This window comes from Buteo buteo, chromosome 8 (assembly GCF_964188355.1).
Source record: "Buteo buteo chromosome 8, bButBut1.hap1.1, whole genome shotgun sequence".
NCBI classification, from domain to species: Eukaryota; Metazoa; Chordata; class Aves; order Accipitriformes; family Accipitridae; genus Buteo; species Buteo buteo.
The window spans coordinates 2,764,592-3,036,424 of record NC_134178.1 but is presented as its reverse complement, the minus strand read 5'-3'; the positions used below and the strand labels follow the sequence as shown (position 1 = coordinate 3,036,424).

Sequence of the window (271,833 nt, the reverse complement as noted above, 5' to 3'; positions counted from 1 at the left end):
GGGAATCCCTTAAATTTAATATTTTTAGCATTTGTTAATTCCTGAATTTGACTTTTAAGATGACAGTATTTCTTTACTTTTTTTCAGCCACTGCATCCGCCAATGATGACAGTTTCTTTCATATCGAATCGTTACATCGATAACCTCGCCTGGTCTTCTTCCACAAATACAAGATCAGGCTTGTATATTTAATTTCGTTCATCCTTTAGTATAGGCTCTTGGAATGCAATCCAATCCTTCTTTTTAACTTCAGTTATAATTAAATCACACGGTTGTGTCTCTTAATTCTGGCCGCTTGCACCGTGGGCTCCATGGGTGGGAAGGAGGGAGAGTCAGGCTAAACGATAAGGAACAGGGCCTTGTCCCCACACGGCGGAGTGCCCTCGGCCTCCTCTCGGCACAGGCTGTTTCCGCCCTGTGACTTTCATTCAGCTGAGGGCGTTGGGCTAGCATTGAGAATCAGTTAATCGGTCCAGCCGGCCCATAAAATGGTGTACGCGCGACCGGCTTCAGCCTGAAATTCAGCCTTCACTGTATCAGTATTCAGGTGGCGGCAGGAGAAAGGCCGCCTTCATTTTATGTGATGAAGCAAGTTTTGAGGAATGGAGAGAAAAAGGTTTAAAGGTGGAAGGCTCCACTGTATCGTAAGACAAGGCCTGCCGTGGCTGTAGGGGGGGCCCAACGGAATCTCTTCCAACCCTCTACTCCCTGTCTGTGTCCAGTGTCTGTCAAGGTTCAACTCTTGATGATACTTAACATCTCCTGAAAAGTCCCATCTTTATCTGAGAAAGCACCTGAATACAATTAAAATCAATTTTGATTGCTAAAATCAAAAGTGAAGCCAGGTATTTGAGAGCTAAAATGTGCCACTGAATGAAATCAGTGTCTTTACTTTTTCCTGCATTGCTATGCCGTGGCTTAGGTACATTTATGACAAATGCATCTGATGACAAATAACTGGTCACAAATTCCTTTATTTTTTCTCCAATGAATTCAATATAAACTCAGCACGTACAAGATACTTTTATAACTGACTCACAAAAGAAACAGGTACTCTTCAGTTACTGAAAGTCTCTCTTCATCCTTCCTGTCATGATTGTCATAGAATTTGAGATTGAGAAATTCTGACCTAATGTACAAAATGACTTCTAATAGCTGGAAAACATTTTAAAATCACTTCAATTGCAGGTTATAGAAATGACCACCTTGAAGAGGCATGTCATGTAATCAAGGCTGACAACAGGAAACACCTCCTGTAATTCTGAAGCTTTTTTGGAAGATGAGGAAAAGTGTTTTAAAACTTTTGTTATATACTTTTCAGGATTTGATTTTGATTTATCTGTAGCATAACTCTGAAATGAGTTGCAGAATTATCTGGCAGAAAATAATACCATTTTGTCTTAAAGACAGAACAATCCTTCCCCAAATTAAGATGAAATTATCAACTTCAAAAGATGATACATTGTCAAAATTTAAGCCACTTGATTTTATATACCTTTCAGATTTTTAAATAGTCCTAGCGTGATTTCACTTCAGCCTCAAAAAAGAGCAAGACAATGGTTAACTACTGAGTTTTCTTTCTAAACACAAAGCCTTTTTTGCAGTATAAACAGCATCACAGCATCGCTTTGTTGGGAATTTTTTAAACCTATATTGACCAGCCCATGTGAAAACTGGAATTGTTTTGTCTGTGCTGATACAGACTAAAACCATAATGAAGATTGGGCAAAGTCACTGGAAAACAGACTTGTGCTCTTCTCATCAAGTGGACTCTTGATAGTTTCTCTTGACACTGGAGAAGCTGATTATGTAATCAATAGGTAGAATTCTCTGAAAACTGTTCATACACACACTTAAGACAAATACGAATCCCAGACTCACCCAACAACCCTGCCTAACCTTGTGCATAAGAAGACTGCCAGACTTGCTTGAGAGAACATAAAGTGCACATAGGTATATCTATGGTCATTTTACCAATGCAAGGCAGCAAAAAAGCACACGTGTAAACCTAGTTCTTAAACAATCTGCCTAAATAAAGAGAAGTTATAAACAATGCTAAATAGAAAATGTCACTGGGATCAATAAACTTAAAGCATAAGCTCAGTTTTGCTAAGAGCTGGTTTTTTGGGCCATTTGGATTTCTCGTACCTCATACCTGCCTCCTTTATGTATTTCAGCACACATCTGGTGCAGAAATGCTTCCTGCAGCCCATCCTGAGTGCCTCCCTGAATTTTTGTTTACATGATAAAGAGCCTCTACAGGTGTGAGGGGAAGAAAAGATTTTCCTCTTAGGAAAAGTTAATTTTAACATCAATAACACAGCTGACGCTGCTGAATTTCTTGGGTGCTTAGCATCTCCCTTTTATCAAGGCTATTATTTTCGTATTTTCCAGTTGAATTCAAAGCCAGAATAACTAAAAGTAGGCTAGGCGTCAAAGATGCCCCAGTTTTACATGGCCCTTTAGTAGACAGAATACCTTAGTCCCCGTTCAGTGAAAGATGCTGGGGGTCCAGGCAATCGGAAACCTCGGCACCTGTAAGCGAATTGGGGTCTTGGTATGGACACTTGCCAGAACCCTATGCTGAGGACGAGATGTCCTGGCCCCATGGACACCACCCGGCCCCATGCCCCTGCCTGCCCCCTCCCCGGGGAGCCCCAGCCTTTGCAGCACCCTGACACATCAAATCAGTTTTTCTTGGGTCATCACTGTGACAAGGGAGATGGATAATTTAATCTTGAGTAGCCAATCTTGCCTTAATTGTTTTTCCTGGTTTTCTGTATTGGAGTTGTTGTAAAATCAATGCTTCTGACTCACAAACCGCAGAAACTTTGAGAGGGAAAAGTATCAATATCAGGTTTTGCTGCAGAGTGATTCCCTAAAACAGGGGAAGTGATCTAGAGCACATTTACATAAGCAAAAGCTTTTTGGTGTTTCCTACCCTCAGAAATTTTAAGTGCTGACTGCTTCCCACTGAATTCAGTGCCAGTGTTTAAAAACAGCCCTCCCCTAGTTTAGTGTTTTGGCGGGGGGGAGGGGGGCATGTACCCTAATGGCAGAGTGTACATGGAAGAGCCTTTGCTGCCCTATGTATGGAACTGGTCTTTAGGCATTAATTTAGTGGAGCCACAGGGATAAACAAACACCTATATAACTAGTAGGCAGAAAATTAAGTTACTGGAAAAGAAAGGTCTCTGTAAGTTTGAGTTTTCTTAGCACTTAGTTACAATTAGGGATTGACTCTTGTCTGGACAATTTAAAAGACACATTTTTGTTACATTTTTAGACCTTGTTCTTTCTGGACCTTTCTATTACATGCACTTCTGCTTTCAGAGATCAAAACCTTTGCATTAAATGTTTCGACCAATTAAGATTTATTCACAGCGAAAATTTCAGATTGTTAAAACACCAGAGACATAATCTCCTTAACAAAGCTTGTTTTTCTTCACTGCAGAATACTTGGTAGGTCTATAAACTAGCTGCAGGGGATTCAGCATAATGAACTTCTTTGTATGGATGTCAGAGGAGGGGAAAAGGAATGTTAAACCGTAAACCAAGAAAACATGGTTATTAGTGTTTTCTAGACACATTGACTTTGTGGAATTCATAGTAATTTTTTTAACCAAAAAACCCTTATATTGAAGTTATTGTAACGCCTGTATCTTAAAGTTCAGAAGCACTCGCTGAGAATGGGTATAATACAATTGAAACACTAACAATAACAGCAACCAATAACAGTTATTTGGGGGAAATTCACACAGTGAATTATAGTCTGAAGTACCTTTTACAAGATGACAGAAAAAAACAGCACAGAACAGGAAAAACTAGTATAGGGTGGTGTGATGTTTCATATAAATTCCTTCTGTTCATAGCACTAATTTTTCTCAATAACACCACTGTATTTTCCCACCTGCCGTTATATGCTTTCAAGGCCAGATTCAAGTAGTGGATCGTGTAAAGCCACCCTGGGAACACATGGAGTTAGAGAGGGATAAGGTTTCTTAATGAAGCTTTCCTAAACTTCAAAAAAGATCTGGGTTTATTTTTAATAATTTATCTCATCCTAGTGTTTATGCACTCAGGTGGGCAAGTTTGGATGGGTTGTTACCCATAATGGTCAGAAGATCGATAGCACTCGAAGGCATGAGTTTAAAGTAAATATAGTCATTACATTTGGGAATGCACATGTAGGATGAGATTCTGTTACTATCATAGTCTACATTTTCAGCCATTCTTGTCTACTACCCAAGAAAACAAAGCTTCTTTACCAAGTTTTTTTGCCAGCAAAAGCTGGTAGTCATTGCATTTAGTGTTCCTCATCCTAGTTAGCTGACCAGCAAAGTTCAGCAGTCTTTCTCAAGGAACCATCAGGGACTATCAAAAACTATGTTCAGCAAATCTAAGAGTTAGGAAGCTAAAGAAATTCTTGACTCTCTTTGTAAATTAAAATACCATGGCTTGTCAAAGTGTTTATAATTAGCTGGCTTAGATATGTTAGGGTTTTTTAGAGTATGCACTCCACGACTCCTTCAATTACATAGCTATCCTCAGTAACTGGCTTTAGAGTAAGTAGAGCTGGTGCCACCATGGTGGTGATGTCATCTCTCTATCAGATGACACCACCTGTATGTCCAATATTACTGGACAGAGCTACGTTATTCTTTAACAGCCCATAAAAATTTCATCTCTAAGGAAAAACGAATAGGTGATTTTCTTTTGAAATTGTTAAGGCATGCAGGAAAGAAAATCCTTGCCACTGAGATAACTGAGAGTAAATGCAGAGAAAAAGAGTTTACCCACTTCTTTCGGCAGTGAGGAAAACTCACTTCAGGTTTATGAGTTTGCCCACTCTTATTTAACACCACACCATTAGCCACGCTTTTTCTTTTTATTCCGTGAGTGTTCCTCTTTCTTTCCCCAACAGAATTTCACATCTGCCCCTTCCTCAAATGCACTTTAGTCTTTGTGGCCCCTGAGCAGGAGCCAGTCTTTGTGGTTGTCCAAGTGCCCTGCCAGCGCCCCAAAGGCATGAGCAGAGTTCTGAACCCAACGCTCCTCTGGCAGGAGGACTTTTACCAGGAGCAACTTTTACCATTCAAATGTACAAAAACCCCACAGCCAGGTCCTAACTCGCATCTAAAATGTGCAAAACTGAATCTAACCAGCAGTCAGTACACTTATGCCAAGGATTTACTTTTAATCTTCTCTTCCAGAAACAGCTTGCAAGAACACCATCTGAGGAAGAGTCACTAGATATCTGTAAGAAATACATCTTTGGGTTTTGTACTAGATCCTTTAAAATGGGATTGTCAGCCTACTTCGAGGAGGAGGAGGATAGCACTAGTTTGGCACTAGTAGCAGGAGAGTGCCCCTGAAAGAAATTCCTTCTCTTGAATTTTTTTTCTTCCCTTGCTAGGCAGTCTCCTAGGGGAAAACTCAAAACTTTATTTCAGTTTCAGTTGCTGTAGCCACATGCTGGCATATCTTTATCTTTGGGGAAAATAATCTCAGCACATTTTTGTTTGCAGAATTGAAGCCTGCAGGGGCCTTGTGAGGAAGAAGCTGAAAAGGAGTTAGATCTTGCTACATAGAATTTACCATGCAGCAGGAGAAGTTCTCGTATCCTCAGATAAATGGAATAAAATCTGCCATTTAGGGGAGTAGATTTGAGTCATCTTGGCTCTGAAAGTTCTCACCTGGAGAGAAATGCACTTTTCGTTCATTTTGTGTAGAACATTTGTTTTCCATGCACTCAAATCTTCCAGAAGAAACTGCCAGTTTTGTCTGAAAATCACCATAATGTCACAGGAAGTTGTTCCCATCTATGCTGGTACTTGACACCCTATCGAGCAGGCTGGAGAAGCACGTTTCCCAAGGCTTTCATGCCCCAGCCTCCACAGCTTTGCTGTACGGACTGTCCCGAAACTGCGGATTTTGGGTTTCACTGCAAGCCACGAGGTGAGAACTAAAGATTCCAGGAAACTTCATAGTTTTTTATAGAAACATCAAAACATTCTTTGAGAATCCACCCATTTCATGGGATTCTTTAAACAAAATAGTATAGAAGTTCAACTCCAGAAACAACTGGGAAGAAGAGCTGTCATGCTTGTCATTGTGGAGCTTTCTGAATGTTAAAAATCTTTCAGAGAAGAATTCCTGCTCCTGAGCTGCACTTTCCAGAGGTATCTGTGTGCCAAGAGACAAACAAACTAATAAAAAATTATGAGTCCAAATACACCCTTTGTAATGAATTCTCAGCCATTTTCCTCTCTCAAACAAAAGACGACATTTTAGGGAAGCACAAATGCATTTTCTGATTGCCTTCTCTCCCAGATCTTGGCAGTAGAAAGTGAGATGAGAGAACAGCCTCTGTTCCAATAGCAGCTCTGCCCTCTGAGGATGCAGTGATAAAACACTTTGTCCCTCCACATCGATCAGTCTCCTTTTCACCCCATTATGATATTTCCTTGTATCTCATGCACCAAATGCTAAAAGTTTTATAATTCAGTATCATATCAAGTGCTTTTCTGAAATCAATAAGCATTACATGCACCAGAATGCCTTTATATAACACACATGCAATTACAGTGGGTTTGGGTATCAAGTTTATCTGACCTGATATGTTTTATTAACCCGTGGTTCTTACTGTTCATTGGGCTTTTTCACTCTATGAATTTACACATGAATTGATGGGGTTTTGAATCTTAACTTGACCCCACGGAAAGTTTAAACTAATGATTGTATTTTCTCCAGTTTCTCTGTTAAAAACACTTTTCTTCATTTATTCAACCAATAAGCTTTTATTGTTCCCATTTTCATATATTTACTCAGTTTATTACAGATTTGGAAATGCACAGTAAAGAAACTGAACTGGTTTACATAGCACAAGTTAAACATCATCTTTAACCTTTTTGTGACATCCTGGACTTCAAATATACTTTTTCACCTTTTGCTGATACTGCTTTTTGCCAGATTCTGGAGTTCCTCTTCACTGTAAACAGCAAGACATGTTTTGCTTGATTTTCTGCAATAGTTTGCAAACTGTAGCTTGTAGACTGGTCTAGATGAGAAACTAGGCAAACACAGTGGTGACGTCTATGTACAGTCACTTAACAAATTAGCCCTAAGCATAACTTCCAGCAGATAAAGTTCTGCAAGGAGAAAGAAAAGAACTACTAAAGAAAGATTGTGTCACCTCACTAATACAAGAAACCTTTGTCGGGGTTATAATAGCACTAGTTTTTGGTTAGAGATAAGCTTTTCTGGTAGGTATTGTACAGCCCTTCTTGCATCATGATCTTAGGTTCCAGTTCCTCTTAATAGTGGGGAGTCTCATCGGGATGCAAGTGTGGTTGCTCAGATCCATGCCTATAACGGGGCTCAAGACCAATGCCAAATAAGAATCCCACAACATTTTGATTTGTCTTTATATACATAGTCCAAGGAGAAGTCAATGCATCACGTTCATTTGGCATATCCATGCATATTATCCTGGTAAATATAGTAGGCCTCAATTCAGGCTTGAAGGCCTGCTGCCAACAGCTGGTGGCTTTTCCAGGAGTAACATCTGGCAAAATATCCTGGGCTCTATACAGAGCCTCCTGGAAGAAGATGACTGGAAAATACTGTAATTTAGCAAGAGAAACAAACAAATGTTTTTTGAACTGTTCTACCTACTAAACATAATATGCAGCTTGTTTTGCAAATTATTCTGATGATCAGTGGGAAAGCATAGCCCAGGAGCTTCATAGGTGGGGAGAAAACTTCTGCTTCAGTGTTTGCTTGTAGATGTGCGCTTTGAGATAACAGAAGTAATAAAAATGCCATTCTTCAGGTGAAAAATGGATTCTGTGCAGAGACCTGACTACCTGGAAGTCTTACTTTCTCCATGTTGCACCATTACTCATGTCTACAGGTTTGTTGTAGGATGGATTAGCTTCAAAAGATTAGATATGGATGTGGACATGGATAAGAATGGAATTACTGATGGTCCAAAGTTATCTTTGGACTTCATTAAGCAACTGAATACTAAACATGAGGGTGTCACACTCAAATGATTAACAAAGTTTCCCCATCTGTGTAGTTCTAATGCTTTTCTTTTCAGCTGAAGCCAGGAGTGGTGTGTGATAGGCACACCGAAAAGCAGAATGAGGAGCACAGACCCTTTTTATTATTATGGTTGCTGAATGCTTGCTTTTAGAAGCCATTTTCAGTTATGTTCAGCAGATATTCACCAACCATTAACAACAGCGTGAGATCTGTTCAGCCATGTTATAGTATCTCATCTTTAAGCACAGCCTGACTGTAACTATAGCAGTACCTTTCTGATTCTCTGATGCAGGCATCAGGTGGGAGTTCATTGAAATCAGCAAACTGTAAAGCAGATTTAGGAACATGATGCCAGTTACTGCTTTCGAAGGACAATCAGGGTGACTTGAACCAAAAAATGGCTTGTTCTCTCCCACCAGCTACCACCTAAATTGCCTTCTCTTGAGAAGATTACAGGTGTCTTATGATAAATCCTTTTGGGAGACAGTACATCTCATTACAAGGCAGCACCAACACCGGTCCTGTACCGATCAAGATTTTCACTGAACTGATTAGTAAACTTTTATTGCCCAGCAGGGCAATCAAGACAAGTACACATCCATTTTAAAAACAAACAAAAACAAACCACCTTTGTATTCTTACGATGGTAAACACTTGTTTTACTGAGTGACTTACATTCTCCTTATGAAGCAAAGCAGCTATTGCATCAAAGAGTCAGTCAATTTGTCAGAAAGGCAAACATTGGCATTGCCAGGAGAAAGAAGAGCTTTATAACCTTTAAAGCAGCATAATATAACTGCACCTCCTGCTACCTTTCCAACTGGCAGTGCAGCAGAAGTCGATTTTAGCCACCGCTCTCTGGTATTGCAGTGGGAACATCCAGTTGCTACAGAGCTCAGACTAGTGTTACTTCATAAGAAGACTACTGCAATTACCCCGAACGATTAAGAGGACTAAAACTGAAAAAATCCCCATGTTATTGTCAAATAAAACGTTGTTTTCAAAACCACGTGAATGTATTTGCAGATAAAAAGCAGGCTGCACGGGGCAGAGAGCATCAAGTCGTATTTGCGGGACTCAGCTCGAGGGCAGCCCAGAGCGGCCCAGCTCTGATGCTGGCAGAGACAGGAGTAGTCGTGCCACTACAGCAGACTTATCGCAAGCTCCATTCTCTGCTAAAGCAGGCACTTAAAAACAGCTACAGCAGTTTTGTTTTGCTTTAGTCATTAATCAAAGGCAAATAAAATACAATGAAGGAAAGCAAACACGCACGTCATTGCAGAAATGCAAGCGTTTGAAACGCAGGGCAGGTTACCATGGCTAATTCGGGGGAATGGAGGTGGGGGAGAGGGAGGATTGCAGCTCGGAAGGCAAAAATTTGCTTTCATTGGGGAATTGCATTCATAGCAGAGATTCCTGAGTTTTTACTTCACGTGAGCAAAGAACGTCATAGTCTCTGCTGAAGGGGGCTTCACACGTTACAGTATGGGACGAGGTTGTTTGAGCTGTGCGGTTTTAGGTATGTGGATGGCCGCTTGTGCTGGAAACATTCCTGAAACTACATCCACAAGTCTTTTCCCTTCAGTAGGCACTAATTCTCCTGTGTCACTGCAATCTAGCTTACTCAGCAACATACTGCTGCAAGCTTGTTTTGTTTGCAAGGAATACATCAGCACTGAAGGCAGAGCTCTCTGGCGAGGCTGACAATGCAGTCCTCTGAAAAAAAGAGGATTTGACAAGGAAGGAGGGAGTCCAGGCTGGTCTCCCAGTCAGATTCTTACTTTGCAAGTATTTTTGTAACCATCAGTCCTGAAAACCAAAACTGAGATCCAAAAGAAGAATTGGGAAGGAGGAGAGAAAACAGGTTGGTTCATTGATCATTAGATCTGCAGATTATGGCTATTAGTTAAAATGACAGCAGCTGTAGCCTGATGGGGTACAGGCTCAAAGGCTGTTAATGCACTAGAAGTAACATGATCTGGGGATATGAAAGGAGAAGAATCAGAGTGTGAGATTTAAATCCTAGTTTCTACTTTGAAAGCTGCCTTTTCAAGAGGGAGAAGTCCAATACTCCCCATTCACATGCTAATTCCCTTGTTTCAACAAACTGGTATTCTCCTTCACCTATTCACATTAGCATAAAACAAGGAGCATGAATCTGCATTTTTCATAGGCTTCAAAACACAACTAGGTTTCAAAATTTCCAAAATGCAACTATTCAGGGATGGTTCATACATGCTAAATGCCAAAGTATTGTAAATGCAATACTCATTTGCCTCCTGCATCCAGAATGCAATTTCCATTTTTATTTTAATCACTAGTGATCCATTGTTCCAAATTTCTTTAAATAAATGTACCCCACTGCTGCCCATAGCTTCTGCAGAAAAAATTTTGAATATTTTGCAGGCAAAAATAGCAGGAGTGTTGAAATTCATGCCATTCCTCTCCAGAGTAGCTGACTGATGAAATGCATATTTCTAAGCCTGTGAAAATATGAGCCAGAAATAAATAGCAAATGAGATTATCCTTATATTGATTTCTCTGCAGTACATTCTGATTAACCAGCAAATCAAAGAAGTTTTTTCCAGCTGCCCCACCAAGATCACATTCTTCATTCTCCATATGTGTGGCTTCTGATAAGTGCGTGCTTCTTTCAGTTATCAGATACCTGGGGGCTTTTCTGCTCTGCTACCCCAAAAGCTTGGTCTTCTTCCTGTATGTCTGAGCTCTCAGAAGTGGATTCTAATATTCTCTTTATTCTTTACAAAAGACTCCACCACCAAATTTGTTGTTCAGATCTTTTACAGCCTCTTTCAAAACCAGCATGTCTTGCTGAAAACATTCTGGTGCACTTGGTCCTTCCTAAGGTGTTACAGCAACCACCAGGACAATCTATCTGAGCCTGTGGGACATTTTCTATCACAAGAAGATTTTTTCAGAAATAGAAACCAGTGTGTTTATCTGAAAGACTTTCTGTGATATAATCAATGGTTAGTTCAGGGACTCTGTTGCTGATGTTAGGAGGAGCTGTCTGGTCTGAACTTCATGATGGTACCAAAATATCCAAAGAGCTAGTAGTCTAACCTGCCCTAATCATAATTTAAAAACCCCAGTGTTAATGATCAGTATGGCACCACAGAGAGCAATATTACACCTTTACCCTTGTTCTGGTGGGAATGTGCAGCTAACTTTCAAACACTAAACAGCAGCCCACATGTTCAGCTGCCTGTGACCCAAGGCTTGCTTTTGTGGTGGCACAGCTGTGACACCTTGGCTGAGTTTTGCTTAGAAAGTTGTTGTCCAGCTGGAAGAAAGAATGTAAGCTAAAAGCCACATGGAAGTAAGTACACAGGCAGAAGTGAAATTGTGGAGGCAGTAACGGTTGGCTGGAAAATACTGGGGAGGGGGCAAAAGACACAACACCCTCAGGAATAAGGCAGAGACTCAGCAGACAGAAACTTGGCCAACACCCTCAGAAAGAAGGCAGAGACTCAGCAGACAGCAACTTGGCTGGACGAGGGATCACGATCCTCTCCAAAGAGCCATGGAAATGAAAACTTCCCCTCCAGACCAACAGCTGCCTGCCTGCCCGGTAATACTTGTAATACTTACATGAGTAGCCTGTTAGTTGTACCTATGTACTCTATGCATTAATCGATACAAAAAGTTGCTGTATGTTTTTAAACCTTGCAGTCTTTTGGCATAGTAGAATGTGCCCAAGGAAAAATGACCCATTGAGAAAAGGTTGCAGGTGTGAACGCTAGTCCTGGCTCTCTTCCTCCTCTCCCTCTGTCCCTGCTTCATTTCTTCTTGCCACACAGTAAGAATTCAAGGCGTGAAGTTACCAGATACCACCAACTAAAATGGAGATGGATAACATGCATCGCTAGATAGTATTGCTGTCTAACAGAAGGGGTTGCTGTGAAGAATTTTTTTCCGCTGGCAAGTGGTATCAGCAGGCTTTCCCTAGCCATATTTAAGCAGAGAATAAACTAGGACATAAAATTCTGACAGTGCCTCTTTAACCAGAAGAAGGAAGGAATAAGCTCTCACTAGAGGGCACATTGAGCTTGGATTTTATACAGCCTGTTCCAAACCAGAACGAGAAGGTGAAAACCAGCAAGGCTGAAAACAGCCACCCCGTATGACCTCCTAGATGGCAAATCGCAGCATGCCTTTAAAATGCTCCGACCCCCAGGCACCACAGACTGTGGGGTAGGGCAGTGGGTTATGTTACTTCTCTGTATGAAATAGAATTGTTCCTGTGTCAACAATGACAAAGAACAAATCCTGCGGGTAGTCACGACTGGTACTTCATACAGGGGCAAGGAGAAAGGAGGAAAGAAAAACATCACACAGTAGGCACGTTCTCACTAATTGTTCTCACTAATTGATGGTAAAATTCTCTAAAAGCTTTAATTTGAAGGAAACAACATAAAGTATAGAGACTGATGATGGACAAATTCAAGGATTGCTCCCAAATGAAGTCTGGGGAAACTTCACATAAGTGTCAGGAACAGTATCTCTGCGTATATTTGGCAGGTAGTGTGGCACCACAGGGCTATATTTGTACAGTGCAATGGTTTGTTCTAAGGACTTGATATCTCCATTATTCATATTTTGGCCTAGCTCGGGGCTGGTCCTGTGGGCTGAAAGCCCGCTGGCAGCTGAGGAACACTCGTGCACTCCTGAAGCACATCTCCCCCCTTGAGCTTTCCCCAAAAACATTTCCCCCCCCCCCCAAGAGCTCAGAGATCAGCCCCATGGGCAGCCCAAGGCATCCTTTGAAACACGATGAGGAGATTTGCTTCACAAATGCTAATCCAATTTAAAACCTTACTGTAGACACATCCAGTCTGGCAAGCTGTAAAAATGCATCCCTGAGGAGTTGTTTGCTTTGTACCAGGCAGGGGGTGGACTTCGACACAAGCTGGAGAACCAGCCCAAGGTCCCCGCACCGGTGCCTCCACTTGGAGGGCAGGGTTCAAGAGCTACAGGTGTATATAGCTTCTTGTCTCATAAACGGTCTTGTGTTGGCAAGGCTGAAGGTCAGAGCAAAAGGTGCGATAGGAGTAACTTCACTGCATTTGTGATTTTTGCAACACAAAGGCGTACTGTGCAGTAAAGAAGTAATGCCCGCCTGGCAGGACTAAGACAGTAGGATCTGAGCAAGAACGACTGAAACTGCCGTCCATCCCTGGTTTGATTTACGTTTTTCATCTACAGGGATGGTTAGAAGGTAAACCAGTTTTGATTCTTACTGCTTATACTATCGGTAGCAGTGATAACAGTAACTCCTAGTAAATATTTTGGGGAGTGTAAGTAAAAGGATGGAAGGGATACAAATACTCTGTAAACATTGTGCTTTCAAAACAGTATCCAGGAGGGGCTGCACCACACATTATTTCCCCCCAGATAAATCACAGATCCCCCTAATCTTGCAGCTGTGCGACAAGCCAGGTTTATATCACTTTTTGCAGACACCCCTCAAAGCAGCTGAAATGAGCCGTCCTCCCAAATTAAAGACTGCAAGACTAACTTTATAACTGAAGGCAAAGAAACAGACCTTTGCATGCTAATAATACACTGTAAGCTTACCGATGAAGGCAGGAAACAGCAATAAAAATACAATATCCACAGAACGGGACTGCACATCAAAGAATCCCTTGTCTCCCGTGGGAAAAGCTCTCTGCTACACCCCAGCACCTGTAGAGCAAGGTAAGAAAGAGCACTGAGTTGTTTAAGTGTGCCATCTAGTGACTATCATATGCTTGGCTGAGGGCTGCCTATGGATAAGTCACGACTTGCAGCAGCTACACATAGGAATTCCTCGCGTTTCTGTTTTTCAGAACATCTGTATGTCCCAGATGTTACGCTGAATGCTTCAAACTGCAGTTGCTGATAATCTGGTTACTGGAGGAGGTGAGAGGGAGTGGGTTCAGGCTTTAGAGGCTACTTATTCTTAGCTGTAGTCACTGAGCATTTGACAGAAATAGTCGCTCTGTAATCAGGGAAATAACTGCCTTACCCTGTGGGCACTACATTCAGTTCCTCATCTGTGAAGAAATGTGGAAATGGGAAGGGGAGGAGGGGGGGTGACACACAATTATCTTATCATATTCCTTTTTTTTTCTTCCTTTCTAACCAGAGCGGGGAATTCTCTCAAATACAGTGACTTTTGACGTCGTGAGCAGAATGAAGTTCCTTCTCAAGGTGTAGTACTAAAGCCCCTGGAGAGACTGTAGAATAAAAATAAATTAAATGGGGTTGAATTGTATTTCCCATCATGGCACAAATATAAAGTCCAGCCTCTTTTGCTATCCCAGTGATGGTGGGCTGCAACCTCTGAGACTGAGGCTGCTGGGGAATTACAGCTGTTATCCATGGTGACTGGCCCTCCTTCACCAACACTTCTCTGGTAGCTCCCCTTCTCACGCTCTGTTAGCCACTTTGGCACATGCCAGCTGAAAAGCTAAACATGTTAGCTGCAAAAAATTATCCAGTTAACTTGATTTAGCTCTTAGTGATGTATAGAACCACCAAAGACTGGACCAAACAGGCTTTTCTTGGGGACATGCACAATGCTGATGTTATGCATCTGGAAAAAAAACAAATGAGGCATTTTGCTCATTGAGAGCATCATGGGGGATGCTTAACATTTTTTTGCATGAGAAACATTTTACTTTTCTGATAATTATTTTCACAGTTTAAAAAATTCACATCTGTCATAATAATGTCCTTTGGTGTGTCTTAGAAAAGCAAAGTGGGTATTGGTTCTCTGCTGAAACATGTTTGAAAGACAAGACAGTGTAGAATACAAACCCAGGTGTTCTACCTGCAATACAGGACAATCAGAAAGAGATGCAAGAGGCAGGGGGAACACCACATTGCACATGCTTGCCATTTTCAACCATTACAAATAGCTGGGAAAGAGAGAAAACCCTGCAAAAGTGCCTCAGAGATTGCTTACTCATGTGGAGGGAAAGCACCGGTAGCAAGTCTCGTCTCAGGCAGCTACAACTCTTTACAGAGAGGCTTTGCCTTAGTGTCAGGGAAATCTGTTTAGACTATCGGTGGAAATCCAGCTTGAGGATGGGATAAGGTCAGTAATATTAGCAAAATCCTATTAAACTAATAAAGGATTCAGATTGCTTCTTCAAAAAGAGCCATTTAAAGGGTGGGTTTAAGTCTAGAAAATTGAGAATGATAAATCCAAATTAAATCCTTTTAATCTCTCTCCTTTATCAGCATTCTTTTCTTTGAGGGAGAGACAGGCTAAAAATGACGACGAGGGTGTTGATATGATACTAGCATTGTCTCTGCTTTAACATTACAAAAGCAATTCAAAATCCCATTACAATCATTACAAGAAAAAATTTAATTCATTCCTTTGCAAGGGATTCGCGAACACAGTTTTACCAAAGAAGCCATAGCGAGGGCACCATATGGCAGAAGCAAGGCTAACCTGAGGCCAATTGTACGAGGTTCAACAAGGCCAAGTGCCGGGTCCTGCACTTGGGTCACAAGAACCCCATGCAATGCTACGGGCTTGGGGAAGAGCGGCTGGAAAGCTGCCCGGTGGGAAAGGACCTGGGGGTGCTGGTCGACAGCTGGCTGAACATGAGCCCGCAGTGTGCCCAGGTGGCCAAGAAGGCCAACGACATCCTGGCCTGTATCAGAAATAGCGTGGCCAGCAGGAGCAGGGCAGTGACCATCCCCTTGTACTCGGCAGTGGTGAGGCTGCACCTCGAGTCCTGTGTTCAGTTTTGGGCCCCTCATGACAAGACAGACCTTGAGGTGCTGGAGCGTGTCCAGAGAAGAGCAATGAAGCTGGTGAAGGGTCTAGAGTACAAGTCTGATGAGGAACGGCTGAGGGAACTGGCGTTGTTTAGTCTGGAGAAAAGGAGGCTGAGGGGAGACCTTATTGCTCTCTGCAACTACCTGAAAGGAGGTTGTAGCCAGGTGGGGGTCGGTCTCTTCTCCCAAGTAACAAGCGATAGGACAAGAAGAAATGGCCTCAAGTTGTGCCAGGGGAGATTTAGATTGGATGTTAGGAATAATTTCTTCACCGAAAGGGTTGTCAAGCACTGGAACAGGCTGCCCAGGGAAGTGGTTGAGTCACCATCCCTGGAGGTATTTAAAAGCCATGTAGACATGGCACTCAGGGACGTGGTTTAGTGGTGGACTTGACAGTGTTAGGCTTACGGTTGGACTCGATCTTAAAGGTCTTTTCCAACCTAAATGATTCGATGATTCTTACAGCACGCAGCGGCTGCTGGTTGCTGCCTTGTAACATGATGAGCTGCGGTGGCTCTTCAGAAGTTGGAGGAGCTGAACAAAGCAGGTACCTGCCTGCTCCCTTCGAAGGGATGCTGTCTGGTGGGCCAAAGCTTAACAGGTCAATTTACATTAAAAACAGAGAATGGCTTGATGGTCCTGATGGTGATTTGGAAATAAAAAGGTGTAAGAATTATAGTCAAATAGTTTTTATGTTGGATCAGACATAAATAACTGCCAAAAGCCTTCATTTGGCACGCTCAGCTTAGCGTACATACGCTACTTCGTGTGGCTTTGATACCAGTTTTGCATGTTACTCAGTTAAATCTGTGCAAGTGGTTAAAAATAGAGAAATTATAGGAGGGATTTGTGTGTGTGTGCACACACTGGGAGAATCACCAAGAGTTAATCCCCCCCAGTACTCCTGGGTAGCAAAGTAATTTACATTTGACATCACAATTTGCTGGTAAGAGACCAACTAACATTTAACTCATTACTATTTTTAAAAGACTACCATTAGCTTCCAGAAGCTGGCTGGAATTTTCTGACGCATAATTATACTGACAGCAAAGACCATGCTAACCTCACAGCTGCTTACCTGAGGGCTCAGAGCTGCCTGGGGTCCTCAGCAGGCAGCCAAACAAGGCAGGATCTCACCAGGGGACTCCGTCAGACATCTCCCATTTCAGTGGTAGGGGCCCTTCTCCCCAGGTGGTCTGCGGGTGGGAGGCTGCGATCTTTAGGCCTCCAAGAAGAGAATTTCAAAGGGAGGAGAGAGCATGAAAGAAGAGGTTGCCTAGCAGAAAGCAGCGCATAACCGAAAGGATAAGAGAGGAAGAAAGAAACAGCTGGTTGAGCTTTATCTCCTTAACGTTATCCACAGGCAGACAACAGGCAGGGCTCGGTCTGGCAGATGACCCGACGGCTTCGATCTTCCTTGCTCATGCAGTGTGGGTTCTTCAGCAACTCCCACGGCAGCTGGCACTGCAGAAAAAATTATCCCCAAGTTGCCAGGTGTGTCTTTTGTAACACGATAGCTGCTCAGTAAGAACTGGAGTGAAATGGCCAATGTATTTTTTGTGAAATAAGGGTTATTTGACCAGAGCTTGATATACGATCCTTTTGGGAAGTACAAGATAAGGTACATAGGGAAAATAAAATAGCTTCAGAAAAACAAGCAATCACCTCCAATCAAAACCATGAATTTTAATGTATTAGCCCTTCAGACTCACTTGCTCATGCTCTCTTTTTCACATTACATATGAGCTGTGAGGAGGGATGCTCCATATAGGAGAGAGAAAAGAAGATGCTCTCCCAGCTCAGGGGATTTGACGTGGGAAATATTGCCTATAACCAAACCAGCCAGTTCAGATGTGAACAATTTCTCCTGAAGCACAGAAGCAGCAGCAGCTGATGTCATGAACAAGAGTAGGCAGGTGAACAGAAACAGAGCAACAGAAAAATGGATATGACAATCGCAGTCCAGAATTTCAGAAGCAACAGTAATCCATAAGCAACGAGCTATAAAAAGCAAAGCTGACCGAGAAAGAGAGTCGTCGTCAGCTTGCATGAATATGCAAATCCCTACCACCTGTATGTAGCATTTCTGGCAGCGTGAATGCTACTTGATGGGCATGGACACAAATCACAAATGCTTCTTCTGTGAGAGAAGAAAGGCAAGCTCTATTTACATTCATCCAAAAATGCACTGAGAAGAGAAAGCTCCGAACAATTAAGAAACTGGAAGTGTTCAAAACAGGTTACCTAAGTCAGAGATATTAATCCAGTAATAGAATTCCCCAGCGCTGACTCATGTGTACCCAAAACACAATTTCTACTGCAATGCAAACAGTTGCCAGAGATATCCGTGGACATGGGAGAAGACAGGGCCATGCAGAAAAAGCCCCGTGTCCCTCCCAGGGCTTCACGGGGTAGCCTTTCTGCATACGGGATGCTGCTTGACAAAGCCTTGGTAGGTGAGAAGCTGTTTAAAGCTGCCCTACCCTTGCCAGCTTGCTTTTTTGTGGGAGGCTCTTCTCAGAAGTCTTAGGGGTTTAAAGGCAATGTGGTGACAAAAGGCAATGAAAAGCCCCACGTGCTAATCACGGGCAAGCAGAACTCGCGGACCGTGCTCTGTATCACTGCACCAAAACTGGACTGCTTCTAGACTAGACATTAGTCCAGAGACTACACCTGTGCTAAGCAGCATGCTCACGTGGAACCAGCTCTTTTGTCTGTAGCTGTCAAGTCACACCCTTCTTGTCAATAAACCGCAGTATACTTACACCAGCGGGACTAACGACACCCTTGGGTGGAGTTGACTCAGTTGCTGGAGATCAAATTGCTTCTCTCCCTTGCAAGCTTTGTGGTGAGAGGTCACTAATGCACCGAGTGGTACCAGTGCCACACTCTAAGGGTAGCATCATTTACCAGAAGTAATATCTGATTCAGACCAGCTAATATTATCTGATGATACATAGAAATGGTGATCAGGGTTGTATCAATAGCTGAAACTTCAAGGTAGAAAATCCATTTGTGTTTTCCAACTACATCTGTTTCTCCCATGTACCCACCTGCTTTCCTAATTAATTGTCCTACCTGGACATCCTTTCTAAATACTACAGGGCATTCACATTCTTAGGAATGCCCTTAAGGATCAGAACATGGCTCTCCTGGGAGCATGCATTTTAAAGGTTGCAGAACTCAGGCCAAAACCCTAGTCTAAAATGACAGTTTATGATCTCCTTTTAGAGATGATAGAAACCAGTAATTCTGGAAAAGTCTGTATTAACAGGAACAAGAAGAAACCAATACAGCACCTTTCAAAATAAAAAAAAAAAAAATTACTCATAGCCCTGGAAAGTAATGGTTCAATTTTTCAAAATTAACATTAAAAAGTACAAGTCTACAGAGAATCAACCTCAATAAATACTAGAACACCCTCCACAGCAGATACCGATACTGAAAGGACAGTAATAGAGCTCTGGGGAAACCAAGCACACCATTTTCATGCCAAGGAAATTAGTCCTTCTACCATTAGCCTTTACATAGGTTTTGATGTTATACCATGTGTTAATTATTTCCAAATCACAAGTGCAAACACTCACCCTGATTGGAAAATTAGCAGATTTTAAACTCAGGTAATTTCCCCCTAATGAGGAACTTGTTGAACTGAATTTAACAATTAGCTCACACCCTTTGCTGGCTGGGTATGGCAAGGCTACAAGGAGACACAGAAACTCACTTTTTTCAGTAATTTGGAATAAAGAATGTATATAAATTCAGAAGTTGTTTTCATGTTATTTCTAACTTCTCCTTTGGTTGTTAAGGCAGTGATTCCCAAAGGGTGATAGAGGAGGAGGTGCTGCCTGTACTGAATAGTTCTCCCTTGTTTTGTAACCTTCCCCCTCTGGGTCTGTTCATTTGGGTGCCTTTTGCTACGTACCAAGCCTCTGAAAAAAGGATTTCACAGCTTAAGAGAGTAAAACTTATGATTTATTGGTCAATATACGCAATGTAAAGGTAGAGCTAACAAGCTAACGTGCTCACCAGCCCTGATAAGGCACCCAAGGAGTCACTGCTGGCTGGGCAGCCTTCAGTCAAGAAGGGAAAGGTTGGCTTCTGCTGCCGCTTGGAACAGGCTGATCATTGACATTGCTAAACTGCCATCCTCGGGCTACTTGGCTTTGTTTCTGTAGGATTTTGTACGGTTTTTCATGTTGTTCTTCCTCTTCGAGAACCCTTAAGCTGCTGATTTATCCCTGTGTCAACACTCTCACCTTTGCCAGCAACGTTACCTCTCTTCTCACGGCTCTGCTCTGCGCAATGTCTTGCAGCACTTTCTCACAGCTTAGCGCAGTTCTCCAAGACGTCTGAACCAATTTCAGCCTGTACCAAAACTACGCCTTAGATCCCAGAAGGCATCTGTGATCCGATGCCTGAATCTCTGGAGGGGAAACTGACACTTGTCAGCTGCTAAATTGCATTAAAGAAAACAAAAGTCATTTTATCCTACCATTAGTTTTCTACATATGCTGTGACCCTATCTGCATAATGGACGCTAGGCAGTCAGGTCTTAAAGAAGGTGGCCTATCTGTAGTTGTGAAGGGAAGAGACATCCACAAATGAAAGGGAAATTGCCTTTGAACAATTCTTCTCTCTTCCTAGAACTGACCAAAAACATCCAAAATATTGCCAAAACGTAAGTCTGATTTCTCACACAAAAATGTAAAAGTTATTCAATAAAATCTTCTTCCTGTTTTTTCAATGCACTTTCTGCAGTAGGATCTTCTTTGCCTTGTTTGAAGAACAATAAAGAATATTCTGAGACTTCAAGCTGCCTTAGGTATGTTATAAGGCACCTGTGCCTTGAAGTGCTATGCTGGCACACCAACTGCTTGGTTATTTGGCAGTAAGTGGCATCGCTACAGGTGTAACAAGCTTTTTTTGAATGTAAAGAAAGGGTAACGAATTGAGAAATGGCAGAAGAAGAATATTCTGCAAAAATAGAGGTCTGAGCTCTTTAAATGTGCTGCTTTCTCTTTATGTAGAGACATTTTAATAGGAACTAGGATTCTGGGAAGTAAAGAATGAAGTTTGTGGATATCTACTAATAAAGCTGCAGAATGATTTGTGGGGAGTTACACTAAGGTGTGACTTAGCAGAGAAAAATAGCCTAAGATATTCTGCCTATCTTCTCTTGCAAGCCAACAATACAAAGGTCTGCTCTTCACACCAATTCCACAACCGACAAAGAGATGCTCTGACCTGTAGCTCTTACTGGAGTGAGGTTATGGAAACTGAGAGCAACACATTTTATTGTTCTGGTGGACACCTTATCTAACCATGATCTAACTCACCTAACCATTACTTAACTCAGAAACTCTTAGCTGAATTTGTGATCTTACCACATTTAAGAAGCAGTATTTTCGGAGCAGGGAGGTGAGACTGGGTCACTTCTGCAGCCTGATCCTAGCTGATGCAAAATTCCCCTGTGGGGCTTTGGGCAAGTTCTCTAGATTTCTCTGCCTCAGTTCCCCTTTGCTAAATCAATGATCATGCTGAGTTCAGACAACTGTTAGAATCACCTAGTTAACACTTTTAAAGGGATCGAAAGCAGTAAAAAGGTCAGTATGTTATCTAGCCCCACCCCAAGTTGTGTCTTAAAAATAGTGATCCATTTTACCTGGGAGCTCGGGAGGTGCGAGCAGATTCAGGAACTGTCCTGAGGGAACACGTGAATGGCTGTCAGTAAAAGCATTCGCATTCCAGCTGTCAGCAGCAGTCAGACCTTGGTTAAAAGGGTAAGGAAGCCAAGTGACAATGTATTGAATAGGTATTGAATATTCTACCATTTTCATTAGCTGTGTAGCAAATGGCTGCTATCTCCCTGTTATCCATGAGTCTTCTTCTGGGCTTCTCTACTGTTTACACTTAATCTACCTATTCCCTAACTTGTTCAATTTACCACTGTTTGTATCCTTATTGTGTTACCTAACTTCTTCTCCTACTTCAGCTCTGGGAATCATGGGATCACAACCAGCTCTTGTACTGTTTCTTTTTTTTTTTTCTCTTGGCCTTTCTTTGGAAACAGACGCTGCATAGAAAGTAGGCTCTGTCGTCTGGCTGCCCTGCGTCTGGAGGAGTGAGCCTACACCCTTGGCACTCCTCCCTGAGGAGCACTCCATGGTTCTTTTTTCCCTTGGGCAGGGAGAATGAGGCAGGGGAAAGTGCAAGGCTGGGGAACAGGACAATTGGAGGGGGGATGTAGGGCTAGAAAGGCCTATAATCAGCAGAGCACCCTCTTAACGCCTGAAACAAATCCTTTGGGTATCAAGTCATGAGGCCTTTGCTGCCGAGAGAGATGAAACACAAAGGCGTCCACTTAAATACACTCTTCGCTGTCCCCGTAGCTAGCCCTGCCTGGGGAATGTCAGCTTGCCACTGCAAGGCTCGGGGGGACAGACCTCATCAAGGTGCCAGCACTGCCTGTGCCGCAGCCAACAGGAGCCCACGCCATGGTCTTGTGGAACAGGAGGCACTCAGTTAGTATTGTTTTAAAAATAATACCTTGAATGACAGACGGAAAAGAAGAGCACTGAGCAGCTTTTGTTTGCCAACCTGCTCCTGCAACACGACAAGGTGCTCGCGTTCGTTCTCCCCGCCTCGTGTGTGTGTTGTTCACGCTGCGTACCCCTGTGTGACACTGCAGGAGGCTTCATGGTCAGGGCCCACCTTCACACCTGCATCTTTAGCGCACGGCCACCCAAAATACATAGTGCATCTTTTCCCCTGTGCTCTCATGAATTGCTTCCAAATGCCTAAACTCTCTTAACCTTCGACCACACGTCTCTGTGTATGCTTACCTTTCTATTTAATGGTGTTGGTGCCATTTATCATCACAAAAGACACCGATAAAATTACCTTTACCCTTCCTCACACGATAATCCCAGGCAAACATAACATAAAGATTATGCGCTCACCTTAACACTTATTACTTTACAGCAGCTGTATAAAATGAGTTGTGAAATTTGTCTGCTAGCTTTCGTCAAATGTTTTCAAATGCTTTAATCACAAACATGTAATTGAAAGGGAATTTTTTTTCACCGACCTGAAAGGGATCCTTATCAGAACTGAGACTGGAGGAATTTCCGGCTTTCTGATTTGTGTTTTCATACTCAGATTGCCTAAAGTCCAACTGGGAGGTTGTGATTTGCAATGTTTTAATTTCAAGAGTGCCTGAATGAACACATTGCAATGCAGGGACCTGCTGCCCCTGGCTGCTAGCTCCCAGGCACCTACCTGGACACTGCACCTAGATTAGGCAGGCTACAGCTATTGGTCTGAGGCAGAGGTGGGGAAGAAATTCTTAATTTAAAAAGCTAAAAAAAAAAAAAAAGACATTTGTAACAATAAGACCCATACCTTCTGCTGCCTTCACATAAGCTGTAACTCAGGAAAGCTCTTACGCACATATTTAAGTATGTCCAATTTTGCTCTGAAAAGGGTTCTGTGTAAGCAAGTGGTTTTTGGAATGAGACCTCCATGACTGTATCTAGTAAAAAGAAATGTCTTCACTCCCAAATCTGAAGTCTGCTTGACAATCACCACAGTACATTTTATTGCTGAAAGGTGTCAGATGAAGATCACAACAAATATTAAATATCTATCCAAAAGCATAACAGCTAGCAATACCTGTGGCTAAATCAGGCCCACACTGATGTTTACAAGATATATTTAACAGGCGCTTCAGAGACACAACAGATACCAGACCAACAGCGATAGGTGAAGACTGTTGCTGTGCCCCAGCAGCTGCCTTCACTGGACGTATAGAAACCACCACTTCTCTATACACTCCATCTGTTTTTGAACGCACGTCCATGCATCTGCTCTTCCATGCCACAGATCCCACCCACCAAGGCATGCCCCTCGCAGAACCACTACAGAAAACATTTTCCAGTAATGCTCATTTGTCTCATTTGCTCTAGTAATTAAAGTCTTTTCCACAGCAATTCACAAGATTCCTTACCAACTTAAAATATTTTCTTTTCCAACTCTGAAGCTGCTTGAACTCACAGCCAACCATTCCCAATGCCATTATGGAATAAGTACTGCTCTGCAAGTCTACATATGTATGTGTGGCCTCGACTACACTGACATAAAGCAACATTAAGAATATGCTAATAGCCATAATGTTAAAATACATTAAGACGATTTCTCATGTTAAGAATACGTTAGCTGATCCCAGTTAATTCTACTGACACACTCCAATGCAGAGCGAAAATTTTCACCTAAATTATTTTTCAAGGAAAAAGTGCAGATTATCTCACATTAATGCAGCTCATGAATCTGTATTAATTTCCCAGACTGCCTGCTTAGAAAAAAAGATGAAAAATAAAATTTGTTTCAACCACTTCAAAAGAAAAATAATTCCATTTTTCTACCATAATGGAATCCTTCTATTGTTAAAGAAAATATTATCTCTGATCTCAATCAGAAAGAAGAAAACATTTTGTTTAATTCAGCCTCCTCTTCTACTTCCAGATGGCTCACTAGCTGTTTTCAGAATATTTCATTTTCCATGAACACCCAAACTGAAAGCATTTTTTAATTCAAGGTATACTAAAAATAAAGCCCTGGTACTGCTGGAGCGGGTCCAGAGAAGAGCCACAAAAATGATCAGAGGGCAGGAGCACCTCTCCTATGAAGACAGGCTGAGAGAGTTGGGTTTGTTCAGCCTGGAGAAGAGAAGGCTCCGGGAAGACCTTGCAGCAGCCTGCCAGTACTTAAAGGGGGCTTATAAGAAAGATGGGGACAAACTTTTTAGCAGGGCCTGTTGCGATAGGACAAGGGGTAATGGTTTTAAACTAAAAGAGGGAAGATTCAGACTAGATCTAAGGAAGAAATTTTTTACGCTGAGCATGGTGAAACCCTGGCCCAGGTTCCCCAGAGAGGTGGTTGATGCCCCATCCCTGGAAACATTCAAGGTCAGGCTGGACGGGGCTCTGAGCAACCTGGTCTGGTTGAAGATGTCCTTGCTCGTGACAGGGGGTTGGACTAGATGACCTTTAAAGGTCCCTTCCTTTAAAGGGTCGTATAATCCAAACTATTCTATGATTCTACCTGCCTGGCTTTGCTCTGATGATAAGTTATATTTGACACAATATAGGTAAAAGATGTTACTAACATCTCTTCCAACATGAAACATTTTCCCAACCTACATATGGAATAAGAATTCTTGCTGTGCGATTTGGGTGTTTACTTCTAGGGATCAGACTAGATGAGGATAGACAAGTGCTGCACCTCCGGTCCCAGCAGAATATCCAAATGGTTACTAAACACAGTATCATTTAATAAATTATAGTGAGCTAAACCAAAGCAATTAGGTTCATCCAAGAACATCAGGATCATTTGCAAAAAGCAAAAAAAAGTTTTATGCAAAATGGACAGGACAATGGGTGTGAATTGAAAAGATTCTGTAATACTTGAAGCCCTACTGGACACCTGGACAGGTCAGATTTGGGGTGAAGAAGCTGGGGAGGTAAGAATTTTTTGAAAGAGATTCCACAGAATCATAGAATCATTTAGGTTGGAAAAGACCTTTAAGATCATCGAGTCCAACCGTAAGCCCAGCACTGCCAAGTCCACCACTAAACCATGTCCCTAACTGTCACATCTACACGTCTTTTAAATACCTCCAGGGATGGTGACTCAACCACTTCCCTGGGCAGCCTGTTCCAATGCCTGACAACCCTTTCAGTGAAGAAATTGTTCCTAACATCCAATCTAAACCTCCCCTGGTGCAACTTGAGGCCATTTCCTCTTGTCCTATCACTAGTTACTTGGGGGAAGAGACCGATCCCCACCTCACTACACCCTCCTTTCAGGTAGTTGTAGAGAGCGATAAGGTCTCCCCTCAGCCTCCTTTTCTCCAGGCTGAACAACCCCAGTTCCCTCAGCCGCTCCTCATCAGACTTGTGCTCCAGGCCCCTCACCAGCTTGGTTGCCCTTCTCTGGACATGCTCCAGCACCTCAAGGTCTTTCTTGTCATGAGGGGCCCAAAACTGAACACAGGACTCGAGGTGCAGCCTCACCACTGCCAAGTACAGGGGGACGGTCACTGCCCGGCTCCTGCTGGCCACGCTATTTCTGGTACAGGCCAGGATGCCGTTGGCCTTCTTGGCCACCTGGGCACACTGCGGGCTCATGTTCAGCCAGCTGTTGACCAACACCCCCAATATTCCTTTCAATTGCTCTTATCCCCACAGACACCATTAGCGCAAGGATCCTGAGTGTCATTATTCCCATTTTCCAAGCAGAGAACCGAAGCACCACGTAACGTCACAGACCAGTGGCAGAAGACACCTCAGACTCTAACTCCTACTTTCTTTTTCCAGGACAGAGGATCTGCTGTCCCTAGGAAGAACATCCGCCAGTGCCATATTTACAAACAGCAACTGTGTATTTACCAAGTTAGCAGGTGAATTGCCAAGGAATGTAAAAAGTCTTGCCCTAAAGAGATCATAATTTCTGTAGGTGGAGAGCCCAGACAGGTTTGGGGATTTCAGAACAAAGATATGCAAATGTATTTACTGATCAGAATTAGCTACGGTGAGCTCATGGCACAGAATGAGAGCTGATAAAGTTTAATGGAGGAAGGATGGGAAGATGCTGTGTTGGACATATAACAGCAATCCAGGGAGAAATAAGATTTTTAAAAGTCAAAAGAGATGAACAAGAATGACTCTGCATTAACTCTAAACCATAGCCATTCTAATAGCTAAAAAATAAAAATAAAATAAAATCACATTGTGAGAGAGCTTGGCTACCATCAAGTGCTCAGTAACAGCAGAAAAGTACATGGTATGAAATCTTACTAAATTACATGGTATGAAAACACTCACACCATGTATATATCACTGGAGAATAAACAGGGTTATCGTTCCACTAGTGGTCCTTTCAGTACTACAGCTCACAGGCATTTATGTCAGAAATTGTTCTGACATGGACAGTGGCTATTTACGGTGCAAGAATATACATGCTCCTGAAGCTTCCAGCTCCGGCAGAACAGGAGCACAGAGGGCTTCTAAAACCTTGGCAATCCATCTTCATTAACTGTGCCGTTCAGGATAATCTTAGGAGTTTGCTTGTTGGCCTCAGATTCTTCAGCCATACACTCTGGAGGCTCTAGCTCACAGGACCTTCTCCGATAGACAACCCTTGAGATTAGGGTTATCAAAAACATTTCCATGATGAGGAGCTGCTGGGTCATATCTGCCAAAAAAACCCGGGAGGCAAAGAAAAGCCCCCAAAAGGGGGAAATGACTATCAGACACAAAATGAATACCTGGGTTATCAATTTTCATCTGCGCAAAAGGAACAAGCTTTACCATCCTGTCCCCATAACGGAGCGTCTCTCACACTTGGCAATAAAATCAGTCACAGAATTACAGTATTGCCCATCAATAAGCATGCAATAAGTTATGCATCCAAAACGCAAGAGATTTAACAGTAACTATGCACATTGGTTTATTTTCTTCTCATTTCTGATTCCAACTCTTCTCATTATCAAGTTTTTCTCTGCAGCTACGACAGCTATGAAACTCTTGTTATTGTTTGTTAAGTAAAAGCTGAGATTCTGCAAAAGCTACATGATCCCAGGAAATTAGTATTTTGGGAAAACACCAGATACTGCAGTTAGCAACACTGAGCTGGCACCTTTGTAAGTAAATGATGAAGATCTTTCCCGGAAGAACTTACATGCTCCTCTTGCTGAAGAGGAGAGTGGTGGAGCACAGGGAATGATTCTTTGCATGGCCAAGATGTTGATAATAGCTGCCTGCAAGTGGTTCAGGATGAGAATAAACTGCACCAGAAAGAGAAAACAGACGCCTCAGCTACCAGAAAAAGGTTTATAGTTCACACAACAATTCTGCTTTCGTAATGGACCCTCTTTTGCCTCATTCCTCCTTTCTTGCCCTCCCTGTCCTCCCATCTACAAGCAGGCTGCCTGCCATTCTGCAGAATTCATCTTTAGCTCAGGATGATACTCAGGATGAGTATCATATCAAACCTCTGCTTGGAAAGTCTTTCTTCTCTGCCCTTCATTTGGTAGGTGCAATATACGCGGACCTCCCAGCTGCGATTTTAAACAGTACTGAGCTCTGAATAATAGGTAATGATGTTTTAAAAACTTCCTGTTAATTTGACCTATGAGCTTACATTCTCCCTTAGTGGAGGAAGGACTCACAAAGAACGTTTTTTCTGTTGTCTCCTCTTTTTGCCACAGCAGGGAGATGTGGTGCTCCTCAAGTTATATGAGACTGGTTTCTTTGGCAGAAGGGATGAAGGACTCTTCGCAGCTTGGGTTCAGCAGCAATCACTTACGCATGATATTACCTGCTATTCGCTGAACTAGGCCTTTGCTGCCTCAGAGATATCAAAAGTGTCTCTCTAGCTGCTGGTGCAACTGTTTGAGTATAAACCCTCGCATTAACAGAGTTTGCCATCCTAAACCTGGACTCACCCTAATGCAGCTCTGCAGGTGTGACTATCCTGTTTATTGCATTTATAAGTGCTTAATAATTTATTTAATAGAAACCTTAGCGCACCAGCCTTTCTACAGGTCCTGTTCAAGATGGATGCATATCCAAGGGTTCTGCTGTACTCTCTTCAGGTTGATGTGGAAGAGGGTGGCCCGGTCCCTGGGCTTTTTCAGTCTAACCTATCTGGTTCTGTTCCTTACTATTTAATGATTCCCAGTCAGTATTTTCATTATTACCTAACTATGAAGTGCAGAATGGCCAAGAAAAATGTTGTCAAAGCAGAACATTGCGATATGCTGAAACAGTTTGAACAACAGCCACCCACACAATGCTCCACATCCTCTCCTAGTCTGTAAAAGTACACACCAGCATTTTAAGATTGTGTTTCAGGATACTGCATCTACAAAGCTTCCTTCAGGCCCTGCAGAAGGTGCTGTTTTGATTTCAATTGCCTAAAGATAAATGGATTTTACGCAGCTTTCACATCTCCAGCGCTCCTGAGAGACCAGAGGTAAATTGGCTCAAGCTGAAACTGAACAGCAGCCAAGAAGAGTGCTTCAAAGGGATGCAGCTTTAATCAGGTAAAAATATGCCTTTGCACAGGGAAAAAAAAAATACTGTAACTTTTCAACAAAGAACCAAGAACCAGAGAGACGGTGTTATATTAGCCTTTAAGAGCAATTCTTATCAGAAATATTAAACTTCTCACCTGATAAAGAGCAAACTTTGGGATGATCTTCTTACAGTTAAGGAGAGTCCTAACTTGTTGAAACATGATTGCAACTGGCCACAGAGCAATAATGGTGAGGACACCAACAAAGCAGTTAATCCATATTGCAGCTCCTTTGGGAGATAACTAAGAAGCAGATCAAACAAGTGTACCTACAAAACTTTACACTGCATTTTACTATTTCCAGGAAGAAGTTGTGAACTGGATGATGCACATGTTAAAATGCTTGTTTTTATCTCCGTGAAAGCTGATGGCAGCAGCAGCTGCTGGGGTTTGCATGGGGAAACTGCACAGTACCAACTGGAGTGTTAGCACAGTGCTCTCACCCGGCAGGCAGGGACATGTAAATCTGTTCATCCTGGGAAGGTAACAAGTGACACGACCCCTCAGTCTGACCCCAGCAGCACCTGGGAACGCTCAGCAGCTCATGAGAGCATATTCAGCATGACATCTCAGAGGTGTCATTTATTTTATACCGTAAAACAACAGAAAAATGTATTACTTTCAATCTGAGTTATCCAAGAGGTGCAAAATTATTAGCAGATACAGACTTCTCCATCATCTTGCAGCTTACATGGTACAAAGCAGAAGTACGGTGCTATCTTTTCTACTTTGCACAGATATAAAAATCACAGTGATTTGCAGAAAAAAACATAGAATTAGGCTTCTTGTTTAGATGCCAGTACATACACTTGTTTCTTAAGGCTGTACCTTACAAAACACAGGACCAGTACATCCCACAGGGCAACTTGCAGTCCCGCTATATTCTAATCATACAAGCTGGGAAACATATTGGAGCATAATCTGATGCCCAACCCACCCTGATGCCCAGTTTCTTTCCAATGGAAGCCAGAAAATGGAGGGTCTGGGGGAAGGCAGAAATTCTATGCTTCAGGGTCTCAAAAGAATACAGTAAGGACTTGGAAGTGCTCCCACATTTCACAGTTTGTAGGCTAAAATACTAACATCAACCCTAAAACCTATGGATTTTGTGGACCAGGTCTGATTAAAATATTTACTTACATTGTAAAGGGTGTAATTGCCATTAGTCCAAAGCACTATTGATAAAAACATGAGCACGGGTCGAAGGAAAGCAAACTGAAAGGTGCCCAGCTTGAGCCAAAAGAGAGTTCGTCTGGAAAAAAAAATAACAAAAAAATCACATAGGCCAAAATCTTATTAGCAACCTCAATAACAATTTTTGGATACCGTCAGCTGCAAAACTTTCCCACTCCTATAGCATGCAGCTAAAATCCGGGGAGGAACAGCTTCAAGATAAGAAAATCCTTCCAAGAATTACCTAGTGTTTATTTAGTAAAGTCTCTACAAAGATAGTACTTTTCTTGTTCTGCAGCAATTGCATGCTAACCAAAGCTGGGCAAAACGTGATGTCTTTCTCTGCCCTGAAGCTAACCAGAGAGCCAGTAGCAGCATAACCGGTTTCTGAACAATAATGCCACTTTCTCTTGCCTTGTTCCCTTACTATTTCAGTTCTCCGATGAAATTGGACAATTCGGCCTTTCTGTTCAGACACTTCCTAGTCCTGTGGCAGATCAAGAAAGGGAATCATACAGACCTAGGTGAAAAGACTGACAGTTTTTCAGTGCATCATGAATGCTACCACATAAGCATCTGGTTTTGCTCCTCTGTACTCTAACAGAAGAAAGGAACTATCTTTCATTTGGCAAACTCCACGAGGCCAGCAGGACAGCTCAAGATTTCCTCACTTCTGTCAGTATAAACTGGATCCAGAACACAGCCCATACACAGTAACCTGGCCAGCCAGCATTAAAGGCCACCAGGAAAGGGGCAGATGCGCTTTCTAACAGAGGGCATGAAAGCTGACTGACTTGAACTCTCCTTCAGCCTTCACAGGACAAACTCTCACTGCTACGGCTGGCTCACATTTTAGTCTATTAATGTGTATTATTTTCCATACTGTCAATGTTGTCTTCACTGTAGTTCCTAGGACCCTTGAGACTGCCATCAGAGATGCCTCAGCAGACAACAGGCTGCCATTTAGTATGCTACAGGATGTAGCCATGAACAAGTAATTATAGGAATTGCTCAATTAATATAACTAATAACCACAGGATTATGAGTGGCACAAACACATGTGGAAAGGCCTGCAACTGGCCAGACATTTAGTGTGTGTGCCTTTTCATAGATTTATTATTCCCAAAGGGCTTTAAAGAATAATATGACAACCAGCGCAGTCACTGCAACACCCCAAGTTGTTTCCCTTGCCAATGCAGGTCTATCCTTCTTGACCGTCAGACCTCTTCTGTCACACCTCTCCCCACTGTATGGCTTGTTACTTTGCCTCATCTGTCTACTGTACCTTGTTAGTTTTCTCAGGAATTCTCAACAGTATATGGTTTTTGAAAAGAATGAATCCCTCCCTTGGAGTAGCTCCCTGTTTCCCCATAAGATACCTATGGGAGGAATATGAGACTGACCTTTCTCTGGTATAGCTTGCTCATATTTCAAAAAAATTGTACCCTGTAATGGGAAAAGGCTAGAAGTCAGAAGCAGAGACAGCAGATGGGATTCCCAGTGCTACAGACACCAGAGAAGGAGCCCTAAGCCCTCTGTAAAGCAAAAAGCCTTTTTTTTTTGAACAGGCAGCTGTCCTTCCCCCCAGCAGTAGTAGGCAATATCTAGCTCCTGAAAGGAGTTAATATTAGCTAATATCATTCTGCGTAAGCTGTCACCGGACTGACCAACAGGACCGCATAGTAGAGGATCCTCTCCCAAGCTCCCAGCCACCACAACCTATACAGAGGGTGACAGAGACGGAAAGAAAAACAAATATACTGCTGACACGTTAGATCTATAGCTCAGCTCTGTCCCACGGCATTTCTTCAGCTCTGACTGCTGAAATGAGCCTGAACCAATGCCCATGAAAATTAGTCAGAGTCATTATCGGTAGTTGCTGATTTTACATCATTGTATTACATCCATTTTTGGAGGTACATTTTTTGGTTGGTTTACTACCTATTCTTCTCGGTGCCCCCTCCATGTAAATAACTAGTGTTATTCCATTAAAATAAAATGATGGAAACAAGACTTTAAATTCCAATACCGAATGAGGCAGTTTAAGGAAGAATTATTACAATAAAAAATAAGAATGTTTTTGCAAATGCATCACAAACCGCTATGCTGCGTTCTGCTTGCCGCTTTCGTTTAACCAGACCATAAAGTCCCTAAGGACCCTCTGACACCGATGTCCGGGCCCTCATAGAAAACTCTCTGTCTTGCACATTCAATCCGTCAGCTTTTGCTCTTACTGAGAGAAACATTCTCATACTCTGTGCCAGTATGAAAGCCCTGAGAAATATATGAGGCTTCCAGGCTGTGGAGCAGCGTGTAAATGACAGGGTGACACTAGCCAGAAGAGGAGCCCCACCAGACAGTGCTCAAAGGAGGCAGAGTTTATGTTACAGTGTACAGCCTCCCATCAGTGCAGCTCTCCATCCTCACCCCGCTTCTCAAAGATGCATTAATACTAAGTTTAGCAGAAGAAAATATTTGCTTCTGCCTCACCAGACAATGCCATTTCATTGAGATCAAAGCTTTCCAGGAATTACAGCTATTTTTTGTTCTAAAAATTCTTTTAATCTGAAGTAGTTTTAAAGTCAAAATTAGAATGAAACATTTCAATTTCATCGAAGTAAGAGCAATTTTCTTTCAAGACAGCCTCAATTTGACAATTCTGCTTGTGAAAAGTACCCAATTTGGAGACATTTGTTCCCTTCTGGAACAAAAAGAAACTGAAATCTCAATTACTAGGTTTTCTACGGTAGAAATTCCTCCTCCCACACACCACTGCTTACTACAGAAATGGTTTCTTGGAAGAGAATGGGATTAGTTGGGGAGATGCCGCAGCGCACAACATTACTATGAGTGGGAACACTGCACTGGGTTAAACTGAGAGAGCTCATACTCTTGACTCTTATGCAAAATTCTGCACTATAAAAATGAAATAAATCAGTGGTGGTGTACAGCCCCGAAGCGATGGCACTGTTTAAGAGAGACAGCTTGAGACTGACTTTCGGGAAGCAGGGAGGGCCTTTGCTGTAAGCTTGGCCTTGCCAAGTTGGCTGAATCCCAGCAGCCGTTTTGCAGCTGGGAAAACTTAAAGGACAACTCACCTAGTGATGCGCACACGAGGGAGGCAAAGGCAGCAGCAGCAGCAGGGACCGGTGCTGATCTTGAAGTGACCATTTTCAAAACGCTTGAGGAGCAGCTTTTGACCTCCGCACTCTTTAATCATCATCATCAGGAACTTGTGGATAACTATGGCAAAAAATCTGGGAGAGGAAGAAAATGCCAGCTTGAACGTGCCTGCGCAGGCCAGTGCCACCTTCTGTCCAGGGTTTTTACAGCTTGCGCTTCGCAATCAACAAAAATTCTAGCACTAGCTGTAAAAAGACTTCTGCTTTCCATCACCTTGGAGGACCAGAACTGCCCTAACTCACCAAAAGAGGAATAAACTGAGGCACAGAGCAGCTGTGGAATTTCCCAAAGCTGCACTGGTGGCTCGTTGGCAGAGTCAGTATTAAAGCACAGGTTTTTCTGGCCCAAGTCATTACAGCCATATTTTTCCATCAGTTATCTAGTCCTGACTGGTCTAAACTCTTTAGAACAAGTCCTCTTCCTCCTCTAAAATAAAAAACAACCCAGCAAACATGGTGAGGTTCATGTATATATATATATATATATAGCTATTATCAAATGTGTGGTGCAGTCAGGGTGCGGTTCCTCTGCAGCCAAAGCTGATCCCCACCTCTCCCTCCTTCACCGCCTGCACATTCTCAACCCTTCCCAGGAACTACAGATCATGCAACCGCCCTTTCCTCCCTGTCCCTAACCAATTTAGGGAATGGCTTCACTGAAATCCAACCTCACCAAATAAAAGAGGTCCTCTTCAGCTGCACTGCCTCCTTGAAGGAGCTTGCTGTGCAGCTGGAGACTGAGTGGTAGTAGATGCAAGTGAGGGGACAGGAACCTGCAGCTTGGGCAAGGGAGGAGGGGGGCGGGATTCAGACAGGCTTGAAGTGCCACAGGACTGGATTCTTGGAAGTTGCTGGCAATCTGCACTCCCTGCACAAATTGCTGCATGCTCCCTGCTACTGTGTTTTCCCTCCTTTTTTTACTCTACTCTCTTAGTAAACGCAGTGTGACGTGGGGTGAGGCTATTCATGGGAGTCTGTGACACTGTCCTGCAGTGGGTTCCAAAATCATCCCAAAATCAACTGCGGAGTGCCTAAGGCCACGGCATTCCCCCACCTGGCTCTGCCGACCAGGGCTGTGCCATCACCTCCAGAAAGCAAGGACCACATTTCTCCCTTCTTCTCTGTGCATGTCAGAGCTGTCATGCTCGTACAGAAAGTGCTTTTATCAGGAGAACTGTGGAACATTTTTACATTGATATACTCATCGGAGGTTCACTTGCCACCATTAATAATAGACCTCCACGGCTCATCATTAGTAAAAGCACAGCGAAGTCACAGGTCAGAATCTCATTCCACATGACGCGCAGAGAGAGGAAAGAAAGAGTACTGCTTCAAAGCTACTGTCAATCCGAGGGATCAATTACATGCGAGTCACAGATCTTTCATACTGAGGTTCCCACACTAGGGGACTGTAGCACTGGGAACTGCTTCAGCATTTTCCACCTCCCAGAAAAGAGCTGCCAAGAGATTTCAACTCAAACCAAAAATTACTAAATTGTTAAATTTACAAAATGACTGTGTTTACCAAGAGCAGCAGATGTTTAAAGGGAAGAAATTCAGGGTTTGGGGCAACGTCTAGAAACAAGCAGGATACTCACACTGCTGCTGTGAAATCTGTAAACATTGTCGAGCGAGGAATCCACATGCCAATGCATGAAGTAGTAGCAATCACCTACAGAGAAAGGGAAGAGGGTTGTACCGAGGGCAGAGATAAAGCCGGTTCATGTGGATTTTCAGCGAAACCCTACTTTCAGTTTCATCACTTTTCCATGGTAACTTACTGGAGCTGCAGCATTAATCCAAATTATGACTGATCTTTTGAAGGAGGGAATTCTCCTGTAGATGTAGACTGCTTCCTCTATAAACACCAGATTGGCAATTAGTGTCATCAGAGTCAAGACTGCAAAGAGAAATCTCCCTGGTAGGTCAAGGCCTGCAGAGAGAGAAAAGAAAACGGACAGTTCTGATTTATTTCGTAAGCATTCCAAACATTTAATGTAAAGACACCATCTCTGAGGGGCTCCTTAGCTCTATTTCTGCAATGACTTGCACTCATCCTTAGCTACATAGACAGACCACTGACTTCACAGGATGATTCAAATACTTAAACTTAAGTTCATGACTACATCTTTCCAGGATCCACAGACAGCATACAGGAAGAATATGCCTCCGTGTTCTCAAAGCATTATGCAAAAGTCCCCTTCAGAAAGGTGGAGTTCCAGGACAAATGTCCTTAGATGGATGTAAATATGTAACAGAATATAAATAAATACATAATATAAATAAATGAACACATATTCTGGGAAATTTTTCCAGGCAGACAACAAGCAAAAATGTATTTACTCAGTATTAGTACTTTGCTTCCACTGTATGTTCATAGGCATGTTTGTGCTTAACTTCCTTGGGCACACAAACTTTTCAGAGGCTCGGTGGAAGTTTCTGAGGCACAGGAACAATGCGAGGATAAGCCCCTGATGTATCTAGCCTGAAATGACACTTGACGCCTTCGCCAAATTCTTTTTTACTTCTCCCTTAATGCTGGGTGCGGGTATCAACATTCACCCACGGCTGATGGGTTTCACTCTCCGTTGACACCGGGTGTGGGTATCAACTTTTACCCACGGCTGATGGCTGAGGTGTATCTTCCCCCAAGAAAGGTGCTTCTGGGGACAGAGGAGAGCACTGCTGTGGAGCCACGCTTAATTTAGGACAAGTTCACACTCACCTCTGGTACCAACTCCAGCCTATCTAAAGGCACACCGAGCAGCGCCTTGCAAAGCTCAGCCTTTGCCTCAGCCTCTTGAAGCCGCTTCAGAAGACCCCAGCCCTTCCAGACCACCTCTCCGGCGCCATCTCCCCATCTTAGATCTCCTCACGGCGGGGGGGGAAGCCCTGAGACCCGGCCGGCGAGCAGCCGGGCTGGCGGGCAGCCCCCCTTCCTCCCCGCCGCCATATCCCTCACGCCTCCCTCCCTCGCCTCAGCCCTGCCGCGCTGCCGCACTTACTCTGGAGAAGCTCCCGCGAGTAGGGCGGCTGGCCGGAGCCGCAGGACTCCGGGTGGAGGGTCCCGTTCGCCTCACCCTCCATGGCGGCCAGACCGCCGGCTTCCCGCCGCGGTGTGGCCGGTAGCACCGAGGCGGCGGCGGCGGCGGCGGGACGGGGGAGACGGGGAGGGGTGGGGGGGTCGGTGCCCGCCCGCTGGTCCCTAAGGAGGGCGGGAGCCCGCGGTGCGGGGTCCGGCTGCTCGGGGCTCGGCTGAGGGGACGGTTTAATAATTAGCCCGGGAACCAGGGCCGGGCGGGCGGCGGGCAGGGCCCGCTCTCTGCGCTGTCCTGCCTCTCGGCGCCCAGCGGGGCCCGGGCACCGGCGGGTCGGTCTCTGTGGAAGTGCTCGGGTGGAAAGCAGCGAGCCCTCCCCTCGTCCCCCCAGCCCCGTCCCCTTCTTTCACAGGCCCGGGGTGTGAGGGAACCTGCGGTCGGGTCTCCACAGGAGCGCGGGCTGCCAGCCGAGGAGGGGGGGGCTGGATTCCCCGGCGCCATGTCAGCCCTCACCCCGACCTGGTTAGAGCACTGTGTGAGGGGCTCTGCGGGGGAGGAAGGTTGCGGAGGAGGAAGGTTGAGGAGGAGGAAGGAAGGTTGCTTGGTCAGTGTAGGAGACATTTCAAAGGACTTTCTGTGGAGTCCGCCGCCAAAGACTCGCTGACCATCTTGGCTGCCATGAGGTGAAAAGCTGCACGGTCTTCTGCCAGCGGCTGAAGGGGAGCACCTCGAGGGGAGGAACGCACTGAGGGACTCTCCGCTTTCCCGCCTGTTTCACCTGCTGTGGAAGGATCCTTTGGGCAGCCTGAGCCTTTCCAGGAAAAGGGAATGAGTAACGGAATCGTAGAACTGTTTAGGTTGGAAAAGACCTTTAAGAGCATCAAGTCCAACCGTCAACCCAACGCCACCATGCCCACTAATCGTGTCCTGAAGTGCCACATCTACGCATTTTTTGAACGCCTCCAGGGATGATGACTCCACCACTTCCCTGGGCAGCCTGTTCCAATGCCTGACAACCCCTTCAGTAAAGAACTTGTTCCTAATATCCAATCTAAACCTCCCCTGGTGCAACTGGAGGCCGTTTCCTCTCATCCTAAATGATGGAGTTTGGTGACCCACCAAGTTTTTCTGGGTGGTCAGACTGAAAGCTGGCTGCGAGAAGCAGCAGAGGGATGGTTACAGCAGGTGACAGGCTGTATCAATAAATGCAGTGTTCAGGGGGAGGGGGACAGCCCAAACTACCTATGCGATGATAAGCTATTGCCACTCAGGAAAAAGATCTTGGGGCCACAGTGGATAGTCCTCAGAAATGCCAGGTGAGGAATCAGCATGGGAGAAAAATGCAAAGGTATGCCAGGAATGAGTGGATAAAGAAGGGAAGACACAGAACAGCTGAAATACATAGGGAGGCCTCCCTTCATCAAGGTTTACTCATCCAGAAGAAACGGTTGCTAGTAGAGGGGGAAATAGCCCTAACACACCATGGAGTTTCTACCCAGTTTGCTTGACTTTTTATCAAACTGTTTGAAGGTGATCTATATTCCAAAATGTGACTGAAAGCTCAAGTTAAGGATTTGCTGAGATGGAAAGATGGCCCAAGGCCTTTGAAGGTTCTTCCTGTGCAGAGACAACAGGATTCCCATCTGCTGCTATTTTGGTTGCCAGCTCCTTGTATTCCCTGAAAGCTGAAAATAAAAATCCCTTTCCTGTGAATCCCTTTTTTGAATGAGGCAGGTTTGACAATTGCTTTTGTTGAAGAAATTCACAAGTTAGGTATAGGAGTGAAGAAATTCTCAGGTTAGGTATAGGAGGTATATCCGTTTCTTCCAGATGAGTAAACAGACTTCCAAATAGAAAACAAGCTGGAATGACATTTCAGGAATTTTGCCTGTATCTTTCTGCAGCTGGGCAGCAGAAGACGAGCTGGATGGAGGATGCTCTGGGCAGCCTGTGAAGACTGGGCAGATACCGCTATTCTAACAGCCAGTCACTGCCGCATTCCTCCTGGTGAAACTGTAAAGCTCTTCTCTTCACCTTCATGGTGAATTCATGGCAATTTTACCATATTTAAAAGAAACACAGAGTCTGCTTTGACTTAAGAATTCCTTGAAGAACCCACAGAGTAACAACTTTGGAATTGACAGTCTTTTTTCAGTCATTCAGCAATACCAGCTTGGAGAAAACACTGCAGCACACACTGGAAATGGCGTTAGAGAATTTCCTGTCTCAAACCCATAGAAAATTAACATGAAAATTGACATGAAGAAGAATATCTGGTGTGCCAGAAGCTTTACATCAGTGCTTTTAGGAGGAAAGCTTAGACAAAGACTCTTATCAGTAGAGAAGCAATAAAAGAGAAAAGCGAGAGGCTTTCATTAAATCTGAAGCTAACAAGTTTGATTTTTTCTCACTCCCAAAGTAGCAAATCAGTTCCTGGCAGTCAATATAGGGGAGAAATACAAAGAGGCAGAATCAAACTATTATTTTTGTAATATATTGTTACACTTTCATCCAGATGCAAGTAATTATTTGCCTTGTCTTACCTTTTTAAAGTAACTTACGAGCAATTGGATGTGGCAGTAGAACAACAGAAAGGAAATTCACAGTACTTCATAGTAGAACAAAGAGCTGAAAGAACCTTATAAAATTAGGACCCCAAATTGGTGGTAAGGGGGGGTAGCCAACAATCAGCATCCTGAGGGAGAATAGGGGCAGGTAGTGCATTTTCTCTGCCATTGCTGTGATAAAGTACACATGTGATTGCAGAGCTTTTCAGCAATGGAAGAAGTTTTTCCCCAAAGGAGTGTTGATGAGCAGTAAGACAAATATGTCTTAAGGACCAAGTAAATGCCACTTTGTGAGCATCTCATATGTGTCCAAGGGCACTGATGGGAAAAGACAAACCTCACAGATCTTCAGCATCAAAAAGAATAAGTTAGGATTAAGAAGTTCTTTGCCTAGGGTGAATTTCTGTAGATTTTTGCTTCCCAGTCTTGATTCATAATCCCCAACTTCTAGAGGAGGGCTGTCAAGAATTTTGAGAAGTTTTTGTGTCAAAAATGCCAGTTCATCTGAACTGATGCTTCTGCTAAGAGGGGTGATTTTTAAAAGGTTTACTGAAAGGAAACAATTTTTAAAATTTGGTTTATGTGGAAACATTTCAATTTGACATTTCCTGCATGAACTGTTGTTGTGCATCTGCTGTTCAAAGCAAATTTTGAAATCTGAAACATTTTGAAACTAAAAAATTTAAAAATAAAGGTGATAGAAATCAAAATGCGATGTTTCAAAATGAGGAAATTATGAACAGAATTGATTTGTTTATTGTTTGTATATAGAAGTTTCTGCTTTTCAGCTTAATTCAGGGCACCAGACCTTAAGAAAAGCTAAGGACCTCTTTATGGAAAAGGATAAAAAAAAGCTAAGGACCGCTTTATGGAATAGGGTATGTAGAGTCAAGACAACTAGCTATGCTTGAGGTCATGTTTTACAGCTGTTTCCTGGAGGGGAAAGCAGGAATCTCTTTAGAAGTTACTGATGTTATTCTGACTGGGAGACGGCATCTCAGGCACACTGCCATTAGTGTCTAAGTCTGCTTTTTCCACAACAGTCAGGTGCTGGGCAAGACAGATCATGCATTTCTTCCCACAGGTTGTAACATGACAAAAATGGTTTTTGCTCCTTCTATATTGTTATTACAGGGAAGGTTAAAAAAAACCCAAACCAGAACATGCACACACAACAGTAAAACTGTAATATAATAATGTAGTAATATAGTAAAAAAATAAATCAGAACACCCTCCAAAACTAGAGGTATGTTGTTTTGTGTAGCAAGCAGACCACCCGCTAGCAAGCAAGCAGAAAAGAGGATACATGTATGAATGCAAAAAGTTGTCAGCGTGGGTTTTAGTCACCATAGCAGTGAGACTGCCTGTGCCAATAGCCTGGGCACAGGCGAAATCCTGGACTGTCTACCTACAAAATCAGTGCTACAGCCTGAAACTGTACTTTTTGCCTTTATACAGACACAGCTTGTGAAATTCTGAAGCTCAGCTTGCAAGCAGCATTACAAGTAAAGGCTGGGGAGCTTAGGTTGTGCGTTTATATTATCTGTTTCTTCTTCCTCCAAAATGAACCTTATTTCTGCCTGGACATGCACTCCTGAGGTTTTTTTTCCTTTAACTGTTTAATAGAAATTAGATTAAGAAAGTAACAGTCAGAAAAAAAAATGTTGTTTTCATTTTGGTGTTATTTGAAAGCGACTTCAATTCTACAGCTCTCCCTACATGCATGGGAAATCCATGGTTTTAAAAACATATTGAAAAGCCATAGGCAATGTCTGAGTTTGCAATGAGCTGTGAAGATGAAGGAAGAGCACAAACATCCTGCAAAGGACATTCAATTACTTATTTTTGTTCTGCAGTTCATACACAAACAGAGCCAACAGGAGCAGTGAAGAGATTTCGGTAGAAAAGCAAGGCTGCAGCACAGTTTGGCTGGAAAGGCAAAGCAAAACCCTTCAAATGAACATTAGGCACTCATTTGCAATAGCTGAAAGATACATCTTCTGCGGGTGAAAGCTGGAAGTTAGGCTTCAGACAAATACCAAAACAGGGCAGGAATAGCTGGATGGTACGAGATGTTATGAAATAATACACAGGGAACAGTAAACCAGAAGAAAAAAACAAAAACAATGAAACTGTTAGCAGGAGTCAGAGACTGCGTGGCTGTCTCTAGCACATCTCCCTTTCTTTGTGCAAATGGGGTTGGTACCCCAGATCCGTGTGTGTGTTGGACAAATGTGCTCCAGACATAAAACTGCTAAGCCAGGCGCAGCTCTTCTTCGGAGACCGGGGGTGTCCATCCCTTCCAGGACATACAAACCTTGCTAAAATATTTGTGGTTCTGCAGAACAGAAAAAAATAACCCGAAACGCTCAGGCTGCCAGAGGGAAGGGGACATCGGAGAAAGCTGTAAGGTCCTTCCCAAGGGGATGGCCACGTTTTGTGTTTTCCAGTACATAACAGCTAAATATTCATTCACATCGTGTTAGTAGTGCCTTGATAATGAATAACCTGTACCATTCTTGGGTTTTATGGTATTGTTCCCTTAAAAGTCCCAATGTTTTATTTCCATCATATCTGCATTTGGACAGAAATAGGGATCTTGTGACTACAGTGAAGGAGAGTCACAGTAGCTGTGGTATCTTTTTGGTTTTGGCAAGGATTTCTTCCATCCTACTGTAGAAGTCAAGCAGCCTGTCTGAGTCTCAGCTTTTCCGTCCGTGCAATGGCAAAACTGCCCTTGCCGGCAGAGCAGAGTGGCAGAAGCGTCCCTCCGGTGATGGTTGCAGAAGGACAAGAAACAGGAAAGTGCTTCTTGATCACCTGCGGCGGTGCATTTCTTTTCCCCTCTCGAGGCTGATTTACGAATTCGGCAAGGCTCATTAGGCCTTCGCATAAGTGTAATGAGTCGGGCAGTGAAGTGACCCTTGGCTGTGCCAAGAACTCTTACGCAGCTAGGACAGGGAGATACGCTCTGCGTCTCAAGGACTCCTGCTGCCCGGCGGAGGCGGGGGGACGGGAGTAGAGATAGCCAGTTCTCATAACAACCTGCAGCCTGTTCTTTCTCATAACAACCTTGAGACACGACAATCCTCCCCTGACAATCTTGGAGCACCCCGTATCTATGTTTTGAGTTATTCTCCAACCGTCGCGGAATTTTCCAGCGCAGCTGGGATTCTAGCAGTTCGTTAATGATGAAAGCCAATCATCTCCTGAACCTATCAACAGCAGTACTGAGTGAGGCCCTTTGAGCTCTCCCGGACCGCAGCGGGCTGTGACCAGCATCTCCCTCTGCGTGGGACGCCTCTCAGAGCTCACAAACTGGACGGTTTGCAAAAATCGGAGCTCTGTCGCCGAAAGCCAACACGACCCGGGCTGATTCTCTCCACTTCTTGAGGCTCGACCCTTCGCCCACTGAGACAAATGCCGAAGCATTCAACGTGAATATTTTCACTGACCTTGAGGGGAATTTTTAACAGGTATACCTCTTCTCCTCTCTCTTTGCTCTCTTCTATTCTCTTTTACTCTCTTTTATATATTTCTCTTAGGGCCTTTATGCATGTGTGTGGGTGTACTAACCTGAATAATCTATAGTAAGTAAGTTATAGTAAGTATATTATAAGTTAGTATGTTATAGCAAGTATATTATAAGATATAAGTTAATACTTTCAAATTTTTACTTAAAGTACTGTTGTGATTTTTATTCAACTGTGAATGAATTTTAGGCCACTGTTGTACTCATAATCCCTTTAGATATAAACCGTTGACCAAGTCTGGGACTAGGAGTCGATCCAGCCGCACCTAGACTCCGACAGGAGTTTAGAAAGCAAGGGGGTCTTCTCTGAACCTCGTGACTCAACGGGAGGGTCTTCCTTACCCTGTGCCATATTTCCTTTTACCCTATTACATTTCGGTCCCTGTATACATAAGTTTAGTTTGATTCTGATTTAATTTTCCTGTGTGCATTTTATCTGTGTACTAAGTAATAGAGTGAACCTTGTCGACAAATTCTGTGAAGTCACACTTTTACACAAATTTCTGTTACATCATTTTTCTGTTGCTAATACAGTTCGAGGTGATTCTTGAAGCAATCTGAACCCCTCTCTCTCATTTTTTTAATTCTCGCCCGCGACATCACCATACAAGTAGACAAGTGAATTCTTCTGATACTTTTCATATTTGGGAACGTATCATCTTTCAGTGATTCTGTAAAAAGTCATCACTTAATTCAATTGTTTAGTTTTGCAGGGCAGAACTGTTGTGATTTATTCCAAAGGCCTCATTTCCAGAGAGAGAGAGAGACACTGCGTAATTGTATTAGCTGGTATTTGTATTAGCCAAAATGCAGGTTCAGATCAGCTTACCCCTTGAGCATAATGAACCATGAATGACTATAAATAATCACATGCTATCAGCAGCTGTCCACATCATCTTAGCAGCCGTCAGGGGGTACAGCTAGAAATCTGTGGCCGTCCAAAAAAGCAAAATGGAGTCTGAAGTAGCATAAAAAATCATCACCAAATAATTCAAAGAACAGGTTCATACCAGCCTTAAAAAGTGAACAGCATCACTGTAGTGAGCGTATGTTTATATTTAGAAGTTCCATTTTCTGTGCACTTCTGCCCTCTCAAGCCTTTGAATGGAATCTGATAGCCATGATTTAATTTCTGGTGCTTTAAACAAATGTGCTACAAAAATGCCACCTTCTCCTAATGCAGCTCTGCCTAAGCAACACCGACATACTCCTGACAGCTTTAACTCTTGTGATCCACCGATATGGAAGATTATGCATTAAGCAAATTTGCAAAGACCTGCCAGAAATGAAAAGCGATTTGAAGTGGAATAGGTGTAATGAGTGTTGTCATCTGCTATGTACATATCTGGATTTTATCTGAATGCAGTTTTCTTCCACTCCTCGCACACATTCATCCTACTTAGTTCAAAGTGTTAATTTGTCATCCTCTGCCATCTGGAGTAAATGCACACATAGGATGTAGGCGCACACCATAGTCATCCTGAACTGAGACACAGGCTTCTGAGTGATTGTGAATGAGAGCTCTGGTTTGTGGAGCCAGAAGACTGCAGAGCAGGACTTTCAGGATATCGTACCTGGCTTAACTCAGGAGGGCTTGCTCTGGCAAAGGGTCAGTACCTGTTTTCATTAGGTGAAACTCAGAGTCTGTCTTTCCACAGGGAAGCAAAAGTAGCATCTGCCAGAAGACAGCTTGGAAGTTCCTGATTGTCTCTTTCAAGCTAAGGTAGAAATTCCTGCTCCATATGTCAGAGTTTTCCGCATTTCCAGAAGGTCCGCCTCTGACCTGGTGGCACAAAACGTACACTGAGGCGACTCACCTTTGGGTAGGGTACACCTTGCACGTTCCACTTCAGCAGCTTGCGTACGGGTGGGCAGATCCTCCCCAGACACAGCCCAGCCTGGTCCCACCGCCCCTGCTACGTGCGGCAGCCGGGACAGCAAAGCGGCATCGGCTGGCTGCCGGCGGGCTCGTAACCCGAGGGGAGGGTGTCACCCCCACGCAACGCAGCACCCCGTGCTTAGAATCGCGTGAACGGTTACTCTGGCACTTTGGCAGCAAACTCCGGAGGGATGGGAAGGCCGGGGCTGAAGAGCAGAAGGAGAGATGTGTGCGATGTTTTTGGTGAGGGCTGGGACCTTGAGGGTGCGGGACTTGCTTTGGGCTCTCACCTAACAGCCAGCAGCTGAGATTTAGTAGAAGACTAGCCAGATCTCTCCACAGTTTCCCTGCCGTCAGGCTGCTCTGAAGTTAGCAAGCTGTTTTCCGTGGCATTTCTGCGTGACCAAGGGTAGCTGCAGCCGCGTAGCCCAGATGTCCACCTTGTTTTAGTATCAGCAAAGCCTCTTTTAATGCCTGTCCTGGGACACTATTCTCCCAGACAAACCTGTCAATGTAAATGCACATACTTTATCAAGGTGAATTTCATCAGCATCTGTTTCAGGAAGGAAGGAGATGCTTTAGAGCAACTAGGAACTGTACGGCTGGCCGCTTCCTTTTTATTTCTTGAAGCATTTTCAAAACAGCTGTTAAATATTCCTCTCCCATTTCATCATCTCATCTCAGGACATGCGATAGATATATTCCAGAGTTCCTGAGGGGACAGAGATCATTATAAAGAGATTGTAAAAGAAAAAAAATCATAGGAAAGAGAAAGAAAACCAGATGTTTTGCATGCTAGTGAGGCAGATCTGTGGGAAGAGATAATTTTATTAGCCCGACGTGAGTAAGCTGGGAAAAAACAGGACAACTTTCAGATGTGAGCAATCATCAGAGACAGCAGTGTGTCAGTGACATTTTAAAAGATATATTTGCTTCCCAAGAAAATTTGTGGCTCAAATACAGTCACCTCAGGCAGCTTTTTGACTGCAACTATGCTCAAAAGGCAGAAGCAATTTTAACATACTATGAGCTAGCCCCTAGAGAGACCTTTTCGGCACAGCTTTCTCTTGGGTTGATGAATTCACTAAATATTTTCAGATACTGCTTACATTCCTGATAGCCTCCTTCTCTCTTCCGCTCATCTTTTTGTTATTTTGTTAGAACAGCTTTTTGTTTTACAGGATAAATTGTTCGTGTTAATGTGTAAGTTGCAGGGCGTGTGGTCTATCTTTGACCCAAGCAAGCTTTCCTACTCTTTCTTGGCAGTTCCCATGGCAGCATCTGTTAGCTCTCCCTTAGTCTAACATCTTTCTGATTTACCTCCACTTGCCTCTTCTATTATCTCCTCTTGCCACCAATTTCCTCTTTCCTAGCATCTGACAAGTTGACTAGCACCTTCATATAGCAACTATCACAGCTCCCCCAGCATCTTTCAGCCCTTGCTGACAGCTGAATAATATGGTATCTATCTGTCCTGTTTCAGAACTGTCGTTCCCACATAATAATTTTCAGAGAATAATTTCTCTGATGCCCTTTGTTTCTTTTTCCTGTGTCTCCCAATTCTACATAGTCAGTTTACGGTTTCTCCAATATTTACTCCCCAGCAATTCATTCTGACTTTGTAAGCAGAAGCAAGAAGCTGAATAAGTTCCACCTGGAACGCTGAGCTGTGTATTTTGGGGAGGAGGAGGTGTTCAAGTCTCACGATAGAAAATTATTATCTTCTCTCACTGACAGGTAATACTTAGGGTCCAGTTTCTGCAGTGCAAACATTTGCATGGCCTGAAAGTAATTTATGTAAACATTTGACAAACATTGCTTGGAATTTACTATGGCTGAAAATATTCATGTCAGTAAAACTAATTCAGTGAAATGCTTGCAAAAAGCCACATTTTTATCTCTCTAGAAAGAATGGGAACTTCATAATACTTTTTTTTTTCTTGAAGTCTCATTTTCTGCAAGAATCTCAGCTTTTGCTCAAAATAAAAGTCCATTTTTTGGAAGGTATTTTTGTCAGAAAAAAATATTGGAAATGTGATTTATATCCTAAAGTTTAAAAAAAAAGCCAACAAAACCCAAACCCAAAACCCCCCAACAGAATACAATAACAGGTATATATCTCTTTAAATCTCATCATTCTGTGAACCAGGCTTGTAGCAGCTTAGTCCAATAAGCTAGAATACTGAAGAAAATGTATTCAAACCAAAAGCATACTTTTAGTGATTCTTGGGCTATTTTTGCAACACTTGACAAACCTGTTCCCTTTTTAAAAGTCACGTATAATGCCTCTGGTGTTTAAAAATAGATAGACATAAAGCACAGCATTATTATATACTCAGTATGGTTCCCAAATGCATTCATGTGCTTCTGGTTCTTGCAGTTTTGGAAGAAGGGGTGTTTCCTTGCCTTTACTTGCTTTCTGCCTGCACTTCCCAGTGCCTGTAGTAGCCTTTGTGGAAGCTGTTTCTAGCCCACTGGAAAGCTGCTGACGTGTATAGAATTGTGCAGAGCTGAGAGTGTCCCTGAGAAGCCATGGTGAAGTAAAATCAGTAACCATTGCAGGAAATTAAAGATATGCCCATGCCCAAGCAACTCACTGCTTTCGTGTGCCAGTGGAGAGCATCTCTATCAGCTCTGTTGGGGTACCAGCTCCCCATCCACCCCTCTCCCCTGTGTGCAGGACACCCAGAGATCATCTATTCTGCCCCTCTGTTCAGGGCAGGGTCAGTGAAAGCAGGTTGCTCCAGGCTGTGTCCAGCTGGATTTTTAATATCTCCAAGGACAGAGGTTCCACAACCTCTCTGGGCATCCTGTGCCAGGGCTTGGTCAGCCTTGCAGTAAAAAAGTGTCTTGTTATGTTCAGTGGGATCTCCCGTGTTTCAGTTTGCGCCTGTTGCCTCTCGTCCTGTCACTGGGAACCACTGAGAAGGGTCTGACTCCATAACCTTTACTCCTCTATAAATATCACCAGCTATTTTTATATATATATATATATATATATATATATACACACACACACGCCACCACCACCATACATAAAGACTATCAGGTATTTTTATACACAGAGAAGATGCCACTGAGTCTTCTCCAGGCTGAACAGTCCCAGCTCTCTCAGGCTCTCTGTGTATATGTGCTTTAATGTGTGCTCGCTAACCATTTTATGTGCTCAGCTGCATCCCTGAAATATTCTGGTTTCTAGATGCTTGTTTATAGAATGTGGGTACTTCTGTGATTTATGAATGTACCTGTGTATGTTCCGTATGCTCAAATAATTTTATAATGCCATTACATTCTTACCTCTGCATCTGTAGCAGATACATACTAGTCAGCAAGAAGTAAACTACACTAGCAGGGTCTTCCCATATACCTGAAAAAGTCAGGAAAAACAACTCACCTTATATTTTGTGTATTTGATACAACATCAGTGGCAAAGCTGTAAAGCAAAAGTGAACCCTTACCCCTCCCCGTTCCCTGCAAGGGTTTCAGAGGGGAAGGAAAGCCTAAAAAAGGAGGGAAAACCCTATTGATATCTCATGGGAAAGAGGGGAGGTTGGAAGAAAAGACCGGTGAGCAGGCCTGAAATGTGTGAGTGTGGCTGATGCTGCTTCATTAGATCTGAGAAGTTTCTGTTAAGAGTCATCCCTTAAAGTAAAGCAAAGCTTTTAATGGCAGCAGAACCCAGGAGGTGGGGCTGCTCTGGAGGGCACGGCGACGGTTGCCCCACCAGAGGCCGGAAGAGGATAAAAAAGCTGTAGATAAACTTGGCTATCTTATGTTGTCCTTTATGTTGACCTCGCAAACGTTTTCTTTTTTTATCCTCAGCTAAAATAATGTTGTGAAGGCAATTGATTTATTTCTGAGAATGAGTTGGGAAGATGAACTCCCTGAGCATGAGGATGGTTAGGTGTCATTTTCTCACGGGGGATGAGAAGCGGAGGAAGGGAGCCAAATGATCCCATTTAAATACGGCCCTTCGTCCTCCCAGCCAAGCCCTGGCAGAAAGGCTAGGCGGGGAAAAGAGGCACCTTTAGATTGCCTATTTGCAGCTATTGACTTGGTTTAATTTTGGCAGGTTCCTTAGGTATTACAGGACAGAACCACTCCCTGCAGTCAGGGTTGTTCTGACAAAAATCATCGCAAAACCATTAATTGTACAATCCTGTCTAGCTGCTTCTTTGGGAGTGTTATTCCACTGCACTAAGAGCCCATGAACAAATATTTCCTCTCGCTTGTGTAACCTGGGTCAAGTCCCAAAATGAAAGGTGCTCCGTAAAGGGCGGAGAGCCTCAAAACTGGAGCGAGCTCCTTGCCAGGAACCTTTGCCTGCCCCAGTGGGATTAAACCTGGGCGAGGGAGAGTTTGGCACCCTGCCGTTCCTGGCTCGTGGCGTGCACACACGTGAACTGCCAGGAAGCCCCTTCTCCTCCTCTCCTTCCTCTTCTAACCTTCGGCATTCGGCTCCGAGGGGTCGATTTCGGGGACCTCGCTGACTTTTCACCAATGGAAAGGTCCCCAGGGGCTCTTCTGAGGAGCAGAAATGCAGAGGGAGGAGGCTTCTTGCTCCACCTAACCTCAGAGAAGCCCAAGAAATAGCCCCACGTGACTCGTCACTAGAAGATCTCCTTGGGAAACCCGGGTCCAGTTTTCACGTTTCCTACCACGTCTGTGAAAACGGGAGCACCCTTCAACCCGCCCCGGGCTCGGGTGAAGCCGTGCTCCCCACTAAAGGGGTAACGCCTGGGGCTGTTGAGGTGCTATCAAAGGTAGCAGCATCCTGCTTTACCATGCAGTGTGATCACACGCTGCCTCCGAGTTTCAGAACCCGTGTGGGTATTTGCAGAACAAAGAGGGTAGCTTATTTATTTGCAAATTTCTTTCATTTTCCCTCACCTGCTTTGACTAGCATTTGAGAGTGTTGGCATCTCGCATCCCCATAGCCGTCCTGCATAGACTATTTGTCCTCGAAGAGTGCTTCTGTCTGATCACATTTCCCAGATCTCTTTCTTTTCTAATCCAGAATCAGACTTGGACAGTAAATGATTTCTTCTACCTCATAAAAATCTTTTGATATTAAAAAGAAAGAAGTGGGGTTTTTTTAAGCTTTGGGAAATGGAGGTCTTTGAAAGTAAGGTTGAAAACAGAAAAACTAGCTAGAAGACAAATGTTGGGGAGAGGCAGCATGCAGGCTATGCACACAGCAAAAGTTCCACTGAAACTGGAAAACAGGGCTGTTCTCATGAAAAGTTTTCACTGTAACAAATATGACACTTTTATGATGACAAAATTATTAAGTAAAAAGTCCTAACCACATGTACCCCCAATTCCCTTCTTCTACAACTATGCGATACCTTTCTTTCATTTCTCCTGAGAATGCCTGTATATTTTTCATCTTGTTCTCCCTTTCTTATAAAGAAATGAAGCAGAATAATATTCATAATTCTGTAAAGAAAATTACTTTCAATCCTATTCCCTTGCATATTATTTTTGTAAAGGTTAGCCATAAATCGATCTCTCTTGCTGCATTTTTTCTTTGCAGTGAAGTGGTAAAATGTGGAGTGCTCTGTAGCTAGAAATGTAATTGTGTAGACATAAAAATCATATCCATAACTGTCTTATGGATACTTATCTCAAGATGTGTCTCTGTGTCCTTCAGAGCAATAACTGTAGCAACTGAGAATGGGACAGGGAGAGCTTAAATATTATGACTCATTTATTTCTAGCAGATGTAATATACTTCAGAGAAACCATAGTGGTCATAACATAAGGGACACTCTCATGTACTGGAGAAGCTTTAAAGCCATTAAAATAAAATACGAACCATTAAAGCTGTTCAGGTATTTTTCAACTTCTTATTTGAGGCACAGACACCGAAGATTGCAGTTGTGTTATTCTGTCTGATGTCTAGTAACAGTTTTAAAAAACTAAAAAGGCCATGCTGTCAGGCTGCCTCTTCCATAGGAATAAGGAAAATCAACCCAAGTTGAGCAAACATATTTTTGTGATGCTGTGATTTATAATATTCGTGCTAGGTAATTCAGGTAGGATGTTAAACGCTTTCTACATGTGAAACAGCAGCACATTCTTCCCTCTTGGAGCAAAAGGATTTGTGTTTGATGCCAAAAGATAAACAGCATAAGGTGCGGGGTAGAGTTGAAGTTTGGGAGCCCGGAGGTGTTTGCTAAAGGAGGACCAGCCTGCGCCTGGTGCAGAAGGAAAGGGCCAGACCGAGAGGGAAGGCGACGTTGAGGCAGAGCAGGTGGGGAAGGAGGAGTTGGCCAGCCAGCCTGGCACAGGCACTCCAGCTGCTGCACAGAGCTTGCAAAAAAGTGGTGGGTTTTTTTGAGGAAATGGATGTGATTTTTACAGGTGAGCTACAATGCAGATGGGGTCTTTTTTCCCACAGAATAATACGGTTTATAAATGACTTAAGAGCCGTAGATAAAAGGAACGTGAGATATGCAAAGTGCGCCATATGTGGTACGTTTCTGAAAGATAACCAGTATAGCTAGAGACAAAGAATGAGATGGATGCCCAGTGAAGCGATTTGTTCTTACAAACTATTTGGAGGAAAGCAAGACTGTAAATCAGAGTCCTTTAGGACCATGGTGAATATCTTTTCATGGGTGTCTGCTGAGAAATGATGGCTTTTGCTTATGAAGCGCTGCCTGTGTTTATCGTGAAGAGAAGAGGTTTTCAAAGGCTGCTGGACTCCTTTGGCACATCACTCCTTCAAGTGTCTTACAATGACAATGAAAACTGTCACACAGCATGGAAAAAATCCCTGCATCAGGTATTATTCTTCGCTAGAAAGCTATACTGTAGTTTAAATTAGCAAGGTGCTTCTGAACCCTTATTTAAAATGTGTTTGCGCTGACATCCCAAGAAAAGAGTTTCTTTATTTAATTGCACTGTCAGTGCCGATGCTTTCAGCTAAAACCATTTGGAGTTAGACCTTTTAATAGAAAGTGACAATTTAAATTGCCACGATAGCAGCATAAATGGTGCTTAAAGTCATTACTAACCTGATGCTGCAGTTGGCTCCAGACCAGTTTATTAAAGCAAAAGAAAGGTGGAGAGAGTAGGGGAAGAGGAAATTAAGTGGTGAATCACTAATTCCTTTTGTACTTGCTGGAACAACAATAGCTGCGATGAACGTATTTGCCTGTATGACGGAGACAGCGTATAATCCCATCCTCGCTTTGCATTAAGCAACATCGCTCACTGGTGAATCGGCGGCACTGATTTGAACTTGCTTTCCCACAGGACAGGGTCCTGCTCTCCTCGCTCCCTGCCGTGGCCCATAGGGTGGGCATCTTTGTTTCGTCCCGCTCGTGGGGGCTCGGCAGGGCACCTTTTGCCTGAGCAAGAGGTTTGGGGTAAGGTCCACCTCCCTTCATTGCCAGCGCAGAGTCACATGTTTGTTTAACTTCTTCCTGGGACTAAAGCAGCTGATGCCCATAGGGGCCGATGCTCCTATGCCCCGCGGGGCGATATCTCTGCAGGGAGGTCTCTCTCATCCACCGAGATGCCCTCGGGTCTGACACACCTGGGAAAAAACAACTTTGCTGATAGGGTTCTCCAAGCGATGAAATCGGATTTAACAACCCCCCTTGCAGCATTCTCCTTGTCCCCCGCGGGGCCGAGAGGGCTCCTGGAGCGGAGCGAGGGCAGGGAGCGTGGCACTGGGCTGAAAGCCGAGGTGGGAAGACTTCGGGACCTCGAGACCCAGCACTGCGACCACAGCGCATCCCAGTGAGACTGCCCTCGTCCCTGGCAATGCAAATGGCCGCTCGTCACGCCCGGGTGCAACAGTCCCTCTGCAGATCGTTTTGGCATTGGCAAGCTGGTGACTGTGGGGCTTTCGCCATGGAAAAATGGTGCTATTGCAGAGGGGCTGCTGCCTGTAAGTCGGTGAGAGGTGCAGAAGTTAGGGCAAGCTTTCCAGCTCCACCAGAGAAATTCCCGCTTCTCACCCCTTCTGCCTCTTGCTCGTAATGGGTCCAAACAGAAAAGCTCCCAGCAGTGGGAGCCTGGCAGGTCAGAAGCAGCACAAGCTCCCACGGGAAAGCTGAAAGTTTGGAGACACCCCTCACCACCTCTCCCCAAAGCTCTCAAAGTGTTCGGTTTGCTTTGGTTGTTCAAACCCAATATCTGCAGACGGGAGCATCACGCGCTGATGGAACCTCCTCTGTGGTGACGGAGGAAAAGTTGTGCTCTCCTGAACCATCATTTGGTCGGTCAGCAGGGTTTAATTTGATCTTGGCCAAGCCAACTGAAAACTAAAAAAAGCCCCCTGTGATTTCTGTCCCTTGGACTGGGCAGCCCCAAGAGGGAACAGGACTCCTGCAGGTTCCGATCGCTGGTCCCACTAACAGGATCACTGATTTAAGGCTCACAAGCCTCTTAGGGCTAACGAGCTAAGCACCAGCAGGTCTGATGAGGCTTTGGATACAAGAATTTACTTAATCCTGTGATGGGGAAGAAAAACCCGCCTGTGGGGAAGCAAGGTGCCGGCACTGGGCACACCATGCTGCTCGGGGGTTGAAATGGTGTCCCCAGCACTGCAGGGGTGATCTTGCAGCCCAGGAGCAGCCCTGGGCATCCAAACCATACAAACCCCACTGAGATGACTAAAGGATGGACGTGGTGCCCTCAAAATTGACCCTTTACAGGTCCTCTTCGAGCAATCCAGCCTGCTGGTTAATGTAGGCAGAGCCTTCGGGACTAGTTGTGTGTTATCTGCCATTTGCATTACAGCTTGTTGTATGTTCTTCCAAAAAATACAAATAATTAAATAGAAAGGTGGGGGGAAAATGCTATTTTTAGGCACTTGAAGCTCAATTCTAAGAGGCTCCTCTGTAATCTGGAATTGCTTTCAAGTTTCAGAGTCAAGATCAAGTTACTTCAGTTTTCTTTTAAATAAGACCTGTGACAGTGAACAGCCATCACTTGCCAAATATTTTTACCTCTCGAGCACTGATGTATTTCACGGGGGGGTGTATGTTCTGGGGGGCATCTCTTACCTTCTCCCACTTGTATTTAGTTGAACAGAGATGGTAAATCAAGTCCTTCCCCCCCGCCCCGAGAAGCCGGGGATGTTCCTTCAAGTACAGGGGGGGTTCTCTTTGCTGGGAATGGGTCTTCTGCACCAGGAAACTGCTGGTGCCCCCTTCTCAGCCTCCTTGTCTCCCTGCAGCAGGAAAGAAATCTCTTTTTAGCCAGTCCTTTCTGTAACCGACCCAGCACAAGTGATTTGGACTCCTGGGAAGGTGGCCAAACAGGGATCGCCAGAGCGGGTGCTTTGCACCGACGTTACGGGGCAGGTTTTGGTCTGCGTTTGTTGGTAAAAGCTACCTGGCCTCAAGCGGTACGGCTCCATCATCCCTCCTGCGGCGGGCAGGAGCCGATCCTGCCCTCCTCTGGTGGTTCTCTTTAGGCTTGCCTGGAAATCCTGGCACAGGGCCCTTGGAGCACAGGCTGTTTGCCTTTCTGCAGCGGCCAGCTTTTCCTGATGCTTCCCAGGCTGTGTGCCTGCACGAAGGGGTGAGAATTTGTGGTAACAGCCCCAGAACTGCTCTAAAAAGAGGAGGGACGGGGCTCCCCTTGCTCTGCAGCTACCACGAGGCAGTATCACCATCCTTGCTTGCTAGTGTCTTTTTGCAAGCTGTATGTTGTACTATAGAAAGGTCTGCCATATGGCAATATAGGGTTGTGGGGTTGGTTTTTTTTTTTTTCCCTGCATCCATGTTAGGTTTATTGTGATACCGGTCGACTGTCCGGTGAGGTGCCAGCTTTGGGTACTGCTGCAAAGGAGCTCCGTGGGTCTGGTCAGCTGTCAGCATCGCTCTGGCTGCCCACAGAGAATTCACACTGCTCCTTGGCAGAGGCTTCCTAGCAAAACCGCTGCGTCGAAAGTCTAACAAGTAAGGAAACTAAAGTGGTCTCTTAGTAGGTCTGTGATCGATAGGCAAAATGATATTAATGATATCATAATTACATTAAAAAATATAGTAAATATAAAAAGTATGTATTAATTTTCTCAGTTTCAAGTACTTTATTCTTAGCGTGCTCTGCTTCTGCCAGTCGTTTGCCCTGCTGTAACATCCCAGCTCCCGTACCTGTGAGTGCTTGTTAGCTGTGATTCATCCTTTCAAATGGATGCAATCCTGGCATTCCTTGTTTTCCTGGGCTGTGTCAGACAAAACATGTCCTAGTCTTAAAGCTGACTTTACAGTATCGGCCTTAACAAGACTCTTGATTCATGCCAGTGCAAGAGAAAACTCAGGTCTGTGTTATCGCCTTTTTTGCACGTCACAAAAGTGTCTTTTCATCCCTGTTTGTTTCAAAGAACTCATCCTGTCCATTAGATGCGAGTAGGAAGCGTCCCTGGAGGATGTCGCTACCCGCTCCATGGGCTCCAAGCGCCGCAGGAGATGCTCTGGGCACCAGCCCACGGGGTGCGGGTCCCCCCCCCGGCGCCTGCCCAGCTCCTGGCAATCCCAAAATGATCACAAGTGACTTTTAATGCCTACATGTGAGCAACTGAGCCGAGATCAAGAAGTCTAAATAGGATGAGGCAGGACTTCTGGACCCGTGCTGCTGTACTTGTAGGTTGTTCTCCGAGCTTCTAGCCAACCTGCTAGATTTGGGTTTAAAAAAAATCTCAAAACGAGCAGTTTGTGTGGCTTTCTGTTTCCTAAGGCATGAACATCTCTGTGGTCCCTCTTGGAAATGCCCTCATCAGGGCCGGTGCTCTCTGGTGACCCGTTTTGGGCTTCAATTATGGAGTGTAAGTTTTCCAATCAAAAACCTGATTTCAAGCACTTGGCTCCTCAAAAATGACTCCAGAATGCTCGGTCAGGCGCCTTAGCCCCCGGCCAGCACGAGGGCATTGGCATCTCGGGGCGGTGGGACGGACAGACATCCCTTGGGCACGGCAAGGGGGTTGCGCTTTCATGCCAGGGACAGCTCAGCATACAGGCTCTGTGCTACCAAGGTGTTGAACGAGCTTGTTCAAAGCTAGGGCATATATACGTGCCCTGCATCTATAGCATAGGATGCCTTCGTCGTGTTTACCTCTTTTTCTGTTCCCTTCAGGTTCTTTATACTTGGTTCCAATGGCAGCAATTCTTTACCCCGGTATTTTGCCTGGGCTCATGCCGTTATGACCCGCTAAGTGTTGTCTTCAATAGAAAAGTAATATTTTTGCAGATTTGCGGAGTTTGGGTAAATATTACAGAAGTCTGTATGCTACATGGCTTCTGAACCACCTGTGCTTGCACTTTTTAAAGTGCTCATTGCGTATAGAAATCAATAGCATTCTTGATTGCCACAAGTCCGGAAAAAAACATCCCCAGTCTCGTTTGTTAGTTCTGCTCCTTTTAGAAAAGAAAAAAATACCGAAATGCTTGCCTTTTCTGCATCAGCGTTTCAAGGAACCGAAACAACTTCAAACTTCTCCACCTAGTGAAAGGTTTTTGGCGTGCCTGCCTTTTATCTACATCGACAACTATGTCTTTGCTCCTGAGCACTCCACTGACCTGCTTATTGGTTCCAGTCAGCCACTCCTTGGTCGCTTTTCTACCTGTCACAATTGTTAACATACTAGTTATGTTTCCTATTAATGATATATTCTTTACTTACTACCTTTAATAAGCCAGCGAACCACAGCGAGCCGTTAGCCAGCTGCTTCTTTCCCTAATTAGCGACACAGCCTTTCGGCTCGCAAATAAGGCTGTTGGAGAACTCTTAGGTGGGCATCCAGGCTCTGGGTGCCTTTGCTGCCGTGCCATGTCCCAGCGAGGGGGACGTCACCGGCGCGGGCTGCCAGCACCTGGGCGAGCCGGGGAGCCTTCGGCAGAGCCCGGCAGCGAAGCAGGGCGGCTTTTCCATAAGGAAATCTGGGAGGAAGGGGGGGTAGATCCAAGGGGAGGGTGGGATTTGCTAGTCTGCATGAGGTAGAGCTGGTTAACTGCTCCTGGCTCCTCCTCGCAGCAGCCAGAAACGGGCTTATTTATTCTCCAGCGCCCTCCACGGCGCTGGAACTCAGCGTACGGTTTCACGATGAGCGGTTGAGGAACATCGGGTAGATGGAGGAAAACAAGAAAACAAATCAAATCAAAAGCAGACTGCCGGCAACTCGGCGCGGCAGCTCCTGGCCATGAAGAGTTGCCCAGTGCCAGCCCAGCTGTGCAATGAACCAAGGTGAGGAGCGAGTGAGTCAGCATTTCCTAAAGGTATCCAGCAAGAGTAAACTAATTGGACTAAATTCCCTGATGATACCTGGGCCAGCAGACAAGCCACCTCCACGTTTCACCTCCTCCCTTCTCGGGCAGGGACAGAGGGCAGCAACAATTCTGTCCCGAGGGCAGCGGTGGCAGCGGGTTGGCATCAGGTCACACGCACCGTTAAAAGCGGGTATAAAATATATAATATAAAATACTTCCCGCATGTGCCGTTTAATTTAACAGGGACAGCGTCGTAGCGCTTAGTAGGTGACCACCTTGCCAAAAAACGTGAAGGCATTGTAAGAAGTTTAACAGACGTGAATCCTTTAATAGAAAAACAGGCATTAAAATGGATTTCAAAGACCCGCCGTCCCTGCCTTTCACTTTTGCGGCCTTTCTCGTAAAGGTACTTTTCAACCCAATGAGGGATTGAATCCCCCGCACCCCAGTACTACACAAAATGAGCTGCAAAGCGGGGAGCAGAAAAATAAGCACCAGAGCTGCAGATGACCGTGTCCCTCAGAACAATGCCTGATCCCAGTACTGGCATCAAATAGACTAAACGTTCATTAACAGGAAAATATTTTGAATTTTATTTTTTCACGTTATTATCAAGTACACAATTACAATAATGTCACACATCCCTATATGATTCTATGTATTTTGTTTTTTTCTTTTGTCTTTTTTACAAAGTGTACAGAGGGAAGGACGTATACAATATTTAACAGGGTATTTTCTACAGAACAATAATTTATATTATGTCCTTGTAAAAATCTGTACCTTTTTTAAACATTAAACTGAAACATCCATTTTATAGCATTTGCTAAGCAAATTATTTAAGAATTAAAACTAACCTGTAACTAATGTCAGTACATTAACAATAACTATAATTTCATTTTCTCTTTATACAGACAAATACATTTTACAAAATCCACTTGACCAAACCTTTAATTATTAAAAAAAAAAAAAAATCCAACATTGTGCTTTAAAAAAAAAAAGTGTGTATGATTCCAGGCTACGTAAGAGAAAGCAAATGTGTAAAATTGTGTTCTTTGTCTTTCAGCTTATTTAAAAAAATAAAGTTCAAAATGGCTAAAATCCTCGGCAATGCTATGGGAATTTACGCAGATTTTGTACACTTTTCAGGTTTCCAGTTAGAAAACTCTTGAACGTAAGAGGGGGGAAAAAAAAAGTCACAGGAGGGCACTCTGCGAGATGCAAATGGAAAATCTCTACTGGGTTTTACTGCGTCTGATTTGGCAATCAGTAGGCAACAGACAGAGCTACGGCCATGTAGAAAATCCACTGACTTCACCGGGGATTTCAACGAAGGCACAGTGCAGCACATCTGGGTATTACACACTAAAGGTTCACGGCCCGTTAGTAGCAATATTATACAAGAGCACGTCGGACAAGTCTGGGGGCACCGTCACGCAGGCATCAAAAGAAAAAAACATTATACAATAAAGGTAGTGACATGGCATTCGACTCTCCTGAACTGCAAACTAAACACAAGTATTTCAGCTTACAGTGAAACAGGAGGGCTGAGAAGTAGGAGCGGGGCTCGGTAACAAAACAAAATACAAAAGGCTTAGCAGATGCATATCTGAAAGGAAACCTTTGTCCCTTTATCACCCCAAACCTGAAATCATTCCTAACTTTACCTGCCTAGAAACAAGAGTCAACACTGGGCCAGGCTCTGAACCTTTTCCGCTAGCGAATTGCTGGTTACAAATCTATCCTAATCCGGCAGGCAGCCGGGTCGGAATTCTGCAATCCATCGTCGACCAGCGGCTTTGGCGGGAATTTGAGCAAGGGCAGCGGGGCCGGGTCCTAAAATCTGGCATGTAATTAAATGGTTTGGGTTTTTTCCTCCACAGTTGTTGTTAAGGTACATGACTTCGTGCTTGTTACATTTATGCTGTAATTAGCAAATGCTATGGCGCTATTTTATAATAGTCTTCAGGTGGCAAAATTGCATATAATAATTGTAATGTTCTCCCAGCTGTTTATAAACAGATTAAAAGAACTGGGTTAATTCTGGATACTGCACTAATTAATAAACAGCAGCTTAATGCAGCTGCTAATGGCTCAGGAAAAACATTCAATTTAGAAACAGTTCTATCGTAAGTTACTTTTCTTATTGAGGATATCTACATTAGAACATCTCTACTCCTTATGACGCATCTGCTCCACTCCATCCCCCTCTGAAGCCCTCACTGTAAATATCTCCGTTTCCAAAATGGAGGCACCTCTTGGTCTTAAATTTTATTCTAAAACAACTCACAATAAAAATGTGACTTGAACCACAAACTGTTCTTTCAAAGAAATACCAATATACATAAAAGCATTACGTTTGAGGTACTTTTACCGGCACATACAGACAGTTGTGATCTATTAACTCTGCAAATGGAACAACAGTATTTTACGTTTCCAACATTAAGACAGCTGTAAATTGAAAAAAAACCCAACTCATTTGTAACACGCAAAACCTTTCAAAGACAAAGAAGCACAGAACAATAAACATGTTTGAGCATACTTTTAAATTCGCCAAAGAAAGGTAACAAATGCCCCAAACCAGTTTTTTAAATATTTTTCTCTCTGAAACCTGAATTGAAAAGCAGAATATCTTTCCGCAATAAAGTTAGATGTGTAACTCCTCAAATGGAAAATAGTTAACCTGCCACAAAGTCTGTATAGTCAAAACAAGACAATCAGATGGGCCCTAGTGACTTTATCTTCAACATCACAATTCCCCATTTTATACACACCCCTGACAATTTTAATCAAGAGAAATTTCCTATTTTTAAAATTCACGACAAAACTGCATTAACATGGACACTGTGAGTATCAACGAGGTCAGTAAGATAAATATACTTAAATAAACTATTACGGTTGAAAAATTCAGTAAGAGACAGGGTTTACTTTATTAAATGCAACTTTATTGTTGCCATCTTTTCTTCATTTATTAAACAAACTGAATAGAATTCAGAACACGCTATTGAACAAAAGGTATAAAAGTCAACTAGAAGCAATAATCCTATTTTTATACAGCAACAAATCAAATGCACAGTATGTTTTTTTTGTTGTTTTTTTGTGTGTGATCGCAGGTGATTGGCTTTAAAATAAGCTAACTGCCTGAAAGGCAAAATTCCTTTCTAATTCCAGCCGTAAGTCTGTGAAAGAGACTTTAAGGCAGCCCAACATCTTTATGATGCCGCATAATGTGCTGGTTCTTCTCTGAAGGCCTTCGGAAACCTTTCTTGCAGTACTCACAACGGTGAGGGTAGTCTTTTGTATGAATGGAAATAACATGCCGTTTGAAGCCTGAGGCGTCTGTAGTGCTATACTCACAGTACTCACATTGATAAACTTTCCTGCCACTGTGTGTTTTCATGTGCTTTTTCAGCTCGTTTTGTTGCCTAAAGCCCTTTCTACATCTCTTGCACCTGAATGGAAGATCCTTTGTGTGAACTGAGAGTATGTGGCGACTCAGAATGAACGGATCTGCAATCTTAAAGTCACAATGTCTGCATTGGTGCAATTTTTTACCCTTGTGAGCCGCCACGTGTTTTTTCAGTTCCGAAGGCCTGTGAAAGCCTTTATCACACATATCACACTTATGAGGATAGTCTTTTGTGTGGACTGAAATTATGTGTCGTTTCAGATCACTCGAGTTTGAGCTCTTATGGTCACAATGCAAACACTGATGTGTTTTACTTTCTTGATGCATAAGCGTATGCTGCTGTAGCTCTTTGGTATCTGAAAAAGTCTGGAAACAAATATCACACTTGAATGGTGTTTCCTTACTGTGTTTAGTCTTTACGTGAGTTTTCAAGTTAGAAGAGTCGGCAGATCGGTATTCACAATATTGGCACTGGTATGGTTTTTCACCAGTGTGGATTCGCATGTGCTTCTTGAGCTCTGACGGATGGCGAAATCCTTTGCCACACTCCACGCAAATATGAGGAAAGTTCTTGCTGTGGACAGCTAAGAGGTGATGATTCAGTAATCCTTGTTCTGCTGTCTCATAGTCGCAGAATTTGCACTTGTGCATTTTATTAACTCCTTTGTCCCTGTGCACCATCTTGTGAGTAAATAAAGTTCCTGCATGAGAGAAGCTTTTCCCACACTCATCGCACTCAATAAGCTTTTCTGTTTTGTTGGTCAGCTTATGACTCTCCAAGTGGTTATGTAAACTTATTTTTTTATTCGTAGTGTAATCACAGTCTGTGCATCTGTATTTCTTCTTAGTAAGAAGGTGCTCTGGGTGGTTTTTCATGTGCCTTTTCAAAAAACCTCTAGATTTAAATTTCTTTCCACAAATCATGCAGGGGTAGACTGTCAACGGATGACCATCAGGGCCAATGATTATTGCTGAAAAACAAAAACCCCTTCATTAATATTATACGACGATATTACACTTCCATAAATGTCCTATTTCAACCTTAACAATAAGATGAATTGTTAAATAAGACCACACACACACTTTACTATATAACAAGCAAGCTTGTTACTGGGCTAGGTAGAAGAAATTGAGGGAATTACTACTTTCATTCATTTTTATTATCAGGAGAAAGGAAATACTGTTTTATGATGGAGACAACCAAAGCATCACCCGGCTGTTCTTCACCTCAAATAATTCTACTTTGAAGAACTCTGACCGAGTTCACACGTTAAATACACGCAGAAACCGACGCTGGTGCAAAGAACAGCAGCCAACTTGTTAAACTGAGTATCGCATAGTAAGCGTAGCACACGATCTTCTTTGACTTTCCACGCATCTGTAGATAAAGTTTAATCCGGCAGTTTAATCACCTACCGCTGACTCCCATTCACATGTCCCCAAACTAACACCTCCTTCTTGTGCCATCTGTCACAGTTACTATCTGAAGAGGTATCAAGCAGGAATCAGCGAGAACACATTTCACATACAGACACACCTCAAAGCTTTGGAACTTATTTGGACTCATCCATCAGGCTGATTTGTTTACCCTGAATTTGTCTAGGCATGCTAAAAAGCTCTCTTTTCCAAAAATGTTTTAGAAGGAGAACTGACTAGGTAGCTGGAAATAGAAAAAGCAAACTTTAAGATTAAAATTTGCCTGGTTTACTGATTCAGTGCTAGACAAACCAGAACTCCTACAGTTAAGTCACAATTTGGCAAGAAACTTTTAGTATCATTTAAGGCAAAGCTACTAAAGAAAAGAGTTGTGTGCTTTTTCAAATTTATCAGACCAAATAGATCATTCAGACCATAACACAGCAACAGCAGAAACCAAACAATGCCAAAGCAGTACATCTGTTCTTAGAGATGCAAGTAAGAACATTGGCGTGAACTTCAAGGCAATTTATTTCACAATTAAAACAGAAAAGGGTATAGAAGTATATATTACATTTGGTAGTGTAAATGTTCAGATTTTCCAGTTACTTATTGAGCAGATACAATGAAATTTATTGTTCAATACATTTTCAATAAAGACAAAAAGGGGTTTTAAAAAGCACTATTGCAGAACACTGTTTATCTAACATCACCTTTTAAAAAGTTACATTAAACATTAAAAATGGTGTGGCAAGTTAAGTATATAAGTATTTAACCTTTTACTATGATACTGATTTTCTTCTGTGTCAGAGACGGTTTCCTTTAAAACAACCCCCACAATCGAAACCAACTATGTATTTAAATTTAAAGTAAAATACGCACTCATTTATGATGTAGAAGTGTTGTCAACAAAATAATTCCCAAAATAATCACTGTTTTTTACAAGACATTGCACATGCTATCAGCAAAGTACATCTGTTCATGGATAAGTGCCTACAGGAATGAGAGTACAGCCAGCCAGCAGATACTCACTCACCTGTTTGATACTGCCTAGACTCAGGTCTCCTTTTTTTCTTTGGTTTTTGCTTAGCCAGTCTCCCAAGTCCAGCTGACTCATCTATGTGCAAAAGAGCACTTGCAGTGCCATTCCGACTTTCAATGCCATCGTTGTTATTACCTAACGAGATAAGTTAAAAAGTTGCCTACCGTCATCACTCTACAGATTATTCGAGCAACAAACTCTACAATGGTAATAAAAGAAATGATAAACTATTATCTGGACATTTAATCAAACCATAATAATGTACAGGATGAGCTGCAAAACTTCTCCGTATGTAAATTACGAATTATGTTTGGCATTATGAACCTGGAAGCATTGGCTTTGTTAACCTAATTTTACAGGAGTACACAATTTACAGGAATTAATGGTTTTCCATTTTGCAAAGAGTTCTCCTTTAACTGCAATTTTTGTTGCTAATTATGCCCCAAATGCTTAACATCAGTAAACAATAGCATGTCACAACATTTACTGTGCCCAATTTTCTTCTCAGTCCCAAAATAAATTCACGTGTGAGCTCCCATTCACTTCTGGGCATCTGAATTCACCTGACTGAAGTTTCTCACATACCGAGTTTCAGAACTGGAACTGCAATCAAAGAATCGTTCTGAACAGCCCATAAACTTGCACACAAAGTACATTTCTTACTATCTGCACACCTGATGCTTTAACACTTACACATTCTTTCTACTGGCAACAAAGAGCATGTTCAGTATTGTAAAATAGAAAGAAGAAAACAATCTTTGCCTCACAGAGCCTCCTGTTTAATACAGAAATGGTATCACTGGATGTAAAACAAACATGAAAATTTCAAGTAAATATATCTATATATTCGGGAAGGTATTTATTGGCAATCAGTTTAACCTTGGTGATTTAAGGGCGTAAGTAAATTTTAATAACAAATTTTGTGGTTAAGTAGTTACTTGATCAATAGAAGGCAACAGTTCCTAGTGAAAGTAAAGCACACAAATAAGACAGGAAGACTGAAGTGGAAGAAAGTGCAAGATGCTCAATAGCTCTTCCCTTTGTAGAGTGCCGAGAATGAATATTCGTGGTTAATGTGAGAAGACTCAGAGCCAGGAACAGGCATGTGCGGAGCCTGAAGATTCTGATATATATGCTAGCTCAAGTGTTGAAGAGCAAATATGGTAAGTGACAAAAGTTGAAAGCAAAAACCCATTTCACATCTTACATGTAGAAAGTACAGTTTGCAACAGGTGCATGATGACTCCTTCTAGAGTAAAACACAAACCAGGCCTCAAACATTTTCTAATACTAGAATAAAATTGCAAAAACTTGCTGTAATATAAAGCACAGTGGGACTGGGCTTTGCTACAGTACAGCAGCAAACCAAATTTAACATTTTAAAATGCCACTGTTATCAGCTCTTAAACCCTCTTTCAGTGGAGAAGAGTTCCGAGAAGCGCAGATAACAAACTTCTGCAATTTTCATGCCTGCATGCTTCATTATTTCTTCCCTTTCCCCCCACTTCTCACCTTGCATGCTAGGTTGCTTACTGCTGACAATGCAATCACTCCACTGTTTCCCACATCCTCAAATTCTCCTTTCAATTCTGTCTCTCTGTTCTTAACACACTCTGCTCCGCTTTCTCCTCCTCCAAAATCACTGAATGTTCATTCAGTCTACAACTGTTGTTTCAAGTTAACTTAATTTCACTTTTAATTCCCAGTCAACCTGGCTTCTGTCCTTCCCTCTCCACTGAAACTGTGCTCACCAGTATATGGCCAAAGATAAGACTCTGGGTGCACTGCCATCCATCTCCTAAACAACTTTTAACACACACTGCTCCCTGAAATCTTGTCCTCCCTTGACTTACGTCCGTGATTCTAGCCCCCATTGCATTCTCAGCACTTCCCCACCATTTGTCTGCTGGCACCATCACCACAATCCACATCATGCAGACATATAACCTAAGTTCTGTCCTCTACACCACTATTTCTTCTGCTTCATTTAGAAGAAGAAAGGGACAATATGGAAACATTTCTAAGATGAGATTTTGGTCTACCAGTTTACGTAAGTTGTGGATACCAGTTTGTGCACCAGTTGGTGCTCAGATACTAACGATCAAGAAAAATGGTTCTGCATGCTGGAAATATTCTCAAGGTTCTGCTATAATTTTAAGATGTCTCCCTCCAGATTCTTTTTTGTTAATCAATTAATTATTTCCATTAGTGAAATAACATATTTATATGTTCCTTCTAGAAAGCACTTAAATCAAGCTAGAGGTCAGTGTTGCTTTTCACTGTTACACTGAATCTTAAATATTCCCATCTGCTTCCTTCCTTCCCGCACCCCCCCCCCCCCAAAATACTCAGTTCTATTCCCAAGCCAGCTCTTAACTGTGTCCTAAAACTGTGAAGGACAGATGTACACAAGATGCAATTTTTCAGCTGAAAGCTCGTGTACTTCCCCTTCTACTACATCATGAAAATACGAAGGAAAATGCCTGTTAAAATAGGAGTAAGAAGCCTGCCTTACAGCTTCTCTCTTCTTCTCTTTTTAAGGCTCATTATGCCAAGAAACCATTCTTAAACTAAAACTTTAAAAACAAATACAAAAGCACAAATACTCCACTACCCTCCAAAAAACAATCCCTGACATTTTGCTATAGACAGTGTCACCAGGAAGAATTGAGTATTACCTACCATAAGCTGCTGCCCAAGCTATGGGCATGAAAGTTTTAATTTCAGTGTCATCAATTTGCTGTTCATGGGCCACTGCTGCATCCTCCTCTCCTACAATCACTTCCATGTAAACCTCATCAGCTATTTCTGCAACATCTAAGAGAAAAAGAAGTCAAGAAAAAATTAATAGGAACACTGCACTGCTGAAAGTGAAAATCCCTGTTCCCAAATGAAAGCCACCTACTTACTTAAGTCTTCATCTTCATGCTGAGAATCATTTACAGTCATGTAAACCATTTTCTCCCTTGGAATACGAATACTGCTATTTTGATCAAGTAGTCCAACTGCGTGGTCATTCTCTGGCTCGCTCTCCACAATGTCTACTGTGCCCCCTAATTAGGAAGACCAGAACAAAATATTTTAAATACGCTTTGTTCAAATTCTACGCTAAACTGCAGAAAATTGAGTTTGTCACTCTTTTAACATCAGACCCACAGCTCTTTACAGATGACTTGAGAGAAACCACAGCCTCTAATTATGCAAAATTTCAAATGTCAGGTTGGAGTATTCTAAAACGAGCATATTTTACCTAAGTCATCTTCTCCAGGATCTGCTTTGAATATATAGACCTTGATGACTTCTGGACAAATGCCATCCACTTTACAAGAGCCACTTTCTGACTCTGCTTCCATGGTAATTTCAGCAGAACCTTCGTGTTCTATCTTACCAGCATCATCCACTACAAAAACAAGTTATTACAATTACCCAGTCATATACAGACAGACATACATGAAAGACTTTATTACTTTATTACTCAAATTTGGAAGCAGTTTAAAATTAAAAAGTTGTGATAAAGAACATACCCATAAATATTTTTTTCATATCCTCGAAAACAATGACAATAAACACCAAAATAAATTCAAGCCGTATCTTCTACTTAAGGGGGAAGTGCAAAAGTGCTGCAGTGATATGACTAGAAGCATGAACACCACACCAGGCAATGCTAATAGGGAAACAGTGATCTGCAGCAAGATGGTGGTAGGAAGAAACTGCACATTAGTACTTACTCTGCGGCATAGTTTCACTTATTCTCAGTTTTAATTGCTTTCTCCCTCACAACTAATAACCCATTAACTGTTTTTTTTCAAAAGCATTATCTGTGCTCAACCCTGCCTCTAATGCAAGTGGTACTACTGCTGCCAGTCAGACGTGGTTCCTTGCAAAGCGGTGTTATTGATGCTTCTTCAGCTAACTAGAGAGGAAACCTAAATGAAAACTACAGGTAGAAAACCCTCCACTTTTCTCATCCACTCAATAGCCAAGGGATCAAGCACAGTGTCAAAGTGCTGTCCTGACACCACAGCACCGGTGAACCTATTCAACTGATTGTTCATGGTGCCCTTACTACAAGGGACTTGCACTGGATTTTATGCTGTAGCCCTATATATTCTCCTCACTATCATCTCAAATTTTGTTCTCTTGCTTTCAGAACTGTACCAACACCACGCTTCAGTTTGAATTGCCGTAACTTCCGACGCCTCCCACATAAACATGGCTAACAGCCAGCTTTATGAGGAACACATTTCTGATTCTTAAGACATACTCTACACAGGCACGCACGCACGCACACACACCATCTACTTTACCCAGCACGGGTTTTAAAGAAAAAAATACTAAATATGTGTTCACAAAAATCAAACCCAGCATCTCAAGATCTTCAGAGAATCTCCCAATTTCAGAAGCCCCAGAAGTTTGAGGGTTGAGATTATTTAAGAATTCCTAACATGACGGCATACTTTTGTAATTTGTGTCTTTATTGTTCATAAAGTCACTTTTGGAGGCTAATATGGCTCCCTCAGAGCCATGCATAACTTCAATTCATGACAAGATGACATGAAAGTTATACTAAAGGAAGTGTAAGAACCGTCCCATAAATGCTGTAGAATTTTTAACTACCATGCCTAGCACATACAAAGTACTTAATGAAGTATGCTCATTTTACTGGCACTCATTAAACTACCCTCATAACTAAGTCATAGCTTTACTACTCAGTAACTGCAACTCTTCCATTTCATTTAAGACTTAACAAAAAAGAAAAAAGCTCAAAATGTCATGACTATATTTTCCTGCCATGAAGTCAATAAATTAGCCTTTAAATTAGATAAACTAGCATGTGTTCTGCCTCATGTATCAAACACAACTGTATTTAAGTACAGTTTCTCAATCAGGCAATGTTATTCACACAAAAAAATGAATAACATTAAATTAGGAAGCACTAAAATAAATTAGTCTATCTCCCTCCTCACCAAAAAAGCAGCAGAAGAACATTAAATAGTCTTATGCCACGTTCATGATCAATGGCCACCACACAGAATACTTCAAGCAGTAAGATGCATAAAAAATGACTTCGTGTCACGGGACAACATAACATCCTGTAGCTGAAACCCCAAAGCATTTCAGAAGTAAAAACCTTAAGATGTTCTTTTGAATCATGTTAACAACGTAGCTCCACAGCACGTATATTCAGTTATTGAGCAGACTTTCATAAATTCTTTGGCATATGCATGAAACACCAAAGGTCACTGGAACTCAAAAAAAAAACTTGCTTTCGTTCCTACACTAGATTTATGTAGTTGTTCTCCTTTAACTTGGCTGTTTCCAGTGTCATGCACGTGTACTTGGAAGGCTTTCAAATCAGCGTAGACCAATTTTACACCGCTGAAGCCAAAGGGGGAAGTCTGCCACCAAGCCCAACTGATGCTGGAACATACTCAAGGAAGGAAAATTATGTCTGAAGCAATCAGAGAGAAAACAAACCTACATGCACCATGTGAAACAGGCTGGTTTCTTTTAACCAAAACAGAGTTTTTTACTTCCATACATATATGGAAGTATCCATTGATAACATTCACACAACAGAAGAATCCTAGATCTTAAAAATATTCTCCATTTACTCTTCAAAATAAGTTCTCCAAGGTTCAAAGTCATCTTTTAAACAATATGATTAAAAAAAATCATTCCACCGTTTAGAGTTTGTTTGTTTATCCCTGATTTCCCTCTATATTCAACAACGTTTTAAAAATGTAACAACTGGTTTAAATATTTTTTTAACAGTGCCAGTAAACTGTAAGGAATTTGACGTGTAGGAATATTAGGCCAACTTTTCTCAACCAAAAGGAAAAAATGTCACTCTTGATAGATGGTAATACTTGAAAAACTAAAGTCCCTAAAGGCCTTCAAAAGTAATAGCATTTGCAGTATAGTAGCAAACAGGTAACAGGAAAAGTAGGGTGGAAAGAAGAAGGTTGAAAAAAAGATAAAAATCAGAAGAGACAAACAAGATGAAAGAGAATGGGTATCTATCACACAAAGTACCATTTCCATGGTATTTTGTCCTATGGCTACATAAGCATTTATCTACACTTGATTCATTGATGCTCTGGCAGCATTTATGAAATTTGATTTCTATTTAACACTTTCCCTATGTTTCTGCATTCTCCACATATCTCAGTCTCACAATCAGAGAAAATGATATTCATAAATACTTGACTGATCAATGTTTGAAGTTGGAACTCTGATGATGTTTGAATTTTTCATTTGAATTCACAGCCCATCAAGGGATCCCACAAATACCGTGCATGACTGATCTTCTCTCACACTGTTCCTCTTTGAAATTACAAAAAAATCCCAACCCCAAAGGACTTAAAAGTATTAGTTAAGCTTATAAGAGACCACTTCCTTTCCAGTAGAGATGCTGGGCAGTTACTACACTCATCAGAAGTCACATGCTAGAAAAAATGCTGTCGTTCCTTGTGCCTCCATTTAATTACATATTAACTGAACACTAAAAACCTTAAATGTATGATTTTTTTTTTTATTTCTACTAGCTGGTAGCTTTCTTTCAGTAAGCAAGTAGATTCAGACTAATTCTCCAAGTTAAAAAAAAAGAAAAAAGGATAAATTATTAGACACAACATTATTTTACATAAATTGCAAGAACGCATTCTATGGTTAGTTTCCTGACATTCTTCACAGACTTCACTGATTAGAGCAGACTGCTTTTTGCATACTATGAGCTGCAAGAAACAACTAAAAAACCTATGCGCTTCTCCAATGTTGCAATAATTGCTTCCATACAAAGATAATGCTTGAATTTTTATTAAAAGCACAAACAGATGAGAAAGGTGTCACACAACATGAAAGACGTGGCATATTCAAAGCCTATCTAGTTATCACAGGAAAACAACAAAAGGAGAGCAACAGATTAAAAGAAGGAATAGAGACTAAAACAAAGAAATAAAAGATGCAGGCAACATTAACAACAGACTGATTGTTTAATGTGTGTTCTATCACGATGACAGCATTGGTCTCCTAGAAAACATTATATCTAATAAAAAAATCATATAATGTCATAAACTATAATGTCCAATGAATAATTATCTCCTATATCTTTACCCTCCTATTAAAATATATCCAATGGCATTTTTGGGACAGAAACGAGCTCCTGTGTATTGATAATAAAAACAATATTTAAAACCCAGCTGAAGCCAGTTTCCCCATATAGTAGCATAAATGCTAGCCCAAGATCCTGCATACTGCATTTGCTTAAATGGTATCTCTTTTGTTTAACCATGACACATAGACTTTCCCCAAGAAGTTGGTTTCAGTTTCTTATATCCAGTATTTACCGGATCAGCAGATACAGACTTTGTAGCCTTGCAGTCTTTTACTCCTAACTAGAAAAATGCAAATATCTGTAACTGTCTTTATTTTTTTAATAGTTTCCATAAGCTTTTACATTTATTCCTTCCTACCATTTCTCCTCTATATGGGATTAATGAGGAAAATAAAGGGATTGTAAAAGATAAAATACACTCAAGCACTAAGAAACCTTCCATCTTTTTCAAGTACACGCTGCTCATTGCTAAATAATACACCAAAACAATTCTTACAAACATTCTAAGAAAAAGTCTGTCTCTGCACCAGTTTAACAGATCTTGAAATCTGTCTATGGAGCAATTAGACAAGAATCACCTACTTTGTGAGGCTTTATGTTCCCAAATGATTCTCTTTGCTGCTAAAAAAATGCGTATCATGGGATATTTGCCTGCTTACAAAATAAACAACCCTATTTAACCATCCTTAATGAAAAAGGCTACTGCTAACTATTCTGTTTTCTCTAAAATAGATTAAAAGCATGCTGTATTCCCCAGACAGGCTTTGTTCAGTTATCTGTGATAGAAACATTTTACTTGTACTTCACTTGATAGCACTGAAGAAGTTATTTTTACTGTCCAGTCATTTCTTAAATGGTAAAGCAGGTTTCCTAACCTGTGACAAAACAGAAATCTGTTCTATTTTGATTTTAATGCCATTGCCATTACACAGGAGCAACAGTATACCCTACGCATCTGAAGCTCCCCGCAGGGCAGCGCTGTAGCAGAGGAGAACTTCCTGAGCTCCAAACTGGTATCTAACACTTGTCCTTCTCATCCTGCTCTCCCCAGCACACAAATCAGACTAAGCTCCGAGGCATCACTCAGCCTGAAGGAACTGTCATCTCCGTCACCTCTCACGGTGACCTCCTGAGCAGCAACAACTGTTGGTGCATTCCGGTGGTCAGGCAGAAGCATGGCGCCAAGTTCCATCTCACAGAAAGAAAAACGTGATTCCCTGCATCTTTAAGAACCTCCGGGGAAAAAGAGGTAGGTATTTATTTATGCAGTCATTATTCTCTCTCTTTCAGTACCCTGGGTTCTGACTCCTGTAACGAAAAGTGTAAATTGAGATACAACAAAAAAAAGACACATCTAACTCAGAGCAAAGTAAGGCTATGGATGGACATAACATAGCCCCTGTATTTGCAAACATCATGTAACTTCCTAAAACTGAAGCTTAAACTTTGTGAGGCTACCCTTCACTCCCTCCAGACTCCCCTTGTCAAACCTCCTTTGTGCCTCACCATTTTTACTGCAATTAAATATGACTATATCGGAATACAACTTTTTGTCTTATGGAACTGGTTCATGCCAGAGGATGTATCTTACTTTGCCAAGCTGAGTAAAATCAGACAAGCAAAAATCTTCATTTCTATCTTATGGCCAGCTATAAGGCACTACTTTCCTTGGGTAGTAAACGGGGGGGGGGGGGTGTGTTGTTGTTTTGACAAACACTAGCTAATCTCACCATTATTATTTAACTTATGGAGAAATGATTTTCCAAGCCTTAAGAGTTGCTACCAAATAATTAGTACCAGTGTGAGCCAACACACAATTTATCCGTTTCTGACCACACTCATGAACTGGCATGTTATGGCATACATGAAAGAAAAACTGATTTATCAAACCTTCTTGAATCCTTTTCAAGCTACTAACTAGTAGCAGTTTGCATTCTTTGTTGAATGAATATCTGATTCTGCTCTGCTGTAAGAGCCCTGAATCTACCATGGACCAAAAATAAAGCTTGAGGGCAAAGGCAAAGTATCCAAGAAAAAAGGTGAGTACATCAAAAGTTAAGTGATAATATAAGCTGTGCCAAGAAGCATTATCTTGGAAATGAAAAAAGCAAAGGCATATCAATGCAGAAGCTAAATTAAATCTAAATGGGAAAAGAAATATTAAAATACTGAGCTTATTGAAGCAAAGTCACAGAATGCAACCCACAGGGACTGTACTCTTTGAAAAGACAAACCAGTTTGAAACGAGGAAAGAAGCTAAAAGCACAACATTAAAAAAAGTACACATAGATTAGTCATTTCAAAACAGGTATTTTCAGGATAAAGCTAAGAAAATTATCTTATTTTAAGAAAATCTATGTAGACTCAGTTCTTTAGGAACAAAAATGGAAACGCTTAAAGAGAGCCACAAGATAGGAGGAAGATAGCAAAAAGATTTTGCCAATAACTTCCACTGACTGAGAAACGACAGAAAGAACACAAAGTGTCACCCCCTGCTTTGCAAGTGATTAGCTAAAAGAAGACAGGCAAAAGCATCCTGAAGAACACAGTCTAGCTCCCAGATCTGGGAAGCAGCTACGTTTGGCTACTGTAATGGCAGACAAAATTACATTCCAACATCTGCCCCAGCAGTTCAGGAAAGTTTGCCAGAATCAAGCTCGAATTTACAGGTTAGGATGAAAAAAAACCAGAAACTAGGCTGATGTTACTACCTTTTAAAAACCACCTAATACTAAGTTCAACTAAAGCACTGAGACAGTCAAACAGATCAATAAACACATATACTGCCAAGGCAAAAAAAAAAAAGGAAATTAATTCAAATAATGTTTTCCATACAACGAAGAGACTATTTGGCAAGATAGTCTTTACTTGAAGGAAAAGCACTAGACTCTGACTTCACAACCAGAAAAACTTGTTATGCAGGCTTTAAACACAGTAGGTGGTAATAGGGAACTTCCCTTTAAAATGAACTGTAGAACATACTTAACGTTTTAAAGACAAACAGAAAGGATGCATGTTTTGTAGCATAACGATTGTTTTAAATGCTGGCTTTTTTAATGTTCTGAATCTAAACGAAGTATATTGCAAGACTATCAAGAGGCATTTAATGTTAAATAAAGTATGAAACTGCAGAAATAGATGACTGAAAAAGGAGAATATCCCAGCAAAACCAAACAATTAAATTCCTTTGTTTTCTGCCAGTTACCACCCACTGACGACTGGTACATCTAAGATGACTTCCTAGCTGGGTGGGTATTTTAGGGATCATGCAATATGGCATCTACCAAGGCATTCTGTCCTCATTCAGCCACTGGCAGTGGTTGAATGGGACACGTATCTACCCACCCCTCTCACGTGAATTTACACAGACACAGTTTGCAAAGTGTTCCTGCGACAGCAGCCCCAGAGGCCTCACTCTGCTGCTCATGCTGCAGGATGACAACCTGCAGGGGAAGGGTGAGCAGACAGACAGGAGCAACCGCATCTCAAGAGCTACAGTCAGGGATAAGAAACAGGTGAGGATCACCACCAGAGTCTTGACACAGTCAGGCCTCAATTACCCGTAGGTGGGTTGTCCACTTTGTTGCCTAACTATGCTGCAGGTGCAGAAACATTTGAGCTGCTTTCATGTGATCTAATTCAGGTCCAGAATCAGAAAGTTTTATCTGTACCATACTGTACAGACTGCATTTTTATTAGTTTGGATAAATACTATTTCAGAGAGCAGCATCCCTGGCCTATTTCACCTCAGTATGATCTTGCAGCTTAATTTTACAATATTTTGTGTTATCCATATTTTGCGTTATCCATATTTTGCATTATCCCATTTCATTGTTTTCCCAGATAATAGAGAATTAACTGTACCTCATATAAACTCAAAACATGGCTGCACAAGGTTACTCAAGGAACTCAAGAGATGATAAATTAAGAAATGCAGTGATCCTAGGTAAGGAGAAGCAACATTAAAATCCATAAGTACAGAATATAAAATTAAAACAAGTTATTATACATTTCAAAAAAGTGTCCAAAGGTAAAAAAAAAAAAAAGGAAAAAAAAAAAGAAAAAAAAGGAAAAGGGAAAAAAAGGTAACTGAAGCAGAGCATGAAGTATACCTCATCAATGGAGTCATTTAATGCTAGACAAAATTGAAGTGCCTGAAATGGGAATTAAACAAAGCAGCCTAACACAGCTTTTCTATTTCTATGACACTCGGTCGACACTCTGAAGTTCCTAGGTGCTGCATTGAGCAATCATTATAATAAGTAACATACTTAGAGCAAGCTCTAGTTCACACAAATGGATATCCTCAGTAGAAAAAGTATTGATGATATGCTTTGTTTTTCTCCACCCTTTACTTTAAGTCTTTTGAAACACTATTCAAATGGATTGTGCCACTGTTCCTAAGGGAGATTAAGATATTCACAGTTGCTTCTCAGCTACCAGCAGCAATAGCTACTCTTTCTGTTGGCAGCATACCTCTGTCCTTTGCTTCATCAAGAGAAGAAAACACATCCCAACAGCAAAGAAAACCACAGTCACCTGTATCTAACTATAAATGGGGTGGAAAGGGTGGGGGCTGAGCAAAAAACAAGACAAGGATAACAAATTGTCATTTGGACTTCTGAAAAATAGGGGGGGGTGTGTGTTATTTTCCCTTTTCCATGAAATAATTTTGTTTTCTTAATGTCTTGGCAGTAATCTTAATAACCTGCACATACATGCGTTTTCAAACAAGGTCACATTTCTTTTCGTTCTGTTCTCACCAAGTATATGGCATTAGTTTACTGGAATTCTTACTCTTTGTTCATATGCTATAAAATGCTACAGAAATAATTTATAATCAGACATGCATTTGCCAGTATTTCTCTCCATTAGCTTCACCAGAATTTTTAGCTGGTACACGTTCCTAAAAATACCCCTATTTGAGTACATTTGCGTGATCTGCGTTTCATTAAATAATACAGAAAATCTGGTTTTGGTACTGTCGTAAGCCCTCCCTCAGATATTTCAAGTACCACCCAAGCCCGTATCATAAGAATTTCGATGGCTTTACTCAGACACTTACAGGAAATCATAAGGTAATCTTCACAGTTGCCCTTTTCATCTTGATGTTCCACAGGGATTCCATTGGCATCGATGACTGCCTCTGATGCACAGTCTGCCACGAAGACTTCCTCAGAAACAACATCTGTTCCCAGAGTATCAGTGACAATATCTGCTTCTTCAACATTATCATGAACTACATGTTCTACATGTCCAACTTCAGGTACATGCATTGACTCACTTGTCAGTACATGTTCTGGTATAGACATTGCTTCTGCTGTTATGTCAGAAGCTAAAACGTCATCTGGGACGGTGCAATGAGCCAAAGAAACCTCTTCGGCTACGTCTGTGTCCAGCACTTGTTCAGGAATAATGACAGTTTCAGATACATCTGGCTCCTCCATGATATCTGGGCACTGAACATCCTCGATAACAACATCTTCAATGACATCTTGGATTACTACAGAATCTGGATCATCAGGAACAAAATTATGCACGGTTATATCTGAGTCGACTACATCTGAAACAAACACTGTTTCCTGTACTTCCACAACAATCTGATCTCCATCCATATGTGCTGCATCAGCTCCTGAAAAACATAATTATAACAGCAGTTAAATTGTAAAACTAACTCAGATGAGGTGGTTAATAATTGAAATTACTTCTATTTTACTTCAACTTCTACACTATGCTGCAATTTAGTAAAACAGGCATTAACAGCCTATGAGCAATAAAGATAGGCAGATATACGGGGAGCAAGTCCTCCGTAAATGCTAACATAACTAAGATGAACAACACTTTCTCTCCTGGAAAAGATTACCAATTTTTAGACTCTCCCCCAACATTCAAACAACTATTACTTGACAGAACAGTAGCTCATTCATATTGCTCTGAGTAATAAAACCAAACAAAAATCGAAAGCAATTACTCTATACAAAAGCAATGATGCAGCACACCACTTTTAAGCAAAGACAAAATAAATGACAGTCAGTTGCATCTAATGCAAACACTCTTATCTACATACTACCTCCTGACAGACCTGTTGGATCAAAAAATGCATTTGGCTCATGTGGCTGCAATTCAAGCCCATCTTCATCCATGGCCTTTAACTCTCATCAGTCACAGTGTCTGTAGAAGGTAAAGAAGAAAGGTTATTTAACTTGTATTAGGCTATGAAGGTTGTCTCTGCCTGTGCACTGAAAAGCAGAAATTTTGGGTGCATGGAAGTTAACAGGAAGTTAACACCTCTTGACTTTGAGATGGACCAGATTTCACTCAGGGTACCTCTGTTTGGGATTCCAGAAATACTACTCTAGAACACCTAACACCCAGGGTCTGAGTAAGAGCAGTATGAGCCCAAACACTCCTGGTCCATTTCTCAAAACCCCACAGCTCCACAAACATGGAAGCAGCTGATAAAGGGATATGAAAACATAATTTCCTTATAATCTTACAAAGAAAAAAAAAATGAAGGCAAAGCCTAGACAAGTTCACACTTGAGTCTTTTTTGGACGGTGGGCAATACAGTGTTGTCAAATCAATAAAGCTCTAAGGTACGTTAAAGGTAGACAGCCAGTAATCTGAAACGCACGCTGCTTTTGATGCCCCCTGTGTTCATACTTGGGTAGTCAGGAGGAAGTGACTCTTATGTCACTTCAGGAATTGAAACTGCTTCCAGAACATAACATCGTATGTTTTCAAACCTCAGATGCATGATTATTTTAAAAAATCCTGCCCCGAGACAAAGTACCGATTTGCTTTTGTATTAAAAAATATCACCAGTTCTCAAAAATTACCAAATGTCATATCCTACTAAACTTCTTTGCACAGAATGTCAACATTTCTTCAATGCATAATAACAACTTAAGACGTCAATCTTCTTAACAAAATAACCAAACAAGATCACATAGTTAAAATACTTAGTAAAATCTGAAACGGCAATCTAAATTTTGCTGCTTACATATGTGCATTATAATTAGGATCAGGCAAACCTAGTTGGGTAAAATGTGATCTAACATAAACTTGTACTACTCCCTTGCACTTAATCCAACTAATTTCCTCAATGCAGAACCAGCAAGAGGCAACAGAGTGTTGCTATATGTTTCTGCTGGTGTTTCTGTACAAATGGAAGATGCGATTCTCCTTCCTCCAAACATTTTTCACAGTAACAGGCAGAAATCTCTCCATTCCTGTGATACTTTCACAAAAGACCTGGAGAAAACATTAAGATTCTGGCCAAGGTTTCCGTAAGAATCATAACCTTTCCGAATTACGTCAACTAACATTTACATTAATTAAGTCTTCATGGGGGAAACTGCTATACAAAAGAAAAAATTTAACCACCACTCCAAAACACAAACCTACAACCATAATCTGTAGCAAGCATTTTCTAGAATTCACCATTTTTCTAGCTCAACTTTTCTCAAATCTTTGCAGCTAACCACCTGATTTATATATCAGAAAATGTATTTTTACAGGCTGAGGGAGAAATACAGCCAGAAGGAGGAAAAGCAGCGGCAGTCTAATAAAGTTTTCCTAAGGGGTCCCGTATTTGTGTGATGTTCAGTTGGAAGGCCCCTATATTTTAAAGACAGCTGCGCTAACAAATCATTGTAGTGTCCAGCTGGACATAAATCACCTCACAATTATTCTGACTGTCAAGTATTTCTGTCAGAAGCACCCACTATTAACAGAACAGCTCTTCACACAGATACTTTTTTCAGAATCGAGAGCAGAAGAAAAGCATTTCTCAGCCTCAGATACAAGACACAGCTTGAGTGACAGCAATCAGCTCCGGCCATGCCACAGAAACAAGAACAGAACAACAAGGTTTCATAGTCATTTAAGCAAGAATTACTCATACCCAAATTGGTTTACTTCCATCTGTTCAGTATATACCTAGCCAGTCTATTACAAATGTCTTTCCTATTCATCTTGTCATCTTTTCTGTGTTGTCTCCACCGTTTAGCTTCTTCTTTTCTGTTGCTTCTTCTCCAACTTCTTGTGTGCCTGTACCCATATTACGTTCCTCACCTCCTCACCCGCTCACTTCATCTCTCCAGCTTACAACTACAGCACACTCCCATCGTTCACACAAAACCATGCTACTCATCAATTTGTAGCAAAGACTGTATCAGCAATTCACAGATATTTTTTTTTATTTTTTTTTTCTGGAGGAGGCAGGGGGGATTAAGGGTTGGCAGAAATAAACTGCCTCTCTCCTCTGGCAACACAAACGTAAGAAGATAGCACTCGCTGTCCAGCTGTCTGGGAAAAGTCAAGATGCTGTTTCTGCCTGCGCTTTTGAGGATTGTATTATCATACATATTAGCCTCTGATCGGCTGGGACCCAGCCAGCTTGAAGTGTCAGTTCACCACTAGCTACTGGAAGAACTGGCATTCGTTTTCTCCACTTCCTGCTTTCATCACTCAACCATCACGCCACCACAAATTCCTACCTCTTATGATTCATGCATGTACTTTCTCTATCCTATCCTCTCCCCAAATTCCTCACTGTCTCTAGGAGCGAGGGTCTCCATCGTCCTTCCGTCTATCCTCTTCACCCACGTGACCCGGAGGCTGCCGCCACTACTTCTCCTCTTCCAAAACACACCCGCTGACGCCATCTCTTCACTGCTCCTCTCACTGCTGCCCAGATTCCAGGTGACAGACGCTAAAACCAATGAGTCTCAGTGATGTTCACGACAGTGCAGTTTCAAAAAGACACTGCCACCAGCAGTGACAGCCCAGCAGACCTTCAACTGCACTCTCTGCGTAACAGCGTGGCCTCTTGTGTATCGGCAAGGTCGTTTCACCTACAGGGGCATACTATGCTGCAAAACAAAGGCTCAGGTTCTACACAAACTGAAGAAGTTTCCGGGGCACATGGGTTTTCAAGACCGAGTCTTAAAAAAGCCACAGATTTATGCTTTGGTACTTGTTCCAAAGAAGAAGAAAAAAACCCCAACCCTTTCACTGAATGAGTTTCTTTCTAGATAAGGTTTCCCATAACGTGCTTTTGCACCCGGACCCAGCCAACAAATTCACGTACACAAATTCCTACCCCTGTGCAGGACCAGGAAGACTTTAGAAGTGTTCCACGAGGGCACAGACCCCACCTCCACAGAAAGCTGCTGCAGAAAGAGGACCAGAAGATGTGGGCATTTAAGACAGGATTTAACTGAACTAGTTAAAATGATAAAGGTGCCTAAATCAAAATCTGCAGTCCAAAAAGGCATCCAGGCATTTGTCGGTGGATGGGGAAAAAAAAAAACAAACAAAACCAACCCTAAAAATTTCCTGAAATAATTTCAGGGTTTGAGCATTCTAACCAGTAGATGTGAAAATACTGTGTTTCTTCCCGCTTGCTCCTCTTTTAAGCAGTAGGCCAGCACAGGGGCCCAAGATTCAGCCACACAAAGGAAAGTATGCCACATGGTTCTGTACCAACCGGCGGCTCCGTGATGAAGGCACTGTTCTGCAACACGAGAAATACCAGAGCTTCTTGTTGGGAGCACTGCACCGAACACCTTCAAATTCCCTGGCAAGCTCCCTAAGCTCTGTGGTACCACAAGGCTAAGAAGCAATTCCAGTAGTTCATTTTCCTGCTAGATTTCAAGACGGGCAGAAACTTCTCTCCTTTTTTTTTGCAAAATATTCCAGCCAACACTTACCTCGGGAGCAGGTTCTGGCACCGAAGCAGACAGAATCAATTTTCAGTTCAAGTCTGGGAACCTAAACTGTCAAGGAGAAGCAGGTGCCCAGCCATGTCCCTACACTTACTCCTTCTCAACGCCCAAATCTACGTGGCTCTTTATTCAAATCTCAGTAATTCGGGAACTGCTCTTCTACCACTACGACAGAAAAGGCCTAGGCACCTAAAACCAGGTTTTATACCTCCGAAAAGAGCTAAACATCTACATCTTTCACTTGGCTTGGGTCTGTGCCAGCTTCACATGGATTGAGAGTTAATACAACTCTAAAATACACCTAATTCCACGTGTAAAGTTAGTTCTTACAAATTGATTTTAAACTATTTATTCAGAGAGTTGGCTGGTTTTGGTTTTATGAAAGTCAAGGCAGTATTTTCAAGCGGAAGGACAGATAGAAAATGATATATTAATGGAAGAAATGGTATTAAGCTATTAGCAACAAAATAACCTCCCAAAATAAAAATGGATATTTTCTGTAAAGCTGATCTTGAGTACCATCAGTCAAGAGAAGCAACGCAGAGAGCGCACTAGTCTTGCCACATTACAAATCCTTGACTCAATAGGCCTTGCAAGGTAATCAAGATGAAATAAAAAGAAATAGACGAGCTGTCACGCTTTAAAGAGAGAACAACTTTAAAAATAGAGTTCCTTAGAAGGAAGAGCTTTAATATGCACAGAAACTGTCAGTTCCTCTGCTCTCATCAAAGAAAGGGAAAATAGGAAAAAGAGAAAAAGGAGAAACTTCAGAAAAGCCATCTTTATGAAAAAGAAATATGTCAGACAGTCCTCTGCTTGCTCCTAACGAAAGAACAGTACTTCTGCTTATTTGTGGTAAGGGCATAAACCAAATACCCACGCAGCAAAACTCTGACCCTTCCCAGAAAAATCAAGGCATAACCGGCAAGAATTCCAAGCCCTGGCCCCTACCTATGCCGAGACGACTTAAGCGTACAACCGTAACCAGGTTCCCGTCGTGCCTTGCTACACCACATTAAAAATTGCAGCACGCCTTGCATGTCCCAATTGGGTTAGAGCCCCGAGCTACCCGAAGCTTCGCTGTGGTTATGAGACGACTGTGGGTTCGGTCTACACTATTGCTGCAGTGTCACAACTCTCCCTACGTGACCCACTTACGGGGAATGCGATGTACACACAAACTCTCCATCACACGCACATGAAAGGTAGAAAAAAATTATACTCCTATGGCATCCAATTCTTATCTTGGAAATAACCCCCGTTATTACTAGGTGAATAAATGGAAGAATAAAAACGATGTTACAAACGTGACGGTGTAATCATTTAGTTGTTTATTTCTTGATGCATCTCCCTCAGTTTTGGCAGGAGAATCAGGACTGCTGCTTCCACTGCGATTTCGTAAGATATCTCAAGTCTTTTCCTCTTTGTTGCAGTTCGGCATTTGCAAAAACTGGTTAAAGAAACGGGTTTTGTCCAGATTTCACGGGGATGTTGCGAGCCGGGAGACACCCAAGCTAATTGTTTAACGAAACCTAAATTAGGGAAATAACCAGTACCGGGTGCCCTTTTGAAACTACTTTCCACTCAGCTGGGGGGCCTCTGCAGGAGAGGGGATAGCCAGAGGGGAGGAGAACCCAGCACCAAGGCGAAGGGGGGGCGGCTCCGCGCCTCCACAGCCGGCTCCCCTGCGGGGCGGCTGGGCGAAGGAGACCGGGGACGAACCTCTCACCGCCGCCCGAATTCCCGGCCGGGAGGAGAGGAGAGGAGGCCGTGGCAGGAGTGTGTGTGTGTGTGGGGGGGGGGCACGGCTGGCAGCCCTGGCGCGGCCGCACAGGAAGCCGCCATGGGCCGGAAAGCGCCGAGCTCCCCTGCGACTCGCTGGCTGGCAGGCGGGGAGGAGGGAGAAGCGGCGGGGAGGGGGTGTGGGGAGGCTACGGGCTCTCCCTCCTTCGGAGCTTGCGGCCCGCAGCTGCGATGAGCGGGGCCAGGGGCTCCCCCCTCCGGCCCGGCCTGCGCGGAGGTACGGGCTCTGGCGAGCGATTAATTCAAGATGGCGCCCGGCGCCCTCCGCCTCCCTCCCTCCCTCCCTCTCCTCCCCCCCCCCCCCGCACGCCGCCATTTTGTCTCCTCCTCCAGACGCTCTCCGAACCCCCCCCCCCCTTACACCCTCGGCCGGGCCCGGGGCCTGGCACCGACCTCGCCCGCCTTCCCCCTCCCCGGGTCCGCAACCTCCCCGCTTCCGCTCCCCTCACGCCGCCGCCCCCGTCGCCCAAGGCCGCGCCGAACCCGCCGTCCCGGTCCCCGCGGCCCGCTCTTTTGCCGGAGCCCTGGCGCGGCCTAGCTGCGGCCTCCTCGGGGCCTGCGCCGCGGCCTGGTGCGGGCAAGGGGAAGGCCCGGGCCGGGCCGAGTAAAGGCGGGACCCAGCCCCGGGGCTGCTTACCGTGCGGGTGGCGGGCGGCGGCGCTCGCCTCGGCGCGGCCTCGTTCTCAGCGCGACTGGGCCGAGCGCGGCGGTGGTGGCGGCGGCGGCGGCGGCGGCTGCGGCGGCGGCGGGGCGGGCGGGCGGGAGGGGAGGGAGGGGCCGAGCTCGGAGCTGAGTGGAAGCGGCCAAGCTCCCCGGGCCGGGCCCGCCGTCAGCACGTCACGTCACTGCCCGAGAGAGACCCAGGAAAAAAGGGCGGAAGGGAGCAGCGCCGCCGCCGCCGCTGCCGCCGTTGCCCGGTCGCTTCGGGCCAGCCGCCCGCCGCCGGGGCCTGTGGTGGGGAGGTGGAAGGGGGGGGGGGGGGAAAGCCGCTGCCCGGGCGAGGCCGAGGCCGAGGCGGCGCGGGTAGGGGAGGGAGGATGGCGGCAGGGGAGGCGCGGCGGCGGCGCTCGGCTCGTCGCGGCTCCTCCTGCCGCCGCCGCCTCCGCCGCAGCTCCGGCCGTGAAGCGCCCGGTGTGCGCCCCCCGAAACGGAGCGGCTGCCCCGGGGACCCCCCCCACTTCACCGCCACCCTCCTCCTTCTCCTCCTCCTCCTCCTCTCCCGGCCCCTCCATGCTGGCGCCGCCCGGGCGAGCCTCCCCCGCCCTCCGCTCTCCCGCGGTCGCCATCCCCCCCCCCCCCCCGCCCCGGGCCCGGTCCACGGTTGTGTGTGGGTCGGCGGGCTCCGCGCTCCCGCCGGTGTGTTTTAAGTCGCGTCTGCGCGCCGGGGGACCCGGGCGGGGGGGTCTGTGTGGTGTTGGGTGAGGGGGGGTTGTGTCTGTGTGGATTTTTAGGGTGCGCGAACTCCGCGCTGGGCCTTGGGCCGCGGGTTGGGTGGCCTGGTGTCACCCCGGCGCGGGGGGGCGGCCGCCAGTGGGAGTTATTGCCAATAATAACAATAATAATAATAGTTAACGACAACAGGGCTCGGTGCCGCGGGTTGGGGGGGCAGCGGGCACAGCCAGAGCCCCGGCTTTCCAGGGGGAAGGCGGCTGCTGGCGCTCGTGTGAGGGGCTGGGGGAACAGCGTTTTCTTCTCCTGAAAGTGAATCAGGATTTTTGTTGTTTTTTTTTTTTAAAGTAAAGAGTTGCCGTTGATCCACGAAAGACGCGCGCTAAAGTTTTCGAGGCGTCAGAAATGACGTGCCATGAGTGACCTCGTGGAGGCGAGGAGGTACGCTCAATTTGGCTGGAGTTCTTGCGTAACTGGCGGGCTGGGGCTTGAGGAGGCTACTCCGTGTTCTTACCGATTAAGTAAACTGGAAGGAAATTGGCTGTTGCGCTTATCAAATGATGCAAACGTGACTTATCTGGCCATGAACAGCCTACGTGCAGTGTTTACGTTGCAAATGAGCCTTTGGGTTTGGCTTTAATTTCATACACTAGTCTTTTCTATTTTAACACGCAGGTTTAAAAAGTAATTTGGACGGTGCTGGTAGTTTATTTCAGTATAGCCTATGGTAAACATGTACCCTGCACCATGCAAATTTTAACCATGACACTGAGAACGGAAGAGGAACCACAGCACTTCAAAAATTAATTCCTTTTATTTAATTTCATGAAGGTCGTAGTTAAACTTTTTTGTAGAACCAGCCCCGGCCTGTATTCAGGAGAGGGTCCTAAAATACTTACCTTAAAAAGAATTGCCGAGCTTGACCATACGTGTGATAGTAATGTACAACAGACTTAAGTAAATGTTCTTGTCAGAACGGAAAAGGCCAAAAGAACAAGAGAACAGAGAAGGATGATGGTAGATTCATAATCAACAGCAAGGTGGATCTAATGTAGAAAAGTAAAACACCGTCAACCTATTCGTTGGTTTTATTTACACATTGGGAAGATTCTTGGTTGGAACATGTCTGTAATAGCTTGTATTATACAATGCTTTCATGGGAGCTGGGCCATTAAAATGATTAAGGGTCTGGAACATCTGACATATGAGGAGAGGCTAAGGGAGCTGGGACTGCTCAGCCTGGAGAAGAGAAGTCTCGGGGCGGATCTTACCCACGTATGTAAATACCTGATGGGGCAAGTAAAGATGGCAGAGCCAGGTTCTCCTCAGCGGTGTTGAGTGAAAGGACAAGAGGTGATGGCACAAACACAGGCAATTCAATTTAAACGTAAGGAAAAAAAAAAAAAAAATCCTATGAATTCATTCAAAGAGCAGAACAGGTTTCCCAGAGAGACTGAGAAGTCTCCATCTTTGGAGATGCTCAAAACCCAACTGGACGCAGCCTTGAGCAACCTGCTGTAGCTGACCCTGCTCTGAGCAGGAGGGTTGGACTAGACAATCTTCAGAGGTGCTTTCCAACTTGAATGATTCTACAATTTCTACGCTAGTTTTTTCAACAAACGTAAAGTGCATAGAAAATTATAATGAACAGCAGGATTTCCTGTAAGGTCTTTGGTTCCAAGGACATTTTAATCGATCTGTCATTCATGTAGGGAATTGAAGTCTGGAATACAGGGCTCATTACCCTCAAAGTGTCAGTGTATCCAAATGTTGGGTCATTGCAGGGGGAGGCCTCAGAAAAGATGGGATGCCATTGAAGGGCAAATGGCAAGATGTTTTGTGAAGACCTGAATTTTAAGTTCTTGACTAGTTGGCTATTCACCCTGTCTGTGTGTAACCGTTCCACCTTTATCCCCTTGTTCTTTACTACTTGGGAGCCAGAGAGCAGCAGCTTTTGAGTCATTGGAGGGACATTTTTGTCCTGATGCAGCCATCACCTAAATGTTGTCCCCAGCCACCATGGTTTCCAGTAGGCCACAAACACCCTGGTTTGATCAGGAACAGGGTAACTCCCATCAGGGGAGCTGCCAGAAAGGAAGCCATGTTTACAACTGATATTCACAGCCGTTCCTGCTCTCACCGCTAACGGAGGAGTCCAAGAGCAGAACGCACTTGAAAACTGCAGATACGACAAGTATGCTTGCGCCTCCTTGGAACAGCATAGGTTAACTTATTTGCACAAATGTTTTTGTAACCTGCTTTTTGGAGTGGAACAGGCAAATGATAAAAATACATTGTAAGCAATAGGATTTCAGACCTTAATTAATGGTTAGGCTGGGTCAGATTTGATACACCAGAGACAGAATATAACTTGTATATGAAAGTTTGTAGCGCTCAGTTGTTCACAGTCCTCTGAACAGAGCCCTTACCTTCCAACTCTAATTTTGCCTGTGATCCTGTGTTTCTTTATATTTTTCCCTAGAGCTTGTTTTAGTGTCGCTCAGCAGTAGGTACCATGCTGTATCTGACTTTGCCCTCACAAAAGCAAATGAGGCTGATGGCTTTTGCTGAATGTCCTCTTAAAATTATACTCGTACTTAGCAGTCACAGAGTTAGTTCTGAAGGTACATGCTGGTAATTTCTTACTTGGACACTTAATGGTCATGTTGGCTGTTAAAGATGTTACGATCAGGTTCTATCTAGGCAATCTTAAAAAGAGTTAGCGTGTCCTTCAAGTCATGAAAAATTGGTACAGCTGTAAGTCAGTATGGCCTGTAATGTTTGCATACATCTCACTGCTGATAATTTACTTGTGAATAAATTGTAAAAATCAGTAAAGAGCCATTTTCAGTCACAGTGCTTTCCTGTTTATCTTGTGTCTTATTTAGGTCCCTTTCCAGCTATTGGCAACATGCTTGGCAAACACCAGTGTGCTGAGTAGCACTGCTAGATTTCTCAAGCTCTGGCTCCTCAATTAATAACAACCCTAGGTTATAAGATGCTAAATTGAGGGTCGTCAGCTTTGTGTTGACTGGTTTGAAGGCCTTTAGGTAAAGATGTGTTTGCTTCCTGATCTACAATGAAATTGAGTTATTTTATCATCCAGTTACATTATCGTGTTTCCTTTAACAGTAGCAATTTTTTCAACCTTGATGAACCCATCAGCTGGTGATGAGTGGTCATCTTGAGTTGAATCAAGGTCACTTCAATGCACGGTAAACATACTGCACCTGCTGAAGTGATCCGTTCGTGGTTCTCCTATGCAGCCGCAGTGATGGAGGGAAATTAGAGGCTGGGTAGGAAAGAAAGTGTGTGTGGGGGTTGTTCCCATTTCTCCCAGAATAGTCTGTTAATATATTTTAATGGAAATTCTACCAATAATTTTTCTGTCTTCCAGCTTCTGTTTGAAACTTGTCTATAAAAAAGAATTACCGTCATCTTATCCAAGGATATGAAGTCCTCCATAACTTTTTCTGGTTTAGTTGTTAATAATACTACGCATGCACCAATATTTACCTGCAATCATTTGATTAAAAAGGAATGGCTAAGGAGGATTGAGGTTGTTAGTAACAGTGGTAAAAAGGTTTACTTCGTAACTGTAGTAGCTGCTGACTTACTGTAAGGAAAAGTTGGAAAAACATCTTTTCGTTTTAGCTGTCTGTGGTCCACCTTTGAAACTAACTACACGAGAAACGGAAGTTTGATGTAGTTAAATACAAAAACTTGCGCATGTGATTCGTAGGCAGTGCTTGTAATACTATTGTCCACTAAACCATTTGTGATGTCCAGGAAAAATGAATTACCTCTACTAGTAACATCTCAGCTATTCATCCAAGCAACCCATGATACGTATCAAAGGCTGCATGCATTTGAAACAAATGAGGATTTCAAAAGAACCCAAACACCTGAGTATTTAGTATTCTTGTTTTCATACAGCTTGTATCATTGCCACTAAAACTGCCCCTGACAAGGACTGTCGAGGACAAGGAGCTTTTTAGTGTTTTAGCAAATGCATATTTCCATCGGTAGATGGAAAAAGGGTGGTGGAGTATGTGTTTCTGCTTTCCGTGTGACAAAACCAGCAAAATGGGTTCATAGTTCATGAAGGTTAAACAAAGCGGTTTTCAGTCTACAAGCAACTCTGCAAGGTTTAAATTGTGAACTTTTGCTGGGATAGGTTTGCCAGCAAGGTCAGTTCCTTTATTAGAATTAATTTACTCCGGAAGAAAGGAGTGTCGCATAGAGCATCTCAACTAAAGTGGTGGTTTGTAGTATAAGCTACAACTGTACTAGGAGCCTTTTTTCATGCATAGTGTATTTGGGGCAGTTAAACTGAAAAGGAAACCTTGTAAAAATACGTTCCAAAGTGAAGGAAGTACGAGGGATAAGCGGTCATTCTATTATTACTATTTAATCTGCAAGTCCAGATAACCCTGGAGTCTTAAAAGTAAACATAGCAAAGGAAAGGCTGTCAGACCGAAAGTCTGCTAGACCTCATAAGCTGTTTCTCGACAGCAATCGGTAGAAAAAGCCTAGTGAGAAGTACAAGTATAGGGAGAAGGTAGAGTGGTACGTGCCTCAAAACACACTCCTGCCTGCCTTTGTCAGCAGAGGAGGTGGCTTGTCCATTTACAATAATAAATCTGAAAAGGTTTGAGCCATTTCAGAAAGAGTGGTATCATCAGGGCCAGTTCCCATTTGTCTGAGCAGGATGAGTCAGGTACTAGTAAACCAGCCCATCATGTCAGTCCTCAGCAAAATAATGGAAAAGAAAACATAAGATTTCTTTGATAAAGAATAAAAGGAAAAGAATATAACTAATACCAGTAAGTGTGGCTCAAGAAGAAAAAGATCTTGGCAAACACACCGAGCCTCGTTACTTGAGTAGGTGAGAAGCTTCAGCACAAAATTAATGGTGTAGGTGGAGTAGACTTTGGTAATGTGCTTCATACTACACAGCAGTGAGTCTCACTTTAATACGCTAAATGGCTTAAAAGCTGATGGACTGACGGATCCGAAGAAATAAGTAACATTACAAAAATAACCAAACAGTTGGATTGTTCACAGAGGTGGAGCCTTAGTTATGGCTCAACACTTCCATCACGGTGTAGAAGTCATCATAGTATTGCCACTGATTTTATTTGTGGCTGTGACAAAGATGCGGGGGTGAGTAAGTACAGATGATGAGGAAAAGACAATAACGCAGAACAGTCACACAGACTGGATTACTCTGTAAATGAAACCACTTCAATTGAAGTTCTGTCTTAATGTGTCCAAAACGCAGGATTATGTATCTAGGATTAACGAATGCAAATCATGTACCTAGAAGATATTACTGGTTCCTGGAAAGCAGAGGCTTTAGAAAAGATTAAAGGGACACAATCACAAGACAGCTCAAAAAGAGTCTGCTATACACGTGGGACAAAAAAAGGCTAGTGCTCTCTAGGGATGCTAACAGCGGAGTAGATGATAGAAATAAGGTGAATTTATATCTTCTGGATCCGCTTTTTTAAATAGACCAAAACTGGAGAGGCCACAAAGAATCATAAAAGGATTTAGAGGCTTAAAAGGTCTTTAGCTGTTTAATAACAATAGGAACAAGAAAATAGAGATACATGAATTACATAGTGCTTTCCTGGTAATGGGAAGTCACTTTAGTCTAGAGAAAGACGTAACTGAAGTGGATAGCCAGAAGTTTAAACAAGATGCATTCAATTTAAAAACTTAGACTTGACTTTCTAAATGGTCAAAGGTGATCAACCACCAACGAAACATACGGGACAGGATGAGTTCTCCCCAACTTGATGCCTTCAGCTCAAAACTGGATGGCTTTCTGGCATTTTTGCCCGAGTCAAAGGAGTGAGTGAAATTTAACGGCTTATACCATAGAGAGATTCATATTAGGCCATCTGTGGCAATTCAGAAGGGGAAGTAAGTACAGGTAGCTAGAAGAACGTAATTTCTTGAAGTCATATTTTTTAGTATGCTGATGTTTTCTATTTAAGAATAGTTTCAAATCATTCCTTTTGCTCTGTCAAGACTTGCCCAGGCCTAGTTGCTGTGTAGTAGACAGTAAAATCTTCTTGTCCCTTTTTGTAGTCTCCATAGGGCTGATCAGAATTACTAAAGAATTGTCCAGACGTTAATTTGCATTTGTAAGTTAAACTAATGTAATTATCTAATACAAACCCGTGGAGACACTTAATTCTGTAGAGTCCTCCAGTGTCCATGCTTGGGTGCTTGCACTAAGCCAGCAGTGCCTGTTTCTCCCCTCTCTCTGGTCTCAGATATTAGAGGATTGATATTTCTAAATATTGCCAAGCCTTTTACTGGCAGACTGAGGCCCTATTCCTGTTTTTCTTTGCTGACTGCTTTAGGAAAGGAACCAACATCATCAAATTCAGTGAAATCACAGCATAGGGCAGGTGCAGTCAGACAAAACGGACACAAGGTTCTCCAAGGCACGAAGCGATGTTAGGGCTCGGCATTCCTGCTGGACAGGGGAATGAGAGGTGTATATGATTAATCTTTTTTGTGGGTAGGAGATCACAAGCCTGTAAAATGCCCAGATCTCACTACGCATATGTGATCCATAGGTACCAAAGGACAAGTGCTTTGTAACCGAGCATTCCTCTCCCAAGGCACGGTTCAAATGGTTTAACTTTGTCGGGCACTAAATTGGTCACAAGCTGCTCACAAGTAGAGGCTTTCCTGTTCTCCAGGTGGCTCTGTTAGTTACCTGCCTCATTAAAGACAGGATAAAACCAGCACAGATAAAATCCAGGACAGCTACCTGCCATATTCCCTAGCTTCAGCAACTAGCAATCCTCCTGGATTTTGCTGCATGAGCTGCTCCCACGAGGCAGGATCCTCACCACGGAGCTCGAGCAGCAGCTGAACGCTGCGGCTTGGTGTGCTGCCCATCGCCCTCCCCTGGGAGGCTGCGAAATCCTTTGACCCATCCATCTGCACTTTCCCAATCGCCGCTGATTTTCGGGATGCTCCCCAAGAGACTTGAGAGAACTGGCTTGGTGTTAGCGGGGAAGCTTCACATAGTTTCTGGGAAACGAGGCTTGGAAAGCCCAAACTGGGCTGAAAAAGGTGCCCAGGCTGCTGCAGTGCCTGGGTTTCGGGTACATCTGGGCTGATGTTTGTCAGAACAAATGGCTGGGCCACCGAGATGGGCACGTGGCGGCTCATACCAACACTTGCAGCGCAAGCCACAAACTCGCTTCAACCCGCGAAGCAAAAGTGCCATACGCGCTCAGGGATACTGAGCCACCCCGTGGTACAGCTCAATAATCGCCCAGAAATACCCTCCTGTTTTGTTTAGCAGTGTGGTTGAATTTGACTGTCTTATCAGTCTCCAAATTTAGGACAAATTCAGAAAACCAAAGTGGCGATGCTTAGTGAACTGCCTGTGCGTACAAAATGCTTGGGAGCCAAAGGCTTGAGTGCTAAGGAAGATGAACGAAGCTGTAAGAAATACTTTCTTTTGATGATGAAACTAGTTGCAATGAGTGAAGTAATGAAACAAAGATTGACCTGAACAGTCATGTATTGGAACACAAAATAGGCTCGTGTTTGGTCTGTCTGTGCTGTGCTACCCAAGATAGTTGTAGAGAAAGATCCAAAGAGAGTCCAGGTATATACGGTCTTATGGTGGTGGTATACAAAGTCCATAGGTTTGAACTGACCTAATAAGTTTAAATTGGTGAAAGTGTTGTAAGGCCAATATGAAATCTCTACAGCTGTGTATCTCTCTCGGATGACCTCTCTATTTAGGATTATAGAATGGTTTGGGTTGGAAGGGACCTCTAAAGGTCATCTAGTCCACCCCCCCTGCCACAAGCAGGGGCATTTTCAACCAGACCAGGTTGCTCAGAGCCCCGTCCAGCCTGACCGGGAATGTTTCCAGCGATGGGGCATCAACCACCTCTCTGGGGAACCTGGGCCAGGGTTTCACCACCCTCAGCATAAAAAATTTCTTCCTTGTATCTAGTCTGAATCTGCCCTCTTTTAGTTTAAAACCATTACCCCTTGTTCTATCATAACAGGCTCTAGTAAAAAGTCTGTCCCCATCTTTCTTATAAGCCCCCTTTGGGTACTGGCAGGCTGCTGTAAGGTCTCCCCGGAGCCTTCTCTTCTCCAGGCTGAACAACCCCAACTCTCTCAGCCTGTCCTCACAGCAGAGGTGCTCCAGCCCTCTGATCGTTTTCATGTCCCTCCTCTGGATTTGCTCCAACAGGTCCATGTCTCTCCTGTGCTGAGGACCCCAGAGCTGGACACAGAACTGCCGGTGGGGTCTCACTTGATCAGAACAGAGGGGCAGAACCGCCTGACCCGTATCCCTTAGGACTGCGAACTGCACCAGTGCGTGATCACTGCTGCCTCCAGTCTTGACATCACCGATCAGCTCACTCGCGTTGGTGACCATCAGGTCCAGTATCACATCCCCTCTGGTAGGGCTGTCTGTTACCTGGCTTACGAAGTTATCCTCCACACGCTCCGGGAGTCTCCTGGATAGCCTACAGTTTGCCGTGCTGCTTTTGCAGGAGATGTCGGGGGGGTTGAAGTCCCCCAGCAGGACGAGAGCCGGCGAGCACGATGCCTCCTGTCGCTGGGGTAAGAAGGATTCGTCAGCGGGCTCCCCTCGATCGGGCGACCTGTAGTGGGCACCAACCACAAGGTTGGTTGGTTCCCCTTTTTGAGATTTTTATATTAGCAATGCGCAGTGTAGTGTCACTTATTTTGAAGCTGACATTTTGCATTATACAGGTTTTTAGTTGCTCAAAACTTTTGCCAGCTTGCACGAGTCTGAAATTTTCCATAAGGGGTGTTGGCCTCAAACTGAATTTTTTTGGGAAGATTCCAGACACAGTTTTTTCAGCTGCCTGAGATCAAAATGCAGATTATTTGCCCTTGCTAAAAAACCAAAACCAAACCAAAACCAAAACGAAGGGGTTTTTAAATTGAAAAGTTAAAGAAAAAAAATTTACATTTAAACAGCAGGATGGTCCTTGTGTTGAGCAGGGGTCCCTGGCATCCTCTGGAGAACTGCCAAGTTATTTGGCTGCATAAAAGTCTTTGAAATATCTTGGTTTACAAATATTCAGTAGACTTCTAAATACTTAGTTGTTAAAGGTAGGGTTTCACAGGCAATTTTATTTCTAGTGCTTCCTCATTAAGTGCTGTGCAAGCTTAAAGGAATTTTTAATTGGGTAGGGAGGTTAATTATTTATTCTATCATTTCAAATAACATCCTCTTAGTTTAAACTCTCATTGGCTTAGGGGAAGAAAGGTAAAAAAAAAAATAATCCAAGATTTACCTTATAACTCTCTAAGCTCACATTTCATTTGCCTTATTTGTCCATGAATCAAAGATATCGCCTCCAGAGTTGTTGGCAAGTACATGTAATAAAGGTAAAAGGACTAGTAAATATTCAACCTGATACATTGCTGGAAGTCAGCACTGACAGATCTTGAAAAAGAAAGGCTAGAGAGGATTCAAAGAGTTAAAAGGTATTTCTCTTTTCGGCTAATAAAGTTGTAGATGGCCCTGAGGGCTATCTACTTCAGTGACTACATAAGCATTGCATTTTGAAATAGGACTGCACCAGCCCCTCCCTGTTTCTCCAATAAATAGTTTAACAAGACAGTAGGGCATTACAAAACAAACCATTACACACAAACCCTCTTTTCAGTGAGACTTTAATAGAAACAAAATTTGCTGCCAGAGTAGCAGTAAAGACAACACTGATTTTCAGGGTTGTATTTTTCGATTCAAAGCTGTGTTATTTGCCCTCTCTCCAGCAAAACTCTTCTGTAGCTACATTAATGATGCTTTGGGTAAGCCACAAGGCTACTTTGAAACCCTTTGGTGAAAGATCCTGTGTAAAACTGAAAATTGAGTTCCTCTGGCACAGATATGAGCAGGTTCTTTTCTCATCTTTACATAAAAACACATCATATAGGATTGGATCAACAGGACTCCAGTTGAATGGAGCAAAAGGAAGAAGCAAAGCACAAATTAAACTTCTAAAAGTCAAGGGTTCTCTGAAGAAGCCCCTCGTCTCTCCCTGTCCTCACCTGACTTGAGGTGCAGAATCTGCACTCTAATTGATAGGAGCTTGTGATCTGCTTATACGTGAAGCAGCTTTGCAGCACTCCGTAAGCTGCCAGGTTGCACAGGTACGTACTGAGAATCCACTTTTCTGTGACATGACATGTAAAAAGAGACCTTTCAATAAAGCTCAAAATCCTTTCAAAGACAAATGTGAAGTTTTAACTGCAAAAGTAGATTCCCAGCATGAACTACAAATCGGTAGAACTGCAACAGCGTGAAGTAGCCAGTAATGTAAAGGAAGAATTAGGCCTTCAGGAAAATGGAAATCATTTCAGATCACAGTTTCCAAAACACTTAAAGCACAAGCTTACCTTTAAGTGCATAATGGTCCCACTGGTGTTAACAGGACAATTTGTGTGCCTAAAGCGTACAGGTACACGGTTTGCAGGGCTGTCCTGGCGTTCGCTGGCTCAGCACGTTTAACACGCATGTTGCCAGACAACTAGGCAAGAAACCAAAACCATATGGAGAATACAGGAATGCTTGCGATCGCTGCGGAAGGACTAATTATACTCTCATAGCTTTTTTTTTGGGGGGGTGGGGTGAAAAGTGTGGCTCCACGTCAGATTTATAAAGGATTAAGTTGTATACAGTTACTGCCAAAGGAATAAATGGGACACAATTTAAAGAAAAATACTTATTGCTAAACTTTATGTTATCAACAGCATTTTGGTTGTAGCCAGGAAAAAGTACAAAAGAAAAAGCATCCTTCTGTACACCCAGTGCTAAGTCACTGAGGTAAAAAAAACTTCTTTACTGAAAACCTGCAAAGCTGCAACTTAATTCTGTATGTATAATAGTTAGGACTATGTTGCAAATGAAATATTTTGAGATTCATAATAGGTTACATAGTCAAATAGATGATAAGCAAAAACAGAAAGAAAAATGAATCGGAGAACCTTAAGGCACATTTGCAGGAGAAAATGCTTTTCGGATCTTCATCATAAACTAAATAAACTGAAATAACTAAACATAGAATTGTGTAATGTTTGGCAGGGGAAGAGGCTTTCTAAATAACATAATGAATCCTGTCTAGTACATTAGATTTCTTTACAAATGTCCACAGAGAGGCAACAAAGAAGAGCTGGTGCCCTGATTTGTTAGAATCCTTAGGATTGTGGTACATGAGACTTAATTTGTGAATCTTTTTTTTGCAATTGTAATGAAATATTAAAAAAAGGTATACTAGGCTTTAGAAAGCAACTGCTTGAACTGAAAAGTTGGTGTTTTATAAATGCATACCCTGCAATTTCTTAATGAAGCCTTCCTCAATGCAAGTAAATATCATATAAACATTATTTCAGCAGTTTTCATCCATGCTTGAACATGGTGTTCTGGTTCCTTGTATTTATAAAAGACATTGAAGAATATGTATTTATTTGAATATTTGAGGCAATTCCTTCAGCAAGATGCCTGTTCCTTGGCACCAAAAGTCTCTTGCCTGTTCCTTCTTCATTGCACAGTACCCATGTTAGGAGACTTGTTTGTTTGTTTGGGTTGTAATCCTTTCAAGGTAAGAAAGGAGGAGAACTTATTTATGTACTTTTAACACTTACGTGCAGTTTTTGACTGTCACAGCTGGTATGTTATTCACCACATACCAAAGCCTCTGTAAAGATGTTTATTCTACCCGGGTTTAGTCTGGAAAGGCATGAAACAAGCACGTCTGCTATGCCAGTAGGATGGACTGGAGTCGTACTAGAAATTACACATGCATGTATAGATGTAGCTTTACAGAAACAAGAGCAGCAACACAAAGCCAGAGCGCATTCGTCATTTTAGCATCATGGTAAATGAACATCAGATATTAAGCCAACTGTGCCAAAAGAATTATGGCAATGGAAGAACTGATGAATGACAAGTAGCATACGCAGAGAGTGGGGACTGCAGTAAAAAGGCAACTGAACATGTCGTGCGTGCACAAGCACCATCGTATGGTCAGGAGGTGACAGGGTCTGGAAACCAGCAGTTTGTGCAATGCTGCTGTTGTTATTATTAAAGGCAGGGCAGCTGTTTGAAGCTTTGTCAATGTTTAGCCCCGGCCTTGCAGCAAGAAGTGACCCAGAACGGCTCATGGAAAAACAGCAGAAACTCCTTTTCCAGCAGCGAGCTAGAAGGAACTTTTGAAAGGGCTACAAAACTAGTGCAACAAAAACATAATTTTAAAATGCTTTTGGATTTTGTATATACTAGAACAAAATCAGCAAAGATGTTAATTGAAAATTCATGCTTCACCCCTCCAGAACAAAATCTGAGATTTGGCTGGAAATGGCATTTCCCAAATGCATAGTGAAGTCTCAGAAATAATTTCCAACACAGCACCTTAACTGTGCACCATTGCACAAGATATCTACTTATTTGTATTGAAGAAGCATGATGTATTACATCATGCTGCCTTCTTAAATATTGAAGTAATGCAGCCTGGCACAGCAATGTCTTCAGTCAGCATTGTATCCTTTAACAATGCTTTAGTTCAACTTGAGCCAATACAAAATACTGTATGAGAGGTCAAACCTCCTCCCTGTTACACTGTTCAAAACCACTCAGTGCCTCAACCAGGAAAACAGAGCGAGACAGAAGCTAACGTAACGACTGTTGAACTAGCAGAACCACTATCACCCTCGTTTCCCCCCCCCACATACACATTTTATTTTGGCTAGTTTAAGGGAGTTCCCTGTGAGACACTGGGAGAGCACTCTGAAAAATTATCTATAAAACTGTTTTGTCACCTGAATAGTTACCTGCTCCATCATTACGTATATTTAACTCCTGCAACAACAAACTTTATACATCAGTATATAACCACAGGGCTCTGGTGATTATGTAGAGCTTAAACTTTTACTTTTAGGAACTAGGCCTTCATGTTGGAGCCAAGGTGGTTAAAGAAGCAATGTCTTTTTGCCTTTATAGGTATGAATACAAATCAACTTTTCCTAAAACCTCTTCTTTTTAAGATCTACAATGCAACAAAATAAAACATCATCCTACATTTTTGCCGAGTCCAAGCCTACCCATGCTTTGGAGACTTTCTCTTTTTCTCAGTGTTCTATAGCTGTTTCTTCATACAACGAACCTCAATAAGCATCATGCAGAAGTACAAGCTCTTAGCTTTATTTCTTTCCTGCATCACAGATTTACTCTAGTTTCTGCACAGCCATTCACTGATCTTTTTCTAGAGAGGTAGTGTTATTTATATGCAACAGTGTAAGTAGCACAAGTATATATGTACTAATGCCTTAGAGAAAACTTCACTATGAGATTAAGATAATGACTCTTTCTCTCCACATTTTCGTGAAACCAGGGCTTTGAAAGCCAACCTAAGGTGTTAACAGCAGCAGCACCACAACTCTGGGAAATGCTCTCTTCATATAACCCTCCTCCTTATACACCCAACCAAAATGCAGATACTCCACCCGTACTCTCAGCTGTGCCTCCTTTCTTTAATCAGCTCAGAATAACTCCTAAAAATAATGAAGCAGGGGAAACTGCCAGAATTTGGGGGAAGGAAAACCAGAGATGTTTTGGGTTTATTTCATCCATCATTCACTTGCATTTTTACTGCTTGGAATTGCAATATTACAGTTACAATATCCTGGCTTGAACTGCGTTATCAGCGTGAATTAATAGATCTATAGAACTGATAAATGCACACAGGCTGGGATATAGTATTAGTTTAATGGAGATAGAGTGCAAAGTCATACATATAAAGTCTTAAGTTACATTAGGTATCTGAGAAAACATGAAGGTTATTTTCTACCTGGGGAAAGCAAAATAGAATTTCCCATATTCCCCGTCACCTGAAACCTTATGACAGAAATTTCATTTTAAATCCAAGCTGCCAACAGAAAAGACTGTCTCTCATCTACATCTCTCCTTTCATTTCAAAAAAAAAAAAAAAAAAAATCAAGTTTTTCAAACCTGTTCCCTCATCCAATTCACTGCACATCTGTACAAGCATTAGAGCTGAAACAACCTGTATGGGCAGCAAGCACCCAGGAGCAGGATAGGTCTAAGCTTCAACAGCAACCCAGACTTCTGCTCCTTTAAAGCAGCTGTATAACCACCACTGTCATTAATCTGACATTTCCCTATTTTAGCAGGTTCATGCTTCTACAGAAGTTACGAAGGTGACTGACCTTCATTTTAAAGATTCCGGTAAATGCATTCTTCCTAAATTTTTCTTTATAGCAAATTTAAGGTAGCAGGTGATTTTCTTGCCTGTTACACAGCAAGATCTGAATGGAAGAGAACTTGGAACAGGGCACTGGGGAGACACTTCTATGTCTTTTGTCACTGTTAGTAACTCAATGCTAGTCTATAGACAATGAAATCTTCTGTACAAATAGGGATGGGCAGTAAAGGGATCACTTTTATCTTTCATTTTCACAGAGAGAACTGGTGGGAGAAAGGAAGGTTAGGGAGAAAAGAGGAATAAACCAAACAAGCTCTCCTGTGGGTGTTATTCCACTTTGGAGCAAGTCGAGTTTCCACCTGGAGTTAACTACAGTCACAGTTCTGAACACTGGTCCTCCAAATCCCCGTAGTATCCCGACAGTTGTTGCAAGTCTCGTGCCGTGAGGAGCGTACATAGAGCGGATTCAAATCCACCCGTGGCACCCCGAGTGATGAGGACTTCAGCATTCTACGCTGATGTGGAAGAGGTGCGAGTCCTCACTGTGAATGAGGTATATGACCCTTGATAGCGGGAATAGGGCGTTTCTGCTCTCTTAAAAAATGTTTTGCTCCATTAATAAGGTTTTCACACTTACCTGGATGGGAAGCAGAAACACTACAAAAAAAAAAAAAAAACCAAAACCAAACCAAAACAGAACCCCAGAGGACTGTTCAAAAGCAGTTTTTCCACTGAAGATAATCTCTAGCCACAAAGGCTCAGATATACAGCGTAGTGCTGGAGAGCTGCTCTAGGTCAGGGGTTGCACACACACCTTGGAGAGCAACCACTCCTTCCTCCTCTAGTTTCTGTTCAGTTTTAAACTTGACTTCAGTTCCATCAGAAACAACAGGAAACTAGCATCCACTTTTCTTAAAAATAACCTCATTTCCATGCATAAAATCAAGTGAAGCAGCAGTCACCCCACTGGCATTTACAAAAAGCTGAAGTGAAGAACTACTTGCAGTTTTGTCCACCTTTGCTTCCTTAAAATGCAATTCCTTAAACTAGGTAACCAATCTAACAGGGCAATACAGTATTTGTGATACAGATAAACATAATGGAGAACTCTGTTTCTTAAGTAGCTTGTTTAATTTGAGTGAACCAGCAAAAACTCCCCTCCCTGGAATGACAGTCAGCCAGCATCTCTTGCTAGTTTTAATACAAAAACAATCACAGGTCAATCAAAACAAACCAAACCCAAACCAGGTAGTAGTTAACTTACACTGGTCTGGTAGGTTTCTTAGATACCAGAAGTCTTTTGCAAAGTATTTGTTGAGGTAATACACTCTCCTCCCCACAGTGAAGAGGTACCACTACACTAGCGCCCTCCTAAAACCAATTACCAAGATCAGACAGATGACTGGAAGCGAGTCAGTTACCTCGGTGTCAGTACTGGTGCCATGTGAGATGCCCTGCTCTATCCAGCTACCACTCCAGAATGCGGCAAGCGTTGACAGCTGCCCATTCCACACATGTGCCCTGGCTAGCAAAGCCCTTTGAAATGCAACTGCACACCTACGTTCAGGGAGCTAAATCTGACCAAGGGTTAAAAAAAAAAAATAAAAAAATCACTCTGAAACAAATCAGAGCGCTCACAACTCATCTGTTACTATTTTCATCCTGGCCAAGAAAACTGAAGTAATTTTCAACTTCCTTAGTTTTACATGGTATTTTTTTCTCTCGTCATTCATCTGAATCTCAGCATCACAATTCAGTGAATGCAGAGTGGGTGGACACAGACACATCAGCACATAATTTATTTACACTTACACTGTTCATACTTGGCTCTCCGATGCTGCAGAGTCATGTGCTTCACGTGTTCATCGAAGTCTCAAAATGTTCCCATTATTCTTCACTCACGCCAGCAGAGTCAAAGCTTTCCAGTTAGAGGAAATGTAACATCTTGGCAGTAAAAAAGAACTTGGCATGTTATCTGTCCCCCAGCCCCTACCCTGGTGTGATAGGATATGTAGCACACTGTTGATGTCATACCTAAATCATAGCTGACACCTCAGACTACCAATAAATGCTCCTAACCTCCCTTCTTCTCTTGGGAAGGATCAGGAATAGACTTTGGGGCAGACACACTATTCCGTAACAACTGTCCCACTCTTAAGCGACTCTTTTCTGCACGACACAGCACACGTGCACAAATAACGAACCTAAGTCCACCATCAGAAAAAAGTGCAGAACAGTTCAAAATACAAGAAACTGCCTTGGGAGAGGGCTGCAGCTGCTAAAAAACCCTAGCCCAGCCTGGAAGAGCCACCGTGAAAGCAGGCTGATACAAGAATGGGCCAGAAGCAAAATTTGCTACCCTGGCACTTCATTGCCTCTATTCTCTCTCTAGTTCCCACCAGTTCCTGTGTGCACTATCAGAGAAACAAAACATGACTTAACATTTCAGAGGGAACAAGACATTCATAAAGCATTTCTTAATGTTACTGATAACATACACCTACCTAATAAATCTGGTATCAACTACAGCAGTATCAAATCATGCTTTAGACCTAAATTAAGTAACAACCTATGGCTACTAATCCTAGCACTAAGAAGATACTAGTACTTCGCATTTATTACCTACCCAAGTGAAGGAGTACATGACATATTTTGGAATGATTATGGCACTTATTTTTTAAATTGCAGATCAAGAGATTAAGCCCCAATCTCCAAAATATCTGGATGCCTAAAAAAAGCCTATGGGTGCTTAACCAATTTCTCAGAAGCATTTCAGCATTTCTTTATCATTAAAGCCACACATTCAGTGCATTTCAAAAGAACTCTTTGGACTAGATTTCACCCTGGTGGTGGTGTCATTCTAGCACTCTGCAGTAGCTTACTTTCTCTTCTGTGCTCACCCTCATGATCCCAAACTAGGCAAGACGCAAGTTTATCCAAGTTCATAAAATTACAAAAATGAGCTTCCAAAGCACGGAAGATGCAGTCTTTGAAACACACATTGAAGACTATACTGGTGAAGTGCTAGGAGAATCAGGAAGAACTACAGCTGACTCCCTTTCTTTTAAGAAGGAGAAGCAGTATACAAAAATTAACGTATTTACTCTCAACACCACGCGAGGTAGTAGTACTTTACAAATGGAGAAACTGAGTACAGGAATGTAGATGGAATAAGGGAACACAAAATACAATGCAGAATCAAGAACAAAACTCAAGCTGCTTCACCAAGGTCCATTTTGATGAGTGAAACGGTATTTACCTTTAGAATGCCCTTGAAGATATGAAATACAACAGAAACCAGGCTTTGAAAATAAACACAGTACTTTGTATAAAAAGTATGGAAAGTAGCATGACTTGCTAGTCTAGTATCTAAAATACCTAGAACTATGTACATTAGTACAAATGAAGAAGTAAAACCTAAATGGATTCAGGTATTAGCACCCTACAGTAAGTTTATTACATTATGTTTTCTCCTAAGGAGTGTGATTCAGCTAGCTAAGCAAAGATGGTTTTACACCTTTTTCCTCATCTCATTCCAAATCCCCCCCCTTCCCCATCATTACCTTCTATAGCCTTTTCCAGATACTTTATAGTTCAAGATCATAGCTAATATTTGCTCAATATAACTTTGAAATAAACAGTTTACTCCTACTGTATAAAGAGCTCCCAGGTCATCCACAGAGTTCCATGATGGCAAACAGCTATGTTTCAAATTAAATCACATTCTTTTCATAAATCCATTCTAAAATAAGGTCAGAAACAGTACTGCCAGTTCAGATGCAGTTTACTTGTAAGTTTTCCTTTGGGGGATTAACCAAAACTTGTTGTTATATTGGAAGTGACAAATTTAAGTCAGTCAACATTGCCATCCTAATTACAAAGTGTAATACAGCTAGAATCCTAAAGTCGGAACCATACAAACTAAGGAATAAAGTTTTTGCTGTCAACAGCTATCTAAACAAAACAAGATGTTGTCAGAAAGGGTACTAGTCTTCAAGAAGAGCTTGGTTTTTTGCTTTTAATTCTTGTACTGCTTGAACAATCACTGCAGTCTTTTGTTACTCAGAAAAATTGTATGAATTAATGAAAATAAGCAATATTTTATTTCAATACCAGATTTATGGTTTGTGTGTTACACTGGGGCTGGCTTGACTGATATTAAACAGGTATGTCTGAAACACAAAATGACATAAATTAGACATGCCATGAGACATGTACAATTAATTTCTACTAAAATGTGGATAATTAAACCCACTTCTACACCAATTCTTTTACACTTTTAATGGCGAGAGTGACTAGTATTTTAGTAAGAGGGTAAAATTCAATAACATGTACAAGGACAGCCATACAACTCAAAGATACTGTTTGCACAGCTTCCAATTCCACTGTGAAAATATACCCCCTCCAAAATAGAAATAGGCACTTCATCCTTAAAAATGAAGCACTCTCTTTTGTTCTTCAGTCATCATCAACAGTTGGCTTGATTGTCACTCCTCTTCTGATTTGACCCCAACCAATTAAACTGCAAAAAGAAAAAAGTTTAATGTTACTTTTAATAGTAGACAGAAATATCCTGGATAAATCAACAACCTCTTGTCATTCTTACGCCTTCAGTTCTCACAATTTGAATTTTCTCCACTTGTCTCCTACCCAAAACATCCTACAAGATCTAAGACTGGTTAGCAGAAACACAGAATAAATAAATAAAAAAGGATGAGGGACAAAGAGCATTTGTACATTTGTAATCAGCTAAGGATGTACCTTTGAACAGTAAACTAAAAATCTGAAAATGTTGTAACTTACGTTGTACTGGTAGACTGTAAGTCTATTCACAGCTTGATCTCTTTCACTTATGCCTCAAGTGCTGCATTACTTTCAAATAGAAATGAAAATGTGAAAATTCAGACAAGATGATACTAAGATTATAAAGAGAGCTGTTACTCTCACTGAACATGTAACCTATAAAGGTAATGTTTGAGTTATGGCCTAACTGTGGTGATACTGCTCAATTTAGGGTTAAACACAATGCATTGTCCTTTAAGGATGACCATTACTCTATAGTTTCACTCTGTAGGCCTCCTTACTTTATATAAACAATGCAGACTTTGCCAACTATACCCTTGAAAAAGGGACTAAAGACTGATCAAAAGGAAACATCCTGCTCCAGAAGGCACCGGCTGATTGCCAAAGAAACATGAACTAGGGGCGAAGTAAAGGCAGCAGGGGAGATGGTGACCACCAACTCAATTAGAGACCTAAACAACTCACCCTCCACATGCTCCTTGAGCATGCACTGTAGAATAAAAGAACACTGCACTTCTAACTCAAAGCGGAGAAAACCTTAGCCCAGTAGAAATGGTAGCAGATAAGCGACTACCAATAAAGATTTTGGGGAAGGACTTTGGAAACTAAGTAGGTGAATCTAAAACTGTATAAATTGCTTGCTTGCTTAACTGCAGGGTGTGCCAGCTTTGTGGAACTACCACCTAGCGCCCATCTTTGCGCAAAAATGAAATAATGTCTCTCCCGAGTGTGTGATTATTGGCTTGTTGCACACCGGGTAATGAATCCAATTCCCAGACAACTCAACTCTCAGGTAAGCTCTACTATTTATATTCAGTAAAATTAAGGCCCCTTTTACAGGCCACTGTTGCCTCAGAAAAATAAGCTTTTGTAAAGAAATTAAGATTATGTCCGTTTCCACAGTCAGCAGGCAGTCCATGTCATTAATACAGCCTTTAAAACGTTCCCAATTTCTGGCAAGGAGATACACAGAAACCACATGTGCATCTCGATTTAATTTGCTAAGCAGTAGAGCCTGTCTCTGCACACCAGAAAAGGAACTGAAGCATATAAGCCCAGCACTTCCCGCTTTTTAGGACCACATCCATAGCTTACAACTAGTCCACTTTTGAATTCACCATTCCCTGGAATCACTAGTGTATCCTGTTTGCTTGGCCATTTGCTGTTTAATCTCTATGTGTCTATGTATTTACTTTCTATACCTCCTTTTCATCTCTTGCGTTCTCACTTTCTTCCATCTTTTCAGTACCCCATTGCCTCAGGCTACAAGTTCCTTTTCACAGTACCAACCGTACATTATCTTTACTCCTACTGGATTTTATTATGCTGCTCTTCCCAGTTTGCCTCCTTTCCCTTTTCTCAACTTTGTCTCCTTATGTTGTCTCTCTATCCTTTTAATACAGCATAGAAGGCAACTTTTTAATAACAGGATCTCTATAGCAGGCTGCCACTACTCGCCCACCCCATAATCCAGAGTCAAGCAGGCTTTCCAGCAAAATTTGCTCATGTTTTTCAAGTGGGAAGTAATCTACAGAAGCAACAAAACTCACATTAAAATTTACATTGGCTAGCAGTCTATAGCTGAAAAAAAAAAAAAAGCATCATTTCCAATATAAATAGTTTCTCCTCTTCCTTCTGCTTTCCCTGACTTGATTTGGGTCCTGCCTTTTTTTTTTTCCCCCCTCCTACTGTTCAAGGCATGTTATCTTTTTCCTTGTTATTTGTTGGTTGTTGTTTTTTTTTTTTTTTCAGGGAGTAATCTCTTCCATAATTTGTCAGCTAGCTCTGAGACAGCAGGCACTAAATTCCCATCTATGCTTTCTTGTTGATCTGAAAAAGAAACATGCATCCATGGATATTTAAAGCTTAGTTCTTTTTCATACAGTAGAGACTTCTTGTAGTATAAGGGAACACGGCCATTTTTACAAGAGCTGTGCAGGGTCAACACATCTAAATACCCTTAAGTTCTTATGATGCTCATATAGTCTTATGGAACACGTAACATGTACAGTATGCATAATCATCTAAAAAGAAGTATGGCACTAAGATTAAAATAAATCATCAACCAATTCTGCTCATCATTTTCAGCCTCCAGACACTTCTGTGCAGTCAGACATTTTGTATTTGTAATATGAATGGGTCAATCCAGTTGATACCTTTTTCTTTCCTCTCTGCTCATAGTACATAAACTACTCGAACCTTAGAATGTCCCTCCTCCATTCCCCTGCTATTACTTCATGGTTGCAGTAGGAATCATATACAGCTCCACAGGGAGAACACCATTGATTTAGGTGTGTATAAAGACAAGCTTTGACTTAACATTACCAGAATTTCCAAACTGCTCTGCCAAGATTGCCTGCTGTTAGCTCAATTTACAGCATGGCAGTTTTGGCAACAAAACGTGAACCTCAGATGTTTCTTGGTCTGTTAACTAATAGGTATCTACCCAATTATAGCGCTTCTCTGAAAAAATAGGCTAGTAATGAAATGAAACATTCCACAATAATGGTGTCAATGTGTTAGAGAATCCAGAAGAATTTTTAAAACAGACATACACTTACCTATTCTAAGACAAAATCTGATCCATGTATTTTTTTGTTAACATGTAACAACCAGGTACTCTACCAATTTAGCACCAACTTACCGCCAGTGTTTCTCAACTCTTCGACTCAGGGCAATTTTTTCTCCCACTTCTGTGCATACTGGGTTAGTTAGCACAATCTTCCCCAAGTCAGCCTTTACTGCACTGACTCTCCCTCCAGTAGATAAGGATCCTATGTTTACCATCAAAACTTCATTCTTCGATAATTTTTGCACCTGAAGACAGACATACAAAACTCTGAAACATAAGCTTTAGTATTTAAAAAAAACAAACCAAAACACAGACAATATCAATATCTTCTGTTACCACATGCCACAAAAAAAGATATAGCTGAGAAATGCAAAAACTATAAATATCCCCACACACAAACCATGCACAGTAGTGTCAGTGGATAAAGTTTGTATGTGAAAGGACAAATACATAAATATGTTGTGCATGTAGTACTGTAGGTTCTTGGTATGATATACTTTCTTGGGATTTCTCTACATTTTCTATAAAACATACTGATGATTGCACATACTGTATTAAAAGTGTAAACCAGTCTCAGATATTGCTACAAACTGGAATGTTATACCACTCTAAGATAATCTGGATATTCTCCTTTCCCTTATGCCTACATACATAAAAAAGATTTTTCAAAATATAATTCATTTCACAGGATAAAGAGAGCACTGAAGCACTTAACATACTGTTGCATGAAGCACTTTATAGATTTTAATGCTAACGGGGAAAACTATGATCTTCTAGTTTGATTTGTGTAAAATGGACTATGGAACACACAACTGTGCCATGCATCAAGTTCCGTTTCTTTTCAACTACAGTCTTTCAAAAATACTTAGCTTTAAAAAGTTCTTCAGAGAGATAATCTACAAAACATATGGAAGTAGGAAGTAGATCAGTATGTGTATAAAACTAATTATTGTACAAAGGAATAGGCTGACAACAAAGGAAAACAACTACCAATGCGTTTGGAAGAATACCTAGCTTCAGGACACAAATCCTTTACGCTACTTTAAACTACTCCGATACGAATTCCTACTCCTCTGAAAGCATTATTCTGTAATATTAAATAAGCAGGTAAGTTTAGTGACAAGCATATATGAACAGGGAGACAAAATTACTACACAAGATCAAAAAAATGTATATACTAATGAAACTTAGCACAAGAAGAGAAATCAGGAAAACCAAAAAAGGGGTACAGACCTTAGCAGCTTTCTTGTCTCCTTCAGTGCGCACACCTAATAGTCGTCTCAGCAAGAAATAGGAAATTTCTAGCTCTGTAAATATTTCTGGCAGTGCTCCAACTGCACCAAGAACTTGGCCTACCATTCGGTCAGCCCGACACAAAGTTGGATCAATCTTAGTTCCAACACCTACAACACAACAAGGAAAGTCACAAAGAGTAACTGAAAGGTAGCTGTCACATTTACATATTAAAATATTTGAAGGAGATTTAAAAACAGCAAACTGAGAATGTACTGGTGATTCCCTATTACCTGGGCAGCACTTGACTATGAGCTCTGTCTAAACAGGTAAAGAAATATTCTACTGTTAAAGCTGGTACAATTAACAATGCAAGTTGATCTGTATTGGCCAGTGACATTCAGGAAAATTATTTATTTATTAAATATCTGATTTTCACACCCATGTTGTCTCTCTACATGTAAGAATTATTTGAAATCGCTCATAGCCTTTTTGTTTACTACACTGAAATGCACTGTTGAATGATAACAAGTGTTTTCAGTAAGCATAAAGAAATCTTTTCATAAGAGAATATTCTTACCTATAAGACCTCCTGGAGCAGCATATTGTAGATCATTGTGTTCGGCAAAGAGTGACACAATTTTGGAAAAGATTGGCTTGCACATGAGTTTTCCTTCACTGTCCTTGGACACAATACCAGGCCGGACCTCAATTTCCTGGCCCACCTAATTACAGAAGTGAAAAAGTGATTAACTGCTTGTTTCTCAGGAACATAAAGCTAACTCCTAGTCACAGATAAGACCTACTTATCCCAAGATCTACTATTTATAAAAGTCCTTAGTTCTTGGCTACTGTAGAACTTCTAGAACTTCTGTTGCACTGTTTATTGCTAACTGAACAATACTGAAAGCTCTGTATCTTATAGCTAATGTAAGAATTGATTTTCTTTTCAATAAAATTCTTAAAACTGCTTTAGCAAAGGATCTTTATCAGCAATAGTTCCAACATTTAAATTTTCGTTTAGTTTTTAAAAATGACATTTCATTTAGAAATGTTACAGCACTGAGAAAAATTGAGCTAATTTGATCTGTGTAACTGATCAGCATCAATAAACCACAAGACAAAGAAAATACAAGCTGTATAAATGTTCAGAGATGTAGTTTGCTTTCCAGTCTAGCAGAGCAACTTTTAAAGTTTCCACCTATTGACAGTATCCCACAAGCAAAATAAAAAATAAAAATATACAGAATACTTAAATGAGGAAGTGGCACCTGTGGGAACCCACACCCATTTCCGATGTACTTTTAAAGTTCTTTTGCTCCCCTCTTCCCCCCAATAATTCAGCAAGTAAAAGTGGTAAGACAGAAAAAAATAGCTCCCTCAGTTTTTGTAAGCAATGAAATCAGTATGATAGTTAGCAAAAGTTAAGACTACAGTAACAAAAATATATTTAAAAAATAAAAATCAGTGTTTCTTGTTCTGGTATTTTAAAACAGGAAGTAAAAACAAGACACAGACAGAAAGGGTAAGTGCCACCTGACTGTATTCTAGTTTAAAAAGAAATTGATTATATAGGTTCATTTTGTGCTAAGCATGGAAAAACTCTACTCAATATTGTCATTACAAACCTCCAGACAAGAAAGGGGAAAGGTTACCTTTAAAACACCCTTTAGAATACTGCCACCAGCTACACCTCCCTTAAGGTCATCAACTTCACAGCCAGGCTTGTTGACATCAAAAGATCTAATTACTGAAAAGAATAGACCATAATCAGGTTTATATTTAAGATCAGGTTTTTAAAGAATTAGTGTCTTTCTTCAGCAACTTTGACTCCTTCCCTATACTTATGAAGGTATACACATATTTATAAATATTATAAAAACGTAATTCAGGAAGAACACTAAAACATGATGAATATTTTATTCTGAATTTATAACTATATAGCTGATTTTGTTCTCAAAACCATTTAAGCTGCTCATATACCTGAGTGTTTTTTAAAACTGTTTCTGAATAGCAGAAATTAAGTTATCAAGTTCAGTATTTGAAAAAGAACACAATGATCAACTATATTACAAAACCCTTTCAATATTCACAACGTCAATTGTGAAGACTGGAACCTTGTTTTAATGTGGTCAATTTTTATGCATTCTGAACATGTTTTGTAGGTCTCCCATGTTTTATGTGGAAAAAAGGGCGAACAAATGGATTCATCACAGTGGAAGTGAATTTTGTAATATGCTGGACAAGAACTGAGACTTTGACAATTATATCCAGGAGACAGGAGACTAACACAGAAAATCTAACCAGGCTACCTATAACAGTTTCATGGAAATAATTTAATTTTCAAATTCAACAGTTTGTCAGTACTTTGTTAAATCAAATTTAAATTCACAGCAACTAAAGGAAATAAATTTCTTGTCTTTATTGCATTTTAATTGCATAGAATATACACAAAAAACAGCAAGTACCTCAAATAGATTTAACTATAGCAATTAACTACGAACAAACAATACAGCTCTCAGAAAATATGCAAGTTTTAAAATAAGAGCACACTCCTTTTAAACCTACATCTTTTAAAAGCATTCAGCAACATGCTATTCTAACTGTAGATACCTGTAGTAAATGGTTAGCCACAAAAGCCCAGACCTAAGCATTTACATACCAATAAGCCTTGGTTCAGATGTGAAGTCTCGCAAAGGGACTGGGATTTTCTTCACTATATACTCGCAAACTACCTCAATGTTGTATTTCAGCTGTGCTGAGATTGGAATTATTGGAGCTCCTTCTGCAACTGTACCTGAAACAAAATCAAGTTCAACATCAAGCTTTAATATAGTATTTACAGCAATATGACCAAGTGTTCTGTCACTGTTAACAATATTAATGAATTTCAAGGCACATTTTATGCATATTTCCCAAAGCAGTAACTATCAGAGTATTTACCCTTCGCTTCAACAAAAATCCTAATTTTATGGAAGGATGCATTTACTTATCAAGGCTTATTAAATATTATTAGTTTTAATTATATCCATGTTTCTTGTGATAACTCTGGTTCTCAAACTCCAAATTTACACATCAAGCCACTCTGAAATAGCTGTTAGGAACAGCGTATGCAAGACAACAGTTCTGAACTAATTTAAAAAAAAAGACCCATTGGCTACTTTTGATGGTGACAATCTAGCTCTGCAGCTTTTCACATACCCTAGCTAAAACAGATAAGCAGGGAAGACAGTGGAACCTCCTGGGAAAGATTAAACTCAAAGCACTAGACTGAAGTTGAACAGAACTTCATGGACAGAGTAGGATAACACTGCCTGAACTGGACTTACAGAGGGAGATAAAAGACCAATCTTTTGTGATTCGGTAAGAGAAACGAACACTTTTATACCTACAAGGTGCCCCTAACAAGCACTGCTTCATTCTCTCCTGTACTACAGTAAAATCTCTACCAAAGAAACAATCTGAGAAGAAACAATACCAAGAAGAAACCACAAATTCAGTGAAGGCTACTAGAGAAGAGCTATTGCTATTAGTTTTACATCAAGAGCTCCGACCAACAGCCTTAACACTATTGTACATAAGCAGCCTGAAACGGGTAAGAAGCAAAACGCCAATGGTCTGGTTTTTTAGATTAACAGACTATGTACACCAGCATCGTCTAGGTAAGAGAAGCTTTTCTATAAAAATATAGAAAACCATAATGTCCATGTTCCAACACTGAAGTATTTCCACCGCTAACTGGATTTCTGCTGTTGAAAACTTACCTTGTACAAATGCAAGAATCTGTTCATACTGTTCTTTAGCCTGGCTCTCCTTCACCAAATCAATCTTATTCTGTAGAATCAAAATGTGTTTCAGTTTCATGATTTCTATAGCAGCTAGATGTTCTGAGGTCTGGGGTTGAGGGCATGACTCATTACCAGCTGAAAGAAGAAAAGTGACTGCAATATAGAAACTATGAAAACAGACAAAACTCCTACAGTTAGGACATCTACTTTCCATTGTATCTTTATTTAAAAAAAAAAAAAAAGACAGTCACCTCTCAGTAAGCTACCTGTGAAGCATCCAAGTTAATAAGCACCTACTCTTCCCCAGAACAGTAGTATCCACACAATATATGATGGATGAGAGGTTGCCAGAGTGGTTCCCCTATTCTACTTGCTCCCAGGAGAAACACACATCTAAAATTTTCAAAGATACTGACAGCTAACTTGTGTCTACTTGACTTATTCCATCCTTTAGGTTTCCAGACATCTCAATACTGACTGTAGCATAATGGACATTTCACCTTTCAAGAAGTATCTTAAAATTCTATGGCATTTGCTTATCACTAAAGCCATAAAAATGCCAAGATCCCCAAACTCTGTAACGCACTATAAATATATCAAGTACGTGAACAGGGCAGTTATCAGCATGGTTTGGAGCCACCCAAGAAGCCAACTTTGGCCTGATGTGCCATTATGGTGGTTAATCTCACTTGAAGTTTGGTCTATCACGCTTTCTAGATCTAAACAGGCAGAAAGAACGACAGCTCATCATCTCTCTCAGACTACTTGAACTACAATATCTGAAGCTGTTTTTCTTGTTTGTTGACATGCCCTATTCTAGGTAAGATAATTACTATTTATCACTGCACAACACTGAATTGTTCTATAGACATATAAAAATCAGTTTTACTCTCTTCCTATTGGTTGCAAATCAGAAGAAAAATTGTCTGATTCAAGATAAATCACCTGTAATTTGATTTTGCCCGTATTCATCTGGGTTTACTGTTTGTACTGATGTTTGTGGACTCTCCTGTATAGGAAAGGCTACATACTTGCTTACAGCAAACTGAAGCTTCAGAGAAACTCAAAATGGACCTGTAGCTAATCTATTTCCATAAAACAGTAAAAATTTTACAGTACTATACCACTACAAGGTCTCCTCTTACCTAACTAATCTTCTATCAATTGGGCCAGCTACCAGACTAATGAATATGTATAGTGATGTTTAAAAAACCCCAGTGTGTTAGGGTACATTTTCTTTGTACCATCACTTTATTTTCTTAAACACATCTCAAAAGCATTCACTTGTTTTAATTACTCACCCCACCCCACTAAATTTTAAAACCCATATAAAGTTGCTTCATGATATTAAAAAACAGAGCTCTGCTTTTGTGTAGCAATCATTACCTATCAACAGTAAAGCTGCATCCATTACTGCTGCACCGTTCAACATAGTAGCCATCAAAATATCATGGCCAGGACAATCCACAAAAGAGACATGCCTGTTGTAGAAGAAGGTTAAAAAGAAGTCCAAAAGCTAAATTATCAACAGTTTCTCTGACTGATTTATGTGAGTGGCTAGGCAGACACAAAAGTTAAAAGCATCCTTAAAACAGATAGATAAACAAAACATTTCAAGACAGATGCTGAGAAGTAATACCTTAAAAGTATTTTCAAAAAAGTTCTAAAAGAACACAAAGACTACTGAATGGTTACTGAATAGTTGTTCTGAGTTTTAAGATTTGATACCATATATCCGTATTAGGTACTGCTTTAATATTTCCCAAATTTACTTGTAAATTAGACCAGATTTAAATGCACCAGAATAAAAAAAAAACCAAAAAAACCCCAAACAACACAGACACCACACAGGATTTCTCTTATCTCTTTTAAAAGACGTCTCCCATTCTCCAATTTTAGAATCTTTAATCACATGGTTATAATCGCACTTCAAAGATTTATCTACAGTGTTACAGCTCTTAGTTCCAACCTTATGATTTTATTGTGCAGACCATATTAGTCAATTCACTACATTCTTGCCTGAACCTATTCAGTGAAGAATCCTTGTTTTCTGGTAGCATGCAACCAAAAAGCAAGGGACTAATTTGCTGCTTCGCTAACAATGTTAAAAATCTACTATAAGCAAATAAACGGTAAGACAAAGAATCCAAAGCTTTTAACCAATAGTTTAACAATGGCTGCACGACTGTCACACTTCAACAGAAGTTTTTGTTAGAACAAGTGCTCTACTGGGAGTCTGAGGAAAGGAAGGAAATACGTGATTACAGCACTACATGTGTTTTATACATAACCATGAACTAGGAATCTTGTCGTACAACAGCCTTCGTGACTACTCTCATTTAAGCGATCATTGTAAAGACCCATGTAACAACTGTTGTGGTTACTATGCTTGCATAGTGACCATGCTATACTTTATTAGAAATGAAGCCCTGGTTTCGGCTGGAATAAAGTCAATTTTCTTCTTAGCAGCTGGTATAGTGCTGTGTTTTGGATTTAGGATGAGAATGTTATAACACACTGATGTTTTAGTATAAACACTGCTTAGCAACAGCTAAGTCAAGGACTTTTCAGCTTCTCATACTGCCCTGCCAGCAGAGGCTGGGAGCGCACAAGAAACACGGAGGGGACACAGCAAGGACAGCTGACCCAAATAAGCCAAAGGGGTAGTCCATACTGTATGATATCATGCCCAGTATATAAACTGGGGGGAGTTGGCCAGGGGGCACCGTGGCTCAGGGACTGGCTGGGCATCGGTCAGTGGGTGGTGAGTAATTGTATTGTGTATCACTTGTATATTTTATTATTATTATTATTTTCCCTTCCTTTTCTGTTTTATTAAACTGCTTTATCTCAACCCAGGAGTTTTACTACCCCCCGCCAATCGTCTCCCCCATCCCACTGAGGGGCAAGGGGGGAGAGTGATCAACCAGCTGTGTGGTGCTTAATTGCCAGCTGGGGTTAAACCACAACAAGTTAATAAAGAACACCTGGCCTCCAGTTAGAGGCCTGATGTCACATTAACCATCAGGCTTTCATAGATTCATTTTAGGAACTTTGAAAAGTTTTCTGCCTCTAGGAAGAAAGAGTTTTTCTAGGAAGAAAAAGTTTAACAAAGGGCACCCTCCAGAGAGGAATTTTAAAGATGCATTTGAGAGGTCCACATTAGTTCTCATTTTAGTGGCTTTAAAATGTACTTGTACTAATACCAGAAAAATTTCACTTCAGAGTCCTGCAAATACCCAAGGACAGAAGACACAGCTGTGCTCTGCCATGGACTGTGCATCACGACTAATAAAAACAAGGCAGTTTGGATGATACCTTAGATCAGTGGTGCCCAGCATCTAGGAACACGTGGTCTGCCATAACAATTCATTCAGCTTACAGCTCAATCCTGACTATTTTCAGTTATGTAAAAGGAAGGAAACACAATTTATACCATTCATTTTACAGCAGTTACCTGACTAGTTTAAAGTTCCCTTTGGTGCCAGGAATATCCGTAGGGAACTCATCTGGGGTGCTACTTCCACAGGATCGGTAACACTCTGGCCGGGAACAGCTTGGGTCATCCAGCTTGTAAATCTGTATGTAATTTTTAAAAATTGAGAAAAAAAGTTTAATTCGTCAAGGGTTAGTTACCTATAAGCGTACATCCATTCTGAAATATATTAGCAACATATTTGCTAGTTTTATAGTAATGACTCACCTTTGCATTAGCATAACCCAGCTTGATTGTAATATTTCTTTCCAGTTCATTTTTAAATCTGACAGTATGAACTCCAGATATAGCTTTGACTACTGTCGACTTTCCATGGGCTACATGACCAATTGTACCTATGTATTAAAAGCAAATGTTTTGTCAATAAACCATTGTTTAATTTTGTGCAATGTTCCATTATGATCAACAGATAATTACCCCAAACTCTCCGTAGCCAGTAAGTCCAGAGCTCCCATCAGAAGCACGTATGGGTTTCGTAATATTTTTTGTTTAAGCAAACAAGATCCTAAATTGAGCTCCCAATGGACAGATCTTTGCATTTTCATGAAACTCATTTCAATGCTTAATTTTAAGGTAAAATAAACTTTGCTTTAGCAACTACACCCCACTTCATTCAACAATGTTTACAATGAAGTAAAATCAGTGCTTTTCAAGTTAAAAGGGTTTGACAAGTCTCTTCCTGCACCTTGATAAAATTTATTATGAAAACACTGTATCTATATTACTGTTTCAGTAAGAATTTCTTAAAAATGTTCTCACATAGGTACCATATGCTACTGTATGAGCACCAGAGTCACATTAACGCACCCCTCTTCTTCAGAAGTTTGTTTTTACCTATATTAATCGTTGCTTGTCTGCTGATGACTTCTGGTGAAAGAGGCGTCAACTTGGTAACATCCTGTATGAGGGAGATTTTAGAATTTATTCATCTTTTATCTAAATGTTTAGAGAGTACTATAGGTATCATCTTAAAAATTATCCAGTAGTTCTATTTAGAAAAATCCAACCAAGCTCATTAAAATAATTCTAGATATGCATTCCAGTCTTTTAAGTATCTGAAATAGGACAAAAAGTGAACAAAATCCTGACTGTAAATCAGCATAGGTTGCAAATCAAAACACTGGTTGTAAAATGGTATAGGCTGCAAGGTGTTAAAGGATGGAAGCAAACAAAACAAACTCAAAAGAAGCTCTAGCACACAAAATTCCCCTTACCTACCCCCCTACTTTAAATTACACATAACAAGCAAATTTAAATTAACTTTCCAGGGCCTACATGGTGAACTGCACCTATGTTTTAAAAAACAAAGGTTTGTCAATAAACTGTTGTTTAATCTGCATAAGGTTCCATTAGAGTCAATATATAATTACAACTAACACTTTGGAGTCAGGAGGTCCAGAGATTTCATTAGTGCCATGGATTTAATTTTGTTTTTTTTTTAAATGGCTACTTTTTCCTCAAATACTGTTATTGCTACTTTAGGTACCAGACAAAAAATCTGCTGTCTTAAATAGCCTGTTGCATGAACCTACTGGTAGCACCTGGCAAATCAAAACACTTACAGATATGTTTTGTATAGTTCAAAAGCCAACTATGAAAGAGATGTGTGGGGTTTTTTTTAAAGCTGTTTGTCCAGATATTGGAATCCACTGTAATGTTCCGCTGTACTATTTTTGAAACTGTTTACAGTTCATTTCCATCTTGCACTGAATTCATATGGATGAGCTGCTCAGTTCAAGCAAAGATTCACAATGCCAAGAGTCCTCAGTGCAGGACAAGATATAAAGATTTTGCCAAGATGCAAATAACGCACACACACTAAGCCATATCTGGTTACATTAAACCATACCTGGTTTAAACTGTTACATGCAGGTTCTGTGCATAACAAGCAAATAAACTTAAAACACATCTATGCAAAAACGTAATCGCACTCATTCTATTCCCAAGTATTACATGAATAAAACATTCGTGTTCAATACACAACAAGTTTTGTCCACCTAACACAGGCAATTACATTTATAGTTCTTCTATATCTAACTTAAAATGACTATGCGCGTGGAAGTCAACGATGGGAACATGACCTGCAGATGGCACCATCTAGTAGGGTGACTAGCACGTAAGCGTGATGCAAATCCTGTCATCAAGAGAATTGTTCCTGGTGCACACAATTATGCATGCATGCAATTTTTCCTCAAGACTGGTATAAGGCTAAGTTAGCTGTAAGCTCCAGTCAATTGTAAGCATTCGAGGGCCAACTGAAAACGTACAAAATTGGCCTTAAAGGTAATAATTCTCACTGACCTCCCAACTAGGTCTATCTGCTCTTTCTGACTGACAAATACCATGGTCAACAATGAAAGGAAGTAAAGAAACTTTTTGAAATTACTAACGTGCTTCACTGATGAATATCAACATGCTTAGCTGTAACACAAAAAGAATTCTTGTGCTCAAACCCCAAGAGTATCAGACCTTATTGCTGTAAAGACAAATAAGCTCTGCTAGTTTGCTGAACACCAGGGAGGCAGCAATAGGATTTTTGACTGGTTTTGTCCGCATGCATGAGTCTGGTTTTGTCTGCATATATGTGTGGTAAGTGGGACAGCCCAGGCGAGACATTTAATCGTCGAGACTGCCACAGCAAGAGACCACTGCAACTGGTTTTCTTGGGAGTTAAGAAAACTTTCTTAGTAGAGCAACCAAGACAGGGCTGGCAACCACTTCATCTAGCCTGCTGGGAAAGGGAATACCAGTTTATGGTTCTGCTTCGGAGAGAGAAGAACCTTTAACTTCACTAAGCAGGCCAGCCCTTACAAGAAGGAAACTGCAGGTCTCCGCCACCGTCACACAACGGCTTCCCTCGCCAGCCCGCCGAGCCCGGGACTCGCCCCACCGGCAAAGCCAAGCGCCTCATCCAGGAAACCCAAACCCGCTGCGACCGGCCTGACCAGCTCCCGGCGCCGCCGCTCAGGCCCCGCGCCTCCCTCCCTCCTTCCCTCAGCCCCGACGTGCTGCAATTCACCCCCCCTCACACCTCACCGGCCCCAAGCGCCGCGGCGGGGCGCGGAGGGAGGCCCGGATCCCCCTCAGCCTCCGGCCGCCTCTCCCCCCACGCCCACAACAGCCCTCCCGGCCGCCCCGCTGCCCTCAACCGCCCTTCCTCGGCGCCCCCGCCCGCGGCCACTCGCCCCCGTCCCCCCGGTCGCCCCCTCGGGCGAGTCTCACCAAGGTGGCGAGGTCCTGCCGGCTGAGGTGCGGCTGCCCCAGAGTCACTCCCGCCTCATCCCCCGCCATCTTGGCCCGAAGAGGAAGCGAGGACGCCCGGGCGCCCGCCTGACCCCCGGCTCGACCCGTCCACCGCCGCCACCGCGGTACCCGGCACCCACCGACCGCGGTGCGGACGCCCGTCTGCGGGGACCCGCCGCGGGGAAAGGTTGCGGGACCGCCGTCAGCCCCGCCGCGGAGCGGGAGCGGCTCAGGCGCGCCGCGGGGCAGCCCCGAGAAGGACCCCCGGCCGTCGCCCTCACGGCCGGATGATGCAACCGGACCTGCCGCTCCGCGTAGCGTCGGCGCCGCCAGCCGGGGGGGGGAGGGAGGGAGGGCCGTGCGCATGCGCGGGGCGGCGGCGGCGGGAGCGCGCCTCGCGCCTGCCGCCGGGTAACGGTCGTGGGCTGAGGGCGGTGAGGGGCGGCCCTGAGGCGGGGCGGGGGGGTTAAAAGGGACCCCCGGGGAGCACGAGTGGGTGGTTTTATTTGCGGCTTTGGGTCACTACTGCGAGGACGAAGGTCAGGGGAATTGGCACCTCGAAGTATTTCTGTGAGAAACGGGCTGCCTTTTGACAGGCCGTGGTTGCTCGGTGCTGCATGTAGTACGGGCGTCAAGTACCACCACTGCTTCGGTAGGGTAATTGGGGTGGGAACCTAGTTCGGTTGAAAGATACACCGAAAAAGGAGATTCATCCAGTGTCTGGGGTTTAGGCATCAATATTTGTCTCACAGCGTGGCGGTGTAGGTTTGGTTGGGGCAGCGAGTGGGTGTGATGCAGAAAGGGAGATGGGGGTAAAACTGGAACCAGATATGCTTGTATGTACGGGAAATGAGCATATTTAATTTGATGTCTGATCAGCTTATCTGCTTGAACAGTAAAAATCTCACTGTACATATGTTAGTAATCTCTGCTGGCCATCAGCCTCATAAGATTTTGAATTTCAACCTTTCTCTTGTTACTGTCTTTTGTAGGCTGAGTGCTTGGTGTTAGGGAGAGACTGTACGGACATAAGACCCTGCCCCAAGATCTGAACAGCTTGAATCTTTTGTACCAAACAGCTAAAAACCCCGCCAAATGTGTGCTGTTTTCAGAGTTGGGTACGACATCAACGCTTTAAAAATCGAGTAAAGCTTAGACGTTCAACAGAGACTAAAGACCAAATTCACAGCCCTCCCCGTGGGAAATTGAACTGACTTCTCTTTCATGGAAACTTCTTAAAGTTGAGGTTGCTACTCATAGGACTTCTATGAGCAGAGAAACAGGTTTCAGTGTAAGTAACAAGTTATGTAAAATACATGTACGTTCATAAACAGTGGCTTTGCCGGCTGGAAAACGTGATGGTGCTCAGATTTTGCCTGGCTAACTGCTTGGGTCAAAAAAACAGGTTTGGAGCAGACAACCATGTGATTGAAATGTGATGATAGAAATCTGTGTGAAACTGGTATGCCTGGTTTAACAATGCTCGTAACCTCCCACTTTCACAAATACTACTATTTCCATTCTTTCCTGATACAAGAGTTAGGAGTGCGTTCTGCTGGAGATACCTAGAGCAAATCCATTGCCAGCATTCTTGTTTTGAAGAAATGAATATGAACATGTGGTGAGAAACCTTACAGTATGTATAATGGTGTTACCAATGACAAAATGTGTTTTGTCTTGCAACCCAATAATTTTGCACATTGGGCCGGAAGATAAATTTTCATCCCTAATCTTTCATCAGGCAACATGATGTTTTCTGTTTTGTATAAAGTATCTCACTTCTGGGAAAAACAATAGATGCATATGACCAAGATACACAAAGTATAGTGGGAACATGATGCAATACTTGCTTGTAGTTGCCTCGACGTCCAGGCATGTATAATCACTCTTTTATGAAAATGAACTGAAAATACTAGACTGTGTAGTTACTTAGCTGTTTAAATTATGCAATAATGCAGTGCAGTGTAAAATTACGGAAACAGTTTTTGTCACATTTGCAGCAGCCTTTAGAAAGGATTTAATCCTTGCCAAGAACCCTGTCAGGAATCTTAAAAAAAATACACAAACTGTTGCTCCTGTTTTAACAATGAGATTATATATTTTACATACTATGAGATACTCTTGTTACTCTGATTCACTGTATTTGGAAATATTTGTAGTATGAAGAAAAACCAGAGAAGTCTAATGACTGCAAATGTCTAAGTAGGTAAAAACATTTCTAGGAGTTGCCAAGTATATTATACATATAAGTTAAATAAAGTTTAAAATTGTTCAAATTAAATGGTAAATAGTGTATCAATATAACTCAAAAGTGTATGTCCAGAATTTTATTAATTGCAATAGTCTCATTTGAGCCAGTGGGAGCTAGTTAGTAACCAACTTTGTACAGATGCCTAAATCAGAGGGGTCAGCGCAAATCTCTATGTAAATTAATATTAACTGTGGTAATGTTGATGCTGCTGGTCATTATTGAGGGCCCAGATTTAACAGTCTCACCTTTTTATTTAGGAGATTAGAATTGAGGCATTATTAATGTATTTTGATTTTTCGGTAGGGGCAAATTGTCCAATGTGAATGAAAAGGGAATGGCAAGGGGGGTGTTGTGCTTTTAAATCTTGAGAATAAGTGTGTAAAAGCTGTTGGGCTTTTTTTTTTTTTTTTTTTTTTTTGGCTAGGATTGAGGTCCCCTTCTGTGGCAGTGTGTAGGAGAGACCTGAAGATCATCTTATGCCTCAGCTTGCCACAGACTGCAAACAGCAAAATGACAGTCAGGTAAACCGAAAACAGCCCTGTTTAGCTTTTTCCACCCTCGCTGACCTAGGAAGGTCGGAAGTCTGAAGAGGGCAGAAGGATGCATGATGTTTTGGTTGTATCATTTCTGTGTATGAGAAACTTACTTTCTACTCCAGTTTTTCTTTGCTGAAGCATGAGATGTGAGCGGGTATTTGCTTGGTGCAGCGGAAGACATGCCCTATGAATAAGGGAGAGAATGTCTTTCCTTTGAGACTTAGGTGGCAGGAACGGTAGCTGTCTTGGCAGAGTCAGTACGTAAAGTTGGTTGTTTCACCATAAGTGCACAAGTAACGGGTTTTAAAGCAGTGACTGGGGAGGTGGGGCAAACTTACCGTAGGAGTAAGCGGATGAGGTGGAATAGTATGAAGTTTGCTGAGTGGAGAGAGGTCAGGCCGTTGGCATGGAGGAGTGAATGGGAGCAGGTTGATTGTAGTGTGGAATAAGTAGGCCGTGAGGGAGCAGTAGGAGGGCAGTTGAACAGAGTGGGAATAGCGGTGGGAAGTCTTTTGTGAAGCAGTGCATGGAATAGCGGGTTCATTGTGTGAAGCTGTGAAAGGTGGGAAAGACATTCAGCTCGGGGGTGGCAGCTATAGAGGAGGTATGCTCTTGTTTTATAAATCAAGAATGGGGTGGGGGTGGTAACGAGAGACTGAAAATAGGCAGTGAAGGGGCTGGGAACAGCCATAAACAGGGAGAGGATGGCAGCCTGTGGCCTGCTATTTAAAGCGGGGAGTGAGACAGAAGGTGATGGGGAGGTACTTAGCAGGTAGCGAATGGTTTGGGGGTGGCAGTGGCAAACCAAAGGTCCACCTCTTACAATAAAGTCGGAGTTTGTTTGCCTGGCAAAGGCAAGACGGAGAAAGCAAGGAGGTGATGTTTGTGCTAAGGCAAAGCCCTGTTCATCCCACGCTGGGCTGCAGTTCCCCGCGAGCTGCTTGCGGTTTGTTGCTTGAGGGCGGCTATGCTGAGCACCTGTGGCCCGGCGGCCCTGACCCGTCGTCGGGCTCCGGTGACCCGGTTCTCACGCCGGCTGGCAAGGCTGCCCGTGGCGAGAAGGGGGCCGGGATCAGCCCGCGGCACCTGTGGCCGGCCGGCTGTCAGGGGTGCAGGAGTTCGGCAAGCTCTGAACGGGGATTGCTCTTTGCCCCGGGGTGGGTTGCAGCAGTCGGCCCATGTGGGGCTGCTCCCGAGAAAAACCCAGAAAAAAGACCAAAGCCTTGAGGAAAAAAGGGGCCACGGATGTGCGGCGGGACCCGGCCTGGAGGCAGAGGGGTGGAAGAGAACAACGCGAGCTTGAGCCACCGAAAGCGGACGCCTGCGGACGAGCGTCCTTAAGAGCCGGACGCAGACGATGCTTGTCGGTGCCGCTTTCCCGAGACCCCCGCCCTGCGCGGCCCGCGCTAACCCCCGGTAAGGGACTCCTCTCCCAGGGGGACGTGCCCGGTCTCTGCCGGTGCGAGCCGGCGGCGGCAGGGCCGGGAAAACGCCGGTGGGACGGGACACGCCGACCGGGCGGCGGGTTACCGGGCCGGGCCCGAGGCGGGAGCGCGGCGGCGGCGGTTTGCCTTCCCCCCCCGCCCCGGCCCGCCTCCGCCTCCGCCGGGCCCGCAGGTGGCGGCGGAAGTGACGGCCGGCGCGGGGTGCCTGTCGCGGGGGAAGATGGCGCCTGCGGCCGTGCTAGGCAGCGCAGAAGGTAAACAAGTGTGAGACGGTGCAGGGGGGGCGGGCGGGCGGGAGCGGCAGGGACCCCGGGGACCAGGCCAGGCAGGGCCGGGAGCGCCGGTGCCCGGGCGGCGCGGCACGGCGCGGCGGGGGGCGGCTCCCCACCTCCCCCTGAGCACGGACCGCGGGGAGGAGGGAGCCCAGGATCCCCCCTTCCTCCTCCTCCTCCTCCTCCTCTGCCGCCGCCTCCTCCTCCTCCTCCTCCTCCCGGCTTTGCCTCAGCCATTGCCCCTCTCTTCAGCCCCCCGGCGCCTCCCTCCACCGCCGCCCCCGGCTTTATGTTACACAGAGGCCCCCCTCGCCGCCGGTCCAGCGGGAGGAGCCGCGTCTTCAGCGCCGCCGCTGCCGAGAGGTAGGTGAAGCCGCCGCCGGGCTCCCCGGGGCCCTCCCGCCGCTGCCCGACCTACCGAGGGCGGCCCGGCCCCCCACTCCGTCTCCTGGCCTTCGGGGACCTTCCTCCCCCGGCCGGGAGCAGGCGGGGGCGGCGGGCATGGCCGGGCCGGGCGCCGTGAAGGGCTTGGGCGGCCTCCGAGGGGGGGCCGGGGGGGTCTCTGACTCGGAGCCCGCCAGCCTCCCTCCCCTTCGTCGGGGAGCTGGGCCTGTGAGCTTTGGCTGGCGGGAGGGGTGCTAAACGTGTCAAGCTGAGGAGCTGAAGTGGGTCATCTGAGTTTCTACCCCGAAAATGGCCCTTTGGCCATCAGCGACGTTGGGGGAGATAAAAAAAGAAAGTATTTGTGAGCCGAACGAGCAGACTGCCGCCCAGGATTGGTACTGGAGCTTTGAGCTATTTGGTAAATACGGACGTGTCGCTTAAAAAAAGTTACTGGGTTTTTGTTGTGTGGGGTTTGTTCCCCCCCCCACCCCCCACTCCCCCTTTAGAAGAAGAATAGGGGAACCATCAAGCTGTTACTGGATAAAAGGGCAGAACTGCTGGCTTCCTGTTGACTTCTTTGTTGTGTATACTCGTCCCTAAGATAACAACCCAGCTCTTTGACCACCATTGCCCCAGTTCACATGCAGATCCCCTCAGCATACCACCGTGCGCCAACATCCTTTCTGTCTTTTTCCTTCCAACACCTAGCCAACCTGTTTAATTTCTACCACACGTCCTATAAACTTTCCCACTGTCACTCATCTCCTTTCACTTTCCTTAATTATACCCTATGGCTGGTTTGGATCTACGCATGTGTTGATTTGCCTTTCAGCAAGCAAAGGAGAACAGATAACTGTTGAGCAGACACTGGAGACACCAGGTCTTTTTCATTTATCTAGCTGCCAATTTTGGGGAAAATCTGTAGAAATTTAATATGTTTGAGATTTCTGTCTTTCTGACAAATGAGGTTGACATTTTGCAATGAGGTCAAAAGCTGTGTGTCTTGAACAAAAGGCACAATCTCAGTAATCTCATTTTCTCAAAAGATGCTAAAAGTATTAACTAAGTGAGCAATAAATATACAGATAATAACAAACAAAGAATTGTAAGGGGTAGTTCAACTATCTCAATTTAGATTAAAATTTTTTTTACTAATAGAGTTTAAATACTACGTGTAGCTCATTACCTTTTTATTATGCTAAAAATTTATGACGAGTCCAAAAAAGTAGGATTAGATTTTTGCTACTAAGAAATACTTAACTTGCTCCTTTTCTGTATAAAATACACCTTGATTTTCTTGATAAATATCTTTGCAATGAGAAAATCACTCTTTATTAATATTTTTTTCTTACGTGTGGAAAAATTAATCATTATAGAAGCCACAAATACATATACATATATATATAAAAAAAAGGAATGTTGGCACTCAGGATAGAGCAGTCCTGTCCACTTTGAGAGCAGTGGCAAATCCGTAGTTTTCAACACTACCATCATATAACTCTTAGGTATTAGTGATACAAGTTTTTCTAGTTAAAGACTATTGTCATTCTTACGGATGTAATAAAAATATTTTATACTTGGTGCCTGTTCTGGTATCAATAAATGTAATTGGAAGAGCACTGAGCTGAGCTTGCTCTACATTCCGGAGCATGTTTTTCTATACAGGTGTAGTGATGCGATGATCTTTTATCCAAATAGTTTAAACTATCTTAATGTCTGTGAAGTGCAGTTACATCATCTGCATAATGGACTAATACGATGAGAAACTAATGTATATCTCATTGATGTTAATTCATGAGACAGAAGCTGAATTTAGATTCAGTTAGGTGAAGTTAAACTGGTCAAGTTACTACAGCTGAGGCATACGTCTGGCAGTCTTAAAATGCTTGTCAAGCATGTACTTTCATCAGAATCCTTTTGATAGTAATCCTAAAGCTTGATTTAAGGGCTGAGCTGGGGACCATATTTTATTCTCTGGTGGCTAGTGTTGCAAAATGGGAAGTTTCTGACATACAATTGATTAGCATTCATCTAAATTAAATATGTGAAAATTATACTCTTCAGCAGTATTTTAAAACAAACTGGTTCTGATCTTTTGTGTGTGTGCTTTTAACATCTGGATCTTTCTGTGCAGAAAGACTAAATTGGGTTGTGGTATAAGTTTTGAGGAGCAGAGAGTAATGTGAGCTGAGAAACCTATCCATTGTGAATATGTGCATATGAGAGCACCAACACACCTGCTTGAGTTAGAGGTTTCTGAAAAAGGGAACAGAACAAAACACTCTCTCCTAGTACTGTAGTCTATGAAGATAGCTAAAGACTACTCAGCAGGGTTCTAGCATACTTACAGAATGACGTATAACCGTACCGAGCTGAGATGCAATCCATACTGAGTTTTAATATGTTTGGTTATAACTAGTTCTGATAATGCTTCTAGCATTACCATAATGACCTCAGAGACACTGAGGTGTTATAAAAGTGCCACTGTTGTTACGAACTGATGCACATTGCTTCAAGAGAGCAACACGTGTAGAGATTGTAAGAGGAGCTGTCACGGTCAGATGCATGCCCCTAAAAAATTCTTCATGCAGTGTGGACAGTTTTCAGGAGTACCCAAGTTTTAACTTCTAGATTTCTGGCAGTCTGGTTCCTCTGACTGGCAGCAATTGGTAAGCTCCTAACTTCTCACTTCTAAAGTAATCCAGTGTTTTGGAATTCTCGGCACGGATTGGATGAAGTCTTTAGTGTGAACCTACCCATGCATTTAAGATAAATTGTTTCCCAAACTTAGCATATTGATTTTAAAGGATTTTAGATAAAACACCTATGAACTTGATGTGTTTCTTTGTTTCCTACTTTTGCAATTGTAGCAATGGAAAGTTTCAGCATCTGCTGGTTATTGATCTAGCTCACTTTTACGTCATTCCTTCTGTTGCTGTTAGTGGAGAATTGTGATGAAAAATGGTGGTTCGGACAAGGTTTAATGGTTTTAGTGTCAAACCATGTAAACAAAGGTTTAATTTGGGGGATAGATTATTTATACTGTGTGAATGTGTATTTATACACTCATTACATTCTCGCTCATTGCAGTACACTGCATTCAGAGGCCTGGTTTTTAGTGATGAATGTGTGCAGTTGTGAATGTTTTGCTTCTATGTGCAAATGCCAGTGTGTATTGTATTTTCATACATGTGTATAACATTTGACTGTAGAGAAACATTCTATTTGTGCAGGAAAATGTTTGTTTTAACAAACTTAGGGTCAAAGAATTCTGTTCAAAGCAGTCTTCGTTATGCACCTCACGAAATAAAGCATATGTAATGGCTTTAAAATTTGCATTTAAATGCACACATTTGATGGATGAAAGGAATGGGATAGATGGAACAGATTATTGGATTTTAAGCTTTACTTCAGTACTTCATGTAACCAAAGTATGGTTCGGTATGTCTGGTGAAATATCTTTTTGTGTAACTCATAGATATAGTGTTTTATTATGTGAAAATTTGTTGTTAGCTGCGTTCACAGAGGTGGTTTCTCAGAATTTCTATGAGGTAGGTAGAATGAAGAATTACTTCATAATCTATAAACAAAGGAACTTGCTAGTTCTGTCTCAGCATCTCAAATGAGTTGTTAAGGAACAGCAGTAAAGGAAAGCAGAAACCTGCCTTTCAGCTGGTGTGCTACAGTTGGTATTGTCAATACTTTCCCAGAACAATGCATTTTTATCCCTAGAAAGTGCATGTGAGCTTACATATCACATAAACATACTTATTTAAAAGGGTACTTTTTCTGGAAGTACTGCCTGGATAGATTTTTTTTTTTTAATGAAGCAGGGCATGAGCCAAAAGTGGGTATTCCATAACTTCCTTCTCAACAGCCTGTGCCTTTAGACTCCAGTTCTTCTGTCTGTGACTAAGAGCCTCAGACACCCTGAGGAAAGAAGGTTCTCCTTGTTTAGCAAGAAAAAGCAGTCTGGAACAGGGTTTTCAGACTTTTATTACAGCTGTGGAATAAAGATGAGAAATCAGTGTTCCAAGTAAGTGCTTTTACAGTCACAGCAGAGTAGACTCTGTAATGCATTATGTGCTAAAAGAGTAAGAAATGTCAGGAAAAGCTAATAAGGTTAAGCGTATTTCTCTTTTGGCTTTTCAGCAGAGACTCTTACGTCCTGTGCTGCATTATACTGATCAGCTCTAGTATGCGCAGAACAATGCAGAACGTCAACTTTGATTATTTTTTTTCCCCCTTTATTGTTTATACATTGGAATTTTTTGTTCCTGTTTTCTTACAGACCACTGTAGGCTACATGTCTTCCTTAGGATTAAGTGTGCTGTTGTGATTTGCATGTGTGAAGAAAATTTAACTCTGAATTTTGCATTTTTATTGAAAATATGAAAAAAAATCGTTATGTTATTGTCCTCTGGGAAATAAGCTGCAGCATTTGAATAGTGCATAGAATTACATCTAAGATTGCAAGTGTGTGTGTGGGAGGAATGGCATAGCTATGCTTTAGAAAAATGACTTCATTTGAGAGTATTTTGTATTGCTTTTTTAATATTTGAACTACCACATTGCTATTTGCTTTTGACTGAGGATATTAGCTGTAGAAATGAAGATTTTTACCAGTTGATCATAATACACATTTAACTATCTAGTTTCCCAGTTTCTGTGCTGTTTTAACCCCCTGTGTATTTGCACTGTCCAATATATTTTTGTGTTGTAAAGCAAAATATATCTGCTGATATTGTGTATGGCTTTATGCCAAAAAAACGGTATTTACTCCTTTTATTTAATGGAGGAAGACAAGTAGTCTTTCACTTTTCACTTATAGAATTCTGAAGCTTCTTTAGATGGTGTTATGGAGAAGTCTTACTGGTTTTGTCTCTACTTAAATAATCCATTAAATGCTGTCTGATGTTTGGGAGGAAAAATATTTTGAGATTGAAACTGTAGATTTACTAAAAATAATATAAGCAGGGATGTGAAAAGGAGGATTAAGTGACTTAACCCCCCACATTTTTAAAATCTTCTGAAGTAATAATTTCAGAGTGTTGACCACTTTGTTACCATTGTAGCCTTTTGCAGCTGACTTCTGGTTTTAATATTTTTTTACGTAATAGCCAGTTTTAGCGAGATGTGAAAATTGGAACCCTAAAAGGTGTTCCCTAAATGCAGGGGTTTTAAAATTTACTTTGGTAATTCCTACCACCTTATTTTTTGATAGATTTAAAATTTGAAGGGTAGTAGCTTATATCGGGGTTTTTTTTGTGTGTGTGTGTGTGTGTCTTATTTCTACTTAATCAGAATTAAAAGGATGGTCGCAAAAAAAAAAAAAATAAAAATCCCACAGTGCAGTCTCTATGTAAAAGCAACTTGATCAAAGTAGCTGAGGTTGGAAGGGATCTCTGGAGGTCATCTGGTCCACTGCCCCTGCTCAGCAGGACCACCTAGAGCTGGTTGCCCAGGACTCTCTCTGATGCTGGTTTTGTGTATTATTTATTTGTTTTGATCCTTAAAAGGCACGCTGGAGGTGCTCATCTGGATTTGGCGCATTTACCCTCTACCATTTGTGTCTGCTTACCTTCACTTGCCAACTTTTCCTTTTTGCTTCTTTGAGGGTGGTGAAAGGGGCCTTTTAAAGCACTCCGATGTAAAAGTTAATTTCTCCCCTCATATTTGCAGATCTGTAATGTAATTATCTTTCTCAAGTTAAGGAGAAAGACCCTCGTATGTATTTGGAGCTTACTGGTATGGTTCTTCTGTGTTGTTCATGTACACAGTAATGTATGTACTGTTCTGAAGAAATCCCTTGCATGAGATTGCTGCCTGCATGAGCCTGTGTGATGGGAGATCCTGTTATTTTCAGGTTAATTTATGTTGCTACATTTCTGACTTTTTTTTCCCCAATATATTGTTGTGTTACTCTGTTCATGTCTCTCATTTGCAAATTCCAGCTGTCCTGTCCTGTCCTGTTTTTTCCATTGATTTTGGAATTGAAGCTGAGCCATATGTCTTAGTTGATCTCCTAAAGAAATGTAACTTACACAGTTGTACTATCTGAGAATCCTAATAAGCTTTGAACCTCTTGGCCAATTTCAAACAAAATTGAGAGATAGTTGTTTCAAGTTGCTATATATTTTATGAAAACAGGTGGCCCATTTAAAGGCAAGTGACCATTAAATCTCTTACATAGGAAAGACTGAAGGATGAGCTCAACTGTTATTAAAGATCAGAGAACTGGGGGCCGGACGGGGGGAGTTACAAGTGCTCTAGTGAAAGAAGAAAAAAAGCTAGTATTAGTGTTTACCTTTTTATTTGATACCAGAAATCCAGTTAGAAAGCAAAATGCTGTAAAGTCAGGCTTTATGGCATCCTCTTCAGTTTGTTGCTGCTTTTTGAGGTGGTAAGAGTTGGTAAAGTAATTCTTTCCTTGTCTGCTTTTGTGTAAGAATTGGCAACAACTAAGAATAATACATGATGGTAATTTTTCCTTCTGGTAGGCACGTGCTGTGTTCAGGAATAAGGGACTCGCTATATGAAGCTCCAGAGCAGTTTGTATTTTCTCTCTGTCTTCAGTGACATAGAGGGGAGTGTGCTATCACGGGTACTGGCCAGAAAGCCATTGGATTGTCAGCATTGTTCTCCTGCTGTTGGTCTTACTTTCAGGAATTTGGATTTTTTCATAAGGCCTTAACTGTCGTGAACACTCCCGGCACTGACACTATTGTGCACATAACCTGTCAGCAGGCTTCAACAGTGTGGGAGCAGTGCTAATTCCATGAGGTGTGGCTACAAACCCCCACTCACCATTTTAGTTTTGCATAGACGAAGAGTTTCTCCAGTTCTGTTTTCCAGGATGTGTGCCGATGAATTAAGGAGAGGAGATGATTATCTGTTGATGGAGTCTAATAAAATACATTCCAGTTACAGTGGCAGCAGTCAGGATGCGGTGCTTGAGGAAATGGGAGTAACATGATAACTGCTCCCTGAAGTTCTGAAACCTGGGCCGACCTAGAGTCACTTCTGGGTCCATATACTGCTGTAAAGTTCTATAACCTTGAAAATCAGCAGTTTTTTAAATGTGTTGGTGTTATTTAGCTTTTCATGTAGGTCACCAGTACCAAAACATTATTAACTTTAATTGTTATGGGAAATTTGGTGTTAAACGCACAAATAACCGAGTGAATGCTGCAGTGTTACTTAGGGTGGGATAAAGTGAAACAAAAATGGTTGAACCAATTCCTGTAGCTGATTAATGCCAAAAGGGGACAATGTTACTCTTTTTCCCTGTTCCTGCTCAAGTGTGATGTCCTGCCCTTTGCATCAGGTTGGTTCTTGTGCCATACCCCCTGCAGTGTCAAGTCAGAAGTCAGCTCACTGATGAGCAGAAGGCTCTCTGGTTTTGAGGTTTTGCATGTGCTGGGGGGTGGTGGTGTTTATGTCGTTGTTGCCGCCCCCACCCTTCGTTTAGTTTTCTGTCAGGTTTATGAGTTGAATTAGCTTTCTAGAGCAGTCCAGTGAGCGCCAGAAATAGCTCAAAGTAGGCAGCAGGAGCTCAGACCCCAGAATAAGGACAGAGAGGGAGAATGGAGTGTGCCATTGCCCTTCAACTAGTGATAAATTGTTAGATTGGTTCAAGCTGCCTTGTGCAACTTCACCCTACCTAAACCCAAGGAAGTTGAGCAAGATTTTGAGAAATTTCTGGATTTTGAATAGGTTTTGGTATGGATTTTCATTGAATATTTATCTTCCTTAACTTTAACAGGGTAGGATCCTGCTAGTCTATAATTTCTTTTTGGCTTATTTACAGTTTGACTATAGCTTGCACGTAAGTAACACTGCATCTGCAAGTGTTCAAACGCTTAATAAGCAATTAAACTTCACTAAACCCAGAATACAGAATATTATTTATTGTGACCTAATCTTGTCAGTGCTTCCTATTGCCTTAGTATTTTGCAGTTTATAAATCACATCACCTAATTAATCCCTATAGTAAGAAACAGGGGGGGATAAAGGGAGGTAGATGAAGGGGGAACTACTATGTTGTTACAGGAGAAGTGAAACACACAAACTTAAATAGTATCTCTGAAAATGTTCATTATTTCCTAGAAATAACTTTTGAGTAAATTGACATATATTTTTAAAGAGACTAAAATTTTTTTAGGTTATACCTTGTACAGATCAACTGGAGCTTGTTTCTGAAGTTAAGGAAGTTTGGCTTCCTTTCTGAAACCTTTGATATTCAAGAGTGGGTGTTTTATTGCTCCCCTGAGATAAATTCTTTAGAAAGATTGAGGGGGGGCAGGGGGAGAAAACCACGACAAGCATTTTAGTATTGCATATTCATTATCTGACCACTAAATAGCTTGGAGCGAGGAATTGCTTCAGCAGTATTGCATAGTTATTGTTGTTCGTTACCCTTTCTTTAAAATGAGGGTCTTTTGGGGGCGAGAAATATTTAAAGTTTGTGTATTAAGTTGTTTCTTAAGTTGATTTTTCAGCTGAAGAGAAAACAAAAAGGATGGTGAAGACTTTTAAGTCTTAATAAAAGCATTCTCAGTTAGGATTTATCAGGAAGGGCTTGTGATATGTTATTAGAAATAACAATTTATTTTTATTTATTTATTTTTTCTTTCCCCCAGGTGATTCATGGCAGGGGACGTGGAAGGGTTTAGCTCCTCCATCCATGACACCAGTGTCTCTGCTGGATTCAGAGCACTGTATGAGGAGGGATTGCTTCTTGATGTCACACTTGTCATTGAAGACCACCAATTTCAGGCCCATAAAGCCCTGCTTGCCACCCAGAGTGATTACTTCAGGATTATGTTCACAGCTGATATGCGAGAACGAGATCAGGACAAAATCCATTTGAAGGGTCTGACAGCTACAGGCTTCAGTCATGTCCTCCAATTCATGTACTATGGAACTATTGAACTGAGTATGAACACTGTTCATGAAATCCTTCAGGCTGCCATGTATGTCCAGCTTATAGAGGTGGTAAAATTTTGCTGCTCTTTCCTCTTAGCTAAAATCTGCTTAGAAAACTGTGCAGAAATTATGAGACTTCTGGATGATTTTGGTGTAAACATCGAAGGAGTCAGGGAAAAATTGGACTCCTTTCTGCTAGAGAATTTTGTGCCACTCATGTCCAGACCTGACTTCCTTTCATATCTGAGCTTTGAGAAGCTCATGTCTTACTTGGATAATGATCATCTGAGCAGGTTTCCAGAGATAGAGCTGTATGAAGCTGTTCAGGCCTGGCTGCGCCATGATAGAAGACGCTGGAGGCATACGGACACCATTATTCAGAACATCAGGTTTTGTCTGATGACACCATCCAGTGTTTTTGAGAAGGTTGGTGCATTTGAAAAGCAATAGACAGGATTCATCATTTAGCTAGGGCAGCATGCCATTAAATAGGTAAGATTCCCAAACCTATTAGGAGGAACAAAAAGATAGCATTTATTTTTCTAATAAACCTGTGGAAGACAAAGATCCAAGAGTATTGTCATCTGATTATTAGACAATAGTATGTACAGTGGCTGGAGAACAGGTAGGTTTACAATACATGTTTTTAAGTGACCTCATATGGAAAGGACATTTTAAAACAAGGTCACTTGTATCAAGTTTTATTTCAATTGTTCTTACTGTTTTCCACAAGTTGCTTCTTGCTTTCCAGAGATTTTAGAGCTGCATACAGTATGTAGGGCATATGTCATGATAATTGTTATCAGTGTAATCAAAACATAGTGACTGTAGATTTTACGTGTTTTAAGTGCAGAATTTTTTATTTACAAATGAAAACCAGTACCTGCTGTTAAATCTGCAGGGTGTTTTTGTTGTTGTCATATCTTCAGCGCTTGTGCTGTTACACAGCGGTTGGAAGTAAGCACTGATCCTGCAAAGTTACACATACATTTGGCTCTACACAAGGCACATAATGCAACCAAAGTTATTGAGGATGTGAAATGTAATGATTTACTTTAAATATCAGAGGAATCTTTGTCGATCTAAAATTCACCTAATCATTGTATGTATTAAGAGGTTGAAAGAGAACTTGCTTTTTCTACTGTTTCATTGAAGAATAGACAAAAAATGTCATTTTCCAACTCCTGAGAATTTCTTAAGTATTTGTCAACAGTAGAGAATTACAAAACTTTGTAAGCAGCTCTCTCGCAGGCTAGTAACAGTAAGGGTATTCAGGTTAGGAATTACTTAAACTGTGCTGATTTCTTTTAACAATGTTAATTTTGTATGATAAGATATAACTTTAACTTCTGTATTTTCCACCTCTCAGTGAATTAATAGGATTTAACACCCTGTGTTTTTGTTGGGATTCTTACAAATTAATTTACAAATTAATTTGGTATCTAGTGAATATACAGATAAGGTTGTCTTGTTCTTGGTGGTTTTAAGGGCTACTGGATCATTTAAGCAGTAATATTTACACTTATTTGTATTTTAAATTATAAAAGCTATTAATTACTTCAGAGACTAGTGAGTTTTTATATTTTGGATTGTTTTTGTGTGTGTGAATTGAGTAGAGGAAGTAATAGAACATAAAATGTATTTATGATCCTATATTAGCCTATAGACATAAACAAAATAAATACCTAAACATATTTTAGAACAGTAATATAATGTTTATATTGGGTTAAAACATTTTCAACTAGTAAGAGCTGAAGTCTGCCAGATACTGTGTAGTGTCTTGTTTTTAATAATGCTTTTACCTTATTATTACGTCATTATTATTATGTCATTTAAGCACTTTGGTAGGAAAACTGATAGGATTTGCAGAGTATTCTTAAGGTCAGTCTAATAGGTTAGACTTGTCTGAAAAAGTCTGCTTCAGCTCTTTGAGTGTTTGGGATGCAAGTTCAAACATCAAGCTGTCTCCAGTTAAATTTCTGTAAGCGCAAGTGAAAAGTATATGTTGGTCTTCAGCATTATATTTAGGTCTAACTTCTGGAGCTGGTTTTGGTATCAGTGGTATAAATCCTGCATACAGTGCTTCTCATGTTTTATGACAGCTACCAAATGGCCAGATAGGTACCACTTAAGGAGAGAAGTCATTTTCACCATCCCAGTTTATATACCCACATGTAAAAGCTTTATCTGTGAATACCCTTTCTATTAATTGTATGCAGGAACAGAGAGAAGCCAGTGCAGATTCTGGAGTGGGACAGCTCAGCAGAGGGAAGCACAGCTAAATAAGTATGTCATTTATTGCTGCACCTAGGAGTGTATTTGTGTTTTGCCCTGGCTAGAGAGCGTTGAGTAATCCAGCATGACAAGTGACAAAGAGCAAATGCAGTTGGAGCTAACATCAAAATATAGACCACACTTTTTTTTTTTTAAGTATAAGAGCATGTATGTTGACTGTCTTGGAAGTAACCTGAGGAGAACTCTCTTCTGTGCCTAGAAGGGGGAGAATATTGGTAAAACTGCCGCCTTTTTTTTTTTTTTTGATCCACAAACAGAATTCACCCTTTTCCTGAAGCCAGCACGTACTAAACGCCTGTGTGAATGTACCAAATACAATCTGAGGTTGAGTCTTATGGTTCAGCTAACTCTGTATTTGCTATACAGTGGCTGGCTTGTCATATGTACTCTTACGTAATCTTTCTAATACACTTTTCTAAGATGCCTGTCATTGTAGTATATAAATAACTTCTATAACTTAACTTTGCAAGTCACAGTAAGGATGGTTTTGGCCTCTTAAGCCATTCTATTTCTTGCATCATTATTTTGAAGAGATTTGCAATCTGAGTGGGATGGCTTGTCCTTTTAAAAATGAAATTATGAGTGACTCTAGATTTATACCTTGAGGCTGATGTGCATTTGGAGTGCACAAGTGAAGGTGCAGCCTGTTTGATTACTCTATACTGTCCTGGAAGAACTGCTTCTGAAGTATGGATAGATGCTCCTTCTGTTCCTCAGCCCTTAAAATAGATGTACATGTATGAGGGAAAATGGAAAGATAAATGAAGTAAGGATTTGGGGAATAGTTAGAAAATAAAGGCAAAGTGTGTGGGGAGAAGCACAAGTTCCACTACCATGTTACGCTTTCCTTTATCTGAAACATATCCATGGCTCTGTAAGTCTTGAGGAAGGTTGGAGATGAAAGTTAGAGGGCATTTCTCCTAGATCATTGAGTTCATCTCTGTGTTACTGGAGGCAACCATGTCATGATTTCCCTTCATATACTGTTTAAGCTCCATTTAGTTTCTGTGTACTACTCAGATTGAAATGTTGTCAAAACCTCTGTCCTTAAAATCAAAAGGGGTTTTTTGATGCCCAGTCTGGTTTGTTATGACTAGCCCATGCTGATTTATAAATTCCCAGCTTAAATCGGAAATTTACTAATCACTAGGTCCATCAGCTTATGCTGTAGAGGTAGGATGAATAGCACATTATCTCTGAGTATGTGCTTTCCTGTGCCTAGAAAATGGTAACATTTGAGAAGTCATTGTAATTTTATGTCATTGTGACTTTACCTTTGATAAATGTGTTGAACTTGTCTTTTTTTTTTCTCATTTCCCTCTATGTCTAGTAATTCATATATATCTACTTCTGCAACTTCGTATGCTGAAGCTTAGAATAAGAAGTGTCTAGTGGATGAGGTTAGTGGGTCCCTCTTATCTTAAATAGGTGCTGCACTTGATATTTTTATGTCTAAAGGTTATTGCTGACTTGGATAGATTTTCTAGCAGTATTTATTAAGTGCTGAGCATCTCTAATCTGGCACATAGATTGTTGGCTCCGCTCTGATTTGAGAGGTTAGATTTGAGTTAGATTCCAGCTTGATTGTGATAATTTCTCTTGCCAGTTTCTAAAAAGGAACAGCGAAATACTCAATTTGAGGGCATTGTCCTTGCTGCACAGAGGCTATGTCATCTTGTCTTTCTATGGTTAGGCTGAAAAAATGTTAAGTAGCACTTGCAGAATAGCCCTTCAAAGCCCTATACTGGTACTGACTAGTTTTCATACTGGCCATGGGATGTAACTAAGTAATGATCAATGCTAGAAGAAGGGAAAAAATTAAGTACAGCAGCTTGTGCAATGCTATGTATACTGATGTTTGGTTGCAAAGTAATTGTGGTTGCTGCTGTTTGAGAGACATATGTGTGACTTGTTCTATTTGACTGAATTTTTATCTGGAGTAAGCGTGTTAACATTTTGATAATGTTTGTTGACAGTCTTATAATTGTGCTTAGAATATGCCCAGAGATAGTAGATGTGAAAATAGTAAGGATCCTAGTTAGTAGAAGTGATGGATCTTTAGTTTTGATTCAGCTTAATCTCTAGGAAAATAACAATTCTTTTTGCAAGTAAAAGGAAGGAATTGCTCTCTAGAAGTCTGATACGGATGCCATCATTATTCATTGAAAAGGTATAGCATAGCTTCTGTATTCCTATTAGTTGAGTTTGAGTTGTATCACTTACACATTCAGAATTGGCAGTTTTAGAAAACTTAAGTAAGCACAATTTTATAACATTTGAAATAGTTCTCTGCTTATGTGGCTAGACATGATAGAGTCATGTTATGAGCCATCCAGATTCTTCTGTGGTTTTTTTACTAGTTCTACAGAAGGAATCAAGTTAATACCTACCCCATATAATAACATGTTAAGATTTAGTTACCAGGTGTACAAATAATGTATGTTTAGTTTGGGCACTTCAAAAGTAGCCTTTCTTTATGGTTTTGAAAGTTTTCTCCTAAAAGCCCAAGTAACAAAAATACAAATAGAGCAATATGGGGGGAAAAAAAAAGCTATATACTGAAGTCAGACTTGTGTTACAGAACATTTACCTTGCATTTCATTGCTCTTCCTGCAGCTTATTAATTTGCTTAATTGTTTTAAGGCAGGGGGGAAGATAAGCTTAACATGGGATACATCTGGTCTTTTGTGTGGATCACTTTTCAGATTAGAAACTAATGGCTTACGTTTTTGGCTTTTTCATAGAATATAGATGGAAAATTCTGAAACTTGCATAGCTGCTGCAACTAGAAAAGCATGCATTGCAATACAGCAGAAAAATAGGCAATGATTAATAGCTGCATTAATTTGGAATGCCAGCAGTTTTTACTGAGTGTTTCACTGGTTCAGAATGAAAAAGAGAAAATGCATTCAAGCTCCACTTTACTATGGCTGGAGGGACGGCAGTGATTTTGGTGAAGTCTTCATGCTTTTGGTATTGACTACCTAGGGGGTCAATAGAGAGGTGGATGTTTTTAATTATTTTCTTAATCTTCTTTTTTTATGGAGTGACACATTTGATTTTTGTTTATGCTGTTCCCTGTCTGTGTAGCTAAAAGTCCAACTGTGAACCACTGTTACTGGTAGGTGATGCAATGAGGTAGTTCTCATTAAGAGTTCTTCAGAGAGCTCTTACGCTAGCACTATGTCCCTGCAGAACCAATGTAAAAAATCACATGAGCAAAGCTTTAGCACTTGGATTAAATTCCTTTTTTACAGTAAAACTGGCATTGGTAAGGAAGTCCAACTTCAACTTTGAGACGCTTCAGCAAGATAACAGAATAGTCTTTTTACTTTCAAAATGCTGTGAAGCATTTGTATTTTTCTTACCAATTCAGAGTTGATGATGTACTCTTAAGAATGCACATTTGTTTTACTTCAAGGTTCATCACAGTTAGTGTACGTTTCCATCTGGTTTGGATGTTTTGCAGAAACTTGTGAGCATTCTCTCTAATTGAGTATGTTGGTAATTAGGGGCATGTTCCTTCTAGAGCTTCTCCATTTGAACTTAAACAGGAAAATCAGTCTGTTGGTAAGCACTTAGATATTTGTTGATCAACTACTTGTTGCTACTTAAAGGTAATGGCAGGAGCATACTTCTGAATGCTGAGGGATTTCCTTCAGCGTATTTTGCGTGTCAGACAGCAATTCCCACAAAAGGCTTGCTGAAGGCCATGTTCTTTAATCTGCTAAAAATAAAACATATGCACAACTTACAGTTGTGTTTTAATACCTAAACACCTGAATTTTAATGCTTCTCTTTTTTGATTATACACATAAGTAATTAAAAGTTTTGTAAAATTACTCAGAAGCGTAGGTGTTTGGAGGGTTTTCCTTACTATGAGCTGAATAGGACTTTCAAATAATTCTGGAAGATTTCATGCAGACAGTGTGTGAATGTGAAAGTGGGCAAACTGACCTATATTTGCTTTGTTTTCATTTGCATCGAGCAAGTGTGAGCAGTCTGTACTTTCATATAGGCATATCCTAACATTCATCTTAGAACATCATTTGAGCCTCAGGAGAGGTACCACTCCTGTATGGCAGAGGTTGTGCTGGTGAAAGGTGGAAGGCTAGAAACACTAATATTTTTACTCAACAGCAAGGTCTAGGAAGCTTCCAACTACCTTTGCTTACCAGAATTTAGACAGACCATCGCTCTGTTTTGTTTTGTGGGGTTTTTTTTGAATATTGTAAGAATTGCTAGTTCTTAGTTTTCATGTTCATCTCTTCAATATTGTGCTTGTAGATAGCTTCCCCATGAACTTCAGTCTGAAAGAGTTGTTGATAACTGGTAGTTGCATTTGCTTCTTGTTGTCTTTCTGGTTTAAGGTAAGAGATTGAGGTTTTGCTTTGATGTTAGTGCCTTTGTCAAGATAAGTAGTAGTAAACTACTAATGCATTGATTCCCTGGTCTTGAGATACTGTTTCTGGAATTAGAGATATTCCTTGTTTCCTTTTGCGTGCTCTCATGGGATGAGATTTAGGCTATGTGAAGGAGTAGAGTGGTAAGGCTATATGAGGCTTATTTTAATTCCAGTTTCTGGCTGACATTTCAATTTCTAGATCTAAAGACAGAGTTGTAAATGTTGATGGGGAAAGAAAAAAACCCCAACATTTTCCATCTCTGCCAGGTTTTGCTGGCATGCTTCATGTTGCATGTTGATCCTGTTGTCTTCCATAATCATCCAAGAAAACTTGAAATGCATATAGGTGGAACAAAAATCGCTTGTCTTTTTGTTTAATTCCAAAAATTACAGCTGCAGTTTGGGAATGCGTGAAATAGTTGTGCTGTTTTAGAATTTGAAAGTTACTTTTAAGGATAAAGTAACTCACCCACAATTCTTTGTGATTTTAATTTCCTGTTTTGTTTTTTGTAACCTTTAAGGCTTTCTATATTTTACTGTTTTTCTGTGCTGTGGTTCTCCCTGCCACCCCTCCCCCAGCATATTTTCTGGAATTTATGTTCAGTCTTTTCAGTCAGGCGAGGTATATGGTTTATTTTAACAAATGCCATATGAGCAGATCTCCTGTGTTTATATGATATATTCTTTATTTGCAATAAGAAAATAGATCTGTTATTCCCCAGAAGAGTTGGGCTCACTCTGGGTGTTTTATAAGCACTATAGCTAAGTAAATCTTTTTGTTCCATAATCACCCCTGGTAAAAACGGTAGAAAGAAGTTGGATATTGCCCTGAGAATCATATATACAATCTGCATGTGTCCATCCTCTTCTTCCAAGCTAAGATAAGTTGAACTTGTCAAAATAAAGTGAGGGGAAGAAAAAGTGTAAATAAAAACATCAAATCACTATAACCCTTGAGCTATACAGTGCTTTGCAATGGTAGGTTAGTGTTCAGTGTTTTTTGAAAAATCTGGTGTGTAAAACAATCTCAAAATGCATGTAAATCATGTCCAATAATAACAGTTCAAAAGATTTTTTAAAAAATGTTTATCTGACAGCAGAATGTCTTTAATTACTATAGATGGAAGAGAAATGATTAACAGAAAGCTAACAAAATTTTAACAGTGTGTGTTTATGGAACAAGCAACTACCTGATTCACAAGGTATAAAGAACATTAGTTTCCAAATTGCTTTTCATATACATGAAAACTCATACCACCAGCTCTTAGGTAAGTGGTGGTATAGGCTTTTGTCACTTGGGACAGGGAATAGGAGGAGGTGGGGGAACAGATACTGAAAAATAGTAGCTTCTGGTGTTATCTTGTGGTCGTTTTGAAATTTCAGAGTGGCCTCACGTTTTTTCAGAGCATTGCTTCTCTTTTTGGACCTAGTGAGAACTAAAGGCATATGAAATGTTTGAAAGCAATCCAGTTTTATGTGAAAGAAACTGGGAACTTAGGATCAAATATGATAGAGGATTTGTGGATTTGGCAATATCTAGTGGGTTTTTATTTGTTTTAGAAGTGTAAATCAGAATGCTGTGTTAGACCATACTGTACAGGAAGAGTTAAGCCTCCTTGAAGAGAATCACAGGGTGACCTGAGGGCTGCCTGGAGCTAGATTAGTTAAAATGTTCAAGACAGGGATGTGTTTTGGAATTGTCTCAGGAACTTAAATTGGCTTAGATGGCAGGAACGGTCCTGGAAAGGTAAATTCTTACAATCTTGCCCCCACCCCCAACTCCAATAAAGCTGAGCAGGGATAGCTGTTTTCAAATTGAAAAGGCACAGAAAAGAAGCACTTCACTGTTATGTGGTAATTCAAAGGCTGTAACTCTCGCCTGGGAAGTGGAAGTTCAAACCTGCCTCCGCAATTTACCACATAACTGCACAACCAAAGGATTGTAGGTTGAGATGTTTTCCTCTTGTGTTAAAGGCATTTGTTAACATGTGGAGGCTCACAGAGGGGAAACCATAAGGTAACCATCATGCCGAGTGGTTAGTGCAATCACGTGTTCTGAAGGAAGGGGTTTGGGTACCTTCCCTTCTCACCCCACCCCAATTAAATAGCCCTGTGAGCACATCCTAGCATTTGGGAATACCTGATTGGGCTTGGTTGTGAGAATTCACCAGAAATTAGACTAGAGTAGACCTTGGTAAACACAGAATGAGCTTGTAGAATATTTTTCAAAACCAGGAAAATAATGCATTTTTAATTTAGGTGCCTCACAGATTAAGCAGAAGATGGACAGAGGCTTTTTGGGGGAGAAACAATAATGATTTTTAGACTTGGGGATTTCAGTTGTACCTAATTCCAGCTTAAATTCTGTATTCTGCTGAAAACGTTAGTCACTGCTGTTAATCACTAAATTGCCTTCTGGATTTTGGATAACAGTGTGTTAGCTTAAGCTTCCATGCGCAAATGCAATTACTGTCAAGATTGCCTGAATGAAACTAAGTAAAATAATCTTCTAATGACACATAGTCATTTAGGTTTTCTGGATTGTTTCCTCTTGGTCAGAATTTTAATATCTTTTAAATGTATTCATAGGTAAAAACATCAGAGTTTTATCGATACTCCCGGCAGCTGCGACATGAGGTTGACCAAGCCATGAATTACTTTCATAGCGTTCACCAACAGCCTTTGATGGAAATGAAATCGAACAAAATTCGTTCTGCCAAACCCCAGACTGCAGTATTTAGAGGAATGATAGGACACAGTATGGTAAACAGTAAAATTCTTCTCTTGCACAAACCAAGGGTCTGGTGGGAACTAGAGGGTCCTCAAGTACCTTTACGACCAGACTGCCTTGCCATTGTGAATAACTTTGTGTTCCTATTAGGTGGGGAAGAACTGGGGCCAGATGGTGAGTTTCATGCTTCATCCAAAGTGTTTAGATATGACCCAAGACAGAACACTTGGTTACGAATGGCAGACATGTCTGTTCCACGTTCCGAGTTTGCTGTTGGAGTTATTGGGAGGTATGTTTATGCAGTGGCTGGGAGAACCAGGGATGAAACGTTTTACTCAACTGAACGGTATGATATTACTGAAGATAAATGGGAATTTGTGGATCCCTATCCAGTCAATAAATACGGACATGAAGGGACTGTGCTTGGTAACAAGTTGTATATCACTGGTGGAATTACATCATCTTCAACTTCTAAGCAAGTATGTGTGTTTGATCCCAGTAAAGAAGGGACAGTAGAGCAGCGAACAAGGAGAACTCAAGTGGTCACTAACTGTTGGGAGAACAAATGCAAAATGAATTATGCAAGATGCTTTCACAAAATGATTTCTTATAATGGTAAGCTTTATGTCTTTGGTGGTGTCTGTGTGATCCTGAGGGCCTCCTTTGAATCCCAAGGATGTCCTTCTACAGAGGTTTATGACCCAGATACGGATCAATGGACTATATTGGCTTCTATGCCAATTGGTAGGAGTGGTCATGGTGTAGCTGTTCTGGACAAACAGATAATGGTTCTTGGAGGCCTTTGTTACAATGGCCATTACAGTGATTCGATTCTCACCTTTGATCCAGAGGAAAACAAATGGAAAGAAGATGAATATCCAAGGATGCCGTGCAAGCTGGACGGCTTACAAGTCTGCAGCTTGCACTTCCCTGAATATGTTCTGGAGCATGTTAGACGTTGCAGCTAAAACAGAATGAACAACCCAATGAAATACAAAAAGGTGTACCTAATTTGTCAAAAAATACAAACCAGATGAATTCCTTCAGAGGTAGTTCCTTGTGCGTAAGAACAACTGCTAAATGCTTAAGAGAAATAGGATGTACAGGGAGTGTACTTAGCAAGTTTATTGGAAAAGCCAATGGTTGGTCTGATATTGTAAAAGCTTTGGTTTTTTTTAACAAACATAATTGTAAGTAGGGGAAAGAAAAATATATTTTTGAGTGTGCTTATTTTTTTGGTAACATTTTATGTCCATAATACTTTTCTTTTTTCTTTTTTCTTTTTTTTTTTTAATGGCCATTATACCACTATGCTTCTGAAATCAGTTGAGTTTAACAAAATATTTGTGGAAGGAAGAAAGACTTTATTTTTGTTTTTTATTGAGCATCAAAATAAAACTCATCATCTGTACTAGGGTACAACCAGGTATAAAATATCAAGACTAAACCATTTCTGTATTTTATGTTGTCTTTTGGATGCTTTTCCCATTAATTGCAAAGTATTCTCAAATCTACTAGGTGTTTTTGTTTTCCCTTATATACATTGAAGAATAATCTTAACCCCTTTGCATGACCTTTTTTCCTGGTTTTGTATAGTAGTACCAGTAAGTCTGCCAAAATGCAAATTGAACATTTTCTACGAAATTGAAAACAAAACATTTTTATATTCAAAACACTACTTCTATGCTGCCTTCTATTGTCTGCATTGTGTTTGTTGGTGAGTAAAAAATATATACATACACATGCATACACTGTAAAAACTATATATAAATACATCCTTTTATGTGCAGTTACAATATTATATTTTAACTAGTGCACAGATTCAGCCATATCTGTTGAATTCAAGGTATAGTACTATCCTTTAATGAGCTAAATAATTTGAAGTTCATAAGTAACTGGAGGCCTCGTTTGGTTTCGAAGTATCTTATCTTTAGTATATACTGATTGATTCAGTAACTTTAAACTCTTTATATCGATGCTACATAATGAACTGTTGATAATTTGTTATTTTATAAATTATTTTTTAAAACGTAAACACATTTTACCTGAGTTTCTTTTATGTTTGAATGTGCTGCCCAGTTTTCTTTTTTATGAAAATGGAAAATGTCAATAAGCAAATTCTCAGCACTGCTTCGACCCACAGTTATTTTCGGAACTGGATATACTACAGTTTATTCTCAGTACTTTGCTCGTACTCATACTTTGAGTACTTTGTTTGTACTCATGTTGAAGTGGTATAATCTTTTTTATTATTATTATTATTATTATTTTAATTATCAACTGCTATGAACTACTGTGTTTTGAAAATGTGGAGTTAGGTGGTTGGGTATTTAGTACCATTTATCTTTCTTTTACAAAAAAGCCTACACAAATATAGCTACTGACCTCGGAGTGCCTGAATCGAGATGTGCGGTCCAAGAGGGCTTTGAATAACTCCATTGTGTTAACTTGCAGGTATTACTGACAGTAGATTGGTAAGAATTATCTGCCAAGACATAAATAATAACAGTAATTACATTCTGGTTATCTTTAATGATGTGAAATTAGCCACTTCTAGAATCTAAGGAGAGAATTTGAAGGCTCATACTTAGTTCAGATGTGTAGGGGCAAAATGCTGAAACATGCACCTGCATATTTTGTAAAATCTTATGCTGCTGTGTTTTGCTTTAAGCAACAGACTTTACTTTATATGCAGCAATGCAAAACCACTTTATTCAGCATCTTCCAGTCAGAAATCACTGTAGAAAAGGAATGTACAGTACTCAGGGAGTTCAAAAGAATGCACTTACAAAGGGACCAAAATCACCCTAAATTTCCTATGTTAAAAATAACACCTACTTGCCTAAACTATGTTTGAAATAATTGATAGAAGTTAAAACAACGTGTAAAACTCCTCATACTTGTGTATTTTAATATTTTTGTAGTAATTATGTTCTGGGTTGAGATGTGAGGATTTGGACCTATATGGCAAGTCAGCAGACTTTTTTTTTTTTTTTAATTAGATATGATTTATTGATAGAGTATTTTCTTTCCATATGTTTTAACAGAAAGAGAGAATGTATGCCATCATAGCTGTAGTGATAAGTTACTTAAACCAGTAGTGACTGGACCAAATATTGATATTGAGCTTTCTGATGCAGACTAGTTTGTGGTTAAATTTAGGTCTTTTTTTAGTCAAAATTCAGTTTACTGAATGAGAAATCTGATTTGCTTTCTTAATAGCTTAAATTAAAGCCAGCGTGGCTTACACTAAAACCTCAGTTTCACTGTGAGACTTGTGTGTACATTACCCTGCATGGATGGAGAGATAAACTGACTCCAGTAGGTGCTGGCTGCGTGCAAGTAAAAAGGTTCTGTTGTACATAGTTCATGGAATATTGGGGCACAAGAAGAAAACAAAGGTTTTTACTGTTTTTATTCTTTTTGTCACCAGCTCATTTCTCAATAAGTATATGGGGCAGCAAAAACTAATCCTGCTTGAGTAGGCTTTCGTGGGCATTTACATATAGTACGGAGTACTTCACTTTTACCTAGGGACAGTCTGGGGAATGGATGTGGTTCTGGATATCTGGTCTTCCGTGATTCAAGTGTAGTAAAGAGACATGGCCAAGACTTTATTAAAAATAATGGTAAGGATGGGGGTGTCTCAAGTTACATTTTTGAGTCTGCATTTAAGCACCTTCTGAAGTTCTGTGTGCTAAGCAACTGCCGCTAAAGTTATTGGTGAGTATTGACACTTGAAACATCAAGAACCAGATCATTTTTAGGTGCTCTAAGTTCATCTTCAGACGCACAGTTCTGAAAGATCTTGTTCAGGATTGTAATAGTAATTATTCTGTGAAATTCTAACTTGAACTGTTGGTTTCAGCTTCCCTGAAGTTGTGTCTCCACTGAGAAGCTGGCTGTAACCTTTCGAGCATTAGGAGTGATTGGAATTTGCTTGGGTTTAGAACGCGTGGGGGTATGTGAAAATGTTTCATTAATTTACATTTCTACTGTGCTTTTATCGTTTCAAACATGAAATAGAAAATTAGCTTATGTTCTCTTTTCCATTGCAGTGGAACTTTTGAGGCAATTGGTTTTGTTACTTTATGTATCAGAGGGATATTTTCTTCTTTTTTTTTCTTTTTAATTGAAAGTTTCTCTCTGTGTTTGCTTTCAGTATTTAGCTGCAGATAATTTAGTGTTTAAAAAAAAACAAAACTAAGCTGGCTAATAAGAATTGCCTTTTGCTATCAAATTTTTAGCATTATGATGAGATTTAAATGTTTTTAAAACTCATCTTAATGCCTCTCATTTGTCAAGGAAAAGGTAAGTTACGTTCTTTGGCTGTTAAGTTGGGGGGGCTTTCTTCTTCTATTCCCACCCCAACCTTAATGGAATACCAGCAAATCTAATCTCACCTACATATTTAAAATTTAACACGACCTGCTTTTAAACAGTAAGTGTACTTGCCTTTTCTTAAAAAGGTGGACATCGTGAGTTACAGTCTAGGGTTTTTTTTCACATTTATAGCTAAAGTGTAGCAGCGTCATGTCTTAATTTAGCGGCTAGGTCCAGGAGGAAATTTTATTTTCAAATGAGCCAGAATGGACAAAAAGCATAGTGCTCCTGTAAAGGGGTTCGACACTGCCAGTTCCCATTACGCATGCTGCTATATCTCTTTTTAGGGGACAGATAATTTATTTCAAAGTACTACATAAGGAAAAAACAACTGCTTTTTCCCCACAAAGTGTTGGTAGTAGTTCTGTAGTGGGAGGTATTAGGCGGCAAAAAAAACTTTTGAAATGTTTTTCCTCATTGATTCAGCTGGAGGAAGGCAGTACTTGATTTTACAAAGGCTCTGCTATTTCAGAAAGCACTGCCAGCAAGAGGGGCTACTGGCAGCATATGAGCTACCTGGCAATCTGCTTTTACGTTACTTTCCTTTGAAAAGTGTGGACGCCCTACTTACGGCAGTATGATAGCAGACCTGTTAGAACTAGCTCTAAGGGTTTGTGACTTCAATATTTCTCTGGTTTCTGAGATTTGCAGCCTTTTTTTCTTGAGGACCTCCTGCCTTACAAACCCAAGTGCTGCGTTTTTTTCATGCTGATAATACGGTAACTACTTGCATCAGGGAGGAAGCTTCACTTGACACTCAGGAAGCAAAGGATAAAATTCAGCAGGTACAAATTCAGATTGGTTTAAAAAGAAGAACATTGCGTAACTCATTATGTCCATTCTTTTGCAAAAGAAGGATAAGCAGGATGGGGAGATGCTAATGACTCTTTAAAATTAAACTTCAAGCTTGTGTTAGCATTTATATGACAAAGTCTTTTTAGAAATAGTGGCATTTTTAGAGGTATTTTGCCTTTTAAATATATTTTTTCTTACCAAAAAAAAATATAGTAGTGAACTGGGCCCCTGATTCTTTTAACACTTCAAATGTGTACTTCACACATGTGAACAGTCCAATATAAAGAAAATGGAAAACTGTAAGGTCCTTAAAAGAAAACATAAAAGTGCAAATGCTGTTAAACTGGTGCGTAAGTGTTTATAGGGTTGGGGGCATCAAAGAAAACATCTGTCCTGCTCTCCTTCTGTTAATAAAAATATAGCTGGTGAAGTTACTTGAATAAGCGTGGGTCATCACATGTGGCTGGGCTCACTGAAGGAGAGTGGGAAAGAACAAAACTGGAAAGCATGTGTAGTCTATTTAAAACAAAGCTTGCTGGTGTCCTGTAGCTAACATTTTGAGATTTTAATGTTTGTAAAACAATCTGAAGCTGCTTAAAATAAATACTAATGACTACTTTTGCATCTGTATTCTATTTTTGAAAGTTGGTGAGTAACTTCAAAATTTCCATTTGTGTGGGTAAGCTTCATAAAACAGTTTTATGTGGCAGGTGGCAGAAAAACTGACTTGTTTTGAGCACAGCTTTCCTGGATTTCCCTCTACTCTTTTTTTTTTTCTTTTTTTTTTTTAATCACTTCCCAAATTTCAACTAATGTTTATATAGTCTTTTAAGAGTAACTGTCAAAGGTCAATTTCAAATACCTTTGGATTAATTTTAAGTTGGTAGCTAGGGGAAAACCACTTCTATTTGCAGATGGTAGTTTTTATTTACAGCTCTGGTAGAAAACTTATATTTTAAGTCTAGAAAAGACAGTGTTATGTAGGACTGTAAAGCTGACTATACTTAGGGGGCTTTTATTACTTCAGTGGGACCCACCTAACTTTTATGTCAGTTCTGGGAACAGGTGAAGGGAAGAGTGAGCTATGTTTTTCTTTTAAATATTTTTCCCTATATATTGTTATTTTTGTAGATCTTTTTAAAATAAATTATTATATACTGGAGATTGCAATTCCACTATAGTATCCCACTTCATTCCAGTGTACAATATCAGATTGTTTGTATTGAAAAGAATGTATTTGATAAGTATTTGATAAGTTAACAGGAAAAGTTTATTTTCAAACTGTGCTGTGTTTGTGTCTAGCAGTTGGAAATACTTTTCCTATAGAAAATGAAAAATATATATATGACCTCATATGTACATTTGGATTAACTGTCTAATGATTACCCCAGGGCTGCTATAAAATTCCCTGAATAATTTAATAATTGCCTCTTTTTAACTGTTTTAAAGCCTTTTTTCTTGTCTTTTTTTGGCAGAAAGTAATTTTCCCTAGCTATTGATACAGTAAGCTCAGACTTGCATATGCGCTCTGTTCAGGTTTTAAACTGAAAAAATGTATAAAATGTGTATAAAGAAAAGTGTAAATAAAATATTTTTAATCTTTAAATACTCTTGTGTAAACTTTGTAATACTTGAAAGTGTAGTGGACCTGGATTACTTTCTACAGGACTTCAGGGTTTACTTGGTTAAGCAACTCTTCCGACAATGTTGTGTTGCTGTAATTCATAACAAGAAAAGTTGGATGTCCTTATATAACATCAAGCTCGTATCTTTAGCTGTCTTTTACAGTCTTCCCAACTTTAATTGCTGTAGTGTATTCATGTGTCTGCTCTGCATTTCAGGCTTGAAATAATGTTCGGAGTTGACTTCATTGTTACATTCGTAACTCAGTGTCAAGTTTAAACTCTAAGACTGAAAACTGAAGGCAGCCTTTGGTGTTAGCCAGGAGCCAGGAGAAGAGACTGTTCCCTGTTCCCAGGTACATGGAATCGAGGGCTCTCAGACAACATGCATTCGTCACCCTTGGCCCTCTAAGTGCCAGAACTCCAAGTCATACTGCTTAATGTTTCCCGTAACAGGAAGGGGAAACTTCATTTCAGGATTAAAGTGTCAGATTAGAACAACATTCAATACCAAGAAACGGGGATGGGGAGGTGGGACAGGGAAAACAGGAGGTTATGATCTTATTTTCTCAAGCACTCTGATGAAAGCCTTCCTTGTCACTCACTTGCCACACTTTTCTCTGCCACTGTTTTTCAGCAGTTCTCTTGCTGTCAGATCAAAGCCCCTGGTTTAAAAATCTGCTATCAAGAATGTTTGAAAATAACTCTGTGCTCTCTTTTTTTTTTTTTAATATTGAGTTCTAAAATAGCATTTTCATTTTATTTTAGTACTACAAATGATTTAAAACTTTATTTGCATTAATTTAACTCCCCCCCCCCTCCTTGGCAACTTGACTTCATCCTATGCTAAGTAGTACTGTTTAATGGCAAAATGCTGTTGATTAATTTGTGCTGGTCCCAGGGTGATGCGTCATGGGAGGAAGGGCCTTAATTGTGATGTGTCCCCATATTTTAGTTCAAAAGGAGACCAAATGTATTAGATCGATACAGTGGAAGAGAAGATGACAGCAGTCTTTTCACATTGTAAATGTTATTTACAATTATTTTTGTTCACTTTTTTAATTTCCCTTCTCTGTGAGCCAGGTTGTATTTTTGGCAATACCTTTCTTCCATGATGCTACACTGGCTGCCTGGACTTACTTGTTAGGACCTCTGTAGTTGATTAGGAATCTCCAATAATGGTTCCAATATTTCTCTAAGGAAAGTGCTCACGTTTTAACTGGTTCATAGTTGCTCATACCAAATTCTTCACTTTTTTGGAATATGCGGCCTTATTTTTTTGGCAGTAGTTCAGTCATCTGTATTCACTTGTTTTGTGCAGTAGGAAATTAGTGTTAGTTTGGTAAAAGTTTTTTTTCAGTTAATTCCTTCCAGATTCTTTGGTATGTTATCCATCCTTGTTGATGTGAAATTCTTAATTTCAACTGTTTTTCCCCCTTTGTACAGATTGGGTTTGGGGGGTTTTGGTTTTGTCGTTGGTTTTTGGTTGTTTTTTGGTTTTGGTTTTTTTTCCTGATTCCATCAGCTTCATTGTATGGAAAGGAAAACTGTTGCTTTGGGTGTTGCACAGATTCTGCATTAGTTCTGTACCTTCTGAGTTCATAACGTTCTTGTGGACGTGTGATTCCCCCACCCAGCCTTTAGCTTGTTGAGTCTTGCTGATGTTTCAATGTCGTTTTTTCATCAGAGTGCCTTCTTGTCCATGGCAACTTCCTTGGCACCTGCAAAATTTTTGTCCTTTCAAGGGAGAGGGTAGGGAATATGCGCTAAAGACAGTTTTAATTTCTTGTTTTCATTAACACTTTCCACTTTTCCATTTGATGCTTTAGTTGCACTGACAGGTGCTTTAGGTGATATTTACAGGTGAAAATAAACCTCATTGTGATCTCCAGGTACCCTGTGACTCTTCAGTCATCTATCCATTGGAATGAACGCCAGCATTAAGCATCACATGCTGAGCACCAAGCCTTCTAGGTTGATGTGATGTACTACTTGAGGAACTAAAAAAAAAATATGCTTTTTGCCATGTATCTGATGTCTGTCAGATGTGTCTCCTGGTGATATCACCCTTGGTAGCAGTTCTCCTGCATTAAGGATAAATGTTGCTCAATAAGCGGTGCTGAGAAAAATATTTGTTTTCTAATGAGATAGATGGCTTTAATGGTTAACCCTTTTATTGCACTATTTAATTTTACCAGACAGATATGTCTTTGACCTAAACTGGCAGCCTCCTTTCCCACACCCATTTCAGTATGTCCTCAGGCATGCTGTAAGCATTGGTTGGTTTGCCTTTTTTTTTTTTTCGTGTGGTTCATCTCACAAGTTTGAATTACACTAACCATATAATTCTTTTTCAGTGTGAGAATCTTTATCCCCTGTGGTGCATTGTGCATGTTATGGGTCTGTTTATATGTGTTTGAGTACTACGGATGAGACACTCTGACTTTACCATCCCTTCTTTCTCAAAAGAATGGCATAATGCTAACTGAAACCGAGTATTTCCCCATGTTTAACTTCCGTAGTCTCAGGAGAAATTCCAAGGTGGTTAGTGTATTCCTCTTGTGTTTGCCTTCCCAGATTGCCAAAGTCACACAAAATGCATGGGGTTGTGCTTGTGGTGGTGACACTGGTGTCAATGCAAGGCATGGTCTAAGTGTTTTCTCCTCTGTTGGTGTAGTGACGGCCTTCATTTTCATTCCTGCAAAGCCCTCTTGGCTAATTTATTCCCAGGATGGAGTCCTAGTCACTTGGGTGTCCTTGGTCAGCCGAGGATGTTCCGTGGAATTTGCCTCGTGTCACACGTGCTCTCACTTCTTCCTCTGGCTCGTACAGGCAGTTCTGCAAGGATTTTTTTTTTTACCTAACACAGGTGGCAACTTGATACTGAGAACTTATTTTAACATCAAAATGAAACCCAAAACATCAAAAATTAAAGTTTCAGAAGAAGGTGTTTCAGAACGCAAAACCTCTTTTTTATATATATATATATATTTCTTCTCCTGATTCTCAGTTCATTTATTGCAATTGGGAAGAGTTACTGTCAAGTAATAGTTTTTCCTTCACTGTTTCTTCTGACAGGTTATCCAAAACACTGAAAAGAATTATGTAGTCAGAAAAAAACTAGGTGATGATAATTCACTGAACTATAGCTTTTAATTTAATGATTTTTCATGGTCTTAAAGTTGGGAGCTGATCCAGTTAACAACCTTATTGGAAGTGTTTCAGCTGATTGCTGAAAGAGCTGGATTTTTGGCTCAGTACTGTTCTCTGAAAATAAGGGGAGTGAGGCGGACCTCTATGTAAGTTAAATAAACTAAGTACTCCAGCCAAATAAATCTCAGTACAAAATTGTTAACACCCAAATAATCCACCAGCTGTACTTTGCAGAAGTTATGAACCTTACAAAATGATCACAGTTGCTCAATTTTAGTTTTGTTATAGCTTTGCGGTGCAGAGATTTTTATTTTTCCCATGGTAAAAATTAATTGCAAGAATGTACGTTTTGCTAAACTTGTTAAACCGATGTAGGAAGCCATGCTTTCAGATTTGCAGCCTTGTTCAAAGCAGGGCAGAATGCATTAAAGTAACTAGAAGGGTTAGCAATTTTCCAGTGCCTTAACTTCTGAAGATTTATGCATCTGCTGTGGATGGAAATTGTCCAATATCCTCCAGAGATAATACCTGTGGCCAGGCATACAGTTTGCCTGCTTCATATTCCCATTCTTCTGTAGCAATAGATTGATCCCTCAGGCTTTTCAATTTGTGAAATTGCCATCCCTTGATGTTCAGTGAAGTTGCTCCTCTTTGTAACATCCCATTTCTGTACCTGTGTAATACCACGCATTGTTACACATGTACAAGAGTAAGAACCTATTCGATCACACTTGAGAAGTGTGACGTGTTTCTTATCTATAAAACTGCCAAGGCAAGCTAAATCATTGTTTTTCACCTGTGCCAGCACCATATTGTACTAATTGACGAGACCGAAGAGGTAGTTCCAAATGCTGTGCCAGAAAGAAACAGTTAAAAGTAAAGACAATGTCAGTCTGTGCACCAGCACCCTGTGCCCCTTCGGTTCCTACACCAAAGGTGCAACCCTGCCAGCCGTAGCCCTCCTCCATGGGGTGTGGGGGCAAAACCATAAATGACTTCACATTGCAAGAAGTAGTAGGTGATAACACATGTTAAACATATGAGGAATCACTGGAGGAAATGATCTAAGTAAGAGTTTTCATTAGTGATTATGGAAGACCCCTGAAACATGTCCTGGAGTTTCCTAATTGCACTTCAGGATTAAGCATGTGTAAGGTCAGGTGTTGCTCCTTGGTGGAAAACGCTCCCAGAGTGGAAGCAGTAGTTGACAGTACCATGACAAAAAACATGATGGTTTTTGATGAACGTGAGGCAAAGGAATGGAAAGTTGCAAAACCAGCCTGAACAAATGCCATGGTACCAAAGAGCAAGGAACTGGAGTTGGAATTCCTGGCTAAGGAGTACTCACCATGGAAACATAGGATTATGTCCTGAAAAGGGCATCTTGCTTCTAGTTTTGCCTTATATCTGTCATTCTCTCGCAATCAAATATGCCCTCTTAATTTTTGCTAGCTTCTGTTGAGCTTGAGAAGAGCAATGTGTTGGCTGCATGGACACTGTACTGGGCCAGTAGGATTAAAATGAAGAGCTGATGAATTGTATGGAAATGAAGATCTAGAAAAGAAAAATATTTAAAAGCCAGATACAGGCTTTTCTTCTCAAAAAGGGTGTTACTCTAAGCTGAACAAATAAAGCCATGAAACCAAATTCTGCCTTCTAGAAATAGAATAATAAAGGTTTTTGCCTTACACTTTTCTCCTGTTACCTCAAATGATGGTGGCAGCATCAGTGAAGAAGAAATGTGGATGCTTCTTCATGTGCCGCTCTCTCCTTGTTCAAGCTGCGCAACAAACCTCTGCAGATTGGTCTGCTGCTCTTCTGCTCCCTGGGATCCTGTAAGGCTTCAAGCCCAGCCTAGGGGCTTCATGGGGAAGCAGACCAGAGCTTAAGCCCAGAGTTAACTAACAACCTAAGTATAGGCTTCACTACTCAAGTACATAAACTTTGGCGGATTTCTCAATAACATGTATCGTGCAGGATGTCGCACAGCAGGTCGTCTACATGCTGCGTTCTCCAGCTGCTCTCCGTGTGTGTGCATGAGTGGTAAGTCCCACGGACCTCATGGTAACTCCTCTCGCTCTTGCAAGTGTGTGTAGATACTGTTAGAAACATTAAAATGCATTTCCTAACAGCAAAAATGAAGATACTAGAACACTTTCAGTATTAGACTGTAATAATCATGTAATGGTATATGTATATAGTAAGCATATTATACATTCTACTTCTCATTCATGATGTGCCCTGTTAGAAAGTAAAATAGAAATTAAAACCCTTCAAAAATGATCATCCTAAAAGTCAGTTGTAAGTAAGAAAGTAAGCTCAGCATGTCACTGTTAATTGTTAAAGAGGCAGCCAGTAAAAGAAGGAACGTGTGCCTTTAATTGGAAATTATTTAGTAGACCCAGAAACTGTCATTCAAGTAAATAAGGTACTACAGTTAATATGTACATTTATGAAGATGCTGATGTCAATACATTTATAGACAGATGAGGTAAAGATATTCACGTCATCTTGCTAAGGAAGTAAGGATTACTGTGAAAATAATTTTTAAGGTAGAAAGATTTGATGCGCTAAATACCAAAAGAGACTGGCATCAGATGCAAGACCTTTCACCTTTTAGCCTCAGTTAATGTCCAAAACGTATCCCGCTCGACTGAAATCCGGGATGCATTTGAATTTTGAAAGGAGTTGGACTTTGTTGTGATGGGTGCTCAAGAGCATCAAAAAGGTGTTTGTGTCCTCACTGCTACTCGTAGCACATACCTGTGCTTTAGAAGAGGATTGCTACCCCATGCATTAGCTGACATCTCTGTTGGTAGTATCAACAACTTGTTAACAGAAGAATTAATTTGGCAGTGCTGGAAGGGAGTAATTGGGAAAACATGGAACTAGAGCTACTGATGGCTGCAGTGAGAAGTCAAGGATTTGAATTGGGGAAGGAACGTTTGGGTGTTTAACCATGGCGATATCAAAAGTGAAACTATATGCAGTTAGATTATACCGCTTTTTTTGCATGATGTGTTTCTCTTTTCTACCTGTCTTAGAGTGTAGGATCTTTATTTGGAAAGCACTGAGTGTACTTTGGAGGCTGACGAGACAGCATGTGCTGAAATTCAAGTACTGGTTTACCCCAGATGTGAATGCAGTAACGCCTTTGCTGCAATTAAAGGTAGGTCAGTGGGAAAGCACAAAGAGCTCTGCGATGGCATCTGTCTTTAACATTCAATTTACTTTCTGAATGTATGGCTTCAGACCTCATAGCTGCCAAAATAGCACCTCTGACAAACATTGGAAAATGACCCACCTTAAGTACGAAAAGCAAAAGGTTTAGTTTCACTCCAATAAAACAGTATGGTTAAATACAAAAAACTGTTCAAGCCCCCCCCCCCCCTTTTTTTTTCCAAGTTAGGTAGTGAATGAAGGAGTAATAATGAAAGAGTATTCTTATGAAGGGAGCGTAGCTCACATATTCATAAAGGCACTGGGAAAGGTCCATCATCACGCACCCCCATAAAAGCCGGTTCAGTTAGCCGTTTAACAAATACGTGTTAAAAGCGATGGGAACGTGAGAAATGGATTTTGTGCTTTGGAGACCAACCTGGTAACGCTGTGCCTTTAGAAAGCCAGGCTCACGGCCTTGGGTGACGCCGCTTAACAACTGCAAGTCGAGTTTGCCGAGCCCTTGCGGTTGTGTATTTTCTATTAACTACGTCTTTTCAAAAGAACTTGGAGAGAGACCTGCCAAACGGCATTCTTTTCACTTAAAGCACGACGTGAAAAAGCTGGAAGAGGCACAAAAAGCCGTTTACTGCGGGGTGACCGCCGCGCCGGGGGGCGGGGCCGGTGGGAGGGGGCGGGCCGGTGGGCGGGGCCGGGCCCGCCGCCGCGGGGGAGGGGGTGTGGTCTGTTTCAAACGGCCCCGCCTCCTCGGTGGGCTTCGGGGGGGGGGCCGTGACGTCAGAGCGCGGCGACGCGGCCGGTGCTTCCCGCCCGTTCGGCAGCGCCATGTTGAAGGTGAGGTAAAGCGTTGCCCCCCCCGCCATCTCCAGCCGCCGGTTCGTCGCCGTTGTCGTTCGCCCCTTGGTTGACGGGGTTACCCGCTCCTCCGGTCCGCGTCCCGGCGGAGCCGGCGGAACGGCGAGGCGGCGAAGGCCTTTCCCTTCCCGCCCCGGGGCCTTGAAAGGCGGGCCGCGCCGGTTCCCCCGCGGAGGCGGGCAGGGCGGCTGGCGAGGCCGGCAGGGGGCGGCCCGGGAGCGCGGCCCCGGTTTCCCCCGCTTCCCCTTTGAAAGCAGGGCCTTGTCACTCGGTTGGCGGTAGCGAAGTTGTTACCTGCGACTGATTTTCGAGTGTTTATATTTTTTTTCTTTTTTCTCCTCCACGCTTCAGCTAAAACCATTCTCAAATCCGTGGCCGCCGTACGTACCCCGGGCGTTTTGTCTTTGACCCTCACAAGCTGTTCGTTTTACTCTTGTTGCAGCAGCATATTGTCTTTTTTTTTTTTTTTTTTTTTTCCCTTTTAAAAAATCACTTCAGAATCGCGTGCCGGCTCTGTGCTGCACTAAAAAACCCCGCACAAACACCGCGTTCGTAATTTAGAATGATTTCTTGGGTACAGCAGCGCGGAGCTGCGAGTTAGCAGTGTGTCGGGGTTTGGATTCCCACCGTCGTGACTGTCCTCTCGATCGTCTCCCTTTATTGCATGTAGGTTTTCAGCGAAATCGGTGAAAAGGAGTGAACGTGCGTGATGTGGGCTTAAGTCAAGTAATTCTTTCAAAGGTCTTTGCCTCTGATAAGAGCCCCGGGTCCCTTCAGGCTAAAAGCAAGTTCTGTGTTTCAGTCACATCGTTGTCATGACTACTGGGGAAGCAGGAGGTTGGTTTTTTTTTAAAAAAAAACTGGTGACGCTTGATTCTTGACATGCATTCCCTTTTGTACCTTTTTTGTTTGTCAAATATTGAAAATGTATTGACATGCTGAGCAGCTTATGCTTGCTGTACTCTTGTCACAACTTTTTTTATTTTTTTTATTTTGTAATTTCATGTTGGGACAGTTGCTGGAATTCTTATGTAAGGATTTTACCTCAGAATTGTTGAGAATTCCATAAGTGACACTGAATTGTCATTAAAGGGGTTGTGTATGAGCCTGTGGGTTTAGGTACTGTGCATAATATTACTACTTCTATACAACTGTTGAGGTTAGGCGGGTATCAGTGCTTCAGGCCAGCCTGACTTTTTGCCCCTAAGAGCAAAAGGGGGAGGTGGCTTCTTGTCCTTGATATTTGTGCTTCAGGGAACAGGAATGCTCAAGAGTTTGGGTTTTGGGTTTTTTTTTAGTTGGGGTTGAGAGATAGAGGAAGAATGGAAAAAGGAGAGAAAAATGAAGCAGCTTCATACATTAGGACAAATATCAGCCTTCACAAAAGTATGAGTAAAGACTTTTTTTCCTTTTGTTCTTCCTTTCCCCAGTTGTGACAGGGTGACAATAACGGTAACAAGTGAACTGAGAAACCACAGACTAGAGGGAAAAAAAGACAAAAGTTCTAGTTAATCTTCAGCTCTTTGTTCCCTGGGTTGTATTGAGAACTAATATGGGATTTATTCATCCCAGGGGCATTTTTTAGTTAAGAATTTTGAGAAAGACAGTAAATCAAGACGACAGAAGATGAAGTATGATGGTCTTTTCCCCTCCAGCTTCCAGATAGAATTTGCTTATGAGTGATCTGGTGTCTACAGATCAAGTTGAAGTCCTTGGCTAGAGAAAGGAATAAACTTGGTATCTTTTTTTACTTAAATGCAGAGCATTGCCTAGAGAAAAGAATGTCAGCTCTACTCTTTTGGTATCAACTCAATAGCTGTAAGACAGGCAGACTGAAGGCACGGCTCAATCAAACTGTTTCAGTAAACCAGTGGTTTAGTAATGGGTGGTTAATGTGGAATTAAGAACTGAGATCCTAAAGTGGATTTGGGAAACAAAAAGTAGGATGGTTAATCTTTCATACTACCAAATAAATCTTTTAGTGTGCATGTATATATGTTGCTTTAGTACCAGTTATATCTGTCCCATAAACTTAGCTGATGTAGAGGACCGTTGCGGCATAGCTTTAACAGCGCATTTAAGGAGAGATTCATTGTGCACTTTTAGTGGTTAATTTCATTTTGTTTAAAATGTAAATATAAAACCTTTGGAAAATGTCTGAACTTCAGTATTTTGATTGTTGACGTTTTCAGTCTGAGTAGTTCTGTGATCACTGATACCTGTGAAACCAAGGTGTTTCCATTCTTGAGCTCTGCTGTTTGCGTCTTTATATAAAAATCGCAAATATTTAAAGTATTTGGATTTACTATTTCTGCTGGTCACATTTAGCACCATTTACACTGTTTGGAAATATTTTTCAGAATGAAAATGCATTTAGATTTTTGCCTTTTCAGTGACAGAACAGTTTTGCAGTGAAAACAGGAAAGATTGAGGAAATAGATTCTACAGCTATTAATGGTTAGTGGCGTTCATGTTTTTATCTTGGCTAATCAAAGTATGTGAAAAGTCTTTGTTTAAGCAAATGCTATTAAAGATTATTCATGTCTTTCCTTGGCTGTGAAACAGCTGGTCCAGTCATTGTGGTGTTTCATTATAGTGCTGTGATAACGAGTCCATAAATTCAAATAAGGAAAAACTTCCATTTTAAGCAAGTTTTTCCATACCTTGTGATCCATCAGATCCCTTACCTTTTCTGAAAAGCAATCCTATGACCTAGTTCTTGTGTGCTGTTCCTCTATATGTAAATGAACATTTTCAGGAAGTTTGACAACTATATAGTCTAATTTTGAGTTTGAGGAGTCTTGGTTACATTTAATAAATATTCCATCTGCAAAGCAGTGGAAGAAATTTAAGCTGCACATGCTGCTCTGTATACGATAAGCATGTAGTCTGGATAATTTTAAAGCTATTTTCTAGCAGTTCTGCAACGGACAGAAACAAGGCTTCAGAGTAATTGTCCTGTGGCTAAGTCAGTTGTCATCATAACAGGGTGAAGGATGTATTGGTTTGACCAAGGCTTCAGTTTCACAAGCAGCTAGGTCTGTGTAATGTACCCTTACTATTTCTGAAAAGGAAGAGGGCTTGCTGCCTTCTCCTTTTTCATCCCCTCTTCCCTGGCCACACAGTTCCTCTGGTGCTTGTCAGGCTGTTTCATGGATGGGTTCAACTTACTAAGCCCGCACAAAGCTCTCCGCTTCTTTTTCAGGATTAATCTTTTGCCAGATTGGCGAGGTGAATTGCCTCGCGGTGGAAGCATCCGGCCACCAAAGCTAGGGAAAGGTGAGCAGCAGGACTTCTGGGAACCGATGGCGCGAGCAGAGCCAGCCCTCTCCAGTTTGGTGGCCGCAGGCTGTTAGATCCACTCACGCTGTAACCTGATACAACAAAACACAGGCTGTTGTAACTCTGCACATGTTTATCTGGGCAGTAAATGTGAGACGCTGAAAGGTTTCCCATCTGAACTGCCGTTTCTTGAGTTAAACGTTGCTGTTCGTAAGGATGTGCACTTGCTGGAAAATGCTTTCTGTGCATTCTTGATTTGCTATGCATCTAAGATTTTATCTTCTGGTTTTTAAGTTAAAGAAGTCTCTCCTGTTAAGAAACACAATTTAGCGTAGGTCCTGAATATAGGAAGGATTGTATCCACCTTACTCGTGGTGGTTGTGTTGTGTGACTGGATTGAATCTGAAGTATTCAAAAACAGTCAAGATCTGTCACAATGCACTGTAATTCATGTTTCTCACAGAAAAGTAGGAGACATTCCTAAAGTTCTTAGAAAGCAGTGATTATGTTCTGATACTTTCAACTGTAGGTCTCTTTCCTGCCCCAAATCTAGGTGCAGACAATAACTAGAAATAAAATGCTGAACTTCTTGGTACTAACTATGGAAAAATGGAGGTGTTGCGTACATTCACAAAGTTGTTAAAAATACGAATATAATGTTGTTAGTGTCTATACTGAGAAAGCTAATGAAAATTATGTTTCAAGTGAGAGAAAACCGAAGATCTTTTTGTGAGATGAAAACTGATGCAATTAGCATTTTTCTGCTGTCTCCTTTAGCCTTAGGCTTTTCCAAATACCATCTGAATAATTTAGGTGTTAGCATTTATGAGTGTCTGAGAGCATTAGCTTGTGTACCACTGACTCCCTTTTCCCCTAACTTGTAAGCATCTTAATATATCACTTATATACAGGGACATAAACATTGTCTACATGGATGCGTTCAAACATGTTGCCTTTTTGTTTGTACTTAACGATTTACATGTCTTCCTGTAACGTTTCTAGGTAATTCGGCTGGGGGCCACCCCTGTTAGCCTGAGCTTGCTCTCTATCCAGGTTTATGCTTCCTCTTCAGAGAAGGACACTTCCAAAAAGGAGTTGCTGAAAATTGAGGAGGTAAGTGTGGTTAGAGCCCGGGTGCCCTTCTATCTGTAGGGAAATACCTACAGAATTCTGAAAGACATCGTGTTTTGATGTGTGAAAGCATTTAGGTACATCTCTTTACCTTTTGTATTCTTGCCTTTAAACTTTCTTCTCAATTTTCAGTAACAGAGATATTGATATGGTTTTGCTTCTTTTAACTGAGGGTTGCATTTGATGCCCTCCGCTTGATAGCGTCAGGCTTGCTTGTGTGTAAGATCCTTTTCCTACATCAAAGCCTTCTTTTCTTCATTTGGAAATTACCTTTTCATGTTTGTAGATTTGTGGTCATATTTCAAATCCACAGGAATATTTTCTTTGCTTTTTATCCAGGTAACACCACCTATTTTTTATTACAAGTCCTGTTGGTAAATTCTAATAAAACTTCATTTATGTTCTCCAGTAAAATGGAAAGAAAAACTTTTGATTTGCTAAAAATATTCTCTTTTTTACAGGCAAAATTCTTGCCTGGCAGTGCTTTGAATCCAATGTAGTAGCCTACAGAATTTTATCAGTTTTCCTTTCTTTAAAGCATTCAAACCTAAGCAACAACAAGTACAATAAGTAGTGATAATAAACCCCTGTTACTTTATTGTTTCTCTAAGATGTTACAGATGTCTTGTTTATATCACAAATAGAGCTTTAAAACATCCTGTCAAACTGTAGACTCACCAGCATTGTTGCATAGGCTTTCAACAGTCTCCAACATGAAAAAAAATAAATAAATTGTAGTTCATAACTCAATACAGCTTTATATCCATGTGAGTTTGTAGTTGTTTAAAACTTTTAAGTACTTCAGCTCAAGCTAAAGTGGTGTTACACCAGCAGTGAAACTGAATGAAACTTACTTGTTTGTATACTTAAGTCTTTTGGATGTATCTGCATGGGCATCTGCATAGTATGAGAGGATCAGTAGTTGAAGCAGTCTCCTGGCTTCACCCCAGTGAAGTAACCTTAGCTTGGGCCATCGCGTGCCCTATACCACCACTGGCATGAGTCAGTAATGAGGCAGGAGTTTGAAGTTACACATGTGCTGAATAATTGGCTTGCCCATCAGCTTCAGCAAAGCAGAATGTGCAAGCTGTGGAGTTTTGGCTGCCTTTCTTACCATTCACAGAGTATGTTAGTTTGGATCTCTACTGTCAGCTGTCTAGTTTCATAAAATGTATGGGAATTTCCTTATCTCTGAGACTTATGTCCATGTGCCAGATGTGGCTGTTGGGTTGTCTAACAGGATCAAAGTTAAACTGATTGTGACTATGATTGCCAGAGATGACCGGATTTGCTAGGGAAATAAGACTTTAAATGCTTGTCTTCCAAAGTATTATGGGAAATCCAGCTGCACAAGTTATCGAATCATTTGACAAATTCTATGTCATTATAGATTTTGTTATGGTTAGCAGCTTTTTTGATTATGAGAGAGATACAGTTGTTTTCCAACTTACCTTGAAAAGAGGGCTAGCTACACTTCGATGCAACAACACATGTAAACATCAGTTTATAATAACTACGAAATGTAGTATAAATGTGGTATAAAATACGAGGTCTTTATACTGAACATCAGTGTAGCATATAAAGTGCTAGGAATTTTAATAGGTTTTGTTTTGATCTAAACTGTGCTGTTCATCTTCAACAGTATAGACTTCGGTGGTTTTTTTTGGAATAAGAATGGAATTTAATGAGATACAATTTTAAATATGTTTAGGTAATTGTAATAAATACGTTGTGATGCTAAACCCTAAATACGATGTTTTATTATTTATTATGTGAAGATGCCCATTGCTCTTCAGGTGGATGTTACAATTCCTATTTGCTAAGCCCCATGGTGCTATTAATGCTGTCAGTTGCTGATGTGGTTAATGACTGCAACATTGGGATGCCATACCATTTTCCTGCTCAGTAACAAACAGACAAATTTGTATCGGATATTACCTTTGTTAGAAGCTACTTAGACTCTTTAATGATGGCTTGTGCAAATATAGAAAATGATCGATTGTGATTTCAGAGTTCTAGTACATTTAGTATGTTAACTGGGAACCAGAAGTGCTGATTAAGACCAGAAACATTTTTCACAATTAATGTTTTGTGTTCTTATTGAACTAGTTTAATATTAATTTATAACCTGTGACTTGGATCGTACAGCAGCTATGGATGAATTGCACAGCAATTAGAAGTCATCTTCATCATAGCATATAATTAAACTTTGCTCATAATGGTTGTCTCACAGCTGTGCCTGAATTTTTATTATGCATTGTTTATGCAGTAAGCACCGTGTTAGGTATTCTCTGGTTAGACTGTTCATGCCCTGAAGACCTACTTACACAATTACACCTTTGTTTTTAACCTCTTGTTTGCTAATATTCACAGCTGTCACTCTACTCCTCTCCAGCTCGTGAGACTAAATATGTGGAGAATCCACAAACCCAATTGGAAGAGGGGGTTTCGCGTTTACGTCATGTTATGGAGCCATATACAGCCTGGTGTCAGGTATAATGGTTTTATGTCACGTCTGGTTGTGGTTCAGTGATAAGGGTTGAGCTAGGATATTTTTTTTTTAGAGTCAGAATTAATAGATAGCAGCAAAGTAAAAGTTGATAGCTGTACAAGCATTTTTCCAAAATGCTACATTAATTTAAAATTTAAAATTTTCCACAGTTCTGGTCATAATATTTACCCCCTCCTCACACAAAATCAGTTGTTTCTTTCTACTAATTTGCTGAACTAAACCCCTGCTTCTTTGCATTTTGTATCCCTCCAAAAGAATTAAAAGAAAATTAACTAAAGCTTAGAATTGTTATCTGAAATAAACTTTAAGTTTAAAGATAGCTAGGGATACCTTGATGTGGTACTGTCCTGTCACTGAGGAAGACAGGAGAGTGATTTAATTTGTGTTCTCCATGCTCAAGGAGAAGGCCTTAAATTATCAAGCAGTGCATTTTGGAGCAGCAATACTGAGTTGTCCGCACCACAACTGTGACAAAACACAGCTTTGCAGAAAATAAATCTGTATTTGCTGAACTGGAATGTTGAGGGAAGGAATGCGGCTCTCTGGAAGGGAGAAAATCCCAGGCCACTAGTAGTGGCAAACCTCGCCCCCGAACCTTACCCCGAAACTTTCTTAGATATTTTATTAGGTAGCATTTTTATACTAAACAGTCATTAAATACAAAAATAGTCTTTGGAACGTAGAGGAGAACCAAGATCTTTGTAATCAAGCCCTGAATTATTGATAGTAGATTGCAGAGTTATACGATAGCTTTCTTGCTCCTTCCTGACCCAGCGAACGTTGAGGCTTACTTTTGAAGCAAGGACATCCTTGTCATCTGGTTGCCTCTTCGCAACTTTAGGTGATTTTCTGCTTTGCGCTCTGGCTGTTGTGAATCCTTTTGTTAAGCTGCAGGCTGGTTTTCCAGTTCTCCATAGAAAGCCAGGCTGTTCAGATCAGACTGTCCTTTCTGCCTAGAAGTTCTGTGTTGTGGTACTAACCTTTAACAGTACTGAAGCATTTTTTCAGAAATACTGAGGGTTACTCAGTCTAGTGATGTGTTTCTAAAGTGCCGCCAGCAGGAGTACTGACTTCAGTTTTGAAGGAGAAGGGGGATTTTCCACAGTATAGTTAGAGCTCTGACCCCCTAAATGCATGGGTTCTGTTTGGTTGCCTGCAGTAACTGTAAATTTGAGATGAAGTTAGTGGCTCAGTTGGACTGACTGCAGGTAAGCCTTGAACAGTGCTTTATGTCTCACTGGCCTGTTGTCTTCGTATTTGCTTTATTTTTTTTGTCTGAGTGATGATCATTTAAATAAGATGTGCTTTTCTGCTCACACACAACAAGCCATTTCCTGGCAGTGGTTTACTGACTCATTTTATGAAGTGGCCATGTAAACTTTATGGGTTTGGGGTCATCTTGCTTGCTAAACTGTAGTCAGAGATGGTTTTGGTTTTACACCGCCCCTACGCCCTGCTATGTTAAAGAAGATAACATTTTAGGTGCATCTCAGTTGTCTTTAAAATTAAAAACATAACCCAGGATAATGAGAATAAAATTGGTTAAGTTCGTATATCCATTTTACTTTTTAAAAATTGTTTGCTTAACTGTAGTGGAAAGTCAGTTCAAAACACAGATGTAGAAATGAGTCAGTTATGTGTGAGCTGTGACAGCAGATCAGACTTGGTCTCTGGGGTCTTCAGAGCGTGTGCTTTGTGCTTTTTCCTTGGCTTTTAATAAGACCAACATCCATTTATGTTGTGTGTCACATGCTAACACATTTTTTTCATGACAAGGTTTTTGTTTGTTTGTTTTTGGGTTTTGGTTTTTTTGTTTAAGTCGCTCTTGCCATTGAGGAAATGAAAGTTCTAAAGATATTATTCCCCATGAAGTATCCTAAACAAATAGTTTCACTTCTGCACAGATACAGCTCAAGTGGTATTGCGAGACCATTCTCTGCTTTAGCTTTGGGCATACATGTTTATGAATTTGTTCCCTAATTGATAGACAGCCTTACACTGTCTCTCTGAAGGATTATTAGCATAATAACAATTAGCAGGATTGCTCTTTACTGAGATTTTTTTTTTTTCTACTTTGATAAAAGGCAGTGTGAATTCTTTTACTTCCTGCATATTTTCAATCTGAGAAAAAAATATAGAACTAGTTTGTGGGGTTGATGCAGTGCTCTTTGATGATTTACTTTGGACATTGTATGGACATCTCATTTTCCAAGTCACTTCAAAAATGCAGTTTTGTTAGCCTGAGATAGTCTCTTGGAAAGTGGAATTTATCACCTTCCAGAATGAGTCATATACCCCTGTGAAGTGCTAGGAGGGAGTTTATTACAGTGTTGTACTTCCTTTCTTTGCATAAACTCAAATATTTTTGGGATACCTACCTACACTGAGAAACCTGAGATAATCCTGAGTTTCAGCTACCTGATCAGGAACTCAATGAAATACTGAAGTTTACTTCTGTGTGTTGAGGTATTATATTTCATCTGTGTCCAGTGCCTGCTTTGAGAAAAAGCTGTACGTTATGCCAAACGTAAGGTTGAGCAAGCATAGCCCTGTAACTGAAGGGTGGAAATAGGAATAAAAAAGTTATTTTTAGGGACCCAACACTGGTTTTTTTATTTCTTTTTTCTCCAACCCCCCCCCCCCTCCCCGCCGCCCCTTTTCTTCGTCAGGTCAGTTACAGTCTGTAGTTAATGTTTTACTTACTTGGTATCTATTTACTGTTGTTTTCTTTTTTTTTTTTTAGGATCTTTATGCCAAAGCTATACCCAAATTAGAAAAAGCTGTTGAGCATGGTAGAGGTAAATCAGTTTAGTTTTCTTTAACTAGCAATTTAAAATGCAGGACTGTACTATTATCTTCTGTTAAAAGGGAATTCTGTTAAGCATCATTATATATATAATTTCTAATGCATTTAAGACTACTTTATTTGCACTGTATATCTGTTTAAATTTCCTTTGTAGGTCATTATGACACTACATTTCTAAACAATTAGAATACAAGACCTGCATTTATGTTGACCAATGTCACTAAAAATGACAGTTATGCAGGAAAAGAAGGAAAAAAATCCTCACAATTTATTCTCAGTTGGTAGTATTTGCTTGACCCAGCCTAGTAACTGAAACCTCCTGCAGTGTTTATTATTTGTTGCAAATGTTATGTCTTTTGTTTGTAATGTTTAGCCTTTTCATTTTGGTTTGCTTCCTTTGGATCTCCTAAGAATTTTGAATTAATCCAAAATAATTTATATTTATTTTTGTTTTTGGAAGCATCCTTTCATACTTAGGCTCATAAGGACTGAGCATGGATGCTATCTAGAGCTCATTTCAGATATTAGCCTCTTTTCCTTAAACTTAACAGTCTCAGTCTTTTGAACTCCTCTGTATGGAAGGTTTTTCATAGTTTTCCATTCCCCCATTGGACTCCCATCTGAGTGAGCTTTGTTTATGCTGTGTCTTCCCTTTGTTCTGTGATTTGTTTTTTTGTACAGTGTTTCACTGAAACTAATTCTTGTTAATGTGTAAATGTAAGAATTCATTTTGCAAAGTTTTTTATCGGTAATTTGAAAAAGATGTAATCGAGATGCAAAAGAGCAAAACAAAACAGATGGCCCAGGAGCAAAGGCAAAAGCTTCTATGAAAATTGGTAAATACAATACGATGTTCAGTTTCATTCATGTGTTACTAGAGAAGATCTCAAAGGCTTTGAATTTTATGCCAGCAAATCTAAAATGTGCATGATAGTTAAATGTGTTTTGATAACTCTTTATGTTTTGTAACAATTGCCAGCATGTATTGATGATTCCTTATCACAAAACCACTTTCACATTACATGAAAGCACTTTGTTCTGACTTCTTTTCAGAGGGCTGTGAATTTCTCCAAAACCCCCCTGCTGGATTTTACCCAAGGCTTGGTGTGATAGGTTTCGCTGGAATTGTTGGATTGTTTCTTGCTAGAGGTAAGTGGGAACCTTTTGAACTGCTGATGTTATGATTTGGGATAAATAATTTTTTTGTGTTTTTTGGATACTGATTTTTAATTGTGATGTGTGAGATCTGACTTAACAGTACAAGCATGTTTTCTACAACGTTTCTCCAATTAAAAGGTGTGTGAGAACCATCAGTTATTGTTTATCAGTACTGTATTTGTTACTGGAATCTAGTCTTTGATCTTTTCCATTTCTAGCTTATTATAGCAAAAGTAGGAAGGGATTTTTTGTTTGGTTGTTTGGTTGTTTTTTTTAGCCTGCCATGGTTTAACTCTAGCTGGCAACCGAGCACCACACAGCTGCTTGCTCATTCCCCCTGCAGTGGGACAGGGGAGAGAACTGGAAAAAACAAGAAGTATAATTTGTGGGTTGAGATAAAGACAGTTAAATAGCTAAAGCAAAAACCACGCACACAAGCAAAGCAAAACAAGGAATCCGTTCACCACTTCCCGTGGGCAGGCAGGTGTTCAGCCCTCTCCAGGAAAGCAGGGCTCCAGCGCGCATAGTGCTTACTTGGGAAGACAAAATGCCATCACTCCGAACGTCCCTCCTTCCTTCTTTTTCCCCCAGCTTTATGTGCTGAGCATGACGTCCTATGGTCTGGGATATTCCTCGGGTCAGTTGGGATCAGCTGTCCTGGCTGTGTCCCCTCCCAAATCCTTGGGCTCCCCCCCAGCCTCCTCGCTGGTGGGGTGAGAAGCAGAAAAGGTCTGGACTGTGTGTAAGCACTGCTCAGCCCAACACTGTTTCCAGCACAAATCCAAAACAGCCCCATACCAGCTACTCTGAAGAAAATTAACTATCCCAGCCAAAACCAGCACATGGCCTAAAAATCTTTTTGATTGCTTAAGTTCTTGATCACATGTCACTGTAGAAAAATACAGAGGAATAAATTACGGTAAAATACAGAGCTTCCTGAACTATGATACATGCACAATTAGTTGTATGTTCAAGTTTCTTCAGAGTATTGTGTGTCCAGGCACAGAGCTGCTGCAGATGGTGACATTCAGCAAAAAATACTTGTGAACTCTGGGTGTACTATAAATACATGCACGTTTTGTGCTATTGGAAAGTGATACAGTTAATTTCATCACACTAGTTGAAGAAACTAATATGTTTATGCTTTCATAGAAATAAATGTTATTTTAAGAAATGTTAAGTGTGAAAAAGTATTTTGTGTTTGTATTGAGATATTCTTAATACAGTGGAATGAAATACCACAAGAATAAAACTTGAAGGTAATGGAACTGTAAAGTTCTAGAATTTAAATACTAGTAGGGACTTGCTTTGGATAAAAATAGATTTTGTGGGACCTGTACATGTTGAACAAGCTGGAAGTATGTGCTTGGCTATGTAGAAATGGAAAGCATTCTGTGAATATATGCGTTCCTCAAAATATTTGATTTTCCAGTGAAGATGATGAAAGCAGTATTTTTTTTCTAGCTTTTTTTTTTAAATGAAAATCAAGGTCTCCAACTTCACCCATTCAAAGTTCTTTCTCTTCAAATTCCTGCTGCTTGAGTTACGCGATTATGAATGAGAGAGGTTTCCAGCCTTTATGACTGTAGCAAAATCGGGCGGGGGGGAAGTGCAGTCTTGGGGCTGGATCTGAAAGGACAAGAGGGTCCTAAGTTTAATAAAAATAAAAATTCCTCATAATACAAATGTCTGATTTGTGAATCTTCTAGGATGGGAGCCATAATTTTGAAACTTTCTGTCTAGTTGTAAATTACAACACTGGCTGTTATTTCTAGAAAATATTCAAACTGTAGGAGGAAGTGCCCCTTAACTTTGATGCTACAGAAAGTTAGAACTAAATAACCTTTTTTATTTTAATCCCTTCCCCACTTGGTCTCGCTGGAAGAATTGCTCCCTTGGAAGGTACAGATAAAATCTTCCAGGTCTAACTGTAACACTTAAAGATGCAGCTGCCCACCAAGTAGAAAGTACGGTATTTGGAGTTTAATCATGTGAATATTGTGCGGTCATCCAGCTTGGTTTAAAACGCCTTTGGAGATGATTTGTTCTAACCTTGTTGAGTAGTACTGGAATGGATACGGGAGTATTCCTAAACTTCCTTTAATGGGTATCTCCAGCAGGTAGCAGCCTCTGGAAGGCATTAATACATTCAACTATTACATTTATTCCTAAAGTGATATTGTAGGCACACTGATAAGCTATCAGTAAGGAAGGTTTCCTCATTCCCAGAAATTACAACAAACATGTAATTTTTCTGGTGGTAAAGATGTAGTGAAGCTTGCCTTTTCTGTGCTTTCTTAGAGCTAATTAGTAACAAGTTCCCTCTAGCCGAGACTAGCAACATCACACTATGAGTGTCTCTTGTTTACTGCTGAGTTTCTCATCTCATCATGAGCATATGTTAGTGGAAACACTAAACGCTTCTAATATTTATTTCCTCTTCAAAATTCATTCTTCCTCTATTAGAAGCACGTGTGGCTTCACATATAGAACAGGCTGTTCTATGAGGAACAGAACTACTGCATCCTGACTCCTGTACGTCTGTTCTATGACCTTTTTTCTCCTGTACTGCTTGCTTTTCTCCTTTACCTGCTCCCTTCTGTGTTCCTTTCTGACTGGATAAACTGCAGCATGCCCTGTAACTGATTGAGTGATGCATATTGTCACTGGCCAGCCAGGATACACAACCTGTGGCCAGCTGTGCTAAGAGGATAAACTTCTAAGGCACTTAAATTATTTTAGACTTGTATAATTGAATAGAGAGTTCAAATTGATTAAAATGTTCAAAATTTGGTTGGGTACTGAGCAATAGGCATATAGCATAACTGTAAGTACTTTAATTTAAAAGTACTTCCAAATGCTTTGCAAATTGCTACAGTGAATCAAGAAAAATTATTCATAAGAGCAGTTGTGGAAGAATCAAAATTTGTGAGTCAGGGTAACTTATAAAGTTTGTATTGGAATGTCTCTCGTTCTGCGTGCTGTATCAAAAAAATGCTATCCTAACCTTTCTTTGCCTGAGTTTTTCCTTTTAGTTTAGAAAAGAGTATCAGTTGGTTTGCTTCTCTTAAATATGTCTTAACTATGGCTTTTATTTCTTTATTCAGTAGTGAAAGAAATTATGTATTACTACAGTAAATATAGTTGTAAGGTAATTTTCACTATGGAAAGATGTTAATAAAAATATTCTCTTAAAAAGGTTAAAAGAATACTTATTGATCAGAGTAATCATGTTTCTTAAGAAACAAGTAGGGCTGAACAGAAAATACGCTAAACTGTATTTGATAAAATTGTTTTGATTACAAATAAAAGGTTAGAGCCATTCAGCTGTCTTGGTTAACATAGACGCTAACAATGCTTTGGGTTTTTTGGTTTTTTTTGTTATGAAACAGGCTCAAAAATAAAGAAGTTGGTGTATCCTGCGGGTCTCATGGGTATTGGTGCCTCCATGTATTATCCTCAGCAAGCGGTTGCTATTGCAAAGGTCAGTGATGATACCTTTCTTTGGAGAAGTGTCTTTTACTTTGATTTTTGCCTCCTACCTTCAAATTAACTGGTAATGCATTTTTAAAAGCCATGTCAGTGTGCTTTGCACTTAACAAAATGATAGTTATTTTGCCAAAGAACATGCAATCTACGCTCAAAGACGGTCAGACATTCTGTTTCTTTTAGTGACTTTGGTTTTTTTCCTAGCATCTGGAGCAATGTCTTCAGTTAGAGGAGCATAATTTTCTTTCTGAATCTCTAACCTCAAGTAATTATAAATTAATGTAAATATGCTTAGTAAGTACAGTTTGCATGTTTACTTACAATACTAAGGAAGCCTGAAGTATCTTGAAAGCAAATGAAAATGGGGTTTGAAAGAAAAAAAAAAGAGGCGGGGAGGTTCTTTAGAAAATCATAGGAACAACATTTGGAGATAAACATTATTGTTGGATAGAGTTTTAAGAAAGATAGCATGCACATTCTGGAATGAGGTAAGAATTCTGCTGAGAAGAAGGTTCAGAAAGAACTGAAGAGCCCAGACAATTGCTCATAGCCCCTACTGATGTCAGTTCATGTGCCTTGCTGTCCACACTTAGTTGTACTGGCAGATTCCTCAGTTCACCACATTCTTTTTCAAATCCAGCTTTTAACCACTCACAGTGCACATGTTTTAGTGTCACAAATTCTTTGTGTTTCAGGCTTTGGTAAATTAGCTATCCAGTTATTGGTGACTTGTGAATAACATTGAGATGTCAGGATGAAAATAGATATTCCTAAGAACATATGATGTTATTTGAATACTGAAAGGTCATCATCTTAGGGAGAGTCAAAACGCTGTGTTTGAACTCTGGCAGCATGGTGATACCCTGATCTTTGATGGAATCTTTTTTTAGTGCTTCCAGGATTCAGATGCTCTGAATACAGATAGTTCTGTTGACTTATTCTTAGGGAGTGAAAATTATGCAAGTAGCAGGAAAGAAAAACATAAAAATTTAAGAAGCTTAGACATTTCTGTTGGAAACTATGTGTTAAAATTCTAGTTGCCTTCTGAACAGTGAAGTGGGAAGTGACTGAATGGTGTTCAAACTCATGTTATTGTTTTTAAAGAAGCTCAGTTCAGTCTTAACTATGGATTTGCTACTAACAGCTTCACAATACCATGTTTATTTTATGAAAACTTTGAAGTGCATGATTACCCTTTGATTAATTCACAGTTCTTAGTTTGACTGTAATGAAAAATCTGATATGGGACCATGAGCCTGAAACTTGATTGGAATAGGTTTAGCTTTGTTGACTTGGTCAGGACACTAGACATATGAGTTTGGAAACCTCTGTGGAGAGAGTGATATCCTAGATACTGTTTTGGTTCCTCTAATCTCTCTCGCACTTTTCTTTTCTGAAAGAAGGAAAGTTTTAAGTGTATCAGATCTTACTATCCATAATTTTTATGCTTTAATCTGAAACTGGAAGCACTTTCCTCTCTAGTAATTACTTTGAAATGTTTCATAGGCCTTTCAAAAAATTTCTGTAAGCATAGAAAGGGATGCCTGCAGTACAAAGCTCACTTGCCAAGTTAATAGAACATTATAGGAAATATTCTGGATCATAAATTTTAGCTTTTTTATTTATTCTTTATATTATGTTCTTTTTATTTTTCTTCCACATTTGAGTACTTCATCACTGCTTTTTCATTTACAGTCGTATAGTTCCCTTCATTTGGTAAACTTTCAGATTTGACCATACTTTAAAAGACTAAAAAAGTTTTGTGTGTGTGTGTTTGTTTGTTTTCCTTCCCACTTTTATTAATGACTTTCCATTGAAGAGTTGGAAATAAACACAGCAAAATATATTTGCAGTTGAGGTACAACACTTGATGCATCTGTCTGGAAGAAAACTTTTTTCATTAATTAAAATGTATGAGTTGCTAAGTGAAGTTATGGCAACAGAGTTCATCATTGGTAATAGGTAGTTTTCAGACAGTATTCATCTAACTGGAGACAGAAGAAATGCACAGAATAATTTTTTTTTTTCCTGCTTTAGTAATCATTCTAATAAATCACAAATTTGTAAGGGATTTATTGCCTCACTGCTAGTTTTACTTTAATTTGTATAACTTTGAGCAAATGGTCAGACTGTATATGTGGTAATGGAACTGAATTTAATATTAAAGTTTATTTTGTTCTGCTGGAACTTTTAACTAATGTTTTGGAACTGTATTGCTTTCCAGCTAATCATAATACATTCAAAATATTTTGAAATTTACTGTGGCTTATCTTCCATCTGGAAAAAACATTCCATTATGAAGTTGCTTAAATCAGTCTCTTTATCATTAGAATTAATTTTTGTTCCTTGTTATTAGAACTTCTCAAATTTCCTAAAGTAGTGTGTCTTACGCTTATCTTCTTGAAAGAAAGAACAGCTTCCTAATATATAAGTTTGTTTATTTCACAACAAACTAAATTATGTCTTTTAAACCTATACCTCATCCCTTGCCCAGTTCAGTTCGCAAGGCATAAGCAGTTGTACTGGCACAACTGAGAGCCTGACATGATTATAGGAACTGTGGATTGGAAAGAAGGAGTTGGGGTTCCTTGATCCATGTTTACTGCCGAATGAAATGCTTGTGAAATTGCACTATGACTACTTTCTCAACAATATAAACGTAGAAGAGCCAGCAGATTCTCAGTTTATTTTCTCAGCATGCAATGTAGATAAAGAATTGCTAACCATAATTCTGCTCAATAATCTTGACATATAACATACAGTGTAGTCAATATTATACACTTATGGTGTGGAATTAAAATATGGCAGCTTGTTTACATGCACATTAGGCCTTAGAGACTGCTGATGCTACCCCAGTAGTGCCTAGTACGGGTGTTTGGGGCCACAGGTCACTTTCAAACTATTTCAGAGTCCCTGTTGAGAACCACTCAATCTGACTTTTGAACTTGTTTGTTCAAATTTTAGCATACAAACTTACTTAGTGTTGCATTGAACAGAGGTGGTATTTTAGCATGTTGTAATTTAACACAAACAAGCTGGAAATTGTTATCTTCCAGAAATCAAGAATTCCAGATGACTGAATGGAAAAAACTTGTCCCTCTTTGAAAGGAACTCTTTGTATAAATGTTTGAGTGAACACTTTGAACAATTGAATGAACTGTTTGTATTATTGTTCCTTTACTTTTCCTGGTTGGAACTGCCACTCCCAAGAATAGTGGTGGCAACTGCAGTACTCACCTGCTTCTTCTTCATCTGCTCCATGAGAAAGAGAGGTATAAAACACAAGCCTAACGTATGACTCTAGTGTTGTGTTCATGAGAGGATGCATTGGGTGGTTATAAAAATTACTTGGCTATGTTCCTGTAGACCCTGTAATTTGCAGCTTACAGTCTATCTAGAACTGTATTTTTCAACCCATGTGTGCATGGGTCCCAGCGCTTGGGAGGTGTATACAGTGTTGAAACATGGTTGCAGACTAAACTATCTGGGTTGCTGTACCTTGTGATGTAGCTACTTTCCTCCAGCAACATGAATGACCAGTTTCTCATCTAGTGCAATTCATAATTCACTTGATCGTATGACTCCTATAGTAAGAATATTTTTAAGTTTGTACTGTTAGGTATTTAGAGTGTGTTTTAAGTATTTTAATGGAGTATTTTTAAGCAGGAACAAGAAATGGCTTATGGATAGCTGTTGTTTCTCATTTTATGTTGATGGCTGTGTCCTCAGTAACATTGCAGACAAAAACCCCTCTGTTTGTTTGTTTATTGTGGTTATTTTTCAGTCCTGGTAGGTTTGTACTGCTTGCAAAACTGATCACACTATCTGTCCAGGTGAGCCATAGGCTCCTCTGACTTTCAGAACTAGTTTGTTCAAGTGCTCGAGAATGAACACTCCTGATACTAAAGAATATGATAACTGTCTATACCTGTAATGTTTGAATTGAGGGATTTTTGAGATTTAACACATTCATCCTGGGAACAGTTGGTGTGCTTTTTTCTGATGCCCTTTATCACCTTCAAATACAGAGAAAACTCAGTGCATCATACCAACTTGTTTAAAAACAAAGTACAACTGTAATTGTCATATGTGGTGACAAATATGCTAGATATTTGCATTTAAAACAGCCTACATTTTGGATTTAGTTGTGACTTGGAAATGTAGTTGCTGATTTGGGTTTGTTTTCTTTTAATCCTAATTATTAAATAGCCTCTTCCGTAAAGTAGTAATGTGATCTCTGCCCAGAAGCATGTCCATTACCGTTGTGGTACGTAACTGGTGTACTTAATTCTGTTCAGACAAAGGGAAGTGGTTCTTCACACCATGTGTGCCCAGCGGTAGAACTCCTTGGCACAGGATGTTGTGGATGCTAAAAATTTGTGTGGAGTTCAAGGGGAAGTGCAACAAGTTCATAAAAGGGAAATTCCTTGGGCATTGTTATACACATGGAAATCACCTCTGGCTCAGGAAATCTCTGAGCAGTGAATTGTTGGAGACTGCAAGAGACTCAAAAATTTCATTCAGAAACTTTTTCAGAAACATCAGAAAACTCCTTCACAAACGTCATTTATGCTTGCCCTGTTCTTATAGTTTTGGTTTTCCAGCTTTGCCTGCTGTGGAAGATAGGGTGATACCTTCTTATTTCTTGATTTCATAAGTCTTTTAGTTTAATAGCTGTCTAGCTGGGCAAATTGTCCATTTTTGCTGTTCTTTATTTGTAAGAAAACTGATAGTGATATGAAGGTGAGTACTGACCTGAGGCTGGAGCTGTAAAAACCTAAGACTCTTGAGTTTTAAACAATGCTATGAATATTACAGTTCCATATCATGTAAGGGGCAGGAGATAGTATTTTATTAGACTTAGGGATTTTTCCTGTCGTAAAATTAACTGTTGGTGTAATATAGCAAGCACCGTCTTTCCTAGCTGCCTTCTGTTTTGAGAGTTGACAGCTAGTTATTCATTACAGCCATCTATCGGCAAATTGGATCTTTCTTCTAAATAGCAAATAAAAAAGAAACAAAGGGGTACTCTTACTATTCTGTCAAAGCAGTGAAAATGTAAAATTGCAAAATAGTGACTAAGTGGGGGGGGGGGGTGTTTTGTCTTTAAAATGGGTATGGCCAAATTAAGAAATAAGTTGCATATGTTAAATCTGTTAAACATCGAATACAGAGAAAACCAGAATTGTTTCCATGCAGCATCATTTCACCCCTTTTTATACAGATGGATTTTCAGGTAGTCTTCAAATAGTTTTTTAGTAAGTTGGCTTTTCTTATTCTTCATGTGTCATTTTCTTTCAAGATGTTTATTAATGGTGTACACCCTAAGCTTGAACAGGAAGATGTTAAAGATCTTGCGTTTTGAGATTTTTTCCACTTAAACAAGAAGCAAAATAATATTTCCCAGGTTAAGTTCATACTTTCTGATATCTTTTGTTTCAAAGGTTGCTGGTACACACCTGTATGACTGGAGTCTTCAGGGATATATTGCTGTAGAGTCTCTTTGGAAGGATAATCCTAAGAAGAAGAAATCTGGGGAAAAAAGTGATAAGGTAAGAAGTCTGAGGAACTTGATTTCTGAATTTACCATGGCATTTTCAGACAAAGAATATACAAACCATAGCGGTTTTTTTTCCACTCTGACTCAGCTTTTTATTTCTGAAGACAAAGATTTCATTCTGTCTTTCTAAGCTGTGGAAGAATATTAAGCTTATTTCAAGTTAAACTTTCAGAAATGCTGTTTGGAAGTTTTCTTTAGTATAATCTACTAAGTGTTTAATATGAGAGTTGAGAGTATTGTGATTGGGATGCTAGGGATCAAGGCTCTTACAGTCTTGATTATTTAACAAAGCTAACTTTCTTTTTTTTGAAGTAATTTAATTTGACAAGCTCCATCTTGAAAATCTCAATAACTTTTTTTTTCATTACATATCTCCTCTTTGAAAGAGAGAAGATAGAATCTTGTTTCCAATTTATTCCCTTTTTGTTTTTTTCCTTTGAATGTTCATGAATATTTGCTCTAGCATGATGATGTCAGTGTGCTGCTCTATTAAATGTTACTATCTAGTCATAAAACCAGCAGCTTATAGAGATGCAGTTCTTGGGGATTTACTCATAGATAACTAGCTGTGTGGTTTAATACTTACAGCCCTGTTTTAGGAAACCATGGTTTAATCGGTTCTCATTCAGAAGACTGCCAATAAAAATTGAGTTTCTTTTGAATCTGCTTTGAACCAGGCATCCTGGTGAGGTACCAAGCGTAGTCATTGCTGAAAGTTTCTGCTTTCTAGATTTCCAATTGCTAATGCTGTATGAGCAGTGAGACTAACATTCACATATGTGAATTTATCTGTTTAATTTTTTCTAGTTAGAATATCATTCATCTTTATTTTCTGTTCTACAAATCACTTTTTCTTTTTGGTCTGGCATTACTGTTCTGTGTTATGCTAAGCAGACTGATGTCTTGCCTTAGAGATGCCTGCATCTGATGACAGAGCTTTGTTTTCCAGAGTTTGGCAAGCACTGAGGTTTCTTTAAAACAGCATTTTTTAATTAACATTGCTAATACAATTAAGTGAATGTCTGCCTGCTTATTTTTAGTTTTAGAATGGAGCAGCTTTCCCTAATCCCCCTATAGAGCATCAGTGATACAGTAGGATTTCCTTGCGTACTTCACCAGGGAAGGGAAGCCTTTTTTCCCAGCGTTCTTGTGGTCCATGCTTATACAATACCACCATTTTAAGGCATGAGTGGCTTTAGTTACTTTAAATCTCAGTATCTCAGCAAGTGTGCTCTTCCATAGTTGATTTATAGTCCTCAAAGTAGTTGCACTATATTTAAGTCATATTATTCAGTGTACATGAATGATTTCATCCTTGGTTTTGAGTTAGTGTTTGTATTGGTATCTAACTATTTGCTTATATGTTTGTGTGTGTTAAAGCAGTGTATATTAAGACTTTATATTAGGCTTTTTATATATATATAAAAAAATATATATATATATAAATAATGTATATTATATTTCTATATAAAACCACAGACTGGTTGAGGTTGGAAGGGACCTCTGGAGGTCATCTGGTCCAGTCCCCTGCTCAAGCGGGACCCCCTAGAGCTGGTTGTCCAGGACCGTGTCCAGATGGTTTTTTAATATCTCCAAGGATGGAGACTCTACAACTTCCCTGGGCAGCCTGTGCCAGGGCTCGGTCACCCTCACAGTAGAAAAAAAATGTTTCCTGATGTTCAGAGGGAACCTCCTGTGTTTCAGTTTGTGCCCATCGCCTCTGGTCCTGCCACTGGGCACCACTGAAAAGAGCCTGGCTCCGTCCTTGCACCCTCCCTGCAGGTCTTTATGTACATTAGGATCCCCCTGAGCCTTCTCTTCTCCAGGCTGAGCAGTCCCAGCTCTCTCAGCCTTTCCTCATAGGAGAGATGCTTCAGTCCCTTCATCATGTCCATGTCTCTCTTGTACTGGGGAACCCAGAACTGGGCACAGTACTCTACTTAAACTTTGTCTGTAGAGTTGGTCAAACACAATATACAGCTGTAGTGAATTGTAGGATTTTAGTTTTGTATATCTGTAATTGTTTGCTTCTACAAATTGCTAGATGTTATGACTGGATAATAATGTCCAATAGAGCAGTACGCAGTGACCTCATTATGTTAGAGCAAATATTTATGAATACTCCTCCCAAAGAAATGGAAATAGGATTCTATTTTGCTGCTTCAAATGCATTTTCCATTCTACAAAACACTACCAAGTTTCAAAATAAGTGCAGTGTGATTGATTGATGATATTAGTTGAAGATTAGTACCGACTTGTGAAGAAATAGGAACTTGTTTTAATGAATTGTTACATTATGTAATGTCTTGATCATAATTTAGAACCTGCCTTGAAGCTTCTGGAGTTAAGTATCTTAATGATGGGTTTGGTTTTTATCTACTAGACATTTCTGTTACCCCAGAGGAGCAAGCTGTCTCTGTAGTTGTACCTCTCTGATATAGATAAGCAAACTGACTTCTAGGAAATACATGTAGATGGCTCAGTGCGGCAGAGTGTAAGAGACTAGAGAATGGTGCGAGTTGATTGAATGTGTGCCAAGGAGAGCCTGTTAGGTTTTTAGGGAATTTTTGTAACTGCTCCTTAACGAAATAAAAGTTCACGTGTGTAACGTAAATCTTCTGTAGTTTTGAATTCACTTCTAAACTCACTGCATCTTTAATTCCTGATTTCTGAGCAGCTATGCTTGTTCTGTCAATAGAAACTGCTGCCCTAGCTGCAGACTACTTCCCATCTCTTATTTTAGTTGTTTAATGTAGCCTGGCAAAACTAACAGGTGATTTGAAAACAACTTTGAACCAGCAGAAAGTCTTGGACTTTTGCTGTGGACCTCCGGATTGAGCCGTAGCTCACACTGGTAACAGGTCATACAAGGATGACGGTGACGTATAGCTTCTTGGGTTGTTGTAAACCAGAAGTCCTATCTGACCAGAACGTAGTATTTTCAACCCAGAGGCCTAAGACGTAAGGGGTATAGCCACTGAGAGAGAGATGTTTTGGAGAGGCAATTGCACTTGAATAGACTGCAGGTGCGGGACTGAGTTCCCTAAGTAGGTGTAGGTGTACGTGTGGGACTAGTTCCAAACAAGCTGGGTTGGAGAAATGCTCACGTCTCCTGTCAGTTGCTGAGTCTTATGGGAGTAGAGACTTTCTTCAGTGGATAATCATCCTGTATTGGCCCTAGGCGCTTCAGTAAATGCACTTGTATAGCTCTTTGAATAAACAAAGGTTAGTTAATTGTACTGTACCTTTCCCAAAATCTAGGCTGTCAAAAATGATCTCAAAAAAATAGGCAACATTAAAATATTTCAGAAAGACAACTGACAGCATCAGTAAAAATTAGCTGAGCTTTTTATTTTATTGTGTTCCAGGCTTTCAAAAGGAAACACGTGGTTGTTATTGGAAGGCAAAAACTTTTGAAGCTTTCATCTTATTATAAGGCTTATTCAAGCACTTGCTACTTCAGCAGAAAAACAAACGACATGCAAAATTGCAGAGACCACTATGTAAACACACTTCTTTCTCTTCCTCCTTGCAGAATCTTTAAATCACACCCCTTACTTGCCAAAATTATTTGCACAAAGGAGCAAAGTGCCATTGAATGGTTTCCTCCTAAAGTTCATCTAATTGTTCAGATATTGTTAGTGTTAACTGTTGCCATTTAGCTTGATGGATTAGACAAGATACAAAAATCCTGTGACTCAAATGAAGAAGCACTACGCACTTGATGAAATTGCTTGCATTTCAGATGTTCAGTGATCTCTTACCACTGGAGCATACAGCCTCATTGTTTTCTTGTGCTCTGAAGTTGTTGAAGGGAGGGTATTGTGTCCCTGGTGTCTAGAGAAGCCGAACAGCAGTTGTAAAAAGTCACATGCTTTCAAAGTCACTAGAATGTGGACTGAAAAGTATTTCTAATGGAAGAAGTCTGCTCTGAAACTTCTTTTCGTCTGTGCTCGTGAAGCCGTATAAAATACATAGTTGAGAATTTGGGGGGGGTATGGCTGGGTTTGGGTTTTTTTTTTTTGTGAGTTTGATTTAATTGTTTTGGGTTTTTCTTTGAGGTAGCATTGTGGTGTTCTATCAGGATGTGGTCAGTCACAGTTAATAATGAAAACTTCTACCTTTTTTAATACCTATAAGCACTGGTATGTCCCTAACATGAGATGTGAGAGGTGAAGTCTACCCTAGAAAAACTTTTTCAGTCTATCTCTAATGCTGTGTGGTTATACCAGTGCAAAAAAGTACTTTTTGTCCATACAGATAATTAGAGTCACCAAATCAGTATCAACTTTTCTAGCAAAAGAGTTTCTGTTTAAGTCGCATTTTTATTGGAGCTTTTAATGATACAGAAATGTCATGGAAGAAGATAAATACTTCTAACTATCATGTACTAAAATTGGCAAAGCATTCTAGGACAGATTCTGGGACTTCTGTCTTAATTTGACAGCCCTGTGAAAGAATTGGGTTGGGTTTGTATCTTTATTTCTTATTATTGTACTAGGCAGCTAGATCCCTTAACTAGTGAAGGCAAATATAAATGTTATTCTTGAGGAGTTGTTACAGCAGATGTAACCCATTTTGTGAAACCATGCCAGAGCAAAAGATGTTATTTTTTGTTTTTGTGACATTCACTCTAGCGTTTTTCTGTTGCTACGCAAAGGATTCTTGCAAATAGTCAAGCAATATATGGGTGGCTCTTCTTGGCTTGTGTTTGTTTGTTATGTTGCTCATAATTTGTTTGATAGTCATAGGTACCACAGCTGTGCATAACTTCATGTTTGTGCAGCAATATGTCATTAAAATAGATGTGGTATGTTAATTTTCTGAAGGTTTTATGAAACAAAAACCTGTGCCAAATTGAGGTCATATCAGCTGAAATCTAAGTTCTGCCAAGAAAGATGAATTCCAGGACCTTCTGCTGCTACGTTTCAAAACACTGTGGCTGGAGCCCCTCCATACAGCAAAGTCTGTCTGATCAAGTTTTGAATACAGTGTTTACAGTATAGCATTCTGGTATCCTGAAGCTGGCTTGTTGAAGGAGACAGCTCTTCAGGATGAAAGCCCTGTGCTAAAATTATGCAAGTACCATAAGTAAAAATCAGCGTTCATATTTTTTCTTTCCAGAAGGATGAAACATTTTCCTAATAAGGGACAGCAGGAGTAGTTATGCAGCTTCTGTATACGTTATCTCGATATAAAGTGGACAACTTTTCTACTTCTTCCCCCAGGTAGAGGAGATGGTAGTAGAAACATAACCGTCTTGTTGGGAGGCCAGGTATATTTTAAGGGTTTTATCTTCTGAAAATGTTTTGCTTACTTGACTGATCTTTACTCACAAAAAGTAATTCCACAAAAATGAGCAGAATTAGTATTAACACTTATGTTACGGGGTTGTAAATCTTCAGAGGAAGTGATAGTGAAATGGAAAATGTGTCTCAAACCTTTTTATCTTAAACTTAGTGTGCAGAACCTGTAGAGAATCATACCAACGTAGGCCTTTATGCAGTTTTTTAGAATGATGTGTTTGAAACCCTTTTAAGTAGCCCTAGGTGGCATCACACTTTCATCACTGGGGTTTTGCAATTATGAAGGCTAATGCCCTGTGTTGCCTTCAGTTAGTCTTTCTGAGTAACTGGTCCCTCTGCTCTGCCCAATAATATAGTTCATGCAAGATTATCTTTTTCTACATTTCTTTTTTTCTACACTTTTTGCCTTCCAGTGCCTACAGAAGTGTTGAACTAGCTGAACTGTTAAGCCAGTGAATTGCAGCTGCTTTTTTTTTTCCCACATCAATCTCTGTTTAATGCTGGCTGAGTTTATCGGCTTTAATACCTGTCCTTAGGTCAGAGGGATGGACGAACCGTAGCAGCTTGAGGATTTTGTGCAACAGCAGCATAAACTTAAGGACTGTGGTTTTCTATACAAAGGGTTACAACTTATTTACAGAAAACTGCTTAAAGATCAGTATTTCAGAGCCACAGTTCGATACATACCACGTGTAAGGTTCTAACAATCGGGTCCTGGTTGGCAGTCAGCTCACTTTATTTTCATGAAATGTAACCCTTTTGCCCTTCCTCTTCTGCCTTTGGTTTCGATGCTTCCATAATTTGTACTGTTGTATTGTACTGTAGGGTTGTTAGCTCTCATATAATGACTTTGTCCTTAAGTGACAAGGGCATGTGTTAATGGCACCAAGTCGCTTAAACCCAGGTTTTGTTCCAGCCAGTAAGTTAATACATACTGAAACACATAGAAAAACAATTTTCTTCAGTTAGTTCTTATCTTTATACCACTCAAAGACTTTTGCTGTATTTTCAGCTATTCTGGATTCCCTCTATTCTCCCAACACTGAATTGGGCACCCATTGTTTTTACTGAAGTGGCCAAAATGTGAAAAACCAGAACAGCACTAGAGCTTTAAGAACACCTTCCTTTTCAGGTCTTATTCCTTTCTTCATGTGTGTACTCTTTCCCACTTTGGTCCAGTCTGTAGTAAGATCTTACAGAAAACTGATTTTTTTTAATTTTTTTTTTCTGTCTGTCATTTCATTGTTTCAACAGCTTCAGAGATTGAGAGAAACTCTTGTGGCTTATTGTTTGGTTTTCATTCCTGCCTGGTCTGTTGATAGACACCATCTGTGACTTACCAATACTAATATATTATTTTTTTTACCTATAGATATCTATTTATTACACATATAAATATGTAAATATTAAAAATCTATGTATATGGCCTTTGATGTAACCTTTTGGTTGAAACTGTCACAAGCATAAGAATGCAAAATATTTCCCTTTTTTCTGTGGGATAGAGCTCTGATGCGTGAACTCCTCAGGCCACCCAGATATATCATGGAGTGGTTGTGTTGAGCCAGAAAGTAGAAAAGACCGTCTTGAATATGTGCCTGCTTGTAATTATGAGAGGGCATCATGGCACAGAGGAGGTCTGTCTTCCGGGTCATTGATCTAAACACATCTTTTGCTTCTGATCTGGTTTTGAGTGTGACTAGAGGGCTTTGACACTTCGTTGGAAAATTAGGTGTGTTTACTTCTTCTGCCAGCTCAAAGGACATGCTTTTCTGGCTACCAGTATTACTGCTTGATCAGTCTCACTCAAGCTCACTATTTACATAGTAGGCACATACAGGGATGGAGTTAAAAGAACTTCTTAATTGCTAATTCAGCAAATGAGTTTGTGTGAGGAATGACAGTTTAGCAGTAGATTGGCTTGAATTAAATAACTTCACAGATCTAGTGAAGACAAGCCCAGTGATGAGATCTACTGAGCTCACAGAAACAAAGGAATTGAGCAAGACCACTGTTTTTCTATACATTTGTGTGTGTGTGTTGCTTTGGGTTTTTTTCCTCTTTCAGGACAAACAACAAAAAAAAAGCTTACCTAGATGGTATTTGCTTTTTACAAGTTAAAACAAGCAAGTGGAAAAACATAGAACTCCCTGTGAACAATTTATTTCTAGTTCATTTGTTCAGAATTGAGTAATCCCTGAGATGAGGCATCATGAGTCAGATTATTCATTATAAATTGTAGTAAAATGTCGTAACTTACAAGTTCCTGTACAGGAAAATCACAGAGTAGATCATTATTTTGAAGTGGGTGTGGTTTGTAGATGTGATTTCCTATACTATGACATATCCAGGGTAGTGATCAAAACAAAATGGGTTTTTGAAAGAAAGAATTACCTTTTAAAGGCCTTGCTAGGCATATTTTGAATAAGAAACTTAAGAATTATCTTCATAATTGAATCTTGATGTATTGGGTCCATATCTCCAGCGCAGCATATGCAGGGTCTCATAAACTAGGTGCCTTATACATAACTGTTTAACTTGTGCTGGGACATAAATTTGACCCATCCTGTGAAATGTTTATGTTTTCCAGGCTCTTCTGGCTTCTTTTGTTACATTTTCCATCACATTTAAGGCATATTGGTAAAAATATATTTTTAGAATAAAAAGAAAATGCCATTTAATCTTTATGTGTAGAATTTAAGAATAATTGAGGCAGGGTGCGACCTGTGATCATTTTATCCAACCCCCTGTTCAAAGCAGAGACAGCTTCGCAGTTAGATTTGGTGGCTAAGGCCTTGTGCAGTCGAGTGCTGAATATTTCCAAGGATGGAGATTCAAAAAGTCCTCTGGAAAACCTGCTCCAGTGCTTGGTCAGTGGTGTGATACATTTATCCCCCCCCCCCCCCCCCCCCCCCCCCTTAGATCTAATAGAAATTTGCCTAGCTCTTCCAAATATATACATGCCCATTAAGGAACTGTGGATAGCAATTAGGTTCTCCCTTTGTCTGGTCTTCTCCAGGCTGAACAGACCCACGTGTCTCAGCCTGTCCTTGTATGTCATGTGCTCCAATCCCCTAGCCATCTGTGTGGCCCTTTAAGTATTTTTTTTTATTATTGATATCTATTTAAAACTATAATCAAATGCCTGTTCATTACAGCATACTTGGCAAATACATAGACCAGACACTCTAACAAGCCTCTCTTTGTTCTTTGATTTCTATCATTTATGTCGGGGAAAGTGTGAAAACACTCTCTCAAAGGATACGTACTAAAAGAGACCTATTGTATAAATCCATGCAGAATTCAGAGAATGCAAAATAGCAACTACTCTGTGGGAATTTATCCTCTATTATTAGTGCAGGCAAAATGAGTCAATTAAAGCATTTCTGTTGAACTACTTGTTCTCTCAAATCCTTTAATTGCTCAGCTAACTACAGGAAGATTAAAATAGAGAAACCGTTTGGGAGAAGATCATATTTGAGTACATTATACTGAATTAGTCTCATCAACCACTTGATTTTGCAAGAAGTTTTTCTTTCAGCTTTTGAAGAGTGTTTCTGTTCTGGCAAAAACATTAATCATGGATTGCCTCAATTGAAATTTTGTGCATATTTTTCCCTCCTCAAGGGTGATGCAGAGGGTGACAAGTCCCTGGAAGTCCATGCTGCTTCAAATGAAGAGCGAGCCCGGAAGTAAAACACCAGATCACTTGGCATCAAACAGGTAAAGGATAAAGACTGGTAATAGTATGTTGCTACAGCAGCAAAATAATCTGGAAAAGCTGAACATTTGCAAGTTTGACTTGTAGTTCTCTTAATATTGGTGAAGAAAGAGAGGAAGACAGCTGATAATTTTATTTGTCTTGACATTTGTCAAGAATATGCATGCTCCTTAACACTAAGTTAACTAATCTAAATTCTTCATCCTTAGAGCATAGGAAGTAAATGTATGTCTCCTCCAAGGGTTCAGAGTTAACTTAGCAAGACCTTATTAATGTGGTGAAGGTTGTGTTTGGGGGTTTGGTTGTTTGTTTTTTTTTTCCTTCTTCCCTTCCCATTTCTACCTCCCATACCAAAAACCTCTTTGCTGCCTTTGTCACACCTGTGCAGGTACGAAGGAGGGGAAAGAAACCCCTGCCCTGCTGATAATGTTTTCCTAAAGAATCATCAGTGCTAGGGTACAGCCTTATCTTACAGCCTGTAACAGTCCACGATGTGCCTGACCTTTCATGATGATGGACCTCCCTAATGACATGTGCTTCATCAGTCGGGAACGAATGCTGGAGGAAGTGGAGGCAGCATTTCCCAGGTCTCCGAGCCAGAAGCTCGAGCTGAGACACCAGTTCTGTTTCTGACTTGGCCACTGAGCTGCTTTCTAAACTCCAGCCAGTCCTGTGGTTGTTACAGTTTCTAGAAAAGCAAAACAAAAACACTCCCTCAGCTGTTTTTTAAGGTGGTTCAATTTCATAGGGCAAAAATTGCTCTGTATTTGAGGCTTGTTATTACTAATGGTAATGTAATTGGGCATCATATAGTACAAAATATCAGATAATGTCTGGTCTGTTATCAGTTGATAAAGGATGTCTTTTCTGAACGTGCTTTCTAGTTGCTTGTCTTTTCCCTATATTATTTTCATGTTATGTTAAAGACTTATTTTTCATCAGAAAGTGATCCTAGCATTGTAGGGACTCCTCACTATTTTTGTATGCAGTGTTCCATTTACCAGAAAAATTCTTTTTTTTCCTAACTGCCAACTGTGTAAATAGAGTCAGGATTTAGAAAACTGCACCATTTTTTTTTCTTCCATCCATCATCACCAGTCACAAATGTTTGCAGATGTGATGGAATGCACACATCTGCTGAGCAGCAGCGTTCCACTGTTACATGGTCAGCTTTAAAAGCAAAACTAGTTTCTAATGTTGTTTCCCTACAAGGGAAACTTACAAGGGCAAAAAGGTATATTGACTGGCTGATTTACTGAATACTTTAGTTTTTCATTCAGACATATGAATATAAAGTGTTTAAGAGTACATGTTTTCCAAGTATTTTATAAAATAGCCACGTAAAATAAAAATAAAAAAAAGGAAGAACAGGTTTTGTTTTGAGTAAAGATACTCAGGAGAACCAAGAGGAAGAACAGCTTCTCTAAAATTCACTAAAATGTTGTGCTTATTGTGAACTAGGACAGAGCTACTAAATGATAAAAAGCCAGGAAAATTGAACTTTTGTTTACGTATGTTCGACACTGTACAAATATCAAGGTTCATTACAAACAGAAACCCGTAAATAGCTTTGATTTTCTTTTGGCATTTCTTACTGTGTGAATATAGTTTCTGGTAGGTCGTTATTCACTTTTTGAAATGCTAGTGTGCTTTGCTTAAGGCACATTTTCTTCTGGTGGGGGGTGGCGGTGGAAGGAAAGGAACAAAAGCTGTCAGGAAGACTTACACTAAAGTTGTTATCTAGATCCTTTGTCCTGAGGATTTTAAAAATAAGTATAGTCATGCTGTAAGTAAGTTTTGAGGAAAACCTCACTAACAGCTGCTGTCTCAGATGTTCTACTGTCTTTCTCTTGAAAGAGTGAAGATAATTGCTCAGGTGCTTAAAGTACCTGGGTGCTGCTGGTTTTGAAATTTACTTGCTTTACAAAGTGTTATTTCTAGAGGAGATACATAAATGGAACTGCTAGATTTTTGACCTAGAGCAACCAGATGGTGAAAGTTCAATTCAGTATCAATTTTCAGCTGTTCAGCGGGGGTGGCGATTTGTTACTTCTGCTTGAAATAAAATCCAGTTATTTAACTCTGTACCCAACTCCAGATGTGTTGTTGGATTTGGGTGATCCCAAAGGTTAGAGAATGCTGCTGTGGTCTTTGAAAAGACATATTTGTTTATTCTGAATGAGATCAGTCCTGAAAGTCTCACTGTATTTTCAACGGTTGGCAATATTCCTCGTTGAATCTGGTTACTGAAATAAATACAACCTCATTTTCCTCATAAAGAATTGCCGCAGCATGGGTCTCTGAATTGTGAATGGTCAGCCAAGGACAAAATCACTTTGAGTTAAGAGACAGTGACATATTTCTCCATTGCAAAAAACAGCAGCATTGCACTTCTTTTATTGTAGTATGTTTGTCATCAATAATTTTACGCAAACTACAGCTCAAACCACAACCCATCATGGGAGAAGCAAGCTTTAATTTTATCTAGCTGTTGTGCTCAAGAGTTGCATGGAAGTGGCATGGCTTTTGTTTTTCTATGAAGACAACGTATGTCATTTTCACCCTGTTCAGGTTCTATATTGATGTAATTCCATTTCTTTGAGTTAAATTACCCTAGCTTTACACCAGAGTAAGTGAGATTAGGAAGAAATGCATTTGATGAGAATGAAAAAGAATTATTTTTGAGAAAGTTGGTTTATTACACAAAATTTCAGTTGGTGTTCTGTTGCTGTGAAGTGTTCTTCCTCTTTTGTATTTCCATACGGTTCAACTGTAGGAATTGGTTCTCAAGAGCAGACATAATCACTAGTGCTCTAATGTCAGTAGTATGAAGAGTTAAATATCTTTACTAGAAGTAAATTGGTATTGAGAATGGTCCTCAAAGAGATTTTGATCAACTTGCTACATCAAAGGAAAAAAAATTTTAATTGTACTTTGACAATGGAAAGAAAAGGTCTATGATAGTTAATTCTACTTTCTCCCTCTTTCCCTCTCCCTTCTTCCCCTCTGTTCCCTTTCTTTGGTTATAGGTGAATAAAAAAATATAGATATGAGCAACAATTTCCCAAGAAAAAGAGGAAAACCAGCTGATGAATCCATTTTGATTTTGAACGTGACTAACCTGCCTCAGGAAAGACTGATTGATGGTGTGCTGCTTGGGCTTCTGGTATGGAATCTGTGAAAGGACACTATGTATTTTGGGTCAGTCTTGAGACCTTGTCCTCAGTTCTGCAGTGGGACTCAAGTCCGCCCATGCTTGTCCCATTGCAGCATCAGCATTGCAAGTGGCAAGTCTCTAAATTCCTCAGTCTCTTGTTATTATTTATATATAAAATAAAATTCCAGTTAGACAAAATGGTCCTGGTTTTTTCCCTCCTGTTTCTTTAAACCCATGTATGTGACATTTGCACAATCTGTGAACGGTTCTCAAGATGCTGTTTACAATGCCTGTATTTTTTAGCAGTGAGGAAAAGCTTAAAGTAGCATGATGTTTTGGCTAACATTAGCTAATAGAATTACGAATGAGAACAATTACAATGACTCTTGTGTTTTGTCTGAGTCTCCCCCTCCTTCCTATACAAATCTTCTGCCTCATCAGTGCCAGCGGGAGGTATATAATGAAGCGTCTGTGAGTTCCTGTCTAGTAGATGGATGGGAATGGAGCTGTTAATGTTTGTTCTTGTTTTTGCTTGAATGCACAGCTCAATGGGAACCAGAACGTTACAGTGGTGGGAACCAGCTATAGAATAACTTGGCTGTTTCCTTATTCCCAGCCAGGGGAGGGGAGGGAAAAGTGAAGCGAAGGGAAATACAAAAGGATTTCCAGCATTTTGAAATCTTTGCACAATAAGACCCTTTCATCATTTGTTGCCATTTCCATGAGTCTCTCTTCTGGGGCATGATGCTTCACAAGTTACTGTAATCCAAGTAGCTCGGAGCATTTAAAACTGTGTTGGTGAGTCTTAAATGTTCCTAAATTAATCAGTGAATATGAGGAATGGGGGAAGGATGGAATTAAATGTGTGCTTGTATGATACACTAACTTTCTAAAAGGAGCAGGGAAGAAAATATAGAGTAAATCAGATTCAAAATGCTTTTAAAAATTTTTGTTATTACTTGGTTAGGTATTCCAGCTGAGCGTATTCCACAAACTTTTAGAGAAAAACAAACAGACCTTGGCAATGCAAATACCAGTCTGTGTGGGCATTATAAGATGGGCCAACTCTTTCTTAATTACAGGCATGAGGCATGTGGTTGCCTCAGGCAGAAAAACAGTATCTCCCAACATGTTCAGTACGTGTTTTTATGATTGCTTTAGGCTGGTAAAGATGGATGTTGACTTAGCAAAGAGAGCAGAGTTCTTGTGTGGGGTTTGGGGGTGTGTGTTTGTGTTCTTTAAATTGGCCAACATGGCTCAAACAGGCTTGGGAGGATCAAAGCAGTGTTTTTGTCAGTAGTGGAAAGGAAACTTGGGACACATCAGTCACAGCTGTAACTGCTCTGTTACACCACTCTTGCAATACGAGCAGAGATGTGTTTCTTCCCTTGAAGATAGCCCTTCCCTTATGCATTCTCATGTCCTAGAGAAAATTATTACCACTGAGTTAGGAATACAGATTTAGATGCTTGTATTTTTTTCAGTAATATTTGGCATATGCCACATTGGCATTTAAGAACATAATTGCTTGATAATTTTATGTATTTTCACCCGTAGACTCCACCAGGATGTGCTTTCCTCATTGCCCTTTTTGATGCAGTTGTTAGCCATTCTGTGTCTTTTTGCTGCCTGGGAGAGCAAAGTGAACCTTTTCATGTCCAGTCTGTTTCGTTAGTTAATCCTCATCAAACACAACAGCTTTTAATCTTTAGTTTACATGGGTATGTGTGTGCATGTTTAAAAAATCCTGGGTTAAATAAGTATCACTTGACTTAAATGCTTTTTACTTGATCACATCTTCATACTGCATATTTACACTGCTCCTTAAAAACATCGCAAACAATAGACATCAAACCAGAATGCTTTTATCTAGCAGGAAATGACTGCGTCGAGCACCTGCAAACACACATGATGAGGAGATGGTTCCAAAATGTGAGCAACATAGCCTTCACTGAAATCCTTCCCTTATGTCCTCGGTTTGTTACAAGTACAGGAAATTAAAAAAAGTTTCATGCTGGTAAGAGTGCAAGAGATTGTAAACATTCAACTGGCTTGGCACAGACTTTCCTAATGAGGAACAGGAGAGCAGTTGATCACTGTTCATGTATATGTGTACGTCTGTACACACACACAGATGCCATGGAACTAATTTGTGCACACGTGTTATCTTTTGCCTGACTTTGCGTGTAGGTATTACAACAGAGGCTAAAACTGGTATATTCCCCATGCAAGTTTCATGTTAATGGTTTGGTCATCCTTCCCCTCGAAGCCTTTTGGCTTGGTAACCGGAGTCGATGCATCTGGGGAAACAGTGTTCTGATCTCGGCATCCTCGGCCATAGTGGCCGTTAGCAGGTATGTTGGGGCCAGGTTGCATGTTCTCTCTTAAAAACACGATCTTTAATCTCTGCAGCATGTGAAAATCATAGAACTGGAGATCATCAGGCTGGCCTATGCAGCCCTCAGTGCTGGGATGACAATTCCTGGAGGTAGTATGTAAGTTGTCTGAGTAAAAGTGGACAGCGTAGCCTCTCCTCTTGCTAGAAACAGCATCACCAACCTGGAATAATCCTGCTAGCACAGGTAAATATGCACAATCTTGGAGCCTTGAAGAAAAACAGTATTTTGCCACAAGCGTTCATTGCAAAAAATCTGGTTTAGATGCAGTGCTCTCATGGCAGAAGGCCCCAGACACGGGCTTATTAGCAGAGGTTGTAACTGTAATGTTTTGGAGCATTCCTCCTTGCATCTGTCACCTTCGAAGGGAGCTGTAACTGCCGTGCAATAAAGAGCAATGTTGATATGGAGAGAATTGTATTCTTAAACCTAGAGAAAAGAATTTCCTGGGAGTTGAAGGGGCTTGCTCTGTTCTGTTTATTAGCCCTGGCAGAGAGATGTTAGTGCGAGCATATTTGCTTCAGAACAAATACGAGCTGCTGCACACGTTTCTTTTTCCCTTCTTTTTTCTTTTGTAAAGGTTATTTCCGTACCTTCCCATAAATCTTAAGCTCCTTGTAAAGCCGGTTTTATCATAATAAACTGCCATTGACAAAGAACATTTTGGCTCCTCAGGCGTGCTGGGGAGGCCTGCACAGCTTCCCGCTGGACCTTCTGGATGCAGCATCTCAAAGCAGGACCGGCTGTTGCACCTGGATGGCCTGGCAGCTGGCTAGGTCAGCCCCACTGCGGAGTGGTTTTGCCAGGTACAAAAGTTTCTTGTTTACAAGGAAAATGTTTGATAACAATATCTTAACTACAAAGCAGAAGTTGCCTTAGCAGAAAAAAAGATGTTTCTAGTTGTGTAACAACCCCCTGTCCTCTTAAATCTGGAACATTAGCTGATTCTGATATTTTTTGACTTAAATTGACCAGAGCTGACAGCTTTCTCAAGGTCTCTCTGGATGCAGTTGGTATATTGATGCAGTTGTGGTGGTGTCTCCTGTTTTGTGTCAGTGAAGTTCATTACTGGCCATCTCTGGTTAAAGACCAAAGTCTGATCTGGACTTTCATCTTGTCTTGAAGTTTGTGGATTCCACCGGAATGCTGCTCTCACGGCTGTGTTTTCAAACTGGTGTTACTGGTAGCCATTGCATTGGTGTTGAAAGCTTGGAGAAATCAAAAGTGGGCTCAGGGTGTCGCACAGCTGGTTACCAATCTTCTTCCTCTAACTTTCTGCATGGGAAATGGAGCTACAATTCCTGCACCAGACTAAGCTGTTGGGCTTTCTTGACTCCTCCTGGCCTTTCCTTTTGGGTGCTTTAAAGGTCTAAATCTCCCAACTAACACGCAAAGCCAGACAGTCATGTGGGCAGCGTCCAGCTGTGGCAGGTAAGCTGGATGTGACGCTCTGTCACCAGACCCAGTTACATGATCTTGTTATTCATAACCTTTGCTGGATCTTCGGGAGAGAGGAATATCGATCCCGAGTGACTTGCTGCTGTGTTCCTGGGAATAGAATAGCCGTGCAGCGTGCTCAGGCTTGCAATCCCAGAGTCTTTGTGCCCACCATGAAAACAGCAGTGGGGGCAATGGGACAGCTTGGTCAGGGAACTTCTCTTTTTGTTTGTAGTGTGAATATAAACCTGCACAAGTCTCAAGAATTTAATTCAATAGAGACTAAAGCTAAAGGATGTGCTTTACATGTAGTCTGAGTGTCCAGGTCTTGTTCGGCAATACTAACCTGCCCCATGACTAACAAGATGGGTGACTTGCTACATGCTTTTTGGCAGCGAGGGCAGATGCTGTGTTGGGAAGGCTGTTGCTGCCATCCTTTACCCCTTGGCTCGTCAGTCCTTCTACCCAGGGAAGGTGGCCAGCAGCCCTGAGACCGCTGTGCCGACGAGCGCTGTGTGTGAGAACCTCGTCTTCCCACCGGGGCTTGCTCAGCGTGCGTTTTAAGGTAGCAGTGAGCTCAGCAACCGTATGCCAAGAGGTGAACCTTATTTCTTCCTTCTTTGGTTGTTACTGTGCAAAGTCCACAGGACTGTACCACCTCCCGTACCAAAATCTTTCAAAATCTGGTGTTCTGTGTCCCACTGCATCCAAATCTTTCAATCTTAACCTGAAGTACCTTCCCTCAACTCCAGGGCGCAGCACCAGTACCTTTGAAGAAGTAATCTGTTTCTTTGAACTGAAAATGAGCCACATCCAGCACTTGGCCAGGAGTGCTGAGGCACCCTGCGAGCCCGCTGTGTCCCCGCTCCGCAGGCACCTGGCTTGCAGGAGAGAGGAGGACAGAAGGAAGGAAGGACGGACGGACAGACAGATGGACGGACGGACACCCTGAGCAGAGGTCTGCGGCGATGCTCCCTCCATGCCGACTCATGGCTTTACCTCAGGGACGTGGACAAGCTCTCATTTTCCCAGTGATGGGGGGGACACTGAAGCACGAAGCCAGAAGAGTCTTGGTGGCTAAGGGTCATAGGCAGGCAGCTGTGGAGGCAGCTCTCGCCACCACGGTTTCAGCCCCTTTACTTTCTTTTTTTGTTGTTAAAAATTGCATAGAGAAACATGCAGAGTTAGCATATCAATCCACAGTGGAAGAGAAGGGATTCGTCCCTTCCCCCCAGCCCCTGCCCTAGATTAAGTTCACTAACGTCCTCTCTGTAAATTTAGCAAGCTTCAGACTCACTTCCTTTTGTAAGGAGACCTGAAAGAGCCATTTCCTGATTTGTACAGCGCTCTTGTATGCACCCACTAAGTGCTCATTCATGCCGTGAATCATAAAGGTAACCTCCGTTCAAACGATACTTTGGCACTGGACAAAAAAAAAAAGCGTTGTTATTCAACACAGCATGCTGAAGTCATCTTTGCATTTATTGAGGAGCTGCACCAAGCATCGTTTACAAACTGCCCAGACTAAAACGGAGCTGGTAAAAGCACCAAAGGCAGCCCAAAGCAATATGTTTACTGTCGTGTGCCGGGCTTGACACATTTTCCATATCCTGCCAGAGATGAGGAATGGCATCAGGAGCTGTGAGTGAGTCAGCCTCGGCCCCAGTCCGGTGCCAGGCACCGTGCTTACGCAGCAGCCTCGCCGGCGAGCCCGGGCAAGCTCGGGGTTTGGCGCAACCCTTTGTACGCTAAACTGAATGAAGATGCCGGAGAAAACTCAGCTGCTGCCAGCAGCAAAGGACGTATTTTCCTCTCTGGGGTTCGGTGGGAGATCGGCGAGGCACAGTCTGTTGTGTTTCTGCCTCCTGTGCTCGCCTCCGGGTTCGTCTGACAATAAAAAAGATGAGCTGTTACTGGCTGATGGAAGAAGGAAATGTGCATCTGCGCGGCTCTCCCCCATCTCTGCCAAAAGAGAGAGCGAACCAATTCATACGTCATGTTGGAGTCCTCTGCCACTTAGCAGCTTTTGCACAGCATCCAACTGTACAAGGACATGTCCCTGGGGCCAAACAACCTTTGGCTGTACTTTTGCCTTGATGGAGTAAGATCAGTATGATCTATCCTTGTACAAGAGAGAAAAACACACAGATGCTAAAATCAGCAACTGTGTTTTGACCAAGAAGAAAACAGTAAAGGGGAAGAAGTCTTTGCTTGTGGAAAAAAAGAGGTAACAACATAAATGTGAGCGCATCCTCTTTTGCTACCACGACCCTTCACAAACTCTTTAAAAAGCTAGATATTTACCAGTTGCTTTTTAGCATTATAGTTTTCACGCTATTCTCCTATTTGTAGATGAGGTTAGCCTGCCAAGGAGACTCTCCTGTTTGAGGAATGTTAGAGGAGCAGTGGTGTAAAAACACCCTCAGCCCTGGGCTGTCCAGTGACTCACACCCAAAAGTGACAGAACTATGGGAGCAAAAAAACCCAAGTGATTTTAGGTTCCTGGTGGGTGAGCTAAGGTGTAACACAGATGTGTAGAACTTGCTACACACCACGGGCCACAAGTCTCTGAGCTCAGAACGTGCTGTGCTCAGAGCTTGATTTTTGTCCTGGAAGGCTACAGGGTTAACTACCATGAATAAACTCATAGCCATCAACCCTAAGTAAACTGCTGTAAATAAAATCATAACCGTTAAGGAGTGGTAACTTTAATTAGCAATCCTGTGGGATTTCCCGTATGTTTCTTTTTTAACTTGCAGAGTGAAAGGCATGAGGGGAGCAGTTTTATTGGCACATGAGTTCTCCCCTCTTCCCTTGCAGCTGAAAAACTGCTTTGCCAGTGGGAAGGCTGAGGAGCATCGTGTGAACCACCTGGCTCACCCGCCAGCCCCAGAGGGATGCTCCTGGAGCATGGGAGAGCTCAACACCGTCCCTCCTAACTGGAAAAGAGGGACCCTTTCTGCCCACGTCTGCAGGAACTCAAGGCTGGGCTCCCTAGGCAGAAGATCCCGTAATGTTTCCATACTTGATCGTTGACTTAATTTTCTGCACTAACTTGGTTCCCCTCACCTTTCTCCTCTCACTGTGTTTGTGACCCCTCTCTCTGGTGGATTTTCCCGGCTTTGCCGGGAGCACCTCCCTGGCCCGGGGGTCCTGCTGAGGTCTTCCCAACATTTTTGTCTCACCTCAGTAATTTTGTTGAGGAATTCCGACACCTCATCGACCCTGCTTTCAAGGTTTCTCATTTATGGATTCCTCAAGCTCCTTCTCATGTATGGTTACCGCTAGCAGCTTTTATCACCAATTTTGAGACAGTGTTTCCTTAAAACCTGGTCTATTTTGAGGTTAAATTACTATTTAAGTTAAATTACTATTTATTACTATGAGGTGAAAATTACTATTTTGAGAGCTGGAGAACAATAAACTCACTCTCTTTTAAAATATAATTTATTTTAAATGTCAGGGGTTTGAGCCAGGTGAATTTGTAGTGGTAATAGCTGTGCTGGCCCCACGGCCCCATCTGACCCCGTACGGGGAGGGCCTCGGCTCTACGCTGACGCGTCGGGAGGAATCCTGGTGCCCCCGGAGCCGTTATTCCTAGACACGTGGTGCGTGGGGCCGTGGCACATCACCCAGTGCTGACGTGGGTGCGTGCAGGTTGTCTCCCCACGCTGGCACAGCAGCAGCCTCTTCTCCCTTATGGGAGAAGCTGCAGATCTGGGCGGCTGTCCCTAAAAACCTGGCAAGGGCGGCTTTGCAGCGCTTCTGGCACCCTGTAGCCAAAACCATCTGAAAGGGTGTTACAGCATGCCTTGCATAAAAGGGACGGGTTTGAAGGACATGAGTGTTTATTTATGGAGAGATTGGCATTGCATTTGTTGTTCTAATGCTCCCTTTCCTGCTCTTGTGAAGGCAGTTATGGGGGGACAGCCGTCCCGACCGGCAGGATGTGGGGGTACCCTTGGGCAGGTGAGCTCCTCCGACCTGACCTTCCCTCTGTGCTGAGGGCAGGGACAATGGCAAAACTGGAGAAAAAAAGAAACATCAGAGCAAGAGAGAGCTAAAGTGTGCACTGTGATCAGAAAGGATGCAGTGAAAGCATGCCAAGAAAGTACGGTAGATTTTTTTTTTTCATGTGTGCTCTCCATTATTGAGTTTCTATCCCCACCGGTAAGGATTAGTTTCCTACCTTTCCCTTCTCCCTTTTCCTATTCCCAGCTCAGCAGTACAGTTGGAGGGGGGCCACACTCCTCCCCGGGTTAAAGCTTAAGGGATATTTTTGTGGGCGACTTCCAGTCATGTAAGAGGAAAACTTGTTGTTTTTCCAGGATGCACAAGGCTGGAGACAGGCAGGTACCCAAGGACGCAGCCCTCCCAGCCCTGATTTCACTCAAGGTGCTACAGTAGCCCCGTAAGTCTTGTTAGAATCACTTTTTCCTAATGTACCCTTGTAGTTGCAAAGGATCTTTACATTATTTATTTTGTGTTAGGGAACTGCAGAGGCTGAGTGCAAATTTGTGTGCAGAGGAGAAACCCTGCCTACTAATAAATCTAGTAGAGTTTTCTCCCCTTCTTAGGTGGGATTTTATTTTTTTCAACAGTATGTTCATAACAAATGTGAGAATTAGATTAGATCAGATCATTAGATTAGATTGAAAGGTAATGCTCAAATGCATATTTCATAATGAGTTTTCTTTTGATTGCGCTAGGTAATATATTCTTTAAATGTTTTGACGTTTAAACATTTTGACTTCAGGAAAAGGAAATTAACATGACATTTAGAAAAATTCATAGAGAACAACTTGTGGCACGGCATACAGAAGAGCTGCTTGCTTCTCCTGGGATGGAGTTTTAGCCATTGATTTATTCATCTGATCTATTTAATTTGTCCTGAAAAAAAAAAAAAGAGACAAGCAAAATTGTGCTTTGAACAAAGAAGAAGCTATCTGGGCCTCTCCAAGCATGCCTGTGCAATTACAGTGCCCTCATTCTCTTTATAGATTAACAAAAGCCTAAGCCATCGATTATCGTTCTGAAAACAAAAGTAGACACCCTGAAGTAATATATCATATGATAATCCCAGTCCAGTGGTGGGTTTGGATTAATACATGTTATGAAAAGCTTTGCTGAAAAGTGCGCCAGATGTTTTTCTTGGTGCATGCTGCGTCTCGTAACCTTTTAGCAGCCGCAGCGGAGGCGAGGATTTCCTGCTGAGCGTTGAGTTACCTGGGCATTATTTACACTCAGATGAGTCAGTGAAATGAGGGGTTGTCGCAGGGTGGGAAAGGACAGATAAAACTGAGTGTTGCCGAGCCTCTGACTAAAAAAGAAACTGGCAGGCGTCGGATGCCCAACCAGTGTTTTCGGGGCTGGCTCGCAGGACGTCGGTATTGCAGACAGCGCTGGTGCGAATGTGTGGTGTTGGGCTGTGCTGAGGCCTCTTGCAAGGTGATGGCCCAAGGAAGGTGGTCCTGAGGCGATGCTGAGACCCTGCACGCCACATGCCAGGGCAACATGGGTGGCCCAGGGGCTGGCGGCAGGTCCTCCTGCCCTTTTTCCAAAAGGAAAGGCAAGAAAAAAAGTCCAAATGGTGCCCAGCCACCCCCTGCCCTCCAGGGAAAGAGGGGAGATGGGCTCACCGGAAGCAAACAGGATTGCACTGGAGACGTGGCTCAGCCATTAGTCATCCCCGCCACGGGGCTCAGCGGGATGTGGGCTCTCGTCCCATGCCAAAAAGCCCCGTAGCACATCCAGGGAGGCAGCCGGCAGGTACTGCCTGGGGCCTGGGCTGTTCCCAGGGCTCCCGGTCCTTGCTGCGGGGACCTGCTCCTCGTCCTGCTGGGACGTGGCTGGGGACACGCTGGGGCTGCCCGGTGGAGCATGTCTTTCTCGGCTGGGCAAAGGACACACAAAACACGGCACTTGGTTGCAATAGGCAGCAGTTCCCAGAAGAGAGGGTATAGTACACACTTGTTACTGGTGGTCATAAAAGTCTCTTATTAAACGCTCTAATAGTACAGTTGCTTGTCTCAAGAATAAAACACTTAGAATAAATTACTTTATACATAAATGCAGCGTTTAGTGTCTCCAACACACTTTCTGTAGTCTTCCTTGCAGAATGGAATGGAATAGAATAGTGTGGAATGGAATAGAATAGAATAGCTCAGTTGGAGGGGACCTACAATGACCATCTAGTCCAACTGTCTGACCAATTTAGGGCTGACCAAAAGTTAAAGCACATTATTAAGGGCTTTGTCCAAATGTCTCTTTATCACTGACAGGAAACCTGTTCCAGTGTTTGACCACCCTCTCGGTAAAGAAATGCTTCCTCATGTCCAGTCTGAACCTCCCCTGGTGCAGCTTTGAACCATTCCCTCACATCCTATCGCTGGATCCCAGGGAGAAGAGCTCAGCACCTCCGTCTCCACGTCCCCTCCTCAGGAAGCTGCAGAGAGCCACGAGGTCAACCTTCAGCCTCCTTCTCTCCAACCTAGACAAGCCCAAAGTCCCCAGCTGCTCCTCAGAGGACATGCCTTCCAGCCCTGTCACCAGCTCTGTCGCCGCCTTCTGGATGCATCCAGGGACCTTCACGTCCTTCTGCAGCGGCGGGGCCCCGAACTGCACACACCGGCTGGCCGTGCGGTGTTTGATGCCCCCCAGGATGGGGTTTGCCCTCCGGGCTGCCAGGGCACACGGCCGACTCGTAGGGAGCCTGCTGTTGGCCAGCCCCAGCAAATTCCTTTCTGCAGGGCTGCTCGCCAGCCACTCCTCTCCCCCTTTATGCTCGTGCCCGGCGTTACTCCGTCCCAGGTGCAGCATCTGGCACTTCAACTTGTTAAATTTCATCCCATTAATCATCGCCCAATGCTCCAACCTATCTAGATCCCTCTGCAAGGCATCTTGTCCCTTCAGAGAGTCAACCGCACCTCCCAGCTTGGTATTGTCAGCAAATTTGTTAATAGTGCATTCAACTCCTGCATCCAGATCGTTGATAAATATATTGAATAGAATTGAGCCCCGAGGAACACCGCTGGTGACCAGTCATCTGCCAGATGTAGCCCCATTCACCACAACACTTTGAGCTCAGCCCTTCAGCAAGTTCTTCACCCTGTGACCCTAAACCCACTCATCCCACAGTTGGACATGGGCACTAGAAGTTCACCATTACTCCTTCCAGGGAAAGAATACAAAAACACATCATGACCAGCTGCAGCTTATGCACTATTTATGCACATTATCACCCAGGTACTGTATTTGCTGGGAACAAAGTAAAATTTGTCTATATTTCTGTGGGAAAAGTCTTTTAACTATAGCTTTAATGGAGCAAAAGAAGATGAACTCACGTACCTGTGCTCACTCGCACATTATACGAGCCGCACGTGACTACGAGGTTATGTGATTTAATAAACTACATTGAAGGAAAGGGGATTTCGTTAATGGCGACAGCTCTGCCGGGTGTCCATGGCAGTCGTTGCCCAGTGTCGCAGCGAGGGCTGGTTCAAGATCAGCTCTGAACATCTTCGTGGCTCTACTTGCCTGGTCCCGGGGACGCGCCGGTCCTCTCCCCGAACACGGCTGTGCAGGCTCCAGCTGCTGGCCGAGGCAGTGGCTGAGTTTGCAGGGTTTTGGTAAAAGAGGCTTTCTGGAAAAACACATTTACGTTTCGTGCCAGCTGCGTTGCAGAAGGCTGGGTTTGGGAACGCCTGCTGTTTCACTGCAGGGCGCTGTATTTCTTCGTTTACAAAACTCGGTGTATGTTTTACCCAGTGTGCCGGGAAGCAGCCTGTGAGACAGGGAGCCAAGTGTGTGTCCGTGCCCTCGTAACATGGCCTTTGTGTACCATGTTCAAGTCCGAAAGTCTCTTCGGGCAAGACGCTTCCTTGTCTGAAGGAGAAGGGCGAGCTTCCCCTCCCTGTGACATAAAATGGCCGCTGAGGGGGCCCAGCAGCGGAGTGGGCCCACCGCCGGCCTTCCCCTCGGCGTGGTGGGGCCTCCCTGCCGCCCAGTCAGGTCCCCAAATGTCTGAGGAGAAAGGAACCCGTGCCTGCTCCCCACGTCTTCCCGTGCTTACCTCGGCGGGTTGCTCCTCCGTCGTGCTCCCGCCATGGACCGCGGCGAGCCCATGGCCGTGACTCTGGCTTTCGCGTCCCCACAGACACTAAATCTCATCCGCCACACTGCAGAAAAGCCATCTCGGATGAAACCGGGCTCTTCCCAAATCCCGTTTGCCGTGTCACGAGATTGCCAGGACTCAGCCTCGCTGGAAAGGGACGTTGTTTTGGCTTCGACTTGGCGCCGTCGTGCGACCGCGTGGCACGTTGGCAGAAGATGTCCCCGCGCTGCAGCCGGGCAGGTTTTGCCATCTGTGGTAGCACCAGAGACGATGTTGCCCACAGCATACTTGTCTTTCTGACCCTTTTGTTGCAAGCTGTACATGGCTTTAGGCGGATTTATGTTTGTTCTACATCCTTTACACCTGATGCTTTGTATTTTAAATGAAAGGACCATCAAGTCTTGGATCCCAAAGGCTCAACGGCTTCTCTAAGAAGGAATGGGAGATAACGTCACGTCCTCCTCTACACCTCACGGAACGCTTCTTGCTTTTAGACCTGTGTTAAGAGGAGCTTTGGCTTTCGCAGTCCCATGCTTATTCCAGAAAATACCCCAGCTGAGAAACCAGATGTAAGTATGCGTAAGGGAAGCCCCAGCCGCCCGAACTGCGCTGGAGAGGCACGTGGCTATGGGTGCGCAGAGGCAAACCTGGTCCTGGCTGGGAATGAAGCAGGGATGCCTGAGTACATTGAACTGCAGGGGTGAAAAGTGCTTTGGCTTTTAACAGCAGAAAACTGTTAAATACTGTTAAAAACTGTTAAAATGCTAGCTTGCTGACGCTAAGCCCAAATGGCAAGAAAAGGAGCTCTGAGGCTCTGATTCCCCGCAGGACTTCTGTAATCAAATTTCAGCCAAATCTTGGCGACAGCAAAGCCAGCATGGAAATGTAGGATCGTTTTATTATTTCCCTGTGCTGAGAAGGTAGTCAACCGATGCCTATAAACCCTGAGTATTTGCTTATGAAAAGTTTTTTTTTTTTTCTCTGGTATTCTTTAACCTTGTCCTCACTTCACCATCATTTGGACCAGCTGTACTTTGTAATGCGGTGGACTTTATCAGCCTTTTTTACAGTCTGCCAGCTTTCAGAGATATGTAGTTACATGACATGGGTGCGCTTCCTTGCCTGGCTAAGAACAGCATACACTGACTGCCACTATCCCTTGAATTTTCAGCTAGTTTTGTTTTTGTTTAAAACTGGATTAATATAGTGTTATTTCTTTGATGCTAGCGCTTGTTGCTGCCTCTATCTGCCCGTTCTGCCTGTTGTTCTTTAGCAACAAATAATTCCTGCTCCTACACCAGTGAATTCCATGCTTGCTAATCCACTGTGTTATGGCTAATGAGATCAAGCTGAGGTAAAAATAATCCAGAAATTATTAACATATCCCAGGAATTCACCTCTGAGACTTCTGTTTTTGCAAAATAAGAGTCTTCTATTTTCTTCTGATTACATTTACCTGGAAAGAATGAAGCCTAAACCAGTTCCCTTGATGCCATTGCCTCCGTGGGGTGCATAGCTTCCCGTGGCAAGCTACATGGTCAGCCCGTGCACATGGCATCCCTTCATCACTGCAGACCTCCCCTCCTGCTTCTTTTTTTCTTTGTTTTCTGCCCCAATGGCAAAGCTACAGCTCTGTACAGAGGTTATTACCTCTAGGAGTGGTGAACGGAGATTTTGATCCTTCACTCCACATTAACTCTGAAAAAAAATCAAAAAAAAAAGACCCATGTGCCTGCAACTGTAGCGAAAACATATTCAGGCTGTGTGGTGGGAAATGTTCTTGTACATTTGTGTTAGCCCATGGTAGGAAGTTGACTGGGGAAAAAAAAAAAACAAAATTCTACCATATGAACTGATTGCAAAAGGCATGAGATATAGACCCAAGCTACAAGTCCTTGTATTTCCTCCTGTACAAGCTGTGCGGTGGTGTTCCTATGTCGGTGACTGAAATGTGAAAGTTCAGGGAGATTGTGAAGAGCCCAGGCTGAAGTTCGCTCATCTTGAGAGCAATTAGAGGAAGACTGTTTAAAGGTACCTTTGCTGTGGTATCTGGGTGTCTAATTATAGTAACCAGCTTTGAAAAATCTCACCCTGCACATTTACCAGTGTGTTTTGAAAACACTACTGCAATATCCAGGTTACTTGGAAATACTGATGGGCTTTCATGTGGAAAGCTACCGTCTGCCTCATGCTTTTTTCCTAAGGTGGAGGAAGGTTTCTAGTAGGAATTTCAGGGGTTCATGTCCCTTCCCCACATGGTAGGCTCCTGGGAGGTGATTTGGAAGACATGAAGCCAGCTCGGCATACTGTACAGCAAACCTTCAGGGGGAACAGACACCTGGTTTTGTCTTCCCAAAGCATGGTCTTTTTAACCTGTTTTGGTGGAGAAGGGAAACAGAGCTCAAGAAAATGGAGATGCCTTTTTGCTTTGAGTGAACATGACCAGCTCACACCTGCTGTGTGAATAATAGAAATACACAAAGGTCCAAATGCAGATAAACAAAACTATTTAACTTAGAGGTGTTTCTGCAAACCAGTGTTTGTTCTTCATCCTCCTGAGCTAATTATCCCCTGCGGCTTTTTATCTCTTTCTTTGGCCGCCAGCAAATCTGTGAAATGAAACCGAAACTGGTTTGAAGATGGAATTTCCCCCCCCCTGCCCCGTTTTCGGTAGAGGTGTGTACCTGTGCTTTATTCTGTTGTTACCCACGGTGAGTGTTTCTGATCGCAGAAAAATTCAGAGCGCGGTAGGGCGAGGCCTGAGGGACAGGAGAAATGCACTGGGCTGTGCTCCTACCCCAGAGCCCACGTCCACCATCTTCAGCCTTCCACCCTCTCCTCCACCAGTTCCCTACGGGGACTGGTCTGGGCTCTAAAGCCCTTTACCAAGGTTGCATTTACCAAAAACCTGCTCGACAGCAAAATCTTAGCCAGGTCTTGGGGGGAAAAAGGAAAAAAGTCGTGGGAGGGAGTCGTGTCTGCTTTGAGTTTGCTTTGAGTGAGATTAAACATTAGTGGCAGGCACGCTAGTCATGTGTTGTTTTGTTTCAGATAGCAGCTAATGCCTTTATTTAAATTGCAGCCACTTCTCTGAAACCCAAGTTCCAAAAAAAGGACGTTTAAGTAATCCTGCCCAGGCAAGCAGAGCAACAGGGCAAAGCTGACTCTGTTTTGTGAGGTGAATTATTTAAACCGAGGCAAACGGCTGTGTGCTGCAGGTTTCGTCGGTGCTGGGGTCAGTCAGTGCGTGTGTGTGTGCGTGCACGGCTGCGTGTGCACGGCTGTGCGTGCGTGGTTGTGCGTACATTCCTTCAGCTCAGCTTTGGCTTCCCCAAGGAAATAAACCGCCCGGTCAACTGAAAGAAAGGGAAGCATGAAGCACATCTCCGTGCTAGCCTCCAGCCCGGGGTAACGCTGCGCGGCGGTGAGTTACACAGTGGTTTCCCGAGTCCCTGCTCAATACGTAGCTGGTGTTTTCCCTGCAGCTGCGTCAGCGAGACCTCCGCCTTCGCTGGCCAGGCTCCAGGGTGGCAAGGCTCCCAAAACAAAACACCATGTGCAAGAATGCATTAAAGCACCTGCATGTTCTTTGGGGGGAAAAGTTTGCGCTGGCTTTTTGAGTTATGTTGAGAGCAAAGGCTCTTTAAAAGAAGAGGGGAGGGGGAAGGGTTGTTTTTCTCACCTAAGTTATGTTTTAACTCAAATGATGTAGACAAAAAAAACAAACAACCCTTCCATGCTGTCGCTATGGCTACGGCTCGGATCATTGTGCGGGAGCCTGCAAGCAGGAAAATGCCAAGTGGAGAGGGGGCGGCGAGCCCGGCGCTCCTTCTTCTTGCAGCCGGGTACAGTCCTCCACCGTGTCCTCCAGCCACAAGTTTGTCTGAGGCCACCTCTCCATCCCCACCTGGTAGGAAAGTGGAAACGCTGCAATTGCAAAATCTTCTGCTGGCTGGCTCGGCATGAGGAGAACTTCCCAGGTCACGAGCTCGAGAGCAAGAAGGATCTTTGCACCTCACCTCCGCGGAGATGTTATCAGCGCTGTCATAACACCCGCTCTCTAACTCTTCCCCAGAGGCTGGCACGCTGCAGCGCGGAAATAGGGTAGCACAGAAAGCTGACATACCTGCAGGCCCCACGCAAGCCCTGTGCCCGTGCTGTGATGGATTCCCACTGGCGCGATACCAGTGACCAGCTCAAAGCCTACTGGTATTGCTTAGCCCCCATCACGCGCTCGCACTGCAGCTTGGCGGTGTGATCGTGATCCTGGACACGAAGAAAGTCAAGCCAGGTAAGGTTTCTGCCGTGCCTAAACCCGCAGAAAATACTCTGCTGTACGTCTCGATTGTAGTCACAGAGTCACCTTGGTCCCCCAGTAGTTTGCGAAAAAGTTATTGAGGGAATTTCCTGAGGCATGGCATTACCACATCGCTCTGTTGGAGACTCTGTTACCATAACTGTGAGAGTATTTCCGCTGGTTTTAAAAACCCTGCCTCTTAGTAGGATCTCGGTGAAAGTCACATCTGAAAGGTTAGTCCTTGTCTTTACTTGTGTGAATGTTTAAAATTATCTCAGTTGGTTAGAAAAAAGCTTCTCATTTAGCACTGCCTTGCTTGTTTTCTGTGACTCCCTGAGAATCTATTTATTTCAGCAGGAACAGAGAATGGCACGGTAAACTGCATTGGCAGAAGAAGATGAACAAGATACGATAAACACTTCTAAATTGATTGAAAATTTGACTAAGCTGCTTACTTTCCTAATTATAATGCCTAATTAGTTAGCTTGTTCCAATCAGTCATGCAGCTTTGATAGCCTTATTGTGCTCCAGAGTCTGGGGCCTGAGATTTAAGCAGGTCTGTCCTAGATACCTAATGAACTGTTAATTTGAAAATAAAAACATTCTTAAACTGCTCCACTAGTAATCACCTTCTGGACTGATACATGGAGCCAAAAGCACCAGCTTAAAATAACTTCAAACCAGATTCCATGAGGACCGAGATGCACGAGTAGGTGACCGTAGCTCAGAGTCACCAGTGAAGTGACCGCAGCTACACCGGGGAGAAGCTACAACACCCTGACACTCACTGAGAGCTGCTGGAGACCATCTCGTCCTTCCCAAACTGCCTCCAGAGAGAGTTCCCGGGCTGGTTCGTCGGGTGGGCTTACTCCCGCCTCCTCCGGCCCCCTGAATTGCAGAAGAGTACAGGCTCAGCAAGAGCGAGTAGGGAGGTTTGTAGCCTAGCGTTTAATCCGCTAACAGAGATTTCTGTTCCTCTCAGGCAGGAGAGGGATCTGAGCCTGAGGCTCTGCACATGGTCGAAGCTCTCACAGCTGAGGTGCGGCACAGACAGGGGGAGTGTCTGGAAATGACTCTTTCTTATGCAGAACCTGATCTGCTAAATCAGGGTAATTTACGTGACAGATTCTGGGCTCAGTCCAGCCTGTGTTTGTCCAGACAACCACTTGGACATATGCTACCTTCTGCTCTCTTCCAAGAGCTCCTGTATTTCTTACTGGCCTTCTCATTCCTGAGGCAACAGCTGACAACTGTATTTCACACCTGGGCAAGCTGGCACACTCCTGCCTACGCCTTAGTTAAAAACAAAAACAAAACAGAAACCAACATCAGTTTCATGCTAAATGCCCTGCACGGCCTGCTGCTGGTGCTAGCCCGAGGGACATCTTATTCTTAAAATTAGTTTAATATTGCCCACGGTAGAAGCAGTCACTCCCCCCTGCTCCCTAGGATGAGGAGACATCTTCCAGATGACACATGATACATGCAATGAACAAAATCTGTTTAAAAATTTGATTTAAACCAGTGCATGTTACAAGGCAGGTAAGCCTCTTCCCTTCCTTTGAAGTGAAAGCAGTGCTGGCCAAAATTGAAGCCTTTTATTGGGGGGTTACCACAAAGCAAGAGGAGAGCAGTGTAAAACTTGCACGCATCCACTTTCACTATCAACTTAGGAGAAAGGCGACACAGTATTGCAAATTTGATAAATTTGTTTCAAAGCCGATGAAAAAAATTCATGAGCAGCATTGTTTTCACTTACTGCCACGCACTACACAGCACTGAGGCACATGCAAAAATTCTGCACAGCATCTGAAATCACATACCTAAACCCGGATTACCGGAAGCATTCAAGTTTGATGTTTTAAGAATCATGTAAGGGAGTTTTGTGGTTTGTAAAGATACTTTCTCCTACTCCTGACCAGTCAAACCTATTTCTGTGATTTAGGCTTTGAAACTACAGCTAGATGCACCTTCCCCCTCAAGGTTACACACTCCTGACTGAGGTGCTCTGCAGTTAACTGAATGTCCCAAGGAGGCAATGCCAGAAGCTCTGGATTTTCTGGAGCTGCTTTCCAGCGAGCAGAGACCTGTAGCCACATTTAGGGGCTCCAACTACACCAGCTCCAACTCCAGTGTAGTGCAGTTGCACAGAGTGCGCGCTGGACAGGGTGCTCTGCACCACACAGCAAGGAGATGTTGATCTCAACCCCCCCGAACACCCAGCTTTGGCACAACCGCTCAAAACCCTGTCACTGGGTCCTGCAGCCAGACGAGTGCACCTTCGATCTCTCTGGGACTGTGGGAAAATCAAGGCTTCACTCCTGAAAATGTCTGGTTGAATGAGAGAGTCTTTTTATTAATTTGCATGTTACCTAAGTGAAAACAGTATGTGAAAATTAAAGTCAAAACTACCGCCATGAAGTGAAAACACTATTTATTTTTATAAAAGGCAATAATTAAAACAAACCCTACCAGTGTGTACATTGTACACATTTGAATGACACTTACAAGAATGAAGTTTCCATATACAAAGATTACAAGCCCACACTGGTAAAGGATGCACAAAAGCACATACACAACTTCAGAGATGCCTCAACTCCAGATCACAGTACCAATTACTCTATGACCACACCTGCATAGCATTTTCATTATTAGCATCCACACTACTTTATTCCACTACAAACTGTACACAGAAAGCAAGAAGGAGTTTATTCAGAGAGCATACATATTCGCAGAAAGAATTTATTTGCTGGAATAATCTCTCACTCTTCTGTTGCCATCTTCAAGAGATATTCTTTGTCAATTTTGAAGAGCCTCCACCCCTCCTCAGTGGACAGATCAGAGGCACCCCTTCTCTTATAGAACCTGATGGACGGTTCGTTCCACTCTGCAACAAGGAAGTGCATACTGCTGCAGCGGCACTTCACGGCAACCTGCAAAAGCATGTGACATGACATGTTTCAAACAACAGCCCCAGATAAGCCTAGTGAGAACTGGCAAGACTACTCAGCAACTAACTGTGTATCACCAGAAGTCATCAAGTTAATTGTCAGCCACTTCGGTACTTGTCACTGTTTAACAACAAGGTTTTAAGCTGTCTAGTGTCCCATGACCTCCTTTAATTTAACTCTAAGTAGTGCTGAAGGAGCAGCTCACTCTCATGCAGTTAGCAGAAGAGCAAGAATACTGCCTTGCCATGTGTCCTCAGTTCTGCTGGTTTAGACTTATCACTTGGACATACCTGACTCAAGTTCTTCAGAATTTCTGACCCAATGCCCAGTCCTAAAAAAAAAGAAAAAACAAAAACAAACCACACAACAAGTAAGTTTTAATTTTAAAGAAGCCCTGCAGGAAGCAACTCATCTAATTCTGTAATACATACCTCTATACTCTGCCATCACATAAAAATCTTCAAGATACAGCAGTTTTCCAATCCACGGATCGTAAGTGAAGTAATACATGGCAAAGCCCACAATGCAGTGTTCTGAAACAAAGGGAGTAACTTCGGCTAGTCTGAATTTAAAAGGCAAGAATATAAAGTCTTTCATGCAATTTAAACATACAGATTCTCTTTCTGTGACATGCAGACATTTGCTACTAGGTTAGAATTAAGAATGAAGTTTGCAAGTAAGCACACAACTGAAAATACAGGTTCTGACAAACTTGTATCAACCTAACAGAATGAAGATTGCTCTTGCCATACCCTGAAATCCTCAAAAGCACTAGCATGGTAAGTGCTAACACAAGGCTTTTTTTCTACAAACAAATGCATACCCTACCGATCTATTGGCATTTCCACTCTCGAATACAAGTAGAAACTTTACACAGCAGTTCACAGTCTAGATGATTGCCCCAACTCTGCTTCCTCAGCAACCAAAACAGTCGGTCAAACTCTAAAGAACACTGATCTTTCAATGTATATTCCTCAGTAACTACACTCTGCGAGAAGGCATGCTCACAGGCCACCTTTACAGCAGCATTTCCAGCACCTCAACTTATGCTTCCACTGAGAGCATCATGCCGGTTTCTTTACCTTCAGCACCATAAAGTCAAGGTAAGTAAAGCTGCAGCTTCAATTATAATTCTGTGGCTCAGCAGGGAAGAGAAACCAACTCTTCCAATTGCAGCCCACTCAAACCTAAGCCTTGAGTATTTTAACTACATCTGCCACAACACTCTGCACATACTCTAAGAGAAGCGTGCAAACAAATTTCTGATCTACTGTGTCTTTGGTAAAGGTTTGGGAATAGCACTTGTCCCTGTAGACCTTACCTCATATTATGATCATCTACTTTATTGTGTAACGGATCTTTTAGTTACCTCCCCGCCCATCCATGTACACGGAAGGGCCATGTACATGGCGAAGCTAGAGACTGTAACCTGAAGATTGGGGACAAATTAAAGAAAAAAATGTGATTCAACAGGATTACATAAAGGTAAGTCAGGGTCAAACAAGAAAAGCCATTTAATTAACTGGAGTCAAGTACATTACGTTATACCTGATCTTCCCACGCCTCCAGGATTAGCAACTGCTTCAGCAGAGCATCACTATACGTTACTGCATTTAACAGTTAACCTACTCCTCCTACCCCAACTCACTGGTGGAACCTTACGTATAATCGATAACATTAAGTATAAGATGCCTCTCGTATATTTACCATCTAAAAACAAGTATCAGGAAGCCTCACCTTCAGACGACCACTGTTCTTTTGGCACTTCTGCAACCAGGCAGTGGTAGAAAGGGTGCTCGCCAAAACCATCCTCAAGCAGTTCTAGAAAAGCAGAATAAATCGGCACCTGAGCTACAGACTCTGCCACTAGGCTACCAACCCGGCGACCAGACGCCTGCCTTATACCTTTCTCGGTTAGCACCACTTGATCCTCCATGTCCTCGTACTTCGCTAGTTCCTGGAAGAGAAGGAGATGTGAGCGGACTCTCCCCGCTGCCGCTTCCCTATTGGCCGCTCCCCGCCCCCCCCGCCGCCTTGCGCAAGACCTTGTTTTTCCTCACACAGAAGGGCAAAAGTCCCCCCCCGCCTTCCCCCACCCCACAAGGCTGCGGAACTGCCCCAAAACCCGGCCGCCGCCTGAGGAGACGGCCGTCGCCTGAGGAGAGCTCCGCCCGCCCGCCCCCCTAACGGCCTCCCCCCACCTTGATCAGTCGCAGCAGGTCGGGGCAGTCCTCAGGACGCGCGGCGCGGATGCTGAACGAGGCCATTTTCGACGGCGCTTCCCCCTGCGGCCCCCTCGGCTGACGAGTCCCCGATGTGTGAACAGGAGGAGCAACTGTTTCTTCATTCGTGTCCCGGGCGCGGCGGCCACCTGCGGTCAGTCAGGCTGCGAGCATGTCCCGCCGGCGTTGAGCAGATCGGCGACCCTCCTCCGGCTCCCGCTCCCTCCCCGGCTCCAACTCTGCCGGCCGCCCGACCCGCCTTCCCTATTTATAGACGAGGGCGCTCCGCCTCTCCCCGCGCGCAAGCCAATGGGAACGCCTGTGCCGCCCGCCCTCAGCCAATGGCAGCGCCCCTGGCCGCAGTCTTGCCTCAGCCCGCCAGCAACAGCTGGTGCGGGGTGGCTCGTGACTCGCCCCCCCGCCGCCGGCGCACAATGGCGCCCCCTAGCGGAGCCGGGCGGCGCTGCAGGGTGCCCGGGTCAGACCCCCCCTCCCTTCCCGCTCCGCTTCTCCCTCAGCGGAGGGAGCTGGACCCCCCCCAGCCCCTCCCGGGGAACCCGTCCTGGCGTCCCGCGGGGCTACGGGCTTCTCCCGGCACCGGTTTCCAGGCTTCCACGAAAAGTCAGCCCGTCGTTGCCCCGGTGAGCGCGACTGCGCCTGACTCGGAGCTTCCCCCCCCCCGCCCCCGCCATCTTAGGGGTCGTGGCGCCGGCTGGGCCGCGGGCTGAGCGCTGAGGGAGGAGGGCGGCTTTCAGCGGGGGTGGGGGGTGCGTGTGGAGAAACCAGCAAAAAAAAGGCTCTGGACTTGCTTGAAATACTCAGTAATGATCCCTATCAAACCCTGCGGGGAGGGGGGGGTGTCTCTAGTACCAAGGTACGCCCCTGATGGAAAAGAGTTCAAAACATTGAAGTGTCACTTCGGGCTTGGGATGTTTTCACGCACCGTAACCGACCCGGTTACGCGTGGTTTTATTTTCACCCTCTTCTATAAACTTCGCAACTATCATGTCCATTCTTAGATACTGTAAAGCAGCTCTTTATTTTATGTTTAGCTTAATCTGACTCGTTTTAAGAGCCGTTTGGGATATGGGAAGACTCTAAGTCACGCTACTGCTGCAGAGTAACAATCCTGAAAACCTGGATTCCCAAACACTCTCACAACACTCGCACCCTGTTTTTCAGTATATCCAACAACGATTTAGACAGAGGGGCCAGCACGGAACACAATACTACAAGAGAACTGTATAAAGAAGCGTGTATGCTGGTGGCTGGTGTCAGCCAAGAAAATCCTCTGGCAGACAGTGGAAAGAGCCTAGAGTCCTGGAAGAGTAATTTAGGATTTATACCCTAGGATTTTACACCCTAACTGGCTCAGTTTACCGTCTATTGGAGCAAAAATGGAGGTACCCAAAGAACACAAGTGTTTCCAAAACACAAAGCAACAGCCAATGGCTAGTAATGGAAAAGTTAAGATTGTTTCGTGAGTTAAAGATCTGGAAATCCTTCAGGACAGGGCTTTTGGTAGGGAAACTGAATCTGAATAAACTAGCAAAGAATAGACGCAGCCTAACTACACACATTTAATGGATATACATTTTTTCAATCTCTAGAAATGACCTGACTGGGATCAGAAATGGGCAATACTGTCCCTGTGAAAGACTGAACAATGTTTGTGTTGTGTCAATGCTTTTTGTTTTGCATTTCAGAATGAGGAAGTCATGCTGTCAGGAAACCTGTTGTGCAAGAGCACAAAGTGCCTGGTTTTTGTCATTCTCAAGTCAGAACAGTCATATGATTTTAGAAGTTGAAGTTTCAGAAAAAAAAAGAGCATTTTCCACCTTGACTGTTTTTCAAAGTCCTGCTTTAACTTGCTCAGAAATATACTGATACAGTGTTACCACAGTGAATACAGTTCACTGGAGTTAGTGTTCAAATTTACAAGGCAGAATAAAAAACTATTAAAAAATTTCCTAAAGTATCAAAAATAGCTTCATGAAACAATAGGGAATGTAGCGAACAAAAAAAAAAAGGAAAATGAAAAATACATAATTAAGATATCTAGATCTCAGAGACTATGCTGCAATTATTTAGTGATATATTACTAGAGGTATTTTTTTCAGAATAAGTAAGATTAGTAAGAAGGGTAAGAATATTTTAAAAAAAGGTTCCAAAAGAACTCGGTAGTGTGAATGAATCAGATTGACGGGCCCTATACTTTACAGCTTCTTCCTTTTGTCTCAGACCGGTTCGTCTTTCAGCAGGTTTCGTGCCATCTTGACGCAGGTGAGGTTAGTGGTGAAATCTCTAATGACTTGCATAGGGCTTGGATTTTATCCTTGAGTGGTCAGCCTGGTTAGTTGCATTTCTCTCCAAGGGAATGAGTAGCCGTAAGTTTCCTGAAAAGGATCAAGTTTTTCTCAAATGACACAAATAGGTATGCTGGAAAGTGGTTAGAAAACGTGTTTAAGGTAAACCAATGTTGAAACAACCTGTTATAATGAAATACGCTCTGAAGTCTGGATTAGCTTGCTTTTCCGTTACCAGCCAGCAGCTTCTTCCGTGCAGAACCTGCTGACTGTGAATCCAACTGCATTTCCACCAGGAGGTTGGTACTTTGGTGTTTGAGGGGTAGAATGGTTAGAATTGCCTAAAAAGGTCATGCACCTTGTTTATCTTATTCTCATCCTATCTCCTCCCTAAATCTTACTTGTAAGGGGAGAAACAGAAAATTCTGCACAAAACAGCAAGCACCACTTTCTTTTTTAGCATGCAACAGGAACTGGTATTAATGAAAGCACAGAGTGTGCTATGTATCTGACTGAGGCAAGTTTTCCCCACATCCTCTCCGGAGACGGAGGTCTTGTCTAGTCTCAAGCTACAGGAAACAGCCATGCTATCTCCCCAAGATCCTTCCACGGCGATGCAACTGAGCAATTTATTCAGGGAGTTATGGGACCTCAGCTGGACTTGTACTGATAGCATGTTTTTACTTGCATCTGAATTTCTGAATATCCTCTCTCCTTGGAGGCTGGACGGAAAGGCTCAATGTGGGCACCACTCTTTACTGTTCAACTAATCAAACTCTCTTCACTTCTCGTATTTTAATTTTTGATTTCCTCCTTCGCTGGGAAGATTCCTTGAATTCCTGTGTGAATGTCTCCCTAATGCCTCAAAGTTCTCTGTTTATAATAAATAAAAGAGGGAAGGAGAAGAACTGCTTATTCCACATTAAAATGCAGTGAGTATTTAAATCCAAATTGTATCTCCAAATTACATCTCCTGTCACATCTCTGGAGCAAAATACAGAAAATGCAATTAATATTCAGTATTGACCTGTAATTTTTCCAGATTAGTCTTTGGACAATATTCAGGATGCTCTTAGCATTTTCAACTGAATAATTTCTTCCCAATACTTAGAACTTGCATTGATATTTATGAGTTCACAGTTGCTTCCAGATTATTTTTTTCAAGCAATTTACAATTACAGATTATCAACACTAGGCCATATTGAATTGTTGAATTCTACTCAGAATTTGGGGCAAACGCAAAATTAACAGTTTCACATAATAAAACTATATTAATTTCCGTATGCTGGAAATAAAAGGACCGTGATTTTCCATTATTATCTTTGAAGACATATTTTAGGTCATTAGAACCCTGTTCCTGTAAGCTAATACATCTCATCTGTCATTTGTAATTATGCAATTTGATGAATTTGGGATTTAGACATAACTAATTATCTGCCTGCATCCAGAAATCATCTATATCATGCATGCAAATAATTTGGGGTATAAAAGTTATAGAAATAAACATTGGGGAAAAAAAATCCAGCCAGGCCTCAATTTTATAACTTTGTGTTTTGGGTACAGTAGAAGTCCCTTTGGCGCTGACCCCGCACTATACTTAAATCAGTGTTCTTGGGTGGAGTATCTCAGGCTCTAAAAAGAAACCTGGGGAATTTAATTTTTTCTTTAAAACTAATGGGGGTTTGCATGATGAGCAGGCGTTTTTCTTACATGTCACAATCACAGTTTTGTCTTTTGGCACAGTCTTTTGCACTGTTCAGAGGCGATTCTTTTCATGGCATCTTGGTTTCTGAACCTTTAGCACACACCCATGCCAGGTTTCCACATTTTTTCCTACGACCGGATGAACGAGAAACTTTGCAATTAGCGCTCTCGACTTTTTCCTCGTAGACACGCAGAGCTGGTCTACGGGCGGTCACGTAGCGAGAGGCGTGTGACTGTGTCAGCTGGCATATATACCAGGGCTGTAGCTGGGGACGGGACTTGTGAGTAAGATGGTTGGGGCTGTGGGGCAGCTGAGAGGAGCTTTTCCTCCGTCGTGCCGTGCCTGCCGCTCTGCCCGCTCTCTGCCTCCTCCACCGATGAGGATCACCCGCCAGGCCCCTCGCTTGTGCCTGGTTACACATCCATGGAGCAGGAGGCAAGCGCTCGCACCGCATCTGTGACAGAAAAACTGTGTTAGTAGCAAGAGTCGGTTCCGGGCGGGTTTTGCTCGGTGTGCAGGGCACACAACTTCAGTCTCTCGGTCTTTCAAAACAGAAATCTGCGATCTATCACACATCTCATATGAAGAAGTCACGAATCCCATTTTTGAATTCACATAGCCTTAGTTTGTTTGGATGCAGTTTATCAAAACGAAGGTGACAGAGGAAAAGAAGACTGGTCAGGTGTTACTCTTGCAAATAATGGAATAACCTGCTTAATGGACTTTCACTGTGCGCTAGAACATCTGTTTGCTCATATCCTTGTACAACCCCGGTGTCGTCTTCGGTAAGCCCCTAGCAAGCAATGTTTAACAACTTCGTTGCCAACTCGTGCCTCCTCCTGTAAGCACCATTTTGCTGCCAAGTTGAGCGGACCGGTGAGAACGACCACATACGCTCCGGTCGGTGGGAAAGCCACGGCCTGCGCCCACATCCAAGTCCACGGGGTCTGCGGACACGGTTAGCGGCTAGTTCTGTGAGTTATATTCCTTACCGGCCCTCCGGTGTCTGCGTGCGGACCCCGGCGCAGGCCGCTTGTCCTCTCTGCCCTGAGGTTCCTCGACTCCCAGTAATAAAGGTAATTCTGAAGCGTCCAACCCGTTGATCACCCCGCCTGCGGAAGGCGCACAGCTTATTTAGCACGGCCGCCTTTTACTTGAACCTCTCCTCCCCTCGGAAGACCAAAGGCTCTCAATTACCTTCCCTAAGAGTGCCACCAAGTGACCGCCCGGAGGAGGAGGCGGCGGCCGCGTCCCGTCCCCGCTTGCGCACAGCCCTGCGGAGACGTGCGCTGGCTGTGCTGAGGGGACGGCTCCGGCTCCGGCTCCGGCTCCGGTCCCGGTGGGGAGCACCATGCTGGCCACCCGGTAAGGCTGCCCGGTCCCCGCACCGCTTAGCCCGCGGCCTGACGAGGGAGGAGGAGGTAGCGGTTCCCCCACGGCCGGGGCGCCGCGGTACGGCGGAGGTGAGGCAGGGCCCTAGGCCGCCGCCGCCGCCCTAAGCCGGGTGGGGGGGTGCCGTGCCCTCTCCCGTGAAGGGGCTGGCGGGATGTGCGTGTGCTCGCTGCGTGGGTTGGCGGGACGCTGGCAGGGCGCGGCGGCCGAAAACCGACAGGGCGGCTTCGAGTGATGGCGGCCGGCCTCCTCAGCCCCGGCCCGTCTGCGTGGGGGGCGGCCGGCGCCTCAGGCGGGAACGGGGCTCGGCCGGAGCCTGAGGGGGGACGGGCGGCGCTGGGCGGGAAGGGGTTTGCCGGCGGGGCCGGGGGAGGCGAGTCGGGCAGCTGCAGGAGTCGGGGGGAGTTTTCTGTTCGTGTCCTCCCCGCTGCGTACGAGACTCTGCTGGCTTCTGAGGGCTCTTTTTTTTTTTTTTTTTTTTGTGTGTGTGTGTGCGTTCCTTTTTACTCTCTTAAGCAGTACTGGTGTGTCTGCAGACAGAGGAAGCTTGTGTGTACGTGATAGGCATGTATAGATACATACATGAGAGAGATATATAGAGAGAGATGAGTACATACATGGCTGTCCTTTTCCGCTGGTGCCTGAGGACTTGCCTCCCTTTCTTTTTTGAGGTGAAAGCCCAGCCTCAGCTGAAGAAAACTAAGGGACAGGCAACCCGCGTTCCCTGTCAGGGTAACGCCATGAACTATCACGAGGGGTTTTACTCCTGCTGACCCTCTGCGTATTTTTGTGTTACCGCAGTTTTGCTCGCCCGGAGGAGTCGTGCTGGCTACTACCTGGTAGAACGCTTACTGAATTGTGGGGTGGATTACATTCTCTGAAGGGTTTCGTAGTTGTCCCTTCTTGCCAAACAGCTAAGACGATTCTATCCTGCACTTTAGGCTTGTTCTGAGTTGCAGCAGTACTAAGCCGTGGAGGAGGAGACCGGTCTTAGCTGAATGGGACTGTGTGGGAGGCTTTGTGATATCCTTCTTGGGATGTTCCACCTTCCCCTGCTACGCACACCAGCCAAGTGCAGGAGAAGTGTGTGGTCAGGGTCATGGATGATTTCCTAGATGCACACAGACCCTGTCTGTGTTAGGATGCCCACAGGGTAGAAGTTGGTGTTCGGTCCAAGCTGGTTGTCCCAGAGCACCTGAATAGTCAGTGAAGAGAACAGGTGCGGCCAGCGAATCATTCTTCCTTCCTGTTTTCAGATAAGGACAGGTATCAGCTGGAATTTCAGCTGGCTTGAACTGTTTTACTGACTGTATCTGGTTCTAAAAATCAGGCTAAGAATAAGGAGTGGGGTTTCTGAAGTGATTGGCACCATTCCAAAAATAAATCCTAAATTATTTTCATGGCGTTAGTTTTAATGACACTGAGTTCTTCCACTCTGCCTATAGGTTGTGCACCATGAGGAAGCTTCCTTCTGTTCTGGCTAGGAAACTCACTTCTGGGACCAGTGGCTCCCCAGTGCTTCCTGACATGTCTGAAGGTAAAGTCATTGGCTGTACATTGGAAGATTTAGCAATGTTGCTAAGGAGTTTATTCTTTCAGGTGGTGGCCCTTCATGTGTTAATATGGTTTGGATAATGGGCGTGCCCTTGGCTGTTAGCTCCTAGTGTAAGTGTTTAAGAAGTAGCAGAAAATCACTTCATGTGTTTGGAGATTAATGGCAGCAATTATGCATAATCATTGAAGTTGCAGATTTTGGCTCGTCTGCTTCTTCAGTCTTGGAAGAGCATGTGATTCTTTTCTGGAGGGACAACTGCTTCTCAAGTTGGCTCTCCATAGAAAGTCAGTGTAGTACAGACAGGTACTATGGCGACTAGAGAGAATGGCCAAGAAATGGAGAAACTGAGTGGAAATAATGTCTTACAGAACTTTTAATGTGTCAATACCATTAATTTCGTAAACTTAGAGAAATCTTTTAATCAGATCAGCAGGATTGCCTCGTGAAAACGCTCTTGTCAATAGAGCTTTGTGTTGAAAGATTGGTTTAGCACTCTAATAGTAATAAACCATAATGTTCCTGTTTTAGAAGCTTTTAAAAAAGTTTTCTTGCATTCTAATCCCATGTACTGAGAAAAGGGGAGGAGGAGAAAGGCTGGAGCCAAGCACAAATAAGTCCTTCATGGAGTTCTGCTTGTTTCTGAGGTCATCATTTCCCCTTTGTTCTCTAAACAGAAACCACAGGTTATCCAGTAAAAGAGAAAATGAGGGTTATTTGTTGTTAGAGAACTTTTTTTCATTATTGTTAGTAAATAGTAATGTGGGAGGTTAAAGGAGAGAAGCAAGGATACACAACATTGAATACTTGCAAATATTACCCTGCTCTTTTATTTGGATATTGGATAATGATATCACCTAGAAGGCCAGTAAAAATAGTGAAGCAGTGAGGCCATCCTGGCCTTGCCTCTGATTTGTTTCCAAGGAATACGAGTATTTTTTGGACTATAATAACTGTAAATATTTGGCATTCTGTTCCAAAATTGTAACATTGAAATAATGTTATACAAACTTTTGCTGACATGTAAACTAGTTTCCTTTAATCTGGTATCCATGCTTTCACAAAACACCAAAAACTTATTCTGACTAGCTTTTCACATGCTTACACCCAACTTTGGGTCCCAGTTGTGAATTCCCTCACTTCTTCCATGGTTCTCCTAAAGGCTACATGAAGCAGGACTTTGGAAATTTCCTCTGAGATAACTGTCATCCCACTTCATGAAAAATGCTCCAGATATTCTTTCCAAAGTTAATAGTGTTTGTCAACAGTATATGGTAGCACCAAGTTTAAAAAACTGATTGGGATTACACTGCAAGCAAATACTACACGGAGCCAGTAGACAAAAGGAACTGGAAAGCAGGCTTTGAAGGAAAGGACAAACTCGGTTGAAAACACAAAGATACTGACTGTAAATCAGGCAAGGACATGTTGCCTACAGTTGCTTACTAAAATCAAGGAACATGTGTGTAAGTGGAACTCAAGCAGGTAGAATAATCAGATAATTCCTTACTAGATGTAATTTGCATTGTTTCTTTTAATTGTTAATCTAACCTGTGTTTTCCACTCCACAGGACACTTACCCATTCATGTGAATAATGGTGTGTTGTGGTAATCTGTACATATTTTAATATTTGTTATAACACTAAAGTTACTCAGCTACTATTTTTCCTTACTTTAGCGTTCATGAAAAATGAAATGCTATTATTCTTCTCTGTTGACTTGCTTAAAGCCTCTTTGCCTTCCGTGAATGTCTCTGGTCTTATTTGTGGCAATATTGTTGTACTAGATCTCTGTCAGCACACTGTGTTTTTGGTGGTGTGCTGGATAACACATTTATTAGAGGCTTGTGGGATACAAAATCTCTTACACAGCAACTCCTGCAGTACTTAGCTTCAGTTTAGACATCTGAATCTGCATCTTTCACTGAATTCCAGACCAAGCTCTATAGCAAAACTGGTGGCAAAATACATCGTAGCGGTCTACCTGAACCTGGATACAACCTGGGGAGGCACCAGCACAATGGGGCGTGGATCTTACTGGCAGGGATGAATGCAGAGATCTTGTCCAGCTGCCCTTGTGTCCTTTGTCAGAGCACGGTGCAAATGAACTCAGACCCCGCTGCTCTGGCATTAGTGATCCACCGATCACAGTTTAGGAGATACTGTGAAATACACAACATGATAACGATGGATAAACCCCATTTGCTGTAATTGTTTTGCACATTTAAGACATTTGTCAAATAAGAGAAAGAGTTTATGGATTTTTATGCTTACTTACTTAAACTTCTGTTGTAAGATAACTAATATCTAGAAGAGCAATATAGTCTTCGGGGGGTGGGGTGAGTGGGAGGAGAAAAAACTATGTACTTAGGAGCCTGTAAAATGGACTAGATTTAGCTTGGTAACATTTTTGAAACACTTTTACGCTTTGTCCATTTTGCTGTTAGAATAAAAATTAAGTGGTCTCAGCCTGGCAGATGTTTACTTGTATGCCTAAAATTGAAATCAGAAGTATGAAATGGGATTAACAGTGTGTATCCATGTTTGCAGGTTTGGACCCAAGATTTTTTTCAGGGCTTTTTACCTCTTTAGAGTTGAAAAGGAAGATGAACTTAGTTTAAACAAAGAGAAAGTGCTGTTTATTCCCCCTCCATCCCAGCACAGTCTGCACACTGTTGGAAAATCGAGGTTTTGTGCTCTAGAAGCTGTAACAGTGTGTCTGCTAACACTGTACTGATCCAATGCATGTTATGGCAGCTTCACAGGTGGAGTGTGAGTAACAGGAAAGTAGTACCTATTCTGTAAACAAGCCTCCTGCTTCTTAAGAGAAAAAGAATCAAACCTCCCCACCTTCCAAAAAAAGTCAACTCAAGATTTTCAGTCAGTTCCTTTCATTGAAGATTTTTTTTGTTCTTAGAATTAGTGGTGGAAGTCTTCTAATTTCAAAACATGTTTTTAGCCTAACTTCCTAAAGAAATGAGGCCTAAGCAATCTATTTTGTCTTTCTCTGCCTATCTTCTTGTCCCCCTCTTCTTCCAGAACCTTTTGTTGCTTGATGTCAGCCAAAATAGACAAGCACAAATCTCGAAGAGAAACGTGTTTCCACAAGCTTTGTGAAAACTGGCTTTCAGATCAGAGCTTCGTTAGGGTGCCAGAGCTAGTGTTGGGGTCAGCCACGGACTATGGTGTTTGCTGGCAGTTGGTGAGTGACTGGGATCTATGTGCTGGCTGGCTGGCAGTCAGCCCCTTGCCTTCCTCTGGGCTAACCACAGCTCATGCTGGCGCCTGTCTAGAGGGCAGGCAAAGCAGAAGCAGGCTGGGAGTGTAGGGGTGGGAGCAGGGGGTGTTGCAGGGGAAGGAGCAAGAAAGGGGAGTTTAGGGGTATTGAAGTGGTGGTGGTGTGGGGGACTTGGGCAGGAAAGCAGCAGGAACTGAAGTGGCTGTATGGGGAGGAGGGGGCAGAGCCGGGTGGATCTGGCTGAGAGAGGGATATGAGATTTAAATACCTAGGAAATCAGGCTCTGCTTGCTCCACAGTTCACAGGACAGCTTGCTGATCACTGTGAATGCTCAGACCGGGCATTTAGCTTGAAAAATGCCAAGCCTGATGATGTCTAATAACCTAAAAGTATAGAGGATCAGCTTGTGAGTCACCAGCAGCCCTCTTCCTGTTTCACCATGAAATTTTGGCTTTTTTTTGGTAGCCCCTCCTTGATGTGTCCATAACTATTTTGTCCTAATATATGAACCCTCTTGTATAGAAATCTTTGTAAATAAGCCAGGAATCCATACTATACAATTCTCAACTTCTTTTCTGAGCTTGGGAATTGTTGCTGCTTGTTTTGAGGTGTTTCCAGATAGCATACATTCACCTGCCTGACAGTGGTGGAGTAGTTTGATAGATTTGATGGGACCTTAGCACACTTAACAGCCTCATCCGAGGAAAGAGTAGAAAAACTGCTTATGCAGAACTAGTATTAACTCAGTGCAAACAGTGCCGGAATCAATTTTACAGGCCTGTCTTCAGTGCTTAATACTGTGTTCTTTGAGACTGCTAGAAATCTAGGCTATGAAACCCTGCTGGCAATAGCCTGTCTGCTGACATTACCTGCCTTCATGGGTGGGATTATTTAAATAGTACTCTCCTCATTCCCTGTCTCCCAGCTGCACTGTTCCTTTTTATGTTCTTCTGTGACTTTCTGATTTCTGTTATCTCCACAGTTTGTTTGTGTTTAGGCTGAAATATTTTCACATCAAAATTCCTCAATCTGATCTTGATCCGCTGTCTCCTTCAGCTGTTAATTAGCACTGCAGGTGTTTGATTGCATTAACAAACACTCTTTGTTGGCTATACACAATAAGCTCATGTTACTCAACCCATTATTGTGATATGCCTACTAACAGCATCAGTGTATTTGGCCAGACTTTTGTTTCTGGGCTGCTATTTGCATGAATTTGCTTAATTTTCCTGTTCTGGGATGAGGATTGTGCCTTTTAGCACCAGGCAGCCTCACGTTCATCACTTGCAGAACTAAGCTTGATTTGCTTTGATTTTTTTTTTTTTTTTTTTTTTTCCAGTGCGGAGCAGATTGAGGGATATAGTGGGAGCATCTACCAACTGGAGGTACAGTGTACATGAAATGTTTTTTACTCTATTTGTGAAACCCAGGTAGAGCTCAGGGTTGTGGTAGTGGAAGTTAACAATGTTAGCTTGCTGACTGAGGATGAAAAAGGATCCAGCTAAAAAGTAATGCAAACAAGGTTTCTGAATTGTTGCTTTGTGGATCACAAACTTCTGACATTGCTCTGGCAGAGGATCTTTAGCACCGAAGGAACAAAATATGTGATCTTGATACTTACAAGATTCTCCAATTAACTTTGAATCTGATGGAAGTTTAAGAGCTGTAGAGTCTGGCTGGAAATGTTATGTTGCTGTTACCTCTTGAGTTATATGCTGGTGGATTACCCACATGGTGGATTTATCCTGCACTGGATTCCGAGGCAATTAAGCTGGTTCAGCATGAAGCAGGCCGCATTACAAATGGCCTGGCAGCACCCATGTCACTTTGGAAAATTGTCAGCTTGGGATTGGGGGTCTCCTTAGTCAGGAGCATCTCGGGCATTTCTTTTCCCTGCTGTAACTTAATTTTAGATTAATTTATATATCGTTTAAGTCATTGATGTTTTGGCTTTATTCAGGTTACCTTCCTCCCTGTCCATTATGCTGAATAAGCCAGAGTTGACTGTAATCCTCTACTGTTAACAGTTCTGAAAAAGACAGTATAGCAGTCTGCGGGAATTAGGTATTGCAGTTTGGTTGGTCCCATATTTATTGTATTGATTGTTAATTTTCTTATGGCTGTGTTTGTTGAGCTCTTCTTTCACACTTTGTGCATTGATATGGAAACGAAGAGAGCCTTGCCTGGGTGGAGTGTCTGATATGTCCAGGCCTTTTGACTAGGTTTATCTAAACAGGATTATAGGCATGCTAAAGAAAATGCCTGAATCGGGGAAGCTGATTTTTGCTTAGTATGAGGGGGCTTTAAATTTTCAGTAGGTCAGCTGAAAAGGGCTCTAGAAGTTGATTTTTAAAAAAGCCTTTCTTGCAGCCCTGAATGGCTGGGGAGTAACCACACCGTATGGAAATACCATCTGAGGATTGAGATTTTAGAGGGCTCTGGTCAAATCTGTTCTTCCATCCATTTCTTTTCCCACACTGGAAGGAGAGCAGACTGATGCCAAGATCACCACAGCAGTGTTTTTCTTAGATAGGTATGTTTCTTGTGCTGTACAAAATGCAGCAGAAATGGTTTGCAGGGTACTGTATGCTTCAACTACCACAAAGAAGTAAAGCCGGGGAGCCCATAGCTGGGAGTGCTTGAGGATGACAAGTTTAATATGGGGAGGTTTGGAGGACGTGGATGATGTAGCCTTTGAGATCCCACTTTTAAAGTGGAGTGACAAAGAATTGATACATGTGGAGACTGAACAGCTGGTGCGTTAATTGAGTTAGGCCACAGAATGACTAAAGAGGGCAAACCTAAGAGAATAGCTTGATAGGGGTCCCGAAATGGGAACTACAGAAGGACTGATGCACATACATCTGGATTGCTGGGATTGAGGAGAGATGCATGTTGGAGGAATGCCTTCGGCCATTAATTTTGCTAGAAGGAAACTTTGGTTCATGATTTCTCTTGTAAAGGCCAGTGGCATTTTGTATTAGAAAGAAATATCTTGCTTATATATTTATTCTGGTTTTGTACTTAAATTGCAGTTAAAACTACTAATCTGTACATTGTTACTTATAGTCTAGATAGAGTTGTGGCCATTTCAGAAATAAATAATATCATTTCTCAGAACGTTTAGGTCAGGTATTAGTTATTACTTAGATGACATATTGTTACTGTATGACTGGTACTGCAGTGTGTAACAGTATTTTTCTGTTGAAAAATGTTACTGCCTTGAGCCCAATACTTCTGTATATTGAAGAGTACATTCTGAAGCTGAAGTCAAGAAGAGTTCTGCTGCTGACCTCAGAGGAGCCAGGATGGTACTCGTGAAAACAGAATATAGTTCAATTTTTATTGTTTGGTTTCTCTGTGTTTGTAGACAAATTTCTGATTTACTCTCTGATTAATTTCTCTTAAACCTTTCACTGAAAGACCTTGGAAACAAATCTTTTAAAAAGCATAAAGGTGCATCATCTTGGACATTGCATCTTTCCTTAGTCATCTAGTATATTCTATTTCTATGTAGTGGTATAACTTCAAACATTAACCTTCTGGAGTAGGTTGTTACCTTTCTATTTTCTCTGAACTCTGCAGTAGTCATGTTGCCCAAATGAGGTAAACCATATTTCATATTTAAAACAAATAAACAAAACTAACTGAAAATTTCTGCTAGACTTTTACTCTCTTTGATCATGGATTATTCATATTTTCCCTAAAATTATTAAAACAGAAAAGAGGGAATATAAATATGTTTGAAGCATGACTGCTTTGTACCTACCTCTCCTCTTCCAAAAATAAAACTCAAGCCCAAACAGTCTTTGTCTTAAATGGCTAATACCCAGAATTCATCCAAAGTCAAAACTTAAGATAAATTTTCTTTTTGGTGAAAAGGTTCTTTCTGTTGTTTTCTTTCAGGTTTTTTTTTTTTTTAAATTGCTTTTGTTAAACATAATGGCACTCAGATCTCAGCAAGGCAGCATGCACAACTGAATGAATGGCACATATCCACAAGTTTAAAATTAAGTTTGGTTACATAGCATTTTATGCCTTCTCATGCTCTATGAAATGGATTCATAGTTTTGCATCCTCCTTGGCTTTATACTGGAACTGTTGCATGTTCAACCCCTAGGTTTTTAATGCTTTGTTGTTGATTCTAGGGATGTTATGAAACACTTGCTTTATTCAGTCAGGATGCACTTTTAAGGGGAGGGAACTTTGGAGGAACAGGTAAGAGAGAGTGTTGGGCAAGATTGTTATATCTCATGGATACCTGTGCAAGGAATCAATTTGGTAGATTGGGAAGAAGCGACAGTAAGTTGGCCCTTACTCCCTTGTGAGAGTTGCAGCCCCTCTGACTTGGTGGTGCTGGAAAGGCAGCTCTGAAAGGGTAGTGCTCCCTTTTCTGTATTGTTTCTTTCTATAACTTTCCTCTATAGTCGTAAGACAACTGAGTAGGAGGAGAGAGAAATAGATTAATTTTCCCTTTCTTTTAGCTTGCTGATCAAGTGTATGCTGTGTGAACTGATGCTTATAGAGGGAGAACTCACCTGTGTAGACAGCAAGTCTTAGCAGATGAGTTCTCTTTGTTGTTAATACTAACCAACACTGTACATCTGTTTTACTTCTTGGGAGAGGTTGTAAGCTGACAGTCCTTTAAAATTGTCAGTGTAGGAAGAGTTGTGATACAGGAGCTATGGAAGACATGAATATGCACAAAACCTCATAGGTTAAATTATGTCTGATTTGTTCTTTTCAAAGTGAACCATTTTGGTAGCATTCAGAATTAGATAAATTTTGTTCATCTCGTTAGTGCAAAGTATGTGCTTGCCAGTTGTACACAAAACTATTTAAAAGTTTTCTGCAGTAGACTTGCTTAGCATATCTCATTATGTGCATTTCACTTTCTTCTCAAGGCACGCTTACTGTGTCTTGCTATTTTTACTACTTTCTTGTTTTCGTTTTGATAATCTTCAATGTGACATCTTTTAGCTAGGGTTGCAGTTCTGTTGTCGTACTCCGGACGGAGTGTTTTTTTTTCTTACCAGGGATCATGTGCAAGCAATGCAAGAAAGAAAAGCTCTTCATACTTTACTGGCAAAACGGCAGGAAGATCTCCCTCCTAGGAGAATGAAGGATAGCTACTTGGAAGTTATTCTACCTCTAGGAAGTCAACCTGAAATAAGAGAAAAGTACCTGAATGTACACAACAGTGTAAGGTAACAAAGCAACCCTGTTACACATCCAGGAAAGTGTTAACTTTCATTTACTATGTATGTAGGTATTTAATTGTCAAAAAACTTGTCTTACAGGTTTGGAAGGATACTTGAAGATCTTGACAGTTTAGGAGGTATGTATCTATGCTCTTGTAAAGAATGCACAAGTAATGCAGACAAAGTGAGTTTGAGTACTGTTGAGCACTGCTTGGTATGATACAGTATGACCTCAAGGAGGGAATCACATCGATGTGCTATCTCAACAGGGAAGGAAAAAAAAAGAAAAGATACTGAGGCTGAAAGAGAAGGAAGGATGATAAAGAACAGATGGAAGCAAAATTACTCAGTTTCAGCTTCTTGCCTGTGCCAATTTTGTAAAGGACCAACTACAAGGATAATTTACTGAGAAATAATCCTAGATTATGAATCTGCATTGAGTGTTAAATCAGAGAAAATTTGCAGAGCGCACTAGTTAAAATTAAAATGTATGATTTTTCTCTTAAAAACACCCCAAACCAACACCAACAGAAAACCCAACAGATAGTGAGGTGCAAATATTTTAATCTTCCCTTTGGGGAGAAGAGAGTATAATCTGGAAAGAACAGAATGTATCCATTGAGAACAAATGAAAAACACTCGGTATAAATTCTTGGTTTCTGTCTCTGTAAATTGATGTTAAGGGTGAAAACAACTCAGTTGTTTCATGAGTTAGCTTTCTTAATTTATTTTCTCCTTTTCATTTATTCATGGTCTTTAAAAGTTCAAGATCTTTGACTTTTGTTTTGCAGCTAAAATAAGCGCTAGGTTGTTAATATAACTTGGAGATACTTTTCTCTTAAAATGGCACCAGGTGACTTCCTTCTTCATTAAAGTCCCAGTATATAAAGTCCCCCCAGTATATTCTGTGATCTCGGCAGATGTACTGCATAAAGGTCTGATTGACTTCTAGCTTTTTGTCTTTGGCAATAGGATTCTGATAAATCCCATTTGTATTGATGGCATGATAGGCACCACAGTTTTTAGAATTGTGAATTCAGTAATTTTAGGGAAAAAAAATCTCGGATTACCTGGGAGGACAGAGATCTCCCTTTATCTCATTAAGTGCAAAGAGATACTTTCAATTTTGGAAGACTGTGTAGCGTGAAAATCACATAAGTAGTAGAAAAAAAAAAAAAAGATCTTTGCAGCCTTGTATTACTGTAAGGAGTCTGTTTACTTGGATGTGCTCTTATGAGCTGAGCTAATTAATTTAAATAGTGGTTTGGCTAGTAGTAATTACAGTGTGATAAATACCTCTGACTATGCTTTCATGCCTGTAAGGCACAGTTTGTCTAATATGCATCTCTTTAAAGGAATCAGTATTTGAAAATAAGTCCTCAGATAGCATGTATCCTTGGATAACCTGCATGAAATCAAAATAGAAGGCAGGAAGGATCTGTGAGAGTGGGATGCAGGGGTAGAGGGAAGAGATTACATGGGACTGGAAGTGGAGTGATGGGTTGATTTAAAGTATTCAGTTATATTTCTCTTTGTAGTAAGTAAATATGCATATAACTGAGACAGCTGCTGAATCACTGTTTTCTTTATAGCAGTCCTGTGAGTTACATACACAAAAATGTGGAAGTCATATGCACTCCTACAGTATGATACTTTAGTTTGTGTTTTGTAGGTACTTCTTACACTTCACAAAGATGGCTTTGATCTGCTCCACTGAAGTTTTTGTTAAAGAGCTGACTCCATTTTTGGTCTCTCCATAGTTCTTATTTGCTACACTCACACCAAGCAGGAAACACAGCCAAGGTCTCCCTTATCAATAGTTACAGCTCTGGTGGATAAAATCAGTAAGTGGCAATTTGGTCTGTAGAAACGGTTTAATCTGTTTGTCTTACTCTTTCAGAAGCTACTGCCTTCCTATAGTTGTTACTGAGGGTAACTTCTTTGCTGTTTAGTTCACTTTGTCTTGTTTTGGCTTTGAACTCTGAGCACTGTTGCTTTTGTTGAAAGGAGGAGGGAAGAGGGTTTTGTAGATGCTTTTCGCCATTTCATATTTCCCTTCCCTTCAAAATACAACTTTCATGCTTCCTGCACTTCTGTGTTTGGTTTTATTTTGGCACGTGAGTTTCTTAGCTTCATTCTTGAACGGTGTTCTGGTGGAGCTGGACCTTGCTTGTGTCACCTGTTCTGCTGAACATCTCTGTGGGTCTGCCATCCATCTGCCACCTGTGTGCCTACTTCTTCCTCCTGTTCTGGCTTTAGAAGTCTGATAAGGCAGAAACTGCTGGCTAGCAGTGTGGTCCCTTGCAACAACTGTCATTTCTGGGTTGTCTTTGCATGTACTGCCACTTGCAGAACACAAAAAGGTCTTAGAGAATCCAGTCTTTCTAATATTAGATGTGAGGGATCTGTCTCCAGTAACCTCTAATGTTTGTCTTGTAGATTTGTGCAAAAAGATTATATATCCAGACTGTGACATCAAATTCACAGGCAATGTTTCTTGGGTTGGGAGGACGTCCATGGAAGTGAAGATGCACATGCTGCAGGTTAGTTCCTGTGACTCCTCTCCATCCTATGACAGGCTTGAGGTGCTTCAGGGGGAATTCTGGATGATGGCATTAGCAATCTGAATTATATTTTCTAGAATAACTGTTTTGGAAGGGCTTGAGACAGCCCTAGTGTTTCAAGACCAAGTCGACTTCCCTTAGTCTAGGTGCAGCAAGATACTCTGTTGTTCATCTTTCTAGACACGCATTTTTCTTAACCAGCGTTTTGTAATTAAACTGCAACACAGTACTCTGACAGAAAAAATAGGTGGCTGTGTTCTGCATGTTCTTAAATAAGTTTCTCCCTGCTTTTGAAAAACCTTTATTTTCCTTATACCTTTGCATTTTATAGAGTTGTAAATTTCAATGTTGGTATTCAGATTCAGTATTAAATTGTATCTCTTGTGTTCATTGTATCTACTGTGTAGCATAATTTTTTGTAATAAATTATTAAATACTGAATAATAGAAAATAAATGAAGGGTGTAACTAGGCTACACTGTGCAGGAAGCAAAAGCAATATTAATAATTAAATTAAAAAATCCTTAACATTTCTATTGAATATTTACTGTCAGTTGATTAGTTAACTGAAACTTTAATTCAGTTATTTAGTTATTTAGAATAACAAATATATGCAATGAACACTTAAGTGGTATTAGTGGCTATAATTCAGATAAGGAGACCAACTAAATAAAAAAAATATTTACCTGTTTAAGTGTCTGATGTAGAAGATAATGTTACACCTTTATTGTCTGAACTCCTCACAGTGCTGGCATTAATGGCAATTTAGTATTGACAAAAAAATGTTTTGGCATTTCTTGGAATAAAGGGTAAGTGGGTCCTTTTACAATGCCTGTGTTGATTTTCTCCCCTCTGAGCTGAAAGTAGTAGTCAGTAAGCATTCCCTGCTTAATATTTACATTGCAGAATTCCTGAAACTAGAGTTTTAATTTGTGTTATTTCCTTCTCTGCGACCTATTGTGAGAGATCTTGGAAGGAATGACAGAACGTGAAAGCAAACAACATTAACAGTGTGATGGCATAGTTGATGTCAACTGAATAGCTTGCTAAGCACATTTACAATTTTAGAGTTTAAAAATATAATTGTTTCCTTTGTCTCTTAGCTGCATGGTGGTGATTACAGCCCAGTGTTAGATGCAACCTTTGTCATGGTGGCCCGGGATCCAGAGAATAAACGGTAATTTGTAGGACAGGAAAATAATCTTCAGACTCCTACTGGGGTCCTAATGTGAAAATAGCAAACATGGCAGCTTGCTATATATGTGTAGAAGCCATATCATGTAGGTGATAAATAAATCACATAGTCGATCTTTTCTGGTGGCACGTGTTACTTTTCTGTGGCAAGCTTCAGAGCAATGATCTCAGCAGTCAGATGATACCAGGAATTGCTGTTAAGTCTTGGGATCTGACCCTTTTCTTTAACAGATTTCCCCTGTGTTTGAATGACTGGCCTGATGAACACAGAAGTGAATGAGCCTGCCAGAAACCCACCTGCAGTCCAGTAGTTGTTAGAATTAATTGCCTTCTTGCCATAAAACCAGAAAAGATTGAGTTTCAATGGTTAAATAGTCTTTGAGTGAATAATGCCATTAATTCTCTTATAGACACATGATAGGTGTCATCAGAATAATTCAGCCTAAAAATTGCTTATGTAAATAACATGCAACTGATAAGTATTCCCACAGAACTTAAAAAAACCAAACCACCCAACTTTCTTATTTTTCTGATTTTACTCTCTCTGTAATTCCTTAGTCATTACACTAACAAGCTTCTCAGTTTCAGTTTTGGTTTATGACTCCAGCACCAGAAAAATCAATTGTATTTCTTACCTCTTTCTTGTATAGCCTGCAACAGTAATAAACCATTTTCTGTTTCTAACTAGTTTAAATAATTGCCTGTATTTAATGAAGAGGGATATGTTTAATGAAGGGGTTTTGCTTGACATAATTATTTAGTCCTGATAATGTTAGAAGTAGTTACTAGGTTGGTTTCCCTCAGATTTATGAGATTATTTTTTTTTTTAGAACCCATTAACATACTATACATTTAAAAAAATATGTTTATGTTTCTCATTTTAAGGACTTACTTTGCAAAAGAATTACATCAAATCTGATGTAATTATACATTAGCAGATTGACTGAGGACAAGCCTACTATGGACTTGTGCAGATAGATACAAACTTGAGTGGCTGTTCTTTGAGCCAGCTGGCCACAAGCCAGCTGTGTTTTGGAAGCATTCTGTCCATATAAGGAGGGTACTTACTCTATGTGAGGTAAAAACCTTTCAGAGAGGTACAGGGTATGTTAGGTTGGTTATAGTGCCACAGAAACATGGTTGTGTGGCTTTTGGACCACAGCAAACTTGCATCTCAGCAGCTTGGGGCTTGGACAGGAGAGCTTACGTACGTCCTGAGCTGAGGAGGGGGAGAATGAGCTGTGTGATGGAGAAGGAGCTGGAGTGTCTCCAAAATCCAGAGGTGTAGCAAACCAGGACAGAGCAGTTTGTTCCAAGCGAAAAGATCCTCTCTGCATGTCTCTTGTCACCAGCCCAAGTAAAGGCTTGGGGTAGAGGTGAATTGTTCAGCAGACATTTGTGCGTGTGTATGTATATATATATATATATATATATGTATATATACACACACACATATATACATATATTGTTCTGAGCATTTGTATAGATGTTGAAAATAGAAAAATAATAATTAGAAATTATGGGGAAGAATGGCTCTTGAAAATAAGCATTTGCCTTTCCTTGTGAAAAGAAATAATTATGTTAAAGTTATTTGTGCAGTAAAATAAACATACAAATTTGAGCTTGAGGGAGCCTCATCTTCTTTGATAAGTAGTACATGTGGTAAACAGCTTTTGGCTGTTGATAAGGCTGTCATGGGAACATGTAGATTATAAGAACACTTGCTAGCTATGGCACTGTGCTCTTTCTATTCCAGGAGGAATGATACCATTGAAGTTTTGTGTATTTGGTTTAGGCTATACTAGATCATCACATCTTCATTTGCTGAGTTTCTAGATAGCTTTCTGCTTGAATAATCATCATAATCTATGGGTACAGTTTTAGCTCTTTAAGAAGCATAGATGCATCACTTACTCTTTCTTAATTATACTAGATAGTGGTTGGATCACTTAACTGCCCCTTCAGAGTTAAAGCTAAAGTGATATTCTGTTGGCAGCTGCACATTATGAAATAATGTATTTATTTCTATGATGTAACCCGAAGTATGTCTTTTCATCGTGTACTGTGCATGTAAGCAAAAATGGAAGACTGTTATAATGTATTTACAAGACAAATTCTTGTAAAGTTTGTAACTTAAAAAAAAATTCCTGTCCGTAGGCCAGCATTTGTTAATCCACTCATTCCTGAGAGCCCTGAGGAAGAAGAAATCTTCAAGCAAGGGGAATGTATGTCATATTTCCTGGTAGTATGCACATGCCTCAGGTTCAACTTAATAGCTGGAAGGAAGTAAACTTCAGAAGTTCTGCTACTTAGAAACGCTCCTGATTTGTTTAAAACCAAATTTTCATGCTGTCTCGTGTATGTCAGTAGTGTAAGAGAGTTTAAAAGCCTACTATCACATTCTTGGAAACTCTGGCTAAACTGACAGACAAGGGCACTCTTGATGTGATCTGCACCCTTCCTAGACCTCTCTCTTTCCAGGGTGCTCACTCTGCTTCAGGTCTGAGTGCAGCACAGGCTTTACTAATGCTCTGGCTGATTGATTGCCTCCATGGTGGGTCTGCTAGGTGCATCACAGCTCCTTACCTGTCTGGGTGCTCATGTTCCTTTTGGAAAGAAACTTGGAAAAAGAAAGGGGGAGAGCAGGGGAAGGAGTGTCTAGCTCCCTCTTCTTTTGTTTCAAGCTGGAATTTTAAAGCAGAGAATTAGAGAAACATTAAGGACTGAATAAACTGAACAGAAGACCTTTTAAGCTAAAATTTCAATCATTATGGCCTATGGTAATGAGTTCTGTCATAAATTTGCATTCTTGTACCATTGGCAAAACCTGAAGAAGATGTTTGTTCTGTAGGGTTTCTTGTTTGATATGTTTTTCTTTACTTTGAGGGGAGTACTTAAGCTTTCTTCTGTAGGAGTGGTGGGTGGGTATCATAGTCTATGTATAAAAGGTCTTCATCACATTGGTGAGGTAACAGTGAACTTCTGCCTTATTTTTTCTTTGGTGCAGTCAATTCTAAAAGCCAAATTTCTGTTTGAATCTATGGGACTGTGAAGTTACAGCTTTTAACTTACAGGGGGGAAAAGAAAAAAGAAAAGAGTCAGCTAATTCCAGTTAAAATCTTCAAAGCCAAGCCAAATGTTTGTTGGTTTTTTTTTCTTTGAACTGTAATAATTTTTTTTTTAAACGTTTAGTGAACAAGCTGAAGAGGATTGATTTCAGCACTGCTTCCTTACTGAAAATGGCTCCCACTGCAGAAGAAAGAAACATTGTTCATGACATATTCCTTAATACATTGGACACAAGGCAAGAAGGGGAGAGGTGGAGGAGAACTGAGGTCTTATGAAGGAGAAAAGTAATGTGCCTTTTGAGTGGGTGCTCGTAAGAGGGTAGTCTGGAATAAACGCACGCATTTTGTTTTCCCATTTCACCACTTGAATTCTGTGGCATTTTATTTGAAACACAGGTACAAACTTTAATCTGATGTCTGCATCTCTTAAAAGAGTCTTCTGTTGTTAAATAGTGTTAGAAAGTGACAGTGTAAGCACAAAGAGCTTCTGAGCAAGCTGTTAGGAAAAATCTTGAGGAAAAAGATTAATGATGTTTAACCAACTAAGGGAATGGAATGGTTTTGCAGCTGTGTGACTTGCACAATCTGTTTTCTGCCATGATATCTAGGCAAAAAACTGAGGGCAGGAATTGGCCATGTTTTGACCAGGTAACCTTGCAATGTGTTTTAAATATACCTGACAACATTATTTGAGGGGGACTGTTGTTGGTGTACTTCTCTTGTACGTGAGATTTGTATGAAATTGTCCAGTGCCAGTGGTCATAGAACAATGCCTAATGACATCAGTGCAATGTTGTATTTGTGGATAATTTATAATTTCTTTAACTGACTAACATTATTAAATTGTTATTTTCAAAGCTGTTTACTAAAGTGAGACATGCTTTTCCTTAAAATTAGCAGATGTATTTTGTACACATTCTGTCTGGATTTGAAAACCTCAAACTGTCTGCTTGTTTGATGTTAAATTACTCTGTTAGCTCATTTTGTGCTTTTAATTCATATTATGACTTAAAACACAGAGTAAGGCTTTTCTGACAAAGTGTGTGTTTTGTGGTTCTGATTCATCTTTTCTTTCATGTACCTTTCTCGAGCTTGTTCATTCACATAAGCTTGAACTTTAGCAGAAGTTTTTGAAAGATCAGGAGTGTAGGCTTACTGCAGTAAGAAATCAAAGTATCATTTTAGATAAGACTTCAAGGTCAGTTGGAACAGCTTTTAGTGATAGTGTATCTGGTTTTGGGGAGGGTTTTTTGGTGTTTTTTAAATATTTTTTTTTATTTAGTGTGTGTCTGCATTTGCTATTTGTGCATTTTTGACTTGCTGAATTCTGCTAATGTGGGCTATAAAGTTTATTGTCTCTTCTAAAGGACAGTAAGTTTCCGGAGTCGTAAATTACCACCCAATTCAGTGTGGATGGAAGATGCAAAGCTAAAAGGCCTACAGATTTGCCACCCTCAGGTATTTTGAAAAATATTAATGAATTACAGAAATGGTTACTTATGAACTGTCTTGTAAGACTAGTCAGTCCATTATTTTGTTTCAGTTCTGCAGTCCTTGCAATGTATTTAGATTTTAGTTTCTTTTGCCTCTTTTCTATTATCTATATATCACTGCGAAACAGAATATTTTTAATTACTTTGTTTTTTCACCAGATTTCATTTTGCGTAAAGAAATTCCTTTGCAAAGTATTTAAGTTGGGCTTCTGGTTGCTGACACAATTTTGAGTTTTTACCTTAGGTTGTCAAATGAGTTGGATGAGCTCCTATTAAGTAAATTTTCCTCAGCCATTTGGACTTTTGCATATATATTTCAGTAGTGCTTTTTATACATTCAGATGCTGGGAGTTCTGTTAAATACTGTGAACTGAAGTACAGACTTCAACACAATGCTTTGAAAAGAATATATGTAATATAGCAGTTTGATTTTTGTTTCTACACACAGGAACGGAACATCTTCAATAGGATCTTTGGGGGTTTTCTCATGAGAAAGGCATTTGAACTAGGATGGGCAACTGCTTGCAGCTATGGGTGAGTTTGTAGACCTGCAATATTTATATAATCCAGAGCACTGTGCACATATACATAGGTCGGGAAGCCAAGCTAACCAACCTAATGACAATCTGAGTAGAAGAGATGGAGGTGTCTAGTAGAATCTCGCACTATTAGTGTACACCACTGTTTCTCTTGGAGCATCTGTTTGTATTTACGAAGAGATTTGCCTCTTGCTCCTTGGAGCTTGGTTTTTAAGCATTACATGTCAAGGTAGAAAATACATCCTTTTTCTGTTTTCTTTTATCTTGCCAAGCTATTGAGATTGACTTTATGGAGATACATTTTTGTGGTGGATTGACCCTGGCTGGACACCAGGTGCCCACCAAAGCTGCTCTATCACTCCCCTCCTCAGCTGGACTGGGGAGAGAAAATAGAATGAAAGGCTCATGGGTCGAGATAAGGGAGAGATCACTCACCAATTACTGTCATGGGCAAACCAGACTTGACTTGGGGAAATTAGTTTCGTTTATTACCAATCAAATCAGAGTAGGATAAGGAGAAATAAAACCTAACTCTTAAAAACACCTTTGTCCCACCCCTCCCTTCTTCCCAGGCTCAACTCCACTCTAAATTTTCTCTACCTCCTCCCCCCCAGCAGCACAGGGGGATGGGGAGTGGGGGTTGGGGTCAGTTCATCACACCTTGTCTCTGCCGCTCCTTCCTCCTCAGGGACAGGACTCCGCACTCTTCCCTTACTCTGGCATGGGGTCCCTCCCATGGGAGACAGTCCTCCACGAATTTCTCCAATGTGGGCCCTTCCCACAGGCTGCAGTTCTTCACGAGCTGCTCCAGCGTGGGTTCCCCACAGGGTCACAAGTCCTGCCAGCAAACCTGCTCCAGCACGGGGTTCCCACGGGGTCACAGCCTCCTTCAGGCATCCCCCTGCTCTGGTGTGAGGTCCTCCACGGACTGCAGGTGGAGATCTGCTCCACCGTGGACCTCCCTGGGCTGCAGGGGGACAGCCTGCCTCACCGTGGTCTTCCCCACGGGCTGCAGGGGAATCTCTGCTCCAGCACCTGGAGCATCTCCTCCTCCTCCTTCTGCACTGACCTGGGGGGCTGCAGGGTTGTTTCTCTCACATGTTCTCACTCCTCTCTGGCTGTGGTTGCCCAGCAGTCGTCTTCCCCTTTCTAAATCTGTTATCCCAGAAGCACTACCACTATTGCTGATGGGCTTGGCCTTGGCCAGCAGTGGGTCTGTGTTGGAGCCGGCTGGCATTGGCTCTGTTGGACATGGAGGAAGCTTCTAGCAGCTTCTCACAGAAGCCACCCCTGTAACCCCCCCCCCCCAAAACCTTGCCATGCAAGCTTGATACAGTTTTCTAACAATATAAAATAGACATCCTGTCACATAAATACTACATCTTTTCATTCTGTACACAAGAGGAATAGTTTCTGAACTTCTTCCTGTAACTGTGCTTAGAAAGTGTGACTGAGGTCATCACCCAGCAAAGATCTGTGCATAAATTTAGTGGAGCATGTATAGCCTGATAGAAAGTGAAGTGTTTTATGTCAGTGCTTGGAAAAAAGAGGCCTAAGCAATGATAGCATGAAGATTGCCTAGCAAGTGTAAGTTGTAAGATACAGTAACGATGCAATAATGTATCCTTAGAGAGTGTGTATTTTTATGCATGTGAGAGGTTTCCTCTAGTTATTTTTGTCTTGGGTGATGACATAATTCTTTAGCACTTCCTGTGGCCTGTGTTTAAGAGAGAGATCTGTTTTCTAGTAACCCTTCATTAAAATGCTGACAATGAAATATTTTAAACTTCTCTAAACAGTCTCATTTTTCTTGAGAAGAAATTTCTCTTTTTCTTGCTCAGGAGTTCCAGACCTTTTATTGTATCCGTTGACGATATCATGTTTCAGAGGCCAGTTGAGGTTGGGTCCTTATTACTGCTTTCTGCACAGGTAGGAATTGATTTCTTTTTAAAAAGGATTAGAACTTACCTTTGCTGTAGTCACTGTTAATCACTGATAATGAACAGTGGATTATGAGGGTGTGTGACTTTTCTTGTTAAACAGTGCAATGAAGTCTGTTACAGTTTTTCAGCACTATTACGAGCTATAACTCTTATCTTAACCTGTAGGTCTGTTACACAGAAAAAAACTACATCCAGGTTCGAGTACACAGTGAGGTTTATGATGCAGATACCAGGGAGCACCAGACAACCAATATCTTCCATTTTACATTTATATCGGAAAATGAGGTCCCACGGGTCATCCCCAAAACTTATGGAGGCAAGTATCCAATTAATGCATTGTCATCGTAACTCTGTAGACAAGACAGCTTGCTTTCTGTTGGAACATTTGTCATTTTAGTAAGTGAACTATTGGCATTTGAATAATTTAACAGGATTTCATGGCAAAGCACATTTATGCTTTGATGACAGTGTGGATTGCGTCTTAATCTTCCCGTTCTGTGTGGTTGCTGTAGTACTAAGTTACTAATGTCGTTCTCTCTTTTCTCCACTTTATTTCAGAGTCCATGTTGTATTTAGATGGAAAGCGACACTTTGCTGCCATCATGAAAGACATCTGACACATGTTGAACACTGCATCAGCAGTGTAGCAGCATGCTGTCTTGGAAGGAGTTGGCACCAGAGATGGCTGACAGACAGGTGCTTACAATACTAAAAAAACCCAGCCCAGAACAAAACACCAAACCCCGCAACAAAAAAAAACTTTCAAGTGCTATTTATGTATTTGCATATATTTGGATTTTTATTCTCTGCTACTAGGATTTGTTGAAATCTCCTTTTACACGCTGATGCTAGGAAAACAGGCTGAAAAGATGCAATCTTAAGCATTAGATAGCTTCTCTTTGCTTTGAGATATCTCATTACAACCTTTGCTGTCTTGTCACCATCTACCTTCTTTCCCTTGGTAGCTCTCCTTTGTGTTTCCCTGATAAGGGATAGAAGTTCTATCAGAAAAATGTGTGCAATAAGTAGATACACACAGATGAAGCCATTTGACCTACATTCTTGTGTAAATTAGGCTTAGGGTCATCTTTTTTTTTTTTTTTAACAAGGACAGATGCATCTGGGCAGCACCATAAGCTCAGAAGTTACTAGTGTGTGCACAATGTAAAGCAGGTGTTTCCCATCAGCTGGGATTTTACAAGGTGGTTGCAGCTTCTGTTTTGGATGGTTTCATGTTCCCATGGGAGGAAACTGATTTTTGCAATGAAATGAGGTGGCCAGATGGTCTCTTCTGGCATTCTGTTTGTGTACAGCCAATCCTTGCCAGCCTCTTCTAACTTTTTTTTTTTTTATATATAACCGTGAGTTCCTTAATGAATTATTTCTCATGGCCTGTAGAGTAGAGATCTGATTGGTGAGATTGGGTGGGACTGGGAAATGGCACTGTAGAACAGAACATTTTGGTTTGTTAGGGATTGGGAGCAGAAAAGGTAAAATGCTGCTAAAAGGGTAATGGTTATGTTTGTAGTTAGGGGTCCAGACAATCTGTGTTGAGCAGCTCCCAAATCAGCTGCTGAATGGTGGGAGGATTTTTATCCCACTGAGGGGTGGTACAGCTAGAGGACAGCCTCCTCAGCTGGATTATTTGTCTGGTTCCTTGGTAGACAGTAATGAAATGCGAGTATTGCACAGCTTTAAAGGTTGTCAAGTTTACCTGTGAAGGACAGCATAATTCCCCCCCACAGAAGGGACACCATGGTGGCCATAACTATGGCATATAAGTAACAGGAAGAAAGTACTTGATACTGAAGTGCTTCTGATGTAGTGGAAAAAATTTTAATAATCTCCAATATCTGGCAGATAAAGCCCAACATCCTGAAACTGGGAAGGTGAGTGGATGGGAGGCATCAACTTTTAGCAGTGAGGATGATTAGTCATAAGCACAAAATGGGACCTCTGATACCTTCAGATCAAGACTGATATCCTGTCCGATCAAGACACCCAAAGAGGAGTAATAGTAGGTTAAATGGATTGAATATGTCTTATAATACATGAGAATAGACTCTGGCTTCCCTGCTAGGTTTAAAATCTTTTGAAATCAGGAAGCAGCGAGTAGAAATTATGTGAATCAGCACAGATGCACAAAACAGGTTGGTAAAATAAAGCAACATGTTGCAGTTTTATTTCTGAGTAAGAAAGTTTCAAAAATTCACAACTAGGACCAGCTTCCTTTGGTGCTAGGATAGAATGAAGTTCATGGCTCCTAACAGCTGACTGCTATTCACGTGAGGAGAGTAAGCATTGTAATAACCAGCATGTTATACATCAGCCTTTCCTTTCTAAGGTTTGGCTGCCTTTATTTGTAAGTTAGATAGCTTTCCAGTGGAGGCACAGGGGTGTTGCCTGTTGCAGTCTTTAATGGTTATGACACTGTGGATATATATTGTATTTTCTGGTTTTCTCCTTTTTAAAACTCTTTGGAAGCTGAATATACTTGACTGACACACAAATAAAGAACTGGAACTCTATCCCAGCTTCTTCCCCCCCTTGCTGCGTGGATCACTGTTGGCTGTTAAAAAATCAGTAGGAAGGCAGAAGTGGAGGGATCTAGCTCAGAACTATGTATTACTCCTGACTATCGGCAGGTTTTTATCATTGACCCAGTGGTCCTACCTGGGTCGCTTTTGTATAATGCTTGTAAGTTAAGGGAATACCAAGTTCTTCCTCTACTGCCTTTTCAGCTGTATTTAAAGATGAATTTATCATAATTTCTAAATTCAGCCTTTGGGAAGGGATTGGAGAGGAGAAAAAGAGGTAATAGAATAGGGGGCAAGGCATGACATCAGAACAGTGCAGGGCACAGTGAAGAAAATGAATACCGCAAATGACCATGCTTAGAAGAATTAGTGTGTTTTCAAAGTTCATGATAACTTAATCACATACCACAATCACACTAGTTACAGAAATGTATGTACAGTCATACAGAATGTGAGTGTGTATAAATATATACACATATGTAAAAGATATAAAATATATATAGTAGTAAACAGAAAGAATATGTGCTGACATATTTTTTACTGCGAGAAGGTAACTCCAGGTTGTCACCCTCTCTGATAATAGGCTAAATGTATCTTTGTTCAAGGTTATTATTTATGTACATCTCTGTATACCTTTGTGTGTGAGATAAAATTGTTGTCGGATCTCACATTCAGAATTAAAATATTTTAACATAGTAATTAATGTTGAGTTTATGTTGCAACTTAATGACCAACCCGGCACTGCTATAAGTGACTAACCATTACCACACAAGCCTAAAGGTATTGGTAGAAAATCTTTTTATTTATGGTGAACCTATCTATGTAATTGGCTGTGGCTCTGTAGTGGGAAGTAGATGTTTCTGTGCCCATCGCGTCTGGGAATACAGCAAGGAGGAGGAAGTCTGCGGTAGCGGGATTGCCTCCCCTAACCCTCTAACTTAATGGTGTTACAAAAGGAGATTTCTGTGGGACTGGCTGAGCTCAGTGCCTGGAAAAGCGCTTTGTTTTAAATATTTTTATTTTTCTGTGGTTTTAAAAAAATATATAATTAAAATTACTTACTCAAACTTACTGTAACAGCTTCCCGTAGCCCTTCTTCAAATACACGTGATTCCTTTGCAGCCACATCATGGTGTACAGCATTCTGGGAAGAAGCTTGCTGGAGCTGGTGCAGCATGGGCCACTGAGTGAGGGTTTAGTTCAGAAACCCACTCTAAACTTACTGCATGCTTAACTTGTTTTACTGCACGTTCAGTCCAGCCTTTGTCTGCTGACAGACTTGTCTGATTGCTGGTCCTCCTCTCAATGCATTTTTAACTAGGTGTGAGAGATTACTTCTTCACGGGCTAGGCACTAGCTAACAGGAAAATAAAAGGGTAAATACTCAGCTTTCATGAAAGAGAAACTGGGGACTCGCTTTTGTGGAAGGTGTAGCTGGATGACAATACCTGCATAGAAAATACACTGGAGCACTTACCCTGACAGCGGGGAATCCTTGTCCCCGCAGGGCTCCTGTCCGTGAGGCTGGAGGCACTTCTGGGCACTGGCTGCTCCTTACTCTTCTGTCTTCTGTTACGTTGCAGAAGTGGGAGGTTTCTGGCAGAGGGGAGCATGGCTCTGGGGAATGCTGCTTGGGGCACTCGGAAGGGACAGTGGTATGGGTTCTGGTCCCTACTCACGGCATCTTCTTTATCTGGTAACTGTTCAGCAGAAAATTCAGGTGCAGTCCTGCAGCAGGGAGCAGTCCCCTGGGCCCTCTGTGTCCGCCAGGCTGGTAGGGAGCCTGTGAGGGGGTCATCTCCAGAATTAAATGCCGCTAAAAGTGAGTTTCTTCTTCAGGCATTGCAGGTAGGCTGGCGCCAGGGCTCTGCACCCCAGGAGAGGCAGGGCTGGCTGCCTGGGGAGGCAGAACTTTCTCAGAGCATCCCAGGGCGGTGGAAGAGGGCACAAGTGCCACTTCTAAGGCAGGCACCAGTGTTTGTTAGGTTTGTTTTGTGCCTTGGGCTGCTTATCCGTATAATAGCTGGGCCTGCATTCATCACGCTGCAGTTGCTTGGAGTTATTTGAACATTCTCTGTGTTGATGTTTTTGGTGTTTCAGGGTTGATAAAGGCTGCAAACAAAATCCTGAGTAAAATTCAAGCAGCTGACGTACAGCCTAGTAACATGAGAAGCCGCCTCTCTGCATGCTGCCCTCCGGTCTTTGAGATCCCGTGGGCTGGAGCAGTACGTTACCAGCCTTTGGTGTTTGGTGTCGGTCCTGCTGTGCCTCCGTTACCCTCTGGATAGGATCAGGAACTCCTCCTTTCCCCAGGCCTCGCAGGGACAGGGAGGCTGGGGCTCGGTGGAGTTCTGCTTGCTCTGGCCATGGTTCCCCTCTGTCATGTTTAACGAGTGGATCAGCACAGGACACTAACCACTACGTACAGCTCTTAACAGCGTAGGGCCAGGGAAAAAAATTCAGACCGTGTGAAATGGAATCGATCTTATCAGCATATACACTATAAATACAAGCATGGAAAAAATTACTGGTTCAGCTCTTGAATCACATGAACTGGCATAACTGTATTTTTTTCAGTGCAGTTGTACTGATTTATGTAGTGTAGGGTATGTTCTTAGTTTAAAAATGTTTTCCAGCTTTGGACAGACTGGAAATGTAATTCAGCAACTGTAACTTATTTCTGGCTTTTGGGTTAGCTGCTATTGCCTCTGGATTACAGACTAATGTACCATAGCCAAGTGGCTCTTTCCTAGCTGTAGCTCCTTTAATGTGACCAAGCAGACACGATTTTTGCAGAAATTAAGTAAGTAAGTAATGTATCAATAGCAAAAGTCAGGAATCTAAGCCTGAGATGCTAAGAGAAGTAAATTTTCAGAAAACCAAGCATATAAGCAAGACTTACAGGGAAAACATGTATTCCATAGGAATATTCCGTGATAACTAATGAGGCATCCATGCATCACACAGGTTAGACTCCTGTTTCAGCAACAAGACCTTTAATGGTCTACTGCACTCACTTACATATTAGTCAAACTCCCAAGAGTAACAAAATTAATGAAATTTTATTGGCAAAAATCAAGCTGAACGTGACCTATGTAATTCAACAGAAGCGAGCCTCAGTTCAGTTTATCAAAATACTTCAGTTTTCCAGCGGGATCTGGAATTATCTGTGAAAGAAAGAAAATGAAAATGTTAGTCACAAAACAAAACCACACAAACACAACAAACTCTAAAACCAGAATAGCATAGTATTCCATAAAATGATGCTAAGGCCACAGTGACAAGCAACAGTGAAGAGTAATTTATCAGTTGACTTGATACTAGATTACTGTTTATCTCTAAAGGTACCTAACACAGTAGCAGAAAGATTTAACTGACTGGGGGAAGGGAGAGTGCAGCCTACCAAAGGAAGAATTTTGAAGTTGGGAGCACATACATCTATGTTGCTTGCCCCAAAAGCAAGATATTTTAATAAATTAACATCTGTAATCAAGAGTCTTAAAATTTACTTACAGTTCTTCCCTTGGCCACCACACTCTCATGGCTTCCTCTGGTTTGATCTAATTAAATCAAGCACATTTAGAAGGCATGGCTACATCTTCAATAAAGGCTTTTGAACTACTCTGCTATTTATATTGTCTGCATCTTTTGCACAGAGAAGAATGCTTATGTATTGTTTTAGATCTTTAAATCAGTAGTATCGGAGCTGTTAATCTTAGCATTGTAAGACTGTTTTTTAGAAAATACATTAATGTTGTATTATTTAGGTGATCCACAGTTACGGAGGGCAGAATTTTTCCGTGCCAAAATACATCTGTTAGGCCAGCCAGCCCTCTTTCATTCTACAGTCTTAATATCCAGCTTCCCCCACTAAGACGCTCCTCTGCTAGCTTGAAAGAGGCGGCTCAGTCTCCAGTCATCCTGGGAAGTTTTCACATCCAGCAAAGAAATATGGTTTAACATTCCACTGTTTTTACTGTCAATTACAATGCTCACTACTCTGCTCAGAGGCCACTGGGACCTGCTTTTTGTTGAGACAGCTCTTAAACAACAACGCTGTCATCACCAGCTGGTTCAGAAGGAAGCCACGTGCTCAAATAAATGACAGTGATCTCATCTGAACTAGGCAGCTCAGTCCTCTAGTGAAAGTTTCATTATTCTGCTGAGGCTTGATCCAAGCCAGAGATCACAAGTCCAATGGGTGTTTATCTGAACCCTAGCTCTTCTGCTTGGAGTCACATGTAAGCCAGTAGTAACAAAGGAGGAATAGCTATTGCGTAGCAAAGCAGTGCTCCCTGCTGGAGTTCTGACAGTGGCACACTGGCTCTGTCTGATACTACAGCAGCCTGGGAACTTGTATCTTTCTTTTCCCGGGTAGTGCCTAGGATCCACAGTAAGACTCGACAGAACCAAGAGTTTATACGGACAAATAACCAAGAAGATAGGACAGACTCAAGAGTTTCCAACTTCCTCTCATCAGGTATTAACAGGAAAAAAAGCTCTTGATCACAAACTCGTTGCTGCTCAAGAAGGGTTTTGTTCATACACAGGGAATTTGAAACAACTAGTATATGCCTAGTGTGAGGGAAATGAGCTCCTAATGAAATCAGCAGTAATCCAAAAGCTGCAGCTATAGTAATGTGAGTTTACGCATATCATCTCATTGAAAGTTGCAAAGACCTTGCATTTGGCTTTAGCGGAAACGATAATTGAGTGTTTTTTAGTAGTACATGCATTTAAATTTAAACAGTGACTTACTGTTTCACTGCCTGGTTTCCAACCAGCAGGGCAAACTGGAAAAAAACCAAGACGAAGTTAGTAAAAGTATTTTTAGACATACTTACTTCTGTGCACTTAATAGTCTCTTTCTGAACTTGAAGTAAAACAGCACACAAGTGTCACCTGCCAATATCTGCAACTGTTAAATACGCAGTTTTCTTTATACATGGGATGGTGTCATAACAGTTTATACCTGATACCACCTACCACTTCTGTTAACTGGGAACTGCGTATCTCTGGATGGATGTCTATGCCTTGGTTTAATTCTCATGCCCTTCTAGACAAAGCACTGGCAAAGCAGTATCTGAGAATGAACACCTATTCTAGTAGAAAGAAAAGTTTCATGATAAAATTCAGGTGACTGCACAGAGACCTACCTTTCTTTCTTGAAAACTAAGGCTAGGGGAAATTTTTTAGCAAAGACATCAGTTCAAAGATTCCACAAGAGACCGAGTGATATTATTGGAAGCCTTGCTCAGGAGTAAAGGGATTATAGCATGCGGTTAACACGCAGTGTGGCTGGGAGCCCTATGACCACCTGGACAGTTGCATGTTCTGGAACGAAGCTCTTATCTCTTCAGAGCTCTCCCTCTGAGGCTTTAGCCCAACGAGTGATGCCGTATTACGCTGCGTTAAGGCATGCTGTCAGACAAAACATCACAAATGCAATTAGGAATTGTGGAGAACTTTTTTTCCTATTCTGTGCAAAGAATCCAATAAAGCATCTAGGGAGGCTCTCCTCAGCGTTCATGCAAAAGCTGGAAAAAAATGTTGTACTCCAGAAACACACTGCAGATCAATATTCTGTAAGACAGCTTTGTAACTAAATAAGAGAGGCTAAATTTCCTTAGTCAAACGTGTGTAGCCTAACTATGAGCATTTATCTTTTAAAATCTGTTCAGCGAAGCATAATAATCATTTGTACTTTCAGCTAAAGGTACTTTCAAATGCCAGGTGAAATTGACTTGAAATGGAAGTTAAGCTGTTTAACATGTGTATTAATATTTTAAAAAAATCTTTAAATAAATGAATGTGTTTATTTAAACACATCTAAAGAAAAGTGCAAAGTTCACCCTATGCTTGAACTGGGGGAACATGAATTCTTGAGACAAAGTAATGATCTGATGCCAGTGAAAACTTCTTTGTCAGGAGAAGATGATCACATAGCACTTGTAAAGAAAACACAAGTAATGGTGGTCTAACTTTCACAGTATCACCACGTATCTTGACATGAAGCACTCTCAATTACTTGTCACAGATCCTCAATGAATGACTCGCATCTCAATTATTTTAGTATGCCAAAATGTACTGAGATATTGGGCCTGATTCTTCATGGCCTCATTACTTTGTACAGATTTACGCTTGTGACAGATGGTACATAATGCCTTAATTCAGACCAAGGAATGCTTTATGCTCTGCATTCTCATGGATGTGAAGCAAAATGTGAATTACTATTCTACAAACAACCCATGGAGGTACTGGGACCACAGAATCTTGTAGCAGGGCAATCAAACCCCTTCATTCACTGCATGAGGCTAGTCTCTAATGCTACTGAGTACCTTTCTTCCAAAAAGCTACAAATACAGCCCCCAGTCTAAGTAAAACAATCTTCAACATGAAAGTATTTAAAAGAGCACCTTCTCCATGTTTGTCTGTGTATTGGAATGCTTGTACTAAACGAAGCGTTTCATCCACTGATCTCCCAACAGGAAGGTCATTCATCGTGATCTGTCGAAGGATCCTCTTCTCATCAATAATGAAAAGGCCTCTGTGAAAACAGTTTGTGTGTGTGTGTGTGTGTTAGGAAACAGAACTAATTATAGTGTTGTGTTTACACACTATTTTATGTCTGCTGGATGGGAGGAATTTGATCTCTGCAAACACCATACAATACCCACCACCTTAGAATACTAGTAACCTACTATTCTTTACCTGGGGTATCAGATGACATGAGCTGAGGGTAAGTTAAAAACAAAAAGGATAGTTCTCTGCAGGACATAAAACTAAGCTTTGACAGGCTCTGCCAGGGGATGTTGCAGATGCTATGTGATGTTACAGGGATCCCAAAAGCAACTAATCAAGTTTATGAAAGATTTATCTCTTGAGGCCATTAGTTACCCTTAGTCTTGACTCTGCTTGGACCTGGGAGGTCCCTGAGTAACTGCAATTCTGAGGAATTCTGCATGTTTGCCCTGCCCTAGGTACCTGTTGATGACAGCTCTTAAGCAGGGTATTAACCTTGACCCCTGTTCTGACTCATTATGACTATTTTTTTTGCGTTCTTCAATATTTATTTTGTCTCTCGGCATGAATCCCCAAGTAAAATCTGCTCTCAAAGAAAAATTTCAAATGCTTCTTTAGATACAAAGTAGTAAGTACTACCCCCGAAAAAAAAAAAAAGAAAAAAGAACTGTAACCAAGTGAAATACCTAAGTGTATGCCCTTGATCTTCCAGATACACTCCGTAATCCTTTGAAATTTGGTGCGTCAAATCTGAAAGAAGTGGAATCTTCATAGGTCCAAGTCCTCCTTGTTTTCGAGGAGTATTAATCCTTTGAAAGAAATGAGATACAGATGTATTTCTCAAAGATTTATATTCCCTATACAAAGCTAAAGGTCACAAACCAGAACAGTACAGGCAGGAGGATTTAGCGCAAGTGAATTTTTTTTGTTCTACACACAAGGGAGATGAATACTATTTATGGTTCGAGCAGAATGGTCAGTAGATCTTTTGCAGTTTTTGGCCACATCTATTAATAATGACCTCTTTCTTATCAGTCTTATTTGCTTTATACTAATGTGCTCGTGAATTGGGACAGTGTGATACATTTACAGATACTTGCATCCTTATTGCTTTTTTTTTTTTTTTAAGTATTTTTTGGACTGAGACATGATATATTTCAAGCAACACATATTAAACAAGCTTCAAAGATAAAGGTACTTTCATGCACTAGATTTAAAAATTTTTACCACTGAAAAATATTTTAAACATTTGTATCAATAGCATCACACTTTTACACATTATGCTATACCTACATAGGCTAAAAATCTGGGGATACAGTTCTTCAGCTAAGATGGACCCATGAATAATTTTTAGTGAAAGGCAAGGGTAAGATACATACCATGCTAAGTGAGTGAACTTTGAGTCCACAGAACATGCTACTACTTCGGTATTTATTGCTCTGAATTCTTCAATTCTGTCACTGAAGGCGATTATCTCAGTTGGACATACAAATGTACTAGATAAGAAAAGATAAAGTCAAAATTTCATGAAACATCCAGTAAGTTCTCTGTTTAACTTCAAATTGTGGATTTATCATAATTTATTTCAGCTTTTACTTATTTTTTATTGCTTCTTCAAGAATTTAACTGAAATGCTGCCTGACAAATCTTCTGAAAATTATTTTTTTTGTGTGGAGACGCTAATTAACGACACGCTTATTAGGACAAAGACTGTGTTACGATTTTACCAATGCATGACAAAAACACAAACACAAAGAACGTATTTTCTGTTGTCACTCCTTTCTTCTCCCTCAAACCCTCACCAAACAAAAAACCAAGAGCTCAGAAAAGGAGAAAAATTAATGAATTACGAGTGTAGTGTAGCTGCATTCAGTCTTGGTATGTCTACAGTGGTCTTACTTACAAGTCGAGAGGGTAGAAGAAGACAAGATATTTTCCTTCATAATCTGTTAATTTCAGCTCTTTAAACTCTCCATTAATGACTGCTGTTCCTTCCCAGTAAGGTGCTGGCTTGGAGACTGAAACACAAAGGACATTCAATTAAAAGTCAGAATACAAAGCACATGTTCAAACAAAGCTGTTCATTAGTCAGCTGGTGTGCAAGGACGACTGTTCTTCCTTTTGCTTGAAAAACAACCACTGCACACAGTTACAAAATGAAACTTTCTTATCACTTTAAAGAGTTCACAGCTGGCAGAGGTTACAAGGTGATGAAGAAATGTCAGTTTCAGTACACATGGAAAGTAATTTGACCAATCTGGGTTTATACAGGAGCCCTCTGAACCACTGATAACCAAGGCCACACAAACCTTATCTGGGCATATCGAACAAACCACATATGCACCACCAGTTCATGGCTGAACATCTATTAGACCGAAAGAGAAACTGTTTTAAGATTTCACGAACCCTCAGTATTTTGTTAGGAATAGCTCTTGTGAACCAGAAGCATAAGATGGTTCAAATTCATATTGCTACTTTTTAGCCACGAAAAACTACTTGGAATTCAAGGCCACAAAAAATACATGCTACAACATGTTTAGAGACAAATGCCCCAAAATGCAGTGTATATTTATTAAACTACAACTCCTAAGCAAATTGTAATGTAAAGACACTTGTGTTTTTTTAAAAGAAATCCAATTAAAATGCATGAAATATATTTACTATTCCTACCAAAAGGGAGTAACACTGAATTTAAAATACTAAAAAATGATTCTGCCCGGTCCTATTTTCATAGTAATGTGAATTCTGAGACAAAGGATAGGGTATGCTGGAGATAACAAGGTGATCTGAATACACTTGTGATGTCAAGGACATTGACACACAGCTGCAGGAAATTAGGGAAAAGCTGCTGAGAAAAATACATGGAATCTTCATTATTATCTGGATGATAAGTGCGTTGTTGGGCTCTCCTTTTCTTAGGACAACCCAGAGCTGTAGAATATAGTTAAGTGAGGATGTATAACAAGGACTGCAAAAAATACGCCAAATCATCAGGCAGATCGTGCCCCTGAGTGGGAGGGCAGTCATCTTTGGTTTCACTTGATAGAACCCACAAGGGACGCAGCAATACAAGTACAGAGAGTCAGTAGGTATGACTGATAATTTCAGTTTACGTTTTCTGAAGAAATGCTCTTCCTCCTCTCAAGTCTTCTGCAGAATTCTTTCTGGTCAGATTTCAAGCCTGGGACTTGCAACGTTTTTTTAATTAAGTCTTTGCAGGTATGGGACTATTTTCAAGTGAAAGCAAGAATTAATCCCCAAGTTATTTTGAGCTCTCAAAAAATGTTTCAAATATGTTGCTTTTTACAAGATAGGGACACCCCAAATCTAATCTCTTCGTAGGATAACATTCTCTTCAACCGACCTTCAGATTAGGAGGGAGAAGGAAAAGAAATTGAGTAAAATATGTTGTACCTTGACCCCTTTCTACACCGAGGTGATTTTTGGGGGGTTAAAAACACTTGTCTGAAGCGCTGTACTATCTGACATTACAAAAGGGGGAAAAACCAAACAGAATTGGTTACAAGTATCTCGGCTGTTTTTCCTTTTTTTTTTTTTTTTTTTCCTTTTTTTTCTTTTTTTTTACAGCAGCATCTGTTTGCAAACGTTTAAACCAGCCCCGGCTCGGTGGAGGAAAATGACGTAAAAGCCGTCAACCCTCACAGCCAGGGTCGTCTCTACCCTTTCCCCTCCCCGTTCTGCAGAACGGGGGCTTGAACGGGTACCCCCCCCCCCCAAAAAAAAAAACCCGCACCCCAAAACCACCTCGCTGCGGCTCGTTTACACCCAGTCCCGCTATAAAGTTATTTAAACCGCGGGAGAGCGCAGGCCGCAACAGCAAAGCCCCAAACCCAAGCCGAGGGAGACCCGGTCAAGGTGAGGAGAGAGCGGGGACGGTGGGCCTGCCTCCCCTCCCGCCGCCCCGAGGCCTCTCCCCGGCAGCGGACGCTGCCCGGGCCGCCAAAACCCGCTTCGGCCGGAGGGGAAGGGGTTGGGGGGTGGCCGTTTCGGCAGGGACACCCGCCACCAAACCGCGGCGGGGAGGGCCGGGGGCTGGCGAACGGCCTCCCCGCCGCCGGCCCCGCTCTCCCCTCCGCCGGGGCCGGCGGGCGGGAGGGCCGCCATCCCGCCGCCGAGGGCCGAAGGCGCTCTGCCTGAGGTGGCGGCAGCCCCGTTTGCCGGCGTCCGCGACAAAAGGAGGGGTCCCGCACCCGCTCCCTCGGTAGCCCCGGCACCTACTCTTGGCCTGGCTGAGGTGCAGCGAGTGGTCGGAGACGGGCACCCGGGCCGCCTCCCCGGGGTAGACCTGTCCTCCCGCGTAGTAATGGCACTGCTCGTCCCCCCGCTGCCTCGCCGACCGCGGCTCCTCCGCCTCCGCCTCGCCTCCCAGCCCGACCAGCACCACCAGCAGCACCACCAGCGCCGAGCGCCGAGCCCCGCCGACCGCCTCCATGGCCCGCCGAGCGAGTGCACGTCCCGGCGGAGGGGCGGAGCCGGGCCCGGTCCTCTCCTCTCAGGGGCCGGCGGCCCGCTCGGGCGGGCTCCCCGCGGCGGTTGCTCTGAGGCGAAGCGGGGCCGGCGGGCTCCCCGCGGCGGTTGCTCTGAGGAGAAGCCGGGCCGGCGGGCTCCCCGCGGCGGTTGCTCTGAGGAGAAGCCTCACGGTAGAGCCCCGGAGGAAACGGTCAATGGACGTAGGGGTCTGTGGGGAGAGAAGAGTGTGTGAGGAGCGCGGCTGCAGAGGGAAACTCTCCGCCCGTGCCTCAGATTTCCCGCCCGGTCTCGCTCCTACGTGTGGTTTCTGTGGGCATTTCATCGCTGGCGGTCGTACCAGTCGGTGCCGAGCGCGGATACGCGTGATGTTAACATCCCCCAGTCGGAAGGCATTCCCAAATAACTGTAAATGAGAGAGAAAACCACTAAAGTCAATGCAGTAAAACCAGGAGAGAATCAGGCCTCTTGTGAGTGGAGAAAATGCTGAAGGACAAACATGGGTTTTACCTGCAGAATACAATGTTAGTTAAATAGCACTAAGTTGAGGTTCGTACATGATTAAGTATATATAGGTATGGAACAGAGTTCAAAAGAGCAACAACAAAGACTTTCTGGCTGCTGCTGTACTATCAAGACTTCTGCAAGTGATTAAAAAATGGAAAAATTCGTAAATGAAATCCAAATATATATCACTCTTCAGTGTCCACACGGAGAACACGGGCAGCCTTCTTTCTTTGCTCAGTGATGAAATACTTGAACCGAACGCTGATTTTTGTGTTTAAATTGATGAAATTAAGTGATGCTGTTAATATGTAGTAAGAGAAACACTATGCTACATTCACCCAGTTGTACAGCTCTTCTGAAGTTGGTAGAGTTTACCACATGCAAAGGGAAAGCTCTTAAATCTTTCCTCCACTGCCTTCAGGCTGTGTTCCTGCATGTCATGCCATATTCAGGCCCGCAAGGATGGTTCAGTTTTGGCAAAGGTCTGGATTGTGGCAGGGTGTCATTGCCACGGTGGCACTAAAGTCATGGGAGCAGGGAGCGATTTAGGCTACTAAAGCAGTTTAGAAATGGTTATGGAGGTTCTGTCTGTTCTTGCTTGTAATAAAATACCTCACTCTCATTTAAACGACCTAATATAAAAATACCTTGGAAAAATTAGCATAGTATATTGTAGCAAGATGCCTGTCGCCATTTCATGGAACAGATGGAGCAGATGTTCAATATTGCGCTGGTGAAACTAGCAGTTGGTTTTATCCTCCTCATGGTTTACAGGGACATTTTAACAAATATATTGCATTGCTTGTCATGCATGACAGAAAATCTGTAGTGTAGAAAACTTTGCTGGCGAAAGGAGGGTAGAAAACATCAGTTTTGTAAATGGTGTTGGATCGGAATGACCAAAATTAAAATTACCAGTTAGAGAAGTCTTCTCCTTTTTGGCTCCTGATAAGGCTGGACTGGTGGGATCAGCTGTGTGTGCGCTGACCCCCAAGGGTCCTTGACGAAAAACTGTATCAGGCTGAGAAGGGCTAGATGGTGTCATTTGCTTTGACAGGAGCTTCATCCTGACTTCTAACTGCTGCTAATATTGTCAGCTAGCTGAAGTGGTATGGCTGAGTAACTCTAAACATAAACTTCTTAAAATCTGCCACTCAGTAGTGTAGAGGGATCACAGATATATTTGTTCCCGTAACCTACCTTTGGGGAATACGCTAGCGTCTGGAGGTGAATTTATGTTTTTCCTCTGCAAACACACCTGCCATAGAAAAGTTCTGCTTCATTTCTTTCCCTTTCCCCTCCAGTCAGCTCTGCTTCTTGTGGCATCAGTGTCAGAAACCCTGTGGGGCCTGTGTGATAGGAACAGGACCGAGCATGTTATTAATGTGTTTGACTGAGCGTGGCAAAAAAAGGCAATCAATAACTGCTAGTCGCTGGGCGATGGGGGAGTATGGTTCTTAAAGCACCACCAGTTCCAAGCTGTCTTCTGCCTCTGTAAGTGCTGACAGAATCTACCAGTTTGTGAATATAAACAAATAATGTGAAACCACCTTCTTGACCTAATAAATAATGTAGTCCTTGCAGGGCCCTGTCAGTTTTCTTTTGGCTGTCACCTGGGGGGTGGGTTACAAGTATGTTTACGTTCTATCACATTTTTTCTTCCTTTAACAAGCACGTATTCAAGGAAAGTGGCCAAAATGTCTGTGAGCATTAGCACAATTTTGGGACAGTTGCACTGATGAGTGAGGAAAGAGAAAGTCAAAGCTGGACACCACCTGTTAGACATATGCTGTCCACTACAAGTCAGCGGACTATGAAGGATAGTTGAGGCATTGCACCAGAAAACCCACGCTGGATGTCTGGCCGTGCCCTGAGACCATCACAGCTAGAAGCTTGATAGCCAAAATAACCTAGCTAGCTTTGTCGGGTGTTGCTGACCAAGAGGGACCTTCACCCACAGAGCAGTAACTGCACCGTGTCAAGCGTAGCGGTCTCCGTCGGTGTCATTTGTGGGGGTTCACAGGCTCCTGCCCTCGGGGTCCCACCCTTGGTTCTGCCTTCTTGGGTCTGAACCGAGACTAATGCACTCTGGTCTAAGTCTTGAGCTCAGTCAGCCTTTGTGAAAAGGTGGAGAATTTGTCACCTCACCTCAGATAAAAAGCAAAGGTGCATCCTGCCCTCGCAGGTGCCTGCACCGCAGCCTCATGGATGGGAAGAAGCCCCTTGGTGACCCAATTTCATACACTTTCAGACCAGAACAGAGACAGATGTTGCTGATGGTTCATGATGACACCTGAGTATGCCTCTTCAGTGGGTAGTCAGTAAAGCCTTGCTCAAGCTTATGGGTGTGCTAGCTGCCTTGCATTTGGGCTAAGCGGAGGAAAATGAAACGTTTAGCTGTTGTTGAAAAAAAGAGACCCTACTGCCTGAAGCATGGGTGATCTGGGGAGGAGAGGAGGCTGCATTCCAATCATACCGGGATAACAGGGTCTTAAAAAATTCCCAGCTTCTCTCCTTATGCCTGCCTGCCTGCCCCTCTTCAGTCTTCTCTTGCAAAGCTTTTTGTGTTATCTATTTTCTAGCACTGTTTCATATCTGAATTTGCCTTTGTCTTCTATTTGGACTTGTGAAAGAGAAAAATGGCTTTTGACCAGAAATATTCCTGCTCCTTGATGTGTTAGTGGCTTTTACATTGCTCACTAGGTGGCAGTAAGATGCTGTTATACCGATTAAAAAAACAAGTCATGTATTTTCCAAGCACCTGAAATTTCCTCAGATCTGAGGATCTGGTATCAGAAACACTTCTTTTTTATTTTTTTTTGTTTGTTTCCTAAAATACAAGGTCCACAGGTGTAGGAAATGCAACATGAAATCTATATTCAATACTCATAAACAACCCTGGTTCCTGTGAACTTGTTACAACAATAAAGGTAATCAATCTTGCATAATTTTTCAGTAAGAAGTTTTCTCTATTGTGCCTCTGAGAGTGAAGATGCTGGGTATACTAAAGCAGTCTCTTAAAAAGGAGGACAAAATAAGAAAAAAAACAATCATAAAACATAGTGAAAGAGGTGGAAATTTGTAACAGAAGATAAGTTTTAACCTGGTCATGAGGGAGTACTGAAATCAATATTGGATTTTTGTTTCTTCTTTCTTTTTTGCTAGCTACACACAGTTTTCTGGGAGTTTAAATAGCAGTCCAGAAAGCTATAATCTCTACTTTAACTAAGCTGGGTGGGGGGTGGGGGGTGCACAGGCCCTCATTCTTCTCTGCTGCTTCAGAAATGAAGCAACCTGATCTAGTTGAAGATGTCCCTGCTTATTGCAGGGGGGTTTGGACTAGATGACCTTTAAAGGACCCTTCCAACCCAAACCATTCTGTGATTCTACAACTCTATGATCAAATCTCCGTGTTCCGTTTAGAATTGCTATAAATAAATGAAGACTTTACCATTTTTATGGTAACATCTTCATCTGTTCCAATTCAGTTTTGCATACATTTCAGAGGTTCAACTAATTCCAGCTTGTCCGCTTGGTCTAATGCAAGGACCTAGAGGTTTCTTTGCAAAGCAAAATTTTTTAGTCATTGGAAGTGACATAGATCTAATATTTGTGTTCCCCGTACCATAGGTATATGTCTTTAATCTCCTTCAGTTAGCTCCTATAGTCTAATTTAGCATATAACTTGTGCTGGTAGTAAACTGGACATTAATTTAGGTCAATACTAACATAACCCCTGTTTGAGTCAAAGGTCCTTCCCTGCTTTAGATCGTCAACTTTGCGAGGGGTCTTGGGAAGCCATGCCTCTGTGCAGGAGCCAACATTTGATCTACCAGATTTAAACTTGAAATCGAGTGCTGTTGTTTTCCCATAATTGAAGGGAAAAAAGCCCATCATTTATAGCTAGGAGTTTTACGTGTCATTGTGTGCTTACTTTTTCTTGAGAAAAGCATCATTCTTTGAAGTTTAGAAAATTTTCAAGTTTACAAACTCTTAAGTGAAAGCATAGGGTTTTCAAGATACTGTATGTATTCAAGACAGTACGCTTACTTACAAGTATACTACCTATGTGCAAAACATTTATATGGTTATACCCTACAATCTCATTCACCATTACAGAATCAAAATATGGAGGAAAATGTTTAGAAACCTGAATTACTATAACTGTTTTCTTCAGTATGGAGTCTAAGTGATAAAAAAGGGAATGGGTTGGTTCATACCGTTGGGTAATCTGAAAATAAAAGAGCAGTTTTGCACGTGCACTGTTGAGGGCTGCTCCCCATGCGGTTCAAGGCAGCAAAGCCTGTCCCTGGGCATGGGGACAGGTAGGTACGTCTGAACCGCTCTGGAGCTCCAGCTGTCTTGTCAAAATTTGTGTCTGCCATTCACTGGGTGGGACATGAATGCTAAAGAATTTCCCCTATTTTTAAAAAGATTTAAAAACTTTTCAAGATTTTGAAGATGGTAAGTTATGCTGAGATAAATAAAATAATGTGTTGACCTGCTGCACAGCTAGCTGTTACATGGAAATATTCCTCAGGCCTACGCTTTGAAATAGTTGTTAGGAAAAGTTGGCTGAGCGAGCTGAAGTTCCCAGTTAAGAAGGCTGATAACACAGAATAGTTTGTGGGGCAGAGTTCCTCTCTTAGACCCGGGTGTTGATTTCTGAGATAAGATTTCTGCCAGATGGTATTTTTAATGGAAATGAAACAAGCAGTGCTTTAAAAAAAAGGAAAAGTCAGATTCCCTATCTCCTGATCATCCTGTAGGAAAGCAGACTTCAAGGTCATTTGCAACATTTGCTGCCACTTCGCAGAGGGCTGACGTGACGCTTTTCATCTTGGTGAGCCTGCAGCCACGTTACCAACAGACTGGAGCCTCTTACTGTTTAGCAAGGAATAATTCATTTTAAAACCGCCTCATTAAAAATGCCTGACATCATCTCTTCGGTGATATCATTTTTATTACCCGTAAGGTCAGTTTCCTTACTGGAAAACCCTGGATACAGCCAGAAACAGCTGTGGCAAGTTGGCAGCGATACTGAACAGGCTTGGCTGTGCCAGGGGTTTGTGCTCGGTTCCTCCCCAGGCAGCGGCAGCACGCCTTGCAAATCACCCGCTCGCTGCGCCTGGGCATGTTTGAATAGGTCACTGTAGGTAACTGCTGTTTATATTTCCCAAATTATTTGTTAAGGGTCAGTAGCTCATTATAATCCCACGCCGCTTCATGCCTCAGTGCACCCACGTTCCCCTCTCGGTGCTCCTGGGCGCTTCTGATAACGGCAGGAGAGCCGCTGCGGAGTTGTTATTGTGGGAGGGAGGGAAAAGACTGTCAGCAGCAACCCAGGGTACGTCCTTCCTCACCAAGGAGTTTTTTTGAAAAATTACAAATAACGAGCAAGCAGAAGGCTCCAGATGACAGAACGTATAGCCTGGTCAGTGCATGTGCTAAATCCTGCTGCACCCACTCAAAGAAAATGTGAGTCTGCCCCATCTGTAGCTACAGGGGCTGGCTGTTTTTCGGAAGCTGTAAAGATTTTGCTTTTAGCCTGAACGTCTCCGGTGTGAAGCCTGCTGTCGGTGATGGCAGTGGTCCCATAACTGAAGAGCGTGAGCTTCTCTGGGCAGCAGTGATCTTCTTCTTGGCTTTCAAAGGAGGGACTTTGCAAAATAAGCAAATATTGTGATGCTCCTGAAGAGCCGTGCCCAGCCTTCGGGCAGCTGAAGGCAGAAGAGCCTGGAGGAGTCTTCCTCCTTTTGCCATGGGGTCAGATTTGGTCTTGGCTCTTAGGCAAGGTGTCTGCAAGGGCAGAGTGCGAGGGGCTCCGTCCAGCCGCTTGGCCTCTGCTGTGCCTACAGGCTTGTCCAGGCAACTGCTGCTGGGAGATGGAGCAGGGTCAGGGCTGTTTTCAGAGGCCGGTTGGAGAAAAGGGGATTACAGGCATCGCCGGGAGGAGTCTGGCGTTACTCTGCCCACTGGACCCCACTGCCCTGCTTAAATACCTTGGAAGAGCCGGGCCAGGTCTCCGTCTGGAGGAATGTCATCTCTGAGAGGTTGACTCAGGCACCCGAGGGAATTTACCGTGGAGTCAAGACTTGAACTGAGTCTGGGCATCAGCAAGGTACCGAGACACAAATATCACTAAAATATTATATGAAATGAACATTAATGGTAAAAATGAAACACTGGTGAAGCACGCAGAGCTGGAAACATTGCTATGGTTGTTAGGTTTTAATTAGTTGGAAACTGTTCTTTCAAACTCTGCTTCTGTGCAGTGATTGTCCTAATGTGGTCGGGTTTGGGATCTAACGCTGCTGGATTTTCCTTTCTTTATGAGTGCTAAGTACTGAAATATTCATTATACATGTGTCCTCCTGGCTTCCGGAGTGCTGCAGAGGGAGATTTTTTTGTACACTAAATTTTGCAGCAAATTATACCAGTTACTGCCTAGTGGTACTTACAGTAGCCCCAGTGACATAAATGGTCCTGTCCAAAAGACGTTTCATCTGAAATGTTTGAGGGTGTTGCACAACAGGAAAGTAGTGCCACCTTACCTGTTTCTCCTTTCAAGTTTAAAAATACCATGAAGCTCAAAGCATGTGTTTTCACAATGCTCCACGAGCTCACGTGGCCATCTTTATGTACGTGTACACACACAGACACATACATGTGTCGATCAGAAAACTCAAATTAATTATTTTTCTTCCACTGGAAGGTTTTACCTCTTCCATGGAGAATAATTCATTAATATTAACGTACTTCATAATATCTGTTTTCAGAGACAGGAACATTTTTAATCCCCAGTCTTGCTTCCCATGAGTGGATACAGACCTACCTGTTAACTAGAGCGTTGGTATCCTGAATTATAATGGAATATTTTGGGGCATCACTGTGTGGTCTGTTTTCCAATTTCTTGTCTGGAAATCTTTATCTTTGCTATCTTATCTGTCTGATGCCTTCTGGAAACAATTTCCCCTTTATACCACTTCATAAACTTCTGCATACACTAGACTGGAGGTTCTGGGCCATTTCTCACATTGTGTAATGAATTTTCTGATTGAATTATTTTACAGATAGCACCTCATACATGCAAAGCAGTGCCTAAGATCCAGGTGGATTTTTTACTGATTGATTGTATAAAGCTCTGAGAACTTGTGACGTATTCTGAAAAGCTAAGTTACCACTGAAACTTTGCACATTTATATTTTTCAAGGCATTGAATGAAAAATCTGAAAAGGGATAAGAATAAGATAAGAATGAGCTTGTTAACATAAAAATAAGTAAAATTAGAAAGAGCCAAGTATGTTTGCATAGTTAAATTTTATTTGGAATAACCACAACAATTTGGAATAACCACAACAACTTGGAATAACTACCAGATCTGTTGACAAATAGCTGGATGTTATTAGAGGAACTCTGTCACTGGCATTAATTTAATTATTATCTCAGGCTTTAGATGAGCAGCCATAACACTAAGATGGTTAACCTAGAATCATAAAGGGAAGGGCCAGTATGGTTGTGTGCCTTCAAACTTTTCATCACTGGGCAGCCCGTAGGAATTGTAAATTGGGCTTTGGTTAACCCTTCTTAAAAGACAGCTCTATTGTGTAATGTTCATCAGGGGTGGCTGAAGGCAGGGGAGAAAGGTGGGGGTCTCACCCCCCCAAAAACAGATCCCTGGCCCTCCAGGTGACCTCCAGAAGGGCTGGAGCTCACAGCCTGGCTGCAGGAGAGGTCTGGCTGCTGAGGGGAAGGTTATTTTGCAGGGGGGGGTTTCGGGCATTAAAGGAGTGGAAACAATCCACAGAACCGAGCAGCTGAGGAAAAAAAAAAAGTGTTAGTGGGGAAAGCATCGTGATGGGGAGGGAGACTGCCATTGTAAGCAGCATGGGGGACTGCTTGTTGAAGCCACTGAACAAGGAATCCCCGCGAGAAGAAACAGTGCTCAGCGTCGTTCGGAAGAGCAAGTGGGGCCACGTTTGACTTTGGGTCATTGCAACTGCAGCGTACCCCGATTCAGCCAACTTTCAGTGGCGGAGCAGGAACACCTCCTCCACCCCCTCAAATCCACTGTACTAAAGGACCACAGAAAGTGAAAATGGCATTTTGACACCAGTCTTTAAAAAGGACTTTGTCTGAGAGAAATCCTCTGCTGTTCGTCTGAAGCACTGACACGCGTATGGATTAGGGTGATTTGGTTGGTACGGTGTGCTCAGATTTTCCAAAAGCTTTTGATAAGCTCCTCAGTTGGAAGATCCTAAAGAAGCAAAACTGTAGTAGGATGAAAGGGAAGATCTCCTCTGGATCTGATGTGAGGGGTAAGAATAGACGGTCAGGTATTTCAGTGGGAGATAACAAGTGGAATCCCATAGGGATCTGCACTAAGATCTGTGATGTCTGGCATATCCATAAGTGGTCTGGAAAACATGCTAAATGGTGATGTGCTGGATTTTTTAAAAATGGGTTATGCAGGATAGGAAAAGTAAAAATCTACTTTTAAAAATGTGGAAGAATCTCACGATACTGAGTGGTGTTGAAGTAAAATTGCACCCCGCATTTGGTGCCAGTAAGCACAAAATAATGCACATGGGAAAAAATAAACCTGACTGTACAATGCTGAAGATGGGTTTTAAACTACCTCTTACCACTCAGGGAAGAGAGCTCAGAGTGGCTGTCAGTAATTTTAAGAAATGTTGTCTGAGGTCAGAGCAGTGCTCAAAAAGGCAAATAGATTGTCAGAAATTGCTAGGGAAGACACAGAAAACAAAATAATCATTTTGCTGTGCATTCACCTCTTGATTAGTGCGCACCGTTCTGGTCTCCCCATCTGAAAAAAGGTATAGCAGAGCCCAAAAGGGACAGAGAAACCTGACAAGTGTTTTCAGAAATAGAGAATGGATTCTGAATTGAGATTGATTAAATAGACTCTTAGATGGGAAAAGAGAAGGTAGAAAGGCATGTGATAGTGGTGTTTAAAATCATGAGTGGCATGGAGAAAATAAGTAGCAAATGATTATTTGCGTTTCTCCCAGAACAAGAACAAGGGACATCAGTTGGAATTACCAGGTAGTGGCTTAAGCAAACAACAGCAAACAACTTGGTCCTTGCGGTGTTTGATTAAACTGGAACCAGTCTCACAGTATCTGCCGGGTGTCAAGAGGTTAGATGGCCTCAAAACCGATCAAACGAATTAATGGGAAAAAAAACCATCAGGGGCTATTAGGCAGCAAGATGACATTCCTGTCAGAGGAATTGCCTGTGTGGCAGGCTGCTGGATGCAGGGAGGAGAGAGTAGAGAAAATGCCGGCGTGGTTACCGCTTTTTAAAATTGTTTCCCTTGGTATCTGCTGCTGTCTTTCTGTCAGTGGCGGGATACTGGACTAAATGGACCTTTGATCTCATCCGATACAATTCTTCTGCGTAATGTTTTTATGAGGAATCAGTCTGGGAGAAAGGCACTTAAAATACCCCAGACACCCACAGGGTCCTGAGGCTTGATCTCAACTCAAAGAATTTAGACCTAGCCTGGATGTCCATTCGGAGTCTCGGAAGAGAAAGTATCCAGAAGGTTGCACTGATCCAGCCACCTGAAGAGCAGAGAGCCCTGAGGACTACTGTAATGAACCAAAATGACACCCATGCTTTTGGGTATCGAATTCCATTCCTTGTGGAATGAGGAAGTAAAACGAATACCGGTGCTGCACCTTGCACGTTATCCCTTGGTGCATCTTGGTGGGATGAAAAGAGTCACTTGGGAAAGGTAAAGTGTGTTGAGTAATGCATGATACATGGCTTTCCTCATCCTGTAATTGGATGTTTTGTAGTTCTCTGAAGAGTTACTGCTCCACCTTTTGCATTGTACAGTTTATTGTTCTGCTTTCTGAGCTTGTGTATAACACACATGTGCAGGAGCAAGCCAGTATGTTGTCATAGGTTAGAGAATACCACTGTAAAACAGTGACAAAATGACTCGAGAGCTAAAAGTGCAACCATGAGAACTGTATTTTGGTATGAGGATAATGTCGAGCTGGAGTTGAATTGAATGTCTGTTTCTTCAGGGAGGGTAAATTTAATCAGGTGCTCAAAATCAAATTATGGTGGAAATCAGTTTGGAAAAACGCAAGAATTACAATCCAGCTAACGACCTGAGGTAATACCGGCAAGAAATTTGCATTCACATTGTAGCATGAAAAATCGTTTCTCTAAGAGGGAGCTGCTTGTAGCTCGTGATTACCCAGGGTAGTTCAGAGCCCCGCGTTTCCTTGAGAGAACAATTACAATGTGCTGCCCTTGCACCGTTTACTTCCCCTCTATTATAGTGATACCAACAGTTCCTACACTGTGATCAAGCCTCTCAGTGTTTCTATCATAGTGTTATTTTCTAACTTGGCTGTTAAGCTGGAAATGTTTTCCCAGCCCAGCCTGAAACAGCCTCTGCGGCTGGTGGCCCATGAGCGATCCAGAAGTGTCATATCTTCTGCAGAAACACAGGCTCTCCTATGGCACGAGTCCTTGTAGGAAACATCTCTACATCTGGAAACAGAAAACGGATCCTGCATTTAGCTGCAACCTTGCTGCAGAGAGGGATTTGGATTTTAATGTACACATTATTCTGATTAACATGGGTGAGTAAAGGGGCTTTATTCAGTGTGGTTGGAAGAGGCAAGGTCTTCCCCTGCCCATTTCCCTCCTGTACAGAGGGAAGACTTTGAAGCAGCTGTGGCTCAAAGGTGCTGCTGCTGCTGTTCTCATCCCTGAAGGTGTTCCCTTCTGGCATAAATTTGTCTCTCTTATTGATGGAGAATTTGGAGATGGTGGCCAGAAGCTGCAGCTATGATTCAGTAGGAAGGGGAAAAGTGCTGCTCTGATACCACCTGGAATTGCATTTAACTTAAACCAGCACGATCTTCTGTGACCTTTACCCATCAGGAGTTATTAGCTAATTGAATTCAGAAGGTAACTCCCTAACTGTTTTCAGACTAAATTAACTTGCTTCAAGGGACCAACTTATGTTTGTATTTCCACAGAGATAATGAGTTTAGGCTTCAACTGAAACCTTGCCAGATAATGAGGAAAAAATAAATCAATGACCTCACTCTTATCTGGTCTTAACAGGCAGGCTTTCCTTTGCTAAAAGTGACCCTGAAATGGTCTGGATTGATTCACACAAATACCGAGCCCTGCGTCCTGCTAAGCAGAGCTGTCCTGGGGAATGCTTTGCTTCACTAGGAGATCTAATCCGAACATCAGCAAAGATGCAAGTATTTCAAACGCAGCTTTTCTTAGAGTCAAAACGAATGCTTCTGACGAATTCAAATGAGCAGTGAGATAAAGAGTTAAGGAGGAAATTAGCTTCAATACTAATTGGAGGAGGAAAAACTATTCTCACACTTGTGCCTGGGACTGAACAATCTTCACAGGCATATACTTCTCTGATTATCCACATATGTTTCTCTGATTATTTAATTATCTGGCATTGTTAAATAAGAAATGCTTTTCAGATGTTAAAGGGAAACCGTTGCCTGGTGAGAACTGGAGTAGCTGTATTGGTGGAGATCTTTCCCTTGATGCCTTGATTAATGGCAGAAGTAGACAGCTCAGCAACGTGCCCCTCCAACAGTGTGTACCTCCTGACTCTCTGTATGGATCTCTCAAATGAAGGCTTAAATATTCAGGTAATAAATGTGATTATTAATAGTTTAACAGAATATATGAGGCAATCTGTTCAAGTATGTAGAGGTAAAAGGCAGGGTTTTTTAACTACTGGTAAAAAATCTGGAAAACCTACTCTTAAAGCCCAGGTAAGACGATTGAAATTTTGTAATAGCAATAGCAGTGGTACTAGTAGCCACCATTTTGGTCTAATAAGAGATGTGATGTTTTAGGGAGAGTTGGTATCTTTTATTAAATCTGTTGATATAGGTTTTATAGTAGCACCGCTTCTTTTAATGTTGAGCTTTATAGGGAAAAGTGGCCCTAGGCAAAACTCATGCCTTTCTGGTAAAAGACAGGTAAATACTGATATTCTACCCATTGGCTGAACAACCCCAGTTCCCTCAGCTGCTCCTCATCAGACTTGTGCTCTAGATGTCACACAGGAGGCAGCAAAACCTTTCCAGCCCCTCTTCATCAGTGCTTATTAGGAAAATTCCTTCTTGGCCAACATGAAATCCAGTGACTGTCTCTCGGTGGTGCGTCACCCGACTGTCACTGTCCACTTGGCGTGGGGGGAAGAAGCTCAGGCTAATCCGTCCTGTCTTGGACCTAAAGCAGGACGGTGGCTTCCCACTGGAGTGCTTGTGCGATCATCCTTTGCCCTGGAGCGTACTCAGCTTCTGTCGTGTCCCTAACTCCTGTGGTCTGATTTATCCTCGAGTGGCCCTGGTAGCACTGCCTGCAAACAGCAGCAGCAGTGAGGCGTGCGAAAGGACAAATGCTGGGGTTTGTAAATCCAAGTTTGAGGTAGTCCCCATCTGCTCAGCACTCTGTGGGCATGCTCAAGGACTGAACTTTAGCACCGGAGGCACTTTAAGGCTGAAAATACAGGTGCCTATAGACAGGCGTATAGCACTAGACAGTGAGTGTGTGAGTGAGACCCTCACTCTTTAGTTTTTGAGGCTCTCAGTATTGGACTGAAGTGCCTACAGGGGCCAGTAGATAGCTAATTTCCATCTAATCCCATCACAGATAGTTTGGTGTTGGGTTTTTTTCCCTAGGGGAAACACCTGCCTGTTCTGTTCTGTAAGTGCAGAAATGCCTGAGCCAGTGAATGTCGCATTTGCCACAGACAAGGAACTGTTACGGTAGTGTGAGCACCGTGTTTCACCTCACCTGGCTGAGGTACAGGGCTGTGCTGTTGTGGCCGTGTTGTTTTTTTGGGAGCAGAAGGTGTTGCGCTGGCTTGGATGTGCTGACTCAGCAGTTTTGGCACTGTGCTCTGGAGCACCGGCAGTGTGGCCAAAAGAATAAACGAACCTATTAGGGATGTGGTTTGATCTAAGCTTAAAATTAATTCATTCCAACAATATCATGGGATAAAGTAAAATGGACAGAACACTCCCATAAAATAAATCAGATACGGAAATTAAATATCATGACTCTGAGATAGAGGCTGAAAATGTTCTATGATGTAATGCATTTTACTTTTCAAGTATTTGCAGTGGAAATTTTTCTTTTGAAAGGGAGACTTTTTGAAAATCTTTCGATTAAAGAAATTAAAATATCACCTGCCCTACTTAAAATCCTTTTATATTTTGCTTCTCTAGAAATTAAGATTATAAGAAATCTAAGATAAAAAAAGTAGATGTTTGAAAAGCTGCTTTGGGTCATTTAGGAACTATGGCAACTGCCTGAAGACAATGACAACTTGGAGACCTTTATGTAGTCAGAGTGCTGTAGGAGTGTGAGAATTGAGGCTTGAACTTTAGGGTAATTGGGGAAGATTTTCAGCCAAGAAAAGTGAAGGCCAGAGTCCCTGCATCTGGTGGAGATCCAGTCAGAGACCACACGGAATGCAACATGCTAACATACAAAAAAAATCAAAACCATTTTCACTGTGAAGAAGTTCATAAGAAATTGGCTGCTATTTGATTCTAAATTTGATTAAATAGATAATTTTATCAGAGTCAAAGCTGATCTATTCAGTTGGATAACATCTCCACACAGAAGCAGAATATTTATCTAGTATGTGAACCACAACCACAACTCCTATTATAAAGCTTTCATCTTAGTTTTATGGTAACCAAAAGCTTCATTTCCTTTCCTGTAGGCTGTTGCCCTGCCTGTATAATATAGTCTTCTCAACAACGAGGGCTCCATCCATTTTATCAATGGTCATCAACTATCAGCAGCTACAAATGGCAATTCCCCACTCTCAGGACAGTTAAAAATACACGAGTAATTTAATGTGTTATTTGAGGTGTGTTTCCTTCCTGCATGAGGCTTATGTGTACTCACAGATGTGCACACTTAGACCCCAAGGACAAACACATCTGGTCCCCTTCTCATTTCAGGTCCTGAAACTAAAAAAGATCGAATTATCCCAAATGGTAAGACCAAATGTCAAGACATATGAAAAAGGAAAGTTTGGATTCCTGTGGTTTTGAGCTTTCTGCCTGGGTCCTCTGCAGTCTACTAAGGTGAGAGTGCTCAGTGAAGTTTTTTCCACACTTGAGATATTCATAACGGCTTGTTTTCTTCTCTCTTGTGTGCAATCTGGTTTCTAAAGAGGTGGGAGTCTGCTCGACAGCCTTTCCCTCACAGGCAGCATTAATGAGGTCTTTCTCTTCCACCCACACCCTATTTTCTGGAAACTTGTAGGAACTTAATGACTTTAAGACTTCTTCTGGCTTGTCTTATTAGAACAAAATTGGCCAACGGGCTCACAAAAGGTTAGGGAACAGACACCCAAACAAAAGACAAACAGGCACGGATGCAGACACCAAGAGCCTTGTTTCCTTAAGAAATGTGAACATTTTAGCTTTCACTCTTAAAATGAGAACCAAAGCTGACTGAAGGAACATCTGGAAAGAAACAGTGCTTTTCCGCTCATGCGGTTCTTGAGACCTGGGCACCTTCAAGACAGGTCAGTGGCTGAAGGAGTCTGGCTCTTGGTGTCAAGGTCTCCTCTCCCATGCTTGATCAGTCCGGGCAAGTCTGAACATCACCCTGTGCCTGCTGACCCATGGCAGGGCTTCACGGATTTCCTCTCCCATTTGCAATCTTTGCTAACTCTCCCTTGCTCTCCATTTCCTGGGGGTCTTGGTTTTAATGTCTGCCAGGGAATCCACTCTGAGCTGAAGGAGGACATCATTAACACGTGTCAATGTGGAAAAATGTTCTACTAATTTAGTCCTTCAACAAATTATTCGGGGTTTTGCTTTCCTCAGCAGCTTGCTTGCAATGATCCTTCTTTCTCCCCCTTCCCACTCCAAAGTATGAAAAGCCTGAATAGATGAAACCCCTTGTGAAAGAGCTGGTATCCAAATAGTTAGGGGAAAAAGACTTCCATAATTGCTGCTGGTACCAAGCTTCTTCCCTTGGAGGCTTTAATCTCCTCTTTCCTCTTCCAGCTCCTGAGTTTCCAAGTGCAGACATCCTGTGCTGGCAATAACTCACTGCTAACAATCACACACCAGTGCTATAATCACGGATCACTTCTCTAGACAGGTTCTGGATACTCTTTCAGCCACAACCGCGTCTTATCGCTGGTGCCTGATGAGTGTTTCGCAGGTACCTTCAACACTGTCCCCTAAAATACTTGCCAGCAAACCTTGGCTCCCTGTTGTCCTTGCCCGGCTGCTGGGGCTGGCAGGAGGAAAAAGTCCAGTATGGCTCCCAGCAAACCACTGGCCAAAGTGGCAGCCCCAAAGTCGGAGCAGTCTTGTGTCCCAACAGGGGTTCTCCTTTTATATAACCCCATGCTTAAAATAGCAGTCGCTTGAAATTTTATCGGAGGGTATAGTGGGATGTACGTTCTGGAAACAGCTGTGCTCTGCAGGTTGTGACTGTGGTGTGGGAAGTGTCAGAGCTTGGGCTCCAAGTTTTCATTTTGCTTAAAAATAATTGAAATGAAAGGAAGTAATAGTGCTTAAAATATTTTCTTTAGACTTTTTCCTTTTTTATGGGGGAAATTAAAAAGTATATTTTAAATTCTAAAACAGAAAGGATGTTTCTTTTCAGAATTACCTGAAGATGTGGTTTTTGACCCATTTGGTCCCAAAGTCAAGGTTACTTGTCTGGTAATTCCTATCAGCTCCTTGTGCTGTGTAAAGCAGGGACTGTTAGCTTGAAGGCAGCAGGTAGTTACAGATGCTGTAATATTTAACTTTGAGTGATACTGTTGAAAGACAAGCAGAGATAGTCTTACAGGTTGTTAGACTTTAGGTGGTTTAGTGTACCATCAAAACGACATCACAGCAGCTACCTACAACTTACTGAAGATGGAAAACACCAATTTAATGTGGAGTCGGTACTCATAATTATGTTCAAATTCCTCTTTAATAATGTTGTCCATATTTGCAATACTGTAAATGTGAAAATGAATTTGGCTGAAAGAGTGCCAGTGTGAAGCAGCATATAATTTTGTTTTTGTTTATGCTGTACTCCGCATAATTACTGTAATTATGCATATTAGGCTGTTCTGTGTAATGGCACCAGAAGGTAGATAATTTTGTCAATAACTGGCTGTAGCAGCTTATATACATTTTGCACCATCCGCAGAAGTGCTTTGAAGATCATTTACTACTGCTGATTTGCCCATAATAGGTCAGAAATTATTGCTGCTGTTTCCAGAATGTGTATCTGGAGGAGATGTCTTCCAGAAAAAAATCAGGTGCTACTAAAAAAACCAGAACTTTGTGTCTGAGAAAATAGAGCCAAAAAAAAGGGCGCGCATTTTCAAAGCAGGTAAAATCCTTAATTAGCTGTTAGGGTTACTATCAGTGTGATATGACAAGGAGCTGTAGCAGCTTTGAAATCCTTAGAGGTGTGTTTCAGTTCAGATTATACTTTGCCAGAGAAATTGCAAATATGCTCAATGCCATTTAATTCTTTTTCAACAGAACAAGTTTAGATCAAGACACTTTAATGAACTGACACGAAAACTTGATTTTTAAATGAGACTAAGCAGAAGCACATTGATAATGGAGGAAACAAATCGGGGAAGGGAATGCAGGTGGGAAAACCGGGGTCAAGCAGGGTGAGGTGCTACCTAGGTAAACTCAGAGGTTTGAAGGAAAGGTGGTATTTAGGAGACAGTTCCTTCAAACGTTCAGGAAAAATACTTAAAAGTTGCCTTTTCCGATGTGCAAGATGCCAGCCGTAGCCGTTTTCACAGCTGTGTTGCTCTCTCTTGGACTGATGGAAATTGCACAAGGCGCTTTTTTTCTGCCGGCAGAAACACGGGCAGGCGGGTAGTGACTCATTTGTCAGAAAAGTTTGGAAACTAGTCACCGAAAGCAGAAGCGGAGGTGTCTGGGGAGGTGAGTGGGGCACAGGGTACAAAGCTGTCGTGATTCGCTTCTGCGTGTTATGCTCCGCATCCTCGTCAAATTAGGGCTCAGTTCTGTGGGAAGGGACGCCTGAGTGACACTGCTGGTTAGATGCATTAAAAATGTCCTCAGCCCTGGCGAAGCAGGACTGCTGCTGCTAGATAAGAGCAGTTTCTCTGAGAGGATCTGCTCCTGCTTTATGTCTCCTCGGGTCGAATGGATTTGCTCTGAAGTGCAAGCTGCATGAAAAATTTCAATGTAATTTTTAGCTCTGCTTCAACAGGCGTAGTTTGGCAGGGCTGATTTAAGATAGGTGGTCTGTGTGGGATACACTCTTATTTATCAGATATTGATCTGGCAATAATAACCAGTGCTTTCCTGAGATGTAACGCTTGTGACTCCCTTCTTGTTTGGTAAAACTGGCCTGCCGCTTGCAATTCACTCAAAATGCAGCAGCACACCTTATCGGGAGGTTGAGCTAGCACATTCCTCCTGCTCTGTTTTCTTTTTTTTCCCCAATCAGAGTAGTTATAAATATATATAACTCCAAAAGGGACTTGCATGGGTTGTACACAAGATCCTGTCCTTGATCTCTGTTTGATGGGACTCTGCACTCACATGCCATGTGGGATTCTGGGTTTTGCCATCATGCTAGAAGTCAGAAAGTAATCACGATTTTGCTATGGCGGCTCTGGCAAAAGGTCATTTATTCCCCTCTGAAATTTGGCTAAATTAATTTCTACTCTTAAAAGCAGCCACAGATAAACATATTTTTCCCTGAGTGATTTGAAATGATGATTGTTGCTTTATTGACTGATGTGTTTTTCAGTCAACCCACTGTTACTGTGTTGACTTTGTAGAATATTTAAGTTAATAAGATACGTTTTGTCTTTGTTGGTCACCTCAAACATTTTTGTGCTCTTCAGATAAAATTGTTATTGCTTTGGCTAGTATGTAAAAAAAAAAGATTACAGAAATTGCATAGCATTGTTTATCAGCCCAGGGAATTATTATAGTCCCAGGGAAGAATGCTGTAATAATTTAAAACTCAAGTCAAACTCTCTCCTTAATAAGCAGGGTGAGAAAGTCCAGTCAAATGACAGAACATTGGTAAGAAAAGATAAAATTAATCTGAAAATTCAGAATTAAATCAGATGGCGAGATTTAACTGTAGACTAGTCAGCTAAGGAAAGTAGCTGGGCTGTCATTGTGAGAATGCTGAAGAGCAGAATTTGAGCTCTACAAGTTAATAAGTTGTCTATCAATTTCTAGTCTAATTAGAATTTGTAATAATAAGTTGTTTTGCTTTTTTATTTTTTTGCTTTTAAATCACACTGACATCTAACACAATGATAATTCAAATCCACATTTCAGAGTTACTCTCCAACAAGCAATGAGGGTGTTCCCTGAGTAGGTTGGTTCCTTCCCAATGGATTACCTGCGGTTGCTTCACAGGGATTTAAGCATGTGTTTACTACGACCTGGGGTCCAGTCCAGTTTCTTCTTTGCAGTTAGCAAATGTGGGATTTCGATTTAGCATTTGGGGGGCAGAAATCTCTTGGGCACTCCTTCTCTGGGATGAGTGGGACCTGCAGTTGGGTACTGGGATAGAAGCTGTAGTTCTGTGGCCTTCTGGAGTCACTGGTACAGCTGGGGCCAGTTTTGCTCAGATGTGCCTGAGGTCTGAAAAGCCAAAGATTTACAGGGAGAAGTTTAGACAATTTTTCAGGAAAAACACTAGGTCTCGTCCGTGTGTTCTTCTTGCTAATGTGATTTCTTTTTCTTGTATGTTGTGTATATGTATAGCAGTACCATATTATGACTTGCTTAATTATTTTTTTCACCTTACTTCTTTTGTCTTCAGCTATTACATCAGCATGTCCTGGGTGACATCTAAGTGACTTCAAATGTACAATCAGTGACTGAATTCTGCTACTTGTTTGGGGTCAGTGGTGAAACCTAAAAGGTAAGAAGTTACTACTTTTTTTCCTTTGCCTTTAATTAGTTGTTTTCATTTTGCAATGTTTATTAAATCTCAGGTTAATTTTGGACTGAGAGAGATCTCCAGATAGATGTAGTAGAATGCTGCCATGCATACATGACTACATCAAGCACCTTCTGAACCGCAGTTATACTTCATTAAAATATTTAATATTTTCATAAAATATTTTCAGACTCTTTAGTGCTGTGAGTCTTCACGTGATTTGAAGGCTTTATCTATGTTTTCATGTAAAGAGAAAATCATCCCTTGGGAGATTTCTTTAATCATTTACCACCAGAATATGCAGCAGTATTCTAGCTGTGAGTCATTAATAATATCTTTATTTCATTATGTTTGTATATAAATATAAACACAATCACGCACACATATATACAAACACACTTATAAAAAATTGAAATTGTTATATGCAATTATGCACAAGGGATAATTTTCTATGTCTATGCACACAGTTATAAACAGGATTTCCTCACTTTTATTTAATGAGTTTCTGAGTTACAGACTGGATGTTCTTTCAGGAAGGGCACTTGGGGAACAGTCTGATGTCCAAATGAGAAGGCATGTAACTCTACTGATACTGAGACACACAGGGCATTTTGAGTGAATAGGTCTTTGGAGGCATAAATCTTGTTCCATAATTTGTTAAGCTTTTGTCATTTTAAGAGAAATCATTGCTGTCCTTTCCTAGCTTCTGCCAGGTAAAAATGAAAATTATATTTAGGAACAATATACAAAGGTACATATAGTACAGGAATATTTGACTTTCTTGACCTCTTCTTTTTCTTTAGATGGTTACATTCAAGGTTGAAAATGGCAACATGTATTGATGTAAATGTTTTACCAGTTTTCTAACAGATTATGTTGAGAAGAAAACAACAAATCCAACAAGGAGAAAAAGCAAGAAGGGAATAGATGCAAATTTTTATAGGCTCACGAGTGAATACAGATACAGATAATTCATGTTGGGCTCTGTTTTGCAAGAATTCGTATTAGAAAAGTTCAGGCAATATGGAAATACAAGTGCTTTTGAACACTGTAAATGAGCTCCCTCCTTTGAGGCCCTGCTGAAAGGAAATTAAGCCTAATGTAAGAGTACCATATTATCATTAAAATAACTTCATAAAATAACATCACTTACATAGCAGAGGGCAGAAGTCGTGGGGAGGGACCTGCAGATTTACCGAGGTCCATTCAATCGTGAATGGTGGAGATAACGGCAACTTGAGTTCCTGTTTTTAAAGCAGCACAGATGGTCAGATGAAGGAACAGAGAAAGAAATAAGAAGTCTAGATATTTTTAACAGATCTTAACAGCACTTACTTGATTTTTTGACTCTTATTTAATTTTTAAATTTCTAGAATAAACGTGTGGGATGGGATGGCCTGTCACTAACAGGGCAAGGCCAGTGAGCCCAAATGCCAGTGCCATTCACACTGGTGATGATCCTGATCTTTCTGACCGCTTCTCGAGGCACATGATCCTTTATGGGTTTTGATTTTCTTTACTATGCACTCGGAGTTCACTGTAGCTTGCTGGAGTGCTTCATGGCTTGTAGTGACTGGAAGGGAGCAGTGGTCCTCCATGGCACTTGTGATTGCTGGGGACTGGACTTGAAGTGATCCATAGCTGGATTATGTCTCTCCTTGAAGCTACCATCTCCATTTTCTTGTCCTGTGTCATCTAAGTTCCTCATTGGCTTTTCTGTCTACTAGATAGAAGAGGAACTTTGAGGAACACCGCCAGGACCTGTATTAAGGATGACACCCAGACTCAGGAGGGAGCAAGACAGTGGTAGGCAAAGGCTTATCTATCTCAACTGTTGTGTGTGTCAACTGCAGCTTTGGCTCTGCTAAGAAGTTGGATACTCTTCTGGTCCTGTTCTGTTGTGGCTCTGGATGGAAGAAAGGGGGTTGTCCCTGAAAACCTGCTCCTTCAGTCCCACGCTGCAGCCTCTAGTAAGACTCAAATGCCACGGAGAGTGCTTGTGCATCTCTTCCTTGTGTGTTCTATGTGACCTGTTGTCAGGTGAAGAGAAGTCTGGAGTCTTGGCCTGATCGGAGGCATGAGTTACAAATGTCCCACATGGAGTCAAACCTCCCACTCCAAGGTGTGCAGGACATGCACGGGAATCAAAGCAAAATTTTAGCTCTCAGGCTGTGTCTTCTTCAGGCTTGAAAAGTAGGGCAACATTTTTTACTTTGATAACTTTTTTCTGTGAAGAAGATGGGATGAAACGTACTGAAATTATGGATGAGCTGGGGCTAGGGAGAGTCCTTGCTGTAGCATGAGGCGGTGCCAGTACAATCATTGCTGGTGCCAGCTCAGGCTCTGAGCTGACAAATGCTGACTTCTAAGAGGAACTCTGAAGACTGCAGAGAGAACTGAAGTTATACACAACCATAAATATTTAATTCCTATTATTGCATGCTGAGAATTGCAGCACTGTCTGCAAAACACTATAAAACACAGCAGCGTAAAACATATCAGCAATGCAAATATGCTGTAAATATTGTAGGGAAAACAGAAGCATAAAATTAACTCTTAAGCTTATTTATAACTATAGACCTCAGGATTCTCTTGTGCATTGTGGTGATATTTCGTAATTATACCAGCAGTTCAAAATGACCAATTTTCTCCTGGCATAAAATATGTTGCGATTTAATTAAAGCAGAAAGCTAATTTAAGTGGAATTGAGAAAGACTAAATCAATTATGAAGAATGCTATTATTAGATTTGAAAGTCTAGCAAAATTAGTCAAGTTATATAGCACCACAATTTCTCCTTTTTAATGTAAGAAGAAAGATTAGGCCATCATGGTTTCCTATGGTTCAAGGAGGGTAATTCACAAAATTTGAGGAAGTAACATTTTCAATCATTAAGATGTAATAAAATAATCACTCAGACTTCAATGGCATTTTGACGGAAATAAGTACTTTTCATTGAAAACAGAGGTAGTCCAGCCAAAACCTGTGCCTTTGGTTTTGGAAGTGCTGTGCCAAATCCTTAGGAGAGCTGTCATTTATTTTCCTCATGCCCTTCTTCTGCCCTGCAAGCCAGGTTTCCCAGAAACAACGATTTTCATGAGTAAGGGGGAATGATGTCTTCAGGCATGACGGGACATGCAGTTAGACCATGGAGCTTGGCCTACTGCAGGAGCAACGTGAGTCACTCAAATGACACTTACTAGTTCTGCTTGGCCAGTGTTTTTGCTGAAAATATATTCTTTTTTATTTGAGATTTTGCTTTTCTGTAGCAAAAGTCAGAAATAGTAACCTGCTTTTTGACTCTTTCTGTTTTCAATCAAATTTCTTATCAGGTAGTTTTAAAGAGTTCTCCTCCATCGCCCTTACCCGACCTACACATGCTGTGTATCTGGACTGGTGGTTACTTTTCAAATACATCAGTATGTTAAACCTATTGATCAAGTAGCCAGTGAAAGTGCTAGAGGTGCATTTATCATTCCTGAATGTTATGATGTGCCAGTCTTTCCACATTGCCTGAGAAGAACATTGTGTCTTCTCAATACACATCCTTTCTTCTGCTCTGCCCTGCCCACTCAGGGGCTTGCTTATAGAAAGCTAATGATTGCTCAACTGAAATAAGGACATGATCAACTTTGCTAGGTGAGGAAAACTCCCCAGGGGATAGTTTAAGAGGCTGGAGCTGCTAACTGAAGTCGTACCAGTGTGGCTTCAAAGAAGTCCTATGGCCAGGGAGCTGAGGTCTGGTCGGGTCAGAGGGGCAGAACCGAATCTTTGGTGATCTGTGGTTTGGGGACTGATATTTCTACCTGTCCATAAGAGGGATGGAGAAGTGACCACAAATCCTGGCAAAATGATGCAAGTGGAGCCATAGGATGTACCTTGTCGGGTCGTGGTCATAGGCTGCTCTAGAAGACACATAGTGGAGTGGTGTACCTTTACTGCCCAGCCCTCTTACGGTATCATAAGACAAATGCAAAATCCTGAGTGGTTCAAAAGGTTTTCGGCACAGAAGCTGTGACTGCTTATCTTGCTCTCAGACTGAAAGTTCTTTGTTGAAGCTGTTTACAGTGTGCGGGTGGTGATTTCTACCTCAATATCAGTGCTATCTCAAACTGTCTGAGTTAGAATAATCCAAGCCATTGCACTTTGTACTAAACTGGACTGAGGATATGTGCAAAACCCATTCGCTACATCTCAGATAATCTCTAGCTGAGCAGTAGTAATTTCATTGCTTACAGTTGTGTAATATAGCTGGAGTCTTTATGAGCTTCTAACAGCAAAAGTTACATTTGGCATTGTTATTTATACCAGGTGTATGAATAAAACAAGCGAGGTTAGCTAAAGTGATTTTCCAACAGAAATACATCTATGCTGTCAAGTCTAAAAATGTTGTATGATCTCATTTCTCCTCTCCCTTGTTTCCTCCCTCTCTCCCCTCCTCACTCCCTCCTTCCCCATATATACACAGGAGATGATTATACTGGCAAATATTGCAAGAGTGGACCTTGCCTTAGATGAGGTGACAGTAAAACCCCACTACAGGGAAAGAAAACTCCAATAGGTATTCCCACTAGGCAATTTAACTGAAATGTCCATATGCTTTCATTTTTTTGCAGTAAATCTGTGTCAGTCTGAGTGAACACTTTAACACTAATTCTGAATGGTCTTGCTTCTGATGGACAGTCTCACTTACCAACACCATTCTCTGGCTTCACTGTTCAAGAGTTTCTTTCTCCTGTAATAACAAAAAAAATTATCCCAAAAGTTTTTAAAATGCTATCTAATGATTGGTCATACAAATTCATATGTTAATTTAAAAAACTGTGCTTGGAAGCTGGTGGATCTTCAATGACCATTTAATAGTCCAAGCTTAAGAGGGTGTAAGTTCTCAGTATCTTTTATCAGTAAAAAACTTTCCAGTATTCAGACAAAAACTGCTTTGCAGCACTCAAGCAAAGAGCCAGCCACATTAAAGTGAAGCCTTGCAGTGCTTTAGAAATGAATTTTAGAAATAATAGTGGTAATAATAAATCTTCTCACAAGAAACAAAAACCTTGCTCATAAGTTTATGTATCTTGCTGAGAAGTTGCTTTTTCAAGGCTTGTATGAAATCAGCTAATGGTGTGCTGACAAGGCTCTGATTTTACTTCGGCAATGGTTTATATTAATTTTTTAAAAATTTACTATGAACTGGCTTAATCTAAACTGAGAGAAAATGCTCTCAATTTAAATAACACTGTCTACAGATGATTGTGCAATAGTGCGATATTGGCTATGAAGTTGATTTAATTTAATTGGTACAGCCAGTCCTTTGGGGCCCTCATTTTAGGAGACAGCAATATGCGTTTCTTCTGCACAGCACCCTCGACTTCCATTCCCCAGGACTCATTTGCTACATTTATTTGGCAGGAGGAGCAAGTTTCTCAGTTCAACTCCTGCTCTCCAACCACTAATCCTTCTGGATTTGTCTGCAATTTCGACTGCAAAACGCCGTCACGGTACCCAAGCCAAATGACCTGATTCGGCACAGGAGACAGCTTTGCTCTAGCAGCGTGCAGCTCCAGGTAAGGTTGTTCACCCAGCTGAGAAGCAGCTCTGGCGTGACGGAAGGCAGCACACCGATGTTGTGGACCCTGCTCATATCTGGCATAAACTGGCTATGCTACTTTGGTATGCAGGTGCATTGCAAAAATGTCCCACTATGAGTAGGTCTATGAACGCATAATTAAACCTTCGCTGGTATTTAGAGTCTTTTATTACTAGAAAAAAGCCTATAGTGTGCAGCACGCTTCTAATGTCCTGAGATTTCTGTTAAATATTAATCTCAGCAGGTTCTGAATCTACACTCCAGGTAAAAACTCGAACATTTGACATTACAACTTAAACTGGTGCTTGTTGCAAGTCGCTCAGAGATGGTGGGTTTTTCTTTCTTCAGTTTACTTTCCCACAGGAAAACTGGTGAAG

The 271,833-nt window shown here is 41.7% G+C and overlaps 8 protein-coding genes and 2 long non-coding RNA genes across 45 annotated transcripts; 4 read left to right on the top strand and 6 right to left on the bottom strand.

The window, feature by feature from the left end:
• Positions 1–10,411: 10,411 nt before the first annotated feature.
• On the bottom strand, positions 10,412–17,033 carry LOC142033983 (uncharacterized). The gene is made up of 3 exons (XR_012651422.1): positions 16,925–17,033; positions 13,648–13,755; positions 10,412–10,532 (listed from the first exon to the last, which is right to left on the bottom strand). It is a non-coding gene; the product is annotated as an uncharacterized LOC142033983 (long non-coding RNA).
• Positions 17,034–22,616: 5,583 nt separating this feature from the next.
• On the bottom strand, positions 22,617–36,468 carry LOC142033982 (organic solute transporter subunit alpha-like). The gene is made up of 8 exons (XM_075034676.1): positions 36,344–36,468; positions 35,120–35,271; positions 34,937–35,010; positions 33,255–33,413; positions 30,124–30,235; positions 29,080–29,226; positions 27,586–27,691; positions 22,617–27,099 (listed from the first exon to the last, which is right to left on the bottom strand). Exons 1-8 carry the CDS (start codon positions 36,423–36,425, stop codon positions 26,912–26,914), a joined length of 1,020 nt encoding a protein of 339 aa, XP_074890777.1. The 5' UTR covers positions 36,426–36,468; the 3' UTR covers positions 22,617–26,911.
• Positions 36,469–57,131: 20,663 nt separating this feature from the next.
• On the bottom strand, positions 57,132–81,873 carry ZFX (zinc finger protein X-linked). Of its 2 annotated transcripts, XM_075033490.1 has the most exons (8): positions 81,734–81,873; positions 75,645–75,733; positions 74,628–75,194; positions 65,696–65,845; positions 65,355–65,498; positions 65,128–65,262; positions 62,440–62,580; positions 57,132–60,958 (listed from the first exon to the last, which is right to left on the bottom strand). In XM_075033490.1, exons 2-8 carry the CDS (start codon positions 75,703–75,705, stop codon positions 59,772–59,774), a joined length of 2,385 nt encoding a protein of 794 aa, XP_074889591.1. In that variant the 5' UTR covers positions 75,706–75,733; positions 81,734–81,873; the 3' UTR covers positions 57,132–59,771. The 2 variants fall into 2 exon arrangements, with proteins under 2 accessions (XP_074889591.1, XP_074889593.1); XM_075033492.1 differs by lacking the exons at positions 75,645–75,733; positions 81,734–81,873 and adding an exon at positions 73,427–73,504 and having other exon boundaries at positions 74,628–74,752.
• LOC142033545 (uncharacterized) lies at positions 80,817–93,677 on the top strand. 5 transcript variants are annotated; one of them, XR_012651238.1, is made up of 3 exons: positions 80,817–81,667; positions 82,834–82,926; positions 90,734–93,677. It is a non-coding gene; the product is annotated as an uncharacterized LOC142033545 (long non-coding RNA). The 5 variants fall into 5 exon arrangements; XR_012651239.1 differs by lacking the exon at positions 80,817–81,667 and adding an exon at positions 81,946–82,050; XR_012651235.1 differs by lacking the exon at positions 80,817–81,667 and adding an exon at positions 82,331–82,452.
• A 7,050-nt stretch (positions 93,678–100,727) lies between these two features.
• EIF2S3 (eukaryotic translation initiation factor 2 subunit gamma) lies at positions 100,728–115,995 on the bottom strand. The gene is made up of 12 exons (XM_075033493.1): positions 115,858–115,995; positions 113,470–113,533; positions 112,843–112,970; positions 112,597–112,718; positions 110,526–110,620; positions 109,116–109,274; positions 108,014–108,148; positions 107,007–107,101; positions 105,932–106,076; positions 105,352–105,521; positions 104,191–104,363; positions 100,728–101,265 (listed from the first exon to the last, which is right to left on the bottom strand). Exons 1-12 carry the CDS (start codon positions 115,924–115,926, stop codon positions 101,202–101,204), a joined length of 1,419 nt encoding a protein of 472 aa, XP_074889594.1. The 5' UTR covers positions 115,927–115,995; the 3' UTR covers positions 100,728–101,201.
• A 772-nt stretch (positions 115,996–116,767) lies between these two features.
• On the top strand, positions 116,768–151,611 carry KLHL15 (kelch like family member 15). Of its 15 annotated transcripts, none has more exons than XR_012651233.1 (8): positions 120,254–120,364; positions 120,635–120,745; positions 129,409–130,120; positions 138,984–139,740; positions 141,488–141,579; positions 142,994–143,086; positions 146,145–146,281; positions 151,056–151,611. XR_012651233.1 is itself a non-coding variant. In XM_075033475.1 (6 exons), the coding sequence occupies exons 3-5, from the start codon at positions 129,416–129,418 to the stop codon at positions 141,556–141,558; spliced, it is 1,533 nt and encodes a 510-aa protein (XP_074889576.1). In that variant the 5' UTR covers positions 120,254–120,364; positions 120,635–120,745; positions 129,409–129,415; the 3' UTR covers positions 141,559–141,579; positions 142,994–145,909. The 15 variants fall into 15 exon arrangements, 10 of the variants coding, with proteins under 10 accessions (XP_074889571.1, XP_074889573.1, XP_074889576.1 ...); XR_012651232.1 differs by lacking the exon at positions 151,056–151,611 and adding an exon at positions 150,802–150,960; XR_012651231.1 differs by lacking the exon at positions 151,056–151,611 and adding an exon at positions 150,531–150,616.
• APOO (apolipoprotein O) lies at positions 150,991–198,472 on the top strand. Of its 9 annotated transcripts, none has more exons than XM_075033486.1 (13): positions 150,991–151,121; positions 152,123–152,247; positions 157,398–157,508; positions 159,900–160,019; positions 162,782–162,836; positions 163,898–163,993; positions 167,395–167,486; positions 172,936–173,043; positions 181,982–182,077; positions 185,105–187,814; positions 188,304–188,434; positions 191,825–193,476; positions 195,347–198,472. In XM_075033486.1, exons 1-9 carry the CDS (start codon positions 151,043–151,045, stop codon positions 182,048–182,050), a joined length of 855 nt encoding a protein of 284 aa, XP_074889587.1. In that variant the 5' UTR covers positions 150,991–151,042; the 3' UTR covers positions 182,051–182,077; positions 185,105–187,814; positions 188,304–188,434; positions 191,825–193,476; positions 195,347–198,472. The 9 variants fall into 9 exon arrangements, with proteins under 9 accessions (XP_074889587.1, XP_074889580.1, XP_074889584.1 ...); XM_075033479.1 differs by lacking the exon at positions 150,991–151,121 and having other exon boundaries at positions 151,818–152,247; positions 191,825–192,075; positions 192,978–193,476; XM_075033483.1 differs by lacking the exon at positions 150,991–151,121 and having other exon boundaries at positions 151,818–152,247; positions 191,825–193,034; positions 193,394–193,476.
• Positions 198,473–203,892: 5,420 nt separating this feature from the next.
• SAT1 (spermidine/spermine N1-acetyltransferase 1) lies at positions 203,893–206,905 on the bottom strand. 2 transcript variants are annotated; one of them, XM_075033489.1, is made up of 6 exons: positions 206,628–206,905; positions 206,332–206,383; positions 206,164–206,247; positions 204,858–204,959; positions 204,717–204,757; positions 203,893–204,408 (listed from the first exon to the last, which is right to left on the bottom strand). In XM_075033489.1, the coding sequence occupies exons 1-6, from the start codon at positions 206,691–206,693 to the stop codon at positions 204,238–204,240; spliced, it is 516 nt and encodes a 171-aa protein (XP_074889590.1). In that variant the 5' UTR covers positions 206,694–206,905; the 3' UTR covers positions 203,893–204,237. The 2 variants fall into 2 exon arrangements, with proteins under 2 accessions (XP_074889590.1, XP_074889589.1); XM_075033488.1 differs by having other exon boundaries at positions 206,164–206,383.
• Positions 206,906–211,853: 4,948 nt separating this feature from the next.
• On the top strand, positions 211,854–236,080 carry ACOT9 (acyl-CoA thioesterase 9). Of its 7 annotated transcripts, none has more exons than XM_075033457.1 (16): positions 211,854–212,024; positions 213,497–213,588; positions 215,175–215,201; positions 218,180–218,225; positions 221,877–222,047; positions 222,141–222,178; positions 223,802–223,885; positions 224,481–224,584; positions 225,708–225,781; positions 227,956–228,023; positions 228,991–229,102; positions 230,234–230,324; positions 230,808–230,893; positions 232,740–232,827; positions 233,007–233,157; positions 233,400–236,080. In XM_075033457.1, the coding sequence occupies exons 1-16, from the start codon at positions 212,011–212,013 to the stop codon at positions 233,456–233,458; spliced, it is 1,305 nt and encodes a 434-aa protein (XP_074889558.1). In that variant the 5' UTR covers positions 211,854–212,010; the 3' UTR covers positions 233,459–236,080. The 7 variants fall into 7 exon arrangements, with proteins under 7 accessions (XP_074889558.1, XP_074889560.1, XP_074889561.1 ...); XM_075033459.1 differs by having other exon boundaries at positions 211,854–212,122; XM_075033460.1 differs by lacking the exon at positions 215,175–215,201.
• Positions 236,081–238,357: 2,277 nt separating this feature from the next.
• PRDX4 (peroxiredoxin 4) lies at positions 238,358–246,430 on the bottom strand. Of its 2 annotated transcripts, XM_075033466.1 has the most exons (8): positions 246,140–246,430; positions 243,804–243,918; positions 243,280–243,396; positions 242,587–242,709; positions 241,795–241,925; positions 240,137–240,171; positions 238,892–238,938; positions 238,422–238,545 (listed from the first exon to the last, which is right to left on the bottom strand). In XM_075033466.1, the coding sequence occupies exons 1-8, from the start codon at positions 246,351–246,353 to the stop codon at positions 238,542–238,544; spliced, it is 786 nt and encodes a 261-aa protein (XP_074889567.1). In that variant the 5' UTR covers positions 246,354–246,430; the 3' UTR covers positions 238,422–238,541. The 2 variants fall into 2 exon arrangements, with proteins under 2 accessions (XP_074889566.1, XP_074889567.1); XM_075033465.1 differs by lacking the exon at positions 238,892–238,938 and having other exon boundaries at positions 238,358–238,545; positions 246,140–246,423.
• Between the last annotated feature and the right edge of the window lie 25,403 nt (positions 246,431–271,833).

Bases quoted from the DNA above. Each gene is read 5' to 3' on its own strand.
- LOC142033982 (XM_075034676.1), bottom strand. From the start codon at position 36,425: ATGGAGGGTGAGGCGAACGGGACCCTCCACCCGGAGTCCTGCGGCTCC. The intron at 35,272-36,343 runs GTAAGTGCGGCA...CTCTCTCTGCAG, and splicing joins CTCGCGGGAGCTTCTCCAGA to GCCTTGACCTACCAGGGAGA. The intron at 35,011-35,119 runs GTAAGTTACCAT...CTTTCTCTGTAG, and splicing joins GGATTAATGCTGCAGCTCCA to GTGATTGCTACTACTTCATG.
- ZFX (XM_075033490.1), bottom strand. From the start codon at position 75,705: ATGGATGAAGATGGGCTTGAATTGCAGCCACATGAGCCAAATGCATTT. The intron at 65,846-74,627 runs GTAAGTGTCTGA...TTGTTTTTGTAG, and splicing joins AGATTACCTTATGATTTCCT to TGGATGATGCTGGTAAGATA. The intron at 60,959-62,439 runs GTGAGTGAGTAT...TTTGTTTTTCAG, and splicing joins GTCTAGGCAGTATCAAACAG to CAATAATCATTGGCCCTGAT.
- EIF2S3 (XM_075033493.1), bottom strand. From the start codon at position 115,926: ATGGCGGGGGATGAGGCGGGAGTGACTCTGGGGCAGCCGCACCTCAGC. The intron at 108,149-109,115 runs GTAAGTTTTCAA...ATTTTGTTTCAG, and splicing joins GATTCTTGCATTTGTACAAG to GTACAGTTGCAGAAGGAGCT. The intron at 106,077-107,006 runs GTAACCTTTCCC...TTCTGTAATTAG, and splicing joins TTCTAAAGGGTGTTTTAAAG to GTGGGCCAGGAAATTGAGGT.
- KLHL15 (XM_075033470.1), top strand. From the start codon at position 129,416: ATGGCAGGGGACGTGGAAGGGTTTAGCTCCTCCATCCATGACACCAGT. The intron at 130,121-138,983 runs GTTGGTGCATTT...ATGTATTCATAG, and splicing joins CATCCAGTGTTTTTGAGAAG to GTAAAAACATCAGAGTTTTA.
- APOO (XM_075033484.1), top strand. From the start codon at position 152,038: ATGGCGATATCAAAAGTGAAACTATATGCAGTTAGATTATACCGCTTT. The intron at 160,020-162,781 runs GTATAATGGTTT...TTTTTTTTTTAG, and splicing joins CATATACAGCCTGGTGTCAG to GATCTTTATGCCAAAGCTAT. The intron at 163,994-167,394 runs GTAAGTGGGAAC...GTTATGAAACAG, and splicing joins TGGATTGTTTCTTGCTAGAG to GCTCAAAAATAAAGAAGTTG.
- SAT1 (XM_075033488.1), bottom strand. From the start codon at position 206,693: ATGGCCTCGTTCAGCATCCGCGCCGCGCGTCCTGAGGACTGCCCCGAC. The intron at 206,384-206,627 runs GTGGGGGGAGGC...CTTCTCTTCCAG, and splicing joins ACCTGCTGCGACTGATCAAG to GAACTAGCGAAGTACGAGGA. The intron at 204,409-204,716 runs GTATGTCCAAGT...ATGCTTTTGCAG, and splicing joins TTCTGAAGAACTTGAGTCAG to GTTGCCGTGAAGTGCCGCTG.
- ACOT9 (XM_075033457.1), top strand. The intron at 213,589-215,174 runs GTAAAGTCATTG...TCCACTCCACAG, and splicing joins GCTTCCTGACATGTCTGAAG to GACACTTACCCATTCATGTG. The intron at 233,158-233,399 runs GCAAGTATCCAA...ACTTTATTTCAG, and splicing joins CATCCCCAAAACTTATGGAG to AGTCCATGTTGTATTTAGAT.
- PRDX4 (XM_075033466.1), bottom strand. From the start codon at position 246,353: ATGGAGGCGGTCGGCGGGGCTCGGCGCTCGGCGCTGGTGGTGCTGCTG. The intron at 242,710-243,279 runs GTATGTATCTTA...TTTCTTTCAAAG, and splicing joins AAGTTCACTCACTTAGCATG to GATTAATACTCCTCGAAAAC. The intron at 240,172-241,794 runs GTGCTCTTTTAA...GTTTTTTTCCAG, and splicing joins CACAGACAAACATGGAGAAG to TTTGCCCTGCTGGTTGGAAA.